Genomic DNA, 288,358 nt, shown 5'->3' on the forward strand with positions numbered 1-288,358 from the left:
GGGCGCATGGCCTAATACAGACTCTAAGTCCCGTGTCTGGTGGAAATACAGGTAAGGGGGTAACGGCAAAGACCCAAATTAAATCAGCCGCTCCTTCGGGGGTGAGCGCTACACTTATGAGAGAGCTATGGAACATACTGCCACCCGAGAATTGAGACATGAGAAGAATTTTGACCTTAAGGTGAAGGTGCAAGATTTACAGCCAGGGGATCAAGTGCTGCTAAAGAACTTAGGTGTGCCAGGAAAATATAAATTGGTTGACCGCTGGAGGCCTCAACCATATGTTATCTGTAAGCAGCTTCCAGGGTTACCAGTTTACCAAATCAACCCTGAAGTGAAGCTAGGGCCTCTCAAAATGTGGCATCGTAATCATCTGCTTCCTTTATCAGATGCTGCTCGAGTGCCTCCTGTTTCTCCTCCACCTCCCTTGGAACTCGTTCTCATCGAAGACTTATGCCCCGTACACACGGTCGGATTTTTCAACGGAAAATGTGTGATAGGACCTTGTCGGAAATTCCGACCGTGTGTAGGCTCCATCACACATTTTCCATTGGATTTTCCGACACACAAAGTGTGAGAGCAGGCTATAAAATTTTCCGACAACAAAATCCGTTGTCGGAATTTCCGATCGTGTGTACAGAAAATCCGACGCACAAAGTGCCACGCATGCTCAGAATAAATGAAGAGATGAAAGCTATTGGTTACTGCCCCGTTTATAGTCCCGACGTACGTGTTTTACGTCATCGCGTTCAGAATGATCGGATTTTCCGACAACTTTGTGTGACCGTGTGTATGCAAGACAAGTTTGAGCCAACATCCATCGGAAAAAATCCTAGGATTTTGTTGTCGGAATGTCTGATCAATGTCCGACCGTGTGTACGGGGCATTACTATTCGCCCTGTGGTGCCAGAACAAGATGGGAGTGAGGATGAGGAGATAGTGCCTTGCTAGTTGTTGCCCCCGGCTGCTGATGCTAAAGCAGGAATCAGTAATTGGACTAGAGAAAGAGGGGATTAACCAAAGGGGTGGAAAAATAAGCTCATCGGGGAGTGAATACTTTATCACCGCCTAGTAGAATAGTTGCTCTTGAAACTGGAAGTACGGGACCAATTCTGAATTCAGCTGAAGGAGATTTGATTAGCTCCTCTGATGGAGATTTACCTGTAATGGAGTCAAGAAGTCACACGGAGAAGGAAACAACATTGTTAGAGGAGGAAGAAGGTGGAAGCAATGTCCTAAATTTAAATGCTGTTGATGAGGCTGGTCTTACCATTCTTGAATTGGGTCCCTCTAACCCATGCCCAGATTTATTGTCGGTGACTCGTGACCTTACTCCTATGAAAAGCCCTGAGAGGAATTCTACTCCTATGAAAAGTCCTGAGGGGAACGCTCAATACTCTCATGGAAAGTATTGAGAAGGACTCTACTCCTATAAAAAGTCTTAAAAGAATTCTCATACCAAAGTCAGAACCTCATTCTACTGTCAGACTGAGGAGAAATATACACCTTCCTAGAAGAACTTACCTATGATATGCTGGGAGAGAACTCTGCTACCATTAATTGAGTAGAAGGTGGCCTTGCTGTGACCTCTGACACCATTCGGTGGGACACAGCTATTGCCCTGGCCTGTCAGAAAACTGATTATGAGTTAACTGAAAATTTGTACAAGTGGTGTCAGCAGAATGCAGACGTATGTCAATATTTGTTGAATTTGAAAAATGGTTAGAGTTGACTAACACGTTTTCTCTTTTGTTCATTGATGGACACAGCTCCATGAATCTTGACCATAGGTTAAGAAGAGGACTAGGCAGAACATGTATTACATGTGAAAAACAGAACTGTACAGCTCTGCCCAGGGGGTGGTCCTTCTTGCAATAACCACTCGTCCTGCTTCCTGCAGCTCAGTTTTTTTTCTGCCTAGTGAAGGAGAAGGACCTAGGCTCCCTGTCGGCCTTTTGCGCAAGATTTTAAGATCCTGTGATCTTCTATCAACAGCCGGCTGGGTGACAGGCTGGATAATATAGATCCTTGTAGTCTCCCTAGCCTGCCCATCGAGCGTGTGCAGACCCTAGCTACGCGCTGGGTCTGCCACAACATGCCCTTCAGGCTCCAGGGGTGGCCGGGGAGCGCAATGCTTCAGGGCACACATATGACCGGACTACGAATGTCTTTGTCACAGTGTGTCGTGGCCTGCAGCCACCCCAAACTGCTTGGGTGTGGGTCTGTGATGGGATGCCTCCAGCTCGTCCGGATGGTAAGTACAACTCTTTCTGTCTCGGCAGGACAAAGCAGCTGGGCATTCCCTAGAAGGTTGATTAGGGGGTCCCTCTTCTCCCTTTCTTCTCTCCCTGTTCCTGCTTTCCCTCCCCCCCTCCTGTGGGGGATGCTGCATGACTGGGCTGTAGTGCGGTGTGTGTACCTGAGCCAGGGGTTCTGCAGGGGGCTCTGATCCTTGATTGGGGGCTGCGCTGGCTGTCTGTGTCCCTGTGCAGTCATCTGTCTCTTTGGATGTCTGTGGGCTCTGCATGTGCTGCCGCCATAGCGCTGACCGCTGCCATTATCTGTGCATTTTCTGTGTACAGCAGTGATCGTCGGCCATTTTCTGTTAGCCTCTGTGAGAAGCATGGTCGGCGGCCATTTTCCCTGTTTTTTTTCTGTAAAGGGCGCCCGGCGGCCGTTTTTTTGTAGCCTCAGTGCGTTTTTTCCCCACATCGCTGGTTCCTGTGCCTCAGAACAGCACGTTTTTTGTTCCTGGACACTTGTGAGCTGACACAGGATACAGCCATCAGCACGGCGCATCACTCAGTCAGGGTGGTGAGTCCTGCGGTAGGGGTCCCTCAGTCTGTAGCAGCTAGGAGGGTGGGATTGAGCACCTTTTCCTAAGTCCCCAAGGGTGGCAGACAGGGTGGGTCAGCATGACGTCAGAAGCGGACGTTTCTTCCCCAGACCTCCCTGCAATTGTAACCGGATCGCCTGCAAGTAGTGCAGTGCCTTTGGACGCTTTGTCGGCGGTCCTTGAAATGTTCATTGCCAGGGTGGAGTTGGCGTTCGAGCGCAAGGGGGGGTAAGAGACGGCCCCTGCCCCCTCGTCCTCCAGGAAGAGCTCTGATTCAGACTCTGGCCCCGCAGTGACTGGCGGCCCTTGTTCTGATGTGTCAGAGGATGCTGACCAGGACCGATCAGACAGTGAGGATGATTCCATGTCCGGGTCCGTGCAGGAAAAAGCGCTAGTTGGAGCACTGATCACCGCTGTGTGTGATACCCTGAAAATACAGGATGCGGCAGGATCCTCTGCCAAGGTGGCGGTCCCTTTTAGTTCCCGTAAGCCAGCCCGTACACCTAAGGTGTTTCCGTATCTGACTTACTTTGATAAGTTCATATCCAAGGAATGGGGAAGCCGTAGAAGGGTCTCCTGCATTTAAGGACCCTACCGACAGAAGGGCTGAGGCAGTGTTGCCTCGTCCATCTTTATGGTAGCGGGGTCAGTGCTATGACCGGTACTGGCCAGGACATTAGTGTCGCAGACCCTTACTGAATGGGCAAAACTTTTGCACCGTGAATTGGAGAAGCAGCAGTCTCCTCCAGTCTGCGTGAAACTAGCAGACCAGTTGGTGCACGGCCTTAAGTATGTCTGTGATGCGGCCCTGGATACACTTCCCTTGCTCTCCAAAGCATCAGTATCAGCAGTGGTGCTGCGGCGCCTGATCTGGCTGAAATGCTGGTCTGCGGACCAAGCATCTAAAAAAGCCCTGTTGGGTTTGCCCTTTCTTGGTGAGCGGCTATTTGGAGCCTCGCTGGATGACATTATTAAGAATGTAACAGGTGGGAAGAGAATGTTGCTCCCACAGTTCAGGAAGGGTAAGGAGCCACGCCGCAGGCAAGGGCCCTCCTTTTCCACTCAAAAGAGGTTCTCTCGTCCGCCCGGGACCTCAGGTAAACGCTCCCAGTCAGACAGGGAAACTACTGAGGGACAGAAGCGTCCCTGGCCTCGCAAGCCCAGCAAGCCTGTGAGCAAGAATGCTACCGCATGAAGGTTGGCCCCCACCCAACACATGGGTGGGGGGTCGCCTTCGGGAGCTTGCAGTTCGGTGGGCCTCTCAGCTGTGTGACCGATGGGTCTGCGAACTGATTTCATCGGGCTACAAGATAGAGTTCCTCTCTTGGCCACCAAACAGATTTTTTTCCCTCCAGCATACCCTTACTCCTGTCTCGCCGGGAGGCCCTGTTTGGTGCAGTAAGAGACCAGCTCAGCCGCAGGGTGATAGTGCCTGTTCCAGAAACGGAAAGGTTTTAGGGGTTCTATCCCAATCTGTTTGTAGTCCCGAAAAAAGAAGGGGTACGTCCAATCCTGGACCTGAAAGCCCTCAATTGCTTTGTGAAAGTACAGCAGTTCAGAATGGAATCAGTTCGCTCTGTAGTCGCTGCACTCCATCAGGGGGACTCCCTGGCGTCTCTGGATATCCAGGACGCGTACCTGCACATACCCATATGCCTCAGGCATCAGAGGTTTCTGTGATTTGCAGTTGGGGAAGACCACTACCAGTTTGTGGCTCTCCCCTTTGGCTTCAGCACCCCGAGTCTTTACCAAGGTATTGGCTCCAATTTTGGCATTGTTGCAACAACGTGGGATCGCAATCGTGGGTTACCTAAACGATATCCTTCTGAGAACAACTTCCACCTCAGAACTAAGGGAGGATGTGGCGATCACCATGCATATTCTACAAGAGTTTGGGTGGGTGTTGAACCTCAAGTCGGTACTAGTGCCGACTCAATGTCTGGAGTACCTAGGCTTATTGCTGGACTCCGTAGAAGCGAGAGTGTTCTCCCTTAGGACAAACTGCAGACTCTCAGGACTGCGGTGAAGCTGTTGAGGAACCGCAGGTGGTCGACGCTGTGTTTCTGCATGCGAGTTCTGGGCCTTATGGTTGCCTCCTTCGAGGCGGTTCCGTACGCCCAATTTCACACCAGAGTCTTGCAGAAGGAGATATTGTTCCAATGGGACAAATTTCCATTATCCCTGGATCGGCAGATTCGGGTGAGCCAGTTAGTCAGGGACTCTCTTCTCTGGTGGCTGAGATCTCCAGCTCTTTGGTCCGGGAAATCGATCCTACCTCTTCATTGAACGGTTATCACAACGGACGCCAGCCTGACCGGATGGGTGGAGTATTGGGAGTACAATCGACCCAGGGCCTCTGGTCGAGGGAGGAATCCCAGTTACCAATCAATGTGCTTGAGCTTTGAGTGAACAGGCTATGCCTCTCCACATGGTCGATGAGACTACAAGGATGTCTGATCAGAATTCAGTCAGACGATGCCACGGCGGTGGCATATGTCAACCATCAAGGAACAAGAAGCTCGGCTGCAGCACGGGAGTTCGCTCACATCCTTCGGTGGGCAGAGCGAAACGTACCGGCCCTCTCGGCCATATACATCCCAGAAAACTGGCAGGTGGACTATCTAAGTCGTCAGATGCTGGACCCAGGAGAATGGGCTCTGCATCTGGAGGTGTTCAGGCTTCTTTGCCTGCAGTGGGGCACATCAGATGTGGGCCTTCTGGCCTCTCGGCTCAATCGAAAGGTGCGGTGGTTCGTGTAAAGGACAAGAGATCCTTGGGCGGTTGCATCAGGCGCGTTGGTGGCTCCATGGGAGCAGTACCGGCTGATTTACGCCTCCCCCCGCTCAAACTGTTACCCCATCTGCTCCGCAGAGTGGAGGCCAAGGGAATTCCAGTAATACTGATCGCCCCAGATTGGCCTCGGCGTCCTTGGTATGCCGACCTGGTACCCTGGTGGCGGATGCTCCTTGGCGGTTGCCGATGCGGGAGGACCTCCTATCGCAAGGTCCGATAATCCATCCTGCTTTACCGTCGCTGGTTTTAACGGCATGGCTGTTGAAAGCCAGGTGCTAAGGAACCGAGGTCTGTCAGACTCGGTAATTTCCACTATGCTGAGGGCATGAAAATCTTCTTCCCGGAAGATATACCATCGTACGTGGAAGGCTTATATCTCCATGTGTGAGGCGATGGGGTGGCGCCCACGCACCTATTCCGTGGCCAGGATCCTGCTGTTCTTACAGCGAGGAGTGGACCAAAAGTTAGCCTTGAGCACCGTCAAGGGACAGATATCAGCCTTGGCTGTTTTTACCAACAACCCTTGGTGTCTCACTCATTGGTGAGCACTTATGTGCAAGGGGTTCGGCATGTAGTCCCTCCGATATGTCCACCCCTACCTCCATGGGATCTGAACCTGGTGCTGTCGGCGCTTCAGAAACCGCTGTTTGAAAACATCAGGGAAATTCCTTTGTTGACTCTTTCTCAGAAAGTGGTCTTTTTAGTGGCTATTACATCTGCCAGGAGGGTATCTGAGCTGGCGGCCTTGTCTTGCAAGTCGCCCTATCTGGTTAGCCACAGGGATAAGGTGGTGTTGCGTCCGCAACCTTCCTTTCTGCCGAAGGTGGTTTCGGCCTTCCACCTCAATGAAGACATTGTGTTACCATCTCTGTGTCCTAAGCCGACACATCCTAAGGAGGTGGCCCTTCATTCCCTGGACGTGGTCCGGGCTCTAAGGGTAAATCTGTCTGCCACGGCTCCCTTCCGGAAGTCAGATTCTCTGTTCGTTTCGGTGGCTGGTCCGAAAAAAGGGCTGGCGGTCTCGTCGACCACCATTTCCAGGTGGATCAGACAGATCGTGGTCCAGGCTTACACCTTGAAGGGGCAGGTGCCCCCCTTTGATGTCACGGCCCATTCCACCAGGGCAATTGGGACCTCTTGGGCTTTCTGACATCAAGCGTCAGTCTCCCAGGTGTGTAAGGCGGCGACTTGGTCGTCCGTTCACACTTTTACAAAGTTCTACAAAGTTTATGTAAACGCATCTTCGGATGCCTGCTTTGGCCGCAAAGTTTTGCAGACGGCCATGTAATCGTTGCAATTTACACCTTTTCCTTTTATTATTAGAGAAAGTTACATTTTGAATGTCAATGCATTCTGATGCATATGTTGACCGCAAGTTCTGCTGAGGTTGGTTCAGGTGGTGACTCCTCCGTTGGAGAGGACCTTTGGTTGTGGGTGAAGTTATGTTTGCTGTCCCCACCCCTCGTTATGACACTGCTTGGGGACGTCCCTACGGTCAAGATTAATGGAGCTGTGTCCGTCAATGAACGAAAGAGAAAATAGGATTTTTGTACTCGCCGTAAAATCCCTTTCTCTGAAGCTCATTGACGGACACAGCACCCACCCCTCCTATTAGTTTACGTTATACTGCTTGTTGACGTACTGAGCTGCAGGAAGCAGGCTGAGGGGTTATTGCCAGAGGGACCACTGTTTCCCCCTAGTGTTGAGTGTGACGCTGACCTGTTATCTTCTTAATCAGAGACAGGACAGAACAAAGCATCTTGCCACATGTAGTCCATACGGAATGGATTCACCCTCTGGTTGAATGATATGGAACTACAACTACCAGCTGGCTGATGGGGAAGGGGAGACCACTGGGAGAGACTATAAGAGGGAGGGATTGAGGCCTAGCGCACTCTTTTGGGACCGGCGTGGATCTGTATGCAGGGAATCTGTAAGAGGGTGAGCTGCAGTTGAGTTGCGGCCTGCTCTGCAGATTTATCCAGTGGATATCTGGAGGGACACCTGTGGACAGCTCCCTTTAGTTGAAAAAATAAAGTGTGGCGCTAAAGATGGTGTTGTTAAAAAAATAACAGTGTTAACTACACGGTAGAGGTACACAATCCTGAAGTGTGCACCAAATAAATTAGTGATAATCTTATAGAGTGTATAAAGAGATAATAACATCCCTTCACAGAACACCATCAGAACAAAATCAACGAAAATAGAAATCAAAAAATTAGATAGACAAATGTGTAAATATATACAAATAGTGAGAAAATGTGTCTGTATCCAGTACGTCAGTATTGGATGGAATAGCTCATCCAAAAATAGCTGAAAGTTCAACTACAAAGTGTAAATACAGGAAGGTAAAAACACAGTGATGTGAATTGATTTAAGATAAAAATAACCTATTTCCCAAAACTAGACCAAAATATGGAACCATGAGTCCATTAGGGTAGTAAATATATGCAAATATTTATAGTCCATCACTATGCAATGGGGTGATCTTAAATAACTCCATAACAGCCTAGATGTAAGCAGTCCTTAAATATGGTAAGTGAAAGCTGTTGGACGTATCCTTGCACATAAATGGATTCTTCCCTTGGTATGGTGATATTGGCCCAGAAAAATAAACGTAGAGTGCCCTTACCAGACAAGGTGGACTCGCAGGCCCTTGGAGGTGAGTCAAACGAGCTTGTACCGTCAAGCGGTGTAGTACGGTAAACCGTATGGTGGTCCTGGATAAGGTCTCAACAGATGTCACCGAATGGCGTGTCCCTGGCACGGCTCGACTGGGATCAGGTATCATCAATATTCAGCCTCGGTCATCAGATGGAGAGATAGCTTCCTCAGCGACCATTACCATATGGATAGGCAAAAAGAAAAAAACTTCCACATAGTGTAAATCCTTTTCAAACGTAACAACGTTTATTGGTATAAAAAGGGATAATTTCCCAAAAAATACAAAAATGGGCAGTAAAAACTCGGCTCAAACAACATGAAAGATATAAAATTTTTGCGCAGTAGGTGATGGGGGTAAAAACACAAGAACCCGACGCGTTTCGTCCTCAAAGACTTCTGCTGGGGTATGAATTTGCCCCCCATCCACTGCGCTATATATAGTACAAATAACAATCGAATACAATAGCTAATTAGCAGTAATACTAGGCGTGACTTCCGGGTATGACAGCGTCACAGGTGACCAGCGGTCATGTGATGTTCCAAAGGCCAATCCTTTCCCCCCTAGCTGGTCAAGAGCCAAGCCTCACTTCTGTCCTCCAATCAACAGTGGTGCGTCCTTCCTCCTATCGCAATGGTCACGCAGCGATCACGTGATCTATTCAATGTGGAATGACGCCAGGCCGCTCAGAGCCTGCGTATCACAGGAGGTAGGAAGTAAGGGCTCGCCAGTCCGAGACCTGGAACGCAAACATTGCGGCGGTCGGGGATGGGAGAATTATTTTAGCTCGAAATCAGTGTGTCCCAGTCAGAAATAGCGGAAGTCAAATCGCCAAGTAATTGCATACTAATTAAAAGAGCATATGACAAGAGACGATCCAATATTAATATACCCATAAGAATGGTAAACAAAGATGGATATTTCATATGACAGTCGTATACAGCATCACAAAAATAGTGAAAAAACAGATGAGATGATAATAAACTTAAAAGGTCAAGAGTTTGTGAATCTAACCATACCTGACAGCATAGGTAGAATCGTACTCATTGGGCATATATGAAATAAAAAGCCATTCATGGACAAGAGATATAAATAGAGAAGAAGTGCTAAATAGAACCCTAACGATAAGGGGACAGACACGGAATATGTATGTGTCTGTATCTCAGCCAGAGTCAACCACTCCAACAAAAATAAAATAAAAAATAAAAATATTATTATTAAAAAAGAAAAGGAAAAAGAAAGAAGGACTAGGTACAGTGGTCGTAAAAACCACAAGTATCACTAGATAATGGATGGTGATCTCAGTGACTAATTATATGTCTATAGATTACAAATTATTATTCCAGAGGGGTGATTTTCTCCCTGCTAGTTTAACTTAAAAATTAATTAATCTAATGACAGAGGCTTGGCTCTTGACCAGCTAGGGGGGAAAGGATTGGCCCTTGGAACATCACATGACCGCTGGTCACCTGTGACGCTGTCATACCCGGAAGTCACGCCTAGTATTACCGCTATTTAGCTATTGTATTCGATTGTTATTTGTACTATATATAGCGCAGTGGATGGGGGGCAAATTCATACCCCAGCAGAAGTCTTTGAGGACGAAACGCGTCGGGTTCTTGTGTTTTTACCCCCACCATCACCTACTGTGCAAAAATGTTATATCTTTCACGTTGTTTGAGCCGAGTTTTTACTGCCCATTTTTGTATTTTTTTGGAAATTATCCCTTTTGATACCAATAAACGTTGTTACGTTTGAAAAGGATTTACACTATGTGGAAGTTTTTTCTTTTTGCCTATCCATATGGTAATGGTCGCTGAGGAAGCTATCTCTCCATCTGATGACTGAGGATGAATATTGATGATACCTGATCCCAGTCGAGCCGTGCCAGGGACACGCCATTCGGTGACATCTGTTGAGACCTTATCCAGGACCACCATACGGTTTACCGTACTACACCGCTTGACGGTACAAGCTCGTTTGACTCACTGCCAAGGGCCTGTGAGTCCACCTTGTCTGGTAAGGGCACTACGTTTATTTTTCTGGGCCAATATCACCATACCAAGGGAAGAATCCATTTATGTGCAAGGATACCTCCAACAGCTTTCACTTACCATATTTAAGGACTGCTTACATCTAGGCTGTTATGGAGTTATTTAAGATCACCCCATTGCATAGTGATGGACTATAAATATTTGCATATATTTACTACCCTAATGGACTCATGGTTCCATATTTTGGTCTAATTTTGGGAAATAGGTTATTTTTATCTTAAATCAATTCACATCACTGTGTTTTTACCTTCCTGTATTTACACTTTGTAGTTGAACTTTCAGCTATTTTTGGATGAGCTATTCCATCCAATACTGACGTACTGGATACAGACACATTTTCTCACTATTTGTATATATTTACACATTTGTCTATCTAATTTTTTGATTTCTATTTTCGTTGATTTTGTTCTGATGGTGTTCTGTGAAGGGATGTTATTATCTCTTTATACACTCTATAAGATTATCATTAATTTATTTGGTGCACACTTCAGGATTGTGTACCTCTACCGTGTAGTTAACACCGTTATTTCTTTAACAACACCATCTTTAGCACCACACTTTATTTTTTCATATATTCACACTGGTCAGGTTGTTGTGTTGGCTGCTTCATCATATGCTTTTGTAGGAGTTGGCGCAATTTTTTATATATAATTTCATAAGCTCCCTTTAGTTGCCCGGCGTCAGCTTGGAGGCCACTCCTATCCCATCTATCCTGCAGTGGTTTCAGATTCGGGTGAGCCGTGGTGCAGTGTGGCGGAAGCCGGATGTCATCCCTTGAGCCACATTCCTGAGAGACCATCATAACCATCATCGTCATCACCATCATCCTCACCATCTCCTGTTCCAGAGTGGTGAGCGGGCAATAGACCAGTGTTATGGACACTATCTATATAGACACCATTGTCTCCTGCACCCTTAATATTTATCTGCATAAACCATGAGCTTTATAAGCTTATTGTCAAGAACAGTATATAGGACCAGGAGAGGAAGCCATTAGGACACTTCACAGCACTTAAGGAGACCCTTGGCATGGTCACATGGTATGGGAAGGAAAGCGTTAACAAGTGCACACATGAGGTCCACACGAAGTGCACAATGAGACCCCATTCTGTTACTGGGAATGAGGTAACAGATGTATGGTGGACTGGTGGAGTGGGCTTAGTGGCATCCCTAGTAAATGCAAGATACATCAGGCAGCAGTGTGTAGTGACAGAATAGAAGTGTCTACAGAAAAAAGTGTTTTACAACTGACAATTATGATGATGATACAGAGTCAGTGTCGTTGACAAGGTGATGCGTACAATGCCCAGGGCAAAGGTGTCACACTGCAACCCGTACACGTACAGCCTACCTTATAGGGCCCCCCAACAGCTTGTTTGCCCCTTTGTACACATAAAGCCCCCAATCCATACCTACCTAGCCTCCCCCCACCTGTACACAATGCCCCCTCCCCCACCTAACTTGACTAACACCTAACTCCTGGAGGACAGATACCAGGAAGTCAGGAAGTTTTCTATAGAAGAAAGTGGAGGCTGAGATAAGACAGAATCCTTCTGGAACCTGGCCCAGTCCCTGTGTGCGCTCTCAATTTGTTGGTTCCTTTGAATGAACCTTGTCTCCCTTATCAGGGACAGTGATGATAGTGACATCTTCCAGATGATTCTGGTGCAGCAGCGCAGTTTGTGGACACCGGAGGGGTGGTGCTTTTCCCTCAGCTGTCACATATTGCGCTCTGAGTAATCAATGGAGGATGTGACATGCTTTTTTATCTCGCCTCTCTGCCGAGTGTCCAGGTCACCTGTAGGTGGTGTATAGCCATACACAGGAAGATTTGCTCCTGATCACCTTTGGTGGTAGGGATATCACTTAGGAAGAATTGGGCACTCTTCATAAACTTTGTGATCACAATATTATATCACAGACTTTTCCATCACTATAACGTTTGGATTTGTTTTGCATTTATTGAGCACTTACATAGATTTCACTTTGCTGAGATATGTTGTTATATGTTGGTCACTTAGGATTTCATGTTACTCATGATTTTGATAGGCATCACAAATATTGTGTTATTGTCTATTAAAGGATCTGAATAATAATCATGTTTTGCTTGGCATGCCTACTTACGATCCTTAGTGCTGACTTTAATCTCTGGATTTCTTCCCCTACCTGTACACATAACCCCCACCCCCCACCTATTAACACAACCCCCACCCCCCACCTGTACACACAGCCTTCTCCCCCACCCCCCTCCTATACACACAAACCTCTCCACCTGTACACACAGCCTTCTCCCAACCCCCGATCTGCACACACAGCCTCCTCTCCCCCACCCTATACACACAGCCCCCCACATATACACACATCCCACCTCCCCCACCTGTACACATAGCCTCCTCTCCCCCCCACGTATACACACAGCTTCCTCCCCCACCCCCGACCTGTACACACAACCCCCCCCCACCTGTACACACAGCCCCCCACCTATACACACAACCCCTCCCTCCACCTGTACACACAGCCTCCTCCTCCACATACAGTGCCTTTAAAAAGTATTCATACCCCTAGAAATTGTCCACATTTTGTCATGTCACAACCAAAAACATAAATGTATTTAACTGGTATTTTATGTTATAAACCAACACAAAGTTGCACACAATTGTTAAATGGAAGGAAAATGATAAATGGTTTTCCAAATTTTTTATAAATTATCTGAAAAGTGTGGTGTGCATTGCCTTCAGAAGTCCCCTACCTAGTAAATAGAGTCCACCTGTGTGTAATTTAATCTCAGTAAAAATACAGCTGTTCTGTGAAGCCCTCAGAGGTTTGTTAGAGAACCTTAGAGAACAAACAGCGTCATAAAGGCCAAGGAACACACCAGACAGGTCAGGGATAAAGTTGTGAAGTTTAAAGCAGGGATAGGCTATATAAAATATCCCAACCTTTCGACATCACACGGAGCACTGTTCAATCTATCATCCGAAAATAGAGTATGACACAACAGCTGTCACAAATGGCTGTCCACCTAAACTGACAGGCCAGGCAAGGAGAGCATTCATCAGAGAAGCGGCCAAGAGGCCCATGGTAACACTGGAGGAGCTGCATAGATCCACAGCTCAGGTGGGAGAATCTGTCCACAGGACAACTATAATGCCCCGTACACACGGTCGGACATTGATCTGACATTCCGACAACAAAATCCTAGGATTTTTTCTGATGGATGTTGGTTCAAACTTGTCTCGCATACACACGGTCACACAAAGTTGTCGGAAAATCCGATCATTCTGAACGCGGTGACGTAAAACACGTACGTCGGGACTATAAACGGGGCAGTAGCCAATAGCTTTCATCTCTTTATTTATTCTGAGCATGCGTGGCACTTTGTGCGTCGGATTTGTGTACACACGATCGGAAATTCCGACAACGGATTTTGTTGTCGGAAAATTTTATAGCCTGCTCTCAAACTTTGTGTGTCGGAAAATCCAATGGAAAATGTGTGATGGAGCCTACACACGGTCGGAATTTCCGACAACAAGGTCCTATCACACATTTTCCGTTGGAAAATCCGACCGTGTGTACGGGGCATTAGTCTTGTACTCCACAAATCTGACCTTTTATGGAAGATTGGCAAGAAGAAAGCCATTGTTGAAAGAAAGCCATAAGAAGTCCAGTTTGCAGTTTGCGAGAAGCCATGTGGGGGACACAGCAAACATGTGGAAGAAGGTGATCTGTTTAGATGTTGGGCGGAAAACTAACACTGCACATCACCCTGAACACCCCATCCCCACCATGAAACATGGGGGTGGAAGCATCATGTTGTGGGGATTAGGGATGGTGCCGATGTTCGAGTTCGATATATGTCCATCTTGAACATCGGGTGTTCGTTTTGTTTGCGGCAAATTTGAGCGCAGTGGAGCATCCAATAATGCACTGCGAGATCGCAGTGCATTGACGACTGCTGATTGGCCAAAGCATGCACCTGACCTGCATGTTTTAGCCAATCACAGCGCGCTCTGCTGTGACAGCCATAATTGGCTCAGGGGGCCAAGTCCACGCCCCAAACTAAAGGCTGCTTACCAATCAGTGCCCATCTGTGCCGCCTCAGTGCACATCTGTGCAATCAGTGCACATCTGTGCCACCTCATCAGTGCCCATTTGTGCCGCCTCAACAGTGCCCATCTGTGTCACCTCAACAGTGCACATCTGTACCAATCAGTGCCCATCTGTGCCGCCTCATCAGTGCCCATCTGTGCCGCCTCATCAGTGCCCATCTGTGCCGCCTCATCAGTGCCCATCTGTGCCGCCTCAACAGTGCCTATTTGTGCTGCCTCAACAGTGCCCATTTGTGCTGCCTCAACAGTGCCCATCTGTGCCGCCTCATCAGTGCCCATCTGTGCCGCCTCATCAGTGCACATCTGTGCCGCCTCATCAGTGCACATCTGTGCCGCCTCATCAGTGCACATCTGTGCCGCCTCATCAGTGCACATCTGTGCCGCCTCATCAGTGCACATCTGTGCCGCCTCATCAGTGCCCATCTGTGCTGCTTCCTCAGTGCACATCTCTGCTGCTTCCACAGTGCCCATCTGTGCTGCCTCAGTGCCCATCTGTGCCACCTCACCAGTACCACATCAGTACATATCTGTGCCCACCTGTGCCGCCTCATTAGTGCACATCTGTGCTTCCTCAGTGCCCATCTGTGCTGCCTCAGTGCCCACCTATGCCACCTCATCAGTGCCCACCTGTGCCGCCTCATCAGTGCCCACCTGTGCCGCCTCATCAGTGCCCACCTGTGCCGCCTCATCAGTGCCCACCTGTGCCGCCTCATCAGTGCACATCTGTGCCATCAATCAGTGCACATCAGTGCACATCTGTGCTCATTAGTGCCACCTCATCAGTGCAGGCTTAGCACACACCTGTGCAATCTCATAACCACCAGCAGCCATGTCCAAAAAAAGCTTTTCCGCCGAGGAGGCATACCAAATTCTTTCCACGGTCGACGAGAGCAACGGGAAGCTCTCTTTTTCGGATTCCCTTTCCAATTCGGATTCTGAGTCTGACGTAAATTACGAGCCACTCCTCAGTAGTGGAACACTAACAGACTCAGAGGAGGAAGAAACTTGGCCCGCCAAACGAAGGCATTCTGGTGAGGAGGCAGTGACATCCACCAGCACCGCAGTGGCATCCACCAGCACCGCAGTGCCATCCACCAGCACTGCAGTACCTCGGCAGGAAAGGCCAAGTACCAGTGGGGTGTCACCCCCAAAGGGTTAGGTCCCATGCCAGCCTCCCCTATGCCCTTCAGAACCCCTTGTGGCTTCCTCCTAATTCAGGAGAAGCTAGCGTTCCCCCTTTCACTGCCCAGCTAGGAGTCCAGGTGGACACAGAGAATTTTACCCCAATAAATTTTTTAATTTAATTTTTACGGAGGACATGTTGTCAATTGTGGCCCAGTGCAACCTGTATACACAGTAATTTATTTTGCAAAATCCCACATCATATAATGCCCGTCCTTATGAGTGGAGAAACCTGACAGTGGAGGAGTTCAAGGTTTTTTTGGGCCTCACATTTAATATGGGACGCACCAAAAAAAATGAATTCCCTTCCTATTGGTCAACCCATCCCATCCACCACATGCCACTCTTCTCTGCAGTAATGCCCAGAACCAGGTATCTGATGATAATGAGGTTCCTACATTTCAGTGACAATACCCAGTGCCCTCCCCGAAATGATCCAAATTATGACAGGCTTTACAAAATTCGGTCAATATTAAATTATTTTTCTGAAGTATTCCCCCAGCTGTTCACCCCGGACCAACACATATGTGTGGATGAGTCCCTTGTTAAATTTAGCAGCAGGCTTAAAATTAAGCAATTTATCCTCAGCAAAAGGGCCCGCTATGGGGTGAAGGTGTACAAATTATGTGACCGAGCCACAGGGTTCACATATTCCTTTATAGTGTACGAAGGGAAGGACACCCAGCTGCAGCCCCCTAATTGCCTGGACTACTTGGGATCCAGCGGGAAAGTTGTTTGGGACCTCATATACCCCCTACTGGAGAAAGGCTACCACCTGTATGTAGACAACTTCTACACATCTCTGCCCCTGTTCCACAACCTTCACCGGAAGAAGACGCCAGCATGTGGAACCGTAAAAAAGAATCGGAAGGGCTTTCCTCAAAGTCTTGTTAATAAGTTGAGAAAAGGAGAAACGGCAAGTGGAGGGACAAGGGATGTGTACATGTTGTCTTCCATCCACAATAACACCTATGTGGAAATCCCCAGAAGGAATGGCCCCATCCAAAAACCAACATGCATCCATGAATACAATTTGTTTATGGGGGAAGTCGACTTCAACGATCAAATGTTGGAACAATACCTTGCCACAAGATGGACATACCATTGGTACAAAAAAGTAGCAATTTATTTTTTTCAATTGGCCATATTCAATTCCTATATCATTTACCGCAACTCCACCCAAAACCCCAACCCTTCTTTGGCTACCAGGAGGAAATTTACACTGCCCTTATATTCCCGAACGGCCCACCAGAAAACATCCGATCAGATGTTGTTAGTCCACTCTCCGAACGCTACTTTCCAGATAAACTCTCTCCCAAACCAACAGCCCAAAGACGTCAAAAAAGATGTAAGGTGTGTACCAGAGCAGGAGTCAGAAGATACACATCTTATTATTGTGCACAATGTCCTTCCCAACCAGGCCTCTGCATTGGTTTATGTTTCCGCCGTTACCATACTTCACTAAATTATTAGTGAAGTATGGTAAACGTAATCCTCAGTTCCTGCCTTCACACCCCTTATGCCACTGCCTGCTCTGTAACTGACCCTGGCTTGTTGTTTGACCACGCTTCTGCCTGCCGATTTTGCACATACCGCTGCCTGATCTGGAACTGACCCTGGACTGTTATTCGACCATGCTTCTGCCTAACGATTCTGTACATACCTCTGCCTGATCTGGAACTGACCTTGGACTGTTATTCGACCATGCTTCTGCCTAACGATTCTGTACATACCTCTGCCTGATCTGGAACTAACCTTGGACTGTTTGACCATGCCTCTTGGACTGATCTTGTACCCTGCAACTGGACTAGTGGATTCAACACATGGGTCTCACATATGTGAGGGGCTCCAGAATAGTTTTTCTGGATGAAGAAAACAATTTTCTTTGTTTTCTCATTCCTAGATTAGGGTCTGGAGACTCGGAGGCTTCAAAGAGATTTGGGTGGGAGAAGCCTCTACCCCTGTCCCCATTCTGTCCCGAACAAGGCCCTACTTCTGCCTGCTGCCTGTAGGACTTACTGTCGTCATGCCTCTGTTTGTCGCACTGACCACAGCACATGGACAATGTTCCTGCCTACTACCAAGACCAATATTTTGGCACTGCTGACAATCTCTGCCTGCACTGACCCTGGACTGTATATGGACAGTATTCCTGCCTGCTGCCTGAAAAATTGTGTTCGCTTTTGCTGACCAAGTCCCTGCCTGCTGCCTGGACCAGTGCTATCCTCCTGTGGACAACTGTACTACTAAAACCACAGGTAATCTTTTGTTTACCCTTTGCTCAGCATAATGTATTTTGGGGTGTAATTCTTGGTATGTGCATGCTATGTGTCCCTGGAACACCTGACGGTGTTCCTTGCATGTTGGATCTCTGTATGTGGCCAGGCTGTGTAAAGGTCTCACACATGTGGTATTGCCATACTCGGAAGGAGTGGCAGAATGTATTTTGGGGTGTCATTTTTGCTACGTAAATGCTATGTGTCGGAAATATCTTATAAATGGACAACTTTGTGTAAAAAAAAAAAATGCGTTTTCATTTTTTTCCACATCTTCCAAAAACTTCTGGAAAAAAATGAACCGTTCAAAAGACTCATTATGCCTCATAGATTATACGTTGGGGTGTTAGCTTTCCAAAATGGGGTCATTTTGTGGGCATTTCCATTGTCCTGGTGCTCCAGGGCCTTCAAAAGTGTAATAGGTGGGTGAGAAATGAGATGTGTAATTTATGCTCCTAGAATGCCTGAAGGTGCTACTTCAATGTTAGGCCTCTGTATGTGGTCAGGCTGTGTAAAAGTCTCACACATGTGGTATCGTTTTACTCAGGAGGAGTAGCAGAATGTATTTTAGGGTGTTATTTTTGCTATGCAAATGCTATGTGTTGGAAATATCTTATAAACGGACTACTTTGTGTAAAAAAAAATGTGTTTTCATTTTTTTCCACATTTTCCAAAAACTTCTGGAAAAAAATGAACCGTTCAAAAGACTCATTATGCCTCATAGATTATACAATGGGGTGTTAGCTTTCCAAAATGGGTCATTTTGTGGGCGTTTCCATTGTCCTGGTGCTCTAGGGCCAAAAGTGTAATAGGTAGTCAACAATTTAGATGGTAATTTATGCTCCTTGAACACCTGATGATGCTCCCTGCATGTTGGGCCTCTGTATGTGGCCAGTTAGTGAAAAAGTCCCACACATGTGGTATTGTAATACTCAGGAGGAGTAGCCGAATGTATTTTGGGGTGTCATTTGTGGTATGCACATTCCATGTGAGAGAAATAAGCTATTACAATGACAATTTTCTGAAAAAAATATAAAAAATAAAATCTTAATTTGCAAAGAATTGTGGGAAAAAATGACAACTTCAAGTAACTCACCATGCCTCTTACACCCTGGAATGTCTACTTTCCAAAAAGGGTTCATTTGGGGGGCATTTGTACTTTCCTGGCTTGTTAGGGTCTCAAGAAATGAGATGGGCCTCAGTACATCAGATGTGATAATTTTTTTATGATTTGCACCATAGCTTGTAGACTCTATAAATTTCACACAGACCACATAATATCCACTAATTTGGGTTATTTTTACCAAAGATATGTAGCAGTATAAATTGTGGCCAACATTTATGAAGAAAAATTGCTAATTTGCAAAATTTTATCACAAACGAAGAAAAAAGCATTTTTTTTTCAAAATTTCCGGTCTTTTTTCATTTATAGCGCAAAAAATAAAAAACCCAGAGGTGATCAAATACCACCAAATGAAAGCTCTATTTGTATGAAAAAAAAGGACAAAAAAATCATTTGGGTACAGTGTTGCATGACTGAGTAATTGTCATTCAAAAGGGGAGAGCACTGAAAGCTGAAAATTGGTCTGGGCAGGAGGGGGGTTTAAGTGCCCAGTAAGCAAGTGGTTAATGGCGTGCAGGCAGTTTAGTGTGTGTGTGTATGTGTACACACACACACATATATATATATATATATATATATATATATATATATATATATATATATATATATATATATATATATATATATATATATATATATATATATATATATAATTTAGTGTGTGTGTAATTACAAAGTGTACAATATATATACAGTGTAGTGTGTGTGTGTGTGTGTGTGTATATATATATATATATATATATATATACACACACACACACACACACACACACACACACACACACACACACACACACACTGCAGCCAGTGGGAACACCCTATGACAGAATTAAGAAAAAAACAGCATTGGGTCCCCCCCAAAATCCATGCCAGGCCCTTAGGGTCTGGCATAGATTTTAAGAGGAACTCCAAGCCAATTTTTTAAAAAAAAATTGGCGTTGGGTCCCCCCCAAAATCCATACCAGATCCTTATCCGAGTATGCAGCCTGGCAGGCCAGGAAAGGGGGGGGGGGACGAGTGTGCGCCCCCCTTCCTGAACCATACCAGGCCGCTTGGCCTCAACATGGGGAGGGTGCTTTGGGGTCTGCCCCAAAGCACCTTGTCCCCATGTTGATGAGGACAAGGGCCTCGTTCCGACAACCCTGGCCATTGGTTGTTGGGGTCTGCGGGTGGGGGGGCTTATCGGAATCAGATCCCGCCCCCCCATGTGAATGGGTATCAGGTACAATGTTCCCCTACCCATTCACCAAAAAAAGTGTCAAAAAGTAAAAACCACAAAAGACAGTTTTTGACAATTCCTTTATAAAAAAAAGCGTCCGTCCATCCAACTTCAATCACGCCACCTGATGGACCTGAAAAATAGAAGAAAAAAAGTTCCGCCTCGATGGGAGGTCTCCCGCTGACTGCTGTCTCTTGGCTGTGACAGCTGTTATATAGGCAAGGACGGGCCACCTGGTCACGTAACTGATTGACCCCCGCCCCCTAATGACCTCATGTGACAGAGGGGGCAGGGTCATCCGGTTACGTCAGTGGGTGGCCTGCCATTGCCTATATAACAGCTGTCACAGCGAAAAGACAGCAGTCGCCCCATGGAGGCGGAGTTTGTTCTTTTTTTTTTTTTTCTATTTTTCAGGTCCGTCGGGTGGCATGATTAACAACTGAAATACATCACGGGACACTTTTTTAAAATTTTTTATTAAAGGAATTGTCAAACTGTCTTTTGTGGTTTTTACTATTTGAAACTTTTTTTTGGTGAATGGGTAGGGGTATAATGTACCCCGATACCCATTCACATAGGGGGGGACAGGATCTGGGGGCCCCCTTGTTAAAGGGGGGATTCCAGATTCTGATAAGACCCCCGCCCGCAGACACCGACAACCAATGGCTAGGGTTGTCAAGATGAGGCCCTTGTGCCCATCAACATGGGGACACGGTGCTTTGGGGGGGACCCATGTTGAGGTTTGTTTTTTTTTTTAATTTTGCGGTGGAGTTACCATTAAAATCCATACCAGACCCAAAGGGCCTGGTATGGACTGGGGGGGAAATTATACGTAATGTGAAAAACTAGTTGCGCTGACCCCAAAAATATACAAATGTGAACAAGTGAAAAATAGCAGCTAGCACACAAACAAACCAAGTTCCATAAATATAAAAAGCATAAGTGCAGCGCTAAAAAATGGGTGAATCTTAACATACAGTCAGGTGACTAAAACCCAATATGAAGTGGGATAAAACTAAATGTTGATAAACACTGGTGAGGTGCATGTAAACGTCCAAACAAAAAGGAGAAAAATATAAAAAAGTGTCCAATAACAATATGTTGTGCTCCAAGGACTGCAGTCAAAGGCTGAAGTCAGTGCATACAGAAAGTCTTCTCAAGTCCCTTCTGTTAATACGAGGCTTGGAATGCAAGCCGACCTGACATTTGATTTTTTTAGCATTTTCATTAAAGTTTACACTCGGTTTTCACCTTGAAAGTGTTATATATTCATAACCTAATATATGGTGTCCGCCTACATGGGACTGTTAACACACCAACAGTACTAGGAGTTAATTCATGATGTTGTACTATTCAATCTTGCACTTCCGGTTCTACCATGATGGGGGCGGATCCAACAAATTTACAATGGTGTTTACAGTCTATATATATATATATGGGCAGTGTGGAGAGGCTGCTTCATGTCCCAGTTGAAGGCTTTTTAGTCGAAACGCGTAGGGCGTTCAGCTTTCCACATTGCCAACCATTTTTTATCTTGTGATCACTTTTAATCTGTAAGGTTTTTTATTCAATAAATCCCTTTATTTTTGACCTGCGCCATGTGGAGCCCCCTTTTTCCTTTTTCTCCTTCATGCTTTTATCCTTGATTGGTCCCTTTGAACCTACCTGGAACCTGAGAACGTGTGAGAGGACGGTCCACCCCCACCGTTGACTGTATTGGCTACCAGTGACCGCGAATCTATGAACAACCTGGTCGATCGGAGATTGTGATTGAAGGGAGAACTCTTGGAGAAGACTATATGGGAGGCTACCTCCACAAGCCCTGATAGACGTACAGCTATACGGCTGACACGTCCTACTCGCTCTGGTAAGAGTATTCTAGATGTTTTGTTGTGCTGTCCATGATTGATGTACTTTCCAGTCTCTAGTCTACACCATGGGTCCAAGCACTTCAGCTGTTTGAGAAGACTTTCTGTATGCACCGACTTCAGCCTTTGACTGCAGTCCGTGGAGCACAACATATTGTTATTGGACACTTTTTTTATATTTTTTTTGTTTGGACATTTACATGCACCTCACCAGTGTTTATCAATATTTAGTTTTATCCCACTTCATATTGGGTTTTAGTCACCTGACTGTATGTTAAGATTCACCCACTTTTTAGCGCTGCACTTGTTTTTTTCCTTGATTTTTAGCTATATTGCCTGCCGGGAGTCGGCAATACAATACGGCTGCGAGCAATTTCAAATTAAATTTTTTCCTTTAGAAATGTCATTTTGCTGCGACACTGTTCTACCCATCACACAGATGTGCCCCTTTATAGGCAGACTAAGGGGACTCCCCCAGGCACGATATTTAAAGGAATATTTCATTTTTAATGTTTCACTTTAAGCATTATTAAAATCACTGCTCCAGAAAAAACAGCTGTTTTAAAAACTTTTTTTTGCATTGATGTCCCCTGGGGCAGTACCCGGGTCCCCCAAACACTTTTTAGAGCAAAAACTTGCATATAAGCCTTTAAAATTTGCACTTTTGATTTTTCATGTTCATGTTCCATAGACTTTAATAGGGTTTGCATGTTCGCACCAATTTTCTGCCTGTTCACATGTTCTGGTGCAAACCAAACCGGGGGGGTGTTCGGCTCATCCCTAGTCAGGATGCTCTTCTTCAGCAGGGACAGGGAGGCTGGCACACACAGTTCCCCTTCACCCCCTGTACATGCAGCTTCCCTCTACCCCCCTGTACACGCAGCTCCCCTCCACTCCCCTGTACACGTAGCTCCCCTCCACCCACCTGTACATGCAGCTCCCCTCCCCCGCCAGTACACGCAGCTCCCTCCCCCTACCTGTACACACAACCCCCTACCTGTACACACAACCCCCTCCCCCTACCTGTACACACAGCCCCCTATTCTCCCACTTGTTCACACAGCTGTACACACAACCCCCCCACCTATACACGCAGCTCCCCTCCACCCACCTGTACACGCAGCTCTCCTTCCCCACCTGTACACACAACCCCTCCCCCCACCTGTACACACAGCTCCCTATTCTCCCATCTGTTCACACAGCCCCCCATCTGTAAACCCAGGTCCCCCCCCACCTGTACACACGGCTCCCCTCCCCCTCCTGTACACACGGCTCCCCTCCCCCTCCTGTACACACGGCTCCCCTCCCCCACCTGTACACACGGCTCCCCTCCCCCACCTGTACACACAGCCCCCTCCCCCACCTGTACACACAGCCCACTCCCCCATCTGTACACACAGCTCCCCTCCCCCACATGTACATACACAGCTCCCAAAATGGAGCTGACAATGCAGGAATTTTGATCCAGTTGTGGTGCTATTACTGGAATTTTTACATCTTCAGAAATCCTGTTCCAGAGATGTGAAATGAAAACAAAGTGCTTAGTGAGCCACGCATGCGGAGCAGTGAGATAACGCTGGCACAGAGCACAAAGGAGGAAGAGGGGCCCACATTTATGTGCACACACCATGTCATATCTTTGTGTATGGTGTGCTGGAGGAGGGCAGGTGCTGTGTGGGAGCAGAAAAGTTTGGCAGAGGATGAGGAAGCTGTAGCCCATTGAGGGGGGGGGGGGGGAGAATTTCACATAGTATACGTACCTACCTTTTGGAATTTACAAATGCAGCAATTTAGAAATCAGACGAAAGGTTTAGAGCAGGAAAACACTTTTTGATAGATAAATAGTGCATTTTATATACATCTATATAGATCAGACCAAAATGAGGGACAAATGAGGAGGAATGAGGGACAGAGAGACATTGCTCCAAATCGGGGACAGTCCCTCCAAATCAGGGACAGTTGGGAGCTATGCATAGTGGGCAAGTGAAAGGTTGGGGCTGCCTAGTATGGGAGCCAAGGAAATGGGTCACTTACCTGGTGGCAACCAGATACACCAGAAGTTTCAGTAATATGGTGAGGAGTGGGTAGGTGTCAATCAAGATGCACTGTCAGTGTGACTGAAATGGTGTACACACAGTGCACGTGACTTCTGTCTACTCACCATTCCAGTGACATTGATATTGAACCTGGCTGCAACCTACAGGTAACATGGTTGGTGTCACTGGAATGATGGGATCCAGGTGCGCTGTCAGTGTCACTGAAATGATCTGTAGACCCAGCCTATAAGCCCCTCACACTCTTAGCACAATTATGGCATACCATAGCTCCCAAACTGTCCCTGATTTCGAGGGACTGTCCCTGATTTGAAACAATGTCCCTCTGTCCCTCATTCCTCCTCATTTGTTCCTCATTTTGGTCTGATCTATATAGATGTATATAAAATGCACTTTTTATCTTTTAAAAAGTGTTTTTCAGCGCTAAACCTTTCATCTGATTCCTAAATTGCTGCATTTATAAATTCCAAAAGCCAATATAAAGGAATAGTAGTGGTAAAGGCATTTGTGGGTTTAACCAATCTTGTTTTTTTGTACAATTCTCCTTTAAGGGGGGCGTAGCAAGGGGTGTGTCCTATGCCTACATACTTTTGCTGTTGGTGTCCCTCATTCCAATCTCAAAAAATTGGGAGACTTGGGCATGCAATGGGGTGGATTTACTAAAGGCAAAAAGACTGAGCACTTTGTAAGTTCAGTTGCTCCAGAGCTTAGTAAATGAGAGAAGCTCTGCTGACTTCCATCATCCAATCATGTGCAAGTACATTTTTTTTTCATTATTATTTTTCTTGCACGTGATTGGGTATTCTTTGCAAAGTGAGTCCGTGCCTCATTTACTAAACTCTGGAGCAACTGCACTTGGTGGGCTAACACGAGAACCTGTCCCTTTACCATAAATGGTTGAAATTACAAATTCTCTTTGGTAAGTGGGATAAATACATAAAAACTCTGACTGCTCCAGGTATGAAAAAGACTCTTCAAAGTTATTTGTCTTTGTAGTAGACATCAGGACACAACCCTACTGATGACAGTGGTAGTGATGTACGGTAGACAACATTTGTAAGGTGGACCCTTACCAGAAAAATGACACGTTTGCTTATAAATTGATTATATCTTCTAAATAGACCCAAGAGCTGACCATTGTTTAAATCTGGTAATTTATACTTTTCGTCTGTTTCGTAGCACTCTTCAAGTTTAGAGGAGATCCCCTTTGAGATATATAAATCCATGTGCTGACGGGCTGTTTTCTCTTCTTCTCGGTGACCCAGCTATGTAACTATTTTGCTTTCCTGAGTCACTTCAATGTGGGATTTATAATGTCAGATCTTCATGATAAACAAACTGGTTGGAATGAAATGAGGGTTTGTTGGAAAATCATTCAAATCGTTGTACTCCTACAAGTGAAAAAACTGTACAATCACCATAAGCTATATAAAGGAAACAGTCTTTTTTCTTTCTTTTTCAATCATAGGAGAGATTTTACTTCTCTTGTGACATTTCAAAACATTAAAGGTGCAGTCCAAGTAAAGAGGAATTCCTGGTGTGTGTGTGTGTATGTATATGTATGTATATATATATATATATGTGTGTGTATATATATATATATATATATATATATATATATATATATATATATATATATATATATATATATAATCTGACAAAAGTGAGTACATCCCTCACATTTTTGTAAATATTTTCTTCTATCTTTTCATGTGACAACATTGAAGAAATGACACTTTGCTACAATGTAAAGTAGTGAGTGTACAGCTTGTATAACAGTGTAAATTTGCTGTCCCCTCCAAAATAATTCAAAACACAGCCATTAATGTCTAAACCGCTGGCAACAAAAGTGAAGTACACTCCTAAGTGAAAATGTCCAAATTGGGCCCAAAGTGTCAATATTTTGTGTGGCCACCATTATTTCCCAGCACTGCCTTAACTCTCTTAGGCATGGAGTTCACCAGAGCTTCTGTCAGGGCTGGGATCAGCCCTTCCTTCTCAGAGCAGGCCACTCAGCTGTCAGTTAATTACCAGCTCTAATCTTTCCACAGTGACTCACCTGGTGATGATATCCAGCTCCTCAGTCCTGCTGGCTACTCATTTCAGATCCTCTCTGCCTTCGCCTGGTCAACATATCAAAAGACACTCTTCTGTGTTCCTGTTTAGACTTTCTTGGCTGACATCCCTTTTGGTTCCTGATCCTCCTTGCTGTTCCACTACGCTGATTCTCAGTTTTCCTGATTTCCTGGCGTGTTCTGAAGTACGCTGATCTCTGGCTCCCTGACGTCCTGGCTTGTCTGACTATGCATTCCGGTTACCGAACTCTGGCTATGTTTTGACCACGTTTGCTCTGTTTCTCTTTTACCATTATTATTATTAAACAGTGTGATTTTTTACTGCACTTCTGTCTGTCTGATTAATTGTTCCTGACAGTAGGCGAAGGCCATGAATTTAGAAGATGCAGTCAATCCAGTTGTTGGTAATATTTTTTTTTATTTTTCCAGATTGGATGAGCAGGATCACCACATAGATCAGTTTGCCATAGCGTTACAAACGCTCCTGAGTCACACAGCTCACCTGGAATTTCCCACTGTGGCTGCTTTGGTACAACCTGTGTTGCAGGCTGTCCCTGCTGCTGCTCCAGTCTCTGTGCAGGCACCTGCCTCGAGTATTCCCTCTTTAGGAGGTATGTCTGATTCCACTCCACCTCCCCAACGATTTGGGGGTGATCCAGTTCAATGCAAATGCGTTTCCCATGGACAGAAGCAAAGTAGGTTTTGTGATATCTTTGCTTTCTGGGAGAGCCTTGGCCTGGGCAAACCCTCTATGGGAGATGCAAAAACCTGTTTTCCTGAGTTACCCAGAATTTGTGGCTTCCTTCAAAAGGGTATTTGGATGTTCCTGCACGCTCTGCTGCCAAGAGCCTCATGTCCATCAGAGTACGAGAACTGTTGCCGATTACGCCATTGAATTCCGTACTCTGGTGGCAGAGGTTGCTTGGAGCAATGAGGCCCTCGTGGCTGCCTTTTCTCATAGTCTCTCAGATACCATCAAAGATGAGATAGCAGCCTAAGATATACCCACTGAGCTGGAGAAGTTGATCATGTTTGCCATCTTCATTGACTCCAGACTCAGAGAGAGACTCTCTTTTAAGGAGCGCTTGTGGAAGCCTCCTGTACATTTGTCTCGGAGCTTTGCAGTCCCATCCTTGCCTCCATCACCTACCATGCCTCCTGGTACTGAGTCAGTCAGTGAAGTGGAACCCATGCAATTGGGCTTCACACGTGTCTTTGCGGATGAGAGAACCCTTAGGAGGAGGGAGAGATTGTGCCTTTATTGTGGATAGGCAGGTCACTTTTTAAAGTCTTGTCCTATCTGTCCAGGGAACGCCTGAACCTTGAGGCCTTGTAGGGGACAGACCTTAGGTGGCGTTGTTTCATCCCCAGCTATCCAGATGGATAAGCCCCTGGTTCCGGTTACCCTTTCTTGGTCTGAGTTGTCCGTCGAGATACAGGCTCTAATCAACTTTGGGGCTGCAGGCCTGTTCATTTATGCTGCCTTTGTATCTAAGCACTCGATTTTGCTGCAGCTTCGTGCCACTCCACTTGCCATTGAGGCTTTTGACGGGAGACCTCTACAGCCTGCCCATGTGACTCATGAGACTGCTCCGTTGTCCATGGCCGTTCACCATGAGATAATCCAATTCCAAGTCATTTCCTCACCTAAGTTTCCAGTGGTTATTGGTTATCCCTGGTTACAGAGACACAAGCCCTCTTTTGATTGGCTTCATGCTGAGGTTCTTTGCTGGTCGCCACTATGCAGCAAGACATGTTTTCAGAATGTGGCTAAGGTCCTGTGCACCTCTTCACTTTCCTCCCTGCCAGAGGAGTACCGCGAGTTTAGCAATGTCTTTGAACAAGGTCCAGCGGTAGTTTGCCTCCACACCAGTCATATGATTGCGCAATTGACCTTCAACCTGGTGCCATACCCCCCCATGGCTGGGGTTATCCTTTGTCTCAGAGGACAAGGCCATGGAGGAGTATGCTGCAGATGCACTTTCTCGAGGATTCATCAACAAATCCTCCTCTCCTGCTGGTGCTGGTTTCTTCTTTGTGAAGAAGAGTGGTGAACTGAGGCCTTGTATTGATTATAGGGGTCTCAATCGTTTCACGATCAAGACTGCTTATCCAATTCCGTTGATTACGGAGTTATTTGACCGCCTCAAGGGAGCAGCAGTTTTCACAAAGCTTGATTTAAGAGGGGCATACAATCTCGCGAGGATCAAGGAGGGCGATGAATGGAAACTGTGTTTAATACCAGAACAGGCCATTATGAGAACCATTGGCCTTTGCAATGCTCTGGCAGTTTTCCAGGAACTTATCAACGATGTCCTTTGAGATTTGTTGCAGCTACTGTATGTGTGGTGGTTTATCTCGACGATATCCTTATATTTTCCAAGTCCCTAGAGAGCCACCACACAGATGTCTGTTGTGTGCTTCAGAGGCTGAGAGAAAACAATATGTATTGTAAATTGGAAAAGTGCGAGTTCCATCGTGAACAGGTTAAATTCCTTTTATGTCATTTCCACTGCTGGCTTTTCAATGGACCCAGATAAACTTTCTGCAGTCCTATAGTGGCCCCGACCCATGGGTTTACGCCCTCTGCAACGTTTTTATGGCTTTGCCAATTATTATCGGAAGTTTATTTGTAAATTCTTGTCTCTGGTCAAGCCCCTGACTGATATGACCAGAAAGGATAGTAACCCACAGAGTTGGTGTCTGGAATCCATTAAGGCCTTTGAGAGTCTCAAGGCTGCCTTTGTTTTGGCTCCTAATCCTATGTTACACTTTATCCTTGAGGTTGATGCTTCTGAGACTGGAGATGGCACCCTTCTGTCTCAACGTTCTACCTCTGAGAGCGCTATGCATCCTTGTGGCTACTTTTCCAAGAAATTGTCACCTGCGGAATGCAATTACGAGATTGGGGACAGAGTTGTTGGCGATCATTTTAGCCCTTAAAGAATGGAGGCATCTCCTTAAAGGTACCACTGTGCCGGTTTTCATTCTGACTGACCATAAGAATCTCACATTCTTGTCTGAGGCTAAACGCCTCTCTCCCAGCAGGGCACGATGGGCTCTTTTCTTTTCAAGTTTCAATTACATAGTCTCATTCTTACCCGGTACTAAGAATGTAAGGGCTGATGCTTTGTTGCGACAGTTTTCCTCCACTTCCAAGATGGATTCGGTTCCTGTTTCTGTGATTCCTCCTGATCGCATTCTAGCTGCGGTTCGCACCCGTCTCACTTCTTCTTTGGGTGACAAAATTCTTGCCGCTCAGATCCATGCTCTTCCTAAGAAACCTTGTGACTGCTGCTTTGTCCGAGAGTCTCCATACTGCTGTGCTCCAGACATGCCATTCTCCAAAGTCTGCTGGCCACCCAGGGAAGATTCAGCTCTTTTGTCTGATGTTGATGTAGTCGCCTTCGTAGCTGCTTGTTCTATGTGTGCTTAGAATAAGACACAACGACACCTTCCATTGGGCCTCCTACAACCCATACCCAATGGAGAGAGGCCTTGGACCCACCTGTCTATGGATTTCATTGTGGAGTTGCCTAACTCTCAGGAAAACAGTTATCCTTATGGTGGTTGACCGGTTCTCGAAAATGTCTTATTGTACTTAAGAAGTTGCTCACATCTAAGGAACCTTCTTCTATTTTTGTTCTCGAGATCTTTCGCTTACATGTGCTACCCAAGGTGATTGTCTCGGACAGGGCTAGTCAGTTTGTGTGCCGGTTCTGGCGAGCCTTTTGTGCACAGTTGGGAATTCAGCTTTCTTTCTCCTCTGCGTATCACCCGCAGTCTAATGGGGCCGCAGAACGAGCCAACCACTCCTTGGAGCAGTTTCTACGTTGCTATATTTCTGACCATAACAACTGGTCAGACCTCTTACCTTGGGTGGAGTTTGCTCACAAGAGTGCCATGAATTCTGCTTCCCAATTGTCCCCATATATGGCAAACTATGGTTTCCAACCGTCCATGTTGCCTGACTCATTTCCTCCTCAGAGCATTCCTTGGGTATAAGTCCAGGAGTCCTTGTGACATGCCAATGATGGGTTCAGACTCCATGCTGACCGCAGCCTTCCTACCAGGTTGGGGACAGGGTCTGGTTGCTATCCTGCAACCTCTGACTCCGTGTTCCCTCACTGAAGTTTGCACTTCGGTTTATTGGGCTTTTCTGTATTCTCCGCAGGATTAACCCAGTGGCTTAAGCTTTAGACCTTCCTGCGAATATGCGTATCTCAAATGTTGTCAGGAACTTGGATGGAGGCCGAGATGCTGGGAGGGCTCCCCTTGTGGCCTAGTGCAGCACAACCCTGAAGATGACACAGGGGATGTGGTGCCCACAGAAGCACGGGTTGCCTGGTTGGACAGTCCGAGATCAAAGAGCAGCTGAGTCCTTAGCACAGGAGACAGGAAAAGCGGAGTCCGTTAGCCAGGCCGGGGTTAAATGCAGGAAGCAGGCAGGAGGAAGTCAGATACAAGCCGGGGGGTCAAGCCAAGGAATCAGAAGGAGGAGGTCAGACAAGCCGGTTTGGTACACAGGAGATCAGATAAGCAGGAGATACAAGGCACAGGAACACTGGGGAAGCTGATGATAAACCAGCGATGCGCTATTGTCAGCAGCAGGTTTAAATAGGCAGTGGCACCCCTATCACGTCGTGTGTGTGCCGTTGCACATGTGCGTTTGCCTGATTGTGGTGCTGCGCGTTCGTCTGGTTGTGATGCTGCGCATCCTTTTGCGCTGATCTGCGTTAGCGTGATCTTGCCTATGCCAGTTCACCATCCTTGTAGTATTGCGCATAGGGATGTGCCTATTTCCCTGACAGTGCCCCCTCCCAAAGGGCAGCCTCTGGATGCCCGGACGTGCCCATTTTTCGAGGTGACTGTTGCGGAACCTCTGCATAAGCCTAGGAGCGTGCACATAGCTCACAGGATCCCAAGAGTTTTCTTCTGCAGAATACCCCTTCCACTTAATTAAGAACTGAATTGTCTTACCTCTCCGACGACAGTCAAGAATGGACTCCACTTCAAATTCAGTTTCATCTCCAACCAGGACCGGAGGTGGGGGTAATTCTTCTCTCCCTGGAAAAGGACTAGAAATAACATGTTTAAGTAGTGAAACATGAAATACCGGATGGATTTTATAAGATTCTGGCAAGGCAAGTTCAAAAGCTACAGGATTAATTTCACGTTTGATTTCAAAAGGACACAGGAACTTGGGTTCCAATTTCTGGGGCATGGCAGTTTGAGATTTGCTGATGAAAGCCACACTTTTTCCCCTATTTTAAAGGTAGGGTTTCCTTTTTTCTTCTTATCCTATTGTTTCTTGTACCCAGCTTGAGCCTTCTTCATTGTGTCCTGGAGTATTTGGTAGTTTGCTTGGATGAAATTTACTCTGTCCTGAACTGCCGGAACGGAGGACTCAGGAATCATATTAGGTAAAAATGAAGGAAGAAAGCTGTAATTTGCCCAGAAGGGTGACTGGTTGGTAGCAGCGTGCACAGAGTTATTATATGCAAATTCCGCACAAGGCAATAATGAAATCCAGTCATCTTGTTAAAAAGAACAAAAACATTGTAGATATTGCTCTAAAGTTTGGTCCTTTCAGTTTGACCGTTACTCTGTGGATAATAGGCTGTGGACAAGCATATCTCGATTGACAGTAATTTGCAGAGATTTCTCCAGAACCTAGAGGTGAATTGCACACCTCTACCTGACACAATGTTGTCTGGTATGCCATGCAATCTGACTATTTCTTTTATAAAGATTTTTGCTGTGTCCATGGCGGAAGGTGTTCCCATGATTTGCAAGAAGTGCGCCATTTTGGACAGCCGGTCCACCACTACCAGGATGGTTGTAAATTCCTCTGAGGTGGGCAAATCCACTATAAAGTCCATGGAAATCTTTCTTCAAGGTTGTTCTGGGACTGGCAATGGTGTTAACAGGCCCCAAGATCTGGCGTTGAACCCCTTATTACGCTGGCAGGTTGTAGAGTTGACATATTCCTTACAGTCAGATCTCAGAGTGGGCCACCATAAGAACCACTGGACAAGTTTGGTCGTCTTTCAGACCCCAAAGTAGCCAGCTGGTGGTCATGAAAAGTTTTCAACACTTGTAGCCTGGCTTGCTGTGGGACAAAATCCTGTCTTGGTGCCATAGGAGTCTCTCCTGACTTCTTAGGGAAGAGACTTCTGCTTCTGTGCACTGAGTGGAGGCCTGCTCAATTGAAGTCCCTTTCGAAATCGCATTTTTCGGCCTTAACATATAACCCGTGTGTTCTATGGATGCACAGCACTTTCTTAACATGTGTTCTGTGAAGTTCCAGAGTGGTTAAAAATATGAGACTGTCGTCGAGATAGATGACAACGAAGTGATCTAAGTACTCCCAAAAAATGTCATTTATAAAGTGCTGAAATGTAGTTGGGACGTTGCACGATCCAAACGGCATTACTAAATATTTGAAATATCAGTTTTTTGGCTGTTTTCCACTCATCCCCCTCCCGGATGCGGACAAGGTTGTAGGCTCCACGTAGGTCTAGTTTGGTAAAGACGTGAGCTGTACGGAACCTCTGGAAGAGTTCAGGGATGAGGGGAAGCGGATGGAGTTTTTTAAGGGTAATTTTATTTAGTTCCCGATAAACTACACATGGTCTCAAAGTCTTATCCTTCTTCTCAATGAAGAAAATGCCGGCACCGGCAGGAAAGGAGGAAGGGCGGATAAATCCCTTCTCAAGGTTTTCATCAATCTATTGCCTCAAGGTCTCAAGTTCAGTTTCGGAAAGAGGAAATATACGACCAAAAGGCATTTCAGCTCCTGGTAGTAACTCGATGGGCCAATCGTAAGGATGATGTGGAGGTAGGGTATCTGCCGTCTTTTTGTTAAAAATAACGAGAAATTCCTGGTAGGCTGCTGGTATATTGGGGTCTACACTGTGTGTAGGTAGTACAGTCAGACAACTGGAAAGGTCCTTGGAATCGGGAGCAAGACAATGTTGCCGGCAGTAGGAGGATATAAAAATTACTTCTTTCTTGGACCAATCCATCTGAAGATTGTGCGCCTGTAGCCATGGTATTCCCAAGATGATGGGAGAGCTTCTAAAAAGTCCAATAATAATCCATCAGGGAAATAAGGAGGACTAGAGGTCCCAGCAAGCACCAAGAAGATTCCACATGACAGAACACAAATGGTGATAGACCCTCCAACTCAAGAGCACTGGCTTCGCTCACCTTAAAATGTAGACCACTGAACAAACATATGCACATGTCCCATAAGAGTAAATCATCCAGGCAGGACCAGGAACTCAAGTCGATATCCCCAAAGGTATATATATGGTGAGACAAAACAAATCTAAGTGCTCACTTTGTGAGAGATAGTCATGTAGTCTGTTATAATCTTTCTTCAAAGTCTGGAGTCACTTTCGTGTTATGTTCGCCTGTATGAAATTGCAGCTTCTCTGACTGCCTGCAGACTGTTGATGGATTTGGTCCTCTAAGTCACATGGCCTGGTCATAGACTTTGTCTATGTTCTTAAACTATAACACGCTGCCAGTGTGTTTTTTATAAAACCTTTTGGACTTACTATGAGAGGCCTTTTCTTTACCTATACGAGCACCCAGGAATTTAGGAGCAACGCAGCGATACCTGCCCCGAGTGGTTTTTCTCTTCAAAGGATACATCCACACATGCTGTATTTGACTACCTGTAATGGGGGTCAACACGCTCTGGTGAGTAGGATGCACATATGAATGTCGGTGAAAAGAAGATACATTGAGTCACGGGTGTTTCTGATCACAGAAGTGTTTTTGGATAAAAGTGTTTGTGGGACTTCTAGTGAGATTTTTTTGAACTTTATAGCACTTTATTCACCTATCACGATATTTATGTTATATGGATGCACATTCACTTTATTTGAGCTTGGTTAATTAACTTTTTCAGTTTTATTAATATTGAGCTATTTTTGCTTTATAACATGCAGCTCTCATTAATAGATATTGTTTGTTATTTTGCACATTGCCTTTGCGCAGGTGTCGGGTGAATTTACTCATATACATCTCTTATTTATATCCAATAGTGGATAATATCACCTGCAGCAATGGATATATTTGATATTGTGAACAGTAGGAATATGGATTTGAATAAAATCTTTTCGTCTGCACAAAGCACGGCACTTAAAGATATAGATCACAATTTTAAAGTATTGAAAAATACACTCACTAAGAAAACACGTATATGGTGGGATATAGTCACTTTAGAACAGTATGTAAAAAATAAAATGACCCCCAGATGACTGCGTTTGGATTTGAGTCCTAATGACGGTTTGTCTGAAAAAGAATTGTATTCAGAGTGGTACCATTTTTTTCAATCTGAGTGAGCATAAATTGTTGAATCTGAATATTTCAAGGAGAAAGAAGAAATTACAAATATTAGAAAACAAAATGATCAAATTAAAAGTTAAGTTCATTTCAGGACTCCCCTGAATATTATTATTATTATATTATGATTATTCAGGATTTATATAGCGCCAACAGTTTACGCAGCTCTTAACAAAATGAAGGCAGACATTTAGTACAAGAGGAATCAGAGAGTCCTGCTCATTAGAGCTTACAATCTAAAGGGGAGGGTCAATTGATACAAAAGGTAATAGCTGTGGGGGATGAGCTGATGCAAAAAGTAAAACAGTGTATTAGTTAGAAGCAGGATAGGCTTCTTTAAAGAGAAGGCTTTTCAGGGATCGTCTAAAGATGGATAGATTAGGGGACAGTCTGACAGATTGGGGTAGGGAGTTCCAAAGGATGAGAGAAGCTCTGAAGAAATCCTGGAGGCGAGCATGGGAGGATTTTAAGGAGAATATAAGGAGAAATCCACTCAGATTAAAAAATTCTTAGAGAAACTAGATAAGAATACTAAGCATAAAAGTATAAAAAAGTACCAAAGAGATTTAAAGGATTATAGTGAATGTACAGTCTATAGATGGCAAGAGGAACAGAGAAATGTGCTAGTAGAGTCCACACAATCATCACCAGTTCAAGACCAGGTAGGTATGGTGAGAGTCAACAGCCACTCCCAATAGGAATAATGTGGACAACACTCCAGTTCAGGCTATGAACGGAAGGAGGGGTAACCCAAATCTAGCTGGAAGAGGGGAATGGGTCCTAGGGCCCCAGAATATAGACCCCCGGAAACATATAGGAGCCAATCCAATCAGTCCAATCCATAATATGAAACGGAGGATAGGTCCTATTATAGGGTCACCACATAAAATAGATTTCAACCCTTGGCCATTGTAATGAACCACCGAGGGATGGTCAGCAGTATGGGGGTTTGGAGAGGACGGGGTTACTCACCGGGCCCCAGAGGGAGGGGTGCATGACACCAGAATCAGGGCCAGAGAGGTTTTTGGGGTGGAAGAGGAGGTCAACATTGGAACCCAGGTTGGGCCCACAGGGACAGGGGAGACCCCCTCCCCCGCCACAGTGGCAACAGGAGGATGGTCCCCAGTGGCAACATTGGGGTACACCCCAATGGCAATAAGACGATCTACCAAGAGACTCACCAGAGGTTGTAGAGGGGGAGAAAGAACAAAAAGGAAAAGAGACCAATAGGACAGGGCATTTTCAATCTAAGTGACACCATATTTACGGATAAATTACAAATTTTGGAATTGGGTTTAAAATTTGCCCCAGATAAGGGTTTCAACAAATTTGATGCCTTTATAGACATAGAGAAATTTATTTCTCTATTTTTCAGACTCGGTGTTTAAAATCATTTTTTTTTTTTTTGCTAGAAAATCACTTAGAACCCCCAAACATTATATACCGGTATATTTTTTCAGACACCCTAGAGAATAAAATAGCGGTCGTTTTTTTGGGGAAAGAATACACTTTTTTGGATTAAAAGATTAGGCAATAAAGTTAGCCCAATTTTTTTTATATTGTGAAAGATAATGTTATGCCAAGTAAATTGATACCCAACATGTCATGCTTCAAAATTGCGCCCGCTCGCGCAATGGCGACAAACTTTTACCCTTAAAAATCTCCATAGGCGACGTTTAAAAATTTCTACAGGTTACCAGTTTTGAGTTAGAGGAGGTCTCATGCTAGAATTATTGCTCTCACTCTAATGATCGCGACGATACCTCACATGTGTGGTTTGAACACCGTTTTCATATGCGGGCACGACTTACGTGTGTGTTCGCTTCAGCGTGCAAGCTCAGTGGAACGGGGCTCTTTAACCACTTGCCGACCGCCTCACGCCGATGTATGTCGGCAGAATGGCACGGGCAGGCAGAATCACGTACGTGTACGTGATCTGCCTCCCGCGGGCGGGGGGTCCGATAGGACCCCCCGGTACCCGAGGCGGTCGGCTTCTGTCTAGGAGCGATGAGAGGCGAGGGGGAGGCCATCCATTTGTGGCCCCCCCGCGATCGCTCCAAGCCAGTCACGTTCTTCCTCTGCTGCTGTATGCTAAACAGCAGCAAAGGAAATGATGTCATCTCCCCTCGGCTCGGTATTATGTCATCTCCCCTCAGCTGCGTTCCACACTCTCCTACTTCCGCGTGTGACGTCAGTGCGTAGCTCCGCCTTACGCGTTTCGTCATCGACGCTATACTAGCGTCCCCAGCCGTTTAGGGTTCCCAAAAATACAGTGTTAGTGGGATCAGCCCAGATACCGGCTATCACCTGCATTTTACCCCTCCGCACAGCCCAGCCCATCCCACCCAAGTGCAGTATCAATCGATCACTGTCACTTACAAAACACTAAACGCATAACTGCAGCGTTCGTAGAGTCAGGCCTGATCCCTGCGATCGCTAACAGTTTTTTGGTAGCGTTTTGGTGAACTGGCAAGCACCAGCGGCCTAGTACACCCCGGTCGTAGTCAAACCAGCACTGCAGTAACACTTGGTGACGTGGCGAGTCCCATAAATGCAGTTCAAGCTGGTGAGGTGGCAAGCACAAGTAGTGTCCCGCTGCCACCAAGAAGAAGACAAACACAGGCCCGTTGTGCCCATAATGCCCTTCCTGCTGCATTCGCCAATCCTAATTGGGAACCCACCACTTCTGCAGCACCCGTACTTCCCCCATTCACATCCCCAACCAAATGCAGTCGGCTGCATGAGAGGCATTTTTATGTCCTCCCGAGTACCCCTACCCAACGAACCCCCCAAAAAAGATGTCGTGTCTGCAGCAATCGCGGATATAGGCGTGACACCCGCTATTATTGTCCCTCCTGTCCTGACAATCCTGGTCTTTGCATTGGTGAATGTTTTGAACGCTACCATACAATAGTTGAGTATTAGCGTAGGGTACAGCATTGCACAGACTAGACACACTTTCACAGGTTCTCCCAAGATGCCATCGCATTTTGAGACACCCGAACCTGGAACCGGTTACAGTTATAAAAGTTACAGTTACAAAAAATGTGTAAAAAAAAAAAAAAAAAAAAACACAAATATATAAAATAAAAAAAATAGTTGTCGTTTCATTGTTCTCTCTCTCTCTATTCTCTCTCTATTGTTCTGCTCTTTTTTACTGTATTCTATTCTGCAATGTTTTATTGTTATGTTTTATCATGTTTGCTTTTCAGGTATGCAATTTTTTATACTTTACCGTTTACTGTGTTTTATTGTTAACCATTTTTTTGTCTTCAGGTACGCAATTCACGACTTTGAGTGGTTATACCAGAATGATGCCTGCAGGTTTAGGTATCATCTTGGTATCATTCTTTTCAGCCAGCGGTCGGCTTTCATGTAAAAGCAATCCTAGTGGCTAATTAGCCTCTAGACTGCTTTTACAAGCAGTGGGAGGGAATGACCCCCCCCACCGTCTTCCGTGTTTTTCTCTGGCTCTCCTGTCTCAACAGGGAACCTGAGAATGCATCCGGTGATTCAGCCAGCTGACCATAGAGCTGATCAGAGACCAGAGTGGCTCCAAACATCTCTATGAAACCGGAAGCTACGAGCATTTTATGACTTAGATTTTGGCCAATGTAAACAGCGCCATTGGGAAATTGGGAAAGCATTTTATCACACCGATCTTAGTGTGGTCAGATGCTTTGAGGGCAGAGGAGAGATCTAGGGTCTAATAGACGCCGATTCTTTCAAAAAAGAGTACCTGTCACTACCTATTGCTATCATAGGGGATATTTACATTCCCTGAGATAATAAAAATGATTAAAAAAAAAAATAAAAAGGAACAGTTTAAAAACAAGATAAAAAAGCAAAAAAAAATTATAAAAGAAAAAAAAAAAAGCACCCCTGTCCCCCACTGCTCTCCGCGTTAAGGCGAACGCAAGCGTCGGTCTGGCGTCAAATGTAAACAGCAATTGCACCATGCATGTGAGGTATCACCGCAAAGGTCAGATCGAGGGCAATAATTTTAGCAGTAGACCTCCTCTGTAAATCTAAAGTGGTAACCTGTAAAGGCTTTTAAAGGCTTTTAAAAATGTATTTATTTTGTTGCCACTGCACGTTTGTGCGCAATTTTAAAGCATGTCATGTTTGGTATCCATGTACGCGGCCTAAGATCATCTTTTTTATTTCCTCAAACATTTGGGCAATATAGTGTGTTTTAGTGCATTAAAATTTAAAAAAAGTGTGTTTTTTCCCCAAAAAATGCGTTTGAAAAATCGCTGCGCAAATACTGTGTGCAAGAAAAAATGAAACACCCACCATTTTAATCTGTAGGGCATTTACTTTAATAAATATATAATGTTTGGGGGTTCAAAGTAATTTTCTTGCAAAAAAAAATAATTTTTTCATGTAAACAAAAAGTGTCAGAGAGGGCTTTGTCTTCAAGTGGTTAGAAGAGTGGGTGGTGTGTGACATAAGCTTCTAAATGTTGTGCATAAAATGCCAGGACAGTTCAAAACCCCCCCAAATTACCCTATTTTGGAAAGTAGACACCCCAAGCTATTTGCTGAGAGGCATGTCGAGTCCATATTTTTTCCATATTTTATGTTGTGACACAAGTTGCGGGAAAAGACAAATTTTTTTTTTTTTTTTGCACAAAGTTGTCACTAAATGATATATTGCTCAAACATGCCATGTGAATATGTTACACCCCAAAATACATTCTGTTGCTTCTCCTGAGTACGGGGATACCACATGTGTGAGACTTTTTGGGAGCCTAGCCGCGTACAGGACCCTGAAAACCAAGCACCGCCTTCAGGCTTTCTAAGGGCGTAAATTTTTTATTTCACTCTTCACTGCCTATCACAGTTTCGGAGGCCATGGAATACCCAGGTGGCACAAACCCCCCCCAAATGACCCTATTTTGGAAAGTAGACACCCCAAGCTATTTGCTGAGAGGTATAGTGAGTATTTTGCAGACCTCACTTTTTGTCACAAAGTTTTGAAAATTGAAAAAAGAAAAAAAAAATGTTTTTTCTTGTCTTTCTTCATTTTCAAAAACAAATGAGAGCTGCAAAATACTCACCATGCCTCTCAGCAAATAGCTTGGGGTGTCTACTTTCCAAAATGGGGTCATTTGGGGGGGTTTGTGCCACCTGGGCATTCCATGGCCTCCGAAATTGTGATAGGCAGTGAAGAGTGAAATCAAAAATTTACACCCTTAGAAATCCTGAAGGCGGTGATTGGTTTTCAGGGCCCCGTACGCGGTTAGGCTCCCAAAAAGTCCCACACATGTGGTATCCCCATACTCAGGAGAAGCAGCTAAATGTATTTTGGGGTGCAATTCCACATATGCCCATGGCCTGTGTGAGCAATATATCATTTAGTGACATCTTTGTGCAAAAAAAAAGTGTCACTTTCCCGCAACTTGTGTCAAAATATAAAATATTCCATGGACTCAACATGCCTCTCAGCAAATAGCTTGGGGTGTCTACTTTCCGAAATGGGGTCATTGGGGGGGGGGGGGTTGTGCCATCTGGGCATTTTATGTCCTTCAAAACTGTGATAGGTAGTGAGGAGTGAAATCAAAAATTTACGCCCTTAGAAATCCTGAAGGCTGTGATTGGTTTTCGGGGCCCCGTACGCGGCTAGGCTCCCAAAAAGTCCCACACATGTGGTATCCCCGTACTCAGAAGAAGCAGCTGAATGTATTTTGGGGTGCAATTCCACATATGCCCATGGCCTGTGTGAGCAATATATCATTTAGTGACAACTTTTTGTAATTTTTTTTTTTGTCATTATTCAATCACTTGAGACAAAAAAAATTAATATTCAATGGGCTCAACATGCCTCTTAGCAATTTCCTTGGGGTGTCTACTTTCCAAAATGGGGTCATTTGGGAGGGGTTTGTACTGCCCTGCCATTTTAGCACCTCAAGAAATGACATAGGCAGTCATAAACTAAAAGCTGTGTAAATTCCAGAAAATGTACCCTAGTTTGTAGACGCTATAACTTTGGTGCAAACCAATAAATATACGCTTATTGACTTTTTTTTACCAAAGACATGTGACCGAATACATTTTGGCCTAAATGTATGACTAAAATTGAGTTTATTGGATTATTTTATAACAAAAAGTAGAAAATGTCTTTTTTTTTTTTCAAAATTTTCGGTCTTTTTCCGTTTATAGCACAAAAAATAAAAACCGCAGAGGTGATCAAATAACATCAAAAGAAAGCTCTATTTGTGGGAAGAAAAGGACGCAAATTTCATTTGGGTACAGCATTGCATGACCGCGCAATTAGCAGTTAAAGCGACGCAGTGCCAAATTGTAAAAAGTGCTCTGGTCAGGAAGGGGGTAAATCCTTCCGGGGCTGAAGTGGTTAAAAAAAAGTTTTCTTATTTATTTTACTTTTTTATTTTTACACTGTCTTAAGAAAAACATTTTTGGGTCACTTTTATTCCTATTACAAGGAATGTAAACATTCCTTATAATAAATTATAAATAAATTATAAAATAATTATAAAAAAGCATTTTTTTTTTTTTTTTTTTTTACAAAAAAAAAATTCCCCTTCCACCATCCAATGGTGTGGAGCTGAGCAGGGCCATCCTTTCCCTCACTCGGCATCCAGCCTGTGAGGGCAGAGGACCCGATAATCTTCGCCGCTACCGACGGCTGTGGAGACGACAGGAGAGTGGCGGAGGGGCCATCTCCCGCCACCGATAAATGTGATCTTGCAGCAAATCCGCCGCTGAGACCACTTTTTTTCTGAAAGCGGATGGCCCGCTCTTGAAGAGGATACCGGGGTTATGGCCGCTATCTGCTGCCATAACAACGGTATTCCTCTTCAAACAGCCGATGTACAACTGCGGCAGGCGGTCCTTAAGTAGTTAAACACTTGGAGGAGTGACCTATTTTGGGGGACACATCCACTAGGGAGTATAGGATAATGGCCTGAGAAATAAATCAATCCACATTTAACCCCAAAAAAAGTCAAATCAATATTTAGAAGTTTTTAAATCCATGGTAGAACAGGACATTAGAATGATTACGAACAAGAGAGTTAATAAGAAAGGTAATAATAATAAAGGTATATAAGCATTGGAAAAAAGGAAAGATATAGTGATTAGGATGGCCGACAAATGGGGGGGATTGTGGTCCTCAACAAGGCTGATTATGTTAGGAACTAGACAGGATTGGTTAGCGACTCCAACACTTATAAGAAGTTAAAAAGCGACATTGTGGTGGACAGATCGGACACTTTTGACACTTTTTTGGGACCATTGACATTTATACAGAGATCAGAGCTAAAAATAGCCACTGATTACTGTGTAAGCGTCACTGGCAGGGAAGGGGTTAACACTAGGGGGCGATCAAGGGGTTAAATGTGTGTCCTAGGGAGTGTTTCCACTGTATGGAGATGTGACTCACTGGGGGAGAAGACAGCTTACTGTTCCCACCTTAGTAGGAACATACGATCTATTTCTCCTCTCCTGTCAGAACGGGGATGTGTGTGTTTTCATGCACATCGGGTTCCTCGCTGTGTAGCGTGCACCCCCGCTATCGCCTTTAAAGGTGTGGACGTACACCTGCGGCGATTTGCAGGATTGTGCTGACTTGCTGCAGTATAATGACAGTGGCTGGTTGGCAAGTGGTTAATATCCTGTCCATGTGGATTGCAATATATTGGCCGCACCACGAGGAAGTTAATCATTAGGAATAATGAACATGTGATTACCCACTTGAGGTCCAGGCCATAGCCGAATGACGGCTACAGCGCGGACCTCAATCTCTGGGAGGACGTCATATGACGTCCTCCCCTATGCACGCGCACCGCGCGCACCCTGCAGGGCGCGCGGTGTGCGCGCTGTGATCACCGAGTCACGGAGACCAGGTCCCGGCCCCTTACCATGTGATCAGCTGTCAGCCAATGACAGCTGGTCACATGATGTAAACAAAATCTCGGTGATCGGTTTCGTTTTCTCCTCACGCTGACAGCGTGAGGAGGAAAAAAAAGCCGATCACCGGCTTATGTCAAAGGGACATCGGTCCCGAAGAGGAAGGAGGCACAGATGCCTCATCTGTGCCTCCAAGTGCCATCTGCCAATGCCCACAAGTGCCACCTATCAATGCCCACAAGTGCCACCTAGCAGTGCTGCCACCCATCAGTGCCCATAACCGCCACCCATCAGTGCCCATAACCGCCACCCATCAGTGCCCATAACCGCCACCTATCGGTGCCCATCAGTGCCGCCTCATCAGCGTACATCAACGAAGGAGAGAAATTAACTGTTTGCAAAAATTGATAACAAAATATAAAAAAAATATAATTTTTTAAAAAAAATTCTGTCTTTTTCAATTTTTTTAACAAAAAATAAAAACCGTAGAGGTGATCAAATACCATCAAAAGAAAGCTCTATTTGTGGGAAAAAAATGATAAAAATTTCATTTGGGTACCGTTTTGTATGACCGCGCAATTGTCATTCAAAGTGCGACAGCACTGAAAGCTGAAAATTGGTCTGGACAGGAGGGGGGTTTAAGTGCCCAGTAAGCAAGTGGTTAATATTAAAAAAAAAGGTTTCCCCAAGCACAGTTTGTCTAATCACTTCAGGATCCATCATAACAGGGATCCCAATTTGATGTCTTTTCATGGCATTGATAGGATGCAACTCCATTGGAGGGAAATATCTCCCAAAATGAAACAGAATGGATTTTTTAGATGAATACATTACATCCCATGGGTATGAATATTGACATTGATTTAAATAGTTTTATTTCTAATTAATTGCATTTTGTGAAAGGTGTTCCAGTGGAACTCAATCCTGTTACATATAGTCAAGACTATTAGGTATATAGGACTAAGTCTGCAATTAGGGATTTAATAATAACTAGAAAAGCTACAATTTCTGGGGAAATTGTGAAAGTGTTCTTGCCTCTACAACTGGAGTGGGCGGAGTAACTGGGTGGGGTGGAGTGGCTTGAGTAACTGTGAAAAGTGTTAAAAAGCTTAATATTTTAAAAAGTATAAATAGTAGTAAAAAAGTTCCATCATTAGCTGAAAGAGCTGAACATTTTTTTCAAAAGTAATTTTTTTTTTTTCAAAAATGAATTTTTTTTATTCAAAAATGATTTTTTTTATTCAAAAATGATTTTTTTTATTCAAAAATGATTTTTTTTCTTCAAAAATGATTTTTTTTCTTCAAAAATGATTTTTTTTCTTCAAAAATGATTTCTTTTTAAAAGTAATTTTTTTTCTCAAAAATAATTTTTTTTCGAAATTATTTTTTTTTTTAAGTAATTTTTTTTTCAAAAATATATATATATTTTTTCAAAAATTTTTTTTTTTTTTTCATGGGGCGGTCATAATGTTTCAGCTGATCATGGGGTTGTCAGCTTTTGTCACCTCCCACTCTAGTTTTGAACATTTCACCATTCATTCCTATGGGACCAATTTCACCGCAAAAATGACAATATTTCGTGAACCATTCGGCGAAACGTTCCACAAAGTAATAGCACACCAAATAAATGACATTGAGGCCGGATTCACACTGGTATTTTTCAGCTTTTCACAAAGTTCCACAAGGTAATAGGACACCAATTAAGTGACATTGAACATTTCGCAATTCATTCCTATGGGACCAATATTGCCGCAAAAAACTACGATATTTCGTGGACCATTCGGCGAAATATTCCACAAAGTAATAACACACCAATCGGGAACAATCCGCTCGTTTCGGTATATTACTTGTCTCTGTAGTGTAAAAACTGTGGGAGGAGTCTACAAGCATTATCAAGTCTAGCAGATGAAGTCACATGCATTTGGGGTGTCTCAGCATCTTGTGTTTACAACCACTGTTTCCTAGCAACGCTCATGCCCTGTTTATGCTTCCCAAATACTACTTCATCAAAACTGCCCCATCAGAATTACCCCATCAAAACTGCCCCATCATATTCCTCTATTATAAATCAGTACATGGTGTGTCTGTCCCCTCCCCCGGGCTCTGTAATCAGAGCTGAGATGCTCCAGCCACCTCCCCCCTGTGTATAACAGAAGCTTTGGTAACCATGGCAACAAAACAAACACCGTACACTCTGATTAATGGCTAAAATTTCCTGAAATGACCTCTAAACAAATGGCCGTATTTTAAAAACTATACATCCTACAGCGAAGATCTTTATATTGTGAGAATCACAATACCCAGACCTAGATTTTGATGTATAGTATGTCTCTGAAATATTAAAAATGAAGGCACAGTCGCAGTTTAGAAATTGCCCTTCAAATTTGGAGGGGGCTAGAGTGTAGTTTCAATGAATGTCAATGGACGGCGTGAGTTGCAAACAAATGGTCATATTGTGAAAACTATCAGGACTATGGCTTAGCCGTGGACATGTTTAGTGGCAGCAGGGATAGCTGAACGTTTTGATATAAGATTTGTGTAGGTGGGCTTGAAAATGAGGGAGTGGCGGCAGTTTAGAAATCATGTTCTGATTTTCCAGCTTTTGTCATCTCCCACTCTAGTTTCCCCATTCATTCCTATGGGACCAATTTCGCCGCAAAAACGACGATATTTCGTGAACCATTCGGCGAAACGTTCCACAAAGTAATAGCACACCATTCGGGAACAATCCGCACGTTTCGGTATATTACTTGTCTATGTAGTGTAAAAACTGTGGGAGGAGTTAGGGTGGTAAATTTGGCTATAATAATAAGAATAATATATATGTGAGATAACAGTAAGTGGTCTTGCTATGCAAGAACACTTAATAATATATATGTGAGATAACAATAAGTGGTCTTGCTATGCAAGAACACTTAACTAGAAAAGGTACAATTTCTGGGGAAATTGTGAAAGTGTTCTTGCCTCTACAACTGGAGTGGGCGGAGTAACTGGGTGGGGTGGAGTGGCTTGAGTAACTGTGAAAAGTGTTAAAAAGCTTAATATTTTAAAAAGTATAAATAGTAGTAAAAAAGTTCCATCATTCGCTGAAAGAGCTGAACATTTTTTTCAAAAGTAATTTTTTTTTTCAAAAATGAATTTTTTTTTAATCAAAAATGATTTTTTTTTCTTCAAAAATGATTTTTTTTTTCAAAAGTAATTTTTTTTTTTCAAAGGTAATTTTTTTTTTCAAAAATGAATTTTTTTATTTCAAAAATAATTTTTTTTTCGAAATTATTATTTTTTTTAAGTAATTTTTTTTTCAAAAATTTTTTTTTTTCAAAAATATTTTTTTTTTCAAAAATGATTTTTTTTTTTTCAAAAATTATTTTTTTACTTTTTTCAAAAATATTTTTTTTTTTTCAAAAATATTTTTTTTTTTACATGGGGCGGTCATAATGTTTTGGCTGATCATGGGGTGGTCATAATGTTTTGGCTGATCATGGGGTTGTCAGCTTTTGACACTTCCCACTCCTATGGGACCAATTTCGCCGCAAAAACGTCATTTCGTGGACCATTCGGCAAAACATTCCACAAAGTAATAACACACCAATCGGGAACAATCCGCTCGTTTCGGTATATTATTTGTCTCTGTAGTGTGAAAACTGTGGGAGGAGTCTACAAGCATTATCAAGTCTAGCAGATGAAGTCACATGCATTTGGGGTGTCTCAGCATCTTGTGTTTACAACCACTGTTTCCTAGCAACGCTCATGCCCTGTTTATGCTTCCCAAATACTGCTTCATCAAAACTGCCCCATCAGAATTACCCCATCAAAACTGCCCCATCATATTCCTCTATTATAAATCAGTACATGGTGTGTCTGTCCCCTCCCCCGGGCTCTGTAATCAGCTGAGATGCTCCAGCCACCTTCCCCCCTGTGTATAACAGAAGCTTTGGTAACCATGGCAACAAAACAAACACTAATGCCGCGTACACACGGTTGGACTTTTCGTCTACAAAAGTCCAACGGACGCTGACGGACTAAAGCTGGCTGGTAATCCGATCGTGTGTGGGCTTCTCCGGACTTTCAACGGACTTTTTTAGCCTCAAATCCGACGGACTTTAGATTTGAAGCATGCTTCAAATCTTTACGTCGTAACTACGACGGACCCCGAAGTCCGCTCGTCTGTATGCTAGTCCGACGGACAAAAAAACGACGCATGCTCATAAGCAAAAACTAAACGGAAGCACTCGGTCTAGTAAAACTAGTGTTCGTATTGTAGGTAGCACATTCATCACGCTGCAAAATCTGTGATCGTTGAATGCAGCGCATTTTATTTCTTCTTTACGAAGGCTCTAAAGAACGAAGGTGTTTTGCTGTTCATAATCAGAGTTCTCCCAAACTGATTTCTGGATTCTTTTTCTCTTTGATCTCATGAATGATATAGTATGCATTTTAAAAACAATGTTTCCATACTAATAATACTTTTTCCCCTTTTTTTTTTTTTTTTTTTTTTTTTTTTAGGTTTGTAAAGTTACCACAAAGAACCCATTATTCTGATTTTTTTTTTTTAGTGTTTTTGTTTATGTTAATTTTTTATTTTCAAGACTTACCACTTGAACATTATTTAACATTAGTAATGTATTTTTGGTGTGTTTTTTCCAAACTCAATGAGATTGTTGTCCCTTGTTAATTTAACATTGTCTGTAAAATCAATGATTTAAAAGAAAACACATATAGTCTTTTGATAAACTCAAAAAAGATCCATTTATTCATGGTCAAAATAAAATAAAGAGGAAGTCAACGCTGGAAAAAGTAGGTGTACCAGAAAATTGGGATCTTGCGGAGTCCATATAAGAGGGAGCACAATCTGGTCCAAGAATCCCAGAGATCAACAGCACCAGCAGATGATCTAGATGTCCCCAGACTGTGGTCCTACAACAGCCTGCGTCTTCTGTCAGACCAGACTGAACCCAGGTCATCACTTTCTTCTCTTCCCTGCAGCCTTTCCTCCACGCTGCCCTGCAGCCTTCCCTGTAGCCTTCTTTTGAGGCTGTGGCTCTGGTGTTTCAGTTGTGGCAGGAGGAGGAGGAGGAGGGGGGGCTGCCTCATGTAGTTGGGTGTTTTGTGTTAGCGTGCCCTGCAGCCCCTTATGGATTGTTTCCCCAAATAGGCGCTCACAAATGAGGCGCTGCTCCCAATCCATCTGAAGAAGCCTGCTGGCTAAGTAGCAGCCATAGGATTCTTCCGCTTCGGGGGGGCTCCTTAAAAAACGGGTGGCCTCTTGCATGAGGCGCAGGGATGCGTCCTGTGTGACCATCCCCTTCCTGGCCCTTTTTTTGGGAAGGTGGAGGGGAGGCACTTGGGATTCGGTCAGGCTCCTACTGGGCCCAGCCACCTCACTTGGCCCAGCCACCTCACTGGGAGCAGCCACCTCACTGGGAGCAGCCACCTCACTGGGAGCAGCCACCTCCTGCCTGACACTGGGCCCAGCCTCCTCCAGGATGATGGTGAATCCGGCCTCCTCCAGGCTGTCCATGGGCCCGGTCTCCTCCTGCCTGCCACTTTCCCCACATTCCTCCTGGATGGACTCATCCTGTGTATAAAAAAAGGACAATAGTTTGAGTATATTTTTTTTGGTTCATCAATGACACACAGTTTGCTTCTCATGACTAGCAAATTCAATGTGAATACATCTCTTTAATAAAAGAGTCTAATCAGACACCCTAATTATTTCAAGCAGGTGCCAAACATATTTAGCCACTACTGTCAATTGATATGTATACACAATTTTGAGTGCCAAATTATTTTAGACAATTATAACATCCAGTTAACAACATTAATATTAGTACAGTAATATTTGTTTAAATAATTTACCTGACTCCAGATGGTCATATCTGGTTCATCCAGGATGGAAGACCCAGCTTGCTCCTCATCAGCCTCTGCTGGGGTGGAGGGAAGGGTGGAGGGAAGGGTTGAAAGTGATGGCCTGGCTTCATTCTGGTCATCCAGAAAACGGAGTTGATTGTAGTACCACAGCCTGGGTACATAAACATCATCTGCTGGTGCTCCTGATCTCCTTGATTCCTGGATCTTCTTATGCTCCCTCTTATACATGTTCCTCAAGACCCCAATTTTCTTGAGCAATGTCTCCATTGTTGCTTCTGGGATGGTCGCCTGGACAAAGGACAGAAGTCTCTCCAGCGTTGACTTCCTCACATGCTTTGCATAATACTGAGGGTGTTTCACCTCCCACAAATTCCTCATCTCTCGATATTTAGAAATAAAAGCTGTAAGGAACTCTGGATCCTTAAATAGGGGATTCATTATATCTGGAAAAGATGAAGTCACAAGACAAAAAACACTTTTATTATAGGTTTCTGCTAACCCCTCATCATCTTCTCCCTATGTAGGCCTCATCAATCTATCAAGCCATATAGGCCGCTTGCTACAAAGTCATGACCATAAAACCCCAAAAAATATATATCTAAAATTACCTTCGTTTTGTAACGTCCTGGTCCACTATCACCTACCACAGAACGTACGTACGACACGTGCGCAAGGGCCCTCTTTATACACTACGCATGTGTGAAACTCCGCCTGCGTCGCCCGCCCCTGACGTTCGAAATTAACTCATGTTCTCCGCCCCCTAATTCGACGCACAGAACGTACGTACGACACGTGCGCAAGGGCCCTCTTTATACACTACGCATGTGTGAAACTCCGCCTGCGTCGCCCGCCCCTGACGTTCGAAATTAACTCATGTTCTCCGCCCCCTAATTCGACGCACAGAACGTACGTACGACACGTGCGCAAGGGCCCTCTTTATACACTACGCATGTGTGAAACTCCGCCTGCGTCGCCCGCCCCTGACGTTCGAAATTAACTCATGTTCTCCGCCCCCTAATTCGACGCACAGAACGTACGTACGACACGTGCGCAAGGCCCCTCTTTATACACTACGCATGTGTGAAACTCCGCCTGCGTCGCCCGCCCCTGACGTTCGATTTTAACTCATGTTCTCCGCCCATTTTTTGTTTCGGCGCGTAGTGGAGTTAAAGAATGGCGGAGACACCTGAAATGTTGACGACCTCAGGTAGTGGAGACAGCCCGGAGGCTGGATCGTCAACGAAATCTATGAGGCTTAGATTTAAGGCCTCTAATATGAGTTTTAAAGAGATGGTGGAGATGGTGGCCATTCTTCACAAAGACGACTATGATGGCAATTATGGGCCGTACGCACGGCCAAATTTGCGCAAGGCCAAAATAATGGGGAAGGTCGTGGAGACTTTGAAGGCATCTTTTGGGGTCCAGCGCTCCAAAGATCAATTGAGAAAAAGATGGTCTGACCTGAAACTCAGGGAGCCGGATCAATACCGACGTATCCGGAAAGTTCTTAAAAAAAGTAAGTACTTGTCGTGTTTTTCTCTTGTGTTTATTACCTTGTATACTGCTCCATGTGCTTTTCCTTCCTATACGATTTTTTGTTCATCGTTTTAAACGATGTTTTAATAAACCTCGTTACATATCTATATCTATCTATATATATATATATATATATATATATATATATATATATATATATATATATATATATATATATATATATATATATATATATATATATATATATATAGAGAGATATATAGAGATATATAGAGATATATAGAGATATATAGAGATATATAGAGATATATAGAGATATATATATATATATATATAGAGATATATAGAGATATATAGAGATATATAGAGATATATAGATATAGAGAGAGAGAGAGAGAAATATATAGAGAGAGAGAAATATAGAGATAGGTAGATAGATAGATATAGAAATGTAAAACATTCTTTTTGAATATTTTAAGTTATCTTAATTTTTTTTAGTTACATTTAGTTAGATATTTAGAGATTTTGTTCCAGATATAGAGAGAGAGAGATCAAAAGATTATTAACTATATTTTGAGATATTGATATCTATCTATCCGATATGTCTTTATAATTTTAAATATTGAGGTAAAATAGGAACTCTACACAAACCACTTCACTACAAATGTTGGAAAATTACTATGTACTAAAATATCTGTGTGCTAATTAGATTAATAATTTTTTGTTTCACATAGGGGAAAAATCACTCAGCCAACAACAAGAAGACAGTCCACCCCAAGCAAAACATGATTGGGAAATCAGCCCAAGTCCCATTGAGGATGTGGAGGAAGGAGAGGTGGGCGACATGGGCACCCCACCAGGTGAGTGTCTGACACACCAGCTTACGTTAATCTATGCATGGCTGCCTTTTGTTTAATGTAATTTGTCTACTCTATTTTAGGGGATCTGGTTGTGCTTCATTCAAGCAACAGTGCCACCCCCGAGGATGTGGAGGAATTAGGCTACATGGGCACCCCACCAGGTCAGTGTCTGAGACAACAGCTTTATTTATGGTAAGGTAAAAACTATGTATGTGTGCATATTTCTAAAGACATTTTTTGGTTTCATTCCACTTTAGGTACAACAACAAGAAGTGACTATTTCACCTCTGAAAGTGCCCAACGGCTAATTGGTCAAATAATGGCTTGGAATAAAGACATTGATGAAATGCGGAATCGGCTGGATCGTATGCAGCAGGAAATGAAGGACATGATTGATGTTTTGGGTCGAATCTAAATGCCCTTTTTTAAACCCCAAAACATCAATCATGTCCTTCATTTCCTGTTTTGCTGACCCCATTCTGGGCCTTCTCTTTTTTTTTTTTGGCAGAACATAAATGGCTGTTTAACCTAATGTAAAAAAGGAGGGCTGTTTCTCGTAAATCCTTCAAAAATCCACAAAAAAATACAAAACTTGATTTTAAAAAACCAAAAAAAAAAAAAACTTGATTTTCAAAAACAAAAAAAAAATAAAAAACTTGATTTTAAAAAACCAAAAAAATAAAAAACTTGATTTTCAAAAACAAAAAAAAAATACAAAACTTGATTTTAAAAAACCAAAAAAATAAAAAACTTGATTTTCAAAAACAAAAAAAAAATACAAAACTTTATTTTAAAAAACCAAAAAAAACTAAAAAACTTGATTTTAAAAAACCAAAAAAAAAAAAAAAAAAAACTTGATTAAAAAAAATAAAAAAATAAAAAAAAATTGCTTTAAAAAAAAAAAAAAAAAAAAAATTGATTTGCCAAAAAAAAAAAATAAAAGCCTGTTTGCGAAAATCAAAAAGCCAAAATTATTTTTTGTGGATTAGGTAGAAATATTTTAATATAATTATATTTTGCTACATTATTAAGATATCATTATATTTTTGTTTATGAACATTTTATACTAAATGCAGAACTGAATGCATAACAACCATTAATAAAAACATCTCCTTATAGGAATTAAATAAATGTGTGGTTTGTTATTTCAAGGCTCAGTATCAGTTTGGTTATAATTGTAAAAAAGTTGTTTACAGTGGCAATGGAGCTTATGTAGACATTTAAAATGAAAATACAGTTGGCACTACAACTGCTCGACCATAACCTAGGAGACAGCCCAAAAGAAAGGCAAGCAATAAATATAATGCAAGATTTCCTCAATATTTTTTTTATTGTCAAAAATTATATATCCTGGCCCATTGCAATGGCCCCCCTACCCATAAAATAATTAACATATTGCTGTCTAACTTGACGGGCACTTTGGGGGGCCAAGCCAGTACGGACAGTATCCAGGCCTGTAAGGTTGGCTTCTATTTGTCCGGCCTCAGGCCCAACTGTGCCTATATAATTGGGAGAATGCTTGTTTAAAAAGTTGTGCAGAATGCAGCACGATAAAATTATAAAATTAAGTTTGTATTCCGCCAAATTAATGGCTGTTTGAAACAGGCGGAACCGGCTGGCCAGAATTCCAAACGCATTCTCAACCACTCTTCTAGCTCTGGCCAGCCGGTAATTAAAAACCCTCCTCTCCGGGGTGAGGGTTCTTTGGGGGAATGGCCTCATGAGGTGCTTGCTGAGAGCGAAGGCTTCATCGGCAATGAAGACAAAGGGGAGTCCTTCCACGTTATCCTCATCAGGTGGCAATCCCAGGCCACCACTCTGGAGACGCTGGCAGAACTCCGTCTGGGCAAATACTCCTCCATCCGACATCCGGCCATTCTTCCCCACGTCCACATATAAAAAATCATAGTGTGCCGACACCACCGCCATTAAAACAATACTGTGGAACCCCTTATAATTAAAATAATATGACCCCGAATGGGGTGGTGGCACAATGTGGACATGTTTCCCATCTATAGCCCCTCCACAATTGGGAAAGTCCCAACGGCTGGCAAAATGGGATGCCATAGTCTGCCATTCCTGTGGCGTTGAAGGAAACTGGGGAATCAAACAAGAAAACCAAAATCAATTAATTTGGAAGCTAACATTGCAAGAAAATTAGACAATTAAAAACATTATTCCCCAGCATCAGTATAACATTCAATAATTTAATTCTTCTGGAATAACTAATATGGAAAGGCACACTTATCAGATTGCTCACCCCCTCTGATGGAACATTGATTACATTTTAGGGGGTTGTGAAATCCCTAAAAAAAATTACTTTTAGGACACGCAGGAATTTAGGGACTAAAAAGGCTACAAGACTGCAGTTGTCGCACTCTGCAGGTGCAGTTGCTAACCAGCTTACAGTAAATGAGGTAATGTAAAAAGGCATTCATGTTGCAAGGAGTACACAATCACATGCAAGGGCAATTAATGAAAACACTTTGAGGCTTGCATATGATTTGATGATGGAAATCAGCAGAGCTTCTGCTCATTTACTAAAGCACTGGAACAAATGCACTTGTAGAGTGGGGAATTTCTGGGGAAATTGTGAAAGTGTTCTTGCCTCTACAACTGGAGTGGGCGGAGTAACTGGGTGGGGTGGAGTGGCTTGAGTAACTGTGAAAAGTGTTAAAAAGCTTAATATTTTAAAAAGTATAAATAGTAGTAAAAAAGTTCCATCATTCGCTGAAAGAGCTGAACATTTTTTTCAAAAATGATTTTTTTTTTCAAAAGTAATTTTTTTTTTCAAAGGTAATTTTTTTTTTTCAAAAATGAATTTTTTTTTTTCGAAATTATTATTTTTTTTAAAGTAATTTTTTTTTCAAAAAATTTTTTTTTTCAAAAATATTTTTTTTTTTTTCAAAAATTTTTTTTTTTACATGGGGTGGTCATAATGTTTTGGCTGATCATGGGGTGGTCATAATGTTTTGGCTGATCATGGGGTTGTCAGCTTTTGTCACTTCCCACTCTAGTTTTGAACATTTCGCCATTCATTCCTATGGGACCAATTTCGCCGCAAAAACGTCATTTCGTGGACCATTCGGCAAAACATTCCACAAAGTAATAACACACCAATCGGGAACAATCCGCTCGTTTCGGTATATTATTTGTCTCTGTAGTGTGAAAACTGTGGGAGGAGTCTACAAGCATTATCAAGTCTAGCAGATGAAGTCACATGCATTTGGGGTGTCTCAGCATCTTGTGTTTACAACCACTGTTTCCTAGCAACGCTCATGCCCTGTTTATGCTTCCCAAATACTGCTTCATCAAAACTGCCCCATCAGAATTACCCCATCAAAACTGCCCCATCATATTCCTCTATTATAAATCAGTACATGGTGTGTCTGTCCCCTCCCCCGGGCTCTGTAATCAGCTGAGATGCTCCAGCCACCTCCCCCCCGTGTATAACAGAAGCTTTGGTAACCATGGCAACAAAACAAACACTAACAGTACACTCTGATTAATGGCTAAAATTTCCTGAAATGACCTCTAAACAAATGGCCGTATTTTAAAAACTATACATCCTACAGCGAAGATCTTTATATTGTGAGAATCACAAGACCCAGACCTAGATTTTGATGTATAGTATGTCTCTGAAATATTAAAAATGAAGGCACAGTCGCAGTTTAGAAATTGCCCTTCAAATTTGGAGGGGGCTAGAGTGTAGTTTCAATGAATGTCAATGGACGGCGTGAGTTGCAAACAAATGGTCATATTGTGAAAACTATCAGGACTATGGCTTAGCCGTGGACATGTTTAGTGGCAGCAGGGATAGCTGAACGTTTTGATATAAGATTTGTGTAGGTGGGCTTGAAAATGAGGGAGTGGCGGCAGTTTAGAAATCATGTTCTGATTTTCCAGCTTTTGTCATCTCCCACTCTAGTTTCCCCATTCATTCCTATGGGACCAATTTCGCCGCAAAAACTACGATATTTCGTGAACCATTTGGCGAAACGTTCCACAAAGTAATAGCACACCATTCGGGAACAATCCGCACGTTTCGGTATATTACTTGTCTATGTAGTGTAAAAACTGTGGGAGGAGTTAGGGTGGTAAATTTGGCTATAATAATAACTAGAAAAGGTACAATTTCTGGGGAAATTGTGAAAAGTGTTCTTGCCTCTACATCTGGAGTGGGCGAAGTAACTGGGGGGAGTGGCTGGAGTAACTGTTGTGTGGTTGGAGTAACTGTGGAAAGGTTGAACTGGGCAGATGGGCAGAGTAACTGTGTGGAGTGTTTGTAGTGAGTAAAGATAGTAAACATTACACTAACCAATTGATTGATCAAATTTAAAAAGTGCACAAGTGCTAATGATGTAGAAGGTAGAAATATCGGTAAATTACTTTGTCGGACACAGACTTAAGGGTTACCAGGATTTATTCCGCCCCAGCCAAAGCATAGCACCTGACGGACTTGCGTCCCAAAATCAAGTGTGTCAAAAACAGTTTACACAGTGTACATATAATTTCAATATATTGCATCACAAGCGAACTGGCGGTATATTTCCGTTATACATTGTATTAACATTTTGAACAGTCAACTTTTTGAACTTTTTGGATACAAGGCAATTCATTAAAGCATATACTATAAACCCTTAGAAATTTTCAGTTTCTCTGCAGTTTTGCTCCTTGCTGTTTCTTTATCTGTCTTACTAATCAGCAAGCAGGCTATAGCACAGGAAGGAGAGGGTAAGTGTGATGAGGACAGATGTCTGTGATGGATGGGGTGGAGTAAGTGAGTTCAGTGTCTAACAAGTACACCGAACATGAAATATAGAGAATGATTTTTAGCTAATTGTAAATGGTCCCACATAACTAAAACTGACATAAAACTCACATAACATAAACTGACCCTCATTGCCACTGCATTATCTGTTTGATGACCACTGTCTCACAACCACTGTTTCCTGGCATCACTCATGCCCTGTTTATGCAGGCTCTAAGCGTGTTCACAACCACTGTTCAAAACACAATACACAGGATCATGATAGCTGTAATAACTGTGCAGTACTCCTGACTGGAGACAGTGCTGCACCCTGGAGATGTAAATGTGATCCAACAGTGTGTTTTTTTCTGTGGTGGCTGCCCAGACCAGTTGGGTATATCCTCTTGAGTGAAGAAGGTCAGATATTGGCTTCTTTTCTCTGCACAGAAAATCTTCATTGAAATCTCCACAGAGTATTATAGGTTGGCAATCCATTATTTCCAAAGATTCCAAGAGGCCCAGCAGGTTAGTAAGGAATTGGCCAATACTGTAATCCGGTGGCCTGTAAACAACAGCGATCAAAGCTTGTACAGGGGACTCCAGTTTGACAACCAAGAACTCCAAGTCAGTCACATTGTGATGATACTGCTTTTCATAGGCCTTGAAATGGTTTCTGACATACAAGGCGACACCTCCGCCACTTTTACTTGCAATGTCAGGAAGGTTCGTGTACGAGAGGTGTCTGTTGCCTTTGAACAGGTTGTAGCCCTCCAGCTGGAGACTTTCAGCAACAGATGAGCCTGAGAGATGAGTTTCAGTGAAACATAAAACATCTCCAAGTGTCAACTCATGGTGAGATTTGATATCTTCAATGTGAGCTGGTAATCCTTCCGTGTTGTGATGGATAATTGTTAATGTTTGCTGTTTGTCTGTTGTCTGTAGAAACTTTAAGAGGGGCATAACACTTTCCAGTGATGCATTCTTTATTGAATCCAGGGAGGCTGTGATTTCAGGATCAGCAAAGATCTTCTTCTCATCAAAGTCGGTTATGTACAGTCCTTGCAGTGTAGTCGTTCTACTCAGAGCAACATAGGCCATTCCCGGTTGGAAGACCCGTTTCAATGAGACCACTGCCGACTGTATCGACATCCCGACACTTATGAATTGTACATCCAAAAGCCAACTTCAGGGGGAACTGCCTGCGAACAACTCCTTTCTGTCTCAGGTTTTCCTCTACCCTTTCTATGTACACCAAGTTGTCAGCATCACAAGACGACTTGTTACGGTATCTCTGTCCTGCATTTGGATTGTCCAGCACAAGCCCAAGCTTGTTTACCGTAGTAGCACCATTCTCAGTCTGGATGATTATTCTTGCAATCTTGCCAAATGTCCCGTTAACAAGCCCGTCTTCTACATCAATGTTTCTTGTGATCATGATACGGCACCTTCAGCTGCTTGCAGTGTGTCAATCAGATTGTCTTTGTGTCCTTTGAAAGGTTGGTGTTGCCTCAGCATCACTCCTGTCTTAGGGTCTTTTCTGTAATCGTCGGCATCTATGTTGGTGACGTTTGAATGGAGAACAGACACAGTTGCAGCATTATGTTTGTGAACCTCTTTGTTGGTGGCAAAGATGTGCAGCACGTCATTAGGGCAGTGGGTGGGATCTGTCAAAGCCTGAGCAAGCAGAGCTTTGTCATCATTGCTTAAGGTGACAGTCTTCTGCTTGACTCTGATTCTATTCAAAAGCTCAGCAAATGAAATGTCATCCTTCTGTCGCATGATCTCTGTCAGCGTGATCATCTGAAAGTTGTCTTTCCAGAGGTCATTGGTATTTTCCTCAAACACGCAGAGTGGCTTACTTTTTCCCAGCGGGGGGACCTGGTAAAAGTCTCCTACTGCTAGTACTGACATACCACCAAAAGGTTTCTTACTGCCTTTGATTTGCTGTAATCTCCAGTTGATGTAGGCAAACAGGGGCTTTGAAATCATTGACACCTCGTCAATAACAATGATCTCCGCATTTGACAGCTGTGCCCTCACTTCATCTATTAGATTTCCAAGTCCTTGGTAGGGTGGCTTCAAGCTTCTTGGCAACTTCAGCAGAGAATGCAAAGTGTTGCCTGAAATGTTGAAAGCTGCTGTTCCTGTAAATGCAGTTAGTAAAACGCTGGGTATGGATAGGTCTGCTTCCTCATGTAGTCTGGTAAGTTTACAGGAGTATCTTTGTTGCCTCAGCATAGATGCACTTTATCAGGTGTGATTTGCCTGTCCCTGCACCACCAGTGACAAAGTAATAGAATGGGTCAGGATTTAGGCCACGCACACGGTTAGTGCACCAGTCACAAACTGAGTAGAATGTCTGAGCTTGTGTCCGGTTAAGGTTTCTGTACATTTTCCGAAGGAAATCAGGGCACATTTGTGGGGCCTTTACAGTAAGCGCAATTCCACCTGTTTGTTTGTGACGTGTATACTCCAGAACATCATCTTGTTCATTCTCATGAAGTGGCTCCCCTTCTTTGCGTTCCTCTATACATTCCAACCTATCCAACTCAGCTTCTGGGGCAAAGGTGTTCCAAGCATCTTCAACAGGGCCGTTTTTTACAAAGTCATCCAAGACTTGTTCCACAATTTTGTTGTGTTGTTCGAACTTCTTTTGGTTGCTGGTAACAATTGCAGACACTGCTCGGATTGCTTCTTCTCCTGGTAAGCTCACACAGGCGCCTTTGTAAAAATCCTGGTGTGTTGGGAACCTTACAGTTTTCAGTGATGACTCTGAACGGTGGGGGAGGTAGCGTTTAAGCAGTCTGCCGTAGTAGTTCTCGGGGTCCTTCTTCTCTGAGAAGCGTGCGTACCTGATGATTGCAGGCTTCCCTCTCGTGCGTTTTTGAATCATTCCCATTTCATTCAATAGGCTGACACGCTTGCTGTCTTCCTTTTGCTTGCCATCTTCCTTCTGCTTGCCATAGACAACCCTGTAATGGGATGCAAAGTCTGCCAGACACATGGACTCAAACTCTGGTGTTTCGGGTCTGGCTCTGTATTTGTCGACAAAACTCGTCATCCACACATTAAGAGAATCGGCTGGTTTGTTCTGCAATGCACTGAGCGGGAGACTCATTTTCAGTGCGTTGTCATCAGTTGGCAGAAAAACAACCTCACGTGAGCAAGACTTCATTTTCAGGCTGCACGTACGGGCCACAGACTCCTGGGCGCTGACCTCTCTGTGTTTTGAATAAGCCTGAAGAACCTCTTTCATTTCTTCTCGTTCTGTCGCTGTTTCTGGGCTCATTTCTTTGACTATTGCTTTGAGATAGTCACTCAGCTCCCGTTCTGGCTTGGATATGTAGGACAACATGTACATGATGCAACCATACTCATCAAGAATGTACTGGATGTCCATGTTGGCGTTCCAGGCCGTCAGCAAATGTGGATTGTAGTTGTTCACCCAGCAGTCCTTGACATCACGCTTCATTAGAATCACGCTTGAGGAGGTCAATGCCTGAATGTACGAGTTGTACTGATTCAAAGTCATATCACACTGTGCCAGTAGCTGTGACATGTCGTCAAACTGCACTTTTGGGTTATTAAGCAAATCCCAGACTGGTTTCAGTTTGTTTTTGGCTGCTTGTGGTTTCATTGCACAATCTCCTTGTTCTTCTGGCATCGGGTAAGTTATCCTCGTTTTTCTAATAGGTGGCTTTGGAAATCCAAATCTGCATACTCTGTTCCATTTCCTGCATGATTTTGAATGAGACCTGCTGTGCATTTGAAGTTCTGTTACAAATCTATGAAGTAAGGCCTGTTTGACTTCATCAGGCAGCTGGCATGAGATGTTATGATCTATAAAGGCACACACCTTGTCATCACTGTCTTGTCCAAATATAGGAGCTCTTGCTACCCAACAGAGACAATGTATATGAGGGCTCCCTCTCGCCTGAAATTCAACCCAGTAAAAGTAATCGATAACTTCACCGATTGGCTGTGCAGGACCCAACAGCAGCTCTCGCATCAGAGCATCAACCCGTTTGTCAAACATGCGCATGGTGGTCACTGGGTTGCCTCGAAGAATGTCACACTTTTCAGCCCAGTCTAGCCCTGCAAAATCCACCTTTTGACCTTGTTGTGCCTTTATTGCCGTTATTACCTCTGGCCATCTGAATTCTGCAGCAGAGAAGGTAAGAAAAAATGTTGGCTTACCCAATTGTCTGACCATGGCTAGCAAATTCTTCATATTTTTATCCCAGTAAGCTGGACTCCCTCTCAGTGGTTGCATGAACCTTGTGGCATCTCGGTTTCGCACCAACCTCTCAACCTCACGCTTGTCCTGTAGCAGCTTGTTGGATATTTTCCGTCCATCCCTGGTATTGGGTTTTCCTTTCCTTAACTGGATGGACATGCTGCTTTTGGCCATGTGTGTTTCTGTGACAAACTGCGCAAAGAGGTAGCTTGTGTCTCTTGCAAAACGAGTATCAACACAAAAAAGCCTTGCATTGAAATACATGCTCGGGGACAGTTTGACTTGTCTTGCCTGGTCCAATGTATTCTGTCCAGTAGGGAACTGAACAGGGAAAGCCATTGCCTCAAGCCTAGGAACTTTAAAGAAGCTGACAGGTGTGTTTCCTTGTGCAGGTGCAATGCTGAATATTCCATCACCGTGTGTCAGTGCTTCCTCTCCAAGGTCAGATGGCTGCAAACAACTGTCTAGGCCAATTCCAGGTCTTAGTGCATCCTTCTCATCCTCTGCATTGGGAGGTTGTTGGTCATGGCCTTCCTGTTGCTCAGAAGCAGCCGGTAAACATGCAGACTGTACCTCTGATGGATCACAATTTTCGATGCGTTCAAGTATCTCCATCATTTCAGTTTCGTCACAACTGTCAAGTTCCATCCCATCATCATTATCATCATCATCATCATCAGCGATTGTCTCATCCACTCTAATTGAAATGTCACTGTAGTCGGGGTGTGTGTCAATGAGTTTTGACAGACCTGCTACTACATTTCCCATGTTGACATAATGAAACAGCTGGTGGCCTTTGTAAGTCAGACGTCTTTTCAGCTTCACTCTGTGTAACTGGGATGTGCTGTGAGATCTTGGTAGAGTATTGACCGTGGTTTCCACCTCGGATGGCACACACACTACAGCGCCATGTATAGCTGCCTGTCGACCTTTGGGAAGTGTGATGATCTTGGCAAATGGTAGTATTTTGGCCAAAAGTTGTCTTTCCAGCACATTCAAATTGCAGAGCTCTGAGGGAATGGGCGCCAGCTCCATGTTGTTAGCTACAGCGATGGAAGATTTGTGTCCTGCTTTTAAATGTGAATCACAGTTGTGACAAATCCATTCTTTGGTCCTTTCATCTGGTACGGTGCATTGTTCAGGTGCTTGACAGTGATTGTTGCACACATGGACATATTTCCCTGTCAAACGGGCAGCAACAATGTGTAGATTCTTCTTGTAATTGCTGTGAATGCAATGTTTCACTTGGTTAGGGAAAAGGGTGCGATGACACATCGTGCACACAAATGTTGGCCCAGCTTTAATGCATTCATGGAAAGTGGATATAGCTGTCTGCATTAGGCTGTTGTCCACTGGTTGACTGCATTCCCGCATGACACGAGTCCATCGTCTGTATTTCATTCTTATTTTGAAGGCACATTGCATCTTATGGGTTATGCGAAAATCTGCTTGAGTTTGATGCTTCATTTTCATGTAACTCATGCAATGTTGCAAGTGACGTTTTCTGAAAGCAGGATCATTATGATATTTTCTGGTGATGTATTGCTTCTTCTTCAAATTGTAATCTGCATTTGTCGCATATTTTCTGGTGGTGTACTGCTTCTGCTTCAAGTTGAAATCTGAATTTGTCGCATATTTTCTGGTGATGTACTGCTTCTGCTTCAAGTTGAAATCTGCATTTGTCGCATATTTTCTGGTGATGTACTGCTTCTGCTTCAAGTTGGAATCTGCATTTGTCGCATATTTTCTGGTGATGTATTGCTTCTGCTTCAAGTTGAAATCAGCATTTGTCGCATATTTTCTGGTGATGTACTGCTTCTGCTTCAAGTTGAAATCTGCATTTGTCGTATATTTTCTGGTGATGTATTGCTTCTTCTTCAAGTTGTAATCTGCATTTGTCGCATATTTTCTGGTGATGTACTGCTTCTGATTCAAGTTGAAATCTGCATTTGTCGCATATTTTCTGGTGATGTATTGCTTCTGCTTCAAGTTGAAATCTACATTTGTCACATATTTTCTGGTGATGTATTGCTTCTGCTTCAAGTTGAAATTGGCATCTGTTGCATATTTGCGAATGATATATTGCTTCTGCTTCAACTTAAAATCAGCATCTGCTCTGTATTGGCTGGTGATGTATGTCCTTTTCTTATTGGTGACAGACATCTTTGTAGCCTTGGAATCACGCCTTCTTTCATTTCTGTGTCTTGTCTTCAGTTTTTGTTGTCTCTGTGCATTTAATTTGGAAAATGCCTTACTGTCCTTCCATATGCCCTGTGAGGATTTTGCATCAAGTGACCGTGGAGAATGCTTGCTGGCTGGGAATCCAGTGTGTGTTGCATCTTTGGTCATCTGTGTCACTTTGTTCTCCACATGCTTTGCATTATGTGGTTTGTCAGATTGCACCGGTGGGGACAGCAAACCATCTGACAGATGTCTTGCACGATGAAATGAGACTGGCATGAAGTCATACTGCAGTCCATCAATAGGGCCTCTGGTGTCTGTAAGGAGCAATTCATACAACTTATAAATCCTTGCCCCCATATCACTCAAATGTGTAAAAGTGATCATAACAGCTTTTCCTTTTCCAGTGGCAGGAAGTCCATCCTTATTTCGACTGAGAATCAAACAGTCCATATCTCCCAGACTTGTCTCTGAACAATGCAATGCAATATGGCACTACTATAAAAAGTGCATGTGTAACATCTGCATTGAGGCACTGAAGTCTTGCGGAGAGGTCAACAAACCAACCTTGGTTGTCACCGTCTACCGTGGCTCTCATACATCCCGATAACACTGGAGATTTAACAACATTATACTCATATTTGTCAGTGTTGAGTCTGAGGGGCACTTCTTCCATTGTCAAGTGCTGATGCTGATAGACATTTCTTTGTTTTAGCTGCTTTATTGTTGAGCCATACAAGCTGTTGCCCTTCTTCAGTATTTGATCAAGATCACCCTTTCTCACATCATCAAGCTCACTGTGGTATGCCAAAAATGTCAGAGCCATGCATGTACACTGTTTGTTCCTTAACCTTCCATAGCCATGATGACCCTGATGAAATGATGCCTGCACAGAAATCTCACTTGGTACACATGGTTCTTGCATGCCATGGTTTTCAGAAGTGCCCATCACACTGTCACTGTGCTCTTGAACTTGACACTGAGTTGAACATGAAAATGACACCACAGGTTCACTATGTACCTCCTGGGCACATTCACTGTCACAAACCTCCATATCCACTATGCTGCTGTGGGGCTCCGGATCCAGTTTAGTCCAGCGTATCTTTGCAGCTTTAGATCTCTTTCCTTTAGATGGCATGATGATATTTGTGGAAGGAGCTATAATTCCCCTCAGAGCTTTGTTCGAAGAGCTATAATTTTCCTCAGAGTTGTGTGGGAGGAGCTATAATTCACCTCACAGCGGTGTGGGAGAAAATATAATTCCCCTCAGAGTTGTGTGGGAGGAGCTATAACTTCCTTCCAAGCTGTGTGGGAGGAGCTATAATGCTATAATTGTCCTTAGAGCTGTGTGAGAGAAGCTATAATTCCCCTCAGAGCTGTGTGGGAGGAGCTATAATTCCCCTCACAGCGGTGTGGGAGAAACTATAATTCCCCTCAGAGTTGTGTGGGAGGAGCTATAATTCTCCTCAGAGTTGTGTGGGAGGAGCTATAATGCTAAGCTATAATGCTATAATTCCCCTCTGAGCTGTGAGCTCTGAGCTATAATTCCCCTCAAAGCTGTATTGGAGGAGCTATAACTTCCCTCCAAGCTGTGTGGGAGGAGCTATAATGCTATAATTGTCCTTAGAGCTGTGTGAGAGGAGCTATAATTCCCCTCAGAGCTTTGTGATTTTTTTTTTTTCAAAAATGTTTTATTTTTTCAAAAATGTTTTTTTTTTTTAAAATGATTTAGTTTTTTTGTTTTTTCAAAAATGATTTTTTTTTTAATGATTTTTTTTTCAAATTTTTTTTTTTTTTGATGGGGTGGTCATGTTTTGGCCGATCATGGGGGGGGGTCATAATGTCAGCTTTTGTCACCTCCCACTCTAGTTTTGAACATTTCACCATTCATTCCTATGGGACCAATTTCGCCGCAAAAACGATATTTTGTGAACCATTCGGTGAAACGTTCCACAAAATATTTTTTTTTTCATGGGGCGGTCATAATGTTTTGGCTGATCATGGGGTGGTCATAATGTTTTGGCTGATCATGGGGTTGTCAGCTTTTGTCACCTCCCACTCTAGTTTTGAACATTTCGCCATTCATTCCTATGGGACCAATTTCATCGCAAAAACGACGATATTTCCTGAACCATTCGGCGAAACGTTCCACAAAGTAATAGCACACCAATTAAATGACATTGAGGCCGGATTCACACTGGTATTTTTCAGCTTTTCACAAAGTTCCACAAGGTAATAGCACACCAATTAAATGACATTGAACATTTCGCATTCATTCCTATGGGACCAATTTCGCCGCAAAAAGGACGATATTTCGTGGACCATTCGGCGAAACGTTCCACAAAGTAATAGCACACCAATCGGGAACAATCCGCACGTTTCGGTATATTACTTGTCTCTAGTGTAAAAACTGTGGGAGGAGTCTACAAGCATTATCAAGTCTAGCAGATGAAGTCACATGCATTTGGGGTGTCTCAGCATCTTGTGTTTACAACCACTGTTTCCTAGCAACGCTCATGCCCTGTTTATGCTTCACAAATACTGCTCAATACACAATAGACAGGATAATGATAGATTTAACAACTATGCAGTAATTCAAATGTCCGTATTTTAAAAACTATACATCCTACAGCGAAGATCTTTATATTGTGAGAATCACAAGACCCAGACCTAGATTTTGATACATAGTATGTCTCTGAAATATTAAAAATGAAGGCACGGTCGCAGTTTAGAAATTGCCCTTCAAATTTGAAGGGGCTAGAGTGTAGTTTCAATGAATGTCAATGGACGGCGTGAGTTGCAAACAAATGGTCATATTGTGAAAACTATCAGGACTATGGCTTAGCCGTGGACATGATTAGTGGCAGCAGGGATAGCTGAACGTTTTGATATAAGATTTGTGTAGGTGGGCTTGAAAATGAGAGAGTGGCGGCAGTTTAGAAATCATGTTCTGATTTTCCAGCTTTTGCCATCTCCCACTCTAGTTTCCCCATTCATTCCTATGGGACCAATTTCGCCGCAAAAACTACGATATTTTGTGAACCATTCGGCGAAACGTTCCACAAAGTAATAGCACACCATTCGGGAACAATCCGCACGTTTTGGTATATTACTTGTCTATGTAGTGTAAAAACTGTGGGAGGAGTTAGGGTGGTAAATTTGGCTATAATAATAATAAGAACTAGAAAAGGTACAATTTCTGGGGAAATTGTGAAAGTGTTCTTGCCTCTACAACTGGAGTAGGCGGAGTAACTGGGTGGGGTGGAGTGGCTTGAGTAACTGTGAAAAGTGTTAAAAAGCTTAATATTTTAAAAAGTATAAATAGTAGTAAAAAAGTTCCATCATTCGCTGAAAGAGCTGAACATTTTTTTCAAAAGTAATTTTTTTTTTCAAAAATGAATTTTTTTTAATCAAAAATGATTTTTTTTTCTTCAAAAATGATTTTTTTTTTCAAAGGTAATTTTTTTTTTCAAAAATGAATTTTTTTATTTCAAAAATAATTTTTTTTTCGAAATTATTATTTTTTTAAAGTAATTTTTTTTTCAAAAATAATTTTTTTTTCAAAAATATTTTTTTTTTTCAAATATATTTTTTTTTCAAAAATAATTTTTTTTTTAAAAGAAATTTTTTTTTCAAAAATATTTTTTTTTTCAAAAATCATTTTTTTTTTTCAAAAATATTTTTTTTTCAAAAATATTTTTTTTTTTTTCAAAAATGATTTTTTTTTTTTCAAAAATTATTTTTTTACTTTTTTCAAAATTTTTTTTTTTTTTTCAAAAATATTTTTTTTTTTTACATGGGGCGGTCATAATGTTTTGGCTGATCATGGGGTGGTCATAATGTTTTGGCTGATCATGGGGTTGTCAGCTTTTGTCACTTCCCACTCTAGTTTTGAACATTTCGCCATTCATTCCTATGGGACCAATTTCGCCGCAAAAACGTCATTTCGTGGACCATTCGGCAAAACATTCCACAAAGTAATAACACACCAATCGGGAACAATCCGCTCGTTTCGGTATATTATTTGTCTCTGTAGTGTAAAAACTGTGGGAGGAGTCTACAAGCATTATCAAGTCTAGCAGATGAAGTCACATGCATTTGGAGTGTCTCAGCATCTTGTGTTTACAACCACTGTTTCCTAGCAACGCTCATGCCCTGTTTATGCTTCCCAAATACTGCTTCATCAAAACTGCCCCATCAGAATTACCCCATCAAAACTGCCCCATCATATTCCTCTATTATAAATCAGTACATGGTGTGTCTGTTCCCTCCCCCGGGCTCTGTAATCAGCTGAGATGCTCCAGCCACCTTCCCCCCCTGTGTATAACAGAAGCTTTGGTAACCATGGCAACAAAACAAACACTAACAGTACACTCTGATTAATGGCTAAAATTTCCTGAAATGACCTCTAAACAAATGGCCGTATTTTAAAAACTGTACATCCTACAGCGAAGATCTTTATATTGTGAGAATCACAAGACCCAGACCTAGATTTTGATGTATAGTATGTCTCTGAAATATTAAAAATGAAGGCACAGTCGCAGTTTAGAAATTGCCCTTCAAATTTGGAGGGGGCTAGAGTGTAGTTTCAATGAATGTCAATGGACGGCGTGAGTTGCAAACAAATGGTCATATTGTGAAAACTATCAGGACTATGGCTTAGCCGTGGACATGTTTAGTGGCAGCAGGGATAGCTGAACGTTTTGATATACGATTTGTGTAGGTGGGCTTGAAAATGAGGGAGTGGCGGCAGTTTAGAAATCATGTTCTGATTTTCCAGCTTTTGTCATCTCCCACTCTAGTTTCCCCATTCATTCCTATGGGACCAATTTCGCAGCAAAAACGACGATATTTCGTGAACCATTCGGCGAAACGTTCCACAAAGTAATAGCACACCATTCGGGAACAATCCGCACGTTTCGGTATATTACTTGTCTATGTAGTGTAAAAACTGTGGGAGGAGTTAGGGTGGTAAATTTGGCTATAATAATAAGAATAATATATATGTGAGATAACAGTAAGTGGTCTTGCTATGCAAGAACACTTAATAACTAGAAAAGGTACAATTTCTGGGGAAATTGTGAAAGTGTTCTTGCCTCTACAACTGGAGTGGGCGGAGTAACTGGGTGGGGTGGAGTGGCTTGAGTAACTGTGAAAAGTGTTAAAAAGCTTAATATTTTAAAAAGTATAAATAGTAGTAAAAAAGTTCCATCATTCGCTGAAAGAGCTGAACATTTTTTTCAAAAGTATTTTTTTTTTCAAAAATGAATTTTTTTTAATCAAAAGATTTTTTTTTCTTCAAAAATGATTTTTTTTTTCAAAAGTAATTTTTTTTTCAAAGGTAATTTTTTTTTTCAAAAATGAATTTTTTTATTTCAAAAATGAATTTTTTTATTTCAAAAATAATTTTTTTTTCGAAATTATTATTTTTTTTAAAGTAATTTTTTTTTCAAAAAATTTTTTTTTTCAAAAATATTTTTTTTTTCAAATATATTTTTTTTTCAAAAATATTTTTTTTTTTCAAAAATATTTTTTTTTTTCAAATATATTTTTTTTTCAAAAATAATTTTTTTTTTCAAAATTTTTTTTTTCAAAAATATTTTTTTTTTTTCAAAAATATTTTTTTTTTTTCAAAAATTATTTTTTTACTTTTTTCAAAAATTTTTTTTTTTTTCAAAAATATTTTTTTTTTTTACATGGGGCGGTCATAATGTTTTGGCTGATCATGGGGTGGTCATAATGTTTTGGCTGATCATGGGGTTGTCAGCTTTTGTCACTTCCCACTCTAGTTTTGAACATTTCGCCATTCATTCCTATGGGACCAATTTCGCCGCAAAAACGTCATTTCGTGGACCATTCGGCAAAACATTCCACAAAGTAATAACACACCAATCGGGAACAATCCGCTCGTTTCGGTATATTATTTGTCTCTGTAGTGTGAAAACTGTGGGAGGAGTCTACAAGCATTATCAAGTCTAGCAGATGAAGTCACATGCATTTGGAGTGTCTCAGCATCTTGTGTTTACAACCACTGTTTCCTAGCAACGCTCATGCCCTGTTTATGCTTCCCAAATACTGCTTCATCAAAACTGCCCCATCAGAATTACCCCATCAAAACTGCCCCATCATATTCCTCTATTATAAATCAGTACATGGTGTGTCTGTCCCCTCCCCCGGGCTCTGTAATCAGCTGAGATGCTCCAGCCACCTTCCCCCCCTGTGTATAACAGAAGCTTTGGTAACCATGGCAACAAAACAAACACTAACAGTACACTCTGATTAATGGCTAAAATTTCCTGAAATGACCTCTAAACAAATGGCCGTATTTTAAAAACTATACATCCTACAGCGAAGATCTTTATATTGTGAGAATCACAAGACCCAGACCTAGATTTTGATGTATAGTATGTCTCCGAAATATTAAAAATGAAGGCACAGTCGCAGTTTAGAAATTGCCCTTCAAATTTGGAGGGGGCTAGAGTGTAGTTTCAATGAATGTCAATGGACGGCGTGAGTTGCAAACAAATGGTCATATTGTGAAAACTATTAGGACTATGGCTTAGCCGTGGACATGTTTAGTGGCAGCAGGGATAGCTGAACATTTTGATATAAGATTTGTGTAGGTGGGCTTGAAAATGAGGGAGTGACGGCAGTTTAGAAATCATGTTCTGATTTTCCAGCTTTTGTCATCTCCCACTCTAGTTTCCCCATTCATTCCTATGGGACCAATTTCGCCGCAAAAACGACGATATTTCGTGAACCATTCGGCGAAACGTTCCACAAAGTAATAGCACACCATTCGGGAACAATCCGCACGTTTCGGTATATTACTTGTCTATGTAGTGTAAAAACTGTGGGAGGAGTTAGGGTGGTAAATTTGGCTATAATAATAAGAATAATATATATGTGAGATAACAGTAAGTGGTCTTGCTATGCAAGAACACTTAATAATATATATGTGAGATAACAGTAAGTGGTCTTGCTATGCAAGAACACTTAATAATATATATGTGAGATAACAGTAAGTGGTCTTGCTATGCAAGAACACTTAACTAGAAAAGGTACAATTTCTGGGGAAATTGTGAAAAGTGTTCTTGCCTCTACAACTGGAGTGGGCGGAGTAACTGGGTGGAGTGGCTTGAGTAACTGTGAAAAGTGTTAAAAAGCTTAATATTTGAAAAAGTATAAATAGTAGTAAAAAAGTTGAAGTCCCATCATTAGCTGAAAGAGCTGAACATTTTTTTTCAAAAGTTTTTTTTTTCAAAAATGATTTTTTTTTCAAAAACTGCCATCAAAACTGCCCCATCAGAATTGTCCCATCAAAACCGCCCCATCATATTGCCACCATCAAAACTGCCCCATCAGAATTGCCCCATCAAAACTGCCCCATCATATTGCCACCATCAAAACTGCCCCATCATATTGCCACCATCAAAACTGCCCCATCATATTGCCACCATCAAAACTGCCCCATCAGAATTGCCCTATCAAAACAGCCCCATCATATTGCCACCATCAAAACTGCCCCATCATATTGCCACCATCAAAACTGCCCCATCAGAATTGCCCCATCATATTGCCACCATCAAAACTGCCCCATCATAATTGCCCCACCAAAACTGCCCCATCATATTGCCACCATCAAAACTGCCCAATCATAATTGCCCCATTAAACCTGCCCCATCAGAATTGCCCTATCAAAACTGCCCCATCATATTCCTCTATTATAAATCAGTACATGGTGTGTCTGTCCCCTCCCCCGGGCTCTGTAATCAGAGCTGAGATGCTCCAGCCACCTCCCCCCCCGTGTATAACAGAAGCTTTGGTAACCATGGCAACAAAACAAACACAGTACACTCTGATTAATGGCTAAAATTTCCTGAAATGACCTCTAAACAAAAAGCTTTTTCTCAAAAACTATAAATCCTACAGCGAAGATCTTTATATTGTGAGAATCACAAGACCCAGACCTAGATTTTGATGTATAGTATGTCTCTGAAATATTAAAAATGAAGGCACAGTCGCAGTTTAGAAATTGCCCTTCAAATTTGGAGGGGGCTAGAGTGTAGTTTCAATGAATGTCAATGGACGGCGTGAGTTGCAAACAAATGGTCATATTGTGAAAACTATCAGGACTATGGCTTATCCGTGGACATGTTTAGTGGCAGCAGGGATAGCTGAACGTTTTGATATAAGATTTGTGTAGGTGGGCTTGAAAATGAGGGAGTGGCGGCAGTTTAGAAATCATGTTCTGATTTTTCAGTTTTTGTCACCTCCCACTCGAGTTTCCCCATTCATTCCTATGGGACCAATTTCGCCGCAAAAACGACGATATTTCGTGAACCATTCGGCGAAACGTTCCACAAAGTAATAGCACACCATTCGGGAACAATCCGCACGTTTCGGTATATTACTTGTCTATGTAGTGTAAAAATTGTGGGAGGAGTTAGGGTGGTAAATTTGGCTATAATAATAAGAACTAGAAAAGGTACAATTTCTGGGGAAATTGTGAAAGTGTTCTTGCCTCTACAACTGGAGTGGGCGGAGTAACTGGGTGGGGTGGAGTGGCTTGAGTAACTGTGAAAAGTGTTAAAAAGCTTAATATTTTAAAAAGTATAAATAGTAGTAAAAAAGTTCCATCATTCGCTGAAAGAGCTGAACATTTTTTTCAAAAGTAATTTTTTTTTTCAAAAATGAATTTTTTTTAATCAAAAATGATTTTTTTTTTTTTCAAAAATGATTTTTTTTTTCAAAAATTATTTTTTTACTTTTTTCAAAAATTACTTTTTTTTTTCAAAAATATTTTTTTTTTTACATGGGGCGGTCATAATGTTTTGGCTGATCATGGGGTGGTCATAATGTTTTGGCTGATCATGGGGTGGTCATAATGTTTTGGCTGATCATGGGGTTGTCAGCTTTTGTCACTTCCCACTCTAGTTTTGAACATTTCGCCATTCATTCCTATGGGACCAATTTCGCCGCAAAAACGTCATTTCGTGGACCATTCGGCAAAACATTCCACAAAGTAATAACACACCAATCGGGAACAATCCGCTCGTTTCGGTATATTATTTGTCTCTGTAGTGTGAAAACTGTGGGAGGAGTCTACAAGCATTATCAAGTCTAGCAGATGAAGTCACATGCATTTGGAGTGTCTCAGCATCTTGTGTTTACAACCACTGTTTCCTAGCAACGCTCATGCCCTGTTTATGCTTCCCAAATACTACTTCATCAAAACTGCCCCATCAGAATTACCCCATCAAAACTGCCCCATCATATTCCTCTATTATAAATCAGTACATGGTGTGTCTGTCCCCTCCCCCGGGCTCTGTAATCAGAGCTGAGATGCTCCAGCCACCTCCCCCCTGTGTATAACAGAAGCTTTGGTAACCATGGCAACAAAACAAACACAGTACACGCTGATTAATGGCTAAAATTTCCTGAAATGACCTCTAAACAAATGGCCGTATTTTAAAAACTTTTCCCCACATTGGGGTTTTTAGGCAGCGCAATAATGGATATAGACTCAGTTGTATGAAAAAAGTATCACAATTTTTATTAAGTAATAATAGACCATCAAAGTTAAAAAACAGTGAGCTTCAGTGGGAATTATTTAAAAAAAATGAGCTGAACATACACAAGCAGACATTTGTTCATAATCATAACTTTGAAACATGAACATTAAACCTGACGCGTTTCAACCCCTACAATTGGGGTCTTCTTCAGAGGATCAGTCTGCTGGGGAGAACATGAGAATGAAGTTGATATACATATACATGTTCCATTAATATAAATATAGTATGAACTACATTGACTATACGATATTTTAGTGCAGCATAGTTACCAAATATAGGTATGTTCAACAAAGAACACAGATTCCCACATGAAGATCCCTTTAAAAAGTAAGTTGCTTTGTCCTCTTCTCCAGTGGGGGGCTCCAACCACCCCTATCACCGCTGCGGCCCAGACCAGGATTGTGAGGTATAGCGTGGCTTACGAGAGATCACACTTTTAAGACGCCGCCCGTCAAAAAGGATGACCGGCCAGAAAACACCAGAACACCTGTGATGAAGGTTTGCAGGGAATAATCAGTAAGGACCCATATGGGAATAGTCACAGTTGATCAGTGGGCTGAAAGAGCCACTATAAGATCAGAGGTATTGTGAATATGATATATAAGGCCCAAAATCAAAAAATGTTCTGAGCCGTAGCCCTCTGGTGCATGTTCGAATTGAAGAAGAGACGAACATGCACGAGGCAAGACTGCAGGGGATTAAGAAATATTGTGCAAGTGCTGGAAAAAAGATGGTAATGCCAAGGTGAAAAGGAGTGATAGAAAAAGGAGGTGAGAAGAGACATAGAGTCTGTGAGTGATGAAATGAACAACAAAAACAATAAGTGCAAATGAAAGGGAGAGAGGGGGAGGGGGGGAGGAAAGGAAGGAGGGGGGGAGGAAGGGGGAAAAAGGGGTGGAGGGGAAAGGGGGAAAAGAGACAAAGAAGGGAAGAAAAAAAGGAGGAAGGAGAGAGAGAGGGAAAGGAAATAAAGGAAGGAACCGTTAGGGGATGAAGGTGTAATTATTACCTCAAGGGGTGCTATATAGCTCATGTGGATGCATCGGATTGTCCCATGTGTCTAGACTGTTGTTTTATTGGCCAACCCGGGATTGGTCATAAACTGTGTGAGACTCAGGTAATGGCAACCAAGTCTGAGTCAACCAGTCTAAGAATAAACAAAATATATAATTATAAATATAAAGTATATGACCACATGTGTTGTCAGTGGTCAAAAAATATTTAGCAAGCCTAGTAATCAGTAAATCCCAACTATTTTGGGGTAACGCGATGCTATAACAACACATGGCTTGGAGGGTGTACTTACTGTGTGGTAGCTGAGTGTAGCAGCAATTGTGATAGCAAGCAGCAGAATGTGTTTGCAGTTAGCCAGATGGAGGAGGATTGAGGGAAAATATATCAGGTGTACCTTTATATACCAATAGTTGGGGGATGTATCCGCCCTGTATCCCTCCCCACAGGTGTATGTAATCCGCCGATAAACCAACGACGGGCGGTAAGGCGGCCAAACGTGGCAGCCCAGTGTGATCTCCCCGGCGTTCCGGAAGAGCGGAGCTCCGAAATCTCGTCACCCTCGCCGAAATCTCGCGATGTCTGTGACGTCACGTCGCTCGCGCGGGGCCCCGCGCATGCGCAGTGACGAAAGGCATCCGAGGATGTTCCGGAATGCCGCCGGCAAGGAAGGAAAGTCCCCAATGTGGCGCTCGGTGGCCAACCGAGCGCCCAAGGGGAAACATGGGGGGGGAGGGACCGCCAAAATGAAGGCAGGCCTGTCCCCTCCCCCTTACCTTGCCGGGAAGGCACGTCATAGGTCACTCCCGCCTCCGGGATAACAGCAGAGAGGGTGCCAGAGCTCCCCCAGTGGAGGGAGAAAGCAAATCTACAGAAAGGGGAAAAAAAAGGGAAGAAATTGAATAAATGTGAACCATGAGCATGTCAGTTCCCCATGGCTCAAAACTATCATTATTAATACATCTCTTAGAATTATTTACCCACGTGGAGAGCCTCAATAAAAAATGGGAGAAGATCAGTCATATGCATAGATATCTTCACACCATCAATTTAATAATGAAAAAGAACAGCAATATCAAAAATGATAACATATTGTAAAATAAAATAAAAGATACAAATGAATCAGCACAGGGGAAACGGGGAGAGGGTGACATGGAGGAGGGGGGGGGGAGGGGGGGGAGAAGGGGAGGGAGGGGGAAAGAGAAGGAGGGGGGAGGGGAAGGAAAACCGGGACATAGTCAATAATATCAGTTATTTTAATTCTTTTGGACTATATTGAATTATACTATAGCCCATCGGAGGAGGGGACAGGACTATTGTGTTTTGCCAGAAACAAAGCCTTTTAGAAATGGGGCAAACGAGATGGCCTCGTTCAATCCTGGGAACGAAGTGGAATTTAATTTAAATATCCACCTCTGCTCGTGCTGCAATAGAATTTTATTCCAGTCGCCGCCTCGCACTGGTATATGAATTCGGTCGAGTGCGACGAAGGATATTTTAGGCATTCTATAGTTGTGAGTTTCCATCACATGTTGCCCAAGTGGCACATATGGGTTGCCAATTTGCATGTGGTAGATGTGTTTAGATATGCGCTGATGGAACTCTTGTTTGGTCTTTCCGACGTAGTGTGCTCCACATTCGCAGGACATGAGGTACACTATGCCACGTGTTTGGCAGTTGGTGAAGTGTGATGGTTTAAATGTTATCCCATTTGGGAGGGTAAAGAGCTTTTCGCGTCTTATGTAAGGGCAGCAGGAGCAGTGTCCACAAGGGAAAGTTCCCAGGATAGAGCAGTGCCCTCGTCGTTTTTGTGCAGTTTTGAACTCACTTTGAACCAATTTATCCTTTAGTGAGGTTGCTCGTCTAAAGGTAATTGAGGGAGTATCTGCAATGAACCTACTAACTTTTGGATCATCTCGGAGTATGGGCCAATGCTTACGAATAATGTTTCTAATCTCGTTATGTTGTCTAGAGAAACGCAGGATCACTCTAGTGGAATCCATATCAGTGTTGCCCTTAGTTCTTTCCCCAAACAACAAGGTATGTCTGGATTGTGCCACTGCACGATTGTACGCTTTACGTAGAGTTGAGCGACTATAACCCCGTGCTAGTAATCTGGTTTGCAGTTTATATGCTTCCTGTTTGAAGAGAAACTCATCTGAGCAGTTCCTGCGTAAACGCAGGTACTGTCCGTATGGGATAGATCTCTTCAAAAATGTAGGATGAAAGCTATCCGCATGGAGGATGGTATTTCCTGCGGTGCTTTTACGAAATAAAGTGCTAGAGATGAAATTCTCAGGGGTGCGTCTCAACTGTACGTCTAGGAAGTTTATTTGATCACGGTCATATGTCATAGTGAACTTCAGATTGCGTTCGTTCTGATTGATATGATCAAAGAACTTCAGTAGTGATTCTTCAGTTCCCTCCCAAACCAGGAGGATATCGTCGATGTAACGTCGCCACATACGTATACTACTTACGTATGTGGCTAAATCCTCATCTTCCCCGAGCGCCCTTTCCCACTCCCCCAGGCACAGGTTGGCGTAGGCCGGGGCACAACAAGTGCCCATGGCCACGCCCTGTACCTGTTTTTTAACTTTGATGGTCTATTATTACTTAATAAAAATTGTGATACTTTTTTCATACAACTGAGTCTATATCCATTATTGCGCTGCCTAAAAACCCCAATGTGGGGAAACCTTCCTTCTTCTGTTCCAGTCTTTAAGGGGTGAGCAGCAACTTTCTTCTCCCTAGTGTCCCCTCCATTCTTTTGTATTTTAAAAACTATACATCCTACAGCGAAGATCTTTATATTGTGAGAATCACAAGACCCAGACCTAGATTTTGATACATAGTATGTCTCTGAAATATTAAAAATGAAGGCACGGTCGCAGTTTAGAAATTGCCCTTCAAATTTGAAGGGGCTAGAGTGTAGTTTCAATGAATGTCAATGGACGGCGTGAGTTGCAAACAAATGGTCATATTGTGAAAACTATCAGGACTATGGCTTAGCCGTGGACATGTTTAGTGGCAGCAGGGATAGCTGAACGTTTTGATATAAGATTTGTGTAGGTGGGCTTGAAAATGAGGGAGTGGCGGCAGTTTAGAAATCATGTTCTGATTTTCCAGCTTTTGCCATCTCCCACTCTAGTTTCCCCATTCATTCCTATGGGACCAATTTCGCCGCAAAAACTACGATATTTCATGAACCATTTGGCGAAACGTTCCACAAAGTAATAGCACACCATTCGGGAACAATCCGCACGTTTCGGTATATTACTTGTCTATGTAGTGTAAAAACTGTGGGAGGAGTTAGGGTGGTAAATTTGGCTATAATAATAAGAATAATATATATGTGAGATAACAGTAAGTGGTCTTGCTATGCAAGAACACTTAATAATATATATGTGAGATAACAATAAGTGGTCTTGCTATGCAAGAACACTTAATAACTAGAAAAGCTACAATTTCTGGGGAAATTGTGAAAAGTGTTCTTGCCTCTACAACTGGAGTGGGCGGAGTAACTGGGGGGAGTGGCTGGAGTAACTTTTGTGTGGTTGGAGTAACTGTGGAAAGATTGAACTGGACAGATGGGGAGAGTAACTGTGTGGAGTGTTTGTAGTGAGTAAAGATAGTAAACATTACGCTAACCAATTGATCAAATTTAAAAAGTGCACAAGTGCTAATGATGTAGAAGGTAGAAATATCGGTAAATGACTTTGTCGGACACAGACTTAAGGGTTACCAGGATTTATTCCGCCCCAGCCAAAGCATAGCACCTGACGGACTCGCGTCCCAAAATCAAGTGTGTCAAAAACAGTTTACACAGTGTACATATAATTTCAATATATTGCATCACAAGCGAACTGGCAGTATATTTCCGTTATACATTGTATTAACATTTTGAACAGTCAACTTTTTGAACTTTTTGGATACAAGGCAATTCATTAAAGCATATACTTTAAACCCTTACAAATTTTCAGTTTCTCTGCAGTTTTGCTCCTTGCTGTTTCTTTATCTGTCTTACTAATCAGCAAGCAGGCTATAGCACAGGAAGGAGAGGGTGAGTGTGATGAGGACAGATGTCTGTGATGGATGGGGGGGAGTAAGTGAGTTCAGTGTCTAACAAGTACACCGAACATGAAATATAGAGAATGATTTTTAGCTAATTGTAAATGGTCCCACATAACTAAAACTGACATAAAACTCACATAACATAAACTGACCCTCATTGCCACTTTATTATCTGTTTGATGACCACTGTCTCACAACCACTGTTTCCTGGCATCACTCATGCCCTGTTTATGCAGGCTCTAAGCGTGTTCACAACCACTGTTCAAAACACAATACACAGGATCATGATAGCTGTAATAACTGTGCAGTACTCCTGACTGGAGACAGTGCTGCACCCTGGAGATGTAAATGTGATCCAACAGTGTGTTTTTTTTCTGTGGTGGCTGCCCAGACCAGTTGGGTATATCCTCTTGAATGAAGAAGGTCAGATATTGGCTTCTTTTCTCTGCACAGAAAATCTTCATTGAAATCTCCACAGACTATTATAGGTTGGCAATCCATTATTTCCAAAGATTCCAAGAGGCCCAGCAGGTTAGTAAGGAATTGGCCAATACTGTAATCCGGTGGCCTGTAAACAACAGCGATCAAAGCTTGTACAGGGGACTCCAGTTTGACAACCAAGAACTCCAAGTCAGTCACATTGTGATGATACTGCTTTTCAAAGGCCTTGAAATGGTTTCTGACATACAAGGCGACACCTCCACCACTTTTACTTGCAATGTCAGGAAGGTTCGTGTACGAGAGGTGTCTGTTGCGTTTGAACAGGTTGTAGCCCTCCAGCTGGAGACTTTCAGCAACAGAAGAGCCTGAGAGATGAGTTTCAGTGAAACATAAAACATCTCCAAGTGTCAACTCATGGTGAGATTTGATATCTTCAATGTGAGCTGGTAATCCTTCCGTGTTGTGATGGATAATTGTTAATGTTTGCTGTTTGTCTGTTGTCTGTAGAAACTTTAAGAGGGGCATAACACTTTCCAGTGATGCATTCTTCATTGAATCCAGGGAGGCTGTGATTTCAGGATCAGCAAAGATCTTCTTCTCATCAAAGTCGGTTATGTACAGTCCTTGCAGTGTAGTTGTTCTACTCAGAGCAACATAGGCCATTCCCGGTTGGAAGACCCGTTTCAATGAGACCACTGCTGACTGTATCGACATCCCCTGACACTTATGAATCGTACATGCAAAAGCCAACTTCAGGGGGAACTGCCTGCGAACAACTCCTTTCTGTCTCAGGTTTTCCTCTACCCTTTCTATGTACACCAAGTTGTCAGCATCACAAGACGACTTGTTACGGTATCTCTGTCCTGCATTTGGATTGTCCAGCATAAGCCCAAGCTTGTTTACCGTAGTAGTACCATTCTCAGTCTGGATGATTATTCTTGCAATCTTGCCAAATGTCCCGTTAACAAGCCCGTCTTCTACATCAATGTTTCTTGTGATCATGATACGGGCACCTTCAGCTGCTTGCAGTGTGTCAATCAGATTGTCTTTGTGTCCTTTGAAAGGTTGGTGTTGCCTCAGCATCACTCCTGTCTTAGGGTCTTTTCTGTAATCGTCGGCATCTATGTTGGTGACGTTTGAATGGAGAACAGACACAGTTGCAGCATTATGTTTGTGAACCTCTTTGTTGGTGGCAAATATGTGTAGCACGTCATTAGGGCAGTGGGTGGGATCTGTAAAAGCCTGAGCAAGCAGAGCTTTGTCATCATTGCTTAAGGTGACAGTCTTCTGCTTGACTCTGATTCTATTCAAAAGCTCAGCAAATGAAATGTCATCCTTCTGTCGCATGATCTCTGTCAGCGTGATCATCTGAAAGTTGTCTTTCCAGAGGTCATTGGTATTTTCCTCAAACACGCAGAGTGGCTTACTTTTTCCCAGCGGGGGGACCTGGTAAAAGTCTCCTACTGCTAGTACTGACATACCACCAAAAGGTTTCTTACTGCCTTTGATTTGCTGTAATCTCCAGTTGATGTAGGCAAACAGGGGCTTTGAAATCATTGACACCTCGTCAATAACAATGATCTCCGCATTTGACAGCTGTGCCCTCACTTCATCTATTAGATTTCCAAGTCCTTGGTAGGGTGGCTTCAAGCTTCTTGGCAACTTCAAAGTGTTGCCTGAAATGTTGAAAGCTGCTGTTCCTGTAAATGCAGTTAGTAAAACGCTGGGCATGGATAGGTCTGCTTCCTCATGTAGTCTGGTAAGTTTACAGGAGTATCTTTGTTGCCTCAGCATAGATGCACTTTATCAGGTGTGATTTGCCTGTCCCTGCACCACCAGTGACAAAGTAATAGAATGGGTCAGGATTTAGGCCACGCACACGGTTAGTGCACCAGTCACAAACTGAGTAGAATGTCTGAGCTTGTGTCCGGTTAAGGTTTCTGTACATTTTCCGAAGGAAATCAGGGCACATTTGTGGGGCCTTTACAGTAAGCGCAATTCCACCTGTTTGTTTGTGACGTGTATACTCCAGAACATCATCTTGTTCATTCTCATGAAGTGGCTCCCCTTCTTTGCGTTCCTCTATACATTCCAACCTATCCAACTCAGCTTCTGGGGCAAAGGTGTTCCAAGCATCTTCAACAGGGCCGTTTTTTACAAAGTCATCCAAGACTTGTTCCACAATTTTGTTGTGTTGTTCGAACTTCTTTTGGTTGCTGGTAACAATTGCAGACACTGCTCGGATTGCTTCTTCTCCTGGTAAGCTCACACAGGCGCCTTTGTAAAAATCCTGGTGTGTTGGGAACCTTACAGTTTTCAGTGATGACTCTGAACGGTGGGGGAGGTAGCGTTTAAGCAGTCTGCCGTAGTAGTTCTCGGGGTCCTTCTTCTCTGAGAAGCGTGCGTACCTGATGATTGCAGGCTTCCCTCTCGTGCGTTTTTGAATCATTCCCATTTCATTCAATAGGCTGACACGCTTGCTGTCTTCCTTCTGCTTGCCATAGACAACCCTGTAATGGGATGCAAAGTCTGCCAGACACATGGACTCAAACTCTGGTGTTTCGGGTCTGGCTCTGTATTTGTCGACAAAACTCGTCATCCACACATTAAGAGAATCGGCTGGTTTGTTCTGCAATGCACTGAGCGGGAGACTCATTTTCAGTGCGTTGTCACCAGTTGGCAGAAAAACAACCTCACGTGAGCAAGACTTCATTTTCAGGCTGCACGTACGGGCCACAGACTCCTGGGCGCTGACCTCTCTGTGTTTTGAATAAGCCTGAAGAACCTCTTTCATTTCTTCTCGTTCTGTCGCTGTTTCTGGGCTCATTTCTTTGACTATTGTTTTGAGATAGTCACTCAGCTCCCGTTCTGGCTTGGATATGTAGGACAACATGTACATGATGCAACCATACTCATCAAGAATGTACTGGATGTCCATGTTGGCGTTCCAGGCCGTCAGCAAATGTGGATTGTAGTTGTTCACCCAGCAGTCCTTGACATCACGCTTCATTAGAATCACGCTTGAGGAGGTCAATGCCTGAATGTACGAGTTGTACTGATTCAAAGTCATATCACACTGTGCCAGTAGCTGTGACATGTCTTCAAGCTGCACTTTTGGGTTATTAAGCAAATCCCAGACTGGTTTCAGTTTGTTTTTGGCTGCTTGTGGTTTCATTGCACAATCTCCTTGTTCTTCTGGCATCGGGTAAGTTATCCTCGTTTTTCTAATAGGTGGCTTTGGAAATCCAAATCTGCATACTCTGTTACCTTTCTTGCATGATTTTGAATGAGATCTGCTGTGCATTTGAAGTTCTGTTACAAATCTGTGAAGTAAGGCCTGTTTGGCTTCATCAGGCAGCTGGCATGAGATGTTATGATCTATAAAGGCACACACCTTGTCATCACTGTCTTGTCCAAATATAGGAGCTCCTGCTACCCAACAGAGACAATGTATATGAGGGCTCCCTCTCGCCTGAAATTCAACCTGGTAAAAGTAATCAATAACTTCACCAATTGGCTGTGCAGGACCCAACAGCAGCTCTCGCATCAGAGCATCAACCCGTTTGTCAAACATGCGCATGGTGGTCACTGGGTTGCCTCGAAGAATGTCACACTTTTCAGCCCAGTCTAGCCCCGCAAAATCCACCTTTTGACCTTGTTGTGCCTTTATTGCCGTTATTACCTCTGGCCATCTGAATTCTGCAGCAGAGAAGGTAAGAAAAAATGTTGGCTTACCCAATTGTCTGACCATGGCTAGCAAATTCTTCAGATTTTTATCCCAGTAAGCTGGACTCCCTCTCAGTGGTTGCATGAACCTTGTGGCATCTCGGTTTCGCACCAACCTCTCAACCTCACACTTGTCCTGTAGCAGCTTGTTGGATATTTTCCGTCCATCCCTGGTATTGGGTTTTCCTTTCCTTAACTGGATGGACATGCTGCTTTTGGCCATGTGTGTTTCTGTGACAAACTGCGCAAAGAAGAGGTAGCTTGTGTCTCTTGCAAAACGAGTATCAACACAAAAAAGCCTTGCATTGAAATACATGCTCGGGACAGTTTGACTTGTCTTGCCTGGTCCAATGTTTTCCGTCCAGTAGGGAACTGAACAGGGAAAGCCATTGCCTCAAGCCTAGGAACTTTAAAGAAGCTGACAGGTGTGTTTCCTTGTGCAGGTGCAATGCTGAATATTCCATCACCGTGTGTCAGTGCTTCCTCTCCAAGGTCAGATGGCTGCAAACAACTGTCTAGGCCAATTCCAGGTCTTAGTGTATCCTTCTCATCCTCTGCATTAGGAGGTTGTTGGTCATGGCCTTCCTGTTGCTCAGAAGCAGCCGGTAAACATGCAGACTGTACCTCTGATGGATCACAATTTTCGATGCGTTCAAGTATCTCCATCATTTCAGTTTCATCACAACTGTCGAGTTCCATCCCATCATCATCATCATTATCATCATCATCAGCGATTGTCTCATCCACTCTAATTGAAATGTCACTGTAGTCGGGGTGTGTGTCAATGAGTTTTGACAGACCTGCTACTACATTTCCCATGTTGACATAATGAAACAGCTGGTGGCCTTTGTAAGTCAGACGTCTTTTCAGCTTCACTCTGTGTAACTGGGATGTGCTGTGCGATCTTGGTAGAGTATTGACCGTGGTTTCCACCTCGGATGGCACACACACTACAGCGCCATGTATAGCTGCCTGTCGACCTTTGGGAAGTGTGATGATCTTGGCAAATGGCAGTATTTTGGCCAAAAGTTGTCTTTCCAGCACATTCAAATCGCAGAGCTCTGGGGGAGTGGGCGCCAGCTCCATGTTGTTAGCCACAGCGATGGATGATTTGTGTCCTGCTTTTAAATGTGAATCACAGTTGTGACAAATCCATTCTTTGGTCCTTTCATCTGGTACGGTGCATTGTTCAGGTCCTTGACAGTGATTGTTGCACACATGGACATATTTCCCTGTCAAACAGGCAGCAACAATGTGTAGATTCTTCTTGTAGTTGCTGTGAATGCAATGTTTCACTTGGTTAGGGAAAAGGGTGCGATGACACATCGTGCACACAAATGTTGGCCCAGCTTTAATGCATTCATGGAAAGTGGATATAGCTGTCTGCATTAGGCTGTTGTCCACTGGTTGACTGCATTCCCGCATGACACGAGTCCATCGTCTGTATTTCATTCTTATTTTGAAGGCACATTGCATCTTATGGGTTATGCGAAAATCTGCTTGAGTGTGACGCTTCATTTTCATGTAACTCATGCAATGTTGCAAGTGACGTTTTCTGAAAGCAGGATCATTATGATATTTTCTGGTGATGTATTGCTTCTGCTTCAAGTTGAAATCGGCATTTGTCGCATATTTTCTGGTGATGTATTGCTTCTTCTTCAAGTTGTAATCTGCATTTGTCGCATATTTTCTGGTCATGTATTGCTTCTGCTTCAACTTGAAATCTGCATTTGTCACATATTTTCTGGTGATGTATTGCTTCTGCTTCAAGTTTAAATCGGCATTTGTCGCATATTTTCTGGTGATGTATTGCTTCTGCTTCACGTTGAAATTGGCATCTGTTGCATATTTGCGAATGATATATTGCTTCTGCTTCAACTTAAAATCAGCATCTGCTCTGTATCGGCTGGTGATGTATGTCCTCTTCTTATTGGTGACAGACATCTTTGTAGCCTTGAAATCACGCCTTCTTTCATTTCTGTGTCTTGTCTTCAGTTTTTGTCGTCTCTGTGCATTTAATTTGGACAATGCCTTACTGTCCTTCCATATGCCCTGTGAGGATTTTGCATCAAGTGACCGTGGAGAATGCTTGCTGGCTGGGAATCCAGTGTGTGTTGCATCTTTGGTCATCTGTGTCACTTTGTTCTCCACATGCTTTGCATTATGTGGTTTGTCAGATTGCACCAGTGGGGACAGCAAACCATCTGACAGACGTCTTGCACGATGAAATGAGACTGGCATGAAGTCATACTGCAGTCCATCAATAGGGCCTCTGGTGTCTGTAAGGAGCAATTCATACAACTTGTAAATCCTTGCCCCCATATCACTCAAATGTGTAAAAGTGATCATAACAGCTTTTCCTTTTCCAGTGGCAGGAAGTCCATCCTTATTTCGACTATGAGAATCAAACAGTCCATATCTCCCAGACTTGTCTCTGAACAATGCAATGCAATATGGCACTACTATAAAAAGTGCATGTGTAACATCTGCATTGAGGCACTGAAGTCTTGTGGAGAGGTCAACAAACCAACCCTGGTTGTCACCGTCTACCGTGTCTCTCATACATCCCGATAACACTGGAGATTTAACAACGTTATACTCATATTTGTCAGTGTTGACTCTGAGGGGCACTTCTTCCATTGTCAAGTGCTGATGCTGATAGACATCTCACTGTGGTATGCCAAAAATGTCAGAGCCATGCATGTACACTGTTTGTTCCTTAACCTTCCATAGCCATGATGACCCTGATGAAATGATGCCTGCACAGAAATCTCACTTGGTACACGTGGTTCTTGCATGCCATGGTTTTCAGAAGTGCCCATCACACTGTCACTGTGCTCTTGAACTTGACACTGAGTTGAACATGAAAATGACACCACAGGTTCACTATGTACCTCCTGGGCACATTCACTGTCACAAACCTCCATATCCACTATGCTGCTGTGGGGCTCCGGATCCAGTTTAGTCCAGCGTATCTTTGCAGCTTTAGATCTTTCCTTTAGATGGCATGATGATATTTGTGGAAGGAGCTATAATTCCCCTCAGAGCTTTGTTCGAAGAGCTATAATTCCCCTCAGAGTTGTGTTGGAGGAGGAGCTATAATTCGCCTCAGAGCTGTGTGGGAGGAGCTATAACTCCCCTCTGAGCTGTGTGGGAGGAGCAATAATGCTATAATTCCCCTCAGAGCTGTGTGGGAGGAGATACAATTCCCCTTAGTGTTGTGTGGGAGGAGCTATAATTCCCCTTAGAGCTGTGTGGGAGAAGCTATAATTCCCCTCAGAGCTGTGTGGGAGAAGCTACATTTCCCATCAGAGTTGTGTGGGAGAAGCTATAATTCCCCTCAGAGCTGTTTAAAAGGAGCTATAATTCCCCTCACAGCGGTGTGGGAGAAACTATAATTCCTCTCAGAGTTGTGTGGGAGGAGCTCTAATTCTCCTCAGAGCTGTGTGGGAGGAGCTATAATGCTAAGCTGTAATTCCCCTCAGAGTTGTGTGGGAGGAGCTATCATTCTCCTCAGAGCTGTGTGGGAGGAGCTATAATGCTAAGCTATAATGCTATAATTCCCCTTTGAGCTGTGTGGGAGGAGCTATAATTCCCCTCAAAGCTGTATTGGAGGAGCTATAACTTCCCTCCAAGCTGTGTGAGAGGAGCTATAATGCTATAATTGTCCTTAGAGCTGTGTGAGAGGAGCTATAATTCCCCTCAGAGCTTTGATTTTTTTTTTTTTTTCAAAAATGATTTTGTTTTTTTGTTTTTTCAAAAATGATTTTTTTTAAAAATTTTTTTCAAAAATGAATTTAGTTTTTTTCAAAAATGATTTTTTTTTTTAATTTTTTTTTTCAAAAGTAATTTTTTTTTTCAAAAATATTTTTTTTTTCAAAAATTAATTTTTATTTTTTTCAAAATGATTTTTTTTTTTTTTTAAATAATTTTTTTTTTTACATGGGGCGGTCATAATGTTTTGGCTGATCATGGGGTGGTCATAATGTTTTGGCTGATCATGGGGTTGTCAGCTTTCGTCACCTCCCACTCTAGTTTTGAACATTTCGCCATTCATTCCTATGGGACCAATTGCGCCGCAAAAACGACGATATTTCGTGGACCATTCAGGGAAACGTTCCACAAAGTAATAGCACACCAATCGGGAACAATCCGCACGTTTCGGTATATTACTTGTCTCTGTAGTGTAAAAACTGTGGGAGGAGTCTACAAGCATTATCAAGTCTAGCAGATGAAGTCACATGCATTTGGGGTGTCTCAGCATCTTGTGTTTACAACCACTGTTTCCTAGCAACGCTCATGCCCTGTTTATGCTTCCCAAATACTACTTCATCAAAACTGCCCCATCAGAATTACCCCATCAAAACTGCCCCATCATATTCCTCTATTATAAATCAGTACATGGTGTGTCTGTCCCCTCCCCCGGGCTCTGTAATCAGAGCTGAGATGCTCCAGCCACCTCCCCCCTGTGTATAACAGAAGCTTTGGTAACCATGGCAACAAAACAAACACTAACAGTACACTCTGATTAATGGCTAAAATTTCCTGAAATGACCTCTAAACAAATGGCCGTATTTTAAAAACTATACATCCTACAGCGAAGATCTTTATATTGTGAGAATCACAAGACCCAGACCTAGATTTTGATACATAGTATGTCTCTGAAATATTAAAATTGAAGGCACGGTCGCAGTTTAGAAATTGCCCTTCAAATTTGAAGGGGCTAGAGTGTAGTTTCATTGAATGTCAATGGACGGCGTGAGTTGCAAACAAATGGTCATATTGTGAAAACTATCAGGACTATGGCTTAGCCGTGGACATGTTTAGTGGCAGCAGGGATAGCTGAACGTTTTGATATAAGATTTGTGTAGGTGGGCTTGAAAATGAGGGAGTGGAGGCAGTTTAGAAATCATGTTCTGATTTTTCAGCTTTTGTCACCTCCCACTCTAGCTTCCCCATTCATTCCTATGGGACCAATTTCGCCGCAAAAACAACGATATTTTGTGAACCATTTGGCGAAACGTTCCACAAAATAATAGCACACCATTCGGGAACAATCCGCAGGTTTCGGTATATTATTTGTCTATGTAGTGTAAAAATTGTGGGAGGAGTTAGGGTGGTAAATTTGGCTATAATAAGAATAATAACTAGAAAAGGTACAATTTCTGGGGAAATTGTGAAAAGTGTTCTTGCCTCTACAACTGGAGTGGGCGGAGTAACTGGGTGGAGTGGCTTGAGTAACTGTGAAAAGTGTTAAAAAGCTTAATATTTGAAAAAGTATAAATAGTAGTAAAAAAGTTGAAGTCCCATCATTAGCTGAAAGAGCTGAACATTTTTTTCAAAAGTTTTTTTTTTTTTCAAAAATGATTTTTTTCTTTCAAAAATGATTTTTTTTTTTTTAAACGAAATTTTTTTTTTCAAAAATAATTTTTTTTCAAAAACTGCCATCAAAACTGCCCCATCAGAATTGTCCCATCAAAACTGCCCCATCATATTGCCACCATCAAAACTGCCCCATCAGAATTGCCCCATCAAAACTGCCCCATCATATTGCCACCATCAAAACTGCCCCATCATATTGCCACCATCAAAACTGCCCCATCATATTGCCACCATCATATTGCCACCATCAAAACTGCCCCATCAAAATTGCCCTATCAAAACAGCCCCATCATATTGCCACCATCAGAATTGCCCCATCAGAATTGCCCCATCAGAATTGCCCCATCAGAATTGCCCCACCAAAACTGCCCCATCATATTGCCACCATCAAAATTGCCCTATCAAAACTGCCCCATCATATTCCTCTATTATAAATCAGTACATGGTGTGTCTGTCCCCTCCCCCGGGCTCTGTAATTAGAGCTGAGATGCTACAGCCACCTCCCCCCCTGTGTATAACAGAAGCTTTGGTAACCATGGCAACAAAACAAACACAGTACACTCTAATTAATGGCTAAAATTTCCTGAAATTACCTCTAAACAAAAAGCTTTTTCTCAAAAACTATAAATCCTACAGCGAAGATCTTTATATTGTGAGAATCACAAGACCCAGACCTAGATTTTGATGTATAGTATGTCTCTGAAATATTAAAAATGAAGGCACAGTCGCAGTTTAGAAATTGCCCTTCAAATTTGGAGGGGGCTAGAGTGTAGTTTCAATGAATGTCAATGGACGGCGTGAGTTGCAAACAAATGGTCATATTGTGAAAACTATCAGGACTATGGCTTAGCCGTGGACATGTTTAGTGGCAGCAGGGATAGCTGAACGTTTTGATATAAGATTTGTGTAGGTGGGCTTGAAAATGAGGGAGTGGTGATAGTTTAGAAATCATGTTCTGATTTTTCAGTTTTTGTCACCTCCCACTCTAGTTTCCCCATTCATTCCTATGGGACCAATTTCGCCACAAAAACGACAATATTTCGTGAACCATTCGGCGAAACGTTCCACAAAATAATAGCACACCATTCGGGAACAATCCACACGTTTCGGTATATTACTTGTCTATGTAGTGTAAAAACTGTGGGAGGAGTTAGGGTGGTAAATTTGGCTATAATAATAATAAGAATAATATATATGTGAGATAACAGTAAGTGGTCTTGCTATGCAAGAACACTTAATAAGAAGAAGAAGAAGAAGAATATATGTGAGATAACAGTAAGTGGTCTTGCTATGCAAGAACACTTAATTAAATATAATAAGGCAAGTTTAATAATAATGTAGTTTAAATTATGTATAAATTATATGTGTGTGTGTGTGTGTGTGTGTGTGTGTATACACACACACACACACACACACCCCTACACCTACACCTCGGATTACGAGCATAATCCGTTCCCGAAGTATGCTCGTAATCCAATGTACCGGTGCTTGCATATCAAAGCAAGAAGCAAGTTTTCCCATTGAAGTCAATGGAAATGAAAATAATTCGTTCTGCATTGACTTCAATGGGATGCGATACCGCATGAAGCCAGAGACGGGGGGCGCCGGAGAGCCTCGGAAACGGCCGAAAAGGCCCGAGGGACACTTCGGCAAACCTCGGAAAGACTTCATTCACGAGCCTTTCCGAGGTTTGCCGAGGTCAGCCGAACTGTCCTCGGGCCTTTCCGTGCATTTCCGAACGGCGCCGATCAGCGACTTAAAGCTCTGCTCGGCACCGACGCCCCCCACCTCAGGCCAAAAGTGGTGCTGCACACCACTTTTGGTCTGAATCCTGCTTGTTTTGCAAGACAACACTCGCAAACCGAGTTAGGAAATTTAGAAATACAGTGCTTGTAGTAACACTTGTTAACCGTGTTACTCACAAACCGAGGTTCCATTGTGTATGTGTATAATATATACATACACCCCTCACATTTTTGTAAATATTTTATTATAATGGCTGCGTTTTCTCCCTGCAACTCTCTTAGTAAAAGGCACACACATTATACATTGTTAGGCACACAGTTAACCTCTTGATTGCCCCTAATGATAAAAACTTCCCAGCCAGTGTCATTAGTACAGTTAATAGTATTATCACATATCACTGTATTAGTGTCACTGGTGATGTCAGTGTGAGTTACTGGTTCCCACCCAGTGTCAGATTTCCCACTGCACTATCACAGTCCCAATATGTATAACAAACATATTCCAGTATACAGTATCTCACAAAAGTGAGTACACTGCTCACATTTTTGTAAATATTTTATTATATCTTTTCATGTGACAACACTAAAGAAATGACACTTTGCTACAATGTAAAGTAGTGAGTGTACAGCTTGTATAACAGTGTAAATTTGCTGTCTCCTCAAAATAACACAGCCATTAATGTCTAAACCGCTGGCAACAAAAGTGAGTACAAAGGAAGGATGATGGAAAAAGAAGCGGGGAAAGTAGAAGACATTAATAAAGGAATTGTCAAAAACTGTCTCTTGTCTTTTTTAACATTTTTGACACTTTTTTTGTGAAATGGTAGGGGTACATTTGTACCCCATTACCTATTCACACGGGGGGGATCCCCTTGTTAAAGGGGCTTTCAGATTCCGATAAGCCCCCCGCCCGCAGAACCCCACAACCACAGGGCAAGGGTTGTGGGGATGGGGCCCTTCTCCCCATCAACATGTGGACAAGGTGCTTTGGGGGCTAGCCCAAAGCACCCTCCCAATGTTGAGGGCATGTGGCCTGGTACGGTTCAGGAGGGGGGGACGCTCTCTCGTCCCCCCTCTTTTCCTGCGGCCTGCCAGGTTGTGTGCTCGGATAGGGGTCTGGTATGGATTTTAAGGGGGACCCCATGCCATTTTTTTTAATTTTGGCACAGGGTTCCCCTTAATATCCATACCAGACCTGAAGGGCCTGGTATGGAATTTGGGGGGACCCCTACGCATTTTTTTTTTTTTTAAATTTCGGTGCGGGGTTCCCCTGTGGGGGAATCCCATGCCGTTTTTTTCAATGATTTTTATGTGTATTGCAGGGACCGACAATTCATTATAGCCGCGAATAGTTTTAAATTACTTTTTTCCTTTAGAAATGTCATTTTGCTCTCAGACTATTCTAACTGTTCTAAACACGGGAAACATGCGCCACTTTACAGGCATACTATAGACACCCCCCAGGTACAAAATTTAAAGGAATATTACACTTTTATTACACGAAAAAAAAGGGCGTTTTTAAAACTTTTTTTATGTTTCTACAACACCTTTAATTTTAGTTGGATAGCCCATCTTGTACTTACAGTGGAGTTCCACCCACTTTTACAACTCTTCAGCACCCCTCACTAAACTGTGCACTGTAAATGAATTGGATATTTAATTTATTTTTTCTTAGCACCTACTGTGTATCTGCTGTGTTCATTTTTCACTTCCTCCTCCCTGGCCGCGGCCCATCGCATCATTTCCATGCCCACACTTATGATGGCCACGGCCTGCTGTAAGTTTATAAAATAACAAACTACTGCTATAAACTAACAAAACAGACCTTAGTTTACAGACTAACTTTACTAGAATACATTAAGCTTGTGTATTATAGGGGTATTTTTATTGAAAAAGTATAATTTCAGCCGGAACACCACTTTAAAGTGGATCTTCATAAAATACATTTAATTAAAATGTGTGAGAGAACTCTGTTTCTATCACATTAAACCTAATTGAATTTGTACTGTTTTAAGTATATTCTTGTTTTGAAATGACATTTATTCTTTCTTAAAAATGGGGGGGCAGTTTGCTATCTTCACCCTGGGCACCAAACACAGCATGGTGCATGGACTTATAATTGATTTAGGGCTCATTCAGACTGGCACTGACACCTATCTTGTGTGCTGGGATGCTGTTTCTGCCCCTACAAGTGAAACCACAGACAATAAATGGTGGAGTGCTACTCCCCTGACTGAAATGACAACTACACTACACGCTGTTACCTCCGCGTATGTACATAGCGACAGTACTGTGAATAAATCAGGTGTTACCATAGATACAGGTACACTGAAAATCATGTGAAATAAATACAATAATTGCCAAAATTCCAAAATATGATAAAGGTGCACTGAAATAAAGTTCAATCAATCACGTACGCAGTCTGTAAAACTGACACTTTATGACAAACTTAAACGCATGTCCAGGTGCATACAGACAATTCTTGAACCAAACCAGTTCAGTCATGTTTTTTTCAAAGAAAAAACTGATGAAATTTACATCAGTTTTTCACAGTTTTTCATCTGTTTTTACATCAGTTTTTTACATCCTCCAGCTAGAGTCCCAGAGCCATTTTTTAATGCAAAAACAGGCGGTTTGTCCATTTTACATCCGTTTTTAGTCCAATCACTTTTTTCACTGAAGAAAAATAGGGCTTTGATCCGTTACAAAAACTGATATTGACTGAGGCGGATGTAAATGGATGCTCATCCATGGTGGATGAAAAATGGACAAACAGTTCTCATGTGTGAAAGGGGGCCTAAGGGTGTAAGGCTCGGTTCACATATGAGACGCATGTGGCTCACAGCAGGGGTCCGGTGTGTGCTGGTTCACCGTTTCGGGTTTGAATTTTGGGCTGAATGCATACCTGAAATGTACCAAAAGACGCACAGCATTTTTCTGCAAAACGCACCGGACCTGCTGCGGAGATATGTGAACCGCCTCCACAGAGAGCCTGTCAAAAACTCCTGCTCCTACTTATGTGCACTGATGAGACTGCACTGATGGGCACTAGCTTCTGGGTCTTGTGCTGAGCAGCTGATCTGCTGCATTGTGAACACAGGTTATTGGTTGCAAGGCATTCTCTGAATGGTCGTCTTTGCCAAGCAGCCATCCTCCTGTCTTTACATTGCAGCAGGATCTGGAAGCTAGTGATCACTGTAGTAGTGGTGTCTACTTCAGTAATTTCCAGCTTCCAGGGGCATCTGCCAGGTATGGTACATACATAATTACATTGGTCCAAGCTGGATCACTGTAACTACAGCCGTGGCCAAAAGTTTTGAGAATGACACAAATATTAATTTTCACAAAGTCTGCTGCCTCAGTTTTTAGGATGGCAATTTGCATATACTCCAGTTATGAAGAGTGATCAGATGAATTGCAACTAATTGAAAATGAACTTAATCACATAAAAACATTTCCACTGCATTTGTAGAGGCGGCTTCAGGGCGCCCAAGAAAGTTCCGAAAGTGCCAGGACCGTCTCCTACAGTTGATTCAGCTGCGGGATCGGGGCACCACCAGTGCAGAGCTTGCTCAGGAAAGGCAGCAGGCAGGTGTGAGTACATCTGCACACACAGTGAGGAGAAGACTTTTGGAGAACGACCTGGTAAGAAGGACAGCAAAGAAGACCCTTCTCTCCAGGAAAAACACCAGGGACCGACTGATATTCTGCAAAAGGTATAGGGATTGGACTACTGAGGACTGGGGTAAAGTAATTTTCTCGGATGAATTCCCTTTCCGATTGTTTGGGGCATCCAGAAAAAAACCCTGTCCAGAGAATAATAGGTGAGCACTACCATCAGTCCTGTGTAATGCCAACAGTAAAGCATCCTGAGACCGTTCATGTGTGGGGTTGCTTCTCAGCCAAGGGAGCAGGCTCACTCACAATTTTGCCTAAGAACACAGCCATGAATAAAGAATGGTACAAAAACATCCTCTGAGAGCAACTTCTCCCAACCATCCAAAAAATGTTTGGTGATGAACAATGCCTTTTCCAGCATGATGGAGCACCTTGTCATAAGGTAAAAGTGATAACTAAGTGGTTTGGGGAACAAAACATCGAAATTTTGGGTCCATGGCCAGGAAACTCCCCAGACCTTGATCCCATTAAGAACTTGTGGTCAATCCTCAAGAGGCGGGTGAACAAACAAAACCCCACAAACTCTAACTCCAAACATTAATTATGCAAGAATGGGCTGCCATCAATCAGGATATGGCTCAAAAATTGATTTACAGCATGCCAGGGCGAATTGAAGAGGTCTTGAAAAAGAAGGGTCAACACTGCAAATATTGACTCCATGTCAATGACTTCATGTTATTGTCAATAAAAGCCTTTGGCACTTATGAAATGCTTGTAATTATACTTCAGTATATCATAATATCGTGACATCTGACAAAAGACCTAAAAACACTGAAACAGCAGACTTCATGAAAATTTATATTTGTGTCACTCTCAAAACTTTTGTCCAACGGCTGTAGGTATAAAATATTTATATACCTGGAATTTTTCTTTAATTATTTACCCTTCTATAGCTGTTTTTCCACAGGAGACCAATTTTAGGTATTCTGGTCAGGTCTCCTTTAAATATAGTTCCCACAAAAGAATTAGAGTGGTAGAAAACTCTTCTAATTATGACTGTAATACTAGGCTAAGTAAGGATTTGGAAAAGGGCCACTGCTGGCCAGAAACTCTGGATTAAATGTAATGTAGTATTCATTTCAACACTATTGTTGCTAGATTCCATTGTGGTTTTAGGAAATTTCCAAAGCCTTTGTTGGCCTCCTGTGTCTGAGCATCTTTAATGACCTCAGGAGAATCTATCGCCAATGAATGATATAGGTGTTGTATAAAGAGCTGCTGTGCAGGAAATGATTCCCCAGGAGATCCACATGTCCTGTTCACCTAGGCTTGATCTGAGGGGGTGTGGAATGTAATCTGGCCCTAGCTTCCGAATGAAGAACTCGCCTGTGGCTTTAATATCAGTTTGCAACAAGATGATTTCCTTCCCTGGAGTACCGCTTACGTCTTGTAGGTTTGAATTATATCCCAATCAGCCTACCATGGTTAAGTTTCATATTTTGCTTTCGGTCACAAAATAAACAAAAAGTTTAATTACAACATATTATATTTTTTATTAATCTATGGGGAAAGAACAAAGTGACATCTTAGATTATTTTTTAGTACTGAAAAATGAATTGCCTTTTTCATTTCCTGAAGCACAAAAACAATGGGCTATAGCTTCTGTAGGACAGACAAAACTTAGAATAACTTTAAAAATATTGAATTACATACAGAACTTGCAGTGATCTGAATAAAGAACCAATAATCATGTACCAAATTGTGTGTATAGGTGAATTTATGGGCAGGCGATAGTACTTACAGAGTAGCTGTGCAACCCAAGTCACTAAGGTCACGGACATAGTGGTGGTAAAAGCAAGTGGTTAATCTGTGGTTTTACTACCTGCCAACTGACCTCCAGGGCATAGATAAAGGGGGGTTAGGGGGGTCCAAATCTCTAGTGTCCCTGCTACCTGGATCTGTTCAGTGACGCAATATTTCTGGTGCATGGCACCTGCAGTCCCACCCATCATACTCTACCTTTTCACCACACAGTGCCTTCTCTGCAGTGGTAGGAACCTGGCCTGCCTGGAGACTGGAGGACATCATGTCAGCCTGCAGCACTGCAACCTGCTGCTGACACACAAACAAACCAAGTCCAATCAGAAATTGCAAAAAATAAGTAAATAAGTGTAGCGTTAAATAGTGGCTAAGTGAATAAATAAAAAGTATGCATCCAGAACACCTGAATCACAAAGGTGAAATGGATACAAAAAACTGTGAACAAAAAAATATATGGAAGCAACATATAAAATGTCCAGCGCTCAGGCTATTGTTGGAAAACAAAATACAACAAGTATAAAAGGTATAAAAGTTTATGGTTTTTAATGAGCCAGTGGTTAGCAATAGTCCAAAGTAACAATATTTACTGCAAAAGAACCAGGTTCAGAGGCTCTGTTTAAAAACAAAAAAGCACACGATAAAAACTATTCAAAAATTACAGACTCTTGGTGATGTTGTAAGTGATCAAATAGACATCAAAAAGGTGACAGAGGCATCAAACAGCAGGAGGTTACCACCGGAGATCCATCTAATGAAAGTATACGGAGACTGCTGTGTAAAGTGTGAAAGCAAACATATGGGCTCAAAGCAGGTGAATGGAGGCAAGGTGGTGGAGATATGTCAAAGTACTCACAGGCAGGTAAGAGGGCTCAGAGCTGCCTCATATGGTGAAGACCTTGGCGCCATGAGGAATAACCGGGCTGAAATAGAAGTGAAGTGGCCGCCGTGTGGAGATGTGTAGCTCCGCCGTGCGGAGAACAGCCTGGCCGGAGCTGTGTGTCGATGGAGGATGACGTCGGCACAGGGGAGCCGCTGTAGCGTCTGAGAAGTAAAACGGAACCGCTGCTAGGCTGGGACGTGTCTCCACAGAGGTGAAGTCTCATCAGTGAGACCTGGTGACATCAAAATGAACCCCAAAGTGCTGTGGAGTAATAGCAATGAACAAAATAATAAAAAGACCGAATGTCCACATGTAAAGTGTCCAATAGTTGGAGAACTTTCTCTTCTATCTTCAACCGAAGCAGAAAATGCACCAAGAAACATGAAAAGACATTCAGATAGAAGGGTGGGTACTCTTACCAGATCAGGTGAACGCACATACCGTACGGCAGTGCGTCTAAAAAAAAAAGATCGGCAGCCGAACCAATCCAAGAATGGTGATGGTCCAAAGATGGTCAAGAATGCCGTTTTGCTGGAAGCTGATTGGTTTCTGTGCAGAGCTGCACCAGATTTTGCACTCTCAAGTTTTAGTAAATCAACCCCCCATTGTGTCTACAGGTGAAATGCCTGGGAACAGACTGTATTATTTCCAAGCAAAACGGCATTGTTGACCATCTTTGGACCATCACCATTCTTGGATTAGTTTGGCTGCCGATCACTTTGGAACCTTCGATTGGAACCATCTCCCAACCTCGAGTGGATTGGAGTCTGCGGCCTGCAGGATACCATCCAGTTTGGCATCATCTCACCATTGGGGATCCAGTAACCTAAAGCCTTTTAGACGCACTGTCGTACGGTATGTACGTCCACCCGATCTGGTAAGAGTACCCACCCTTCTATCTGAATGTCTTTTCATGTTTCTTGGTGCACTTTCTGCTTCGGTTGAAGATAGAAGAGAAAGTTCTCCAACTATTGGACACTTTACATGTGGACATTCAGTCTTTTTATTATTTTGTTCATTGCTATTACTCCACAGCACTTTGAGGTTCATTTTGATGTCATACATTATATATTTTTTTGTTCACAGTTTTTTGTATCCATTTCACCTTTGTGATTCAGGTGTTCTAGATGCATACTTTTTATTTATTCACTTATTCACTATTTAGCGCTACACTTATTTTTTGTAATTCATAAAACCAGTGTACTATCCACCACATTATGGTGCCCTTTGCAATGCTCAGGTTGCACAGTAAGTTTGGCTACTATTGAGTCTAAGGCCCCATTCACACCTGAGCGTTTTGTAGCTTGAAGCCTCAAGCTACAAAACGCTGTAGGGGAAAAAATCTACTATTCTCTGTGGAGATAGTTCACATCTCCACTCCAAAATGTCTGAAGCCAGAAGCTCCAAAATGCCTGAAGCTCAAACAAGTTCTGGAACTTTTTTTCGGCAGATTTGGGCGTTTTTCTGCTTTTTACATTGGTGACCTTTTGGAATATCAAACTAACCTCCGCGCTTAGGATAAGGATGAGGTATGCAGCCTCCCCTAATAAGCCCCCTAGAGGGTTAATTTAGATAATACAAAAGGTGGGGTAAGTGGTGCACTCTCATACGGGAGGTTAATTTAGATAATACAAAAGGTGGGGTAAGTTTTCACTTCAGAGGATATCCACATGTTGTCCATAGATGAAACGCTTGTAGGAAAAGATATGAAATAGCCCCATAGTGTAGTATTTTTTATAAAAGGCTCTATTAAAAAACTTTAAAAGCAAAAGCACACTACAGTATGGTAGTAAAGAAAAAGCAAAGCAGGAAGATCTGTCTCGCAGCGTGCAATCCAGCTGCGTTCCAGACCTCCTGTTTGCGTACCGGAATGACGTAGGTGCGTGCGTAGCCCTGGCTTAGGCGTTTCGTCATCGACGTTATCAAAGGCAGCCCTTTCTGGTATTCTTTGTGTAGGGTGCCTTAACTTTACATTACCCCCCCGTATGAGGTAGCGCCACTTACCCCACCTTTTGTATTATTGGTGACCTTTTGACCTATACAAAATTGTGGTAAAATCGCGCTCCTTTCTGCCTGAAAACACTACGCTCAGGTGTGAATGGGGCCTAGCTACAAGAATCTATGGATGCAGCTGTGATTGACAGTCGTGTGTTAATAGCTGCAGCCACCAAATATGTATAATGCAATTGCAAGCTGAGATAAGCCATAACTTTTTCTGACTATTCGCACAGCCAGTGATACAGCCATGGGCACCTTTTACACAGGATTTCTTCTAAGGTCTGCCTGTCAATTTTTCAGGTGTACTTGTGGGACTGGGGAGCTATTCTAGGCACCTAAAACAGGGTCACTTGCCTAGCACGGGGGTTCCTTTGGGAGATGGATCACTGCAGAAGGAGTGCTGACAACATCTTCCTTTCTGCAAGAGGCTATCTCATCTGTCATATGTACATGATTATGACAGTCTGCTTGCCAAACCTCCGTTACCTTTGGTAACTATTGTATTTACACACTATATACACCCCATACACACATCTGTCTGTCCCCCATCACTGCCAACACCAAATAAACACTGATTTGGGTTATTTTTACCAAAGAAATGTAACAGCATCATTTTTGGTCAAAATTTATCAAAAGAAAATACTTATTTGCAACATTTTATAACAGAAACTAAGAAAAATTTTTTTTTTTTTTTTTTTAATTTTCAGTCTTTTTTTATTTGTAGCGTAAAAAAATAAAAATAAAAATCCCAGCGGTGATTAAATACCACCAAAGAAAAGCTCTATTTGTATGAAAAAAAATGATAAAAATGTAATTTGAGTGCCCATCAAAGCAGCTTTGTCAGTGCCTATCAATGCAGCCTCATCAGTGCCCATCAAAGCAGCCTCATCAATGCCCATCAAAGCAGCCTCGTCAGTTCCCATCAAAGCAGCCTCGTCGGTGCCCATCAAAGCAGCCTCGTCGGTGCCCATCAATGCAGCCTCGTCGGTGCCCATCAATGCAGCCTCGTCGGTGCCCATCAAAGCAGCCTCATCAGTGCCCATCAATGCAGCTTCGTCAGTGCCCATCAATGCAGCCTCATCAGTGCCCATCAATGCAGCCTCATCAGTGCCCATCAAAGCAGCCTCGTCGGTGCCCATCAAAGCAGCCTCGTCGGTGCCCATCAAAGCAGCCTCGTCAGTGCCCATCAAAGCAGCCTCATCGGTGCTCATCAAAGCACCCTCGTCAGTGCCCATCAATGCAGCTTGGTCAGTGCCCATCAATGCAGCCTCGTCAGTGCCCATCAATGCAGCCTCGTCAGTGCCCATCAATGCAGCCTCATCAGTGCCCATCAATGCAGCCTCATCAGTGCCCAGCAAAGCAGCCTCATCAGTGCCCATCAAAGCTGCCTCATCAGTGCCCATCAAAGCAGCCTCATCAGTGCCCATCAAAGCTGCCTCATCAGTGCCCATCAAAGTAGCCTCATCAGTGCCCATCAAAGCTGCCTCATCAGTGCCCATCAAAGCCAGTGTGAACTGAGCCTAAGCCTAGGTTCACATTGGAGCAATTTGTCATGCGATTTGAGGGATCAAATTGCAGAAAAAGTCGCAGGCTATTGGAGGCAATGGCACTGTTCCAATCGGTACGACACCGATTTTGCAGCGTCGCACCGATTTGCAAAAGTAGTTTCTGTACTACTTTTGCTGATTTCAGGTGCGACTTCAATAGACCTCGGTGAATGAAGCCACATAGATCTGTATCACGTAGCACCTGAAATCGCTCTGACCTTGCTACTTTGAAATCGTGCTACTTCAAGTGAAGTAGCGTGATTTCAAAGTAGCATCAATGTGAACCAGGGCTTAGAGATGCAAGTAGCTTTCAAAGGTTAACCACATATACAAGCAGACACTACGGTGTTAAATTCCATTGCTTCCAGAAGCACCAGCCTGCAGATATTGAGCTGTAAAGAGTTAATCATATATGTAAGCAGCAGTTTACATGTGTCCATTGAAACAGAGTAGTAAAGCACAGCAAGGACACAGAGGGTTAATTATCAGAGAGTCATATTTCAGATAACAGGGAGATGATAGGAGAAACTAAGTCAGAGCACAGATAAGCCCTGTGTGAGGTTTAAGGAGAGACAGTGAAGAGGATCAGTATTTTATTCTCACCCTCCAGGATATGCAGACTGTAGCTGGGTCTGTCCACTGAAGACACAATCAGAGCGACCCTGGAATCACAAAACCGGAGAAGATGCTGACAAGTTCTCTCTCTCTCTCCTGTTTGTGCAGAGGGGAGGGGGAGGGGGGAACTGTGAGCACACGCTGTGTGTGCTGGACGCTCGGCCAGCAATTTCCTGCAGTGAATGGACTGACTTGGGAGGCAGAGGGAGGGGGGGTTTCGTGCGGGGGGGGGGGGGGGCGTTCACCGCCCCTCCCCCCACAAAGTGCCTTGTTGGCCTAGGCCAAAATACAGCACTGGACCTGGGACACCTTTGGGCACTCCAAAGAGAATAGTAATGCGATGCACATAGTGCCCCCTTACCCTTCTGTCAAGCCCTGTTCCAAGCCATATTCCTGTCTGAACAATGTGTCCGGTTTCAGGTGGACTGAAACCCAGACACATGATTCAAAACCCGAACTGTCCGGGTGAATCCCGGACAGGTGGCAACATTACTGGTAGCAGCTGTATGTTTAGTAATCACAGGGGGTCAAACACATGGTTTTACTGACCCCCCCAGAAACGTGTAACAAGGCTCATTGTAACGGAAAGGTGCAATTTTACTAATGCATTATCATAGTTGATCTTTATTGCGAGAAGTTCCAAAGATGGAGCTTTGTGAACTTGGCTTCATCATCAGTAAAGAGGATTGCATTTTGGGAGTTGTGGTCCCAGCCAGAAAGATCTCCATGACTAAATGGACACAAAGACTTCAAATCCCAGCATTCTGGTGTAGAGGAGGAGTTATATTAATAAGAGAACCCTGGAAGCCAGAGAGGAGTCTGGGAAAGTGACTGGTGTGTGACAGTGGTGGCTGGTGCTCAAAATTTTTTGGGGGGCGCAAACAAACTGAAAAATTCTGAAAAAAAAACCCTCAATTGCAGCCTCACTGTGCCATCAAATGCAGCCACTGTGCCCATCAATTGCTGCCACTGTACCCATCAAATGCTGCCACTGTGCCCATCGAATGCTGCCACTGTGCCCATCGAATTCTGCCACTGTGCCATCAAATGCTGCCACTGTGCCCATCTAATGCTGCCACTGTGCCATCAAATGCTGCCACTGTGCCCCCCACCCACTCACCATCTGCCCAACACTTACCCTGTCTTGGTGGGGCAGCAGGTGACGGCGGCAAGCGGTGTCCTCCATGCTCCTCCAGGTCCTCGATGTCCTCTGCCATCCTTTCCTCCTGTCCTCTCCTATGATTGGATGCCTGATAGGCGTCCAATCACAGCGCCTGTCATTTCAGCCAATCAGGTGACTGGTAACAGACCCGAGCTCCTGATTGGCAGAGAGGCTTTTCAGTGTTAGGAAAGCGAATATTCATTTGCTTTTCTAACACACCTGGGTGAACTTGCAGGTCACCTTTTTTGATGCCTATTAGAGCCTATGGCTCTAATCAGGTGCTTCAAAAACTACCCCGCCGCTGTAATTCAGGCGCCCGGCACCCGAAAAGGGGCATTCTTGAAATTTTATATGCGAAAAGGTGTACTGCATTGTGATTACCTGTTATTTTTGACTACCCATATTCTTAATATAGCTTAATATAACTTGTTATCATAATTGTTACCATACTTTAACCGATTCTCAAGGAAAGGATGCTGGGGTTGAGGTGATTCCAGAAATAATCTCGACCAAGACTCTGAATCAAAGTCGTGGGAAGATGCCTAACAGTGTGAGGAACATCACTGAATCTCCAATCAGACATACCCCGGATGCTACTCGGGCAGATGAATGCAGCAACCCCGGAGGGAGCAGTAGGTATAGTGGGGGGAGACTCAAGAGGAGTGGATGAAGATTAATTTTTTCCTCATGAGTCCCGCTGTCTACAGAATGGAAGGAGAGGGTTAAGGAGAGACTTTCGCAATGGAAGGAGCTGTTTTCAAAGAGTGACTATGATGTTGGCTCAGCTAAGAGCACTCAACGAATTAGACTCAGCGAAGATAAACCCTTCAGGGAGAGAGCTCGAAGAATTCCTTTGAGCGACTTGGAGGATCTTCGAGAACAACTGGCTGAGCTGAAGTAAACAGGTGTTATTAGAGATTCTCAACGTCCGTATGCTTCAACGTCCATATGCCTCCCCTATAGTTGTAGTGAGGAAGGAAAATGGAACCCTCCGCATGTGTATCGACTATCATACCCTAAATTGAAAAATGATCCAAGACTAATACACCACTCCATGAATTGAAGACCCCCTTCAAAGTTTGTCAGGAGCTAAATGGTTCAGTGTGCTAGACCTGAAGATTAGGTATTACCAAATACCCATGCACCCTGAATATCGGGGAAATACCGCCTTCATTTGCCCTCTGAGGTTTTTCGAATTCAATAGGATGCCACAGGGTCTGTCAGGAGCTCCAGCCACCTTCCAGCATTTCATGGAGTGTACAGTGGGAGACATGAACTTGATCGAGATATTGAAAAAATGGAGACCTGTCCCCAACAGGTCGCCACAGAGGGGAGAGGGAATGGACTATCTCAGTACCGGTTTGGTAAGGATACACATGATTTTTTATAAAAGTATATAATATTTTATGGCCAGAATCAAACACCACCAGAATTTCGCCTACAACAGATGTGGGGGACACATTGCAAATGGACGAGGAATAAAGCTGTAGTACAACATATATATGTAAACGATGCTGTGTATGTATAAATTCATATACAAGAGGAAGGAAAAAAAAATTTGGGGAAGGGGAAGAGGAAAGAAAGGAAAAAAGCGGGGGAGGGAGGAGGAAAAAGGGAAAAGAGAAAAGGACGGGAAAGGGGGGGGAGAAAAGGATGGGGATAAGGAGGGGGAACGGAAGGGCAAAAAGGGGGGTGCAGGGAAATGGGGGGTGGGAACAAAAAGGGTGAAAGGAAAAGGGTGGGGGGGATATAGAGGGGGGGAGAGAGAGAAAGAAGGAAAGAGGAGGGGGAAAGGGGAAACAAGGGGGGTTGGGATATGGGGTAGTGTTATCAGTTTATCAGTACCTAGATAAATAACTTGGGGTAACCAATAGTACTTTAATGAGTCCAGAGTGAACAGGACAGGTGAAGAAAACCAGGTTTAAGACGTGCATGTAAACCCCTGTGATTTACACAGACAGCCAGTACAGCTGTGGACTTCAATTAGGAGCCACGAACTAGAGCAAACAGTCTCAAAATTACAAGGGGAGATCATAATGAGTAAAGCAGAAGTTGCCTAACTCCGAGCCCATAAGAGGGGGGAGGGGGGGAGGGGGGGAGGGGAGGAGGCAATGAATCAATAGATTCATATTCACATTAAACAGCGGTATACAAATAGCAGCTAATCTTACCTGACTCTCCCCTGAAAAGATGTGTTCCCTCCTGGAGCTGGCATCCATTGCAGTAAACCAGGCAAAAGCCTGCTTATGTAGTCCTCAACCCATCCATCGGCTGCGTGTGACATCACCGGTTCTGACATTCCCATAGTGCGCAAGCGTGCAAAATCACGCATGCGCATAAGAGATAGAGCCAAGGGGCGATTCTAGCTCGAGCTGAAGCTTATGCGAGTGGGGGGGGTGGGCCTGGGCCCAGAGGACCACGGGCGTCGCTCCCACACCAGGGAGACCAAACATCCACCAGGAAGCAGAAAGGGGGTGCACAATTGACGCATGGCCAGTGGATGGTCCAATTTAAAGCGCCGGTACCCTCATAATAAACACAATGTATTACAAAACTGGGTAAACAGATAACATAAGAAAAAAAAACACAAGAAACTACTAAAGAGTTTTAACATAATTGGAACTTATCAAACAGCAATATATAATACCACTGCAATAGCATGGACACTGGTTCTGTAACAAACCCAGAGAGATGTAGAGTAGGCACAGGCCTGGAGAGAGGCCCATGTCAAATTTTTTCATAAAGTTGAAGCATTTAGGGAAAGGGGAGGGGGAAAGGGGCAAGGGGAGTGGGGGGTAGGCGAATAGAACCACAACCTAACAGTAACAACTTAATTTGTTTTAAATATCATATAAGAAAGGGCTTATATGATATTATTTCATTGAGACCCGGTGGAATAGTGGCATTAAGCCTCTCTATCCACAGGGTCTCACATTGCAATATGGCCCTATTCCAATCACCTCCCCTCGGGTCCTGAGGGATTACATCCAAGACCATAAATTTGACTACTTGAGAGTCAAATCTGTGGCACAATCCGATTTGCCCACAGTGGTAAGTTTACCATTGATAGAGTAGTACACGTGGTCCCTGAAACATTGACAGAGCTCATAAATTTTTTCCCACATAGAAAGCCTTACATGCACACATCGCCACTCCATTGGTGCAACAATTGGCAGAGGTCCAAGGAAAAAAAGTTCACCATTAGTTAATTTAAAAGTGGTACCCTCAAATATTCAAGGACACTGTGGGCATTGGCCACATCAGAAAGTGCCACGGGGGCCAGATGAAAAGTCTGTGGTGGTATTATAATGACTACTAATTAGTCAGTGAGGTGGCCCATCGAAAAACCAACTCCGGAGAAGTCCTAACATATTTATTAAGAATATGATGATCAGATAGGAGGTGCCAGTGATTCGATAAAATGGTTTGGAGTTGGTGATAGTGGGCAGAGAATATTGTGATAAATTTAAGAGTCTGGTTGTTTTGGTTTCGGGGGGGGGGGGCATAGAGCAGAGAGGTTCTAGTATGGGCTAATGCTCGTTTAAAGGCCTTCCTCAGGTTGGTACGTGAGTATCCCCTGAGGATGAGGCATTCATGCAATAGGTCAGCCTGTATGCGGAAGTCCTCCTCTATGGTACAGTTCCTGCATAAACGCAGGTACTGTGCATAGGGGATGCTGCGGACAAGAGATTTAGAGTGTGCACTAGAAGCGTGCAAAAGTGTGTTGCCAGCTGTGGGCTTGTGATACAAATTGGTACCTACCTTCCCATTCGGGTATTTGATGATCATAAGATCCAAAAATGAGATCTGAGTGTCATCAAAATAAAATGTAAGATGTAGGTTCATACTGTTGGTATTCAACTGTTGAATGAATTCTCTTAGTAGTTTTAGTGGACCTGCCCATACAAGGAACAGGTCATCAATGAACCTGTACCAAAATAGGACATGGTTGAGATAGATGGTTAATCTATCATCAGAGAACACCTGTCTCTCCCAACCCCTAAGGTAAAGATTCACGTAGGATGGCGCACATGAAGTTCTCATCGCTATGCCTTGGCTTTGTAAAAAATATTGTTCATTGAATACAAAATAATTTCTAGTCAAAATAAAATACAACAATCTAAAGCCCCCATACACACTATCAGATTTTCTGCTGATTTTTGTATTCAGATTTACCAAAACCATGTAGTGCAAGGGCCTGCCTGATTGCATATAAAACGGAAAATTGTATACTCACCTTTCCGTAATTTTCCTTTCCTGTCGTATCTTCATGGCAGCATACACTTTGGGTTGTGAATCCGCCCCTCACAACCTGATAGGACCACATAGCTATAAATTGTAAAGATGGCCCCCGCCCCAGTATTCTCCGTATATATCACCTTAGAATAGTGGGAGATTGTATGCTGCCATGAAGATACGACAGGAAAGGAAAATTACGGAAAGGTGAGTATACAATTTTCCGTTTTCCTGTCGCATCATGGCAGCATACACTTTGGGGAGTAACTCGCAAAGACTGGGTGGGAATTCAAACTAAGTTTATTAACAAAGAATAGAAGAATTGGCCTGGATAACGGATCTTCCAAAATCCACTGTGGATAAGCAGGCGGAATCCACCTTGTAATGGGACATAAAGGTGTTCCTGGAAGACCAGGTGGCCGCTCTGCAAATTGTCTCCGCTGAGACTCTACAATATGCCGCCCAGGAGGTTGCCACTGCCCTGGTGGAGTGTGCCCTTAAGCCCTCAGGTACCTAATGACTATTCAATGAATAGGCCTTTCTGATGGTCTTCACCAGCCATGACGCAATGGTGCGTGAGGATGCCGCTTGACCTCTCCTAAATCCATGCGGAATGATTAGGAGACTTTCCGTTTTCCTGACGGATCTAGTAGCTGAAAGATATTCCAGGACATTACCCTCGACATCCAGTGGGTGAGGATCGCCCTGTTCCGTACTGCTGGAAGTTTAATCTCCTGGTTGAAGTGAAAGGATGAGGATACCTTGGGGATGAACCAGTCCGAAGGTCTTAAGACTAATCTGTCTGGCAAGACAACCAGATATGGATCACTGACCATTAGGGCTTGCATCTCTGACACCCTCTTAGCCGATGTTATGGCTATCAGAAATGAGACTTTCAGCGTCAGATCCCATAAGGATATGTTCTCATTAGGAAAGAAGGGCTCCTTAGATAGGGCTTCCAGTAGGACTGAGAGGTCCCAGACTGGGAAGGAAGGTTTCCTAGGAGGCCTCAGCTTTAGACAGGCCCGCTGGAACTGAACCACAAGGGGATCTTGTGCCCATCTGACTCCTGTCAAGGCGGACAGGGCAGAGACTTGAACCTTTAGGGTACTTGATCTAAGGCCTTTCTCTAGGCCTAGTTGAAGGAACTCCAGGACCTGTGACACCGATGGTGAGGATGAGTCCCAACCTTGCTGTTGAGCGAAGGCGATAAACTTCTCCCAGACTCGCCTGTACGTATTATTCGTGGTAGGCCTCCTGGCCTGGAGTAGGGTATCCACCACCCTCTGGGAACAGCCTTGCTCTAGGTACCTAGCCCTTTCAGTCTCCAAGCCATCAAATGTAGCTTCTCCGGGTTCGGGTGAAGAAGATGACCCTGAGAGAGTAGGTCTGGTGACAACGGAAGAGGCAGCGGATCTGCCGTATTCAGCTGCATCAGGGTGGTAAACCATGGCCTCCTCGGCCAGAAGGGAATCACTGCCACCACCAGTGCCGATGACTCCTTGAGTCTCAGGAGAAACCTCGCTATGAGTGGAGTTGGAGGGAAGATGTATCCTAGATGGAAATTCCAGGGGTGCAGGAGACAATCCGTCCCCTCCGCCGAAGGGAATGGTATTCTTGATAGGAATCTCCGGCATTTTGCATTCTCTGGGGTTGCCGCCAGGTCTATCTCTGGTGAACCCCAAGTCCGGGATATGAGGGCGTAGGCCTGTGGGTTCAAAGACCACTCGTGGTTGGAGGTGAAATTCCTGCTCAGCGAGTCGGCCAACACATTCTGGACTCCCGAAACATAAACTGCCCTTAAACTTGACAGGTTCAGTTGTGCCCACTCTAGAACAGGACGGACCTCCTGCATCATGGACCTGCTTCTGGTGCCCCCCTGCCTGTTGATATAGGCAACCGCAACTTTGTTGTCCATCCTCAGAAAAACATGCTTCTCGCTCAGGAGGGTGCTGAAGGACAGGAGCGCCTGAAATGCTGTTCTCATTTCTAACACATTTGACACTGCGTCCTGTGTCCTGAATGGCCAGCGGCCTTGAGCCGCGAAGTCCTGATAGTGGGCTCCCCACCCCTGCAGAATGGCATCTGAGGTCACCGTCTCCTGTGAGGGGTGATTATGTGTTTGCACCTTCTCAAGTTGCGAGGCCGTGTCCACCACAGCAATGATTGCTTCACCTCCTGAGGGATGTAAATCGACTGGGACATTGAGATACCGTTCCACTGGCGCAGAAAGGAAATTTGGAAAGGCCTCGAGTTCCATTGTGCCCACTGGACCATCGGAATGGTGGATGCTAAGGAGCCTAGGATACTGAGGCATGTTCTGGCTGATAGCCTCTTGGCCGAGATAGCCTTCTTCACCTTCTGAATTAGGGGAGGAATCTTCTCCCTTGGAAGCTCTACGTGTTCTCTCTCGTGTCTAGCTCGGCCCCCAAAAAGACCATTCTCTGAGTGGGGTGAATACTGCTTTTCTTCCAGTTTATCAGCCACCCTAGGGACTGTAAAGTGGAGACCAGGATTTCCCGATGCTGGATGAGAGACTCCTTGTTGTCCGAGAGAAGCAGGATGTTGTCCAGGTAATGGTGGACTCTCAATCCTCTCTCTCTCAAGTGGGCTATCACGGGCAATAGGACCTTCGTGAATGTCCTGGGTGCGGTGGAGATTCCGAACGGAAGACTTCGAAATTGGAAGTGCCAGCTGTTTATAGTGAAACGAAGGAATCTCTGGAACTCTGCGTGGATCGGGATATGCAGGTATGCGTCTTGAAGATCGATCGAGAGCATCCAATCTCCCCGATTTATCGCTTGGAGGATTGATTGAAGGCTTTCCATCCTGAACCTTTCTACCCGAATTGACCGGTTGAGGTTCTTTAGGTCCAGGACAGGACGAAAGTCCCCTGACTTGTTTCTTACTAGGAAGAGCGGGGAATAGAAACCTTGACCTCTTTGGGATGGTGAGACCTCCACTATTGCTTGCTTCCTTAACAGATCCTGGATATACTGGACCAAGGACAGCCTTTTCTCTCTGGAAGGAGGAAGCTTGGTTGCGCAGAAGTGACCCTTTGGGGGGGCGGTTTTTGAACGACCACCTGTGCCCGACCCGGATGGTGGATACTGTCCATGGGTCTTTTATCAATTCACTACCGCTGGTTGGGCGGGCGTACCTTCAAAAAGGTTTCTGTTCATTGGAGGCAGGAGTTTTGGTTTTTTGGAATTTGAGGAAGGACATCTGAGGGTTCTTCCAAGTTCTCCTGTACTCCTTCCCAGGCCTATAGGATTTTGCATCCCTGTATCTCTCCGGGAGATTGCGCTTGAAGGGAGGCGCTCTTTGTTGTTTTGGTCTTCTGTCTGAAGGGATAAGACCTGACTTCCCGCCTGTCACTTTGGATATTGCTGTATCCAGCTTTACACCAAAGAGGTTAACTCCATCATATGGAATCCGGCACCAGTTGGACTTTGAGGCCGGTCGGCCGACCAGGGTTTAAGCCATAACGCCCTCCTGGCCATTACAGTAGCTAACATGGATCTTGAAGCGGACCTAATGGTATCCACAGAGGCTTCCTCCACAAAGTCCCCTGCGAGACTGAGTTCCTGTAGGGCTTTAATGATCTGGTCTTGATCTGCACCTTCGGCAACGAGTTTTTGCGGTATTTGATGACCAACCGGAAATAGCAGCCAGTGCCACCTGCTGGTCTGCAGGCACCCCCTGCAAAAACGTAAGCCCTCTTAAGGTCCGTATCCACCTTTCTGTCCAGAACATCCCTGAACGTCACTGCGTCCTCAATGGGGAGTGTCACGTGCCTGGCTAGGCGCATCAAAGAGGCGTCCACCACTGGAGGGGAGACCAAGGGAGATACCTTGGGCTCTTTTAGAGGATACAATTTAGTAAGTCTGTTGGAAAGACTAATTTTCTTCTCCGGATTCTGCCATTCTTCTTTAATAAGCTCATCCAGTTCTTCTATAAATGGAAAGGCTTCAGGCACCTTCTTGAGATTTGGGAAATACTTCCTCTGCTTCTGCTGTACCTCCTCAGGTTCCTCCCAGTTTATCGCTTCCTTGACCGATTACGCAAAGGGTCCTATGAGCAAAAAATCAAACCCCGCTGACGCCTCCAGTTCTTCCTCGTCTGACAGGAATTCTTGTTCCCTTGACGTGCTGGGATGAGATGGTGAGGCGCTCAGGGCTGTAGCCTCCACATCTGGAGTTGAGACATGCAGCGCAGGGACTCCGGTAGGTTTTATAGTGACCAGCTCTTTCTCCCTGGTAGCTTCATCCATACATCTGCGGCAGGCCAATCTGTCTGGTAGGGCTATGGCCCCGCATACCCAGCAAGCATTCCCCGCTGGAGGGGAAAGAAGTGCAGGAGACTGACGTCTACGTGCAGGGGATCTTCTGTAATGGGAACGTCTATGCCTAGAGTAGGAACGGCTCCTCCTACGGCTTCCCCTGTGGGCTGAGCAACTTCTGCCGCGTGAGCGGCTTCGCCTATGACTGGAGCCGCTTCTCCTGCTTGAGGTCTCTCTTCGCCTTGATTTTGACCACCTTGATGACCTGGTAGGGCTGACCAATTAGGCAGCATTAGTACGATCCTGCTCTCTTTTTCAATCTTCACTACTTACCATGGACACCCCCCCTCTTACCTATTGGGCTGATGGTGATCTGCTGGGGCAGCGGCCTCCATGGAAAGGAAACTGGGATACACCTGGGAGGGATACAGGTAGGTATAAACATGCAAGCAGACAATCAGGGGTACCAGGAGAAAATAGAAAACACTTACCCCAGGGGGGAACACCAGAGGCGAAGCAGAGCTGATAATACCGTCAAATATCCTCAGGAAACTGGAGGCATCAGAAAATCACAATCTGAGCCTTTTTAAAAGAACCGCCATGGCCGCCGGGGTCACGGCCCGCCCGCGCATGCGCTGTAGTGCCGAGCCACGCTCGGCGCCATCTTGGTACCTGGCAAACATGCCAGGATGCCCTGAGAGCGCGCACTGCGCACGCGCGGAAGCCCCGAGACACCCGTCCGCACAGGGGAGAAACAGAGAGGAACCACAATGCCCAGAAAGCCACACCACGGGATGAAAAAGGCAAATGGAGACCGCTGCACACAACTAAGCCTATTTAAGGCTTATACTGGAGCCGCACATACCCCTGAGAACACCATCGTGGGGTTCCTTCCATCTAGCTCGTTTAGAGGCTGCACAGGCAAGGACTTCCACCCAGGAAAGGCTAGAACCTGGCTGGGGCGAATTCGGTAAGGGGGTGCTTCTGACATCTTCGGTCCTTCAGGTGAGGAAAAATAAGAGAATACTGGGGCGGGGGCCATCTTTACAATTTATAGCTATGTGGTCCTATCAGGTTGTGAGGGGCGGAGTCACAACCCAAAGTGTATGCTGCCATGATGCGACAGGAAATTGAAACTCCTAAGGTTTGACCTCATATTATATGGTTTTGGTAAATCTGAATGAAAAAATCAGCAGAAAATCTGATAGTGTGTATGGGGCTTAAAAATGAAATTGTTCAATGGTCAAGTTATATAGTCTTGTCCATCAGAAAGGATATCATCATCCTGACCCCCTGGTCGTGGGGGATGCTCGAGCAGAGAGCCTCAACATCAATAGCCACGAGCAGGGAGTCCAGAGGGATCTGAATCCCCTTGATGTGTTTCAGGAGATCTGTGGTGTCTCAAATATAGGAAGGCAAGCCCACAACGTGAGGCAGAAGGAAGCTATCCACAAAATTACTGGCGTTATCAGTCAGGAATCCAGTCCCAGAGACGATAGGTCTCCCGGGAGGTCGATCAAGATTTTTGTGAGTTTTAGATGTGGTATAAAAAGTCAAGAGTACGTAGAAATTTGATGATCAGATAGTTTAGGATATTTCTGTCAATTAAACCCTCCCAAAAGGCACCTGTACAAAGTTCTCAGAATTTAATGATAAAATCATCTGTCACGGTCCAGGAGATCGGTTTATACCACATTCATTTTTGAGTACATTAAAGCACATTGATTGATATTGGACATGGGACATAAGAATGATGTTACCTCCTTGTCGGACGGTGTGATAATCAGGTCTGTTTGTTTTTGTAACTGCCTAAGTGCTTGTATTTGATTAGTGGTAAGATTGGAAGGAACATCCTGCCACTGCTGGCGTTTAAGGTCCCTGATGTCATCAGGTCTGGAAAGTTACGTGATTTTGGTTTAAATTTCTTGGAGATCATTGGTTGTGACTGAGGTTGGCTATCAGGAACAGATTCCGAAGGTTCTGTATCCCGAGAGTCAACCAAGGCGGGACCTGAGTCATTCTCAACGGCTCCCTCCTCATAAAGCAGCATCAACTCTCGAAGAGTGCGATACTCTTCCATTGTAAAATGTTTGGTGCGTTCAGTTAATTCTCGCTCTAGATGGATCTTTTGTCGATCTTTATCGAAAATAAATTTGAATGTTAGGTTCCGTGTAAATAAAGATCTTTAATGGTCTGTCACCTGTAGTGACTCTAAGGGGCAGAATTCAAGGCCCAGCTGTAACACAGATATTTCATCTGGGGAGAGTTCAGTGGATGTGAGATTGATAATGTTTAGGTGTTTGGGGTTGTTGGGGTGCTCTGGGAAGGGAGGTATTTTTTCCACAAAGGTGTCTAGATTGGTCTGTTGTTTTTTGAGATATAGTGTTGCAAGGTCTAAAAAATCTGTGTCAACCTGTTGTGTTTTAGAAGTAAAGAGGGAGGATCCCAAAATTTTGGGAATAGCATTGTGTAGTTTAGAAGAAGATAAAGAGGTACCGCCTCCTAAGGCCTGATTGCCAATGGGTTGATGCTCCCCCTGTGCACGTGTCGACTTATTTGTTTTAGTGGGTGCTTTTGTATCCTTTTTAGATTCCGCCGGTGGAGTGCCACCACCAAACCATGATCTCTTATGTGAAGAATTAAATACTGGTGCATTAGTGAGTCGTGAACCCATCTGTTGAGAGAGAGGGGAAGAAAGTGATGAATCAGATTCAGTATAGTCTGTAGTGGGGCCCTGGGTAGGGGTCTCTCGTGGGGGTCCACTTCTACCCAGGTTCCTTCCTAAACCATTTATATGCATAGCCCTTAGAGAATGCTAGTTTATCCTTTACAAATTTAGTCTGTTTTTTTAGCAGTAATATCTCTGTTTAGCACTTCTAGATGCTCCTTCAATTCCTTCCACTTGGTGGGGAAGGTTTGAGCGTCCAAGAGGTGCTTATACTGTAAATTTAAACGATCGATTTCACCATCTAAAGCTGTCATATCAATGGTGTATTGAGTAACAAGTGATTTCATTAACTCAACACTACATTGAGTAAGAATCTTCTCCCAGGATATTTAAAAAGCTGGGAGTGGATCCTTAATGGTGGGGAAAACCTGAACCCTTAGACCTAGGGGCAAGTTTCCTCCTGAACGTATTGCTTAAAATACTCAATGTGCCAATGTAAACGTTATTTACATTTAAGTAACTTAAACCTGTTATTTAAGTAAGTCAAACCTGTCAAGTCATCACTTTTTTTGCCTCATATTTGGTGTAATTATGTAGGGGTATTCAAAGGTACTATCATCCAGGTATTGTTGAAGCTATTGAAAACATGGAGAGCTGTCCCCAACAGGTCGCCACAGGGGGGAGAGGAAATGGACTATCTTGGTACTGGTTTGGACAGAATACACAGATTTTTTTTATAAAAGTATATAATATTTTATTTATACAACAATTAAATATAAAATGGATATCCCCAAATATATCATAGACGTTTATACAAATGCATGCCAAAATACCATTTGGAAATACATCCTAACAATACATGTGTGTCACTATTACTTGATGTGCTCCATAGAGGAGAAAAGAGGTATAGTGGATCCTCACAAATCATGTATTCCTCAACATGTTTTGCTGAGCTTTACTGCTTCATCAGGAGAATTTTTTATAAAAGTATAAATGAAATATTTAAGACAACACTTAAAATATAAAATGGGTATCCCAAATATATCATAGAAGATTTATGCAAGTGCATGCCAAAATACCATTTGGAAATACATCCTAACAATACATGTGTGTCACTATTACTTGATGTGCTCTATAGAGGAGAACAGAGGTATAGTGGATCCTCACAAAGCATGTATTCCTCAACATGTTTTGCAGAGCTTTACCACTTCATCAGGAAAATGATGTCTGTAATGGGTTGACAAGATGCACATAATAATCAACATTAACAGTTCCATAAGAGTGTAAAAAAACATTTGATTTTTACAACGGGGACACGAGGGGAAAAAAAAAAAAGAAAATACCGCTTACCGATGGATCCACATGTGGCCAGAATCAAAACACCACAGAAATTTCCCCTACGACGAATATGGGGGACACATTGCAAATGGACGAGGAATAAAGCTGTAGTACAAATATATATGAAAACAATGTTGTGTGTGTATACTGTATATGCATATACAAGAGGAAGGGAAAAAAAGGTTGTTAGGATGTATTCCCAAATGGTAATTTGGCATGCGCTTGTATAATCTTCTATGATATATTTGGGATACCCATTTTTTTTTGCAATGTGTCCCCCACATCCGCCGTAGGGGAAATTTTCGGTGGTGTTTTGATTCTGGCCATATGCGATCCGTTGGTAAGCGGCATTGTCTTTTTTTTTTTTTCCACGTGTCCCCGTTGTAAAAATTGATTTTTCTTTTTACACTCTTATGTGACTGTTAATGTTGATTATTATGTGTATCTACCGTGGCGAGAAAGTCCTGGTCGAAAAGTTTTTTGTGCACTCTGGCCTACCACAGCGAATACACTTAGTTCAGGGCAGAAACTTTGAGAGCAAGCTCATCAAAGAGTTACTAAAGCTGTTAGGGATACAAAAGTCAAGAACTACGCCTTACCACCCCCAAGGTGATCCCCAACCCAAACAATTTAATCGGACCCTCCTGAACATGCTTGGCACCCTCTCAAGTGAGAAGAAGCAACAGTGGAGTCGACACATTGCTGCAATAGTGCATGCATACAACAGCACTGAAAATGACGCTACCGGTTATTCACCATACCTACCAATGTTTGGCAGGGAAGCCCGACTACCAGTTGATTTGGCTTTTGGCACTTCGATTGATCATTCAACTACAGCCACTCACTGAGGATATGTAGAATGTTTAAAGAAAAACCTAGAAGCTGCTTATGGGAAAGCTTTAGAATCATAAGATGTATTGAGAAAGAGAAACAAGAGAAACTTAGACCACAAAGTAAGTGTAAGACCTGCAGCCAGGAGACCAAGTGTTATTGAGGAATTTAGGAGTCCAAGGAAAACACAAGCTAGCTGAAAATGCGACACCAAAATCACTTGCTACCGATCACAGATCCAAATTGGGCCCAATTAGCCATTTTCCCTCCCCGATGTCATGTGACTCGTTAGTGTTACAAGGTCTCAGGTGTGAATGGGGAGCAGGTGTTTTTAATTTGGTGTTATTGCTCTCACTCTCTCATACTGGTCACTGGAAGTTCAACATGGCACCTTATGGCAAAGAACTCTCCGAGGATCTGAAAAAAAGAATTGTTGCTCTACATAAAGATGGCCTAGGCTATAAGAAGATTGCCAAGACCCTGAAACTGAGCTGCAGCATGGTGGCCAAGACCATACAGCGGTTTAATAGGACAGGTTCCACTCAGAACAGGCCTCGCCATAGGTGACCAAAGAAGATGAGTGCACCTGCTAGACATGTGTACTGACAAAAAATTCATTCGTTTCATTCTTTTTTTGCTTTTTTCGGAAATTCGAAAATTCTGAATTTCGAATTTTTGAAATTTAGAAAATATGAAAAAAATTGGTAAAATTTGGAAAAACAACTAACTAATAATAACTAACTATTAAATTATATGTATTGGAATTTCCTTTCAAATTTGGCTGTTTGTGAACTTAACGAATACAAATTTATCTGAAGTTACGCATTATCCGAAATAACGAATGCCGCATCTAAACAAATGGAATGGCACAAATGAATAATTAATAATAATAAAAAGGTTTTATTATTATTATTATTATTTATTATTATTAGATCGTTACGTTCCATTAGTTAGATACGGCATTCGCTATTTCAGATAATTCGTAACTTCGGATAAATTCGTACTCGTTACATTCACTAACTAGCCAAATTTGAAAGGAAATTCCAATACCTATAATTTAATATTTATTATTAGTTATTATTTCAGATTTTCGGTTTTCGCATTTTCAGATTTTCATTCTTTTGAATTTTCAAATTTATTAAATTTCGAATTTCCTAATTTCGAATTTCTGGAACATTTTGAAAATTTTAATTCAATTTCCGAAATTTCGGATTTTTGAAAAATTCTAAATTTCGGAAATTCAAAAATTTCGTAATTAACGAATTTGTTATAAAATTCGTTAAAAAATGAACCCGGAACTAAACGAATTGCACATGTCTGGCACGTGCCCAGTGTCATATCCAGAGGTTGTCTTTGGGAAATAGATGTATGAGTGCTGCCAGCATTGCTGCAGAGGTTGAAGGGATGGGGGGGTCAGCCTGTCAGTGCTCAGACCATACACCGCACACTGCATCAAATTGGTATGCATGGCTGTCCTGCCGAATATCGAACTATGTGGGGCGTTCGCGGAAAATTTGAGTGCCCACGGAAAGCCCCATAATGCATTACGAGACCACAGTGCATTGCTGTATGATGATTGGCCAAAGCATGCACCTGACCTGCATGCTTTGCCCAATCCCAGCGCACTCTGTTAAGAGAGCCATAATTGGCCAAAGGCAGGATGCCTTTGGCCAATCATGGCTCAGGGGGACCACGCCCCACACTATATAAGGCTGATATATATATATAGCTTGATTTAGATTGAGCAGGCAGGTTATTCAGTTAGTGGCAGTGTATTTAATATATATATACTGTATTTATTGGCGTATAACACTCACTTTTTCACCATGAAAATCGGCTGCAAATAGCGTGTGCGTGTTATACGCCAATACTTCAATTTTAGCTGCCTCGGAGGGGACAGGGAGGGGGGTGGGATGAGCGCCGTCAGATTACATACAGTGAGAATCTCCTGTTTACTTGGCGGCCTCTTTAACAGGAATTCCCGTCTCCTGGGCCGCCATTGGACCACTGTTCTGTCTATCATAGGAAATTCTCACTGTATGTAATCTGTCGGCGCTCATCCTGCCCCCCTCCCTGTCCCCTCTAGGCTGCAGATGGGCATCGATCAGACTGCACTGATGGCAATGGTAAAGGCTGCTGCATTGATGGCAATGGTGAGGCTGCTGCATTGATGGCAACAGTGAGGATGCATTGATGTGGACTGATGAGGCTGCATTGATGGCACTTGTGAGGTCACAGATGGGCACTGATCAGGCAGCATTGATGGCAATGGTGAAGCTGCAGATGGGCACTGACCCTTATTTTGCTTCAAAGTTTCTTATTTATAATTTATGTTTTTTTCCTGAAACTTCCCTCTTAAAATGAATGTGCGTGTTATACGCCGATAAATACGGTATATATATATATATATATATATATATATATATATATATATATATATATATACAGTCAGTCTAGTATATATACTCTGCAGCATCCAGTCAGTGTAGCCTAGAGATCTACATTCTAAAGTGCATTCCGTGGTGTGCTATTTCTAATCTATTTGAGGCGGTGTATATATATATCTATATATATATATATATAGATATATATATCTATATATATATATCTATATATATATATAGATATATATATCTATATATATATATAGATATATATATCTATATATATATAGATATATATATATAGATATATACACACACTCTGCAGCATCCCGTGTAGCGTATATCTACAGTGCATTCCGTGGTGTACTGTTTCTACTACTTTTCTGGTGGTGTAGTGGTGTACACATCACACAATAAAGTGCAGTTGTAGTGCAGTTGCTCCTACTTTTCTGGTAGTGTACACAGCACACAAAACAGTGCCACCGTAGTGCAGTTGCTACTACTTTTACTGGTGGTGTACACAGCACACAAAACAGTGCAACTGTAATGCAGTTGATCCTATTTTTCTGGTGGTGTACACAGCACACAAAACAATGCAACCGTAGTGCAGTTGCTACTACTTTTCTGGTGGTGTACACAGCACACAATACAGTGCAGCCGTAGTGCAGTTGCTACTACTTTTCTGGTGGTGTACACAGCACACAATACAGTGCAGTGTGGTGTTGCCAAACAAAATATACATCTTGTCCAGAAGGCCACCAAGGAGAGGCAGATGCTCACAGGCCACTAAAAGAGGGCAAGCAGGCTCTGTGTCTCCAGTCAACAGTGCTGGTCTCGGACATAGTGCATCCTCTGCAGGTGGCCGTGGGCCACGCTTGTCTTATTTTTCCTGCTGCTGGCCGTGCTATTGAGCCAGAACATGCAGAAGAGTTGGTGGAGTGGATAACAAAGCCGTGATCATCCTCCTCATCCTCTGTCACCCAGGCTCAGAGTAGTTTGCCTTCCAATGCAGCTGCCAAAGTGGCCTATTCCACCGGCTCTTTGTCCACAGCCACTTCTTCCGTAGCCCCACCATCATGCACGGAGGAGTCCCCCGAACTATTTGACCACAGTGTCGGGTACATGACGGAGGATGCGCAGCGATTAGAAGGCTCTGATGTTGGTTCCCAGCTTAAGGAAGGAAGTAACGTGAACCTAGAGAGAGGGGGTGCCCAAGAAGGACTAGAAACTGGCAGTCATGTTCCCCCAGCCGCAGCATACTGCCAAGTTTGCTCCAGTGACGAGGAGGGAGGGGATGATGAGGTCACTGACTCTACTTGGGTGCCTGATAGAAGAGAGGAGAAGGAGGAGGCACAACTCCAACGAGGCAGGATGTCCTCTAGGGGGCAGCCACCCTACTGCATAACACCACAGAGCTCTGCAGGTGCAGGGCGCTGCTGACTCCCCGCTGATTTTGAAAAGTTCCTTGGTGTGGGCCTTTTTTGACACGTGTGCAGCAGATCGCACCGTTGCTGTTTGCAACCTATGCCTGAAGCGGCTAAAGCGTGGCCAGAACAGCAGCCGCTTGGGAACCACATGCTTGACCAGACATATGACGACCTCCCATGCAGTCTGTTGGCAACAGCACTTGAAAGACCCACATCAAAGAAAAAGGCGCTCTTCTCCTTGCTCCTCATCTGGGATCTCCAACCCCACTATACCTCCAGTCCTCTCAAAAACCTGCACTGAGAGGGATGAAGGTATAGCAATAGGTGTCCCAAGTACTTGCGGCCAATCTGCTAGCACTACACCTCCATCTGATTTTAGCAGGAGAATTCCCTACCCCAGTTGCTAAACTGGAAAAAGAAATTCGGTCCCAACCATTCACATGCTCAGCATCTGAATGCCAGCTTGGCCAATTTGCTAGCACTGCAACTGCTGCCTTTTTAGATGGTAGACTCTGCCCCCTCCATGAATTTGTGGAATGTGCTGTACTTCTGTAGCAGGTTCCAAAATGCCATTTCTTTTCATGGAAGGCCATTCCGGCTCTCTACCGGCATGTGGAAGACAATTTTTTGGCCTCATTGGACAGGGCGACCAGAAGTAAGGTGCATATTACCGCTGACTCATGGTCCAGCAGGCATGGGCAGGGATGTTACCTTTCCTTCACGGCGCACTGGTTAACTCTGCTGGCAGCTGGGAAGGATGCAGGACAGGGTTCAGTGTGGTTGGAGCTTGTTCCGCCACCATGCTTCCAAAATGCTAGTGGTCATTCTGCCACAGCTCTCTCTGCCACTCCCTCCTCTTCTTCTTCCTCTATGGCCTCTTCTTCTGATTTCTCCTCTGAACCATCGGTGCTCCGTAAGCAATCAAGGGCCTACGCAAGCACTCAGGCAAAAAAGATGCCATGCGGTGCTTGAGTTGGTCTGCTTAGGGGACAGGAGCCACACTGGGGCAGAGATTCTGTCAGCTCTGCAGGGGCCGGCTCAGAGGTGGTTGACGCCATGGCAGCTTCAGCCAGGAATGGTTGTATGCGAGAATGGCACCAACCTTCTCTCCGCCCTCCGACAGAGACACTTGACCCATGTCCCATGTTTGTTACACGTCCTGAATTTGGTGGTGCAGTGGTTCTTGAGCAGGTACCCAGGCTTACAGGATCTCCTGAGGCAGGCCAGAAAAGTCTGTGGTAATTTCCGCTGGTCATACAATGCCAGTGCTCGGCTGGCTTACATTCAAAGGGAATGCAACCTGCCCACCAACGGCCTCATTTGTGACATGCCCACCAGGTGGAACTCAACGTTGGCAATGCTGCAGCAGCTGCACTCGCAGCAGAGGGCCATCAATGAGTACCTGAACAGGGTCAGGGGAGCTTGGCTTTTTTTGCCACGCCAGTGGCTACTGATCAAGGATACATGCACTGTCCTGTCACCATTTAAGGAGGCCACAAGGATGGTGAGCAGCGACAATGCATGCATCAGTGATACTGTCTCTCCTGTCTTCCTGTTGGAGCACATGCTTCGTGGAATAATGGACAGGGCACTTAAGGCAGAACAGGAGGAGGAGGATTGTGTCAGCATGGATGTAGAGGATAACACTAAGCAGCAGTCTTCAAGGGATGGTTTTCAGTCCCCAGAACCCAAGGAGTTGTACGTGGTTGGGAGGAGGTAGTTTCTGACAACATCATCCACAGTGACCCAGAGGACTCACAATCGAATGTGTCTGCAAACTTACGCTGCATGGCATCCCTGATTCTGCAAAGCCTGCGAAAGGACCCTAGAATTTGTGGTATCAAGGGGAGGGATCATTACTGGCTGGCAACCCTTCTTGATCCACGTTAAAAGGTTAAGGTTGCAGAATTTATCCTGCCTTCGCAGAGGGAGCAGAGGATGAAACATCTTCAGGAGGCCATGAAGAAAGGTTTGTGCAATGCGTTTCCAGACCCTGGGAGGTTACAATTTCCTGGTGCTGAACAACGTGTTGCTGAGGCTTCGGTCAGTCAGAGGAAGAGCGGTGGAGAAGGCTGACCGATGCCTTTAGAAAAGTTTAGTCCTCAGCGCCAAGGTCTGATCGGTTCAAGCAACCATCGCCAACGTCTGCATTACATGTTGCAGGAAGTGCAGAAATATCTTGGGGCAAGAGTAGACTTGGAGACCTTTCCAACAGACCATCCACTGGGTTACTGGGTCTTGAGGATGGACCACTGGCCAGAACTTGCTCAATATGCAATTGAGCTACTGGCCTGTCCTGCATCCAGCATTCTTTCTGAACGCACATTCAGTGCTTCTGGAGGGTTTGTAACGGATCATAGAGTGCGCCTGTCCACAGACTATGTTGATAGGCTCACATTCATAAAAATGAATCAGTCTTGGATCAGCAGCAGCTATCAAGCACCTGATGCTGATATAACTGATTGATTTTTCTATGGATGTGGGATCCCTTGAAGACTGCCTGTGCTGAGTGACTATCCTATTCCTCCTCAATCTTGATGATGCTAGCTGACCAACAATATTTTTGGTTTAGGGCACCACCACCACTGACTAAGGCCCAATTTTTCTGCCCCTGTTTAACAGGGGCATGTAATTACAATTCTTGATATAATATTTCACAGCAGGGCTCGTTCCTGCACCCACCAAGAGTAACTGTGAGGGCTTACAGTGTTGTGGCACCACCACCACCACCCAAGGCCCAATTTAGCTGCCCCTGTTTAACAGGGGCATGTAATTAAAACCACCACCACCACTGGCTAAGGCCCAATTTTTCTGCCCCTGTTTAACAGGAGCATGTAATTACAATTTTTGATCAAATATTTCATAGCGCCCAACAAGTTCCTGCGCCCAACAAGCATGTGACAGGAGGGCCTGTGGAACCCAGAATCCCTTGGAAAGGTTGGGAAACCCCTATTTCAGCTCCCCATGCACCTCTTATGTCTAAGTCACCCTGTGCCATCCTGGCACAGGGTGACTGAGAAAATATATCTTGAATTACTTTAAATGGAACAGTAATATTTATCCACAATATCTCCCAGGATATATGTAAAGACTGTTCTTGGTTTGCTTGATTCTGAACTCAACATGTTAGTTGAGAGAGCTGATCACATTGGCCTCTGTACAGTGTAGGAGACAGGCTGACTCCTGGTGGAGCTCCTGCTATTGTGTGAAGGTGTCCTGTGTTTATACTTATGATAATGTATAATCTACTGTGTGAAGCTCGGTGACAAGTCTGATCTGTAGTGAAATCCTGATTAATCATAACAATGCCCAGGAGGGCACGGAGTCACATCTGCTGCTTTAAGGGATTAATTAATTAGCTCATGTTAATTAGGTTTCTGGTTACAGTTGTATTGTTAGAGTAATATGAGCAGGAGGTAGGAACCTCCTCTTTAACTGTATATAAGACTTGTATTTTGGTTCTAATAAAGAGTCCATGTTCCGCAACTAAACAAGTATCGTCTTGTTTTGTGCTTGTGAACGGTTGGAATATCTAATACTGTATCTTCAGACTGGGAGGAAGTGGTATATGACAAAACAACTCAAGCGGAGTGTGGGACATTTCGTTACAAAGCATAACTGCCAGGGGTTACAGTGTTGTGGCACCACCACTGCCTAAGCCCCAATTTTTCTGCCCCTGTTTAACAGGGGCATGTAATTACAATTTTTTGATCAAATATTTCACAGCAGGGCCCATTCCTGCGCCCACCAAGAGTAACTGTGAGGACTTACTCTTTTGTAGCACCACTACCACCACCCAAGGCCCAATTTAGCTGCCCCTGTTTAACAGGGGCATGTAATTACAATTTTTGACATAATATTTCATAGCAGGGCCCGTTTCTGCGCCCAACAAGCGTAACTGTGAGGAGTTACAGTGTTGTGGCACCACCACTGCCTAAGGCCCGATTTTTCTGCCCCTGTTTAACAGGGGCATGTAATTACAATTTTTGATCAAATATTTAATAGCAGGGCCCGTTCCTGCGCCCAACAAGTGTAACTGTGAGGGGTTACAGTGTTCTGGCACCACTAACATCTAAGGCCCAATTTTCTGCAGAGTATTTAGGGCAGGCCATATAGTATATATACTTCTGTTCAGAATATATAGTGCCTGGGGGGCCCCCCCACGCCTTTTTTTTTTTTTTGGGTGCGGAGTTCCCCTTAATATCCATACCAGACCCAAAGATCCTTGTAACGGGCTAGGGGGACCCATGTCATTTTTCTCAATGATTATCATGTATATTGCCAGGACCCGACAATTCATAACAGCCGTTTTAAATTACTTTTTTTCCTTTAGAAATGTCACTTTACAGGCATACTATATATTTAAAGGAATATTACACTTTTATTGTTTCACTTTAAGTATTCTTAAAATCACTGCTCCCAAAAAAAACGTCTGTTTTTAAAACTTTTTTTTGCATTGATACATGTATCCTGGGGCAGGACCCGGGTCCCCAAAAACTTTTTAGGGCAAAAACTTGCATATAAGCCTTTAAAATTAGCACTTTTGATTTTTCATGTTCGTGTCCTATAGACTTTAACGGTATTCGCATATTCGAACAAACTTTTTGGCATGTTCGGATGTTCTGGTGCAAACCGAACCGTGGGGTGATCGGCTCATTACTAATGATAACAAAAAAACTTTTCTTTCACTCATGGTTAGTGTTTGGCTGAAGTAGGGTTGCCACCTTTTCCTCAAGCCAAACCCGAACACTTTAGCGGCGCACGACAATTTTTTTGTAGTACACGCTATAGGATTGTAAAATACATTGGGTTACCCAAAGAGAGTACTAATGAGGTGTGCTACGGTGAACAGTGGATGGTGTCAGTAGGGCAGAGGATTGTGTCAGTAGGGCAGTGGACGGTGTCAGTAGAGCAGTGGATGGTGTCAGTAGAACAGTGGACGGTGTCAGTAGGGCAGTGGACGGTGTCAGTAGGGCAGTGGATGGTGTCAGTAGAACAGTGGACGGTGTCAGTAGGGCAGAGGACGGTGTCAGTAGGGCAGTGGACGGTGTCAGTAGGGCAGTGGACGGTGTCAGTAGAACAGTGGACGGTGTCAGTAGGGCAGTGGACGGTGTCAGTAGAACAGTGGACGGTGTCAGTAGAGCAGTGGACGGTGTCAGTAGGGCAGTGGACGGTGTCAGTAGAACAGTGGACGGTGTCAGTAGGGCAGTGGACGGTGTCAGTAGAACAGTGGACGGTGTCAGTAGAGCAGTGGACGGTGTCAGTAGGGCAGAGGACGGTGTCAGTAGGGCAGTGGATTGTGTCAGTAGAACAGTGGACGGTGTCAGTAGAGCAGTGGACGGTGTCAGTAGGGCAGAGGATAGTGTCAGTAGGGCAGTGGATTGTGTCAGTAGAACAGTGGACGGTGTCAGTAGAGCAGTGGACGGTGTCAGTAGGGCAGAGGACGGTGTCAGTAGGGCAGTGGACGGTGTTAGCAGAGCAGTGGACGTGTCAGTAGGGCAGAGGACGGTGTCAGTAGGGCAGTGGATTTTGTCAGTAGAACAGTGGACGGTGTCAGTAGAGCAGTGGACGGTGTCAGTAGAGCAGTGGACGGTGTCAGTAGAGCAGATGACAGTGTCAGTAGGGCAGTGGACGGTGTCAGTAGGGCAGAGGATGGTGTCAGTACGGCAGTGGACGGTGTCAGTAGGGCAGTGGATTGTGTCAGTAGAGCAGTGGATGGTGTCAGTAGAGCAGTGGACGGTGTCAGTAGGGCAGAGGATGGTGTCAGTAGGGCAGTGGACGGTGTCAGTAGGGCAGAGGATGGTGTCAGTAGGGCAGTGGACGTTGTCAGTAGGGCAGAGGACGGTGTCAGTAGGGCAAAGGACGGTGTCAGTAGGGCAGAGGACGGTGTCAGTAGGGAAGAGGACGGTGTCAGTAGGGCAGAGGACGGTGTCAGTAGAGCAGTGGATTGTGTCAGTAGAACAGTGGACGGTATCAGTAGAGCAGTGGACGGTGTCAGTAGAGCAGTGGACGGTGTCAGTAGGGCAGTGGACGGTGTCAGTAGGGCAGAGGACGGTGTCAGTAGAGCAGTGGATTGTGTCAGTAGAGCAGTGGACGGTGTCAGTAGAGCAGTGGACGGTGTCAGTAGAGCAGTGGACGGTGTCAGTAGGGCAGTGGACGGTGTCAGTAGGGCAGTGGACGGTGTCAGTAGAGCAGTGGACGGTGTCAGTAGAGCAGTGGACGGTGTCAGTAGAGCAGTGGACGGTGTCAGTAGGGCAGTGGACGGTGTCAGTAGGGCAGTGGATGGTGTCAGTAGAACAGTGGACGGTGTCAGTAGAGCAGTGGACGGTGTCAGTAGAGCAGTGGACGGTGTCAGTAGGGCAGTGGACGGTGTCAGTAGAACAGTGGACGGTGTCAGTAGAACAGTGGACGGTGTCAGTAGGGCAGTGGACGGTGTCAGTAGAGCAGAGGACGGTGTCAGTAGAGCAGTGGATGGTGTCAGCAGAGCAGTGGATGGTGTCAGCAGAGCAGTGGATGGTGTCAGTAGGGCAGTGGACGGTGTCAGTAGAACAGTGGACGGTGTCAGTAGGGCAGTGGACGGTGTCAGTAGGGCAGAGGACGGTGTCAGTAGGGCAGAGGACGGTGTCAGTAGGGCAGTGGACGGTGTCAGTAGAGCAGTGGACGGTGTCAGTAGGGCAGTGGATGGTGTCAGTAGGGCAGAGGACGGTGTCAGTAGGGCAGTGGACGGTGTCAGTAGGGCAGAGGACGGTGTCAGTAGGGCAGTGGACGGTGTCAGTAGGGCAGAGGACGGTGTCAGTAGGGCAGAGGATGGTGTCAGTAGGGCAGTGGATGGTGTCAGTAGGGCAGAGGACGGTGTCAGTAGAGCAGTGGATTGTGTCAGTAGAACAGTGGACGGTATCAGTAGAGCAGTGGACGGTATCAGTAGAGCAGTGGATGGTGTCAGTAGGGCAGAGGATGGTGTCAGTAGGGCAGTGGACGGTGTCAGTAGGGCAGAGGATGGTGTCAGTAGGGCAGTGAACGTTGTCAGTAGGGCAGAGGACGGTGTCAGTAGGGCAAAAGACGGTGTCAGTAGGGCAGAGGATGGTGTCAGTAGGGCAGAGGACGGTGTCAGTAGAGCAGTGGATTGTGTCAGTAGAACAGTGGACGGTATCAGTAGAGCAGTGGACGGTGTCAGTAGAGCAGTGGACGGTGTCAGTAGGGCAGTGGACGGTGTCAGTAGGGCAGAGGACGGTGTCAGTAGAGCAGTGGATTGTGTCAGTAGAGCAGTGGACGGTGTCAGTAGAGCAGTGGACGGTGTCAGTAGAGCAGTGGACGGTGTCAGTAGGGCAGTGGACGGTGTCAGTAGGGCAGTGGACGGTGTCAGTAGGGCAGAGGACGGTGTCAGTAGAGTAGTGGACGGTGTCAGTAGAGCAGTGGACGGTGTCAGTAGGGCAGTGGACGGTGTCAGTAGAGCAGTGGACGGTGTCAGTAGAGCAGTGGACGGTGTCAGTAGAGCAGTGGACGGTGTCAGTAGGGCAGTGGACGGTGTCAGTAGGGCAGAGGACGGTGTCAGTAGGGCAGTGGATGGTGTCAGTAGAACAGTGGACGGTGTCAGTAGAGCAGTGGACGGTGTCAGTAGGGCAGTGGACGGTGTCAGTAGGGCAGAGGACGGTGTCAGTAGGGCAGAGGACGGTGTCAGTAGGGCAGAAGACGGTGTCACCCGGTGAGAACCGGAGGGTGGATGGAGGGTGTATGGAGGGTGTATGGGGGGGGGACTGTATATATGGATGGTGAATGGGGGGGAGGACTGTATATATGGATGGTGAATGGGGGGGAGGACTGTATATATGGATGGTGAATGGGGGGGGGGGGGACTGTATATATGGACGGTGTATGGGGGGTATGTATGTTTGTATAGTGTATGTATGGTGGGGGGAGGTGTGTGTGTATGTATGTATAGTGTATGGTGGGGGAGGAGAGGTGAGAGTGCTTTGAAATCCTGACATGGCACAAACTTACCTTAGAAGCTTGGCTGCAGTCCCAGTGTGATCTCTGCACACATTCCAGAGCAGCAGGGACTGGGGAAGCTCCGCCCACTTCGTTGTCACTTCTGCAGCCAGCCAGAGGATTCAAGGAGAGCACCCGGCCAGCATCACGGAGACTCCGCCTCTGCCTCTGTGTCCCGACTCCCGTCCCAAGTCTGACAGCTGTGCAGGAGCAGAAATCCAGCAGCGCTGCGGACCCGAAATCGAGGAGACACGGCCGCACCGATGGCACAGGGAGCCACTGGCGGTTCTGAAATGAATAATGTGCCCGGGTCTCAGGTGGTCAGAGACCCGGGCACATGTTTCAAAACCCGTACTGTCCGGGTGAATCCCGGACAGGTGGCAACCCTAGGCTGAAGCCATGTATTATCAATCAACTGTGTTTACTCTTTTTAAATCATAATCACAACAGAAACTACCCAAATGACCCTGATCAAAAGTTTACATTCCCCAGTTCTTACTACCATGTATTGCCTCATTTAACTTTAATGACAGCTTGAAGTCTTTTGTGGTATTGAGGCTCTTTATCTTCTCAGATGGTAAAGGTGCCCCTTTCTCTTAGCAAAAATCCTCCTGTTCCTGTAAATTATTAGGCTGTCTTTCATGAGCTGCACATTTGAGATCTCCTCAGAGTGGCTCAATGATATTGAGGCCAGGAGACTGAGATGGCTACTCCAGAACCTTCACTTTATTCTGCTGTAGCCAATGACAGGTCGACTTGGCCTTGTGTTTTGGATCATTGTCATGTTGGAATGTCCAAGTACGTCCCATGCGCAGCTTCCTGGTTGATGAATGCAAATGTTCCTCCAGTATTTTTTGATAACATACTGCATTCATCTTGCCAACAATTTTGACCAAATTTCCTGTGCCTTTGTAGCTCACACATCCCCAATACATCAGCGATCCACCTCCGTATCTTTCATCATAGGCCTTGTTGACTCCTCTACAAATGTAGCGTTTATGGTTGTGGCCAAAAGCTCAATTTTGGTCTCATCACTCCAAATGACTTTGTGCCAGAAGGTTTGAGGCTTGTCTCTGTGCTGTTTAGCGTATTGTAAGTGGGATACTTTGTGGCATTTGTGTAGTAATGGCTTTCTTCTGACGACTCGACCATGCAGCCCATCTTTCTTCAAGTGCCTCCTTATTGTGCATCTTGAAACAGCCACACAGCATATTTTCAGAGAGTCCTTTACTTCACCTGAAGTTATTTGTGGGGTTTTCTTTGCATCCCAAATAATTTTCCTGGCAGTTGTGGCTGAAATTTTAGTTGGTCTACCTGACCGTGGTTTGGTTTCAACAGAATCCCTCATTTTCCACTTCTTGATTAAAGTTTGAACACTGCTGATTGGCATTCTCAATTCCTTGGATATCTTTTTATATCCCTTTCCTGTTTTACACAGTTCAACTACCTTTTCCCACAGATCCTTTGACAATTATTTTGCTTTCTCCATGACTCAGAATCCAGAAATGTCAGTGCAGCACTGGATGAAAGATGCAAGGGTCTGTCAGAAGTCCAGAAACTCATTGACCTTTTATACACACACAAATTACAAGCAAACCGATCACAGGTGAGGATGGTTACCTTTTAATAGCCATTCAAACCCCTTTGTGTCAACTTGTGTGCATGTTATCAGGCCAAAATCACAAGGGTATGTAAACTTTTGATCAGGATCATTTGGGTAGTTTCTGTTGTGGTTATGATTTAAAAAGAGTAAACACAGTTGATTGATAATAAATGGCTTTCCGCCAAACACTAACCATGAGTGAATGTAAAGAGTTTGTGTTATCATTCATATTCTCTGAAAAAAACACCCCTCTCTAAAATCCACTTACAAGATCATTAAAACAATAGCACTTTGAAACAATCTCCCCAATGGGCTCACCACCAAGTGCGACGTGGTCCCAACATGACATCACAAACTCGCTTATCCATGTCTTTATGGACCTTGCTTTGTGCACTGGTTCAAATCATTTGGTGGAGGAGGGATTATGGTGTGGGGTTTTTTATTCAGGGATTGGGCCTGGCCCCTTAGTTCCAGTGAAGGAAACTCTGAAGGAGTCAGCATACCAAGACATTTTCGACAATTTCATACTCCCAACTTTGTGGGAACATTTTGGGGATGGCCCCTTCATGTTCCAACATGACTGCTCACCAGTGCACAAAGCAGGGTACATAAATGGACATGGATGAGCAAATAGAACACCTTTGGGATGAATTAGAGTGGAGACTGCAAACCAGGCTTTCTCGTCCAACATCAGTGCATGACCTCACAAATGCGCTTCTGGAAGATTGGTCAAACATTCCCATAGACACACTCCTAAACCTTGTGGAAAGGCTTCCCAGAAGCATGGAAGCTGTTATAGCTGCAAAGGGTGGGCCAACTCAATATTGAACCGTACGGACTAATGCCCCGTACACACGGTCGGACTTTGTTCGGACATTCCGACAACAAAATCCTAGGATTTTTTCCGACGGATGTTGGCTCAAACTTGTCTTGCATACACACGGTCACACAAAGTTGTCGGAAAATCCAATCGTTCTAAACGCGGTGATGTAAAACACGTACGTCGGGACTATAAATGGGGCAGTGGCCAATAGCTTTCATCTCTTTATTTATTCTGAGCATGCGTGGCACTTCGTCCGTCGGATTTGTGTACACACGATCGGAATTTCCGACAACGGATTTTGTTGTCGGAAAATTTTATCTCCTGCTCTCCAACTTTGTGTGTCGGAAAATCCGATGGAAAATGTCCGATGGAGCCCACACACGGTGGGAATTTCCGACAACACGCTCTGATCGGACATTTTCCATCGGAAAATCCGACCGTGTGTACGGGGCATAAGACTGAGATGCCAGTTAAAGTTCATGTGCGTGTAAAGGCAGGTGTCCCAATACTTTTGACAAAATAGTGTATGGAGTTGAATCCATCTATGTTACCTCTGCTGTCTAGCAGTAAAACTGTTTCTTGGGTCAGGGATGATAGGCAGGCAGTTAATGTCACTACAAACACTACACCTACAGTATGTAACAGCAAAAAAAAAAAAAAGATGTGAATTGTAGTGGGGTGGATCATCTGCCCCATGTGGGTATACCTGATACTTGCTACAGCCATATCTTATTAGTATTTCCAGTGTAGGCAATCATCAGGTCTTCTCTGTACAGTATTTTAGATTGCACAATGGAATAGTCTGAGGCCCCTTTTCTCTGAAAATAATACAATGTGCTGCCAGATCTGGTTTGTACATTAGTGGGTCCCCAGAGAAGTGGGTTCTGCACCAGTTGCGGCTTTAGTCAGCACTGCACAGTATCAGGAGGAGCCACCTGTCATCAACTCATACAAACACATCTCACACTTTGTTGTGTCCTAATCTTCCCTTTCACACTGCACTGGCACAAGACTCACATCAATAAAGATAACATTCTAGCATTTCAACAGATCTTCACTTAAACTGCTATAAAGTATGAAAGACCTATACATAGAGATTTATTTAGAAGGTTTCTGCTGAGATCAGGCACATAATTAGTGTAAACCAGGCCTCCTTGCATTTGGCAAAGTTTTTCAGACTATTTCTGACCCTTTACCCGAAATCCTGAGCTGACTACTAACTTACACATGCAAACATCCAAATAGATTAACCATTTCTAGAGAATCCTTTTCTGCTCTGTAAACTCAATGTTACAGAGGAACTTCACTCTTCTTAAGGCTCCATTCACACCTATGCTATTTTGGACATCAAAGTCGCAGCCCATTCTTTTCAATGGCACTCATTCAAAAGTTAGAGTCGCAGCAACTTTGAAAACTACTTTGGTGTGACTTTGGTCCAACTAATGAAACAGCGAATCAAAGTCGCATCCAAATTGCGCTCCAAAGTCACACCATAAATCATGCGACTTTGGAGACGTGCTAATGTGAAGGGAGCCTAAGCCCCCAAAATAAAAACTTCTAGGACTTGTCTCAAAATAAAAAAACACAAGTGTTGTCCTGGTTGAAGCATAGGTTCTCCCTTCGCCTCTCTTCTCCAGTGCCACCATCTTTACTCTATATCCAATGCTCATGCAGATACGCCATGAGTCTCTGCCAGGTCTACTGGCCCTGGAAGTGACTGAACTGCACATCCGCAACATCTCTCAAATGGAATGCTTAATACTGAACACTGCACTACAACTGTGCAATCTGCACCTCAGCCCTAACCATCCTCTTATATGTGTTGCCATTGCTTTTTTTATTGACTTTATGTGCCATAATATGTAGACAGATTTTTAGGCTATGTGTTACAAGCTAAGGCTCTCTCCATTGATATGTGACAGTTGGATTGGGAGAGAGGAAGTGTGCAGCAGGAAGTTGGGGGGGAGGAGATTGGGTTTTGAAACTAGCATGTGGAGAGACAAAGGGAGTTGTGTTTGGAAGGATGAAGAGGCAAGACGTGTGTTGGAAGCATTGGAACTTTGAAGATGTTTTAAATTGGACACTGGGAAAGGAATGATGAAGGACATTCCATTTGACCCCTAAGTTGAGTACTGTATTTATCGGCGTATAACACGCGCCGGCGTATAACACGCACCCCAAGTTTAGGAGGGAATTATAAGGAAAAAAATGTTTTAAGGAAAAAAACTTACATTTAAATGCCCATCAATGCAGCCTTGCACAGCGTCCATCTGCATGCTTGTCCAGTGTCATTTGCAGCCTTGCAGTCATTTGCAGCCTTGCAGTCAGCCGATCTGCAGCTTTGTCTGTGTCCTTTTGCAACTTTGCCCAGGCTGCAGTTAAACTGCAGTGACATGTCAGTGTCACTGCAGTTTGAAAATGGCGCCGCCGGCGCCGAAATACACAGAGCCGGTCCTCGGCTCTTCTCGGCGGCTCTTGTTCATTTTCGGCCAAGTGCGTGTTATAGGCCGATAAATACGGTAACTTGTTTAGTTTACTTATTATATATATTGTACATACTTATATTTTTCTAGGAAGAATAATTGGCTTGTGCACGTTGAAGGCATATTTTGTAAGCTATGAATTGTGTTGTATTGTGTATCCTACAGTTGTATGTGCAGCTTTCCTGTTTAGTAAAGCATTGATACACTACAGAAGTCTAAGCTTCCTTGGTTTTACCGCAAGAACCTTTTATTAGAAACAAAGCAAAACATTTGAGGGCTCGTCCGGGATTTGCACTAAAATCTCAGCTGAAGCAGACCTGTTTTCTGTGGTATGCTTTGTAGCTTGTGCTGAAGAAAAATGCTGCGTACACTGTTTAGGAAGAGTTATGCCCCGTACACACGGTCGGACTTTGTTCGGACATTCTGACAACAAAATCCTAGGATTTTTTCCGACGGATGTTGGCTCAAACTTGTCTTGCATACACACGGTCACACAAAGTTGTTGGAAAATCCGATCATTCTGAACGTGGTGACGTAAAACACGTACGTCGGGACTATAAACGGGGCAGTGGCCAATAGCTTTCATCTCTTTATTTATTCTGAGCATGCGTGGCACTTTGTCCGTCGGATTTGTGTACACACGATCAGAATTTCCGACAACGGATTTTGTTGTCGGAAAATTTTATATCCTGCTCTCAAACTTTGTGTGTCAGAAAATCCGATGGAAAATGTGTGATGGAGCCTACACACGGTCGGAATTTCCGACAACAAGGTCCTATCACACATTTTCCGTCGGAAAATCCGACCGTGTGTACGGGGCATAAGGCTGCAAAGGTTTCTGGTGTCCAGGATGACTTGAAGACGTGCACTTCCAACCTTGGCCAGAGATAGTTAGTGGACGTCTGTTGCAAAGGAGTTGGCTAGATATGCTTCTCCCTTGAACAGAGCTTGGGGGGGATGGTGTCTCTGATCTTTCCTCAGATTTTAATCTCAAAAGTTTTGGGTTCAGTAAGGGAGAGATGCAGGCAGTTGCTGTGATTGGTTTACACTTCCTGCATGCTCTACATATTGAATCTGAAAATAGGAAAAAGGCAGAATTAGAAAGATTTACCGAAGGAGCAGCTTGCAGTGGTATCCAAGTGTTTGGAAGAAACTGCAAGCAAGGCATAAGATTTAGAAAGTAGGGTAATCAAAGTTAAACCTGCAGTGGCTTTGAAGTGTGTTCAAACCCCTGTAGGCAGAGCTGAAGATTTGAATGAGTTGTGTGCAGCCCTCAAACAAGTCTAATGATGCCCTAACAAAAGACAAAGGCCTTAAGGCTGCAAGAAAGACGTGTGCCACTGTTACTTCCCATAAGCGGGAAGCTAAGGATTTGATCAGCTCAAATGGCCGCGTTGAGTCAGATACAAGGAAGGTAGGGCTACGATCACCAGGAGACACCTGTGGATTGAATTACTTAAGCTGGGGGGTCCCTAGAGAGGAAATATATGGGATTCCTACACCAGTATTGCTTAAGAATAGGGATGAGCTTCGTGTTCGAGTCGAACCCATGTTCGACTCGAACATCGGCTGTTCGATCGTTCGCCGAATTGCGAATGATATGGGTCGTTCGCGCCAAATTCGTGTGGCGCGTCACGGCCCATAATTCACTGCGGCATCGCAGTGCATTGCTTGCTGATGATTGGCCAAGCATGCACTATGACCCGCATGCTTGGCCAATCACAGCGCCGCCTTAACAGAGAGCCATAATTGGCCAAAGCCAAGGAGGCTTTGGCCAATTATGGCTCTGGGGATTTAGTACACGCCCCACACTATATAAGGCCGCCTGCACGGCGGCCCTGTGCAGTGTGTTCCGGTGTGCTTAGAGAGAGAGAGAGACAGTGTCATTTCATTTGAGTTAGCTAGATTAGGCAGGACAGTCAGTCAGTTAGCTGCACTTAAAGTGTATTGTGTATATATATGCATCCCAGGTGTTGCATATATATATATATATATATACACTGTATTCAGTTTAGCTAGATCCGTTCCTGTTATCTTCTAGACTATTTACATTTAGTGCAGTGCGTCCTGCTCACAGTGTTCAGCTAGATCCGTTCCTGTTATATTCCTACTGACAGGCAGGCTTGTCTTGTTACAGTATTTTGAAGAAAATTACTGGTGTTCTTTTGATCCTATTAGTACCACAGTCAGGCAGCTAGACTATTTACATTTAGTGCAGTGCATCCTGCTCACAGTGTTCAGCTAGATCCGTTCCTGTTATCTTCTTACTGACAGGCAGGCTTGTCTTGTTACAGTATTTTAAAGAAAATTACTGGTGTTCTTTTGATCCTATTAGTACCACAGTCAGGCAGCTAGACTATTTACAGTTAGTGCAGTGCGTCCTGCCCACAGTGTTCTGCTAAACCTACAAGTAAGTGGGGTGCGTCCTGCTCACAGTGTTCAGCTAAACCTACAAGTTAGTGGGGTGCGTCCACCTCACAGTGTTCAGCTAAACCTACAAGCTAGTGGGGTGCGTCCTGCTCACAGTGTTCAGCTAGATCCATTTCTGTTATCTTCTTACTGACAGGCAGGCTTGTCTTGTTACAGTAAATACAGCTACCTGAAGAAAATAGCTGGTGTTCTTTTGATCCTATTAGTACCACAGTCAGGCAGCTAGACTATTTACAGTTAGTGCAGTGCGTCCTGCTCACAGTGTTCTGCTAAACCTACAAGTTAGTGGGGTGCGTCCTGCTCACAGTGTTCAGCTAAACCTACAAGTTAGTGGGGTGCGTCCACCTCACAGTGTTCAGCTAAACCTACAAGCTAGTGGGGTGCGTCCTGCTCACAGTGTTCAGCTAGATCCGTTTCTGTTATCTTCTTACTGACAGGCAGGCTTGTCTTGTTACAGTAAATACAGCTACCTGAAGAAAATTGCTGGTGTTCTTTTGATCCTATTAGTACCACAGTCAGGCAGCTAGACTATTTACAGTTAGTGCAGTGCGTCCTGCTCACAGTGTTCTGCTAAACCTACAAGTTAGTGGGGTGCGTCCTGCTCACAGTGTTCAGCTAAACCTACAAGTTAGTGGGGTGCGTCCACCTCACAGTGTTCAGCTAAACCTACAAGCTAGTGGGGTGCGTCCTGCTCACAGTGTTCAGCTAGATCCGTTCCTGTTATCTTCTTACTGACAGGCAGGCTTGTCTTGTTACAGTAAATACAGCTACCTGAAGAAAATTGCTGGTGTTCTTTTGATCCTATTAGTACCACAGTCAGGCAGCTAGACTATTTACAGTTAGTGCAGTGCGTCCTGCTCACAGTGTTCTGCTAAACCTACAAGTTAGTGGGGTGCGTCCTGCTCACAGTGTTCAGCTAAACCTACAAGTTAGTGGGGTGCGTCCACCTCACAGTGTTCAGCTAAACCTACAAGCTAGTGGGGTGCGTCCTGCTCACAGTGTTCAGCTAGATCCGTTCCTGTTATCTTCTTACTGACAGGCAGGCTTGTCTTGTTACAGTATTTTAAAGAAAATTGCTGGTGTTCTTTTGATCCTATTAGTACCACAGTCAGGCAGCTAGACTATTTACAGTTAGTGCAGTGCGTCCTGCTCACAGTGTTCTGCTAAACCTACAAGTTAGTGGGGTGCGTCCTGCTCACAGTGTTCAGCTAAACCTACAAGTTAGTGGGGTGCGTCCACCTCACAGTGTTCAGCTAAACCTACAAGCTAGTGGGGTGCGTCCTGCTCACAGTGTTCAGCTAGATCCGTTTCTGTTATCTTCTTACTGACAGGCAGGCTTGTCTTGTTACAGTAAATACAGCTACCTGAAGAAAATTGCTGGTGTTCTTTTGATCCTATTAGTACCACAGTCAGGCAGCTAGACTATTTACAGTTAGTGCAGTGCGTCCTGCTCACAGTGTTCTGCTAAACCTACAAGTTAGTGGGGTGCGTCCTGCTCACAGTGTTCAGCTAAACCTACAAGTTAGTGGGGTGCGTCCACCTCACAGTGTTCAGCTAAACCTACAAGCTAGTGGGGTGCGTCCTGCTCACAGTGTTCAGCTAGATCCGTTCCTGTTATCTTCTTACTGACAGGCAGGCTTGTCTTGTTACAGTATTTTAAAGAAAATTGCTGGTGTTCTTTTGATCCTATTAGTACCACAGTCAGGCAGCTAGACTATTTACAGTTAGTGCAGTGCGTCCTGCTCACAGTGTTCTGCTAAACCTACAAGTTAGTGGGGTGCGTCCTGCTCACAGTGTTCAGCTAAACCTACAAGTTAGTGGGGTGCGTCCACCTCACAGTGTTCAGCTAAACCTACAAGCTAGTGGGGTGCGTCCTGCTCACAGTGTTCAGCTAGATCCGTTCCTGTTATCTTCTTACTGACAGGCAGGCTTGTCTTGTTACAGTAAATACAGCTACCTGAAGAAAATTGCTGGTGTTCTTTTGATCCTATTAGTACCACAGTCAGGCAGCTAGACTATTTACAGTTAGTGCAGTGCGTCCTGCTCACAGTGTTCTGCTAAACCTACAAGTTAGTGGGGTGCGTCCTGCTCACAGTGTTCAGCTAAACCTACAAGTTAGTGGGGTGCGTCCACCTCACAGTGTTCAGCTAAACCTACAAGCTAGTGGGGTGCGTCCTGCTCACAGTGTTCAGCTAGATCCGTTCCTGTTATCTTCTTACTGACAGGCAGGCTTGTCTTGTTACAGTATTTTAAAGAAAATTGCTGGTGTTCTTTTGATCCTATTAGTACCACAGTCAGGCAGCTAGACTATTTACAGTTAGTGCAGTGCGTCCTGCTCACAGTGTTCTGCTAAACCTACAAGTTAGTGGGGTGCGTCCTGCTCACAGTGTTCAGCTAAACCTACAAGTTAGTGGGGTGCGTCCACCTCACAGTGTTCAGCTAAACCTACAAGCTAGTGGGGTGCGTCCTGCTCACAGTGTTCAGCTAGATCCGTTTCTGTTATCTTCTTACTGACAGGCAGGCTTGTCTTGTTACAGTAAATACAGCTACCTGAAGAAAATTGCTGGTGTTCTTTTGATCCTATTAGTACCACAGTCAGGCAGCTAGACTATTTACAGTTAGTGCAGTGCGTCCTGCTCACAGTGTTCTGCTAAACCTACAAGTTAGTGGGGTGCGTCCTGCTCACAGTGTTCAGCTAAACCTACAAGTTAGTGGGGTGCGTCCACCTCACAGTGTTCAGCTAAACCTACAAGCTAGTGGGGTGCGTCCTGCTCACAGTGTTCAGCTAGATACGTTCCTGTTATCTTCTTACTGACAGGCAGGCTTGTCTTGTTACAGTAAATACAGCTACCTGAAGAAAATTGCTGGTGTTCTTTTGATCCTATTAGTACCACAGTCAGGCAGCTAGACTATTTACAGTTAGTGCAGTGCGTCCTGCTCACAGTGTTCTGCTAAACCTACAAGTTAGTGGGGTGCGTCCTGCTCACAGTGTTCAGCTAAACCTACAAGTTAGTGGGGTGCGTCCACCCCACAGTGTTCAGCTAAACCTACAAGCTAGTGGGGTGCGTCCTGCTCACAGTGTTCAGCTAGATCCGTTCCTGTTATCTTCTTACTGACAGGCAGGCTTGTCTTGTTACAGTATTTTAAAGAAAATTGCTGGTGTTCTTTTGATCCTATTAGTACCACAGTCAGGCAGCTAGACTATTTACAGTTAGTGCAGTGCGTCCTGCTCACAGTGTTCTGCTAAACCTACAAGTTAGTGGGGTGCGTCCTGCTCACAGTGTTCAGCTAAACCTACAAGTTAGTGGGGTGCGTCCACCTCACAGTGTTCAGCTAAACCTACAAGCTAGTGGGGTGCGTCCTGCTCACAGTGTTCAGCTAGATCCGTTTCTGTTATCTTCTTACTGACAGGCAGGCTTGTCTTGTTACAGTAAATACAGCTACCTGAAGAAAATTGCTGGTGTTCTTTTGATCCTATTAGTACCACAGTCAGGCAGCTAGACTATTTACAGTTAGTGCAGTGCGTCCTGCTCACAGTGTTCTGCTAAACCTACAAGTTAGTGGGGTGCGTCCACCTCACAGTGTTCAGCTAAAGCTACCTGTAGAAGGTTGGTGGTGTTCTCATACTACAGGCAGGCAGTTGATTTTGCTAGCTGCAGTATCAGTACATATATATATATATATATATATATATATATATATATATATATATATATATCCCAGCTTAGTGCAGCTACAGGCCATTAGTATGTCTGGAAGGCCAAGAAGGAGAGGCAGACAGTCACAAGCCAATAAGAGAGGGCAAGCAGGCTCTGTGTCTAGTGCTGGTCGTGGAGACGGTGCATCCTCATCAGCACGTGGCCATAGGACACGCTTGGCCTTTTTTTCGGCAGCTGGCCATGTTGAGCCGCAACATGCGGAAGACTTGGTCGAGTGGATGACCAAGCCGTCCTCATCCTCCTCATCCTCTCTCACCCATGCCCAGGGTACTCTGTCTGGCAAAGCAGCGGCCTCTTCCCTCGGCTCAATGTCATCAGTGACTCCTTCCCTAGCCCCACCATGTCCTCCTGAGGAGTCCCTCGAACTGTTTGACCACAGTGTTGGGTACATGCTCCAGGAGGATGCCCAGCGTTTGGAAGGCTCTGATGATGATACTGAGCTCGATGAAGGCAGTAACACGAGCACGGACAGAGGGGGTGCCCAAGAAGGACAGCAATCTGGCAGTCATGCTCCCCCTGCTGCAGCATACTGCCAGGTTTGCTCCAGTGATGAGGAGGGAGGGGATGATGAGGTCACTGACTCAACGTGGGTGCCTGATAGGAGAGAGGAGGAGGAGGAGGAGGAGGAGGCGGCACATCACCAACGAGGCAAGATGCCCTCCAGGGGCCAGCCTAAGGGCAGCACATTGACTGCATCACACCCCAAAGCTCCACATGTGCAGGACGCTGCAGTCTCTGCGCGTTATTCAAAAAGTTCTTTGGTGTGGGCCTTTTTTGAGACGAGTGCATCAGATCGCACCGCTGCTATTTGCAACATATGTCTCAAGCGTATCTCGCGTGGCCAAAACATCTCCCGCTTGGGTACCACATGCTTGACCAGACATATGTTGACCTGCCATGCAGTTCGTTGGCAAGCGTATCTAAAAGACCCACACCAAAGAACAAAGAGGACCTCTGCTTGCTCCTCATCAGCTGAGATTTCCAACCCCACTAGACCTTCAGTCCTCTCTGAGACCTGCACTGAGAGGAATGAAGGTGTAGAATTAGGTGTGTCACAGCCACGTACTTGTGGGCAATCTGATTTTGGTACACCGACGTCAGATTGTACCAGGCAAATTTCCCTGCCCCAGCTGCTGCACCGCTGAAAGAAGTTTGCTCCCAGCCATCCACATGCCCAACGGTTGAATGCTAGCTTGGCAAAATTGCTAGCACTTCAACTGCTGCCTTTTCAGTTGGTAGACTCTGCCCCCTTCCGTGAGTTTGTGGAATGTGCGGTTCCTCAGTGGCAGGTACCCAAACGCCACTTTTTCTCACGGAAGGCGATTCCGGCTCTCTACCAGCATGTGGAAGGCAATGTCCATGCCTCGCTGGACAGGGCGGTCAGCGGTAAGGTGCATATTACCGCTGACTCATGGTCCAGCAGGCATGGACAGGGACGTTACCTAAGTTTCACGGTGCATTGGGTGACTCTGCTGGCAGCTAGGAAGGATGCAGGACAAGGTGCAGTAGTGTTGGAGGTTGTTCCGCCACCACGCCTCCAAAATGCTAATGATTGTGACACACCTCTCTCCTCCACCCCCTCCTCTTCTTCTTCCTCCATGGCCTCTTCCTCGGAACCAGCGGTGCTCCGTAGTCGTTCAAGGGGTTACGCAAGTACGCAGGCCAAAAGATGCCATGCGGTGCTTGAGCTGGTGTGCTTGGGGGACAGGAGCCACACTGGGGCAGAGGTTCTGTCAGCTCTGCAGGGGCAGGTTCAGAGGTAGTTGACGCCACGCCAACTTAAGGCAGGAATGGTGGTTTGCGACAATGGCACCAACCTCCTCTCTGCCCTCCGACAGGGACAAATGACCCATGTGCCCTGTTTGGCTCACGTCCTTAACTTGGTGGTGCAGCGGTTCTTGGGCAGGTACCCGGGCTTACAGGATGTCCTGAGGCAGGCCAGGAAAGTCTGTGTGCATTTCCGCCGGTCATATAATGCCAGTGCTCGGCTGACGGACCTCCAAAAGGAGTTTAACCTGCCCAAGAACCGCCTAATCTGTGACATGCCCACCAGGTGGAACTCAACGTTGGCCATGCTGCAGCGGCTGCACACGCAGCAGAGGGCCATCAATGAGTACCTGTGCGACTATGGCACCAGGACAGGGTCAGGGGAGCTTGGTTTTTTTTCCCCACGCCAGTGGGCCATGATCAGGGATGCATGCACTGTCCTGTCACCATTTGAGGAGGCCACGAGGATGGTGAGCAGTGACAGTGCATGCATCAGTGACACTGTCCCCCTTGTCCACCTGTTGGAGCACACGCTGTGTGGAATAATGGACAGGGCACTTGAGGCAGAACAGAGGCAGGAAGAGGAGGACTTCCTTAGCTCTCAAAGCCCCCTTTATCCAGACAGTGTTCCTGCGTGCCCGCTGATCACACAGGAAGAGGAAGAGGAGGAGGAGGAGGAGGAAGATTGTGTCAGTATGGAGGTGGAGCCTGGCACTCAACATCAGCAGCAGTCTTTAAGGGATCAGTCCCAAGAAACACATGGACTTGTACGTGGCTGGGAGGAGGTGGCTGCGGACCATGTCGTCCTTAGTGACCCAGAGGACTCCGGACCGAATGCCTCAGCAAACCTACGCTGCATGGCCTCCCTGATCCTGCAAAGCCTGCGTAAGGATCCTCGTATTCGTGTTATCAAGGAGAAGGACCAATACTGGCTGGCAACCCTCCTTGATCCACGTTACAAGGGTAAGGTTGCGGACCTTATCTTGCCATCGCAGAGGGAGCAGAGGATGAAACATCTTCGGGAGGCCTTGCAGAAAGGTCTGTGCAACGCATTCCCAGAGACTGGGAGGTTACAAACTCCTGTTTCTGGACAACGTGTTGCTGAGGCTTCGGTCAGTCAAAGAAGGAGCGGTGGAGAAGGTGGCCGTCTGACCGATGCGTTCAGACAATTTTTTGGTCCGCAGCCCCAAGGTATGATCGGTTCCAGCAACCATCGCCAGCGTCTGTTTTACATGGTGCAGGAATACCTAGGGGCAAGATCAGACTTGGACACCTTTCCCACCGAAAATCCTCTGGGTTACTGGGTCTTGAGGATGGATCACTGGCCAGAGCTTGCACAGTATGCAATTGAGCTACTGGCCTGTCCTGCATCCAGCGTTCTTTCGGAACGCACATTCAGTGCTGCTGGAGGCGTGGTAACCGATCACAGGGTGCGTCTGTCCACTGACTCGGTCGATCGACTGACCTTCATAAAAATGAATGAGTCTTGGATCACCACCAGCTACCAAGCACCTGATGCTGATGTAACCGAATAATTTTTTTTGAAATCTCAGATCCCTTCAAAGACTGCCTATGCTGATGCTGAGTGACTATCCCTGAGTAATTATCCTCTTCCTCCTCAATCATCACGCTGATAGCTTTTAAGAACATTTTTGGTTCTGGGTGCCACCACCAGTGCCTAAGGCACAATTTTTCAGCCCCTGTTTAACAGGGGTGTGTAATTACGATTTTTGATGTAATACTTTGCAGCAGGGCTCGTTCCTGCATTCCAACTAGAGTGTCTGTGAGGGGTTGCAGTGTTGTGGCACCAGCACCAGTGCCTAAGGCCCAATTTTTCAGCCCTTGTTTAACAGGGGCGTGTAATTACAATTTTTGATGCAATACTTTGCAGCAGGGCTCGTTCCTGCATTCCAACTAGAGTGTCTGTGAGGGGTTGCAGTGTTGTGGCACCAGCACCAGTGCCTAAGGCCTAATTTTTCAGCTCCTGTTCAACAGGGGCATGTAATTACAATTCGTGATCTAATATTTCACAGCAGAGCCCTGTGAGGGCTTACAGTGTTGTGGCCACAGCAACACCTAAGGCCCAAATTTCTGCTGAGTATATAGGGCAGGACCCTACTTTCAAACAACTAACTTACAAACGACTCCTACTTGCAAACGGAAGGAGATAACAGGAAGTGAGAATAAATCTACCCCTAGGAAGGGAAATTCTCTCCTGTAAGAGTTAATATGGGAAAAACATTTCTCCTTTCCACTGATGCTTTCCAATCCATTGGGACAAAAAGTGAGGTGAAATCTTCTGAAGAGGAGGAAAGACAGCAAAACAAATGTCACAGGGGTGATAACCCTTCCCTATGTTTTCCAAAAAGCTTAAAAAAGATTTTTTGGCTGGAGCTAAACACGTTAAAAATGTACCCGTTCAAAATTACAAAGAGATTCTACTTAACAACAAACCTACAGCCTGTATACTGCTGTTCAGAGTATATAGGGCCTGGTGGCCCCACACCTTTCCTTATTTTAATTTGGGTGCGGGGTTCCCCTTAATATCCATACAAGACCCTAAGGGCCTGGTAATGGACTTTGGGGTGCCCATGCCGTTTGTCTCACTGATTTTCATCCATATTGCCAGGACCCGACATTACATTAAACCCGCAAGCAGTTTTAAATGAGATTTTTTCCTTTAAAAATGACATTTGGTGCAGGGACTGTTCTAAACACGGGAAACACGCGTCACTTTACAGGCATACTATAGACACCCCTCAGGTACGATATTTAAAGGAATATTTCACTTTTTTTTTTTTTACTTTAAGCATCATTAAAATCACTGCTCCCGAAAAAACGGCCGTTTTTAAAAGGTTTTTTTGCATTGATACATGTCCCCTGGGGTAGGACCCGGGTCCCCAAACCCTTTTTAGGACAATACCATGCAAATTAGCCTTTAAAATGAGCACTTTTGATTTCGAACGTTCGAGTCCCATAGACGTCAATGGGGTTCTAACGTTCGTGCGAACTTTCGGTCCGTTCGCAGGTTCTGGTGCGAACCGAACCGGGGGGTGTTCGGCTCATCCCTACTTAAGAAGTAGAAGTGGTTGGGAATGGTAGATTCAGTCACATTAAGCATTTATGTTGCCATAAAATGGGGCATGTTGCTAGAATGTGCCATGCTGTAAAGACTGGACAACAGCAGGCATGTTTCCAGGACGGCACGGAGAGACATGCAATTTTATTAGTTCCATTGGAATTCAATGCCTTTCCGTGAAAGTGTTTCAAGGCAACAGTGGGCACCCTACAATAGTTTTGTAGTTAAAACTGGGGAGATTGAGAAATGTGAGCAGTGAGCTATATTTTTGGCACAGTTGGAAGGAACAAATAATCTGCTTTGTCTCTTATGCCCTGTACACACGATCAGACTTTCCGACAACAAAACCGTGGAATTTTGTTCGACGGTTGTTGGCTCCAACTTGTCTTGCATACACACGATCACACAAATGTTGGCCAACAATTACAAACGTAGTGACGTACTAGATGTACTACATGTTTTTTCAGCTCTTTGGCGCCACCCTTTGGGCTCCTTCTGCTAATTTCATGTTAGTAGAAGTTTGGTGAGTGTTGATTCGCGTTTTTCATTTAGCGCTATTATTATTATTCTTGATTTCAATAAAACCTTTGAAAATTACTTTGCAATAACTCCATCAGTATCACCAGCAAAGCAGCTTCATTATTATCCCATTAAAGAAGAGAATTATGCGCTGCATTTGGAGATTTCATATTTTGTCACGTCACGAATGTTAATTCTCCATTACAAACGCTAGTTTACAAGACCGGCCGCTTCTGCTTCTGAGCATGAGTGGACTTTTGTTCGATGGACTTGTGTACACACGATCAGAAAGTCAGACAACAAAAATTTGTTGGCAGAAAATTTGAGAACCTGCTAGCCAACATTTGTTGGCAGAAAGTCAGACAACAAATGTTCGATGGAGCATACACATGGTTGGACTTTCCGCCAACAAGCTCACATCCAACATTTGAAAAAATATATAAATGCAGCGCTAAGTGACATTTAACATGCGTTCAGTGAATACAAAGATATATCACCTTTCATAAGTAATATGTGTACTCATCACTAAGAGTGTAGTGATAATTCAAAAAACATGGTAAAACTAAACAACAGAATAGAATCTATGACAAGAACCCTATGTTACAAAGGAAAAAACTAACATGTGTTCAGTGCATACAGAGATATGTCACCTTTCATAAGTGATATGTGTTGCCTTTCAAAAATAATATGTATGTTTATCAAACACATGTGTGGTGATATATAAAATCAAAATAAATTCATAAATCCAAAATATAGTCCATAAGTAAAAAAATCTGTAACAACAACACTATGTAGTATATGGCAAAGAGGAGATCCAGTATATGTTGCTACATCTGGTGAATAATCCTCATGCATTCAGATTTCATATAGGAGTGGTGGGGTAAATGCGCTTACCAGAAGGGATGGACACTCTCACCGTACGGCGGGGTGTCATATGAGCTTACGGATCCAAGTGATCCTAAGGGTGTTCACTGGAGACTCACTGGGACGTGCCAATGGAAGATACCGGAAAGTGCATCCAAAACGACTTCAGGAGCAAGATGGACTGTGAGTCATCAGGTGGATGGATGAATGGATTCACCTCTCCCAGTACACTGGTGGCCAAAGAGATGTAGTTCTCACCACGTCATATAGCATCCACATAAGGAAAAAAAAAGGGAATCTCCACATGGTGCATGAACCAATAAAAGCAGGTTTATTTGAAACCATCAACAATAAAGCAGACGTTTCACAGGCATCGGGTAAAAAAGTTGAACAAGTGATCACAAGTCAGATAAAAAAGTGGTTAGCGTGGTAACAGGGTAACAACAATCAGCAACCCGACATGTTTCGGACAAATGTCCATCTACAGGGGCATATAGCTAGATACCCGAGACCACTCTGTACATATAGCAATAATAATACAACCAAATAGCAATCAGCTGTGTGACTCCCGTCCCTTGGACGCTAACTGGCCAATCAGAGACGAGCGGCGGTATCTGTCATAACAAAGGCCAGCTGTGTGTATCCCTCCCCAGGCCTCCAACCGGCCAATCCGAGACAGGCACCAAGCATCTGTCATCCAGCCGCGGGACATGTGACAGCTCCGGCCAATCCCGGCTTCCAGGGCCGGGTCATATGACCTTCTCAATGGGGATTCTGGTTAATGAAGGCCACAAGAGCTAGGTCACATGATGCACTCGATAGAGATGTCGTCATCGCGCGGCCACGGCTGCGCTCCAAACCTCTCTCTCAGTTAACCAAACCGAGGGCGAGGACATAAGACAGGAGGAGGGCTGATTCCACCTTGCTGTCTGCAATCAATGTCATTGCACAACCCGGTCGGACGCTCCTCTCCTGGTTACTTCCTGTGTCACTGGAAGTACCAATAAAGTGCTAATAGGCAGAGGGGACACTAATTAAATTTAAAAAATTATTTAAAAAATGTATTAAAACATAGAGCTGAACACACAGGGCATTTAATTAGCCCTATTTTACAGGAAAATGGATACTCTAATTCTGTAATAGTGTGTCCCATCTTCACAATACGCTAATGTATTAGCGTTGTGTTTACAGACCCCATCTTAGCATAAAAACAATAAACTCACTGTGGACATCATATAAACAATGCTTCTTAAACAAGGATATCCATAATTTATAGAAAAAAGAAAAAAAGTGTAGCGCTGTGATGTGCCAATCAGTAACCATATAACATAAATCATTTAACACACCTTTATGTATTTCAAATGTTAGGTCCTGTTAGACCTCACAAGACAAAAAGCAATAGACTAATTAAAAAATCAAATGTTTTAAAAAAGACATTGTTAGCAATAAATCATGTGTAATAAACAATATGTAATAAAACAATGTGATTTATGTGTATATCATAAAATAATAATAATCCAAAACCCTCAATCCAAATACAAACATGTATAACGTGAAATGGGGTAGGGATAAATGGCAAGTCCCTGGGGGGTTAAACAGTTCATTAAATCAGGTAGAGAGATCAAGGAACATAGATGTGAGTCTCAAAATAACATCTATTCCTATCTCCAATGGATTCTTCCAATGCTCGACCAGGCAGAAAGATAATATAAAATGCCCTTACCGGACGTGGTGGACTCACAGGCCGTTGGCGGTGAGTCATACGGGCTTGCACCGTTAGGTACGGCAAGGTTACAGCTGCTCTTGGTCCACGACAAACGAGTCCTGGAAGGGTCTCCAATCCTGAACAGTCCCCAGGAATCGTCCTCCAGCGATCACTTGAATCTCATATAATTGAGATGCAGGAAACAGGAGAAAAAAGGCTCCACATGGCATAAATTCCGGATTACCAAAGAATTTTATTGTGTAAAAGTTCCAATAAAAATTCAAGTAAAAACAAAATTCATATAATCGAAAAAGGATAAAATTTAGCGCAGTAGACAGATGGTTAGGGTAGCGTCATACACATACATGGGTGTATGACGCTACCCTAACCATCTGTCTACTGCGCTAAATTTTATCCTTTTTCGATTATATGAATTTTGTTTTTACTTGAATTTTTATTGGAACTTTTACACAATAAAATTCTTTGGTAATCCGGAATTTATGCCATGTGGAGCCTTTTTTCTCCTGTTTCCTGCATCTCAATTATATGAGATTCAAGTGATCGCTGGAGGACGATTCCGGGGGACTGTTCAGGATTGGAGACCCTTCCAGGACTCGTTTGTCGTGGACCAAGAGCAGCTGTAACCAGGGCTGGACTGGGACAAAAATTTGGCCCTGGACTTCACCCAGACTGGCCCACTTTGACAGGTCTCTCCCATGCCGGCTTGCCACCCAAGCCCCCCCCCCCCCCCCCACTAGCTATTAGCCGTTTTACATTATTTCTCTTATAGGCAGTATCAGTGGGGAAGCTAGACATTATTTCACCTGGGGCAAAGAATCAGTTTAGCGCCCCCCCCCCCCAATGGAACAAGATTAGGCAGGAAAGTGAGGCCGCCCTCCTTCCAGATCGTATGATGAGCTTCTAAGTGTTGACTCCTGAGCATCATGTCTGTATTCAGGCGTGCTGCATAACTAGCCAGGGAGAGGAGGTGAGCACTGCGGGGGGGGGGGGACAGAGGACTGGAGGGAGGCAGCGGTCCACTGTCACTGAAATCGGCCCACTGAGCCATCGGCCCACCGGGAAACTCCCTGTAGTCCCAATGGCCAGTACATGCCTGGCTGTAACCTTGCCGTACCTAACGGTGCAAGCCCGTATGACTCACCGCCAACGGCCTGTGAGTCCACCACGTCCGGTAAGGGCATTTTATATTATCTTTCTGCCTGGTCGAGCATTGGAAGAATCCATTGGAGATAGGAATAGATGTTATTTTGAGACTCACATCTATGTTCCTTGATCTCTCTACCTGATTTAATGAACTGTTTAACCCCCCAGGGACTTGCCATTTATCCCTACCCCATTTCACGTTATACATGTTTGTATTTGGATTGAGGGTTTTGGATTATTATTATTTTATGATATACACATAAATCACATTGTTTTATTACATATTGTTTATTACACATGATTTATTGCTAACAATGTCTTTTTTAAAACATTTGATTTTTTAATTAGTCTATTGCTTTTTGTCTTGTGAGGTCTAACAGGACCTAACATTTGAAATACATAAAGGTGTGTTAAATGGTTTATGTTATATGGTTACTGATTGGCACATCACAGCGCTACACTTTTTTTCTTTTTTCTATTGATTTTCACAATTGGTCTAATTGGTGGTGTTGGCTGCTTGTTGTTTATTTGGTTGGCGCAGCAGATCCTTTTTAATTTTTGTTATCCATAATTTATAATTATTAAAATGAGGAAGAGAAGGAAAAAGGAAAAGCAAAAAACCTCCATACTAGATCGTATAACCTAACCCACAGACTTTCATATCAATATGTACCTGTGGGGGACTTGTCAAACGACTCCGGGGGTAAAAATACAACCCGGGGTCGTGCGAACAAGAGCCACACATATCACTAGAGACACCAATGGGATCCCGAAGTTAAGATTTATTGATAAATGCATTCACATCCCATTCAACATTTAACCCATAAGGGGAATAGCTCTTTAACTGGAAGATCCAGAAAGTTTCCAGCTTAGACACTCCCCTCATGCGTGGGCCACCTCTCCAGTGTGGAACAGTGTGGAACAAACCTATCTATAATCTGAAACTTGGTGCCTCTCGGGTCCCTATCATGGAACTGGAGAAAGTGGCGAGGTACACTGTGGTTAGTACGTCCCAGTTTAATGGCTGTGATGTGTTCGTTAACCCTAGTACTAAATGTTCTGATAGTCCGTCCTACATATTGTTTATTACATTACGTCCCAAGAGATTGTGCACGCATACGTTGCACCTTTTGCAGGGATGGTAACCCTTGGTTTCAGGAAAGAATGAAGGTTTTACGGGGGCCTCAATAACATTATGTGCATTATTGGCCGGAGCTGTCACGTGTCCCGCGGCTGGATGACAGACGCTTGGTGCTTGTCTCGGATTGGCCGGTTGGAGGCCTGGGGAGGGATACACACAGCTGGCCTTTGTTATGACAGATACCGCCGCTCATCTCTGATTGGCCGGTTAGCGTCCAAGGGACGGGAGTCACACAGCTGATTGCTATTTGGTTGTATTATTATTGCTATATGTACAGAGTGGTCTCGGGTATCTAGCTATATGCCCCTGTAGATAGACATTTGTCCGAAACATGTCAGGTTGCTGATTGCTGTTACCCTGTTACCACTTTTTTATCTGACTTGTGATCACTTGTTCAACTTTTTTACCCGATGCCTGTGAAACGTCTGCTTTATTGTTGATGGTTTCAAATAAACCTGCTTTTATTGGTTCATGCACCATGTGGAGATTCCCTTTTTTTTTCCTTATGTGGATGCTATATGACGTGGTGAGAACTACATCTCTTTGGCCACCAGTGTACTGGGAGAGGTGAATCCATTCATCCATCCACCTGATGACTCACGGTCCATCTTACTCCTGAAGTCGTTTTGGATGCACTTTCCGGTATCTTCCATTGGCATGTCCCAGCGAGTCTCCAGTGAACACCCTTAGGATCACTTGGATCCGTAAGCTCGTATGACACCCCGCCGTACGGTGAGAGTGTCCATCCCTTCTGGTAAGCGCATTTACCCCACCACTCCTATATGAAATCTGAATGCATGAGGATTATTCACCAGATGTAGCAACATATACTGGATTTCCTCTTTGCCATATACTACATAGTGTTGCTGTTACAGATTTTTTTACTTATGGACTATATGTTGGATTTATGAATTTATTTTGATTTTATATATCACCACACATGTGTTTGATGAACATACATATTATTTTTGAAAGGCGACACATATCACTTATGAAAGGTGACATATCTCTGTATGCACTGAACACATGTTAGTTTTTTCCTTTGTAACATAGGGTTCTTGTCATAGATTCTATTCTGTTGTTTAGTTTTACCATGTTTTTTGAATTATCACTACACTCTTAGTGATGAGTACACATATTACTTATGAAAGGCGATATATCTTTGTATTCACTGAATGCATGTTAAATGTCACTTAGCCCTGCATTTATATATTTTTTCACATTTACTATACGGTTATCATACTGGTGATGCTGCCTGCTGATTTATCCTAATAATAGAAATTTTTCTTAGTAGCGCAACAATACCTCTCTTTTTTTAGTTTTGTCCACATCCAACATTTGTTGTCGGAAAATCCGATCGTGTGTACGGGGCATTACTTTTTTCAGGTACTAAGCATCGAGAGGCGGAGCAACAGAGCAGATGACCAGGTTAGATGGGAGGAGGCAGACCAGAAGAGAGCATGAGGAAGATGCAAATGATTTCCTGATGGTGGCTGAATTGGAGTGGACTTTCATCTGAGCATTTCCGTATGATTAGAAGGACAAGGGAGGAGGACAAGGGACTTACCTCATCTGGAACTTTCTTTCAACAGACTGCCAAGAACATTTTTAACCCTGCGCAAAAGTCATGTTGCTGCCTTCTAGCGACTTCTGCCTCTCACTGCCCAGAAAATACGGGGGTTGAAAGGAAATTTACATTTACAATACAGGGGGTTTATTTTGCCCTTTCCTGTACAAAAGGCTTTAAGAGATGTTGGAAGCTTCCTATATTATGCTATAAAGTCAAGAGGTGGTATGTGTTGCCATGGCTAGTTGTAGTGACTTTATGTGCCATAATATGGAGTTAGATTTTTAGTCCATATGTTGTTACAAGCTAAGGCTCCCTCCATTGATATGTAAATGTACCAGTTGGACTGCTAGAGAGGAAGTTCTCTGTAGGATGTGATGTAAGCAGAAGTTGGGGGAGGGGTTTAGGTTTTGAAACAAGCATGTGGAAAAACAAAGAGAGATGTGTTTGGAAAGACATGGCTGCCAGAGCAAGTTTGGACTTTGACCAAGGAACCATGAAGTGTTTAGTTTACTTATTGCATACATTTTGTACATGCTTATTTTGCTAGAAATGATAATTGGCTTGTGCATGTTGCAGACATCTCAAGTCTCCCGGAAGGTGCGGGAGTCTCCCGCATTTCTGCAGCGGCTCCCGCACACCCGCAAGCACCTCCTGATCTCCCGGGAATGATCGGTGCGGTGGGGATCCGCTGTGATCACCGTTCTCCTTTTGTATAGATTTTTAGCTGACTGCTGCTTCTCCTTCTCTCCCTCTTGCGGCTGACGACTAAAAAGCTATACAGGGAGATCGGTGATCACAGCTGTCCCTCCAGCCGCACCGATCATCCCCAGCTGCTCTGTGTACTCCCCCCCCCCGACCCCCTCCGTGTCCTTCTCCGCCCCCCCGTTCTCTTCAAAAAACTGACACCACTCTCCCCTGCCCTACCAACACTGTCCACTGCCCCAGCCCCCTCGCTCCAAAAAAGCATTGTGAAAAAAAAATTAAAAACAAATTAAAATTGTAAAAAAATCAATTATTAAAAATAATAAAACCGACAGACACCGTCCTTCGGATTAATTCGTACTCATTACGTTCACTAACAGCCAAATTTGAAAGGAAATTCCAGTACCTATAATTTAATAGTTATTATTAGTTATTTCAGATTTTTGGGTTTTCAAATTTTCGGATTTTCATTCTTTTGAATTTTCAGATTTTCATTCTTATTTTCGGATTTTCACATTCCAAATTTCCTCATTCAGAATTTCTGAAATTTTCCAATTTCCGAAATTTTCCAATTTCTGATATATCCAATTTCCAAAATTCGAATTTTCGGAAATTTGAAATTCCGAAATTTAGTGAATTGGAAAATTCAGAAATTTCTGAATTTTTCAAAATTCGGTAAAAAAACGAATTCGGAACTAAACGAATTGCACAAGTCTAAAAATCCCCCCCAGCTCCACTTATACTTACCTGAGCCTGATCCGATCCAGCGATGTGCATGAGAGCAGCGGTTCTTGTCACTGTCTCCCTCCTCCCTGGGCAGATTGATTGCAGTGGGAGCCATTGTCTCCCACTGCTGTTAAACAAATGCTGTGCCAAGAGAGCAGGAGGTTGGGGCTGAGCTGTCTGGCCTATATAAATAGACGCAGCCACCTTGTCTACGTCTATTGACAGAGAGTTGGCAGCTCGGCTGCACTCCTTGCTTGAGAGTGAGCACACACGGGTGCCCCTATGGAAAGCACTTGTCAAAGACGAAGAACCTGAAGCTTTAACTGGTTCCGGACCAGCTCACGCAGATATACTGCGGCAGAATGGCTCCCCTGGGCGAAATCCTGTACGGGTACGTCCTTCCCTTTTTCGGACACCAGAGGGCGCGTGCCATACATGATCGCATGCACGAGCCCCAGCACGGGGATTTGTGTGTGTAAACACACAAATCCCTGTGCTGTCAGGGAAAAGGAGCCATATCGTTTGTTCCTACTAAGTAGGAAAAAAATGATTTGTCTCCTCTCCTAGTCAATCCTATCCCCATAGAGTTAGAACACACTGAGGGAACACACATTTAACCCCTTGATCACCCCCTAGTGTTAACCCCTTCCCTGCCAGTGATATTTACACAGTAATCAGTGCATTTTTATAGCACTGATCGCTGTGTAAATGCCAACGGTCCCAAAAATGTGTCAAAAGTCTCTGATCTGTCTGTTGCAATGTCGCAGTATCGCTAAAAATTGCAGATCACCACCATTACTAGTAAAAAAAATAAAAAAATTAAAATGCCATAAATCTTTCCCTTAGTTTGTAGACGCTATAACTTTTGCACAAACCAATCAATATACGCTTATTGTGATTGTTTTACCAAAAATATGTAGAAGAATATATATTGGCCTAAACTGATGAAGAAATTTGTTTTTTAAATACATTTTTGGGGATATTTATTATAGCAAAAAGTAAAAAATAAGGTTTGTTTTTTTTTTTCAAAATTGTTGCTCTTTTTTTGTTTATAGCACAAAAAATAAAAAACGCAGAGGTGATCAAATACTACCAAAAGAAAGCTCTATTTGTGAGGAAAAAAGGATGCAAATTCAGTTTGGGTACAGCGTCGATCGACAGCGTAATTGTCAGTTAAAGCGACAAAGTGACCAATTGTAAAAAGTGCTCTGGTCAGGAAGGGGGAAAATCTTCTGGGGCTGAAGTGGTTAATGTCACGTTAATGCAGCATTTTATACTCGTCTGAATGAGCCCTAAACTATTAGAAACTGACTAAACATAGAAACAGACGAAATATAGTGACTTTGTTGTGCTCTTTATAGATCTTAAAGAATGAAATACTTTACATTAGACACAGCTAGAGAGGTCAGGGATGACTTATGTTTTACTGCTTGCTAAGGATATGTAAAATGGTTTAATGTCCAGAGTCTGGGCAAAGGAGTCATTTAACTGCTTGCCGACCAGTGTACAACGATATATGTTGGCACAATGGCACAGCTGCGCAAATGGGCAGACAGGTACGTCCCCTTTAAGCAGCGGCATTGTGGGCACGCGTGCTCCGTGACCATGCCCGCGGGACCCACAGACTCGATGACCGCCGGTGTCCCGCGATCGTGTCACAGAGCAGCAGAACGTGAAGATGCCTATGTAAACGAGGCATTTCCCCGTTCTGCCTAGTGACATGACGGAGACCTACTGCTCCCCGTCATCGGGAGCAGTGATCGCTGTCATGTCAGTGGTAGTCCATCCCCCCACAGTTAGAATCACTCCCTAGGACAACCTTAACCCCTTGATCGCCCCCTAGTGTTTAACCCCTTCCCTGCCAGTCACATTTACACAGTAATCAGTGCATTTTTATAGCACTGATCGCTGTATAAAGGACAATGGTCCCAAAATATTGTCAAGTGTCCGATGTGCCCGCCATAATGTCACAGTCACGATAAAAAAATGCAGATCGCCGCCATTACTAATAAAAAAAAATAATAATAAAAATGCCATAAATCTATCCCCTACACTATAACTTTTGCGCAAACCAATCAATATACGCTTATTAATTTTTTTTTTTTTACCAAAAATATGTAGACGAATACATATCGGCCTAAACTGAGAAAGAAATTTGTCTTTTTATATATTTTTTGGGGATATTTATTATAGCAAAAAGTAAAAAATGTTGCTTTTTTTTTCAAAATTGTCGCTCTTTTTTGTTTATAGCGCAAAAAATAAAAACCACAGAGGTGATCAAATACCACCAAAAGAAAGCTCTATTTGTGGGAAAAAAGGACGCCGATTTTGTTTAGGTGCAACGTCGCACGACCGCACAATTGTCAGTTAAAGCGATGCAGTGCCGAATCGCAAAAAGTGCTCTGGTCAGGAAGGGGGTAAAATCTTCCGAGGCTGAACAACCTATTCCATTTGTATCAAATCAGGCAGGCCCTTGCACCACATAGTTGGTAGATCCTAAAGAAAATTGTACAATGTGGTGCAAGGGCCTGCTTGATTTGATACGTATGGAATAGGTTGTTCAGGTTTGTCCTCATATTGCCTAGTTTTGGAAAGGAAATTGTACAATCAGGTTGTATGGTGTATGGCCAGCTTTAGATAGTTATCACAGGAACAAGCATCCCCACTGAAAGGTTGCCCACTTCATCCTGTTCAGGTGGAATATTTTGGATTTATTCTCAAGTTTATTGCCAGTGAAATTTTTGCTCTGGAAAGAAAGAGGAAATAACCCTAACAGGGGTGCAGACATCAGTAAACACCCGGCATAAGTTCTAACCCCTCTCCACTCCAAAACTTGAAAAAAAAAAAAATTGTCTTTAGTTACTTTATGTTGGATAATGTCTGAGTGTACATAGGGCTGATGGTGTTAGCCTCTTCCTCATGTGACATGGTCTGGGCCCAGGGATTGGCTTTGAGGCCTGCCTGAGCACTACTCCCAAGGGAGGAAGACATAAGCTCCCCTATAATCAGCAGAACCTGATATTTTACAGCAATAGAGGAGAATGTAGCTGTGGGTGAGCCATATGAAGGTTGGTATAGTGGAGTTGGGGGGGTAGCTTTAAAGAAACACTCACTTTGCTCATTCAGGTCTGTAAACTGCAACCTGCTCATTCTTCATTGAAAGTCCCGATTTAGAAGTCTAATTTATTAACAAGTATGCCATCTTATATTGCCATTTTTTCAATAAAATATATCAAAGCAAATAATTGAAATACTTCCCCCTTCATATTGCATACATTTACCATTTGCGGACCACCCACCGCAGGGCGGCCCTGCTGCGCTGGGTCATATACAGCTACATGATCTAGCACTTCCAGGTAGGGGGCGTGCGCGCCCGCCGTCTTGTCTGTGCTGTCATTTGCTACAGCACATGTTGGCTAGCCGATTGGCTTATCGATTCACAGCACAGAGCCCTGTGCTTACTAACCAAACAGGGCGCTATACACGGAGCAGTGATGTGGCTGCGTTTTCTCCCTGCAACTCTATTAGTAAAAGGCACACACATTATACATTGTTAGGCACAGAGTTAACCCCTTGATTGCCCCTAATGATAAAAACTTCCCAGCCAGTGTCATTAGTTCAGTTAATAGTATTATCACATATCACTGTATTAGTGTCACTGGTGATGTCAGTGTGAGTTACTGGTTCCCACCCAGTGTCAGATTTCCCACTGCACTATCACAGTCCCAATATGTATAACAAACATATTCCAGTATACAGTATCTCACAAAAGTGAGTACACTACTCACATTTTTGTAAATATTTTATTATATCTTTTCATGTGACAACACTGAAGAAATGACACTTTGCTACAATGTAAAGTAGTGAGTGTACAGCTCGTATAACAGTGTACATTTGCTGTCCCCTCAAAATAACTAAACACACAGCCATTAATGTCTAAACCACTGGCAACAAAAGTGAGTACACCCAGTGAAAATGTCCAAATTGGGCCCAATTAGCCATTTTCCCTCCCCAATGTCATGTGACTCATTAGTGTTACAAGGTCTCAGGTGTGAATGGGGAGCAGGTGTGTTAAATTTGGTGTTATCGCTCTCACTCTCTCATACTGGTCACTGGAAGTTCAACATGGCACCTCATGACAAAGAACTCTCTGAGTATCTGAAAAAAAGAACTGTTGCTCTACATAAAGATGGCCTAGGCTATAAGAAGATTGCCAAGACCCTGGAACTGAGCTGCAGCATGGTGGCCTAGACCATACAGCTGTTTAACAGGACAGGTTCCACTCAGAACAGGCCTCGCCATGGTCGACCAAAGAAGTTGAGTGCACGTGCTCAGCGTCATATCCAGAGGTTTTCTTTGGGAAATAGATGTATGAGTGCTGCCAGCATTGTTGCAGAGGTTGAAGGGGTGGGGGGGTCTGCCTGTCAGTGCTCAGACCATACGCCACACACTGCATCACATTGGTGTGCATGACTGTCGTCCCAGAAGGAAGCCTTTTCTAAAGATGATGCAGAAGAGAGCCCGCAAATAGTTTTCTGAAGACAAGCAGACTAAGGACATGGATTACTGGAACCATGTCCTGTGGTCTGATGAGACCAAGATAAACGTATTTGGTTCAGATGCTGTTAAGCCTGTGTGGCGGCAACCAGGTGAGGAGTACAAAGACAAGTGTGTCTTGCCTACAGTCAAGCATGGTGGTGGGAGTGTCATGGTCTGGGGCTACATGAGTGCTGCCGACACTGGGGAGCTACAGTTCATTGAGGGAACCATGAATGCCAACATGTACTGTGACATACTGAAGCAGAGCATGACCCCTCCCTTTGGAGACTGGGCCGCAGGGCAGTATTCCAACATGATAATGACCCCAAACATACCTCCAAGACTACCACTGCCTTGCTAAAGAAGCTGAGAGTAAAGGTGATGGACTGGCCAAGCATGTCTCCAGATCTAAACCCTATTGAGCATCTGTGGGGCATCCTCAAACGGAAGGTGGAGGAGCGCAAGGTCCCTATCATTCACCAGCTCAGTGATGTCATCATGGAGGAGTGGAAGAGAACTCCAGTGGCAACCTATGAAGCTCTGGTGGACTCCATGCTGGAAAATAATGGTGGCCACACAAAATATTAACACTTTGGGCCCAATTTGGACATTTTCATTTAGGAATGTACTCACTTTTGTTGCCAGCGGTTTAGACATTAATGGTTGTGTGAGTTATTTTGAGGGGACAGCAAATTTACACTGCTATACAAGCTGTACATTCACTACTTTACATTGTAGCAAAGTGTCATTTCTTCAGTGTTGTCACATGAAAAGATAGAAGAAAATATTTACAAAAATGTGAGGGGTGTACTCACTTTTGTGAGATACTGTATATATACACTGTATATATACACACACCATAGTTTGTAGAAACTATAACTTTCACACAAACCAATCAATATACACATTTTTTTTTACCAAAGACATTTTGGTCTAAATTGATGAAGAAATTTGCTTTTATTTTATTGGATGTTTTAAAGCACAAATTATTGCTTTTTCTTAAATTCAGTCTTTTTTCATTTATAAAATAAAAACCCAGTGGTGGACAAATACCACCATTTGGGCAAAAAAAGAATTATATAAATTTACACTGAGCAAAATTATAAAAAACGCAACACTTTTGTGTTTGCCCCTATTTATCATGAGCTGAACCTAAAGATCTACGACTTTTTCTATGTACACAAACGCCCTATTTCTATCAAATATTGTTCAAAAATCTGTCTAAATCTGCGTTAGTGAGAACTTCTTTGCTGAGATAATCCATTCACCTCACAGGTGTGGCATAATAAGATGCTGATTAAACAGCATGATTATTGCACAGGTGTGCCTTAGGCTGGCCACAATAAAAGGCCACTCTAAAATGTGCAGTTTTATAACACAGCACAATGCCATAGATGTCTCAAGTTTTGAGGGAGCATGCAATTGGCATGCTGACTGCAGGAATGTCCACCAGAGCTGTTGCCCTTGAATTGAATGTTCATTTCTCTACCATAAGCCCTCTCCAAAAGGCGTTTCAGAGAATTTGGCAGTACATCCAACCGGCATCACAACCGAAGTCCACGTGTAACCACACCAGCCCAGGACTTCCACATCCAGTGTCTTCACCTCCAAAATCGTCTGAGACCAGCCACCCGGACAGCTGCTGCAACAATCGGTTTGCATAACTGAAGAATTTCTGCACAAACTGTCAGAAACTGTCTCAGGGAAGCTCATCTGCATGCTCCTCGTCCTCGGCAAATGCTCACATTCGATGGCGTCTGGCACTTTGGAAAGGTATTCTCTGGATCGGCGTATACGACAGCGTGTGCCAGTTCCTGACAATATCCAGCAACTTCACACAGTCATTGAAGAGGAATGGACCAACATTCCACAGGCCACAATCAACAACCTGATCAACTTTGCGAAGGAGATGTGCTGCACTGTGTGAGGCAAATGGTGGTCACACCAGATACTGACTGGTTTTCAAACCTCCCCCCCCCCAAATACAGTAAAATTGCACATTTTAGAGTGTCCTTTTATTGTGGCCAGCCCAAGGCACACCTGTGCAATAATCATGCTACCTAATCAGTATCTTGATATGCCACACCTGTGAGGTGGATGGATTATCTCAACAAAGGAGAAGTGCTCACTAACACAGATTTAGACAGATTTGTGAACAATATTTGAGACAAATAGGCCTTTTGTGTACATAGAAAAAGTCATAGATCTTTGAGTTCAGCTCATAACAAATAGGGGCAAACACAAAAGTGTTGCGCTTATAATTTTTTTAGAGTTGCATGACCACCCAAACTGCCAGTAGCACAGTGCAGAATATCAAAAAATGCCCTTGTCATGGAGGGGGTAAGACCTTCTGGAGCTTAAGTGGTTAATGTGCAGTATTTCAAGTATCAAGGCATAGGTATATTTTGGATGGGCTGCCTATGCATCACAAGCTAAACAAACCCAGCCCCTCTTCCCCAATACACTATGTAGCACTACCCCCGTAGGAGATGCAAATGTCAGGGTTCCCCACTGCTGTGCAACCATTCACAGAGCATTTCCAACTTGCATTCAGACATAGAAAAACAGTCCTTGAGCTTTGTTTTATTAGGGGATAATAACTATGGGATGCCCAACTTGAAAGCAGCAAAAAGAACCAGGGACAACTTCCTCCAGATCCCCCTGCACAGCTTGACTTAATCCTCTGTACAGCTCCACAGATTTACTTCCTTTTTTTTTTTTTTTTAGAAACTCAGGAAAGTAGCACACATGTTTGTGAACTGCATCCTGGTGCACCTCCACTCCCCTGTAGACACTGGTCCCAGCCCGACTTCTGCAGGAAATGCTAGCCTATCTGGCTGCTTCTTCCCAGTCTACCTGAGGCATGTGGCAGTCTCTCCCTGCACAGTGCTGATGTACTCACACTGTCTTTCCTTGCTCCTGCTGCCCCTCAGGAAAGCCCCCTCCAACTTCTGTGATAGGATCCTTCTAGGCCAGCCACCTCAGCCCCAGCCTAAGGTAGAGCCCTTCCCCAGCAGGGGTCCCAAGGGCCACCGACAGTCTCCCTCTGCACTGCTTCTCCATCTTGCATCCGACTGCCTCCCAGCATGACCCATCTCTATTTAAGGGCTCACTTAGTCACTTAGTCCCCTGCCAGGCCCAACTCCTGGGGATTGGCTAAGGGCCCCAAAATATGTAGAACAGTCCCTTCCAAATCTCTGTCTACTAGTTCCAGAATGTTCTACAACTTTCCAAAACCAGGGGAGGCACCAAAGAGCTGTCTGTATGAGTCATGCTGGCCTAAACGCTAATAACCCTGACCCAATTACTGACTCACAGGCTAAGCATGAGTCAGTATAGTTTGCCTACCCTCACTCTAGTAGCACACAATTAGAGGGTGCTATACACCACATCTCACAGCTGCTTCGTATCTGTCTGTTGTAGCTTTCCCCAGCTTCACCACATTGCTGCCTTGGCAGCCCATGCAAGCAACAAACATTATACTACAGAATAGCACGTATGGGAATTTCCTGCAACATGGGGGGTGGCCTGGAGCTGCATAAGGTAGAATGTGTTTGAGCTGAGCTCTGCCGGAGGTATACTTTTTTGATCCTGTTCCTAGATTCTTCAAGCTGCCTGGCCGGATTTGTGCCTGAAGTGTCCCGGTGCACCGTAGAGACATGTTACCTCCCCGCAGAACGACCGATATGGCCACAAAATTGAATAGATTCTGCCATCAGGACAAGGACCCGCAAGCCCAAGATGGCGGATCTCCATCCTCCTCTCCAGGCCCGCAGGCTGCTGACAAGAGCAAGATTCTGGAGGCGGTCTCTGCCAGCCAAACCTCTCTTACTACTAAGATAGAGGAGGTAAAGGTGGACATCTCCCTGCTTCGTCAAGATCTGCAGAATCTGAGGGATAGAGTTGGGGAATCTGAGCACTGCTTGAGCCACGTAGGAGGGTGCTCTTCCCAGTGATGGGAGTAAGTCACACATGTGCAAGTCACAAGCAAGTCTCAAGTCTTAACCTTCAAGTCACAAGCAAGTCCCAAGTTACTGTGAGGAAAAGCAAGCAAGTCAAGTCGGGTCCCTGCTAGAAGTCAAGCATTTATTTTGGTCAAGTCACAAATTAAGTCAAAATACTGATCTACCCCGAAGTCGGGACTTGGGGGGAGCTTTCTTTTGTGGGGGGGGGGGGGCGGCTTTTGCCTAGGCCAAGACACAGCACTGGTGGTGCCAAGTCATTGCAAGTCAACTAGCCCAAGTCAAAGTCAAGTCGCAAGTCATTAGTGACAAGTCAAAGTCAAGTCGAGTCATTTATTTAATTTTGTCAAGCAAGTCACAAGTCCTCAAACAGGTGACTCGAGTCTGACTCGAGTCAAGTCATGTGACTCGAGTCCCCCACCTCTGGCTCTTCCTCCCCTGCAGGATTCAGCAGACCAGGCAAGCCGCCATATTGCTCAACTTCATCAGAAGAAGGATGATCTTGTAAATCGTTTGAGGTGAAACAAACTATGCTTCATAGGCCTTCCGGAAGGTTCAGAGGGCGATAACCCTGCTACATTTCTCGAAGAGCTACTCCCTGGTACTTATGGGTGGGAGGCCTTCACCCAATCTTTTGTTGTGGAGCACGCACACCAAATGCCTGTTAAAAAACACCTCAGGGAGCACCTCCTTGTGTCTTCATAGCAAAACTACAAAGATCATGATGCTATCCTCCACCCTAGCTAGAGAGAAGGATGATTTACCTCTACACAATCATCAGATCCTGGCATTTCCAGATTTTTCCGAGGAGGTCCAGAGGCAACGCAGTCGAAAACAGAAATGAAGTGGCGTCCAGCATTTAAAATATGCAATGCTGTTTCCTGCTCGCCCCTGTGTAGTTGGAGAGGATCGTGTTAATTTTTTTGAGGAATCGAGGGCGGCAACTGCCCGGTTGTATCAGCTAAACCCCACTTGAGCCAGGAGTACTTTGTGGAGACTTGCCCTGCATTTCCTTTCCCCCTGCTTAGGGGATGCTGCACATGATGCCAAGCTGTTTTAAATATGTTTTATGTTTAACGGAGGGCCCTGAACTCATGCTGTGAAAAATAACTTTAGCACAAACTTCCCCTTTCTTTCAGTGCACCCCCTTTTCATTGACGTTTGAAGGTTTTATGTTGGGATATTCTATCATCATGAATGGTCCTACATCGTGCTTTATTGTCGCCAATGGGATTGGAGTTGTGGTCGGATCTCTCATCGACTACGTGCGATATACAGTCCGAGTCCTACTGCATGCATTGTTTTTCAGAGGATTTTCGTACCCCCAAGGAATGGTAAGGGGATTACTTCTTTTTTCAAGTATACTACCCCAGATGGTGTACCTCCCAATTTGCTTCATGCTGGCGTTTATTACAGGTTCTAATATTTGTTGTTTTTCTTTATGGGACTTATGCTTGTACAAGTTGGGGTATGTGTAGGGCTGGGTGGGTTAGTGTGGTATTTTTACTGGTGACTGCTAACAAGCTTTTCTCTTGTTGATACCTGGAGACATTTATATCCCAGCTAATGGGCCTACTCCTATTTTTCTAGCTCCCACACTACCATGTCTCAGATTGATTTTATCTGGCTTTCTTGTACCTTACTCCCAAGGCTGCAGGCTGCGGGGTTTAGCCCTTGTCTGCTGTCAGATCACTCTCCCTATTGGGTCACACCGACACATTTTAATAAGCCCCCCGACACTGAATTGGAGACTAATCCCCTTTTGGTTGACTGTTCTCCCTCACACTGAACGATTAGCTAAGGAATGGTCGGTCTTTTTTGTAGCTAACTCAGATACGACTTCGCCATTAATGGTCTGGGAAGCGTTTAAAAACATGTCCGATTGTTGCTCACCAAATATATTTCTAGATTTAAGAGAAATTCTAAATCTGCTTATGTTCAAGCTACTGCTCAACTGACTGATTTGGAGGAACAATATGTGTCATCACCCTCACCTGCTTCACTGGCGCAATTGAAACGTCAAACCAGGGTGGTTGACCAGATGTGCCACGAATGAGCTAGCATAAGCTATTCTTTAGTAAACAAAAGATCTTTGAGCAGGGATAGCACCCTTGTAAATTGCTGGCCTATCTAGCACACTTGGTTATTGCCTTACACTCTGCCATGGAAGGCATCCATACAGAACCTGCTGTAATTACCAGAGAGTTTGCAAATTTCTTCAAGGAGGTCTACACATCCAAGGTCAATTTTCCCCCACAGGCTCCATTAGATCTTTTCGGTGCTATTGCTCTCCCCAAATTGACTGATAAGCAGGTGGATATGCTAGAGGCTCCCATTTCAGCGGATTATATAAACCTTGCTCTGACTCACTTTGCTAAAAGTAAAGCCCCTGGCTCTGATGACTTGCCTATCAAGTTCTATATCCAATTATCTGACACGTTAGTGTCCAGGCTACTTGCTCTTTACCAAGCCATATTCGATACTTCAACCCTCCCTGAATCCACGCGTGAAGCTTTAATAGTCCTTATCCCCAAACCCGGAAAAAACCCTCACCAACCTGAGTCCTATAGGCCCATCTCATTATTGCACACTGACATCAAAATATTAGCCAAAATTCTAGCTCTATGTCTTAAAGTTATTCTGACCCTTATACATCCGGACCAAATGGAATTTTATTTGTTAGGCATTTAATACTAGGCGTCTCTTTATGAATATCCAGACCTCCCATAACTAAACAAGCTCTAGAGTGATTGTTTTACTTGCTGCAGCTAAGGCCCTTGACTCAGTGAGTGGCAATATCTACGGCAGTGTCTTTGATGCTTTGGATTTGGCCCCAACTTTATCAAATGGCTCACCATCCTTTATAATTCACAGCAGGCAAGAGTGGTTGCCAATAGTTGGACCTCTGATGCTTTTCCACTCTCAAGGGGAACATGGCAGGGATGCCCGATTTCACTCCTTTTATACGCATTGGCAGTGGAACCCCTGGTGACAGCGCTTAGGGAGCATCCTGAGATTCAGGGGCTGTGCTCTGGATCTGTGGTGGAGAAGGTGGGGCTATATACCAACAATATGATACTATACTTAGCTGACTCTAGCCCCTCTCTACTGACAGCACTCCAGATTATTGAGAAAGTTGGCAGGTTCTCGGGCCTTAAAATAAATTGGGACAAGTCTTCCTATAGATGTGTTCCCTCTGCCGAGAGACCAGGCCACCCTGCCCTTAGTCAGGGTTAGCATTTTTAAGCATTTAGGAATCCAGGTTTCTAGATCCACAGCTGACTATTCTTGCTGAATGTGGAGCCTCTCTTTCCTCTGATTCAAGAAAAAACACAGACATGGGTGGAATTGCCAATGGCAGTGATGGGCCGATTGGGTCTTGTTAAAATGATATTATTGCCTAAAATTCTATATGTGCTTTGGCATTCCCCAGTCTATATTCTACTTAAGATATTTCAAAATTATGGACACTCTGCTACAATGCTTTATTTGGGGGGCCAGTAGACACAAACTGTCCTGGAGGCCTTGCGGTTCCGGATTTTTGGATCCTATTACTTGGCGGCACAGCTCTCCCATTTTTATCTCATTGATAAATCTGATAAGCTATGATATCTCTCCCTGGTCTGTGGTCCTGTGGACCTGTGGACTCACGATCCCCACATCCATTTTGCGATGTGCTGTGGGGTTGGAACGGTTCTCTGGTGTTCCCGAGTGGATCTGGCCTCTTGTGCTAACATAAAAGAATCTGGGACCTGGCGACGTCAAAAATGAATTGTCTTGAGTCTCGTAGTGACACCCCATCGTGGTACAATAATTGTCTCCCGGAACTCCTCCAGATCCCTCATCCTACAATTTGGATATCTAGAGATCTAGAGGAGTGTCTACTATCCCATGTTCTTCATAATGGTACGATCAAAATATTCGATCAATTAGAAATTTTGATTCACACTCCCAAACCATATGCTTTTTCACTTTTTCCAGGTGAGACATGCATTACATACTCAGTTTGCACGTACTTGCCCTATCCTGGTGTTGCCTAGTTTCTGTGCTTATGTGCATACACCTCAATCATTGTAGTAGTATGGACATATACATATCTAGATCTGAGAGATCTTACACAAAAGAGGTAGTTCCATCCGCAATACACATTTATTGGTAGGGTTACATAATATATACAAATTACACACCAGACTGTATTTACAACACAATGTACAGTGTAGGTCCCCTGGCTTACACAATATTTACAAATTACCCACAACAACCATATTTACAATACAATATAAGATGCAAGTATAGCGTTAGATTACCTTTTAACTCCAGGTCGGCCCATGGTGACTGCTCTCTGTCCCCACAACACAGAGGGATTTAGCTTGGTCACAAAGCATTATATCCCCCCCTTTCTGTACTGTGGCTAATATAATTCTCCCTAATTGGTCACTGTACATAGTAAATGTATATTGGGCATAGCCTGATTGGATGAGACAAAGAAGGCTGTTTACTACCCAGGTGAGAGGTGATCAGGGAAAACAAAAGGCCAACCTTTGAAGTTGAACTAATTACCGTAACACCAACACAAAACTCAATACTTTAAATATATTTCCTTCTAACTGAAATATATTTCTAATTGCAATATTATTTACAGCTGAGCTGGTGCCAAGGAAATATTAAAAATATGTAAAAAATTACACATAAAGTGCATAACAAATGCATAACATTTGTTATGCACTTTATGTGTAATTCATTACATATTTTTAATATCTCCTTGGCACCTTCTATGCGTCCTTATGCATAATATTTTGTACTATGTATTTACCCATTGAGGTATGGGAGAATGCATGAAGATGTGTTGTGTTGCTGTGAAAATATTTTTCTTCCTCCGCTGTCATTGTGGGTGGTTTTTAATCCCTAACGGTGAGAATGCCAGGGAGGATAGAAAAGAATGGAGAAAAGAGAAATCAGTAATTATCAATAGTATTTTGATGGTTCGATTATCATTTTTCATTTTATTTTATTTTGAATTGCCTATGTTTTAAAACATGTTTCAGTAATTCGAGATATATGTTTTTATGTCATTTTTTTGTATGAATAATTATGCATTTAATATGTTACAAAAATTAATTTTTTGTTTTTAAATATGAATTGCTGATTGTTAGACTTAATATTTGTGTCTTTTAATATTGTACCTATATAGTTTTTTCATTGGTACCAGGTTTTTAGAACATTTAGCGCATATATTTTTGGTTTTCAGCGGTGACACCAATGTCTTTAAGTATATATCGGTGTTTCCGGTGTGTTACGCCCAGACAGCCTCCATTTCCAGTTGATGCCTTCTACGGGGAAACGCGTCAAATGGAGCTTTAGATCGTGAAGTCATCACGCATCAGCTGGCTGGCTTGAGCCACGGCTGTGTTTGAATTGTTTTCATGCCACTCATGTTGGATGTCAGTGCTGATGAAAAACCTTTTTGAATAAAGCCTTTTAAAAGTACTGCACCATGAAGCCTCTCTCTTCTATTTTATGAAATACACCCTTGCTTGGAGTACTTTACCCTTGGAGGATCTAGGAAATCAATTCTGCAACAGGGTGGAGCAGGAGCAGGAGGAAGATTCCGGCCAGCACTGATCGATTTCATCTGCTGGCTCCCCTGTGTATGCCCGTATGATCTCTATAATTTTAGATCCACCTGATTTGGTAAGCAGCGCTGTTTGCTTTGAGTATTTGAGGAACAGAACATAATCGTTTTGATCGTTTAATATTTTCCTGATGCCCCATGAAGCTCTGGATATAACATTTACAGTAGCTTGTGGACTATATTATATAGGAAACGATATATTCACTAAATGTTTTTAAAACACAGCTATGTTGTTATATTGTTACATTGCTACATTGTTGGTAACATTTGTTCATCCTTTTGGACACTATCATTTCAGCAGTCTTTGGACTATAAAATATAAGAGGTTTTTTTTGCCCTTTTTCACCAAGTGTTTCATCACAGTCACACTGTTGATAGTATATTGTCAAATTTTCACTCATATATTTTGGTTGTGCATTTTTCTTTTCCCTGAGAATGTATGTCAGCCCTCCCTACCCCCAGTAGTCACCATTACACTCTTGGAAAATTGGGGTAAGCGCTACATATACTAGGAGTGGGTGGAGCCTAATGGAGAACTGAGAGACTAGTCCCCCTTCATGTCCAATCCAGTTGATTGGCAGCGCATGTAAGTGGGAGGATCCATAGCTGTTAACCAATCCAGTAGGACCTTTCATCTCCCCTGTCACTGCTGTGCACTGTTAAAAGTGAAGTGAACTTGATGGGGAACTAGTCAGTGCAGGCTCCATCCACCCAGTGACAAGTCATTTCCCAACATTTCGCTTTTAGTCAAGGAATCTCCTGGTGGATAGCCGAATGAGGCCAGGGATACAGCACTGTGGGGGAAGTTGTCATACATAATAGCTTCCCAGCACAGGCACAGTCTGCTCTGAGTACTGGGGTATCTATGTACACCAAAATCAGAGTTTGTCCTAATTACTGCCAATTTTCTAAACAGCTAACTGGCAGTAATTTAAGAATTTGTCGCTGCGACATCTTCCAAAATTGGTGGTAATAAGAGCTACCTGAGTTGTAATGTTACTGACACTGGAGTAAAATGCATACTTGAATTAGGCACAGGTAGTTCTAAGGGAATTACCATGAGAAAAGTGCCCATTAGGGCCATTTTGAATTTGATGGTGTGAGTGTGTGTCTCACAAATAGGACCTATGCATTGAAAATGGCAGAAATTCAAGACATACATAATGTGAAAGGCAAAATAATAAAATAAAGGCATTAGATCTGAGATAAAGCAACTTTATTATGCTTAAAAAAAAAAAACATCATGCTTAGGCAGAGAAAAGGACTATTTGGCAAGTAATGGTGTACATAATACTTCCAACAAGGCCAGACCAGCACATTTACATTACAGGATAATATTTACATTTTCATACACTTTGTGGACCGGAGACCTTAATAGGCAAGGTTCTAATTTCATCCCAAGACAACATCTAGAATCATGCATCTTCCAATTTTTTTTCTTAAAAATGTGTTGGCATGTTACCATGTTGGTAGTAAAATTAAAGTAACTCCACTCTATGGTTCAGACGCAAGAATACAAAAGGATGGATTGCATCAACCTCTGGGGTATTTGTCAGGGAAAGTTGTATATAATACTCATTATTAGGATAACACAGAAAACTGACATTATGGGATACTATTCATATACAATACTTGCCTATATACACTTTGTCTGAGGACCATAGACTTTGAAGAGCAGGTTCTACATTTCTGCCCACAACATCAAGAACCATGCATCTACCAATTTCTACCTCAATTACCCTCTTACATGTTACCATGTTGGTGTTAAGTACAGAGGATCTACTATGCGGTTCAGCAGCAAGAAACCAAGGAGGATTGCATTTCCACTCTTTTATCTGGTCTCTTGCTAAAATAAAATTTCAACATCATAACCACAAGCAAAAGACCATAAAACTGGTGTCCTGAAAGATCCATTAAAATCTACTACTAGGGCTCAGCCACAAGAAACCAATAGGATGGATTGCATCTCCACACCTGGACTACGACTTGGAAAGGTATACACAAATACTCATAACTAGGTCAAAAGCAGAAAATTTCATTACAGGATACCATTTGTATATACACAAACCCCATCTGTGGAAAGTTTGGAAATAGTTTGACAGTTTTCCTTTTGCTGCAGTGCAACGTAGGACGTGCGGAGCTGGTATCACGCGCACCTCACCTTTCAGCGCAAGGTATTTTGTTGGTACCATGAGGTCCACAGTACTATAGGGTATTGCGGCATCATGCATGACATGATGATTCAGAAAACCTTGCTCCGCACACCTTGGGGGTTATTTACGAAAGGCAAATCCACTTTGCACTACAAGTGCAAATTACAAGTGGAAAGTGCACTTGGAAGGGCAGTCACTGTAAATCTGAGGGGTAGATCTGAAACAAGGGGAAGCTCTGCTGATTTTATTATCCAATCATGTACAAGCTAAAATGCTGTTTTTTATTTTCCTTGCCTGTCCCCCCTCAGATCTACAGCGACTGCACTTCCAAGTGCACTTTCAGTGCAATTTCAAGTGCACTTTGCACTTGTAATTTGCACTTGTACTGCAAAGTGTATTTGCCTTTTGTAAATAACCCCATTTGTCTTCCTGTTGAGACTTTCTCTGATTAAGGACTGATGATGGTTGGCTTAAGCAGGGGTCAAAGGAGGAAGGGAGCACAGTGAACTTGATTTATGCTGGCCATTAGGGATGGGCTTTATGTTCGGGTCGAACATGAGTTCGACTCGAACATTGGCTGTTTGCCGAACAGCTAACAATTTGGGGTGTTCGCGGCAAATTCGAATGCTGCAGAACACCCTTTAAAAGTCTATGTGAGAAATAAAAAGTGCTAATTTTAAAGGCTTATATGCATGGTATTGTCATAAAAAGTGTTTGGGGACCTGGGTCCTGCCCCAGGGGACATGTATCAATGCAAAAAAAAGTTTTAAAAACGGACGTTTTTTCGGGAGCAGTGATTTTAATAATGCTTAAAGTGAAACAATAAAAGTGCAATATTCCTTTAAATTTCGTACCTGAGGGTGTCTATAGTATGCCTGTAAAGGGGCGCATGTTTTCTGTGTTTAGAACAGTCTGACAGCAAAATTACATTTCTAAAGGAAAAAAAGTCATGTAAAACCACTATCGCTAGCGCCGGCTATAATGAATTGTCGGTCCGGCAATAGACATAAAAGTTCATTGATAAAAACAGCATGAAGTTCCCCCACAGGGGAAACCCAAACCAAAATTTAAAAAAAAAAAGTGTGGGGGTCCCCCTAAATTCCATACCAGGCCTTTCAGGTTTGGTATGGATATTAAGGGGAACCACACGCAATTTAAAAAAAAAAAAAATGGCGTGGGGTCCCCCCAAAAAACCATACCAGACCCCTATCCAAGCACACAACCTGGCAGGCTGCAGGAAAAGAGGGGAGGACGAGAGAGCGCCCCCCCCTCCTGAACCGTACCAAGCCACATGCCCTCAACATTGGGAGGGTGCTTTGGGGTAGTGTTGATGGGGAGAAGGGCCTCATTCCCACAACCCTTGCCCGGTGGTTGTGGGGGTCTGTGGGTGGGGGCTTATCGGAATCTGGAAGCCCCTTTAACAAGGGGACCCCCAGATCCCGCCCCCCCTGTGTGAATTGGTAATGGTACCATTTCACAAAAAAAGTGTCAAAAAGGTTAAAAAACACAAGAGACGGGGGGCAGGAGGCGGAGCCTAGCAGAGCAGACATGCATTGTTAGAGCTCCACACCGCTGAGGAGAGAAGAGAAGGACAAAGCGGAGCCTGCAGGCTCAAAAGGTATCCATTTGAACCTTTTTGCCCCAGGGAACAAACTGTGAAAGTTTGGGCAGGAAATATGGTACTGGGAGGAAACCGTGGCAGAAATAAAAATCACCTCACAAAGAGCTCACAGGCACTCACTGCAGCTGAAGCAGCTCCAGTCACCTCACAAGATACAGCATCAGGGCGCTCTAACAGACAGAAAATGTCACAGCAAGACTCTCCATTTGAGTCAGATACAGAACAAATCCTCTCACAAACTTCTCCACAAGCCTCCTCAGTATCCCCAGTAATATTATTACAATTTGAAAAGATGCTTCATAAGGCTTTAAAACAAACCTCAGACCAAATAACAAAAAGCCTAACGAAAGAAATAAGAGAGCTGGGAAACCGCACCGCAGCCTTAGAAATAAAAATGGATGAAATTGAAATTACAACCCAAGAAAATATAACAGAATTGGAACACTTAAAAAAAGAGAATTTAATACTTCAAACTAAGCTTGAAGATTACGAAAATAGAGCCAGACGTTCAAACTTGCGCATAAGGGGAATACCTGAAACTGTGACAGACCTGCAATCTACTATTACTGCTCTATTACAAGAACTAAAGCCAGATATCCCTATTGAACGTTTAGAACTGGACAGAGTACACAGAGCCCTCACAGCCAAAAAGAAAGATGGACCCCCACGTGATATAATCACAAAATTTCATTATTACAGAACGAAAGAACAAATACTAATTGCTGCAAGAGAAAAAAAGGAACTTAATTTTCAAGGACACAATTATCAAATTTTTGCTGACCTATCCCAACTTACTATTACTAAAAGACGATCCATGAAACCCCAACTAATGGAACTGCAACGCCACAACATTATGTATCAATGGGGCTTCCCCTTTTCAGTCAGATTTAACTACCAAGGTACAATTTACAGAAGCAGATCAGCAGATGAACTACAACAAACCCTTTTAAAATTAAATCTGACAGAACCCACAAGCAGCAACACTCCCACACGCAGAAGAATGGCGTCATCTTCACCTTCAGGCAGCACCCAGAAAATTTCAGAACAAAATGGGAATCATCATTCTCACAAAAGAGGTCGTTATGCCACATCATCCATGGACCAAGAAGATTCAACGGACTGACATCCTAATTCCTGATATCTCTTCATTTATTATACTAAGAGATGGTTCTCTATAAAAAACCTATATTTATAACTGAATGTAACTGCATTCTGATAGTCACACACTGTGTGGGATCATGTTACATTCCAGTTATATTTCTTATTACTTCTGATTCATATAGCCTTAGAATATATAAGTGAAATAAGGAAATTCTTGTTCAGTTATATATTATCAGGTAATAACAATAGATTTATTACTTTTTAGGACAAATATGTTCAATAATCCAGAAGTAATGGAAGCTTTTTCTTTCTTTTCTTAAAACAAATATATTATTACCTAACTAGTTCCTAGAATTATGTTTTTGTTTATTCTAATCTGAAGCAATACAACCTCAATTTTATGAGTTAACATATCTAAACAGTTACATATGAATAAAATATGTAATTGTTTACTCTAAAAGGGTTAAAATCCCAAAATAATTCAAACTATCTTCATCAATACCAAAGTTATTAACAGTACCTTTCTAACTGAATTATTTAGCCTAGGGCAAGACTAACCATATACAACCACCCTGGAATAAATAATTTCAACAAAAACTATATTCTGCACTCCAATTAATGAATCATCATTTTGATGTCTTTTGACATAGCACTTCTCTCCTGTAAGCGGAAGATCCGTGTACCCCCATTAGCCCTCCTCATTCTCCCAACCATATTATGTGGGAGTGTGACGAAGGCACTTATTCCCCTGAGAGAGATATTTATTCTCTTTCACGGGTAAATTGTGATTACTTGCAAAAAATAATTTATACAATGTATCATCTAATCTCATATGTTTTTTGTTTACTCTTTACTCCAGAATTCACTGGTTTCTTTTCTATCTATTCATCTCTTCAGTCCACACAGGTTGATCTGCGCAGTCAGCTCTGCATAACAAAAAGTAAGTCAAAACTATTTGATCTATTGCCATGGCACCACTGAATATACTTTCCCTGAATGTTCAGGGAATAAATGTCCCTCAAAAAAGGACCAAAGCCTTCCGTACTTTCCATAACAAGAAGGCTCACATAGTATGCCTCCAAGAAACACACTTCACCAAAGATTCTACTCCAAAATATATTTCTCCTTTTTATCAACAAATTTACACGGCTTCTGCCTGTACCAAGCAAAGGGGAACTCTAATTGCATTTCACCGATCCACACCATTCACCTTATCATCAGAAATTAAAGACCCAGAAGGTAGATACCTGATACTCATGGGTTATATAATGGATACAGCAATCACAGTGATTTCCTACTACGCTCCTAACAAACAACCTACACCATTCCTCTCACATATATTACAAGTGATTAATACACACAAAATAGGAACAGTGATAATGTGTGGGGATTCGAACCAGGTCCTCCTCCCATTTCTAGATAAATCACCTTTTACACCATCCAAAATAACCTCTAGATTACCTTTTTCTCAACTTCTTTCCAAATACAATCTGGTAGATTCATGGAGAGAAAGTAACCCAATGAAAAAGAAATTCACTTATTTCTCGCACCCTCATCAAACCTTCACCAGAATAGATCATATTTTTCTAACAATAGGAATGATACCAGAAATTATTGCATCAGATATAATTCCGATTCCGTGGTCTGACCATAATGCAGTATACACTACTATAGCCTCAGCCATACCAAAAAGCGCATGACCCAACGTGGTACTTACCGGACATAATGCTCAAACACCCACTACATCAGATGGCCATTGAACAAGCTTTAAAGGAATACATATCAATTAATAATACAACAGACATCTCCCCAATAACACTGTGGGAAGCTCATAAGCCTGTCTTGCGTGGTACAATACAAAGACAAATGGCACTATTTAAACGGGAACGCAAAAATCTAGCAAAAAAACTAGAACTCAATTTTAATGCAGCCTACATATCATTTCAAGATAATCCATCTCAGAGTACAAAATCTCATCTGGAAAAATCTAGATTGGAATACGATCTATTTCTCACTGAATCAGTTGATAAATCCCTCAAACGCTCCAAACACAATTTCTACATGAATACAAACAAACCAGGTACATATTTGGCTCGGGCATTAAATTCAACTAACAAATCTTTCAAACCAATACGTTTGAAATTATCAAAAAATGTTTACACTTGTAATCCAGTTAAAATAGTCCATAAATTTCACTCACATCTCGCAACTTTATACAAGACAAACAATGAATTTAATCCTACAGAAGCTGAATCCTTCTTCTCAAAAATAACCTTACCTGAGTTATCTCAGAATCAAAAAAGCAGTTTGGATGAGCCTATAACTATAGATGAAGTTGCTAACGCCATAAAAGACCTAAAACTTAACAAAAGACCAGGCCCAGACGGCTACTCGGCTTTATACTATAAAACATTCTCAGAAATACTCTCTCCCATTCTCACTGAAACTTTTAACAAACTTCTAGATGGACATTCTTTTCGGCAAGAAACACTAATGGCAATTGTTTGTATGATCCCAAAACCCCTTTCTGATGATACTTCCTGTGTGAATTATCGGCCTATCTCTCTGTTAAACCTCGATATTAAGTTATTAGCAAAAATAATAGCAAAACGCCTCAATAGCATTATAGGAAAATTAATACATAGAGATCAAGTAGGCTTCATGCCAAATAGACAGGCAGGCGATAATATACGCAGGGCAGTGTTATTGGCACATATTGCTAAAAAACGGAAAATCCCTTTATGTTTTCTATCTCTCGATATTAGGAGGGCATTTGACACAGTATCCTGGCAATATATGCAATATTCATTACAAAAATGGGGTTTTGGACCCCACTTTTTAACATGGATCAAAGCATTATATAATAAACCCAAAGCCTATATAAAATATGCTGGATACAAATCTGAAGCCTTTAATATCGAAAGAGGTACCCGACAGGGTTGCCCATTATCTCCCTTATTATTTGCCCTTATACTCGAACCCATGGCCCAATACATCAGAACAAACCAAACTATAACTGGCATTGAAGTAGGAGGTATTACACACAAATTATGTATATTTGCAGACGATATATTACTTTTTCTATCATCACCACAGGTCTCTGGTCCTAACTTAATACCAGCTCTTGATGGATTTGCAGCCCTATCCGGCCTTATGATTAATCCTAAGAAATGCCTAGTGCTTAATATTTCACTCACAAACATGGAATTGATCCCGGCTAGGGCTGCACTCCCATTCACATGGGCAGAAAAATCAATCCCATATCTTGGAATTCATTTAACAGCATCTCATTCTGACTTATTCTCAACCAATTATCCTCCTGTATTAAGACAGATCACAAATCTAATAAAACAATGGTCGCAACTTCCTTTATCCTGGATAGGGAAGATCAATGCAATCAAAATGACTATTCTACCCAAATTGCTTTATCTATTCAGAGTCCTCCCTATTCCAATTCCTTCCTATTTTTTGAGAATAGTACAAAAAAGAGCAACTTCGTTTATATGGGGCTCTTCTAAACCACGTATACCTATACACACACTACATCTTCCCAAAAATAAAGGAGGCCTGGGACACCCTAATTTTACTAACTACTACAGAGCAGCACATTTGGCCAATCTGTCCAAATACCATGCAAAACAGGAAATCCCATTATGGGTATTTATAGAGGCTTCAGAAAACGACCCTCTATTAATATCAAATTTATTATGGCTTGATCCTAAAGACCGCTTTAAAATTCATAATCCCATAACTAAACACTTCTTATCTCTCTGGGATAAACTAAAAACCAAATATCAGTTACAATCTCCACACAATCCTCTCCTTTCTTTTATCAGAAATCCGGCCTTTTATCTGGCATGGATCTACCCAAATTCTTTTAAAGCTTGGACAACATCAGGCATTCAGACACTAAATGACTTCATAGCATCTAAATCATTCCTTTCATTCCCATCGCTTAGAGAAAAATATGATCTACCAAACTCTGAGATATTTAGATATCTCCAAATCAAAAATTTCTATACACCATTCCTAAAGGGGGATACACCATTATCCCAATTATCCATTTTTGAATCAATCTGTACAAAAGATCCATTTGCTAAAGGTACAATTTCATCACTTTATAATCAATTATATGGAGTAGCAAATCTTAATAGACCCTCTTACGTTCAGAGGTGGGAGGAGGACCTGGGACGAACTTTAGAAGACACGGACTGGTCTAATATATGGCTCACATCTAAGTCATCTTCACCCAACATCTTGGCACTGGAGACAAATTATAAAGTCCTAACTCGCTGGTACCTTGTACCCGCTAGAGTGGCAAAATATTCACCTAATACCTCAACTCTTTGTTTTCGAGGATGCCCAGAAATAGGCACATATTTACACATATGGTGGACGTGCCCAGTAATCCAAACCTTCTGGAAGGAAGTCTTTGTGATTGCATCTAAAATATTTAAAAAAATAATACAACCAGATCCATATTTAACTTTACTTAATCTAAAACCGGAATGGTTAACACTCTCTCAATTCAAACTTATGATCCAACTAATAACGGCTGCAAAACAAACAGTGGCCAAGGCATGGAAATCTCCTACATTGGTACTAGCAGAAACAATTCACAGAATGAATAATACAATGTCCCATGCTAAGATGGTAGCCATCAATCAAAATCAAATTCCACAATTTGAAAAACTTTGGCATCCTTGGATAAAACAACAGTTCCTGTCAAATTTCAATGACTCTGTCCTGTTGCCATGGTAACAGATTAAATGACTTACAGAGACACCCATTCTAAGGCTTCAAAGAGAACTAAAAAGAATAATAAACTGACGAACGGGACAACCTTGTGGACCATACCTCTACCTTTCAACCCTTTTTCTTCTTTCTCTTTCCTTTTCTCCACCTTACGATTAAAGCTCATTATCAGAATTTATTTGACCTATATACACTCTACTTGTAAACAATATGTATAGTAGGTATAAATCATTTAAATACCTACAAAAGTAACTAAGGAAATTACGACTAGTGAAGTGGCCTCTATGATGGGTAATTAAGGTAACAAAAATTGTATAAATGTACCATCATCCAGAAATGAATAATCAGAAGGATTGGAAGCCAGATCCCCAGTCAGGCGACCAAAAGTGGGGGCATGTTGGACTATTCCGGTATGATAAACAGAGATAGTAATATGAAGTATATACAGGCAGTAATAAAAATTAGAATTGTTTTTATTGATGCAAAAGACACAGCAATGGTAATAAAATAAAACATAATAAAAGTACAAGTATATCACCAGTAGGATCATTGGTATACAGTACAACACAAAATCTCAGATATCATATCCTCGACTAGTTTCACGGACATAAACCGCTTCGTCAGGAGGGAATCTGAAGATGATTTTGGACTAAACAGTCTCAACCTAACAAATAGAAGATATACAATGAAATTACCAAAATACGTAATCAATATAATTATAATCTAGCATCAATATTCACAGAAGGGTAATGTAAAGTTCTAGGGGGAAGGGGAGCGAGTCTGCTTACCCAGGTCCCAACAGGTCCCAGGCGCGCGGCCCCACCGCCCAAAGATGATCTCCCACGGCGACCTGGGGGAGCTAACGAAATGACGGGGGTAATAAGCATAAAATAAATATTATCAGGTGGTGAGGTAACCTAAATTACCACGCACAGGGGTGAAAACAAAAATAATGGGGGTGATGCTGAAGGGTAGTGATGAGGGGAGTGGCTCGTGGGGGATAATGCAATTGACATGAAGTAAACCTTGGGTGTACAAGAGTAGAAGGATTGGGGGAGGGGGAGGGGGGGAAGGAGTGCACGGGACACACGGAAGGAAGGATGGAGGGGGGGAAAAGACTTCATGTCAATTGCATTATCCCCCACGAGCCACTCCCCTCATCACTACCCTTCAGCATCACCCCCATTATTTTTGTTTTCACCCCTGTGCGTGGTAATTTAGGTTACCTCACCACCTGATAATATTTATTTTATGCTTATTACCCCCGTCATTTCGTTAGCTCCCCCAGGTCGCCGTGGGAGATCATCTTTGGGCGATGGGGCCGCGCGCCTGGGACCTGTTGGGACCTGGGTAAGCAGACTCGCTCCCCTTCCCCCTAGAACTTTACATTACCCTTCTGTGAATATTGATGCTAGATTATAATTATATTGATTACGTATTTTGGTAATTTCATTGTATATCTTCTATTTGTTAGGTTGAGACTGTTTAGTCCAAAATCATCTTCAGATTCCCTCCTGACGAAGCGGTTTATGTCCGTGAAACTAGTCGAGGATATGATATCTGAGATTTTGTGTTGTACTGTATACCAATGATCCTACTGGTGATATACTTGTACTTTTATTATGTTTTATTTTATTACCATTGCTGTGTCTTTTGCATCAATAAAAACAATTCTAATTTTTATTACTGCCTGTATATACTTCATATTACTATCTCTGTTTATCGTACCGGAATAGTCCAACATGCCCCCACTTTTGGTCGCCTGACTGGGGATCTGGCTTCCAATCCTTCTAACTAAGGAAATTATATATATCTTTAATTTAGGTTTACGTGAACTCAATGTTTAATATTTGAAATTTCATGATATTTACCTATATAAACCCTACTGTAAAACAATGAGCTTACTTTATAGATCCTTGTAAACTTACTTTATGTATCTTTATAACATTGTATACTCAATAAACTTCTTTTGACAAGGAAAAAACACAAGAGACAGTTTTTGACAAGTCCTTTATTAATTTCTTCTTCTTTCCGCTTCTTCTTCCATCTTCTTTCTTCTGGTCTTCCTTCGGTGTTGTTCTTCTTCTCCACCTTCTTCTTCTCCATCTTCTTCTTCCTCCGCTCTTCTCGTCCCGCATCTTCTTTCAGCTTCTTCTCTGCTCCATCTGCACGATCCGCCTTAGTAAGAGTCTTCCGCCGTGTGACGCTTCAGTTCTTCTGACACTTCTTATATAACGGAGGGCGGGGCCACCCTCCTACTGAGGCGGATCATGCGGACGGAGCGGAGAAGAAGCCGGAGGAAGATGCGGAGGAAGAAGAAGAAGGAGAAGAAGAAGATGGAGAAGAAGATGGAGAAGAAGAAGATGGAGAAGAAGAAGAACACCGAAGGAAGACCAGAAGAAACAAGATGGAAGAAGCGCAAAGAAGAAGAGCTTAATAAAGGATTTGTCAAAAACCGTCTCTTGTGTTTTTTAACCTTTTTGACACTTTTTTTGTGAAATGGTAGGGGTACATATGTACCCCATTACCAATTCACACGGGGGGAGCTGGGATCTGGGGGTCCCCTTGTTAAAGGGGGCTTCCAGATTCCGATAAGCCCCCGCCCGCAGACCCCCACAACCACCGGGCAAGGGTTGTGGGGATGAGGCCCTTCTCCCCATCAACATGGGGACAAGGTGCTTTGGGGGGGTACCCACACCATTTGTCTCACTGATTTTCATCCATATTGCCAGGACCCGACATTACATTAAAGCCGCAAGCAGTTTTAAATGACTTTTATTCCTTTAAAAATGTAATTTTGTGCAGGGACTGTTCTAAGCAAGGGAAACACGTGCCACTTTACAGGCATACTATAGACACCCCCCCCCCCCGGTACGGAATTTAAAGGAATATTACACTTTTTTGTTTCACTTTAAGCATTATTAAAATCACTGCTCCCAAAAAAAGTCTGTTTTTAAAACTTCTTTTTGCATTGATCCATGTCCCCTGGGGCATGACCCAGGTCACCAAACACTTTTTAGGACAATAACTTGCGTATAAGCCTTTAAAATGAGCACTTTTGATTATTCATGTTCGTGTCCCATAGACTTTAACGGTGTTCGCGTGTTCGAACAAATTTTTTGCCTGTTCGCATGTTCTGGATGCGAACTGAACCGGGGGGTGTTCGGCTCATCCCTACTGGCCATACACGGTTAGAAATTCGTTCGAAAAAGCTTTCAATATGCTCGTTCGTTCGACTTTTGAAATGTTAGTGGGCAAATTTCAATTCTCAATAATGCAAATTTTATGCCAAAAAAAAAAAAAAACCATGGTGGATTTTTTGCACCAAAACGAACGATTTTCGAAACATTAATAGTGGAATCGATTGAAAACAGTTCAAACAAATCTACAGCGCATGTGCGTGTTAAAATTGAACCCCAGATCATGTAATTGATTGATGAAAAATCTAGTGTTTGTTATCGTTTGATAATATGCTGATAATTGGGCGACTTCTCTGGATACAAAGATGGCGTTATTGCATGCACGTTCGACAGATTTTCTAAAATTTTTTGACGAATGATTTTCTATCCATGTATGGCCACCATAACTGATAGCAAATAGGCCGGAGCTTAGTAAGTGAGGTTAAGCACTGCTGACTTCCATCATCCAATCATGTGCAAGTTAATTTGCTGTTATTTTTTCTTTTGCACATGATTGTTTATTCTTTGCAAAGTGAAATTTTACCACATTCGCTAAGCTCTGGTTATAATTCTCTTGCAAAGTGGACAGTCCGTTTGCTTTCAGTGTGTAACCCCTATCACTATTGGAGAATATGCTGGTCAATTCAAGTGAACACATGAGTTGTTGGAAGGTGAGGAGTAGGGGTCTTGTCACATGGAAAGGTGATATGTGTTGCATATCCTAGATCAGTGTTTCTCAACATTTTTTCAGTCAAGGCACCCTTTAAAAATATGGACAATCTCGAGGTACCCTTTAGAAACTATGTACAATCTAGAGCAGTGGTGGCTAGTGGGACGGTTGGTCGTGCTTCCCCTGCGTCTCCTCCTCACATCACGCTGGCTGTGTGTCTCCTCCCTCCCCCTCCTAGGCCAATAGGATCGCTTCTCCTTTCTGCCAATCGGGAAACTGGTCTCAGGCCAGGAGGAGAATCGGTGTGACAATAGCAAATATTCATTCGCTATTGTCACACAACCAGGCCTGTGCTGGCCATCGGGACTACCGGGAGTTTCCCGGTGGGCAGATTGGCAGCGGGCCACTACACCAATGACTCTGACTGTCAGTGTCACTGTCTCTCTCCGTCTGAGCGTCGCCAGGCGCCGGGCGGCTCCGCTCCTGCACTCGGCGGGTGGCACCGGCCGCGTCACACAAACACAGTGACAGGCATTATCACTCCCCCAGGCACTCCCCCTAACAATATAGCCATTTGGGCGGCCTCTTTGTCCCGGCACCGTGACGTCACTCACGGACGGAGGGCGGAGGCGGCCCGGGGACATAGGAGGAGGCGGAGCCAGGGCGTAGCAAAGTAAGCCTGCTGCCTGCAAGACTGCAACCTAGAGGAGCCGAGGCCGAGAAGGAGGATTCGGAATTTCGGAATCGGATCGGAACCATAATACCAGACCAAGTTGCAGGCAGCCACCAGCAAGTACAGTGACAGAGACCAAGTCTATAGTGTCATCATTCAAGTAAGCAGCACTATAGTAATAACTTTACTACTAATAATAGTAATTAGTAATAGTAAGTAACTGAATATGCAGCATGGAGGGGGGGAGGGGTAAATCTGTACTGTATAAATGTACTGCCACTGGTCATGGTTAAATTATTTATCAGTTACCATGGCCAGTGGCACTAAATTAATAATTGACCAGTGGCATTAAATTAATATTAATGCCACTGTGGCATTAATATTAATTTAATGCCACTGGTCAATTATTAATTTAATGCCACTGGCCATGGTAACTGATGAATAATTTAACCATGACCAGTGGCAGTACATTTACAGTACAGAAATGTACTGCCACTGGTCATGGTTAAATTATCAGTTACCATGGCCAGTGGCATTCAATTAATAATTGACCTGTGGCATTAAATTAATAATTGACCAGTGGCATTAAATTAATATTAATGCTACAGTGGCATTAATATTAATTTAATGCCACTGGTCAATTATTAATTTAATGCCGCTGACCACGGTAACTGATGAATAATTTAATGCCATTGGTCAATTATTAATTTAATGCCACTGGTCAATTATTAATTTAATGTCACTGGTCATGGTAATTGATGAATAATTTAATGTCACTGGTCACGGTAATTGATGAATAATTTAATGCCACTGGTCACGATAACTGATTAGTAATTTAATGCCACTGGTCATGGTAATTGATGGATAATTTAATGTCACTGGTCACGATAACTGATTAGTATTTTAATGTCACTAGTCATGGTAATTGATGAATAATTTAATGTCACTGGTCACGGTAATTGATGAATAATTTAATGCCACTGGTCACGATAACTGATTAGTACGTTTTTTGCGCAATTGCGTATAGTTTATATACTGTTTTTGTGTGTGTTTGCAAAATTAAAGTGGGCCGGTCTGGATGAAGTCCAGGGCCAAATTTTTGTCCCAGTCCAGCCCTGCACACAACTGGGTGGGCTTGGGGCGCAGTGCTCTGCACCCTAAGCCTACCCTTTTTTGAAGCCTATTAGAGGCTCAGGCTCTAATCACGTGCTTAATAAAAAAAGATTGAAATCAATTGAGCCCGGTTTGCTCTCCTTCCCTCTCTCAGAAACCATACTGCGTACTGTATAATGTTTTCCTATCTGGTCTCCCTAAACATGGCCGCCGTGGGTGTGTTTAGCCATGTACATCTAAGCCTTGATGTAAACATCTGGTTTGGGCGTGGTTCTGCTTCCGGCGGATGGGAGAGAGGCTTGGAGTGCAGGGGGAATGGGCGTTTCTATTCCATCCTCCCTCCTATATAAAGAAGATACGACAAGCTCTGACCACGCCCCTGACTACGTTCTATTGGACGAAATGCCACGTAGGGTGGAGCTCTGACATCACGACGCTGTAACGCGTCGACAGCGGCCATCTTTGTGGTTGGAAACGAGTGCTATCCATCACAGACTGCTGCTTCTGACATGCCTGGTTTTATTTGCTAAAATGTGAGTACCCTGGCTGTTTTTAAATAAATGTGATTCTGGTTTTAAAATACTTCACCATGAGGAGTTGCTTTCTTGTATTCTATGCATGCACCTTTGAATTTTCATTGGGTGAGACTACAAGACCCAGCCATCTATGATCCAAGTGAAGTTGTTTTGTGGTGCTGTGGATATATAATGCTTGTTTGGTCACCTGTAATTTAGTGGTCCATTTTCTTTGGTAAGAGACGTGGTGTGTTGATGTTCGGTGGAGGATAAATTTGTGCTCATCTAATTGTGTCTCTGTTTACACCGTGGGTGGTTCCAGTTTTTTCACTGATCAAGGAATTTATTCTAAACTCTATGGACTTTTACTTTTAATGTTATGGTACTAGCTCTGCATACATTTATCTGTTATGCTTTTTATTGTCACCATACAATTTATGTCAGCTGCTTTATTAGTACTAGTGCAATGATTAATTTTGAATACACTGATCTGTCTGTTTTTTTCGTTCAACCTAGCGGGCTGAATGAAAAAACCTTAGTGTGTACCAGACGTTACAGTTCTCCATGCTAGAAAGGAAGATGTCCTGAGAACCTGCAGACAAGCCTCTCCCTGTTTCTTCTTCAGTCATTCTGTGGATCTGGCCAATGATGTCACCTCGGATCCTCAGGCTGTGTGTTTACAAATAGAAGCTGGTGTAATCTAGTGGTGGTAGCGCTACTGATGTTAAATGACAGATTTCTTGGTTTGTCCGGGCAGATGAGGATGCTGCATGTGCTGTACAAGTCTAGCAGGGGCAGAGTTTCTGGCTGTTGGTGCGGGGGGAGATCTACTGGAGGAGAGGAAGATGCTGAGAGCAGTGGTCGGGTGAGGCTGACAAGACTGCACAGAGGTGACAGGCAGAGACAGTTTGCTCTGTATCCTGTTACATGCAGGCTACCATTGCTTGATAATGAATAGATGTCTCTGGGTCTAACAGGTGAGATACTTGTGTTCAGGTGTTGCTGGCAGCATTTTAATGGCCAGGTACTGCTGGCGACGTGGTGGTGCCCAGATGTTGCTGGCGATGTGGCAGTGCCGGGTGTTGCTGGCGACGTGGCGGTGCCTGGGTGTTGCTGGCGACGTGGCGGTGCCTGGGTGTTGCTGGCAACGTGGCGGTGCCTGGGTGTTGCTGGCGACGTGGCGGTGCCTGGGTGTTGCTGGCGACGTGGCGGTGCCTGGGTGTTGCTGGTGACATGACAGTGCCCAGGTTTGCATGACAGTGGTGAAATTCGCAGAGAAGCTTTGTGTTTGCCTCCTGACAAGGACAGACTTGTACTTTTGCTGTACAACTGTCTTGTGTCACTTTTCTAATTCCCCCTCAGCAATATATGTATGTGTGTGTATATGTATGTTTTATAGACGTGTGTGTGTATGTATGTACGCTACTCTTGCGCCCTAATCCTGTACAATCACATCTGCTTTTTTTTATGCTTATTGTCGGCAAGGACTGACGATCCTCTGAAAAGCAATCCATGCTCGGATCTCTTTTCAGAGGAATTTGACATGCAGTGAAGAGGCAATATGTTGCCTCCTCAATGCCTGTTTTAACCCCTTAAATGCAGTTCCACTGTGCTGCAACTACGTGCAATGCGCATGGTTGCAGGTTGGTTGGCCCCATTCACCTGGCGGTACACTTAATGCCATGCCATATATGCAGTCTCTGACTTTCCCTTGTGCCATGCCCCCAGTCTTTGACCGTCGCTTGTGTCATGCCCCCAGTCTTTAACCGTCCCTTGTAGCATGCCTGCAGTCTCTGACCATCCCTTGTGCCATGCCCGCAATCTCTGACCGTCCCTTGTGCCATGCCCGCAGTCTTTGACCGTTGTTTGTCATGCCCGCAGTCTTTGACCGTCCCTTGTGCCATGCCCCCAGTCTCTGACCGTCCCTTGTGCCATGCCCGCAGTCTCTGACCGTCCCTTGTGCCATGCCCGCAGTCTCTGACTATCCCTTGTGCCATGCCCGCAGTCTTTGGCCGTCGCTTGTGTCATGCCTGCAGTCTTCGACCGTCCCTTGTGCCATGCCCGCAGTCTCTGTGGACTGTGATGTAAGGGGGAGCTCTGTGGACTCTTGTGTAAAAAAAAAAAAAAAAAAAAAGGGCTATGTTTATCAGAGACCCCTTTACATTAGAATTTCCCATTACACCAGAGTCTGCAGCAGTCCCTCCCCACTCTTCTGCACGTTGATAGGGCTAGGTGATTCTGCAGGGGGTCTAGTCCAGGAGAAGTTTGTTCTGGAGGAGCCGGATACTGTTTGCTGCGTGCAAAGTGGAGCCCAAAAAGGAAGGGGTTTGGTTTACAGATGAGAGGGCGAGTCTTAAACAGGAAAGGGGTGTGGCCTTGACAGGAAGGGGTGGGTCATATTTAAATTAGGGGGTGCATGACTTTAGTCAGTCCTAGGGCAGCACAAAGCCTAAACATAGCACTGAGTGCCACCGCTACTTAGCCTTGTTCACACCAGTGTGGCTTTGAAATTGCTCTATTTTAGCACTATTTCATAGCTGCAGATCAGTGCGATTTGCAACTCCGATTTCATTGCAGCTTGGGACTTCGTTTAACAGAAGTCTATGCAAGTTGCAATGAAATCTGAAAAAAAAGTAGTGCAGGAAACTTTTTCAAAGTCGCTGCGACATTAGTAATGACAATTTGAATGGTTGCATTAACGGCAATGGGGTGCAGTTTAGAACTGTCAAATTGCATGACAAATCGCACCGTGTGAATGAGAGTTGACAGATCTCTGTCTGTTGTTTGTAAACAATGTCACTTTTAAAGGTCTATAATGTAATATTTTGCAACTTCACATGCAGATACAAGCATCCCCAAAGCATTTTATTTAAATTATTTGTGTAATTTTCATTTTGCCCTTTAACATGCGTAAAAAAGACCCTCCACTTACTGAACTGATACGTGTCCCTAAAAGCTGGTTCACACCACAAAAAACACACTCCAGATCTGTTCTGCATGCACATTTTAACGTGCTATTGGTACATTTTTGATGCGTTCCAGTGCATTCCGGTGCATTTTTGATGCGTTTTTAGCACGTTCCAGTTCAGGAAAAATGCAGCATGTTCTCCTCATTTTCTGGAACTGGAAAGCTCTGGAACTGACTCCATCGATTTGAACTATGCCATTGGAAACCATATAACCTACTTTCCATGCATTTTTGATGCAGAAATAAAACTTACTGGACTGCATGTGGTGTGAACTGGCCCTAAAGGCATACCTTCCAACTTTTTGAGATGGGAACAAGGGACACCTGTTAGCAAAAGTGTGTAGGGATAGGACACACCCTGCCACACCCCCTTAACCACTTCAATACTGAACACTTTCACCCACTTCCTGCCCAGGCCATTTTCAGCTTTCAGCGCTGTCGCATTTGGAATTACAATTGTGCGGTCATACAACACTGTACCCAAACAAAATTTTTATCATTTTTCCCCCCACAAATAGAGCTTTTGGTGGTATTTGATCACTCCTGGGTTATTTCTTTTTTTACTAAACAAATAAAAAAGACCAAAAAAAAAAAGTTTTTCTTTGTTTCTGTTATAAAATAGTACGTTTTCTCCTTCACTGACAAGCACTAATGAGGCTGCACTGATGGGCACTGATGAGGCGGCACTGATGGTGAGGCACTGATATGCAGCACTGATAGGTGGCACTGATGGGCACTCATAAGCGGCACTGATGGGAACTGATGGGCGTCACTGATAGATGGCACTGATAGGCAGCACTGATGAGGAGGCACTGACAGGCATTACTGATGGGCGCTGATTGGCATCCTTAATGGGCACTGGTTGGCATCCCTAATGGGCACTGATTGATATCCCTTGTGGACACAGGTTGGCATCCCTGGTGGGCATCCTTGATGGGTCTGCACTGATAATCAATGCACTGATTATTAGCGCAGACCCCCCCCCCTGTCAGGAGAGCCGCTGATTGGGTACAGCTTGTCTTTCAGGTGGTGCGTGTACAATGTGGCTCCCTCTCTGGCTTCCCCCAGCACAGTACTCTCTTTTTCTCCTCTAACACCCCCCTCAGTAGAGTGCATGCATGCTGGGGGCTGTAGCATGATGTCTGGACACACTGGTGCCGTCACTCTTCAGGGACTACTTTTCCCATGATGCCCCCATGAGTCTTCTGATTGGCCCTCTGCTGTGGCCAATTTAGGGGGTGTGAAACAGCTGTCAGGAAGCTGGGTGGCGGCGCGGTGAAACCAATTAGAGCCGCGCTCTCTCTCTTCTCCCTTCAGCTGACAGAAAGGGGAGGGGGGGGCGAACGGGGGAGATACACAGACAACCCGCATCTCTCCTCTCCCTTTCACAGCGCTGCTGCTCCATTTACCAGAGAACTCAGCAGCAGCAGAGAACTCCCCGCTCGCCCCCCCCCTTTTCTGTCAGCCGAAGGGAGAAGAGAGAGAGCTGCTCTAATTGGTTTTGCCGTGCCGCCGCCCAGCTTCCTGCCCACTGTTTTCCTCCCCACGAATGGCCACAGCAGAGGGCCATTCAGAGAGAGAATCACGGCTCTACAAGGGGCGGCTTGACGGCTCTTACTTAAACTGCTTTCTGGCCCCCTCCGCACCCGCGACGCCACTGCACTCCTAAGCTGTACTCCCCTGATGGTTACCCTGCTGTGCGGGAGTCGGGAAGAGGGCGCCGTTGCCTATTTCGGGGGGGGGGGTGGCTTTTTGCCGCCCCCCCGCAAAGTGCCGCCCTAGGCCTGGGCCTTGTTGGCCTAGGCCAAAACACAGCACTGACTATACTGTAGATACTGGGTTTGCAGTCCCCAATTATCATCATGCTGTGCTCCTCAAAGGTAAATAAATACATTTTTGCTTTCATGATATTTCATTATACTAGATAGTAGACTCTGGTAAAATATGGTCATATGCCTCTCTATACTGTCTACTTTATTCACTCTCCTGCTTTCCACAGATGTCTTCCTGCATTCTCAGGTGGTCATTATAAGGCATATGGAGTTTTTCTGTGTGCGTTTCCTAAAGATCCACAAAAAAATAAGACTTTGGATCAGTGCTACATGCCAGGATTTAGATAATATTAGTATTTTTTATGCAGAAAATTGTGAATGGTAAAACATTCAATATTATATGTTTTATAAGAGACTGCATTCTGCATTTCAGGCCCAATGTACTATATATGGCTGTAGGAGCCACCAATGTAAATGTTAGGAGCCTTTTCTTGCAGAAAATGTAAAATTGAATCTGACAAATACTATATAAGAGTCAGAGGGCTCCAAAAGATGTTGTACTATACACTGTCACCTGTGCATTACCATGACAATGTTACGCAACATACCACTGGCTTGATGCCCATCACAAAAAAAGCCTTCAGAATGCAGATGTTACCCTGATGAGTGATCTTTTTTTGTAAGTGGAAAACCAGACTAATGGTAAATACTTTAAACGCTGCAAATTCTACTAAACTTTAAAGGTATCATAAAATGCAATGTTGACTACAGAAATCACCACAATAAAAAGATCTGAAGATTACCGAGAGCAACTGAACAGGCATGTAGGCCAAAGTTTACAGAATCCTCCCTTCAAAGTAATCCGAAAGCAGGAGATGTTGCAAATGGACTGAATATTTCACCAGTCCTAAAATATTGTTGTGTGCTACAAATCAAACATTAGCATTGCCGGAGGACCAGCTAGGAAATCTTAACTCCACTCCCCTTAACATATGGAAGATTCCACATTCATACCATTTAATAAGAATATTTATTTATTACAATTATTTATATAGCACCAAACATTTACATATCTCTATCCCACATGCATACCTACTAAGGTCAATTTAGACAAGAGACAATTGACCTACCAGCATTTTTTTGGAGTGTGGCAGGAAACCCATGCAAACACAGAGAACATGCAAACTCCATGAATATAGTGTCCTGGCTGGAATCTAAATCAAGAACCCCAGGCAAGAAAGAAGTGCTATCCACTACGCCACTATGCTGCCTAGTTGAAAAAAAGATAGTTAGTAGGAATGTATGGATAATGAGGCAGTTGATAACAATTAACCACTTAAGGAATGAGCCTCTTTTTGAGATGTGTTGTTTACAAGTTAAAAGCAGTTTTTTTTTTTTTTGCTAGAAAATTACGTAGAACCCCCAAATATTATACATTTTTTTCTAACACCCTAGAGAATAAAATGGCGATTGTTGCAATACTTTCTGTCACATCGTATTTGCGCAGCAGTCTTATAAACGCACTTTTTTTGGTAAAAATACACTTTTTTGAATTAAAAAATAAGATAACAGTAAAGTAGCCCAATTTTTTTTATTTTTTTTTTCCATGAAAGTTTTTATTGTGAACAAAAGATGTTACACAGTTTTTACAATCAATAGGTTGGTAGACAACATGTATCTTATTAACATGACATATGTTACTACAATATTGTGAGTCATTTATATATTCAACTTTAAGTCGTACAGACGTATAACAAAATAAGAAGGCCTCGAACTCGAGGTTTGCCATATCATCTGAGATCAGGAACCATTTTAGGTAGGAGTATCACCTTGATTAAGGTTTCAGAGGTATGGGGTTAATTGGGGGAGTGTATGGGTGTAGTCACCTAAGGGTCCGTAGGTTTGTCCCTGAGAATGTATCGGGTTTGTTACGTAGGGTCCGTCTGTGAGGTAGGTTAATCTCGTCGGTTCTTGAAATGTGAAGAGTAGATGGGGAATTAAACATCAAAGTTAGGGTAGTCATGGGAGTAGGTTTTTGGTTGTCTTTGTCAGTTCAGTTGGGGTGGGGATAAAAAGAGGGAGAAGGGCATAGAGATGAGGGGGAAAGGGGGGATGAGGTAAGAGATAGAGATAGATGGGGAAGGTAGGGGACTGGGGTACCTCCTCCCCGGTCTCCATCGGGTCTCAAGGGTAAAGATGTTTTTGTGTGCGGATCCCTGTCTGAAGGGGGGATCCCCCCGGGATCCGCAATGAAGCAGGAGTGAGCGAAACAGCGAGTTTTGGTGGGTAAGTGTATGTCTCACTAGGGTTTTTCGGCTTCTTCGATCAGTCACTGTGGGAGGATTGGGGACAGTTTGGCTTCATAATGGAGGAATATCTCTCTGTGGTGCAGAAGTGGGTCCAGCAGGCCCATGTTCGGGAGTATTTTGACGGCTTATCTTTTGCAATGTGGATTAATTCCTCCATTTCAGCAATTTTGTTTACACGGGAAAACCATTCAGATAGGGTTGGGCTACAGGGGGATTTCCATTTGGCTGAGATACATAATTTGGCTGCGTTGATCATGTGTATTCCCAGAGACTTTCTGTACATGTGGGTTGAAGTGGAAGAGTGGTGGAGAATGAGTCTGGTAGGAGTAAAGTCCATGGGGTATGTGGTTACCTGGGAGGTGATGTCATGAACCTGTTTCCAGAAAGTCTGGAGAAAAGGGCAGGACCACCAGATGTGTAAAAATGTGCCTATATCATTGGAGCACCTCCAACATTTGTTTGACGTATCCGGATTAAATTTGTTTAGCAATTCAGGAGTACGGTACCATCGGGATAGGGTTTTGTAATTGTTTTCTTGTAACGTGACATTGAGGGAGCCCTTGTGTGCTATTGTGTAAATTCGTTCCCAGTTCTCTTCCGTTAGGTCTATTTGAAGTTCCCTTTCCCAGGCCTGGCAAGCTTTAGTATCTTTGGGGGAGATCAGGGCAAAGAGCATGGAGTGGGTATTTGCAATCAAGTGCTGTTGCGGTGTAGTTTGGGTGCATAGGTTTTCAAATGGGGTTAAGTTTCTAGAGACAGACGCGTGTCGGTGTGATGTTACCACAAAATGGCGAATCTGGAGGTAAGTCCATAGCGGAAATGGTTCACCCCCTGTGTTTGTGGGGAGCGTATCGCGGTTTGTGAAATTACCATCTCTAAAGAAGTGTTGGGCTAGTATGTCTGAGTGTGGCCAGGTATCTTTAAGGAAGTTAGCGGACATTCCCGGGATAAAGGCTGGGTTAAGGCGGATCGGCGTAAGGGGTCCTGGATTAGAGGAGATTTGAAATTTTTTAGACACTTCCCTAAAGCTCCTGAGGGTAGCCTCTATAAGGGGGTGTTCTTTTAGGGTTTTGGGAATGTGACATTGGAGAATCCATGGGGTGCTTTTAATGGGCATGTGGGAGAATGAGCCTTCTAGTCTCACCCAGTCTTTAACTCTTTCGTGTACTGCCCAGTCTACAATTCTTACCAGGTGGCAAGCTCTGTAATAATTCTGCAAATCTGGTAGCCCAATACCCCCTTTGCTTTTGGGTTTCGAGAGTTGGAAGTAGCTTATCCTAGGGCGTTTGTGTTTCCAAAGAAATTTTAGAAATTGTTGTTTGATCGTGTGAAAGAAGGCTACAGGGAGTTTGATGGGCATTGTTTGTAGCAGATAGAGGATACGCGGGAGCACATTCATCTTTAGGATGGCCGCGCGGCCGAACCAAGAAAAATGGGGTTTGTCCCATCTACGTAGGTCCTCGGAGATAGTGCGGATCAGCGGGATGAAATTTTTAGTGTATAAGTCCGACAGATGTGTGGTCAATTGGATTCCCAGGTAGGTAATGGCGTTTTGTTTCCAGACAAAGGGAAAGTTATCTTGGCATTGGGAGACTAGGTCTTTCGGGAGGGAAATGTTGAGGGCATGGGATTTTGAGAAGTTGATCTTAAGGTTGGATATTTGCTGAAATAGGTCAAAATCTCTGAGGAGGTTTGGGATTGAGGTAAGTGGGTCACTTAGAAACAGCAGAATGTCATCGGCAAAAGCCGCTATTTTATACGTACGTCCTGCAATGGGGATACCCTTGATATTTTCGTTTGATCGTAGGCAGTGTAGAAGGGGTTCGAGAGTTAAAATAAAAAGGATAGGGGACAGTGGGCATCCTTGTCTCGTTCCATTCCGGATAGAGAAGGCGTCTGACAGGTGGCCGTTGACTTTGACTTTTGCTGTTGGTGTAGTGTATAGGGACATAATTAGGTTGAACATTCGGTTGTGTAGACCTAGGTGGCGTAAAACCGCCCCCAGGTAGTCCCAGGCCAGCCTGTCAAACGCCTTCTCAGCATCCAGGGATAGAAAGAAGCCTCTTTGTTTTTGGGAAGTTAGCCAATGGTTTATGTTAATAGCCTTGATGGTGTTGTCCCTGGCCTCTCTGCCAGGAACAAATCCAACCTGGTCTTTCCCTATTATTGCAGGAAGGAGGGGAAGGAGTCTGTTTGCTAGGATTTTTGCGAATAATTTAATGTCTACGTTGAGTAGGGATATTGGTCTGTAACTAGTGACTGAAGTGGCGTCCTTCCCCTCCTTCGGGATGACCGTGATATGCGCTTCAAGCAGTCTGTGAAAAGGTAGCTTTGAGGAGGATAAGGAGTTGAAAGTCTTTAGGAACGGGGTCGAAAGAATGTCTATAAAGGTCTTATATTATGGTGCTGAAAAACCGTCGGGGCCTGGGCTTTTGCCCGTTTTTAGTTGTTTAGTCGCTCTCTTAAGTTCCTCTTCGGATACGGGGTTGTCTAAATCGCGAGCCTCTTCTCGGGGTATGGGTTTGGGGCTGAATTTTTTGAGGAAGTTTGTGATAATGGCTTTTCTGGAAGTTTGGCCTGCAGTCATTTCGGGTTGCTGTGGTATGTTATAAAGTTCTGTGTAGTAGCGTTCGAAGTGAGATGCTATGTCTGCGGAGTTTGAGCTTAAGTTACCTAGCGGGTCCTTAATAGTGTGGATGTTGGTGCTAGCTTTCTTGGATTGTATCGCTCTGGCTAGAAGCTTCCCACACTTGTTCCCCTGTTCATAAAAGAGCTTTTGGTTTAATATAAATTTGCGTCTGGTTTTACGGTTAAGAACTTCCAACAGAAGTTTCCTGGTTTGAGTGAGTTCTAGGTATGTGTCTTGTGATTGGGACTGCTTGTGGAGTATTTCTAGTCTTTTTATTTTGTTAGTGAGTTCCTGAAGGGTTATCTGTTGTGTTTTTTTCCGGTTGGCCTGGAGTGTAAGAAATTCCCCTCGGATGACGCATTTATGTGCCTCCCAGAGGGATAGGGGCGTTGTGTCCGAGTTATCGTTTTCCCTGAAGTAGTTGTTTAAGCTGGTGCGGATGTGGTTGGTGTCAATTTCTGAAGTGAGGAGAGAAGGATCAAGACGCCATATCTTTGTGACCAAGTTTCTTTCCGGGAAGGAAAGGGAGAGGGTGATCGGGTGGTGGTCTGAAATGAGTAGGGGTTCAATGGTGGCAGATTTCAGGAAGGGGAGGTCTTTTTGGGAAAGGAAGAGGTAATCCAGCCTAGAGTATCTACTGTGGGGTGCGGAGAAAAAGGAGTAATCTTTCCCATTCGGGTGCAAGGTGCGCCATGTATCGTGCAAAAGGAGTTCCTGTAATTGCATCTTAACTTGTCTCAGTGCTCTATAGGGAAGGGTGGAAGACCCCGAAGAGGAGTCTAGGATGGGCTGAAGTGTCACATTGAAATCGCCTCCAAGAATTGTAGTCCCCGCTTGAAAACCTGCGAGGATGGCAGCGATAGAACGGAAGAAGCAGACCTGGGCGGTGTTGGGGCTGTATATGTTTGCCAAGGTAACCATCCGGTTATGGATGGTTCCCTTCAAGAACACATAGCGGCCCTCTGGGTCTATTAGGGAATCTATCAATTGCCATGGAAGATTTTTAGAGAGCAAGATTGAAACTCCTTTTGTTTTGGCTAGAGGGTTTGTGGCATGGAAGGAAATGGGGTACTTGTGACTTGCTAGTTTAGGGGTATTGTCCGTTCGAAAGTGGGTTTCTTGCAAAAATATCACATCTGCTTTTAATTTGCTCATCATGTTGAGGATTTGACTACGCTTCTCTGGGATATTTAGTCCTTTGACATTTTGAGAGACTACTTTGAGCGTGTTGTGTTGCACAGTGGACTGTAGGGGGTCCATGATCGTTGGGTATAGTCTAGTTGGTGTGGTGGATATGGGGAGGGGGTGCAGTTTGCAAATGTGGCCGATGTGGGTGGGTGTAGTCTGTGGAGAGTCGGAGGCTCTTCACAGGTATTTGAGCGATATAGAGGGAGATGCGACGGTGGAGACCAGGGAGGGGGGGAAGCCCAGATATATAAAGGGGAGGGGGGGAGGGAGAGAAAGAGGACGTATAGAAGGGGGGAGAGATAGAGGGGAGGAGGGGGGGGGGAGTCAGGTGGGAAGTAGTATCGGGAAATAAGGTGTACTTACCGGAGGTAAATGTAGTCCAGCTACCTTACCCTGTTATGGGTTGAAACGTCCGGTGTGGGTCAACTAGGATAGTCACTGTCCTGTTGTGTGGAGGAGTGGAAGGAGCTCGAGGAGAGGTTCGAGAAACGTTCCGTCCGTGGGAGGTCAACTTGGGTCTATTCGACTTGTATGGAGGGAGCCTGCTTACGTAACAAGGGGAGAATATGTGGTTAAAGATCTCAGATTGATGATGTGAAGGCAGAAACAATCAATGACAAAGATAATTGGAACATTGAACATTAACCTGTGGTTCTAGAAATAAACTAGCCACGATAAGGAACATGTGGAGGTCGTCACCTAGAAAGCAGATATCGAGGCCCAGGAAAAGTGGCGTTATTAAACCAACTATACATATAACTTAGAGATAATACTGATACAGGTAGCAGCAATCATCATAAGGCTAGAATGGGTTCAGTGCTAATTATGAGCTTGTTGTATGTATTGAGGCTATGCAAGGGCGTAGGGTAGCGTAGCCTCTAAGAGGTAAGCCCGTGATAATTTGGGGGGGAGTGTGACTATGGGGGAGAGATCAGTAAGGATCCATCGATGCTTACGTGTGCGGGTTAGTCTGGGTGTGGTCTAGACATCGGGTTAGGATAGAGCTGTACTTCCTGTAATTGTTCAATCCCAGAGCTGTCTATGGTAGATTTTAGCAAAGTTTAGCATTAAATTAGGTAGGAAGTGGTCTTTAGTGGGTATCTGACTAACTGTGCATTACTCGGCCGCTGTGGCCCTAGAATGGTTGGTTTAATACACCCTGCCCATCATTAGGGAGCTCATCCCCCATGGACGCTCCTGGCATATGTAAAGTGAATAGGAGTGTGCCAGGGAGGGAAGAGCCCTTATCTATGCGGGGTGAGCCCCCCCTTTTCTCTATAAGCAAGTCAAGACAATCAGGATAAGCATGTTCAAAAGCAGTCAAGAAAAGAAAAAGAAAAGAAAAGAAAAGAAAACAAGACAACAAAAAAAAAGGGGGGGGGGGGGGGAATGAGCTCTGAGTGTATCTCGGAGCACGGTGGAATACCGAATGTTCAGTATCAAACTTATTTTGGTTTCTCAGGTTCAGTTTCTTTCTTCGTTGCGTCGTCTTCAGTCTAGAAGAGGTACCTGAAAGGAAGAGGGGGGGGGGGGTTGGGATGGGTAGGGGAGAGGGGGGGGAGGGGGAGTGGGGGGATGGCGGGGGGGTACCCCATTGCCATTTTGAGCTGTGTTGGATGACACCATCTCGAAGGGTAGGGGTCCATCTCGGGCCATCATTCATGAGTTCAGTGGAGGCTAGCAGTTGAGTGAAGATGTTGGCAGCTTGTGTGGTGTTCTGTTGCTCAACCAAGCAGAGATCCACTGGTGATATGTGCGGCTTAAGTTTAGTTACTTAGTGGAGTGGATTGAGTTCCGTTGGAATCTGTGGATGACTGGTGTTTTCCCTGAGAGAATATTCTGTGGGTGAGTTGATGTGGAGGCGTGTAGCGTGGGGTCCTCATGGGTTTCTCAGCTTGTGGGAGTGTATTGTTGTCTGACTGTATCTGGTGGATCCAGTATAGGCCAGGTTTGAGGTAGGCCTCTGTCAAGCGAATTGTAGGCGTCGAATGGATTGCTGTTCCGTCGTGGTTCTATGGTCCTGGGATTTAGGATGGGGTGGCGACCTAGGGGTAACTGCAACTCTGAACATGAGTTGTAATGAGTTCAGGAGGTTGGACATGGTTAATCAAGACTGATCTGGCCGGGCCCGCCTGTGTGCTGGGGACGCTGTTGGGCTTTGTCGGTCTCTATCCAGCTGATCCCTCTGAGGAAGTGGCCTTGGAGAGGATGATCTGCGTCTTCTGATGTGGAATTCATCTCTTACCGGGATGGCCTCCATGGAGTTGGTTCTTTGGAGCTGAGTGGAGCGAAAGTCTCTATACCAGTCCGGGAGTTCGATGAACGGTAACTGCAGAGTATTGCAGAATCCCCTGAGGTCTTCTGGGACTTTCAGATTGGCGGTGCGTCCAGCTTTTGTTGCAGACAGGCAGAAGGGAAATTTCCAACGATATTGGATTTCTTTTTGGCGCATTAGGTCGAGCAGCAGGCGTAGATCTCTTCTGTGTTGTAGGGTTATAGGGGACAGATCTTGAAAAATCTTGATCTCTGCCCCTTGATACGTTAGGCTGCGGCGCTCTCTGGCTCTTCTTAATATGTCTTCCTTCAGTCTGAAATTCACCAGGCAGCATATCACGTCTCTGGGAGGGTCTGAGTCTCTGCCTCTGGGTTTGAGAGCTCTGTGTAGACGCTTATAGTCAATGGGGGTCTCGGGGGGTCTCCCTAGTAAGTCATTGAAAATCTGGATTGTGGCCTGTATTATGTGGTTCTGTTCGACGGACTCAGGTATGCCTCTTACCCTCACATTGTGGCGGCGTCCGCGATTGTCCAGATCTTCCATATGCCTGTGTAGGTCTCTAAGCTGGCTGTTGTAACTCTGGGATGAGCGTTGTAGCTGTTGTAGGGTGGCATCATGGCGGACCGTGGTTGTTTCTATGTCATCGATCCTCATGTGCATCGATTGAATCTCCCTCCTGAGATCTGTGAAAGCGGCAGCAAATGAGTCTTTGATATCTGTGGCCACCGACCTGAGATCATCCATATTAAGTGGTCGGGCGGTAGATGGGCTCTCTGCTCGCAGTGAGTGTCTCCTGGCAGGGCTGAGGCTGGAGGCGCGCGTTCCGGAGTAGGCCGGAGATGAAGCCGGGGCCTCGCGTGATCGCGGCCGGAAGATTTCCGGGATGTTGTGTCCGGAGGGCGGATCCATGCCCCTGGGGGATCGGGACCGGGACTGGGATGATTTATCCTTCGGTTTCCCCATGTTGTCGGCAGGTAAGGGCTCCGTTAGGCTGTTAGCAGGACCTCCGTGGGACAGAGCTAAGAGATCAGGCAGCCATTCTCGTTCGGCTCCAAGCCACGCCCTCCCCAATTTTTTTTTTTATATTGTGAAAGATAATGTTATGCGAGTAAATTGATACCCAACATGTCGCGCTTCAAAATTGCGACCACTCGTGGAATGGTGACAAACTTTTACCCTTAAAAATTTCCATAGGCGACGTTTAAAAAATTCTACAGGTTGCATGTTTTGATTTACAGAGGAGGTCTAGGGCTAGAATTATTGCTCTCGTGGCAATACTTCACATGTGTGGTTTGAACAATTCTTTCATATGCGAGCGCTACTCACGTATGCGTTCGCTTTTGTACACGAGCTCGGCGGGACGGGGTGCGTTCTTATTTATTTTACCTTTTATTTTTTATTTTTACACTTTTTTTTTTTAAATTGTGTCACTTTTATCCCTATTAAAAGGAATATAAACATCCCTTGTAATGGAAAAAAAGCATGACAGGACCTCTTAAATATGAGATCTGGGGTCAAAGAGACCTCAGATCTCATATTTACACTAAAATGCGGAAAAAAAAAAATTGTCATTTAAAAAATGTCCCTTTAAGAGCTATGGGCAGAAGTGACGTTTTGACATCTCATCCACCCTGCAATGTCATGGAGACGGGTGGGGGCCATCTTCCCTCACTCGTCTCCATGCCCAGCCACAGAGAGGACTGGATCGCCTCTGCCGACGGCTCTGGTAAGGAGGGCACCGGAGCACGGCGGGGGGGGCCTCTCCCCTCGCTGATAAAAGTGATCTCGTGGCGAATCTGCCGCATGTACCACTTTTATCTTGTAGCGGTCTGCCAGCTGAACACAAGGATACCAGGGTTATGGCAGCTAGCTGCTGCCATAACAACTATATCCGTCCTCAAAGTAAGGATGTATATTGGCGTTCGGCGGTCCGGAAGTGGTTAATATACTGAAACCATACTATCACATGTGAATAGGAAGGCTTCTGGGTAGGGATGAGCCCAACACCCCCCTGTTCAGTTCGCACCAGAACATGCGAACAGGAAAAAAGTTCATGCGAACACCGTTAAAGTTTATGGGACACGAACATGAATAATCAAAAGTGCTAATTTTAAAGGCTTATATGCAAGTTATTGTCATAAAAAGTGTTTGGGGACCTGGGTCCTGCCCCAGGGGACATGGATCAATGCAAAAAAAAGTTTTAAAAACGGCTGTTTTTTCAGGAGCAGTGATTTTAATAATGCTTAAAGTCAAACAATAAAAGTGTAATATCCCTTTAAATTTCGTAGCTGGGGGGTGTCTATAGTACGCCTGTAAAGGGGCGCATGTTTCCCGTGTTTAGAACAGTCTGACAGCAAAATGAAATTTCAAAGGAAAAAAGTCATTTAAAACTACTCGCGGCTATTGCATTGCCGGTCCGACATTACACATAAAAGTTCTTTGATAAAAACGGCATGGGAATTCCCCACAGGGGAACCCTGAACCAAAATTTAAAAAAAAATGACGTGGGGGTCCCCCTAAATTCCATACCAGGCCCTTCAGGTCTGTTATGGATACTATGGGGAACCCCGGCCAAAATGTAAAAAAAAAATGACGTGGGGGCCCCCCTAAATTCCATACCAGACCCTTCAGGTCTGGTATGGATTTTAAGGGGAACCCCGCGCAACAATTAAAAAAACAAAAAAAAGGCGTGGGGTCCCCCCAAAAATCCATACCAGACCCTTATCCGAGCACGCAACCTGGCAGGCTGCAGGAAAAGAGGGGGGGACGAGAGAGCGCCCCCCCTCCTCCTGAACCGTACCAGGCCACATGCCCTCAACATTGGGAGGGTGCTTTGGGGTAGCCCCCCAAAACACCTTGTCCCCATGTTGATGAGGACAAGGGCCTCATCCCCACAATCCTGGCCGGTGGTTGTGGGGGTCTGTGGGCGGGGGGCTTATCGAGATCTGGAAGCCCCCTTTAACAAGGGGACCCCCAGATCCCACCCCCCCCTGTGTGAAATGGTAAGGGGGTACTTACCCCTACCATTTCACTAAAAAACTGTCAAAAATGTTAAAAATGACAAGAGACAGTTTTTGACAATTCCTTTATTTAAATGCTTCTTCTTTCTTCTATCTTCCTTCATCTTCTTCTTCTTCTGGTTCTTCTGGCTCTTCTGGTTCTTCCTCCGGCGTTCTCGTCCAGCATCTCCTCCGCGGCGTCTTCTATCTTCTTCTCCTCGGGCCGCTCCGCACCCATGGCATGGGGGGAGGCTCCCGCTCTTCTCTTCATCTTCTTCTTCATCCTCTTCTCTTCTTCCTTCTTCTCTTCATTTTCTTCTCTGGGCCGCCCCGCACCCATGCTGGCATGGAGGGAGGCTCCCGCTGTGTGACGGCGTCTCCTCGTCTGACGGTTCTTAAATAACGGGGGCCGGGTTACCGGGTGGCCCCGCCCCCCGTTATTTAAGAACCGTCAGACGAGGAGACGCCGTCACAGAGCGGGAGCCTCCCTCCATGCCAGCATGGGTGCGGAGCGGCCCGGAGAAGAAAATGAAGAAGGAAGAAGAGAAGAGGATGAAGAAGAAGATGAAGAGAAGAGCGGGAGCCTCCCCCCATGCCATGGGTGCGGAGCGGCCCGAGGAGAAGAAGATAGAAGACGCCGCGGAGGAGATGCTGGACGAGAACGCCGGAGGAAGAACCAGAAGAGCCAGAAGAACCAGAAGAAGAAGAAGATGAAGGAAGATAGAAGAAAGAAGAAGCATTTAAAGGAATTGTCAAAAACTGTCCCTTGTCATTTTTGACAGTTTTTTAGTGAAATGGTAGGGGTAAGTACCCCCTTACCATTACACACAGGGGAGGGGCGGGATCTGGGGGTCCCCTTGTTAAAGGGGGCTTCCAGATTCCGATAAGCCCCCCGCCCGCAGACCCCCACAACCACCGGCCAGGGTTGTGGGGATGAGGTCCTTGTCCTCATCAACATGGGGACAAGGTGTTTTGGGGGGCTACCCCAAAGCACCCTCCCAATGTTGAGGGCATGTGGCCTGGTACGGTTCAGGAGGGGGGGGCCGCACTCTCCTCCCCCCTCTTTTCCTGCGGCCTGCCAGGTTGCGTGCTCGGATAAGGGTCTGGTATGGATTTTTGGGGGGACCCCACGCCTTTTTTTTTTTTTTTTTTGTTTTTGGCGCGGGGTTCCCCTTAAAATCCATACCAGACCTGAAGGGTTCCCCCGTCATTTTTTTTTTTTGGCCGGGGTTCCCCTTAATATCCATACCAGACCTGAAGGGCCTGGTATAGAATTTAGGGGGACTCCCACGTCATTTTTTTTTTTAAATTTTGGTCGGGGTTTCCCTGTGGGGAATTCCCATGCCGTTTTTATCAATGAACTTCTATGTGTATTGTCGGCAATGCAATAGCCACGGGTAGTTTTATATGGGTTTTTTCCTTCCAAATGTCATTTTGCTGTCAGACTGTTCTAAACACGGGAAACATGCACCCCTTTACAGGCATACTATAGACACCCCCCAGGTACGAAATTTAAAGGGATATTACACTTTTATTGTTTGACTTTAAGCATTATTAAAATCACTGCTCCTGAAAAAACGGACGTTTTTAAAACTTTTTTTTGCATTGATCCATGTCCCCTGGGGCAGGACCCGGGTCCCCAAACACTTTTTATGACAATAACTTGCATATAAGCCTTTAAAATTAGCACTTTTGATTATTCGTGTTCGTGTCCCATAGACTTTAACGGTGTTCGTGTGTTCGAGCGAACTTTTTTCCTGTTCGCATGTTCTGGTGCGAACCGAACAGGGGGGTGTTCAGCTCATCCCTATTTAAGAACCGTCAGAAGAGGAGACGCGTCACACAGCGGGAGCCTCCCTCCATGCCAGCATGGATGCGGAGCGGCCCGGAGAAGAAGATGAAGAAGAGAAGAAGAGAAGAGGATGAAGAAGATGAAGAGAAGAGCGGGAGCCTCCCCACATGCCATGGGTGCGGAGCGGCCCGAGGAGAAGATAGAAGACGCCGCGGAGGAGATGCTGGACGAGAACACCGGAGAAAGAACCAGAAGAGCCAGAAGAACCAGAAGAAGATGAAGGAAGATAGAAGAAAGAAGAAGCATTTAAATAAAGGAATTGTCAAAAACTGTCTCTTGTCATTTTTAACATTTTTGACAGTTTTTTAGTGAAATGGTAGGGGTACTTTTGTAACCCCTTACCATTTCACACGGGGGGGTTCCGGGATCTTGGGGTCCCCTTGTTAAAGGGGGCTTCCGGATTCCAATAAGCCCCCCGCCCACAGACCCCCGCAACCACCGGCCAGGGTTGTGGGGATGAGGCCCTTGTCCTCATCAACATGGGGACAAGGTGTTTTGGGGGGCTACCCCAAAGCACCCTCCCAATGTTGAGGGCATGTGGCCTGGTATGGTTCAGGAGGGGGGAGGCGCTCTCTCATCCCCCCTCTTTTCCTGTGGCCTGCCAGGTTGCGTGCTTGGATAAGGGTCTGGTATGGATTTTTGGGGGGACCCCACGCCATTTTTTTTTTATTTTGGCGTGGGGTTCCCCTTAAAATCCATAACAGACCTGAAGGGTCTGGTATGAAATTTAGGGGGATCCCCACGTCATTTTTTTTTTTTTTGGTTCGGGGTTCTCCTGTGGGGAATTCCCATGCCGTTTTTATCAATGAACTTCTATGTGTATTGTCGGACCGGCAATGCAATAGCCGCATGTAGTTTTAAATGACTTTTTTCCTTTGAAATGTCATTTTGCTGTCAGACTGTTCTAAACACAGGAAACATGCGCCCCTTTACAGGCATACTATAGACACCCCCCAGCTACGAAATTTAAAGGGATATTACACTTTTATTGTTTGACTTTAAGCATTATTAAAATCACTGCTCCTGAAAAAACGGTAGTTTTTAAAACTTTTTTTGCATTGATCCATGTCCCCTGGGGCGGGACCCAGGTCCCCAAAGACTTTTTATGACAATAACTTGCATATAAGCCTTTAAATTAGCACTTTTGATTTCTCCCATAGACTTTTAAAGGGTGTTCCGCGGCATTCGAATTTGCCGCGAACACCCCAAATTGTTCGCTGTTCGGCGAACTTGCGAACAGCCAATGTTCGAGTCGAACATGAGTTGGACTCGAACTCGAAGCTCATCCCTACTTCTGGGTTTACCAACTTAAAATACAAAATAAGGGGAGATAGGGACTCAGTTGCCATCTCTACTTTTTTGGATTTACAGGTACCACATCCTCCTATATCCAATATACAATAAGGAAGTCACTAAGAGAAAAATCAACATTTAATCAACATTTAATCAACATTTTTATTCAATGATAGAAAACTTAAAATTCCTTTGCTTGCACAAATCATTAGTAAGACCTCATCTGGAATATACAGTTCAGTTTTGGGCACCAGTTTTCAAAAAGGATATCGGGAAACTGGAGAAAGTGCAGAGAAGGGAAAACAAACTGATAAGAGGCATGGAGGAGATCAGCTATATGGAAAGTTTAGAGGAACTGAATTTACTCTCTCTTGAGAAGAGGAGATTAAGGGGGATATGATCAACGTGTATGTAAGGGGTTCATATACTGCAGTGAACTTGGTGTTGAGTTATTCACTTTATGGTCATCACAGAGGACAAGGGGGCAATCTTTACATCTAGAGGAAAAGAGATTTAATCTCCAAATACGGAAAGACTTCTTCACAGTGAGAGCTGTGAAAATGTGGAATAGACTCCCTCCAGAGGTGGTTCTGGCCAGCTCTGTATATTGCTTTAAGAAAGGCCTGGATACTTTCCTAAATGTACATAATATGACTGGGTACTAACATTTATAGGTAAAGTTGATCCAGGGAAAATCCGATTGCCTCTCAGGGGATCAGGAAGGAATTTTTTCCACTGATGGAAATTAGAGAATGCTTTGCAGTTTTTTTTTGCCTTCCTCTGGATCAACTGTGGGAAAATGATTCTGTATATGCGATTGTATGTTTTTTTTTTTTTCTTCACCTTTTTATTGGTTAAACTAGATGGACCTGTGTCTTTTTTCAACCAGACTAACTATGTAACTATATGTAACATATTTGTTTCAACATCATAAAAACACAGATAACGGAAAATTGTTATCTGATATTTACCGTAATTTACCTTTCCTGGCCTATCCTCATGTCAGCACACAATGGGTTAACACCTCTGGAGCCCAAAGGACCACCTCTTCCTAGCTAAATAAAAGACAGCCCCTCCCCCAACTGAAGTGTTTGACAACCTAGCCAGCGACAGGCCCCTAGGGAGGGAGTCTTGTGCTAACGTGAGGATAGGCCAGGAAAGGAAATATTACAGTAGGTATCTGATAATGTCAGCACACAATGGGATATACCATGGGCGGGAGAGAACAAATGAAAAGACACTGCCAATCAAAGAAAGGCTGCTAAAGAGAAAAAATATTGTTCTCTTTTATTCCAAACATGCTGACCACACATCTAGTTTATAAGGTGGAAAGAAGGCCGCACAAGAACTTCAAGCAAGCCATCTTACATATATCTTCTAAGCAATCCTGGCATAACTGCCCCAAAGGCTGCCCCCTCTAGTCAAATAGGCTTGCAACTATTTCAGAGCAGAAAGGTCTACTTTCTACTGGCCAATCTAATCACGTGGTAATTCAGGGTGGATGACTCTTGACTGAAAAAGAACACTTGAGTTGGGGGAGGGGCTGTTTTTTATTTAGCTAGGAAGAGGTGGTCCTGTGGGCTCCATAGGAGGTGTTAACCCTTTGTGTTGCCATGAGGTGGGCAAGGGAAAGCTATTATGCACAATATATAACCTCAATCTCTGATACATATAAAGTCACATAACCCCTAAATAAGTTGTTCATATGGGCTTAACTTGTAAATTTGAAGCGTTTAACAGGTCAAAGGCTGCTTCTTCAGGAAAACCAGCACTAAATATCTGTAAATACAGTATCTCACAAAAGTGAGTACACCCCTCACATTTTTGTAAATATTTTATTATATCTTTTCATGTGACAACACTGAAGAAATGCCACTTTGCTACAATGCAAAGTAGTGAGTGTACAGCTTGTATAACAGTGTAAATTTGCCGTCCCCACAAAATAACTCAACACACAGCTATTAATGTCTAAACCACTGGCAACAAAAGTGAGTACACCCCTAAGTGAAAATGTCCAAATTAGGCCCAATTAGCCATTTTCCCTCCCCGGTGTCATGTGACTCGTTAGTGTTACAAGGTCTCAGGTATGAATGGGGAGCAGGTGTGTTAAATTTGGTGTTATCGTTCTCACTCTCTCATACTGGTTATTGGAAGTTCAACATGGCACCTCATGGCAAAGAACTCTCTGAGGATCTGAAAAAAAGAATTGCTTCTCTACATAAAGATGGCCTAGGCTATAAGAAGATTGCCAAGACCCTGAAACTGAGCTGCAGCACGGTGGCCAAGACCATACATCAGTTTACCAGGACAGGTTCCACTCAGAACAGGCCTCACCATGGTCGACCAAAGGAGTTGAGTTTACGTGCTCTGCGTCATATCCAGAGGTTGTCTTTGGGAAATAGAGGTATGAGTGCTGCCAGCATTGTTGCAGAGGTTGAAGGGGTAGGGGGGTCAGCCTGTCAGTGCTCAGACCATACGCTGCAAACTGCATAAAATTGGTCTGCATGGCTGTCATCCCAGAACAAAGCCTCTTCTAAAGATGATGTACAAGAAAGCCCGCAAACAGTTTGCTGAAGACAAGCAGACTAAGGACATTGATTACTGGAACCATGTCATGTGGTCTGATGAGGCCAAGTTAAACTTATTTGGTTCAGATGGTGTCAAGCATGTGTGGTGGCAACCAGTTGAGGAGTACAAAGACAGGTGTGTCTTGCCTACAGTCAAGCATGGTGGTGAGAGTGTCATGGTCTGGGGCTGCATGAGTGCTGCCGGCACTGGGGAGCTACAGTTCATTGAGGGAACCATGAATGCCAACATGTACTATGACATACTGAAACAGAGCATGATCCCCTCCTTTCAGAGACTGGGCAGCAGGGCAGTATTCCAACATAACGACCCCAAACACACCTCCAAGAGGACCACTGCCTAAAGAAGCTGAGGGTAAAGGTGATGGACTGGCCAAACATGTCTTCAGACCTAAACCCTGTTGAGTATCTGTGGGGCATCCTCAAATGGAAGGTGGAGGAGAGCAAGGTCTCTAACATCCACCAGCTCCATGATGTCATCATGGAGGAGTGGAAAAGGACTCCAGTGACAACCTGTAAAGCTCTGGTGCACTCCATGCCCAAGAGGGTTAAGGCAGTGCTTGAAAATAATGGTGGCCACACAAAATATTGACACTTTGTGCCTAATTTGGACATTTTCACTTAGAGGTGTACTCACTTTTGTTGCCAGCGGTTTAGACATTAATGGCTGTGACATTGTACCAAAGTGTCATTTCTTCAGTGTTGTCACATGAAAAGATATAATAAAATATTTATGTAGCACCCTGGAGTTTAGTCAGGGAGCTCCTCACAAATTTACTTGCCTAGAGTAGTTATCTTGGTCGATTGATAGAGATCTATTGATTTCCCCCTAAGTTTGGTCTTGTTGCACTTTCCTCTTCTACCGCTAGGTGGCCGGGTACTCGGTGGTGCTAGATATGAGAAGGGCAACCCAAGGTCAGGTTATGGGTATATGGGGTATATCGGCCAATGGGCAGGGGTTTTCTTGAATCCCTTGGCCTGCTGGGAGAATCTATATATTTGGGTGAGGTCAGGTGATCTATGTTCTGTGCCAACTACACAGCTATCTGGGTGGAAGTGTGTCATACTCCCCGGGCTGCTAGGCTGGAAATTGGGCCTATACCGGGGGGCATCTGGCTGCCAGGCTGTGTGAGGGCCTATCCAGAAGTAAGAGGGCAGCACAGGGTTGCAGTCCAACCAAAAGTGGCGGTTCTGTCGGCCGGAGAACCTGTCAGTGGTCAGAGGTAAAAGGGAAGCTGTCCCCACAAAGGTACGGACCACCTTTACCAGGGACCACAGTGAGTAACTGAAGCACCGGAACCACATTCTCACTGAACAGGTACGGTAGAGAATCGGGAAACTTCAGGCAGTGATCAAGTCAGGGACCCAACCCACGAAGGAGACACTTGCAGAGCAGCCTAATGAGTCAAGCCAGGGACCTCGCCGGTTAGCAGGGGTGAAGATTGAGAAGTATCTGGAGTGCCAAGCTAGGGACCCAGCAAGGAAGCGTGGGCAACACTTGAGGGGATACCACCGCCAACCTTGGAGGAGCTCAAGGGATTCAGAGTCAGTGAATCAGTGGGTCTAGTGAGAGACTGGGAACTCAGTCTTGAAGACCTACAAGAGGCAGTTGTAGTGGAACTGAATGGACTGTCATGTTTGAGTTAGGAACCGTTAAAAACTGTTACCATAGGAGGAGACAGCATTCCTGCATGTGCAGAGGTGGCGCCTTGCTGAGGCCTTTCCCTGCACGGCTGTCCTCCTATTAAAGTCTCTGAGTCTGCCAATTGAGTCTATAACTACTTAAGGGTGTCCTGGCCCTAACCCTCTTTCCCCCAAGAATACAAAAAGGACTGTCAAAAGAAATAAAACCTCTTTTACATCCAAGAAGTATCTGGCGCCCAATGATTTTCAAAAGAGAAAAACTCTCTCCTGCGCTCAAGTGTCTGGATACTCAGTGTGTGATAAGGCCAGTAAGCTTCAGTGGTATCTGCCGTCTTGCAGCCCTCTTCAGAATGTTAGGCATTCAAAAACTACAAAAAGAAACAAAAAGAAGAGAGGGCGCACCGACCTAGCGCATTACCACTGATAGCGTTTATGAAAAGGTAAAATAGCAAGTATATACTCACAAACGAGCATGAAATACAGGCATGGACATAAACTACAGGTATGCAGTAACAGACATCAGGATGAAAACGGGACCGGACATCAGGTGGATACGGCAATGGCTAAAGCGTTTCGGGGGCGAGCCCCTTTCCTCAGAGCCTAAGCGGGTGGTAACTGCTCACAAGTAGGAGTTTCTCTATATATGTGTGTATGCATATGACCAAGCCTCCCAGTAATCACCAGCACTAGCCCACCATGGCCACTCCCCCTTATACTGAAAGCACAACCCTCCCAGCTGAAAGGACCCTCTCTGATGTCACCGTATCCTCATAGTAACACCATGGTTATAGTAATCTCACGTCCATGAAAGGAAAGTGCATATTAGTCAATCATTATTATTGATGCAATAAATGTACCCAATCATAGTGCACAAGAAAGGACCTCACCTGCGGGCTATTAGAGACTATCAAGGGCTATGATCCGGCTACACCACAAGTATAGATGTAAGTGGAGATGTAAGCAGGCGGAGGTAACAGTACCATCTGTACCACCTCTGCAATCACAGCATATTAGGAGATGTAATGTGGACAGTACGTACCAGAGGAAGCTTCAGGGAAGCCCAATGATTTTCACCATCTTTGCACCCACTATGCCTCAAAACCCACTACATATTGAAGGATGTCAGCTATCTCTGGCCTTGGAGGTTCTCATTAGACTGGACAAGGCCGGAGACCTTACTACATTTACAAAAATGTGAGGGGTGTACTCACTTTTGTGAGATACTGTATAAATAGGATCAATTAATACTGATCGATAAACAGAATAACATTTTCACTCTTTACAGTTTGCTGCTGGTACGATATACTATCTGCTGTAGTGGTTGGACAACATGTGCAACCCTTAAAAACAAACATCACACGGAAAGATCAGCTTCATGAGTAAAAGGACCCAGAAACCATTGCCATGAAAGAAAAATAGGAATAAAGTTCCCTCAGTAGTGTACACTGTGCCTATCACATATGCCCAACCTTACTTATTACAGCGGGAGCAAGCCGCCAGTGGCGCACATGTGTGCCCCCTCCCCAGGAGTGTTGAATCATGTGTAGATATATATATATATGGCTGGAACTTAACCACGGGCCCCACAAAACCCCTCCCCCGACACACACCCTCCAAATTACATCAAATAGTGGGTGTGTTCAGTCAAAATTCATGAAAACAGTAGGAGCGTCTTAAAGGGGCATTAAATACCAGGATTGCATTACATACAGAGTGCAGAGCTGTCACTTGTAAACACAGAAACCAGACTTCTGTGTTTACAAGTGATTGTGGTGAGCAGGCACCAAAGGGTCTGAGCCAGAGGTGGTGGAACTGAGTTCCACCAAGTTCCCCCTGAAAAAAAGCTATATATATATATATATATATATATATATATATATATATACACAAATATACATATATATATATATATAGCAGTAAAAATGCTATAGGGCAGACCTTAAGTGGTTAATAGATTGATTTTAAAAAAATGGGTCCACCCGGGAATGTTGATTAGCTCGATGGTGGGCGGAATTCCCTCTCATTCTGGGACTACGTCTTATGACGGCACGCCGGAACCGCCGCTCTTGCACGCCTCCCGGGGCACGCATCGATCAGGGTCGCGCCATGTTCCTAGGACACAGCACAACCCTCATCTCAGTAAAGATACGATGACGCGGCTCTTTACCCATGTGATTGGCTGTGTGCAATCACAGCTGGTCACATGTAAATGAGGAAGTGCCATTTATCGGCTCTCCTCGGCTCACACTGACAAAGTGTATGGCGAGGAGAGCCGATCAGCAGCATCTCCTCACAGGAAAGATCTGTACAGGTAATCAGTGCCCTAATTACAGTACAGCCCCAGCAGTGCCCATTAGTGACACCAATCAGTGCCCATCAGTGACACCAATCACTACACTACAGTCCATTTAACATTTTCCTATGGTACACATTCACATCTATGCGTTTTGCCACCGGTGCATTTTGGAAAGGGTCATGGACTTTTTTACGTGTTTTGCGTGTAATAGACTTCAATGGAATTGCACCAGAAAAATAATTGATGCTATTTTTGATGTGTTAATAGCTTATTAAAGGGGGCTCACGGATTCCGATAAGCCCCCCCGCCCGCAGACCCTGACAACCAACGGCCAGGATTGTCTGGAAGAGGCCCTTGTCCTCATGAACATGGGGGCAAGCTGCTTTGGGGGGGCACAGTGCGCCCCCCTGCCCCAAAGCACCCACCTCCCATGTTAAGAGCATGCGGCTTAATACGGTTCGGGGGGGGGCTCTCGCTCGTCTCCCCTCTTTTCCTGACCGGCCGGGCTGCGTGCTCGGATAAGGGTCTGGTATAGATTTTGGGTGGACCCCCACGCTGTTTTTTTGGTGTAGGGGGTTCCCCTTAAAATCCATACCAGACCAAAGGACCCAGTATGCTCTTGGAGGGGGAACCATTTTTTTATTTAAAATTTGGCATGGAGTTCCCACTCAAGATTCATACCAAACACAGTATTGGCGGGGAACCAAGTCGGATCCCCGTTCATTGAAATCTGATGTGTCTCTGACTTCAAGTCGCAGGGCAAAGTCGGATCCAAAGTAGGACGAGTGTCGTGTCGCACCAGTGTAAACCCGGCCTTGTGGGTTTTCTAAGGCTGGGTTCACACTAGTACTACATATGCTTCGACTTGACTCCAGCCTCTTCTCCGTGCTCTCCGATTCTTCTCATGCTGTCCGGTATCTTCTGCTGGGCCCCTCCGCTACCGCCCGCTCTTTTGCTAGTGGTGGCCCGGTCTTCTCCGCCGTCGTCTTCCGAGCATGGAGAAGAAGGAAGAGACCGCGGAGAAGAAGGAAGAGACCCCCGAAGTCGGAAGAAGACCCCCGGAGCTGCCTAATAAATTACTTTAAAAACCTGTCTAGTGTGTTTTTTTTTTATTGACGCTTTTTTTCCCCAGGTGAATGGGTAGGGGTACAATGTACCCCATACTCATTCATATAGGGTGGGGGGCCCGGATCTGGGGGCCCCCTGCCCGCAGACCCCGACAACCAACGGCCAGGGTTGTCGGGAAGAGGCCCTTGTCCTCATCAACATGGGGACAAGGTGCTTTGGGGTGGGGGGGCCGCAGGGCGCCCCCCTGCCCCAAAGCACCCACCCCCCTTAAAATCCATACCAGACCCAAGGGCCTTGTATGCTCTTGGAGGGAAGACCATGCCAGTCTTTTATTTAAAATTTGGTGCGGAGTTCCCCCTCAAGATCATCTGAGCACAAGTCGCATGCCAAAGTCGGATCATGGAAGACGGCGATCCGACTTTGATCCAACTTCAATGATAGTTCCCCCAAAATCCATACCAGACCCTTATCCAAGCACGCAGCCCGGCCGGTCAGGAAAGGGGGTGGGGACGAGCGAGCGCCCCCCCCTCCTGAACCGTACCAGGCCGCATGCCCTCAACATGGGGGGTGGGTGCTTTGGGGCAGGGGGGCCCCACCCCAAAGCACCTTGTCCCCCATGTTGATGAGGACAAGGGCCTCTTCCAGTCAACCCTGGCCATTGGTTGTCGGGGCCTGCGGGCGGGGGGCTTATCAGAATCCATGAGCCCCCTTTAATAAGGGGGCCCCCAGATCCTGGCCCCCCGCCCTGTGTGAATGAGTATGGGGTACATCGTACCCCTACCCATTCACCTGGGGGAAAAAAGTGTCAATAAACAAAACAGTAGACCGGTTTTTAAAGTAATTTATTAGGCAGCTCCAGGGGTCTCTTCCGACTTCTCCGCTGTCTCCGACGTCTTCTCTGCGCTTTCCAGCCTCTTCTCCCGGTCTCCGGTTCTTCTCCCGCTCTCCGGTGTCTTCTGCCAGGCTCCTCCGCTATCTTCTGCTCTTTTGCCCGCTCTTTTTGCCAGTGTTGGCCCGGTCTTCACTGTTGTCTTGTTCCCTCCGGTCCTCTTCCGATGTTGACACAACGCTCTCTCCCGCTGTAATGACGTGTGAGCAACAACTTATATAAGCATGGGGCGTGGTCACCGGGTGATGTCCGGGCCAATGCTAGCAAAAGAACGGGCAAAAGAGCAGAAGATAGCGGAAGAGCCCAGCAGAAGACACCGGAGAAAGGGAGAAGAACCGGAGACCGGGAGAAGAGGCCGCAGAGTGCGGAGAAGAGGCCGGAGAGAGTGCGGAGCGGTTGGAAGAGACCCCCCAAGTCGGAAGAGACCCCCGGAGCTGCCTAATAAATTACTTTAAAAACCGGTCTAGTGTGTTTTTTTATTGACACTTTTTCCCCCCAGGTGAATGGGTAGGGGTACGATGTATCCCATACTTAATCACATAGGACGGGGGGCCGGGATCTAGGGGCCCCCTTATTAAAGGAGGCTCCCGGATTCTGACAAGCCCCCCCGCCCGCAGACACCGAAAACCAACGACCAGGGTTGTCGGGAAGAGGCCCTCGTCCTCATCAACATGGGGACAAGGTGCTTTGGGGTGGGGGGGCCGCAGTGCACCCCCCTGCCCCAAAGCACCCTCCCCCCATGTTGAGGGCATGTGGCCTGGTACAGTTCAGGGGGGGGGCCTCGCTCGTCCCCACCCCCTTTTGTGACCGGCCGAGCTGCGTGCTCGGACGAGGGTCTGGTATGGATTCTGGGGGGACCCCTACACCGCTTAAAATCCATACCAGACCGAAGGGCCTGGCTTTTGGAGGGGGAACCCATGCTGGTTTTTTATTTAAAATTTGGCGTGGAGTTCTCCCTCAAGATTCATACCAAACACAGTGCCTGGTATTGGCGGGGATCCAAGTTGGATCCCTGCTCATTGAAAATCAGATGTATGTCAGCTTCAAGTCGCAGGGCAAAGTCGGATCCAAAGTAGGACGAGTGTCGTGTCGCACCAGTGTAAACCCGGCCTTAAGCAGCAGTAAAAGGAATTTATGTCACACTGGGATTGTTTTGATTGCTCAAAGGACAAGTCAGACTATCACAAAGTTGGTTCATTCAAGTCGGATGTATGTAGGACCAATGTATGACTGATGTCGCAGAGCAAAGTAGGATGACAGTCGTATGACTGTCGTGTAGTATCAATGTGAACCCAGCCTTATTCAAGGGAACTCCACACCAAATTTAAAAAAAAAAACGGCATGGGTTCCCCCTCCAAGAGCATACCAGGCCCTTCGGTCTGGTATGGATTTTAAGGGGAACCCCCACGCCAAAAAAAACGCATGGGGGTCACCCCAAAATCCATACTAGACCCTTATCCGAGCACACAGCACGGCAGGTCATGAAAGGGGGTGGGGGCGAGCGACCCTCCCCTCCTGAACCGTACAAGGACGCATGTCCTCAACATGGGGGGTGGGTGTTTTGGGGCAGGGGGGGCCCTGCGCTCCCCACCCCAAAGCACCTTGTCCCCATGTTGATGAGGACAAGGGCCTCTTCCCGACAACCCTGGCCATTGGTTGTCGGGGTCTGTGGGCGGGAGGCTTATCGCAATCTGGAAGCCCCCTTTAACAAGGTGCCCCCCAGATCCCAGCCCCCCACCCTATGTGAATGAGTATGTGGTACATTGCACCCCTACCCATTCATCTAAAAAAAAAGTGTCTAAAATAAAACGCAGTACACAGGTTTTTAAAAGTAATTTATTAGGCAGCTCCGGCGACTCTTCCGACTTCTCCCATCTCTTCTGTCTCCTCCGCTGGTGTCTTCTGCCTCTGCCAGTCTCCCTCTGTCCACTGTCTTCTGCCTCTGCCAGGTCTTGTCCGCTGTCTTCGCGCTCTTTTGCTGGGTCTTCTCTGTTGTCTTCTCCCTCTGTTCTTCTTCTGATGTTGACTCAACGCTCTAATACTGGGTGTGCGGTGTGCCACTACTTATATTGGGATGGGGCAGGGTCACCGGAGGCCCGCTCTTTATAACGTCACCGCCCATCATGCCTCCGGATGATGTCACACGGTGACCCCCGCCCATGCCAATATAAGTAGTGGCACACCGCGCACCCCGCATTAGAGTAGGAGAGAGCGTTAAGTCAACATTGGAAGAAGAATAGAGGGAGAAGACAGCGAAGACCCAGCAAAAGAGCGAGAAGACAGCTGAGAAGACCCAGCAAAAGAGCGTGAAGACAGCGGACAAGACCTGGTAGAGGCAGAAGACAGCAGACAGAGGGAGAAGAACCGGAGAGGGCTAGAAGACATCAGCGGAGAACGGAGAAGACCCAGAGAGGGAAGAGGAACCAGCAGAGGCAGAAGACATCAGCGGAGGAGGCGGAAGAGCCAGAGAGGGGAGAAGAAATCAGAAGAGACGCCGGATCTGACTTAATAAATTATTTTAAAAACCTGTGTACTGCGTTTTATTTTTGACACTTTTTTTTTTTGGTGAATGGGTAGGGGTACAAATCCATGTCGCTCGCTCGTCCCCACCCCCTTTCCTGACCATGCAGTTTTTTTTATTTTATTTGTCGTGGAGTTCCCCCTAAAGATTCATACCAGACACAGTGCCTGGTATTGTCTGGGATCAAAGTCGGATCCCTGTTCACTGAAGTCAGATAGATGTAGGACCAATGTATGACTGATGTAGGACTGATGTCGCAGAGCAAAGTAGGATGATAGTGGGATTACTGTCGTGTCGTACCAGTGTGAACCCAGCCTCAGAATGACCAAATCAAAGTTCTGACTACAATCCCAATGAAATGCTGTGCACTGATCTTAAAAAAGCCATTTAAGCCAAATATTCTAAAATACAATAACTGATAACCTTTAGTAAACAGGAATGGGAACACCGACTAACAGCTGCTCAGGTATGAGTATCAGCTACAGAAAGCATTTGGTTGAGGTTACTGCTGCTAATTGTCTTACTAGTAACTAAATACATTGCATTCAGTGTTCACGTGCCTTTTCCCTGTTAGTGCCATAAAAACAAGTTATGTGTATTAATAAGCACATTTATCATTGTGATGTAGAGGAAGATCAGATCTCACTTTAGTACCCTCTTTTCCTTCTCAGAAAATGCCTAAGGGTTCACAAACTATTTCTCACAACTGTATTACATTGTTTTGTCACACTTTGGTAAAATGAAAAGTATGTTGCATACACAATGGGCTTTTAGTTGGTTACAGATTAAAAACTCAGCTTGAAGAAAGCATTGCAATCTGTCACACCGAGAAAACATTAGGTCTGTAAGCTGTATGGTAATTATAAAGTAAGTGCTCCATTAAAGCGACCAGAATCCCTATGTTGAAGACATGATCTTTTTATTATACGGGGTCACCAGTAATCGTATGAATGACTGTTGCTGAAATGCTCTGGATTATAGGATTTCCCTCTGTGACAAAGCCGTCATTTATAACGGTGCAGAATTTTTCGCACATGTTAAGGTGTGAGATACAGCTGTATGAATAGAAGCTTCTATACTTGTCATTCCCTTTACCTATGTCTCTTTCTGATCTGTTCCACAGCATAATGAGACTATGTATAAAGACTGTGTGACAAAGGAATCCACGTGTGGAAAACAATGGTGATAGCTTAGAACCTTCATTTCACGATACAAAGCCATTCTTTGTCCAATAACAGCTTCACAACTTACTTTTTTCCATTTTTTCCACTTTTCGGGAATATTTCTCAGGTGTATTTTCCTTGTCAAAAGAAGTTTATTGAGTATACAATGTTATAAAGATACATAAAGTAAGTTTACAAGGATCTATAAAGTAAGCTCATTGTTTTACAGTAGGGTTTATATAGGTAAATATCATGAAATTTCAAATATTAAACATTGGGTTTACGTAAACCTAAATTAAAGATGTATATCATTTCCTTAGTTACTTTTGTAGGTATTTAAATGATTTATACCTACTATACATATTGTTTACAAGTAGAGTGTATATAGGTCAAATAAATTCTGATAATGAGCTTTAATCGTAAGGTGGAGAAAAGGAAAGAGAAAGAAGAAAAAGGGTTGAAAGGTAGAGGTATGGTCCACAAGGTTGTCCCGCTCATCAGTTTATTATTCTTTTTAGTTCTCTTTGAAGCCTTAGAATGGGTGTCTCTGTAAGTCATTTAATCTGTTACCATGGCAACAGGACAGAGTCATTGAAGTTTGACAGGAACTGTTGTTTTATCCAAGGATGCCAAAGTTTTTCAAATTTTGGAATTTGATTTTGATCGATGGCTACCATCTTAGCATGGGACATTGTATTATTCATTCTGTGAATTGTTTCTGCTAGTACCAATGTAGGAGATTTCCATGCCTTGGCCACTGTTTGTTTTGCAGCCGTTATTAGTTGGATCATAAGTTTGAATTGAGAGAGTGTTAACCATTTCGGTTTTAGATTAAGCAAAGTTAAATATGGATCTGGTTGTATTATTTTTTTAAATATTTTAGATGCAATCACGAAGACTTCCTTCCAGAAGGTTTGGATTACTGGGCACGTCCACCATATGTGTAAATATGTGCCTATTTCTGGGCATCCTCGAAAACAAAGAGTTGAGGTATTAGGTGAATATTTTGCCACTCTAGCGGGTGCAAGGTACCAGCGAGTTAGGACTTTATAATTTGTCTCCAGTGCTAAGATGTTGGGTGAAGATGACTTAGATGTGAGCCATATGTTAGACCAGTCCGTGTCTTCTAAAGTTCGTCCCAGGTCCTCCTCCCACCTCTGAACGTAAGAGGGTCTATTAAGATTTGCTACTCCATATAATTGATTATAAAGTGATGAAATTGTACCTTTAGCAAATGGATCTTTTGTACAGATTGATTCAAAAATGGATAATTGGGATAATGGTGTATCCCCCTTTAGGAATGGTGTATAGAAATTTTTGATTTGGAGATATCTAAATATCTCAGAGTTTGGTAGATCATATTTTTCTCTAAGCGATGGGAATGAAAGGAATGATTTAGATGCTATGAAGTCATTTAGTGTCTGAATGCCTGATGTTGTCCAAGCTTTAAAAGAATTTGGGTAGATCCATGCCGGATAAAAGGCCGGATTTCTGATAAAAGAAAGGAGAGGATTGTGTGGAGATTGTAACTGATATTTGGTTTTTAGTTTATCCCAGAGAGATAAGAAGTGTTTAGTTATGGGATTATGAATTTTAAAGCGGTCTTTAGGATCAAGCCATAATAAATTTGATATTAATAGAGGGTCATTTTCTGAAGCCTCTATAAATACCCATAATGGGATTTCCTGTTTTGCATGGTATTTGGACAGACTGGCCAAATGTGCTGCTCTGTAGTAGTTAGTAAAATTAGGGTATCCCAGGCCTCCTTTATTTTTGGGAAGATGTAGTGTGTGTATAGGTATACGTGGTTTAGAAGAGCCCCATATAAACGAAGTTGCTCTTTTTTGTACTATTCTCAAAAAATAGGAAGGTATTGGAATAGGGAGGACTCTGAATAGATAAAGCAATTTGGGTAGAATAGTCATTTTGATTGCATTAATCTTCCCTATCCAGGATAAAGGAAGTTGCGACCATTGTTTTATTAGATTTGTGATCTGTCTTAATACAGGAGGATAATTGGTTGAGAATAAGTCAGAATGAGATGCTGTTAAATGAATTCCAAGATATGGGATTGATTTTTCTGCCCATGTGAATGGGAGTGCAGCCCTAGCCGGGATCAATTCCATGTTTGTGAGTGAAATATTAAGCATTAGGCATTTCTTAGGATTAATCATAAGGCCGGATAGGGCTGCAAATCCATCAAGAGCTGGTATTAAGTTAGGACCAGAGACCTGTGGTGATGATAGAAAAAGTAATATATCATCTGCAAATATACATAATTTGTGTGTAATACCTCCTACTTCAATGCCAGTTATAGTTTGGTTTGTTCTGATGTATTGGGCCATGGGTTCGAGTATAAGGGCAAATAATAAGGGAGATAATGGGCAACCCTGTCGGGTACCTCTTTCGATATTAAAGGCTTCAGATTTGTATCCAGCATATTTTATATAGGCTTTGGGTTTATTATATAATGCTTTGATCCATGTTAAAAAGTGGGGTCCAAAACCCCATTTTTGTAATGAATATTGCATATATTGCCAGGATACTGTGTCAAATGCCCTCCTAATATCGAGAGATAGAAAACATAAAGGGATTTTCCGTTTTTTAGCAATATGTGCCAATAACACTGCCCTGCGTATATTATCGCCTGCCTGTCTATTTGGCATGAAGCCTACTTGATCTCTATGTATTAATTTTCCTATAATGCTATTGAGGCGTTTTGCTATTATTTTTGCTAATAATTTAATATCGAGGTTTAACAGTGAGATAGGCCTATAATTCACACAGGAAGTATCATCAGAAAGGGGTTTTGGGATCATACAAACAATTGCCATTAGTGTTTCTTGCCGAAAAGAATGTCCATCTAGAAGTTTGTTAAAGGTTTCAGTGAGAATGGGAGAGAGTATTTCTGAGAATGTTTTATAGTATAAAGCCGAGTAGCCGTCTGGGCCTGGTCTTTTGTTAAGTTTTAGGTCTTTTATGGCGTTAGCAACTTCATCTATAGTTATAGGCTCATCCAAACTGCTTTTTTGATTCTGAGATAACTCAGGTAAGGTTATTTTTGAGAAGAAGGATTCAGCTTCTGTAGGATTAAATTCATTGTTTGTCTTGTATAAAGTTGCGAGATGTGAGTGAAATTTATGGACTATTTTAACTGGATTACAAGTGTAAACATTTTTTGATAATTTCAAACGTATTGGTTTGAAAGATTTGTTAGTTGAATTTAATGCCCGAGCCAAATATGTACCTGGTTTGTTTTTATTCATGTAGAAATTGTGTTTGGAGCGTTTGAGGGATTTATCAACTGATTCAGTGAGAAATAGATCGTATTCCAATCTAGATTTTTCCAGATGAGATTTTGAACTCTGAGATGGATTATCTTGAAATGATATGTAGGCTGCATTAAAATTGAGTTCTAGTTTTTTTGCTAGATTTTTGCGTTCCCGTTTAAATAGTGCCATTTGTCTTTGTATTGTACCACGCAAGACAGGCTTATGAGCTTCCCACAGTGTTATTGGGGAGATGTCTGTTGTATTATTAATTGATATGTATTCCTTTAAAGCTTGTTCAATGGCCATCTGATGTAGTGGGTGTTTGAGCATTATGTCCGGTAAGTACCACGTTGGGTCATGCGCTTTTGGTATGGCTGAGGCTATAGTAGTGTATACTGCATTATGGTCAGACCACGGAATCGGAATTATATCTGATGCAATAATTTCTGGTATCATTCCTATTGTTAGAAAAATATGATCTATTCTGGTGAAGGTTTGATGAGGGTGTGAGAAATAAGTGAATTTCTTTTTCATTGGGTTACTTTCTCTCCATGAATCTACCAGATTGTATTTGGAAAGAAGTTGAGAAAAAGGTAATCTAGAGGTTATTTTGGATGGTGTAAAAGGTGATTTATCTAGAAATGGGAGGAGGACCTGGTTCGAATCCCCACACATTATCACTGTTCCTATTTTGTGTGTATTAATCACTTGTAATATATGTGAGAGGAATGGTGTAGGTTGTTTGTTAGGAGCGTAGTAGGAAATCACCGTGATTGCTGTATCCATTATATAACCCATGAGTATCAGGTATCTACCTTCTGGGTCTTTAATTTCTGATGATAAGGTGAATGGTGTGGATCGGTGAAATGCAATTAGAGTTCCCCTTTGCTTGGTACAGGCAGAAGCCGTGTAAATTTGTTGATAAAAAGGAGAAATATATTTTGGAGTAGAATCTTTGGTGAAGTGTGTTTCTTGGAGGCATACTATGTGAGCCTTCTTGTTATGGAAAGTACGGAAGGCTTTGGTCCTTTTTTGAGGGACATTTATTCCCTGAACATTCAGGGAAAGTATATTCAGTGGTGCCATGGCAATAGATCAAATAGTTTTGACTTACTTTTTGTTATGCAGAGCTGACTGCGCAGATCAACCTGTGTGGACTGAAGAGATGAATAGATAGAAAAGAAACCAGTGAATTCTGGAGTAAAGAGTAAACAAAAAACATATGAGATTAGATGATACATTGTATAAATTATTTTTTGCAAGTAATCACAATTTACCCGTGAAAGAGAATAAATATCTCTCTCAGGGGAATAAGTGCCTTCGTCACACTCCCACATAATATGGTTGGGAGAATGAGGAAGGCTAATGGGGGTACACGGATCTTCCGCTTACAGGAGAGAAGTGCTATGTCAAAAGACATCAAAATGATGTTTCATTAATTGGAGTGCAGAATATAGTTTTTGTTGAAATTATTTATTCCAGGGTGGTTGTATATGGTTAGTCTTGCCCTAGGCTAAATAATTCAGTTAGAAAGGTACTGTTAATAACTTTGGTATTGATGAAGATAGTTTGAATTATTTTGGGATTTTAACCCTTTTAGAGTAAACAATTACATATTTTATTCATATGTAACTGTTTAGATATGTTAACTCGTAAAATTGAGGTTGTATTGCTTCAGATTAGAATAAACAAAAACATAATTCTACAAACTAGTTAGGTAATAATATATTTGTTTTAAGAAAAGAAAGAAAAAGCTTCCATTACTTCTGGATTATTGAACATATTTGTCCTAAAAAGTAATAAATCTATTGTTATTACCTGATAATATATAACTGAACAAGAATTTCCTTATTTCACTTATATATTCTAAGGCTATATGAATCAGAAGTAATAAGAAATATAACTGGAATGTAACATGATCCCACACAGTGTGTGACTATCAGAATGCAGTTACATTCAGTTATAAGTATAGGTTTTTTATAGAGAACCATCTCTTGGTATAATAAATGAAGAGATATCAGGAATTAGGATGTCAGTCCATTGAATCTTCTTGGTCCATGGATGATGTGGCATAACGGCCTCTTTTGTGAGAATGATGATTCCCATTTTGTTCTGAAATTTTCTGGGTGCTGCCTGAAGGTGAAGATGACGCCATTCTTCTGCGTGCGAGAGTGTTGCTGCTTGTGGGTTCTGTCAGATTTAATTTTAAAAGGGTTTGTTGTAGTTCATCTGCTGATCTGCTTCTGTAAATTGTACCTTGGTAGTTAAATCTGACTGAAAAGGGGAAGCCCCATTGATACATAATGTTGTGGCGTTGCAGTTCCATTAGTTGGGGTTTCATGGATCGTCTTTTAGTAATAGTAAGTTGGGATAGGTCAGCAAAAATTTGATAATTGTGTCCTTGAAAATTAAGTTCCTTTTTTTCTCTTGCAGCAATTAGTATTTGTTCTTTCGTTCTGTAATAATGAAATTTTGTGATTATATCACGTGGGGGTCCATCTTTCTTTTTGGCTGTGAGGGCTCCGTGTACTCTGTCCAGTTCTAAACGTTCAATAGGGATATCTGGCTTTAGTTCTTGTAATAGAGCAGTAATAGTAGATTGCAGGTCTGTCACAGTTTCAGGTATTCCCCTTATGCGCAAGTTTGAACGTCTGGCTCTATTTTCGTAATCTTCGAGCTTAGTTTGAAGTATTAAATCCTCTTTTTTTAATTGTTCCAATTCTGTTATATTTTCTTGGGTTGTAATTTCAATTTCATCCATTTTTATTTCTAAGGCTGCGGTGCGGTTTCCCAGCTCTCTTATTTCTTTGGTTAGGCTTTTTGTTATTTGGTCTGAGGTTTGTTTTAAAGCCTTATGAAGCATCTTTTCAAATTGTAATAATATTACTGGGGATACTGAGGAGGCTTGTGGAGAAGTTTGTGAGAGGATTTGTTCTGTATCTGACTCAAATGGAGAGTCTTGCTGTGACATTTTCTGTCTGTGAGAGCGCCCTGATGCTGTATCTTGTGAGGTGACTGGAGCTGCTTCAGCTGCAGTGAGTGCCTGTGAGCTTTTTGTGAGGTGATTTTTATTTCTGCCACGGTTTCCTCCCAGTACCATATTTCCTGCCCAAACTTTCACAGTTTGTTCCCTGGGGCAAAAAGGTTCAAATGGATACCTTTTGAGCCTGCAGGCTCCGCTTTGTCCTTCTCTTCTCTCCTCAGCGGTGTGGAGCTCTAACAATGCATGTCTGCTCTGCTAGGCTCCGCCTCCTGCCCCCCTCTCAGGTGTATTTTCAACTGTAAAGCACTGATAATGAAAAGGAGATAAACACACTGTATAGTATGTATATACTGTATATGTGTGTGTGTGTGTGTGTATATACAGTATCTCACAAAAGTGAGTACACTCCTCACATTTTTGTAAATATTTTATTATATCTTTTCATGTGACAACACTGAAGAAATGACACTTTGCTACAATGTAAAGTAGTGAGTGTACAGCTTGTATAAGGCCCCTGTCACACGTGCGGACCGTTCAGATCCGCCTGTCAGTTTTTTCAGGCGGATCTGAACGGGCGCTCCATGCACCTCTATGGAGCGTCGGGTGTCAGCGGTGACATGTCCGCTGACATCTGATCCGCCCCGTTCTGATCCGCTCCGCAAAATCCAGACGGATGCAAACCCTAATTTCCATCCGTCTGGCAGATCAAATCGGATGAAAATGGACAGGCGGTCCATAATCATCTGATCCACCCATAGAGGAGGCGGACTTGCGATCCCCGCTGAGCAAGCGGAGGAGTAAAAACGGACCCGCACGTGTGAAAGGGGCCTAACAGTGTAAATTTGCTGTCCCCTCAAACTAACACACAGCCATTAATGTCTAAATCTTCAGCCCCCGCACCAGCACCAGCAGCACCCACACCCCGCAGCTGAATCCGCTCTCCAGAGTCCCGCCAGTGCCGGCACCCCCGCCAACACCAGCAGCCCCCCCCCGAATCCGTTCTCTCCGCTCTCCAGAGTCCCGCCGCCCCACTCCGCTCCTGTTGCTGAGTGCACGCACTCTCCCATCGTGTTAGCAACACTTTCAAGTTCCCCCGCTCCCCTGGCTTCAGTGGTGGTGAGCAGCCCCCGTCCCCCCCACCTCAATGTGCTGATCGGCAACTGCATCAGCAACTGATTGCACTCTCTCCCACCAGCAGCATGCTCCCCCCCTTCCGCCGCACCAGCAGGGCTAATGGTTTTTGGTGATGGTGACAGTGGCAATTTACAGTTCAGTCCCGTTCTGGTCCCCCTTTCCCCTGGGCCCTGTCCATGCAGCACTAGGCGAATGAAGCCCGGATGCTGCTCACACTGCACTCCAGGAAGGTAAGGGTTTTTTTCCTTCACTATTGGAGGTCTCCATTGGCGGGGGGGGGGGGTCAGTCCTGATACATATAAGGACTCACTCAGAGCTAATGGGGTCTCTAAGGGGGGGGGGGGTGCTGCTGATATTAAGGGACTCCTCACTCCAATCCGATGGGGGCATCACTTTGTGAGAAGGGTTGTTCATCAGTGGCATTGCTACAGGAGGGGCTCATTCACACCATAGTTGCCACTGGTACTGCTATAAGGTGACTCTGAACTTATGGGGGATGCTGACTGCTGATTTTACCATTATATCAGAGTCACCTTATATCAGCACCCCATCTCTGTCCACTGCCAGCATTCTCCCAAACAACGCTGCTGTGATCACTGATTCACTGGAGGAAGCCGTGGGAAACTCCAGTGAACTGTCAGATGGGCTGTCAGCCTGTGACGCTGTGACCAATCAAGGCATTTCGGAGGCTTACCCACGCCTCCAGGAGTACCCCACAGCTCTCTCTATACTTGTAACGGCTTCCTCCTGCGATTCAGTGATCAGAGCAGCGTGGATCAGGAGAATGCTGACAGCGGACTTCACAGAGACTGTAATCTATTCCTACTGCTCTGTCACATGTGTGAGTGCAATACAGATTGGTTCAAACATTTAATTTAAGAAAACCTACTGCACCAGCGGCTACCTGGCGCCTCTCTCTCCCTTTTTCTCCTCTCTAATTGTCTGCTGTCCTGCCGCACCGATCCCCCTGCTGTCCGGGTCCCCCTGTGTGCTGGGGGGCCCCCTACAGGAGGCCCAGTGGTACCACCTGTCAGCAACCCCCAGCACTGACACTCATTCCACCCCCTGCAGCACTGACCCACCTCGCACACGTGAAAACTGGTCCAGTTCAGCCAGTCAGCGGCAGTATAGAGGAGATTTAGCAGTGGGGCTGGTCCCCGCCCACCTCTCTTCCCGCCAGCATCAGTGAGCACGTTCTATTGCTTCCAACTGTACTGCGCTGCTCATGGTGGTAATTATGCACTTTTTTTCCCCCTCTGGTCCAGTCTCCTAATCAACAGGCTTATGGCTGGGCTTTTCCATGTGTGCACCTGCTGTCTCTGAACCCTGCTCTGCTTAAAGTGTAAGTTCACCTTTACAGAAAATTTGTAAGGTGAACTTACACAGGTCCCCCTCCTCGACCCCTCCCCCCCGTCCCGCAATCTCCGGTTCTAAGCCCCAGTATATTCGCGTCAGGAGCCCAGGGCTTAGAAAGCCTCTGAGTTGAATGTCCCTTATCAGGGGGATGTTTTGGCATTCTAATTGGTCAGCACACGTCACAATCAGCAGCTGCATAGCCCGTCCTCTCAGCTATGCAGAAGATGCGAGGACGGAGAGAGGATTTCTAAGCCCCGGACACCTGATGCGGATATACCGGGGCTTAGAACCGGAGATTGTAGCAGTCCAGGTCAGTGGGACTGAGGGGTGGGTCGAGGAGGGGGACCAGTGTAAGTTCACCTTACAGAGTTTTCTGTAAAGGTGAACTTACACTTTAAGTAGCCATGCAACAGACTCCATCAGAAGGGGAGACCAATGAGAGATTTATTCAGCCCTTTTTCTTACCTTTTTTTTGACACATGCAATACACCCATGTACTATTGTGTGTGTATGTATATTCATACAAATACACATATCTATACAGATATATATCTATATATATCTATATAGATATATATAGATATATATATAATGATTTTTTTTTTTTTTCAAACACTTTTCACATTTTGGTGTCCGTTTATGAAGCAGTGAAATCTATTCACTGCTTCGTTCTCCGGCATTCACAGTGAAGATTTTTCTCCTCTGTGTGCCAGTTTATGAAGCTTTGTAGATCGCTTCACCTTTGGAGGAGTGAAGAGATCTACAAATGCTTCAAACAGTGGAGAACGGCCCCTGATACTGGAATCTCGTGAGACTTTACGAGATTACAGCACCAGAAATACAGAGATGTCAGTTTATTAAGCGGTGATAAATTATCACCGCTCAATACACGGACGATTAATGTTAATAAAATAATGAGTCCCCCTACATTATATACATATGTATACACACACACACATTATATATACATGTATATACACACACATTATATATATATACATATACACATTATATGTATATATGTATACACATAAATATGACAGGGGGACATGCTTACAGTGTTGGGGGGTCTGAACGAGGCATAAGGAAGTTAAAAATCTTCCTCCTTCCCCCTCAGATCCCCCCAGATTTCCTCTTCACTCCCCGATTCACCACCTCTGAGCTGGTGAACCTGGGAGTGTGAATTCTGACTCAGATCGCCAGTGAAGGGGTGAGATCACCGCTTCATAAACTGGCCCTTACTGTGTCATTCATGAGAATTCTCCGTGTGTAGAGATAATCGGCGGGAGAACAAGTTCAAACATGTTCTCCCCCGATTATCACTGTTTCATAAACTGTTTATGGACTGTGATCAGCGGTGATCCTCGGGATCACCGCTGATCACTGCTTCATAAACGGACACCTTATTCACCTTTTTACCCTTTTTTCACACATGGTCTTTCACATCTTTTTATATATTTTTTCTAGAACACCATGCTTGCAATCCTCCCCACACATGTGGAATGTGCTGTGGCAGTCGGGTATGCCATGTGGGTGTTTTCCTGGCTGGGGTGTGGTCCCGTGCCTCAGCTCAGCTAATAGGAAATACCTTGTATTATACTGTATTAGAAGAGGGATGTGCAAGGAAGTGCCCTAAAAAGGGGAATGAGTGAGAGGGTATCGTGCACCTGAAATGACAAGGGATATAGGTGAGTGCAGGGCCGTCTTTAAGGCAGGGCAAAAGGGGCAGCTGCCCTGGGCCCTGTCATTGGTGTGGGTCCCAAAGCAGCTGCCTCATACTTATCAAATATCCTGGTTCAAATTCCCTTGTCCCTTGATGTTTTAGTCCTGTGCTGTGTCCCAATATCTCAGTGTGAAGTGCTGTGACTAATGCTGCCCAGCTCTGCCCTACTGTTGTGTACTGGTTACTCACCTGCAGACCCTGTGTTTACATGTAAATAACCGGCATTCATATGTAAATTGCGGCAGCATTCATATATAAATTGTGACGGCCAGTGGTATTGATATGCAAATAAAGGCGACATTCATATGTATATCATGCCCCACTGGAGTCATATCCACCATCACCTATACTGAATGCTGCCCACTGAGGAGGTAAAGATTGAAAGTCCTGCTCACCTCCTCAGTCCATGGTGTGCAAGCAGTGAGGAAATTTGCTGTAACCCCCGCAACCAATCAGTGAGCATTATTACTGTACAGTAATCTCTAGCCAATCTCTAACCAATCAACAAGCAGAAACCATGTGCCCTAACCTCTAGCAACTAGTCAGGAAGAGGTAATGATATGCTGTAACCTCTGGCACCCAATTGCAATTGCTGCCTGATCTGATACAGTAAACTGATTTTGAGTCTAGCTGCTATTTATTGTATGTCTCAGAGAAAGTCGAGAGCGAAATTGCATGGAAGAGGGGGCCCAAGAAATTTTTTGCCCACGGTCCAATCAATATTAAAGACTAGTAATGGCAGTGATCAGCAATTTTTAGCAAGACTGCGACATTGCGGCAGACAGATCAGACACTTTTGGCACTTTTTTAGGAACAGTGACATTATTACAGTGATCAGAGCAAAAAATAGCCACTGATTTCTGTATAAATGACACTGGCGGGGAAGGGGTTAACACTAGGGGGCGATCAAGGGGATAAGTGTTTCCTAGGGAGGGGTTTCTAACTGTGGGGGGAGTCGGCTGTCTGGGAGTACAGAGAGATCGCTGTTCCTGATCACTAGGAACAGACAATCTCTCTCTACTCCTCTGTCAGAACGGGGATCTGCTTTGTGTACACGGGCAGATCCCCGTTCTGGCTTTCTGTGGAGCGATTACAGGTGGCGGGCAGACATCGCAGCTGCCGGCCATGCGCATTGGTTCCGGCGCACCTGCTATAGCTATTGAACGAAGCGCTGTATAGGTATGGCGATTCATACAATAGCGCTGCTCTTCCGCAGTTTTTCTGCGACGGCAGGTCAGCACCCCCTGTGCACCTCCCATAAATTCAGACCACTATACTGGCCCTCTTATTTATGGTTGAAGTCCTTCAACTGAGATAGACATGTAACCACATAAAGATGCCACAAGACTCACAACATACCACAGACCTGATGTGTGCTCTGGTCAGCTGGTCGGTATGCCAAAAAAGGGGGCAAAAATACCAGGACAGGGAGATAATGTTTTATTGGACATGTGATATCTATCAAGGAAGCTTGGTGAAGGCTTGCAAGTTGCGGCATTGACCTGAGGGCTCGGAATGTTCCACCTGCCCAACCTCCTGGTGACATGGTCTGTTACCTCATGCCTGACGCTGCTCCGATACGAAAGGAGTGCCCAGAAAACCAGCTGGGGTTGAAGCCTAGGTTAACTAGAAGGATACAAACATGTCTGATGAACTGGCTAGCACTCAGGGGGCTAGTAGGTAAAGGCAGTAACGGGCTGGAGACAGACTGACTAGACAGGTGTGACAACAGCTGGTCGAGGACCGCTACTGGGCACCAAGCGTTATGGGTCTGGAAGAACTTGATGTCAACCCGGTTGCTGGACTGTTGGGTCTTGGACACTGCTAGGTGCAGTACGAAATGGTCTTGGAGGTGGGCCAGATGGTGCCTGCGTAGCACCTGGCAACTGGGGCCACTGCAGGTAAACTTGCCTGGCCGCAGGAACCCACAGAAGGCCAGGTAGATGGCCACTTGGATGACCAGGCTGGGCAGTAGGGTTGGTTGGTGTTCTTATTTTTTAAGTTCAAGATTCATAGATTATTCTTTTGAACCTTTTAAATGGCAAGCTTTTTAAATTAGAATAAATGCTGTTTGATGAGTATAGCTTCGTAATTTGCAAAGGAATAGGAGAGTCTTGTGATGGGAGAAGGAAAGAGATGCTGAATACTGTGGAGGATACATGAGATTGGAGAGCTTTTGTTTTATATACCCAGGTGTTTCTGATCGGGGCCATACCCATTCATATATGGAGGAGAGAGACAGATGGTGAATCTGATGTTGATGGAGATTGACCTATGAATAGAGCGGAGTGGCATTTCTAATATCCATGCTTATTGGTTACTTGCCGGCCGGGTAAATCTGATGAGCGCATTCAATATTCGGGCGGAGCACTGTTGGTTTAAAGCATTGGAGCCCTTATGATTCAGGATCACGGTATTGGAGAATTAATTGAAGAGGGATTTAACACAGAAATGTATGAACTTTTATGATCTTTTATTATATATTTGAAATGTGCACATTTTAATTGTATGTAATTGACCACATAACCATTTGTTTAATTTATTTTTGATTCATTAAGTCATGTAATTCATTCATTATTATTTATTTATCCACTTAATTATTTTAGGTCTACTATTTCACTATCAAGTTAGCGCCCTTTCACACATATTTTTCATTATTTATTAGTACACACTAATTTAGGAGCAGCACTGGCATATTGAATTGTATTAGTTGGCACCGTATCCCCTATTTTATTTATACAGGTTCATATATTTACCCTTCAGATTTGTGTATAAAGTACAATGATTAAAACAACACACAAGTAGTATAGTAATAAAAGAGATTTACTTAGCTTCGGTTAACCACTTCAGCCCCGGAAGATTTTACGCCCTTTCTGACCAGAGCATTTTTTGCAATTCGGCACTGTGTCGCTTTAGCTGACAATTGCGTGGTCGTGCGACGTTGTACCCAAACAAAATTGATGTCCTTTTTTCCCACAAATAGAGCTTTCTTTTGGTGGTATTTTATCACCTCTGTGGTTTTTATTTTTTGCGCTGTAAACAAAAAAAGAGCGACAATTTTGAAAAAAAAAGCAATATTTTTTACTTTTTGCTATAATAAATATCCCCCACAAAATATGGAAAAACACATTTCTTTCTCAGTTTAGGCCGATATGTATTATATTTATGGCATTTTTATTATTAATTTTTTTTTATTAGTAATGTCGGCGATCTGCGGTTTTTATCGTGACTGCGTAATTATGGCAGACACATCGGACACTTTTGACACTATTTTGGGACCATTGTCATTTATACAGCGATCAGTGCTATAAAAATGCACTGATTACTGTGTAAATGGCAATGGCAGGGAAGGGGTTAAACACTAGGGGGCGATCAAGGGGTTAAGTGTGTCCTAGGGAGGTGTGCTAACTGTAGGGGGGATGGGCTACCACTGACATGACAGCGATCACTGCTCCCGATGACTGGGAGCAGTGATCTTTGTCATGTAACAAGGCAGAACAGGGAAATGCCTTGTTTACAACGGCATCTCCTCATTCTGCCTCTACTCACCGCAATCGCGGGCCGCCGGCAAACATCGCATTCCCAGGACCCACAGGCACACTCCCGCGGCGGGCATGCGCCTGATAGGTGGCAAATTCAAAGGGAGGTACAGGTATGCCCATTTGCCTGCCTGTGCCATTCTGCCGACGTACATCTGTGTGCGGCGGTCGGCAAGCGGTTAAAGATGTATTACAGATGGTACATCAGGATAGATTCAGCTTCACATCGATTTCAGCTTCACATCGATTTCAGTAGAGTCCCACGATTTCTGATAACATCAGAAATTCCTGAAAACCGACAATCTTACAAAGACTGGGCACATTCACCAATCTGTCCCAGTAGAAACTCCACTGAACTTCTCTATTGTCTAACCTTTTATATGTTTGAAATAAGGCACGAAAAAGCTGTTTTTTTCCAGTGTTAACAAAAGAATGGCCATAATGGTCCTGAGACAATGTTACCATCGGTGGGCTAATATGCATACAAATAGGTAATCACCTTAAAAATATCATAGTTAATAGGGATGAGCCGAACACCCACCCCCCCCCCACCACCCCCGTTCGGTTTGCACCAGAACCTGCCAACGGATCGAAAATTTGTGCGAACTTTAGAACGCCATTGAAGTCTATGGGACTCGAACGTTCGAAATCAAAAGTGCTAATTTTAAAGGCTAATTTGCATGGTATTGTCCTAAAAAGGGTTTGGAGACCCGGGTCCTGCCCCAGGGGACATGTATCAATGCAAAAAAAACATTTAAAAACGGCTGTTTTTTCGGGAGCAGTGATTTTAATGATGCTTAACCAGTTGCCGACCGCCGCACGACTATATACGTCGACAGAGCGGCACGGGCAGGCAAAAGGACGTACAGGTACGTCCTTGCCTGCCCGCGGGTGGGGGGTCCGATCGGACCCCCCCCCGGTGCCAGCGGCGGTCGGATCGAGGTCAGGGTCGATCAAAGGTGAGGGGGAGGCCACTCATTCGTGGCCCCCCCCTCGCGATCGCTCCTGGCCAATGACAAGCTTCCTCGGCTTCTGTGAATGTAAACAGAAGCAGAGGAAGTGATGTAATCTCTCCTCGAGTCGGTCTTTTCGTCCGGCGCCGAGGAGAGAAGACATCCAAGTAAGTGCACCAACACTACACATACAGTAGAACACGCAGGCACACTTGTCACCCCCCTGTCACCCCCCGATCACCCCCTGATCACCCCCCTGTACCCCCTGTCACTCTGACACCAATAGCAGGTTTTTTTTTTTTCTGATTTATTGCATTGGTGTCAGTTTGTGTCAGTTACAAGTGTTAGGGCAGTTAGGTTAGCCCCCTTTAGGTCTAGGGTACCCCCCTTTAGGTCCAGGGTACCCCCCTAACCCCCCTAATAAAGTTTTAACCCCGTGATCACCCCCCGTCGCCAGTGTCACTAAGCGATCGTTTTTCTGATCGCTGTATTAGTGACACAGGTGACGCTAGTTAGGGAGGTAAGTATATAGGTTCGCTGTCAGTGTTTTATAGCGACAGGGACCCCCATATACTACCTTCTAAAGGTTTTAACCCCTTGATTGCCCCCTAGTTAACCCTTTCACCAGCGATCACCATATAATTGTTACAGGTGACGCTGGTTAGTTGGTTTGTTTTTTGTAGTTTATTGTAGTTTATTACAGTTTTAGGGCACCCGCCGTTTATTACCCTATAAAGGTTTAACCCCCTAATTGCCCGGCGGTGATAGAAGTTAAGTTTTTAGGGTCAGATAAGGTCTGCGTCGCCCCAGGCAGCGTCAGGTTAGCGCCAGCACCGCTAAAACCCACGCACGCAGCATACACCTCCCTTAGTGCTATAGTATCTGAACGGATCGATATCTGATCCGATCAGATCTATACTCCCCAGCAGTTTAGGGTCCCCCAAAAAAACGCAGTGTTAGCGGGATCAGCCCAGATACCTGCTAGCACCTGCGTTTTGCTCCTCGGCCCAGCCCAGCCCAGCCCACCCAAGTGCAGTATCGATCGATAACTGTCACAAAACACTAAGCACACATAACTGTAGCGTTCGCAGAGTCAGGCCTGATCCCTGCGATCGCTAACAGTTTTTTGGTAGCGGTTTGAATCAGTCGCTGACAGTCAGGAGCTTTTTTGCCTGTGAGTCTCACTAGTGTACCCCTAAATTTAGAGGCCAAAATGGCAAATCGAAGGTACACTAGTGAAGAGGCCTACACGTTTCTGAGTATGACAGATAGTGAAGAGGAAGTCACTCATCTGTCAAGTTCAGGCTCAGAATACGAACCTGTAGAGGACAGCGGCTCCATGACAGATAGCTCTGACGACGGAGTTGTGGTCCCTGCTAGGGTCAGGCGTACCAGACCCCGATCTTCTTCTTCTGTCCTTGAAGTGCAAGAACCGCAGGGCTCTCGTAGGGAGCAGAGAGGTACTAGTGCCGCTACTCCTTCTGGTGAACTGGCAAGCACCAGCGGCCTAGTACACCCTGGTCGTACATCCAGCACTGCAGTATCACGTGGTGACGTGGCGAGTCCCATAAGTGCAGTTCAAGCTGGCGAGGTGGCAAGCACAACTAGTGTCCCGCTGCCACCAATAAGACAAAGACAGGCCCGTCGTGCCCATAGTGCCCTTCCTGCTGCATTCGCCAATCCGAATTGGGTACCCACCACTTCTGCAGCACCCGTACTTCCCCCTTTCACTGGCCAACCCGGAATTCAGGTGGAAACAGTTGACTTTATGCCACTGGATTTTTATTCACTGTTTTTCACCGAAGATCTCTATAGATCTATTGTGGACCAAAGCAATTTGTACGGTGGTCAACACATCGCCGCTAATCCCCAGTCCTCCCTTGCCAGAGATTGGAGACCAATTACGGTCTCCGAATTTAAGATCTTTCTGGGCCTTTCCCTCAACATGGGCATAACCAAAAAGAGTGAGTTGCGGTCATATTGGTCCACTGACCCAATTCACCATATGCCCGTGTTCTCTGCCTCCATGACCAGGGCACGATACGAGCAGATTTTGCGGTTCATGCACTTCAACGACAATGAACTCTGTCGTCCTCGTGGAGACCCTGCATACGATCGGCTCTACAAAATTCAGCCCCTCGTAAACCACTTCAACCAACGTTTTGCAGACTTGTTTACCCCCCATCAAGTTGTCTGCGTTGATGAGTCCCTGATTAAGTTTTCTGGCCGCTTGTCCTTCAAACAGTACCTTCCCAGCAAGCGTGCCAGATACGGGGTCAAGATGTATAAGCTCTGTGACAGGGCCACAGGCTATACATGTAGATTTATGGTTTACGAGGGCAAAGATAGTCACGTAGAGCCGATCAACTGCCCTGACTACATAGGAAGCGCTGGCAAGATAGTGTGGGACTTGGTGTCACCCTTATTCGGAAAGGGGTACCACTTGTACGTGGACAATTATTATACGAGCGTGCCACTTTTTAGTCACTTGTTTGATCAGCAGATTGGAGCATGTGGCACCGTGCGACCTAATCGCCGGGGCTTTCCCCAGCGGCTTGTAGAGTCCCGTCTTAGGCTGGGGGAGAGAGCCTGCTTGAAGTATAATAATTTGCTCGCTATGAAGTGGAGGGATAAGAAGAATGTTTTCGTTCTCACCTCCCTTCATGCAGACACGACGACCCAAATTACTACGGCGACTGGTGTTGTGGAGAAACCCCTCTGTGTCCACGAATACAACCTTAATATGGGAGGGGTGGACCTCAACGACCAGTTGTTGGCGCCGTACCTAATTGCCCGTAAGGCCAGACGCTGGTACAAAAAAGTGTCTGTTTATTTATTTCAATTGGCTTTGCTGAACGCTCATGTGCTATACAGAGCTTCAGGACAGACTGGATCCTTCCTTAAATTCCAGGAAGAGATCGTCAGAGCCCTTCTGTTTCCAGACGGTGCTCCACCTCACCTTCCCAATCCAAATGCAGTAGGCCGGCTGCATGAGAGGCATTTTCCTTATGTCCTCGAGAGTACCCCTACCCAACGAGCCCCCCAAAGAAAATGTCGTGTCTGCAGAAAGCGCGGATTTAGGCGTGACACCCGGTATTATTGTCCCTCCTGTCCTGGCAATCCTGGTCTTTGCATTGGTGAATGTTTTGAACGCTACCATACACTAGTTGAGTATTAGCGTAGGGTACAGCACTGCACAGACTAGGACACACTTCCACAGGGTCTCCCAAGATGCCATCGCATTTTGAGAGACCCAAACCTGGAACCGTTACAGTTTTAAAAGTTACAGTTATAAAAAAAAAAAAAGTAAAAAAAAAAAAAAAAGTAAAAAAAAAAAAAATACACAAAAAAATATAAAATAAAAAAACCAAAAATAGTTGTCGTTTTATTGTTCTCTCTCTCTCTATTTTCTCTCTATTGTTCTGCTCTTTTTTACTGTATTCTATTCTGCATTGTTTTATTGTTATGTTTTATCATGTTTGCTTTTCAGGTATGTAATTTTTTTATACTTTGTTTTTTTTATTGTTAACCACCTTTGTGTTTTCAGGTACGCCATTCAGCTGCAGCGCGGATTTATTTATCTTGACAGCAACAGCGTTTGCTCCCACGATACATAAAGCCGTGACTCCAGCGCTGTCGGAGGTGATTTCACCACCACAGTTACATACTTCAGCATATATGCCGAAGCGTGGGGGCAGAAGTGGGTGGAGGAGCGATTTGCTCCTGCCTTTTGCGGGAGGATGCCCTCATGCTTCGGCATATATATATTTTAGGTAGGCACAGGTTGCGTTAAATGTTTTATTTTTTACTATGGTTTTTTTTTGTATTTGCTTTGCAGGTATGGTAAGTATTACTGTTATACTCTAATGTTACTTTGTTTTTTGTTAACCATCATTTGCTTAGCAGGTACGCCATTCAGTTGCAGCGCGGATTTATTTATCTTGACAGCAACAGCGTTTGCTCCCACGATACATAAAGCCGTGACTCCAGCGCTGTCGGAGGTGATTTCACCACCACAGTTACATACTTCAGCATATATGCCGAAGCGTGGGGGCAGAAGTGGGTGGAGGAGCGATTTGCTCCTGCCTTTTGCGGGAGGATGCCCCCATGCTTCGGCATATATATATTTTAGGTAGGCACAGGTTGCGTTAAATGTTTTATTTTTTACTATGGTTTTTTTTTTGTATTTGCTTTGCAGGTATGGTAAGTATTACTGTTATACTGTAATGTTACTTTGTTTTTTGTTAACCATCATTTGCTTAGCAGGTACGCCATTCAGTTGCAGCGCGGATTTATTTATCTTGACAGCAACAGCGTTTGCTCCCACGATACATAAAGCCGTGACTCCAGCGCTGTCGGAGGTGATTTCACCACCACAGTTACATACTTCAGCATATATGCCGAAGCGTGGGGGCAGTGGGTGGAGGAGCAATTTGCTCCTGCCTTTTGCGGGAGGATGCCCTCATGCTTCGGCATATATAAATGGTGCATGTATGCCCATCATTAGAAGTGGGTGGATGAAGGGAGGTATTCTAATGGTGGGCATACCCACCGATCAATATCTTTTTTTCGTTCAGCCCACAGGCTGCATGAAAAAAAAGTTTACAATATATGCCCAACAAGGACCAGCAACGTACTGGTATGTTGCTGGACTTTGAGTGGTTATACCAGAATGATGCCTGCAGGTTTAGGTATCATCTTGGTATCATTCTTTTCAGCCAGTGGTCGGCTTTCATGTAAAAGCAATCCTAGCGGCTAATTAGCCTCTAGACTGCTTTTACAAGCAGTGGGAGGAAATGCCCCCCCCCCCCACCGTCTTCCATGTTTTTCTCTGGCTCTCCTGTCCCAACAGGGAACCTGAGAATGCAGCCAGTGATTCGGCCAGCTGACCATAGAGCTGATCAGAGACCAGAATGGCTCCAAACATCTCTATGGCCTAAGAATCCGGAAGCTACGAGCATTTCATGACTTAGATTTCGCCAGATGTAAACAGCGCCATTGGGAAATTGGGAAAGCATTTTATCACACCGATCTTGGTGTGGTCAGATGCTTTGAGGGCAGAGGAGAGATCTAGGGTCTAATAGACCCCAATTTTTTCAAAAAAGAGTACCTGTCACTACCTATTGCTATCATAGGGGATATTTACATTCCCTGAGATAACAATAAAAATGATTTAAAAAAAATAAAAATGAAAGGAACAGTTTAAAAATAAGATAAAAAATCAAAAAATTAATTAAAAAAAAAAAAAAAAAAAAAAAAGCACCCCTGTCCCCCCCTGCTCTCGCGCAAAGGCGAACGCAAGCGTTGGTCTGGCGTCAAATGTAAACAGCAATTGCACCATGCATGTGAGGTATCACCGCGAAGGTCAGATCGAGGGCAGTAATTTTAGCAGTAGACCTCCTCTGTAAATCTAAAGTGGTAACCTGTAAAGGCTTTTAAAGGCTTTTAAAAATGTATTTAGTTTGTCGCCACTGCACGTTTGTGCGCAATTTTAAAACATGTCATGTTTGGTATCCATGTACTCGGCCTAAGATCATCTTTTTTATTTCATCAAACATTTGGGCAATATAGTGTGTTTTAGTGCATTAAAATTTAAAAAAGTGTGTTTTTTCCCCAAAAAATGCGTTTGAAAAATCGCTGCGGAAATATTGTGTGAAAAAAAAAAATGAAACACCCACCATTTTAATCTGTAGGGCATTTGCTTTAAAAAAATATATAATGTTTGGGGGTTCAAAGTAATTTTCTTGCAAAAAAAAATAATTTTTTCATGTAAACAAAAAGTGTCAGAAAGGGCTTTGTCTTCCAGTGGTTAGAAGAGTGGGTGATGTGTGACATAAGCTTCTAAATGTTCTGCATAAAATGCCAGGACAGTTCAAAACCCCCCCAAATGACCCCATTTTGGAAAGTAGACACCCCAAGCTATTTGCTGAGAGGCATGTCGAGTCCATGGAATATTTTATATTGTGACACAAGTTGCGGGAAAAAGACAAATTATTATTTTTTTTTTTTTTTTTTGCACAAAGTTGTCACTAAATGATATATTGCTCAAACATGCCATGGGAATATGTGAAATTACACCCCAAAATACATTCTGTTGCCTCTCCTGAGTACGGGGATACCACATGTGTGAGACTTTTTGGGAGCCTATCCGCATAGGGGACCCCGAAAACCAAGCACCGCCTTCAGGCTTTCTAAGGGCGTAAATTTTTGATTTCACTCTTCACTGCCTATCACAGTTTCGGAGGCCATGTAATGCCCAGATGGCACAACCCCCCCCCAAATGACCCCATTTTGGAAAATAGACACCCAAAGCTATTTGCTGAGAGGTATAGTGAGTATTTTGCAGACCTCACTTTTTGTCACAAACTTTTGAAAATTGAAAAAAGAAAAAAAAAAATACGTTTTTCTTGTCTTTCTTCATTTTCAAAAACAAATGAGAGCTGCAAAATACTCACCATGCCTCTCAGCAAATAGCTTGGGGTGTCTACTTTCCAAAATGGGGTCATTTTGGGGCGGTTTTGTGCTATCTTGGCATTTTATGGCCTTCAAAACTGTGATGGGTAGTAAGGAGTGAAATCAAAAATTAACGCTCTTAGAAATCCTGAAGGCGGTGATTGGATTTCGGGGCCCCGTATGAAGCTAGGCTCCCAAAAAGTGCCACTCATGTGGTATCCCCGTACTCAGGAGAAGCAGCAGAATGTATTTTGGGGTGTAATTCCACATATGCCCATGGCATGTTTGAGCAATATATCATTTAGTGACAACTTTGTGCAAAAAAAAAAAAAAAAAAAAAAAAAATTGTCACTTTCCCGCAACTTGTGTCAAAATATAAAATATTCCATGTACTCATCATGCCTCTCAGCAAATAGCTTGGGGTGTCTTCTTTCCAAAATGGGGTCATTTGGGGGGGTTTTGTGCCATCTGGGCATTTTATGGCCTTCAAAAATGTGATAGGTAGTGAGGAGTGAAATCACAACTTTACGCCCTTAGAAATCCTGAAGGCGGTGCTGGGTTTTCGGGGCCCCGTACGCGGCTAGGCTCCCAAAAAGTCCCACACATGTGGTATCCCCATACTCAGGAGAATCAGCAGAATGTATTTTGGGGTGCAATTCCACATAAGCCCATAGCCTGTGTGAGCAATATATCATTTAGTGACAACTTTGTGCAAAAAAAAAAAAAAATTGTCACTTTTCCGCAACTTGTGTCAAAAATTAAATATTCCATGGACTCAACATGCCTCTCAGCAAATAGCTTGGGGTGTCTACTTTCCAAAATGGGGTCATTTGGGGGGGGTTTGTGCCATCTTGGCATTTTATGGCCTTCAAAACTGTGATAGGTAGTGAGGAGTAAAATCAAAAATTTATGCCCTTAGAAATCCTGAAGGCGGTGCTTGGTTTTTGGGGCCCCGTACGCGGCTAGGCTCCCAAAAAGTCCCACACATGTGGTATCCCCGTACTCAGGAGAAGCAGCAGAATGTATTTTGGGGTGTAATTCCACATATGCCCATGGCATGTTTGAGCAGTATATCATTTAGTGACAACTTTGTGCAAAAAAAAAAAAAAAAAAAAATTGTCACTTTCCTGCAACTTGTGTCCAAATATAAAATATTCCATGGACTCAACATGCCTCTCAGCAAATAGCTTGGGGTGTCTACTTTCCAAAATGGGGTCATTTGGGGGGGGTTTGTGCCATCTTGGCATTTTATGGCCTTCAAAACTGTGATAGGTAGTGGGGAGTAAAATCAAAAATGTATGCCCTTTGAAATCCTGAAGGCGGTGCTTGGTTTTCGGGGCCCCGTACGCGGCTAGGCTCCCAAAAAGTCCCACACATGTGATATCCCCGTACTCAGGAGAAGCAGCAGAATGTATTTTGGGGTGTAATTCCACATATGCCCATGGCATGTTTGAGCAATATATCATTTAGTGACAACTTTGTGAAAAAAAAAAAAAAATTGTCACTTTCCCGCAACTTGTGTCCAAATATAAAATATTCCATGGACTTAACATGCCTCTCAGCAAATAGCTTGGGGTGTCTACTTTCCAAAATGGGGTCATTTGGGGGGGGGTTTGTGCCATCCTGGCATTTTATGGCCTTCAAAACTGTGATAGGTAGTGAGGAGTAAAATCAAAAATGTATGCCCTTTGAAATCCTGAAGGCGGTGCTTGGTTTCGGGGCCCCGTACGCGGCTGGGCTCCCAAAAAGTCCCACACATTTGGTATCCCCGTACTCAGGAGAAGCAGCTGAATGTATTTTGGGGTGCAATTCCACATATGCCCATGGCCTGTGTGAGCAATATATCATTTAGTGACAACTTTTTGTAATTTTTTTCTTTTTTTTTTTTTTTTGTCATTATTCAATCACTTGGGACAAAAAAAAAAAATATTCAATGGGTTCAACATGCCTCTCAGCAATTTCCTTGGGGTGTCTACTTTCCAAAATGGGGTCATTTGGGGGGGTTTTGTACTGCCCTGCCATTTTAGCACCTCATGAAATGACATAGACAGTCATAAACTAAAAGCTGTGTAAATTCCAGAAAATGTACCCTAGTTTGTAGGCGCTATAACTTTTGCGCAAACCAATAAATATACGCTTATTGACATTTTTTTTACCAAAGACATGTGGCCGAATACATTTTGGCCTAAATGTATGACTAAAATTGATTTTAATGGATTTTTTTTATAACAAAAAGTAGAAAATATCATTTTTTTCAAAATTTTCGGTCTTTTTCCGTTTATAGCGCAAAAAATAAAAGCGGCAGAGGTGATCAAATACCATCAAAATAAAGCTCTATTTGTGGGAAGAAAAGGACGCAAATTTCGTTTGGGTACAGCATTGCATGACCGCGCAATTAGCAGTTAAAGCGACGCAGTGCCAAATTGTAAAAAGTGCTCTGGTCAGGAAGGGGGTAAATCCTTCCGGGGCTGAAGTGGTTAAAGTAAAAAAAAAAAAAAAAAAAATGAAATATTCCTTTAAATATCGTACCTGGGGGGTGTCTATAGTATGCCTGTAAAGTGGCACGTGTTTCCCGTGCTTAGAACAATCCCTGCACAAAATGAAATTTTTAAAGGAATAAAAGTAATTTAAAACTGCTTGCGGCTTTAATGTAATGTTGGGTCCCGGCAATATGGATGAAAATCAGTAAGACAAACGGCATGGGTACCCCCCCAGTTCATTACCAGGTCCTTTAGGGTTTTGTTTGGATATTAAGGGGAACCCCGCACCCAAATTAAAAAAAGGAAAGGCGTGGGGCCCCCAGGCCCTATAAACTCTGAACAGCAGTATACAGGAAACAAGACAGGGACTGTAGGTTTGTTGTTAAGTAGAATCTGTTTGTAATTTTGAACTGGTACATTTTTAAAGTGTAGCTCCAGCCAAAAAATCTATTTTAAGCTTTTTGGATAACATAGTTTTGCTGTCTGTGCACCTCTTCAGAAGATTTCATCTCACTTTCTGTCCCAATGACAAATGTTTTTTGACAATTTGGGGTTTTTAGTGAAACAAGGATTGTTGATAAAGCATCAGTGGAGAGGAGACAAATTTTTCCCTTATTAACTCTTACAGGAGATAATTTCCCTTCCTAGGGGTAGATTTCATCTAACTTCCTGTTGTCTCCTTCTGGTTGCAAGTATGAGTCGTTTGTAAGTTGGATGTTTGAAAGTAGGGGCCTGCCCTATATACTTTGCAGAAATTGGGGCCTTAGGTGTTGGTGTTGCCACAACACTGTAAGCCCTCACAGTTACTCTTGGTGGGCGCAGGACCGGGCCCTGCTGTGAAATATTAGATCAAGAATTGTAACTACATGCCCCTGTTGAACAGGGTCAGAAAAATTGGGCCTTTAGTGGTGGTGGTGGTGCTGGTGCCACAACACTGTAAGTCCTCACAGTTACTCTTGGTGGGCGCAGAAACGGGCCCTGCTGTGAAATATTAGATCAAGAATTGTAATTACATGTCCCTGTTGAACAGGGGCAGAAAAATTGGGCACTGGTGTCACAACATTGCAACCCCTCACCGATACTCTAGTTGAGCGCAGCAACGAACCCTCCTTGCAAAATATTGCATCAAAAATTGTAATTACACTCCCCTGTTAAACAGGGGCTGAAAAATTGGGCCTTAGCCACTGGTGGCGGCGCCCAGAACCAAAAATATTCTTACAAGCTATCAGCTTGATCATTAAGGAGGAAGAGGATAGTCATTCAGCATAACAGGATAGTCACTCAGCATCAGCATAAGCAGTCTTGAAGGGATCTGACATTTCAAAAAAAATTATACGGTTACATCAGCATCAGGTGCTTGGTAGCTGGCGGTGATCCAAGACTGATTCATTTTTATGAAGGTCAGTCGATCGACTGAGTCGGTGGACAGGCGCACCCTGTGATCGGTTACAAAGCCTCCAGCAGCACTGAATGTGCGTTCCGAAAGAACGATGGATGCAGGACAGGCCAGTAGCTCAATTGCATAATGTGCAAGCTCTGGGCAGTGATCCATCCTCAAGACCCAGTAACCTAGAAGATTTTCGGTGGGAAAGGTGTCCAAGTCAGATCTTGCCCCTAGGTATTCCTGCACCATGTAAAACAGACGCTGGCGATGGTTGCTGGAACCGATCATACCTTGGGGTTTCGGACTAAAAAATTGTCTGAACGCATCGGTCAGACGGCCACCTTCTCCACCACTCCTTCTTTGACTGACCGAAGCCTCAGCAACACGTTGTCCAGGAACAGGAGTTTGTAACCTCCCAGTCTCTGGGAACGCGTTGCACAAACCTTTCTGCAAGGCCTCCCGAAGATGTTTCATCCTCTGCTCCCTCTGCGACGGCAAGATAAGGTCTGCAACTTTACCCTTGTAACGTGGATCAAGGAGGGTTGCCAGCCAGTATTGATCCCTCTCCTTGATACCATGATTACGAGGATCCTTCTGCAGGCTTTGCAGGATCAGGGAGGCCATGCAGCGTAGGTTTGCTGAGGCATTCGGTCTGGAGTCCTCTGGGTCACTAAGGACGACATGATCCGCAGCCACCTCCTCCCACCCGTGTACAAGTCTATGGGTTTCTTGGGACTGTAAATGATCCCTTAAAGACTGATGCTGAGTGCCAGGCTCCACCTCCATGCTGACACAATTCTCCTCCTCCACCTCGCCCTCTTCCTGTGTGATCGGTGGGCACGCAGGAACACTGTCTGGATAAAGGGGGCCTTGAGAGCTAAGGAAGTCCTCCTTTTCCTGCCTCTGTTCTGCCTCAAGTGCCCTGTCCATTATTCCACGCAGCGTGTGCTCCAACAGGTGGACAAGGGGGACACTGATGCATGCACTGTCACTGCTCACCATCCTTGTGGCCTCCTCAAATGGTGACAACAGTGCATGCATCCCTGATCATGGCTCACTGGCGTGGGGAAAAAAAACAAGCTCCCCTGACCCTGTCCTGGTGCCATAGTCACACAGGTACTCATTGATGGCCCTCTGATGCGTGTGCAGCCGCTGCAGCATGGCCAAGGTTGAGTTCCACCTGGTGGGCATGTCACAGATTAGGCGGTTCTTGGGCAGGTTAAATTCCTTTTGGAGGTTTGCCAGCCAAGCACTGGCATTATATGACTGGCGGAAATGCACACAGACTTTCCTGGCCTGCCTCAGGACATCCTGTAAGCCCGATTACCTGCCCATGAACCGCTGCACCAAGTTAAGGACGTGAGCTAAACAGGGCACATGGGTCAGTTGTCCCTGTCGGAGAGCGGAGAGGAGGTTGGTGCCATTATGGCAAACCACCATTCCTGCCTTAAGCTGGCGTGGCGTCAACCACCTCTGAGCCTGCACCTGCAGAGCTGACAGAATCTCTGCCCCGGTGTGGTTCCTGTCCCCCAAGCACACCAGCTCAAGCACCGCATGGCATCTTTTGGCCTGCGTACTTGTGTAGCCCCTTGAACGCCTACGGAGCACCGCTAGTTCCGAAGAAAAAGCACAGGAAGAGGCCATGGAGGAAGAAGAAGAGGAGGGGGTGGAGGAGAGAGGTGTGTCAGAATCACCAGTAGTAGCATTTTGGAGGCATGGTGGCGGAACAACCTCCAACACTACTGCACCTTGTCCTGCATCCTTCTCAGCTGCCAGCAGAGTCACCCAATGTGCCGTGAAAGATAGGTAACGTCCCTGTCTATGCCTGCTGGACCATGAGTCAGCGGTAATATGCACCTTACCGCTGACCGCCCTGTCCAGCGAGGCCAAGACATTGCCTTCCACATGCCGGTAGAGAGCCGGAATCGCCTTCCATGAGAAAAAGTGGCGTTTGGGAACCTGAGGAACCGCACATTCCACAAACTCACTGAAGGGGGCAGAGTCTACCAAATGAAAAGGCAGCAGTTGAAGTGCTAGCAATTTAGCCAACCGCTGGGCATGTGGATGGCTGGGAGCGAACTTCTTTCAGTGGTGCAGCATCTGGGGCAGGGAAATTTGCCTGGTACAATCTGACGTCTGAAAAAGATGGTGAACCCACGCAGTGGAGATGGTGGAGATGTGATTACAAACTATTTGGAACTGCTGCCCCCCAACATGCAGTCACCATAAATGGGGACAGCTAGATTGGTTGGTTTGGTAGAAGGGTATGGCGCTGTTCCTCTAAAAAACTTTATGATATATATAATTTGTGGAAAAATACAAAATGAAAAAATGAGAATATCAAAGACCATACATGGTGCTGCTGTTTATATCATATGTGTCACGTAGCACCTTATGTATGGATGTGCGTGCCAGTGTGGAAAAAATGATGGAAGGGAGGGTGGGGAGGGAGGGGGGGAGAAGGGTGGGGGGGGGAGGGGAAGTGGGGTGGTTGGAAGACAAAGGTAAATGGGAATAATCCACTGTGTATACAAAATCAACCTAATAAAGTGCACATGTGCAACCAGATATATGTAAAAGTCCTTATTTCCACAATAAATTGGTACATGTGATGTTCGTGCTTATGGTTCTTCTGGTAATAAAATCCCGTGCTCTAAATGTGCAGCCACTCACCAGCTCACTTCACCCCTGCTGGGGTATCAGGCAATCACAGTCTAAGCCACTGTGCGGCAATCTCTGGCAGTCTCAGGATCACAGTGTGTCATATAAAAAGAGAAGGGGTGCCCATAGTGTAAGATCGTTTAAAAAAGTTTATTTAAAACAAGCAGAGAGGTACTCACAATTTAAAAGCATGTAGCAGGCGAAAAAAAGCAAAATTCTCGGTTAACCATCAGCTGTTCATGTATGGCCTTTGATATTCTCATTTTTTCATTTTGTATTTTTCCACGAATTATATATATCATAAAGTTTTTTAGAGGAACAGCGCCATACCCTTCTACCAAACCAAACAATCTGACGTCTGTGTACCGATAGCAGATTTCCCGCAAGTACTTGCTGTGACACACCTGTCCTACACCTTCATTCCTCTCAGTGCAGGTCTCAGAGAGGACTGAAGGTATAGTGGGGTTGGAGATCCCAGCTGATGAGGAGCAAGGAGAGGTCCTCTTTGTTCTTTAGTGTGGATCTTTTAGGTACGCTTGCCAACGAACTGCATGCCAGGTCAACATATGTCTGGTCAAGTATGTGGTGCCCAAGCGGGTGATGTTTTGGCCACGCGAGATACGCTTGAGACATATGTTGCAAATAGCAGCGGTGGGATCTGATGCACTCGTCTCAAAAAAGGCCCACACCAAAGAACTTTTGGAACAACGCGCACAGACAGCACCGCCCTCCACATGCAGAGCTCTGCGGTGTGATGCAGTCGGTGTGCTGCCCTTAAGCTGGCCCCTGGAGGGCATCCTGCCTCGTTGGTGATGTGCCTCCTCCTCCTCCTCTCTCCTATCAGGCACCCACGTGGAGTCAGTAACCTCATCATTCCCTCCCTCCTCATCACTGGAGCAAAACCTGGCAGTATGCTGCAGCTGGAGGAACATGACAGCCAGATTGCTGTCCTTCTTGGGCACCCCCTCTGTCTGAGCTCATGTACCTAGTCTGGGCTCACGTAGCTGAGTACCATCATCGGAGCCTTCAAAACGCTGGGCATCCTCCTGGAGCATGTACCCAACACTGTGGTCAAACAGTTCGGGGGACTCTTCAGGAGGACATGGTGGGGCTAGGGAAGGAGTGACTGATGCCATTGAGTCGAGGGAAGAGGCCGCGTTGGCAGCTGCTTTGCCAGGCAAAGTACCCTGAGCCTGGGTGAGAGAGGATGAGGAGGATGAGGATGGCTTGGTCATCCACTATACCAAGTTTTCCGTATTTAGCGGTTCAACGCGTTCATCTGCCGAAAAAAAGGACAAGCGTGTCCCACGACCACGTGCTGATGGGGATGCACCGTGTCCACGACCAGCACTGTTGCCTCTAGACACAGAGCCTGCTTGCCCTCTTTTATTGGCTTGTGACTGTATGCCTCTCCTTGTTGGCCTTCCAGACATACTAATGGCCTGCAGTGAGATGTAGCTGAACAAAACTGTGATGTGATGTGTGTATATATATATATATATATATATATATATATATATATATATATATATATACACTGATTATACTGCAGCTAGCAGAATGACTGCCTGTGGTATTAATAGGATCAGAAGAAGCACACCAGCACTTGTCTTCAGGTAGCTATAGGTGCAACTGTGCAGGGTACACAGTACACTAACTGTAAATACTTCAAGCTGCCTGCCTGTGATATTAATAGGATCAGAAAAAGAACAACAGTACTTGTCTTCAGGTAGCTATAGGTGCAACTGAGCAGGGGTACAAAGTACACTAACTGTAAATACTTCAAGCTGCCTGCCTGTGGTATTACTAGGATCAGAAGAAGAACACCATCACTTGCCTTCAGGTAGCTATAGGTGCAACTGTGCAGGGTACACAGTACACTAACTGTAAATACTGTAAAAACACCTGCCTGCCTGTCAGTATATTAGAAAGAGAATAACAGGAATGGATCTAGCTAAACTGAATAATATATATATATATATATATATATATATATATATATATATATATATATATATACACACACATACAACACCTGGGATGCATATATATACACAATACACTGTAAGTGCAACTAACTGACTTGCCTGCCTACTCTATCTAACTTAAATCTGTCTAATTCTTTCCACTGCCGCAACACAGTACACAAGGCCGCCTCGCAGGCGGCCTTCTATAGTGTGGGGTGTGTACTAAACCCCCTGAGCCATAATTGGCCAAAGCCACCCTGGCTTTGGCCAATTACGCTCTCTGTGCAGACGGCTCTGATTGGCCAAGCATGCAGGTCATAGTGCATGCTTGGCCAATCATCAGCCAACAATGCACTACGATGCCGCAGTGAATTATGGGCCGTGACGCGCCATTCGAATTTGGCGCAAACGGCCCATAACATTCGCAATTCAGCGAACGGTTGAACACACGATGTTCGAGTCGAACATGGGTTAGACTCGAACTTGAAGCTCATCCCTAATAGTTAATAACAATTAATACCAAGTTCTTTGTAAGTCAATTATGAATATAGACCCATACTATATGTCAGTATTACATTGTATATATGTTGCGGTCGTTCAGGTGCTTTTCTAATAGTTTCTTGAAACTATCGATGGCCCCCACTGAGACCACTGCCTGTGAAAGGGAATACCACATCCTTGCCGCTCTTACAGTAAATAACCCTCTACATAGTTTAAGGTTAAACCACTGCTTAGGGGACAGGAGCCACACTGGGGCAGACATTCTGTCAGCTCTGCAGGGGCAGGCTCAGAGGTGGTTCACGCCATGCCAGCTTAAGCCAGGTATAGTGGTTTGCGACAATGGCACCAACCTCCTCTCCGCCCTCCGACAGGGACAACTGACCCATGTGCCCTGTTTGGCTCACGTCCTTAACTTGGTGGTGCAGTGGTTCTTGGGCAGGTACCCAGGCTTACAGGATATCCTGAGGCAGGCCAGGAAAGTCTGTGTGCATTTCCGCAGGTCATATAATGCCAGTGCTCGGCTGGCTGACCTCCAAAAGGAATTTAACCTGCCCAAGAACCGCCTAATCATGGCATGACATGACATCAGGTGGAACTCAACGTTGGTCATGCTGCAGCCACACTGGGGCAGAGATTCTATCAGCTCAGCAGGGGCAGGCTCAGAGGTGGTTGACGCCACGCCAGCTTCAGCCAGGTATGGTTGTATGCGACAATGGCACCAACCTTCGATCCGCCCTCCGACAGGGACACTTGACCCATGTTCCATGTTTGGCACACATCCTGAATTTGGTGGTGCAGCGGTTCTTGAGCACGTACCCAGGCTTACAAGATCTCCTGAGGCAGGCCAGAAAAGTCTGTGGTCATTTCCAACGCTCATACAATGCCAGTGCTCGGCTAGCTGATATTTAAAGGGAATGCAACCTGCCCACCAACCGCCTCATATGTAACACGGCAATGCTGCAGTGACTGTACACGCAGCAGAGGGCCATCAGTGAGTACCTGTGTGAGTATGGCACCAGGACAGGGCCAATATGTATCCCAAGTACTTGCAGCCAATCTGCTATCAGTACTAGGGATGAGCTTCGAGTTCGAGTCGAACCCATGTTCGACCATTTGTCGAATTTCGAACGTTATGAGCCAAATTCGAGTGGCGCGTCACAGCCCATAATTCACTGCGGCATCGCAGTGCATTGCTGGCTGATGATTGGCCAAGCATGCGCTATGACCCGCATGCTTGGCCAATCACAGCGCCGTCTGTACAGAGAGACGTAATTGGCCAAAGCCAGGGTGGCTTTGGCCAGTTATGGCTCAGGGGGTTTAGCACATAGACAGAGAGATAGTGTCATTTGATTTAAGTTAGATAGAGTAGGCAGGCGAGTCAGTTAGCTGCACTTACAGTGTATTGTGTATGTATATATATATATATATATATATATATATATATATATATATATATATATATGCATCCTAGTTGTTGTATATATATATATATATATATATATACACACACACTGTATTAATTTTGGCTAGATCCGTTCCTGTTATTCTCTTCCTACTGACAGGCAGGCAGGCATTTTTACAGTATTTACAGCTACCTGAAGAAAATTACTGGTGTTCTTCTGATCCTATTAGTCCTATTAGCTACAGTATTTACAGTTAGTGTAGTGCGTCCTCTCCACAGTGTTCACCTAAAGCTACCTGAAGAAAATTGGTGGTGTTCTGATCCTATTAATACCACAGGCAGGCAGCTGCAGTATTTACAGTTAATGTAGTGCGTCCTCTGCACAGTGTGCACCTAAAGCTACCTGAAGAAAAATGGTGGTGTTCTTCTGATCCTATTAGTACCACAGGTAGGCAGCTGCAGTATTTACAGTTAGTGTACTGCGTCCTCTGCACAGTGTGCACCTAAAGCTACCTGAACATAATTGCTGTTGTTCTGATCCTATTAATACCACAGGCAGGCAGCTGCAGTATTTACAGTTAGGGTACTGTGTACTCTGCACAGTGTGCACCTAAAACTACCTGAAGACAATTGCTGGTGTTCTCATACTAATAATACTACATGTAGGCAGTTGATTCTGCTAGCTGCAGTATCAATATATATATATATATATATATATATATATATATATATATACATCCCAGCTTTGTGCAGCTACATCTCACTGCAGGCCATTAGTATGTCTGGAAGGCCAACAAGGAGAGGCAGACAGTCACAAGCCAATAAAAGAGGGCAAGCAGGCTCTGTGTCTAGAGGCAACAGTGCTGGTCGTGGAGACGGTGCATTCTCATCAGCACATGGCCGTGGGATACGCTTGTCCTTTTTTTTGGCAGCTGGCCATGTTGAGCCGCAACATGCGGAAGACTTGGTAGAGTGGATGACCAAGTCGTCCTCATCCTCTCTTACCCAGGCTCAGGATACTTTGTCTGGCAAAGCAGCTACCAACGCGGCCTCTTCCCTCGGCTCAATGGCATCAGTCACTCCTTCCCTAGCCCCACCATGTCTTTCTGAGAAGTCCCCCGAACTGTTTGACCACAGTGTTGGGTACATGCTCCAGGAGGATGCCCAGCATTTTGAAGGCTCCAATGATGGAACCCAGCTACAGGAAGGCAGTAACATGAGCCCAGAGAGAGGGGGTGCCCAAGAAGGACAGCAATCTGGCAGTCATGTTCCTCCAGCTGCAGCATACTGCCAGCTTTTCTCCAGTGATGAGGAAGGAGGGGATGATGAGGTCACTGACTCCACGTGGGTGCCTGATAGGAGAGAGGAGGAGGAGGAGGCGGCACATCTCCAATGAGGCAGAATGTCCTCCAGGGGCCAGGTTAAGGGCAGCACACCAACTGCATCACACTGCAAAGCTCCGCATGTGCAGGGCGTTGCTGTCTCTGCGCGTTATTCCAAAAGTTCTTTGGTGTGGGCCTTTTTTGAGACGAGTGCATCAGATCCCACCACTGCGATTTGCAACATATGTCTCAAGCGTTTCTCACGTGGCCAAAACATCACCCGCTTGGGCACCACATGCATGACCAGACATATGTCGACCTGCCATGCAGTTCGTTGGCAAGCGTACCTAAAAGACCCACACCAAAGAACAAAGCGGACCTCTCCTTGCTCCTCATCAGCTGGGATCTCCAACCCCACTATACCTTCAGTCCTCTCTGAAACCTGCACTGAGAGGAATGAAGGTGTAGAATTAGGTGTGTCACAGCCAAGTACTTGCGGGCAATCTGCTATCGGTCCACCGACGTCAGATTGTACCAGGCAAATTTCCCTGCCCCAGCTGCTGCACCACCGAAAGAAGTTCGCTCCCAGCCATCCACATGTTCAGTGGTTGAATGCTAGCTTGGCTAAATTGCTAGCACTTCAACTGCTGCCTTTTCAGTTGGTAGACTCTGCCCCCTTCCATGAGTTTGTGGAATGTGCGGTTCCTCAGTGGCAGGTTCCCAAACTTTCTCATGGAAGGCGATTCCGGCTCTCTACCGGCATGTGGAAGGCAATGTCTTGGCCTCGCTGGACAGAGTGGTCAGCGGTAAGGTGCATATTACCGCTGACTCATGGTCCAGCAGGCATGGAGAGGGACGTTACCTATCTTTCATGGCGCATTGGGTGACTCTGCTGGCAGCTGGGAAGGATGCAGGACAAGGTGCAGTAGTGTTGGAGGTTGTTCCGCCACCATGCCTCCAAAATGCTACTACTGGTGATTCTGCCACACCTCTCTCCTCCACCCCCTCCTCTTCCTCTTCTTCTTCCTCCATGGCCTCTTCTTGTGCTGATTTGTCCTCGGAACCAGTGGTGCTCCGTAGGCATTCAAGGGGCTACACAAGCACGCAGGCAAAAAGATGAGCTGGTGTGCTTGGGGGACAGGAGCCACACTGGGGCAGAGATTCTGTCAGCTCTGCAGGGGCAGGTTCAGAGGTGGTTCACGCCATGCCAGCTTAAGCCGGGTATGGTGGTTTGTGACAATGGGACCAACCTCCTCTCCACCCTCCGACAGGGACAACTGACCCATGTGCCCTGTTTGGCTCACATCCTTAACTTGGTGGTGCAGCGGTTCTTGGGCAGGTACCCAGGCTAACAGGATGTCCTGAGGCAGGCCAGGAAAGTCTGTGTGCATTTCCACAGGTCATATAATGCCAGTGCTCAGCTGGCTGACCTCCAAAAGGAATTTAACCTGCCCAAGAACCGCCTAATCATGGCATGGGTCAGGGGAGCTTGTTTTTTTTCCCCACGCCAGTGGGCTATTATCAGGGTGTCACCATTTGAGGAGGCCATGAGGATGGTGAGCAGTGACAGTGCACGCATCAGTGACACTGTCCCTCTTGTCCACCTGTTGGAGCACACACTGCGTGGAATAATGGACAGGGCACTTGAGGCAGAACAGAGGGAGGAAGAGGAGTACTTCCTTACCTCTCAAGGCCCCCTTTATCCAGACAGTGTTCCTGCATGCCCGCCGATCACACAGGAAGAGGATGAGGAGGAGGATTGTGTCAGCATGGAGGTGGAGCCTGGCACTCAGCATCAGCAGCAGTCTTCAAGGGATCATTTACAGTCCGAAGAAACCCATGGACTTGTACGTGGCTGGGAGGAGGTGGTTGCGGATAATGTCATCCTTAGTGACCCAGAGGACTCTGGACCGAATGCCTCAGCAAACCTACGCTGCATGGCCTCCCTGATCCTGCAAAGCCTGCGGAAGGATCCTTATATTCGGGGTATCAAGGGGAGTGATGATTACTGGCTGGCAACCCTCCTTGATCCACGTTACAAGGGTAAGGTTTGCGGACCTTATCTTGCCGTCGCAGAGGGAGCAGAGGATGAAACATCTTCGGGAGGCCTTGCAGAAAGGTTTGTGCAACGTGATTCCAGAGCCTGGGAGATTACAATTTCCTGGTCCTCCTGGACAATGTGTTGTTGAGGCTTCGGTCAGTCACAGAAGGAGCGGTGGAGAAGGTGGCTGTCTGACCGATGCGTTCAGACAATTTTTTAGTCCGCAGCCCTAAGGTCTGATCGGTTCCAGCAACCAGCGTCTGATTTACATGGTGCAGGATTACCTAGGGGCAAGATCAGACTTGGACACCTTTCCCACCGAAAATCCTCTGGGTTACTGGGTCTTGAGGATGGATCACTGGCCAGAGCTTGCACAGTATGCAATTGAGCTACTGGCTTGTCCTGCATCCAGCGTTCTTTCTGAATGCACATTCAGTGCTGCTGGATGGTTTGTAACCGATCACAGGGTGCGCCTGTCCACCGAATCGGTCGATCAGCTGACCTTCATAAAAATGAATCAGTCTTGAATCACCAGCTACCAAGCACCTGATGCTGATGTAAACGATTGATTTTTTTTTTTAATGTGAGATCCCTTCAAGACTGCCTATGCTGATGCTGAGTGACTATCCTGTTATGCTGAGTCACAATCCTCTTCCTCCTCAATTTTCATGCTGATAGCTTGTAAGAACATTTTTGGTTCTGGGCACCGCCACCAGTGGCCAAGGCCCAATTTTTCTGCCCCTGTTTAACAGGGGTGTGTAATTACAATTTTTGATGAAATACTTTGCAGCAGGGCTTATTCCTGCGCTCCAACTAGAGTATCTGTGAGGGGTTGCAGTGTTGTGGCTATTTTTCTGCCTCTGTTTAACAGGGGCGTGTAATTAGAATTTTTGATGCAATACTTTGCAGCAGGGCTCATTCCTGCGCTCCAACTAGAGTATCTGTGAGGGGTTGCAATGTTGTGGCACCAGCACCAGTGCCCAAGGCCCAATTTTTCTGCCCCTATTCAACAGGGACATTTAATTACAATTCTTGATATAATATTTCACAGCAGGGCCCGTTCCAGCGCCCACCAAGAGTAACTGTGAGGACTTACAGTGTTGTGGCAATACCACCACCACCACCAAAGGCCCAATTTTTTCTACCACTGTTCAACAATGGCATGAACTACAATTCTTGATCTAATATTTCACAGCAATACCCGTTCCTGCGCCCACCAAGAGTAACTGAGAGGGCTTACAGTGTTGTGGAAACACCAACACCTAAGGCCCCAATTTCTGCAGAGTATATAGGGCAGGCCCCTACTTTCAAACATCCAACTTACAAATGACTCCTACTTGCAAACGGAAGGAGACAACAGGAAGTGAGATAAAATCTACCCCTAGGAAGGGAAATTCTCTCCTGTAAGAGTTAATAAGGGAAAAATGTGTCTCCTCTTCACTGATGCTTAATCACCAATCCTTGTTTCACTAAAAAACCCAAATTTTCAAAAAACATTTGTCATTGGGACAGAAAGTTAGGTGAAATCTTCTGAAGAGGTGCACAGACAGCAAAACAAATGTTACAGGGGTGATAACCCTTCCCTAGGTTTTCCAAAAAGCTTAGAAATATATTTTTTTGGCTGGAGCTACACTTTAAAAATGTACCAGTTCAAAATTACAAACAGATTCTACTTAACAAACCTGCAGCCCCTTTCTTGTTTGCACCGCCTGTATACTGCTGTTCAGAGTATATAGGGCCTGGGGGCCCCACGCCCTTCCTTTTTTTAATTTGGGTGCGGGGTTCCCCTTAATAGCCATACAAGACCCAAATGGCCTGGTAATGGACTGGGGGGTGGGGGGTACCCATGCCGTTTGTCTCACTGATTTTCTTCCATATTGCTGGGACCCGACATTACATTAAAGCCGCAAGAAGTTTTAAATGACCTTTATTCCTTTACAAATATAATTTTGTGCAGGGACTGTTCTAAGCAAGGGAAACACGCGCCACTTTACAGGCATACTATAGACACCCCCCAGTTACGATATTTAAAGGAATATTTCACTTTTTTTTTTTTCACTTTAAGCATCATTAAAATCACTGTCCCCCAAAAAAACGGCTGTTTTTAAAACTTTCTTTTGCATTGCTACATGTCCCCCGGGGCAGGACCCAGGTCCCCAAACCCTTTTTAGGACAATAACTTGCATATTAGCCTTTAAAATTAGCACTTTTGATTTCAAACGTTCGAATCCCATAGACTTTAATGGGGTTCTAAAGTTCGTGCAAACTTTCGGTCCGTTCGCGGGTTCTGGTGCGAACCGAACCAGGGGTGTTCGGCTCATCTTTAATCAGTACACCTCCATCTAATTTAAGCAGGCAAATTTCCCTACCCCAGTTGCTAAACCGTAAAAAGAAATTCGGTCCCAGCCATCCACATGCTCAGCATCTGAATGCTATCTGGCCAAATTGCTAGCACTGCAACTGCTGCCTTTTCAGCTGGTAGACTCTGCCCCCTTTCGTGAATTTGTGGAATGTGCTGTACCTCAGTGGCAGGTTCCAGAACGCCATTTTTTTTCACAGAAGGCCATTCTGGCCCTCTACCCGCATGTGGAAGGCAATGTTTTGGCCTCGTTGGACAGGGCGGTCAGCAGTAAGGTGCATATTGCTGCTGACTCATAGTCTAGCAGGCATGGGCAGGGACGTTACCTTTCCTTCAAGGTGCACTGGGTAACTATGCTGGCAGCTGGGAAGGATGCAGGACAGGGTTCAGTTTTGTTGGAGCTTGTTCCAACACCACGCCTCCAAAATGCTAGTGGTCATTCTGCCACACTCTCTCCTCCACCCCATCCTGTTCTTCTTCCTCTATGGCCTCTTCTTCAGATTTCTCCTCTGAACCAGCGGTGCTCCGTAAGCGGTCTAGGGCCTACGCAAGCACTCAGGCAAAAAGATGCCATGTGGTGCTTGAGTGGGGACAGGAGCCACACTGGGGCAGAGATTCTGTCAGCTCTGCAGGGGCAGGCTCAGAGGTTGTTGACGCCACACCAGCTTCAGCTAGGAATGGTTGTATGCGACAATGGCACCAACCTTCTCTCCACCCTCCGACAGGGACACTTGACCCATGTCCCATGTTTGGCACACGTCCTGAATTTGGTGGTGCAGCAGTTCTTAAGCCGGTACCCAGGCTTACAGAATCTCCTGAGGCAGGCCAGAAAAGTCTGTGGTCATACAATGCCAGCGCTCGGTTGGCTGACATTCAAAGGGAATGCAACCTGCCCACCAACCGCCTCATTTGTGACATGCCCACCAGGTTGAACTCAATGTTGGCAATGCTGCAGTGGCTGCACTGACAGCAGAGGGCCATCAATGAGTACCCGTGTGAGTATGGCACCAGGACAGGGTAAGGGGAGCTTGGCTTCTTTTCGCCATGCCAGTGGCTACTGATCAAGGATGCATGCACTGTCCTGTCACATATATATATAGACGAGACTATCTGTATATACTGTATTTATTGACGTATAACACTCACTTTTTCACCATGAAAATTGGGTGCAAATAGCGTGTGCGTGTTATACGCCAATACTTCAATTTTAGCTGCCTCGGAGGGGACAGGGAGGGGGGCGGGACAAACGCCGTCAGATTACATACAGTGAGAATCTCCTGTTTACTTGCCGGCCTCTGTAATAGGAAGTCCCGTCTCCTGGGCCGCCATTGGACCACTGTTCTGTCTATCATAGGAGATTCTCACTGTATGTAATCTGTTGGTGCTTGTCCCGCCCCCCTCCCTGTCCCCTCTAGGCTGCAGATGGGCATCAATCAGGCTGCATCGATGGCAATGATGAGACTGCTGCATTGATGGCAATGGCGAGGCTGCTGCATTGATGGCAATGGCGAGGCTGCTGCATTGATGTGGACTGATGAGGCTGCATTGATGGCACTTGTGAGGCTGCAGATGGGCATTGATCAGGCTGCATTGATGGCAATGGTGAGGCTGCAGATGGGCACTGACCCTTATTTTGCTTCAAAGTTCCTTATTTAAAATGTAAGTTTTTTTCCTGAAACTTCCCTCTTAAAATGAATGTGCGTGTTATACGCCTGTGCGTGTTATACGCCGATAAATACGGTATATATATTAAATACACTGCAGCTAACTGAATCATCTGGATCATCTGCCTGCCTGAAGTATACTAGAAAGAGTACACCAGGAACTGCCTGCAGTGAGATATAGCTAAACTGTATGCAGTGTGTGTGTATATATATATATATATATATATATATATATATATATATATTAAATACACTGCAGCTAACTGAATCACCTGCCTGAAGTATATTAGAAACAGGAATGGACTGCAGTCAGATCTAGCTAAACTGGATACAGTGGATATACCGTATTTATTGGCGTATAACACGCGCCGGCGTATAACACGCACCCCAAGTTTAGGAGGGAATTTTAAGGAAAAAAACTTTTAGGAGGGAAGTTTAAGGAAAAAAAACTTACATTTGAATGCGCATCAATGCAGCCTCATCAGTGTTCATCTGCAGCCTTGTCAGTGCAGCCTTGCCCCAGTGTCCAGTGCAGCCTTGTCAGTGCAGCTTTGCCCCAGTGCAGCCTTGTCAGTGCAGCTTTGCCCCAGTGCAGAATTGTCAGTGCAGCTTTGCCCCAGTGCAGCCTTGTCAGTGCAGCTTTGCCCCAGTGCAGCCTTGTCCCCAGTGGTCAGTGTAGCCTTGTCCCCAGTGGTCAGTGCAGCCTTGTCCCCAGTGGTCAGTGCAGCCTTGTCCCCAGTGCAGCCTTGTCCCCAGTGGTCAGTGCAGCCTTGTCCCCAGTGGTCAGTGCAGCCTTGTCCCCAGTGGTCAGTGCAGCCTTGTCCCCAGTGCAGCCTTGTCCCCAGTGCAGCCTTGTCCCCAGTGGTCAGTGCAGCCTTGTCCCCAGTGCAGCCTTGTCCCCAGTGGTCAGTGCAACCTTGTCCCCAGTGCCGCCGACATACACAAGTTTAGTGTGTATTTTTAAATATGGCGCCGCGGAGTTCGGAGGGACTCGGCGGCGCTCGTTCAGCTGAACGAGCGCCGCCGAGAACACAGTGACAGGGCGGAGCCGAGATACACATAGCCGAGGGTTCTCGGCTCTTCTCGGCGCCGTTCACAGTCACGCCCAGTCCCTATGATGGAAATAACAGAGGTCCAATGGCGGGACTGGGCGGGACTGTGAACGGCGCCGAGAAGAGCCGAGAACCCTCGGCTATGTGTATCTCGGCTCCGCCCAGTCACTGTGTTCTCGGCGTCAGCTGAACGAGCACCGCCGAGTCCCTCCGAACTCTGCCATATTTAAAAATACACACTATGTGAATGTCGGCGGCGATCGCTCCGATAGATCACAAAATAGCGGGGATCGGCGTATAACACGCACCCACGATTTTCCCCTGATTTTAAGGGGAAAAAAGTGCGTGTTATACGCCGATAAATACGGTATATATATATATATATATATATATATATATATATATATAATGAGACTGTGATATATATATATATATATATATATATATATATATATATATATATATATATATATATATTATATTTTAAATACACTGCAGCTAACCAGCTAACTGAATCACCTGCCTGCCAGAAGTATACTAGAAAGAGTACACCAGGAACGGCCTGCAGTGGGATATAGCTAAACTGTATGCAGTGTGTATATATATATATATATATATATATATATATATATATATATATATATATATATATATATATATATATATATATGAATGAGACTATCTGTAGATATATAGATATATATATATACACACTGCAGCTAACTGAATCACCTGTCTGCCTGAATTATATTAGAAACAGGAACTGACTGCAGTCAGATCTAGCTAAACTGGATACATATATATATATATATATCTATATATATATATATATATATATATATCTCGATATCGAGATATATATATATATATAGATCTATATATATATATATTAAATACACTGCAACTAACTGAATCACCTGCCTGCCAGAAGTATACTAGAAAGAGTACACCAGGAACGGCCTGCAGTGAGATATAGCTAAACTGTATGCAGTAGATGTATATATATATATATATATATATATATATATATATATATATATATATATATATATACACACAAGACTGTCTGTATATATATTATATTAGAAACAGTACACCAGGAACAGACTGCCAGTCAGGTCTAGATAAACTGGATACAGTGGATATATATATATATATATATATATATATATATATATATATATATATACACAAAACTGTCTATATATATATATATATATAATACACTGCAGTAACTAACTGATTAATCTGCCTGCCTGCCTGCCTACTCAATCTAAATGACACTCTCTCTCCACCAACGACACACTACACAAGGCCGACGTGCAGGCGGCCTTATATAGTGTGGGGCATGGACTTAGTCCCCCTGAGCCATGATTGGCGAAAGGCACCCTGCCTTTGGCCAATGATGGCTCTCTTAGCTGAGGGCGCTGTGATTGGCCAAAGCATGCAGGTCACGGTGCATGCTCTGGCCAATCTGCATTATGGGCCACACGAATGCCCCATAATGTTCGGTTTTCAACGAACGGGCGAACAGCCAATGTTCGAGTCAAACTTATGTTCAGCCCGAACAGAAAGCTCATCCCTATTAAGCACTAACTGGTATTCACTAGAGCTCCTGATGGTGGAGATGGGTTTTGCTGCATATTAGTACCAGGTTCTGGCCTTCGGGATTGCCCCACCAGGACGTGAGCAAGCAGGGTGTACAGCAGGAGATATAGCTGGTAGGGATCAAGCAGAAGCATAGTCAGCAAACAATCCAAATGTCAGTAATGAGTGGTAGTGAAGATACAGACAGCAGCAGGAATGACCAGAGCAAGATATTGTCTGAAGAGAGCAGAAAGATCTGGCAAACAGGAAGTGCAGAGACATGGCTTAAATCAGGAAGTTCATGGAAGGAACAAAGAGTTTAAAGTTCATTAGAAACAAGAGACCACACAAGATTATCCTAAGAGATCACACAGGGAGCTGTCCAGCATCTCAGGGGACACACCGAGAAGAGCCACAGCCAGACACCACAGAGGTTGCAGGTTCAGATCCAGACCCTGTCGCTTGACTTCCTCAGTCCTATGTGCAAGGAACCTCTCCAATATTGGGTGCAGTCTCTCGTCTCCTGGCAAGAAAACATCCCTCCTGACTGAAGCACATAACTCTCTCCTGATGGGGCCCTGAGCTATGGCCAACTCCTGCCTTATAACAAATATGCACACCTGTCTACTCACACACCCTGCACATCTACAGGAAGACCCAGATACAGGATTGAAGGCTTTGTCCCACCCAAGACACTCTGAAGCCTTCAAATTCCATATATATCTATATATATATATATATATATATATATATATATATATATATATAGTGATAGTGTGGTACTCCACCAGTGTATGGATGCAGGATTCTCAACCAGGCAGGTTGAGGGGCTCCAGTGTATTTGCTTGTTTGGGAGGAAACTGGCTTTCCAGTTTCCTCACTATTTAGTAAAGTCCACTTTGAAATCCCCAGTCCTGGGTCTGGGTTTTGTGACTCACCGGCACACTGATTGTTCATGTGTGTGTGGGCCTGATAATAGAGTCAGGACCAGGGTTCTGGGCACCACCCTCCCGAGGAATCTAGGCTTGCAAGGGAGAAGCCAGAGAGTGCAGGCTGCACTGTGAAAGCCAGAGACCCTAGCCTGAGGTCACTGACAGGAGTCAGGAGGGCTCAGTGTGGGAGCCTGAGCAGTGGTGCTGCTGCTGAAGAGAGCCAGGCGGCTCTGTATTTTTGTTTGAAAGGCTGCATGTGAGAGCCAGGAGGCTGAACATACTGTCATTTAATGCTGATGCTGATGGTGATAACCCCCTGTGAGGGAAACCCTGTTTTTTCGTTTGATCTTCTTTAATAAAAGTGGGCCAACAAGCCCTGAAAAAGAAACATTTGTGTGGACTGTTTTCGCTAGCGGGTGCTACACTTGGGCTAAACAACCAAAATAACTCCACACACAGCCATTAATGTCTAAACCGCTGGCAACAAAAGTGAGTACACCCCTAAGTGAAAATGTCCAAATTGGGCCCAATTAGCCATTTTCCCTCCCTGGTGTCATGTGACTCATTAGTGTTACAAGGTCTCAGTTGTGAATGGGGAGCAGGTGTGTTAAATTTGGTGTTATCGCTCTCACTCTCTCATACTGGTCACTAGAAGTTCAGCATGGCAGCTCATGGCAACGAACTCCTCTGAGGATCTGAAAAAAAGAATTGTTACTCTACATAAAGATGGCCTAGGCTATAAGAAGATAGCCAAGATCCTGAAACTGAGCTGCAGCACGGTGGCCAAGACCATACAGCAGTTTAACAGGACAGGTCCCACTCAGAACAGGCCTCGCCATGGTCGACCAAAGAAGTTGAGTGCACATGCTCAGCGTCATCTCCAGAGGTTTTTTGGTTCAGATGGTGTCAGATGGTGTCAAGCGTGTGTGGCAGCAATCAGGTGAAGAGTACAAAGACAAATGTGTTTTGCCTACAGTCAAGCATGGTGGTGGGAGTGTCATGGTCTGGGGCTGCATGAGTGTTTCTGGTACTGGGGAGCTACAGTTCATTGAGGGAACCATGAATGCCAACATGTACTGTGACATACTGAAGCAGAGCATTATCCCCTCCCTTCAGAGACTGGGCCACAGGACAGTATTCCAACATGATAACGACCCCAAACACACCTCCAAGATGACCACTGCTTTGCTAAAGAGGCTGAGGGTAAAAGTGATGGACTGGCCAAGCATGTCTCCAGACCTAAACCCTATTGAGCATCTGTGGGGCATCCTCAAACAGAAGGAGGAGGAGCGCAAGGTCTCTAACATCCACTAGCTCCGTGATGTCTTCATGGAGGAGTGGAAGAGGACTCCAGTGGCAACCTGTGAAGCTCTGGTGAACTCCATGCCAAAGAGGGTTAAGGCAGTGCTGGTAAATAATGGTGGCCACGCAAAATATTGACACTTTGGGCCCAATTTGGACATTTTCACTTAGGGGTGTACTCATTTTTGTTGCCAGCGGTTTAGACATTAATGGCTGTGTGTTGAGTTATTTTGAGGGGACAGCACATTTACATTGTTATAAAAGCTATACACTCACTACTTACATTGTAGCAAAGTGTCATTTCTTCATTGTTGTCACATGAAAAGATATAAAAAATATTTACAAAAATGTGAGGGGTGTACCCTGTATATATGTGTGTGTGTGTGTGTGTGTGTATATATATATATATATATATATATATATATAAGGTATAATCCTATACCCTGGCGATCAACCCTAATGACAGTCTCAACCCCCCTGGCACACCTATGTGATAATATTAGTGTGAGACCCAGTGGTAAAGAGACACACAATGATGGTACATTACATAGTATATTTACCGAAACCTTGGAACCAGTCACTTCGCCGGTTGTAGTAATGAATGGAGTCTCACACAAGTTGTCAATTAACCACTTAGGAAATTTACTAAGAAGATGCTTAGCATGATAAACACTGTGGTAACGCAAACATAAAGAATGACAACAGAAAACAGTCAATGTGTACATGAAACAAGAATTCAATGATTGTCATGGAAGGTATATGCAGACAGGTGCGCAGTGAGACAAATACTCAATATCATAAGACACTTATATTAAGCATTTTCCCACTACAGCCTCAATGCACACAACAGACCCAAATACACTACATTCACATAAACAGGATAATGCAGTATAATATTAAAAACCTATACTTTAGGGCTCCCCCTAGACTGCAATTTAATGTTCACAAAGTATAGTGACACCCTGATGTTTTGTGGAGGGTGGCAAGAGTTCTTTATCTTCACTTATTCTTCAGCTATCCCTTTGATTTGAACTGCAGTTATTTGTAATCCACAGGAGAAAAACATAAAGAACAGACTTTAGAATGATGAGTGTATTGGGAACTATTCCTTTGGTGGTGATGAACAAACAACACTCCTGTAACTTTTCCTTGTGAACTGTGCGGGTAATGCAGTACCACCTCCATAGCATGGGTTGTGATAAACCCCAAAGTTCCGCTGTGCACAGCCTATGAATAAGCAGAACCACCTCCGTGGAACTACAAGTCTCACCAGCATACAGCATCTATTGGTCTGGGCAAGTGCCCGCTCACCACAACAGGCCCAGGTGCTGTAGGATTCCTTCTGAACTCCTTTCCTTGTGATCTCCGTCTGATCCAAAGCTGGTGTCGTCACACCGCACCGCTCCTTCAGGTGGCTGATGGCTGAAACACAGGAAAACTTCCAGCAATCTTGGATCTTCAGGTCCTTCCACACGCTGGTCCAGCTGGCTGTGCTCAGGAACTCTTCAGAGGCCGATCGATTCAGCTCCACGCCTTACAGGCTGTAGTCTTCCCGGACACACACACAGACCTCACTGTAGGCAGGTATTGAATGGCGTCCCCAGAGGCCGAAAAATGGCCGCGCTGTCCTTTTTATTCCTGCTCCCAGCATACAGTGCAGTAACCTTTGCCTTGTGGGTCTGCGGCTTGGCATTGTGGGTTTAGTAGTTCCCAGACTGAGTTAAGCACATGAGTCACTTCCACATTAAACTACATCTCCCACAATGCTTTGTGACATGGCTTTTTAGAAACCAAGTAAAAGTCTTAATAGCATAAAATAGAAAGGACACTAGAGGGAGCCAAAATCTTATTTAAGTACAACTTATCATTAACAGCTTAGGTAGTAAAACCCCTGCCCTACATACTCCCCCCACTTTAAGTCTTTGGTCCCCAAAGATAGTCAAAATTTGTGACCTATTATATGCTGTTACAGTCAATTGATGACAAAGGGCTGACAGAGGAGCCTCCCACCAATTATCACATGAAGAGAGACTGTTCTGTACACCTGCTATTGACACCTTGGTGTCCTGTATAGATGTACCAGGGAGTGAGGTGGGGTTGTCCTCCACTAAATCAGCAGTGGAAGGACCAGGCATTTCAGAAGTTCTTTTTGAAGCAGGACAAATCTCCTCGCAGCATATACCTAGAACGTCATATGTCAGTCTCTTGGGTGGTTGATTAACAATCCTCTTTGTTCTTTGCTCTTTGGGTTTTGATGCTGCATGCACACTGACACTGTCCTTCTCCACTTCAGCCTCCGGTACTTCAGTATCTTGTATCTCGGCTTCAATATGGGATAAAGAACTTTCAGAGTTCATTCCCTGCAAGGAGTGTGAAGGGTCTTCAGGATCCTCATTAGATCTATCTTGCGGCACAAATTCAGGGGCCTCTGGTCAAAGAGTTCCACTATTTGTCACCGTGGGATGAGGAAGAGGGGTGAATTGTGACAATCTCTGATGTCTGAGACAACCACAACCAGTCCATTCCCATCTCTTCTTCTTTACTTCCCTCATCATCTGTAGCAAGAGACCTAGACTGAGATCTAGTCACTGGTCGAGGTCTCTGAGAAGTGGTGGATGTGGATGATGAATCTTGCTGGGAAGTTACACGAATGCCTTCTGATAAAGGCAAAAGATGATTACGATGCCAAGTCTTTGATGGCCCTGTACATCCTTCTGGCTGAATCTGGTATACCGGCAGCCCTGGGAGTCTTTTGCATATAACATAGGGCTGTGACTTCCAACAATCAGCCAATTTGTGTTTTCCAGGTACTTGTATACCTAAATTCCTCAACAACATTCTGTCTCCTGGTTGTAAGTCTTGTACTTGCACCCTGAGGTCAAAATTTCTTTTGTTCCTCTGTCCTCTGGCGTCTGAAACAGCTTGGGCCTTATCATAGGCAGTCTTCAGGCTCTTCTGCAGTCGGTCCACATACCCTCTGTGGGAAGTTGCTGAGGTATGGTCCGAGGATCCGAGGATACACCGAAGGCCAGGTCTACAGGTAGCCGAGCCTCTCACCCAAACATCAGGCGATATGGAGAGTATCCTGTGGCATCGCTTGTAGTACTGTTGTATGCGTGCACTATGGCCGCTATGTGTTTGCAACAAAAAGAAGAGAGGGTGCACCGACCTAGCGCATTACCACTGATAGCGTTTAATAAATCCTTAATCCTTTAATTATCCTGATGTTTGTTACTGCATACCTGCAGTCTATGTCCATGCCTATATTTCAAGCTCGTTTGTGAGTATATCACTTGTTATTTTATTTTTTAATAAACGCTATCAGTGGTAATGCGCTAGGTCGGTGTGCCCTCTCTTCTTTTTGTTTCTTTTTGTAGTTTTTGAATGCCCAACATTCAGAAGAGGGCTGCAAGATGCCAGATACCACTGAAGCCTATTGGCCTTATCACACACTGAGAATCTAGTCACTTGAGCGCAGGAGAGAGGTTTTCTCTTTTGGCACTATGTGTTTGCTCCAGTGTTGCTTTTGCTTGAAGGTTAAAGTTCCCAGCATGTTCAAAAGTGTTCGATTGAATCTCTCTGGTTGAGGATCTCCTTGAGGATGGTAGGGAGTAGTTCTAGATTTCTTGATGCCTAACAAATCTAGGAGTCTCTTAATGAGGCTGCTCTCAAAGTCTCTCCCTTGGTCTGAGTGGATGCGCTGGGGCAGGCCATAGTGGACAAAGAATTTTTCTACTAAAATCTTGGCTACTGTGGATGCCTGTTGGTTTCTTGTGGGAAATGCCTGGGCATAACGGGTGAAATGGTCTGTTACCACCAGGATATTCCCCTGACCACTCAGGTCAGACTCCAAGCATAGAAAATCAATGCATACAAGATCAAATGGTCCTTGACTCTCTAGGTGACCCATTGGGGTTGCTCGTTGAGGTAAAGTCTTTCTTTGAATACATCTGAGGCAAGCATGGCAGTAACCCTCCACTTCAACCCGCATGCAGGGCCAGTAGAATCTGTCTCTCACTAGTTGGAAAGTCCTCTCGGCCCCTAGGTGGCCATTATGATCATGTAAAGCCATTAACACTTTCTCCCTATGTTTCTCTGGTAAGAACAACTGCCATTTCTCTTCAGGATCTTCAGAGGGGCCCCTTCGGTAGACCACCCCTTGTTGCAACTGCAACCGATCCCACTCTCGGTGTAGTAAACGGCCTTCTTTTAATGAGTCCGTAAGAAGTACGTCGGGACGTTGGCTCTCCAGTGCCTTCAATGCCAAACTGCAAAGGGGGTCTTCCAACTGATCCTTACACAGGTGTTTTCTTGAAAGCTTTGGCAGACCTTCATCCCCGACTTGAGTGATGTTGCAATAGCTCCTGGCACCCCAGCAGCTGACACTCCAATCTCCTTAGCTCTGGCCCCACCCTTTACTTGCTGTTCTGCCCCTTCACAAAGGGCTCTCACTGCTTCAGGGGTTAGCTGGGTCCATTCTTCTGGGGAGTCCCGGGAACAGTGGGGTCTTCTTGACAAAGCATCTGCATCCTTGTTCCGTACTCCCGGCCAGTACTTTAGACTGCAGGTAAAGCCTGATAGAGCAGCCAACTATCTATGGCCGTGGCATCCAGCTTTGCAGTAGTGAGTAGGTATGTGAGATGGTTGTTGTCTGTCTTAATTATGAATTCTGCACCATATAGATAGTCCCTCAGTTTGTCCACTATTGCCCACTTCAAGGCCAGGAATTCGAGCTTGTGGGTGGGGTAGTTTCTCTCAGCAGGTGCCAAACTCCGACTCACGTAGGCAACAGGCCTCAAATGCCCATCATGTTCCTGGTACAGCACTCCGCCCAACCCATCTCGGCTTGCATCTACATGCAGTTCAGAAATGACCTAAGTTCAGTCACATTAGTGGGTCTTGGCCAAGAGGTGACAGCTTACAGCTTCTGGGGGTCTGTAGCCACTCCTTCGGCAGACATGATATGGCCCAGGTAATTGACCGAAGGTTGGTAGAATTGTCACTTTTCCATGGAGAGCTTCAGGCCTTCATCATGGAGCCTCTTCAGGACCTTCTCCAGGTGCTCTTCATGCTCCTCCAAAGTCTTGCCAAACACGATGATGTCGTCTAAGTATACCAATACTTCAATCAGGTTCATGTCACCCACAGTCTTCTCCATCAACCTCTGGAAGGTGGCTGGGGCGACAGACAGGCCTTGAGCCATGCGGTCGAATTCAAAAAATCCTACTGGGGTGATGAAAGCGGTCTTCTCCCTATTTTCGGGGTGCATGGGGATTTGATAGTATCCACTCTTCAGATTCAACACGCTGAACCACTTCGCCCCTGACAGGCTCTGTAAGGCATCCTCTATCCTGGGTGTGGTATATTGATCAGGAATGGTCCTTCTGTTTAGTGTCCTGTAATCAATACACAGCCACAACGACCCGTTCTTCTTCCTCACCACAACTATTGGGCAAGCGTATGGACTCCGAGACTCTCGGATAACTCCTGCTCTCTTCAACTCAGATGCAAACAAAGCCTGGGGAATGCCCAGGAAAAAAACAAAGCCTACTTACCACCAGCTCGCAGACAACCAAATTGACCTGTCTAACAGTATGCGTTTAAAAACAGGGGTTTAGTCCGCACGCATTTGCAAATGCATGCGTAAGCCACAGAGCCTCGTCACGGCACCCTGATATCTGTGGTCCTAACACTAAAATATGAGTGTCCCCACAGTGGAGGCACATGCATTCTAATGAATAAATGCTGGCAGGTGGACTGAAGGGCAGCCCATCCCTTCTTAAAGGTACAGAAGCACACCAAACACCCAGCAGATAGCACTATGCCTGCAAAGGTGCTGGTGCATTTCTGGACCAATAAACACACCAAGGTGATCTCAAAAAACTTGCCACCGCCTTCCTTTATAGCTGGCTACCTCAGTAAGCGGCTTAGGAGGGCTACAAACAGATGCAAACAAAGCCTGGGGAATGCCCAGGAAAAAACCAAAGCCTACTTATCACCAGCTCGCAGACAACCAAATTGATCTGTCTAACAGTATGCGTTTAAAAACAGGAGTTTAGTCCGCACGCATTTGCAAATGCATGCATAAGCCACAGAGCCTCGTCACGGCCCCCTGATATCTGTGGTCTCTTAAACTCAGCCAGCTGTTCTCGCAGGTCTTCCAAGTCTCCTAAAGGAATCCGTCTGACTCGGCCCTTTCCATCCAGGCAATTGTGAGAGGAGTGTTCTTTGGATAAAACTCTTCCGCAGGGATTTCATCTTTCCCCCCTCCACTCAAATCACACGGTGAGACTGAGGTGGCTGTGTTCACTTTCCCCAGCAACATCCTAGCTGGGATCTTCAATGAAACATCCTAGCTGGGATCAATAAAAAGGCCTGGCTGTTTCCAATTCAGCTTGACGGATGCTCTCAAGCAAACTACCTCACCGGGCTATAACACCTTCTCACTCTTGTCCAACTGCCAGACTTTTCCCACTCCTTCAGTTGGGGCCTTCTCTTCCTGCACCAAGCGCTGATAGACTTGCCTCAACATAGGGTGCACACTTGGTGTTGAAGCGCCCTGCTCTTGGATAAGAGGTACTAGCTGCCTTCTCATAAGATCAGTATTAGTCACTATGATGAGAGAACTTTTTCCCGCTCCTGGGGGACGAGGACAGCCCACCGCCAACGTATCAAAGGTCTCTGTCTTTCCAGCTACGGAGGGGTCAAAGGCCAACTTGACTGGTAGATAGCCATCATAAGGGAAGTTCTGAGTCCCGAGGACCCATATCTCCAGCTCTTCTAACTTCTCTAGTGGCAAATGTTTGAGGTGCTTGTCGTAGAAGTCCCTGTAAAAAAAGAGTCACTTGGGCTCCAGTATCCAAGAGGGCCTTTGTATGGTTGGTGGAGCTTTCTGATGTAATAGGGCGTTCAGCTGACTCCTTCACTGGGGCCTTCAGGAGTTTCCCGCTGGCCTTTGGCGCGGTGCTTCAGACTTCACTGGGCTTGGGCACACTTTGCGATAATGTCCAACTCCTCCACAGTTGAAACCGATCCCTTGGTTTGCTGGCTTTTACGCCCAAGCAACTGTAGGGCTTGACTGCCTCTTGGGTGCCAAAACTTCGTCACCACGTGGGACAGTTAGTCTTGTGGTCACCAGGGCCATCATCTCTAACATCTCTCTCTGCATCTAAAGCACCAGTTTTTCCAACTCAGAATCACTCCTTGAAGAATGCTGGGTACGTGGGGACCAAACTATTGGGTCAGTGGTCATCATCAGGACACTGGGTTCTTGAAGACACTGGAAGACATTGGGCTGACCTTCATCCCCTTACAACGAGTTGTTGGGCTGAACTCTCTTTCACTTCCTTTCCCTTTCCATCTCCATGTTGGCTTCCTCATTAACTGCCTCTATGAGCACTTCATCTTAACTGCCTTAATTGGAACTTGATGCGATCACTTCTCAGTTCTGTAGCCACTGACCTTAAGAATTTCTTTTGCATCAGCTCAGTCCCAAAGTGTTCATCTAAGTCTTCTCCTTGTAAGAAAAATAACGAGCAGTCCCTCAGTTCAATAGCTCTGAACAGGAAATTCTGGGGAGTCTCTTAATGCCCTGTACACACGGTCGGACTTTCCGACGGAATATGTGCGATCGGAGCTTGTTGTCGGAAATTCTGACCGTGTGTGGGCTCCATCGGACTTTTTCCATCGGAATTTCCGACACACAAAGAGCAGGCTATAAAATTTTCCGACAACAAAATCCGTTTGCGTAAATTCTGACCATGTGTGGACAATTCCGACGCACAAAGTGCCACGCATGCTCAGAATAAATTAACCACTTAAGGACTAGCCTTGTTTTGGATTTTAGGTGTTTACATGTTTAAAACAGTTTTCTTTTGCTATAAAATTACTTAGAACCCCTAAATATTATATATATATTTTTTTATAACACCCTAGAGAATAAAATGGCTGTCATTGAAATACATTTTTTTGCACCGTATTTGCGCAGCGGTCTTATAAGCGCACTTTTTTTGGAAAAAATTCACTTTTTTGAATAAAAAAATAAGACAACAGTAAAGTTAGCCCAATTTTTTTTATATTGTGAAATATAATGTTACACCAAGTTAATTCATACCCAACATGTCACGCTTCAAAATTGCGCCCGCTCGTGGAATGGCGTCAAACTTTTACCCTTAAAAATCTCCATAGGCGATGTTTAAAAAATTCTACAGGTTGCATGTTTTGCGCTACAGAGGAGGTCTAGGGCTAGAATTATCGCTCTCGCTCTACTGATCGCAGTGATACCTCACATGTGTGGTTTGACCACCGTTTTCATATGCTACTCACGTATGCGTTCGCTTCTGCGCGCGAGCTCATCGGGACAGGGCGCTTTAAAAAATTTTTTTTTTATTTTCTTATTAATTTTACTTTATTATATGTATTTTTGCACTGTTTTAAAAAAAAAAATTGAATCACTTTTACTCCTATTACAAGGAATGTAAACATCCCTTGTAATAGAAAAAAGCATGACAGGTCCTCTTAGCCTCACTCGTCTCCTTACCTCAGCAGTGACAGGTCCCGATCTCCTCCACTGCTACCGACGGCTCCGGTAAGAGGCGGAAGGCACGGGAGAGAGGCGGGAGGGGGGGTGGCACCTCTCCGCCACCGATAACGATGATCTCGCAGCGAACCCGCAGCAGAGACCACCATTATCGTACACAGAACCGGCTCCTGTAAAGATGGATACCTCAGTTGTGGCAGCAGCTGCTGCCGTTACCGAGATATCCATCTTCAAAGTGCCGATGTATATGTACAGGAGCCGGTCGGTAAGAGACAAAAGCTATTGGCTACTGCCCTGTTTATAGTCCCGACATACGTGTTTTATGTCACCGTGTTCAGAACGATTGGATTTTCCGACAACTTTGTAAACACCCATCCTGCAAATCCTCTGCAGCAGCTGGGGTGAGAGGAGGGGAGCCAGCAGCATTGCAGGGTGTAAGGGGGGGGCAACACGGGGGGTGGGGAAAGCCTTGACAGTAGGGGGAATCGGCACTGCACATAGTGATTAGAGAAGGCACACCCCTTGTGAACGCCTATGAATGTCTGCATTGATCCAGCTTTTTCATCTTCTCTTTTTGAAAGAGTTGTGACTTTCTTTCCTTTGACCCCAAGGATCCCTCCGGCCCCAGCCACACAAGGCAGATCAAATCCTAAAAATCTCTTCTCTGATTTTGAGCTTTTGAGAAGAAAAAAAAAACTACTGGAACACTTTTACATCTTTAACTTGATTAGGTGTTTTGGTGTCTGAGAGCCTATTCTTACATCAATATCTTTTTTTTTTTTTTTTTTCTTTTACAAAGGTTTTTATTAACAGATTGAAAGACATACAGAGCAGGGGCATTGCTAGATCTATAAAAGATCTGGGGCTAGAGCCCATAGCAGCGAAGTAAAGAAAGTCATACGCTTGGGCGGGGTAGAGGCTGGGTATACAGAGAGGGGAGAGGCTGGGTATACAGAGAGGGGAGAGGCTGGGTATACAGAGAGGGGAGAGGCTGGGTATATACAGAGAGAAGAGAGGCTGGGTATATACAGAGAGAAGAGAGGCTGGGTATACAGAGAGGGGAGAGGCTGGGTATACAAAGAGGGGAGATGTTTGGTATACAGAAAGGGGAGATGCTGGGTATACGGAGAGGGGAGAGGCTGGGTATACGGAGAGGGGAGAGGCTGGGTATATGGAGAGGGGAGAGGCTGGGTATACGGAGAGGGGAGAGGCTGGGTATACAGAGAGGTTAGAGGCTGGGGTATACAGAGAGGTTAGAGGCTGGGGTATACAGAGAGGAGAGAGGCTGGGGTATAAAGAGAGGGGAGAGGCTGGGGTATACAGAGAGGGGAGAGGCTGGGGTATACAGAGAGGGGAGAGGTTGGGGTATACAGAGAGGGGAGAGGCTGGGTATACAGAGAGGGGAGAGGCTGGGTATACGGAGAGGAGAGAGGCTGGGGTATACAGAGAGGGGAGAGGCTGGGGTATACAGAGAGGGGAGAGGCTGGGGTATACAGAGAGGGGAGAGGCTGGGGTATACAGAGAGGGGAGAGGCTGGGTATACAGAGAGGGGAGAGGCTGGGTATACAGAGAGGGGAGAGGCTGGGTATACAGAGAGGGGAGAGGCTGGTTATACAGAGTCCCCCCCCCGGTCTGCACTCACCTGCTCAGGAGCTCTGAGTGAGAAAGTTCCTCCCGAATCTATGATATTGGTGGAACAAGGGAGGACACTCATTCTCACACTGATCTCCCTTCTCTGGCTGTCAGTGAACCACCAAGTGCAAAGTACTCAGTGAGAGTGCAGCGACTGTGTGGTAAGCTCTGTGTCAGACAGCCCAGGACACTCACACTGTAGGGCCGGCCCTGGACTCGGGGCTATGGGCCCCAGATTCAGGGCTCCGGCCTCAATAGCCACCCCTTAACGACGCCACTGATACAGAGCCAAATGACTGAGACGGTCTATATCCTTTCAGTTACTAAAACCAATAACCTTCTTAAATCCTTTTTTTCTTGAAAGTGATGAGCTAACCAAGCAAAATTGTGTTTGCTGAACCCTTGAAAAAAAAATCTGTAAACCAGATATTGGCATGAGGTCCTTTTATGACTACAGCAAGTGTTTGTGCGGTTACCTTTTGCTCGGAGCATGCTCATTAATACCCAGGACCAGGCGGAGACTGCTGTCATGTGAAAAGTTAAACATTAAAGTGGATGTAAACGATCACATATACCCAGTGAAGTGAATAGCCTCAGATGATGCATAGAGATGAAACAAATCCTCCTACATAAGTTTTACTTGTCTATCTGCTGCCTTTTCCCTTTCTGTTTAGAAAGTGCAGATCGTGTTAGAAATATTTTAGCAGTGGGTGGGGAGTCTGGGCTTACACCGAGTGTGAGCTGATTAGAGGAAAGGGACACCCCCCTCCACATAGGCAGAGGAATGAAGGAACATGCAGAGCTGCCGTCTGAATAGACTGGAGAAGCTTTCTGCTTGTCTATCTCTAAGCTCCCTCCCTGACACAAATTTTCAGCTGCTGTTATCTCGTGTCTGAGAACTTGTCAGAAGTAACTCATGCTGATAACAGAGGAACGAAGCATCAGAGAGAAACGCCACTTAGAGCTTTGGAAAGACATAAGTGAACACTGCAGATATACATTATATTACTAAAGTATTGGGACTCCTGCCTTTACACACACATGAACTTTAAGGGCATCCCAGTCTTAGTCCGTAGGGTTCAATATTGAGTTGGCCCACCCTTTGCAGCTATAACAGCTTCAACTCCTCTGGAAAGGCTGTCCACAAGGTTTAGGAGTGTGTCTATGGGAATGTTTGACCATTCTTCCAGAAGCGCATTTATGAGATCAGGCACTGATGTTGGACCAAAAGGCCTGGCTCACAGTCTCCACTCTACTTCATCCCAAAGGTGTTCTATCAGCTTGAGATCAATCAAGTTCCTCCACCCCAAACTCGCTCATCCATGTCGTTACGGACCCTGCTTTGTGCACTGATGCACAGTCATGTTGGAACAGGGAGGGGCCATCCCCAAACTGTTCCCACAAATTTGGGACATGAAATTGTCCAAAGTGTCTTGGTATGCTGACGCTTTAAGAGTTCCCTTCACTGGAACTAAGGGGCCAAGCCCAACCCCTCAAAAACATCCCCACACCATAATCCCCCCTTCACCAAATGATTTGGAACAGTGCACAAAGCAAGGTCCATAAAGACATGGATGAGCAAGTTTGGGGTAGAGGAACTTGACTGGTTTGCACAGAGTCCTGACCTCAACCCAATAAAACACCTTCAGGATGATTCAGAGCGGAGACTGCGAGCCAGGCCTTTTCGTCAAACATCAGTGCCTAACCTCACAAATGTGCTTCCTGAAGAATGATCAAACATTCCATAGACACACTAAACCTTGTGGACAGCCTTCCTAGAAGAGTTGAAGCTGTTCTAGCTGCAAGAGTGGGCCAACTCAATACTGAACCCTATGGACTAAGACTGGGATGCTATTAAAGTTCATGTGCATGTAGAGGCATGTGTCCCAATACTTTTGGTAATATAGTGTATATGCCTAGGTCAAATTTCATGAATGGGGGTCATTAATACCCGGGACCAGGTGGAGACTGCTGTCATGTGAAAAGTCAAACATTAAAGTGGATGTAAACCCTCATATATATATACCCAGTGAAGTGAACAGCCTTAGATGATACACAGAGATGAAACAAATCCTCCTACATATATATTACTTGTTTATCTGCAACCCTCTCTTCCCTACACCCCTTCAAAAGGGCAGAATCATGTTAAAATCCTTCTGCATCTGTAAGTATCATAGGGGAGGGGGCGCTTCTCTTGTTGTCTTGTCAAGTTAACCCTTTTGTTGCAGTGTTACTTCATACCCCACATGTGCTTCACAGACCCAGTATCTTTGGAATATGCCAGAACCAGCATGTATAACTTTGGACCAGAATCATACAGTTAATATGGCTTTACTGTACAAATGCAGCATGATAGTACAAAACGAACATGCCCTTTCCCTAATCCTAACTAAGATAGCATAGTGGCCCAGGCATATCTACATGAGGTGAGAGTCCATAATAGTATTGTCCATGGCTGGGTTGCTGTTCGTGATCTCCGGTTCCTTCAGCGCCACTCTTGTGCCTGAAGGTGAGTCCGCAATACACCTGTGCCCAAGTTCCTGTTTATTGGAGCCCCAAGCCTGGGAAATGGGTTTAAAAAGTTTAACCCTTTCCCCAGCCTGGGCCAGCTGCTGAGTAATTTTCAACTTGCCCACGCACAGCCATAGTTCCAGAACCCTATCGATGTCTATGAGAGCCAAATCATTATATCACATCTTTTTAAGGCTAATTTGCAGGCTTTTGTTTAAAAAAAAAAAAAAACACGCATGGTTAGCTGGGCACAAGCCATGTACCAAAACAAAAAAGAAAATGTTTTACATTTTGTTTAGCAGGCTACTTGCCCACAATTCACCAAAGATGGATCATCCACTAATGATGTCTCCAGGATCTCAACCAGCTTGCCTACAAACAGAAGCCACCAGGAGCGCTACTACTCCTAAGTAATGATGGGCTCGGGCATGTTCGGATCGAACCCACCAGGAAGTTGTCACTGCACACCACCAATCATAGGCAGTGAAGCATTTCCTGACCGGCAGCTGAACATACACACGCTGCCTATGATTGGCGGTGTGCAGTGCCGGCTTCCTGGTGGATTCAATCCGAACACAGCCGAGCCCATTCTAACTCCTAAGGCTCAATGCACCCCAGCATTTGTTTAAGCTCCTAGAAGCTATTATTAGCTTTTTTCTGCTCCGAGAATCTAAATAGTGTTATCCTATGTGTCCATGCACACTATTAGCACAGGCTATTAGCATTTCTGAGCTTTAGCATATAGGAACAGAAAAAATTATGTTTTTGTAGTTTTTTAGTGTTTTTCCAGCAGAAAAAATGCTGAATGCTCCTAAACGCTTTTAAAAGTTTCTAAACACGACTAAAACGATCCTAACAGCTTTTTTTTAGTTTTTTTTTCATGAACTGTAAAAACTCTAATTAAATGCTAATGCTCCTAAAAGTTCTTTAACCACTTGCCGACTAACCGCCGTCATTATACTGCGGCTGGTCAGCACGATCCCATGAACTGTACATCGCCCCCTTTAAGTGGGATAGCAGGCGCACTCCTGCTGTACTGCGGGGGTGCCGATGCACGGGGCCGATGGTTGCGATGACCTCCGGCCACGAGCGATAGAGGCACGAGAGCCAGAACAGGGACGTGTGTGTGTAAACACACAAATCCCTGTTCTGTGAGGAGAGGAGAGACAGATCGTGAGTTCCTACTATCTAGGAACATCGATCTGTCATTTCATCCAGTCACTCCCATCCCCCTACAGTTAGAACACACACTAGGGAACACAGTTAACCCCTTGATCGCCCCTAGTGTTAACCCCTTCCCTACCAGTGACATTTACACAGTAATCAGTGCATTTTTATAGCACTGATCGCTATATAATTGTCAATGGTCCCAAAAATGTGTCAAAAGTGTCCGATGTGTCCTCCATAATATCAACGTCCCGATAAAAATTGCTGATCACTAGTAAAAAAAAATAATAATAATAAAAATGCCATAAATCTACCCCCTATTTTGTAGGCGCTATAACTTTTGCGCAAACCAATCAATATACGCCTTTTGCAATTTTTATTACCAATAATATGTGGAAGAATACATATTGGCCTAAACTGAGGAAAAAAATAGCTTTTTTTTAAAAAAAAATTGGGGATATTTATTATAGCAAAAAGTACAAAATATTGTGTTTTGGGTGTTTTCAAAATTGTCGCTCTTTTTTTGTTTATAGCTCAAAAAAACAAACAAAAACCACTGAGATGTTCAAATACCACCAAAAGAAAGCTCTATTTGTGGGAAAAAAGGACATCAATTTTGTTTGGGTACAGCATCGCACGACCGCGCAATTGTCAGTTAAAGCGATGCAGTGCCATATCGCAAAAAATGGCCTGATTATTGAGCAGCCAAATCTTCCAGGGCTGAAGTGGCTAAATGCTACTACAAACTGGCACAAAAACACTATTATCAGAATTTTTCATTCAGTGTTTTTTTCTAGTGTTTTTTGAGCTTATAAAAAACACTACTGTGCATGGAGCCTAAATGACAGATTTTGTTTACAAACACCAACCGGGGGGTTTAGGCGGCTAACCTGGCTGAATATAGCCACTTTCCTGATGTCAACATAATAGCATACATATGATATGGCTAGGGTTTCTCACCTCATCCCTTTAAAACCGAACACCTATTAATTACACAGGTTCTGTGGCTGATTACGGTGGTAATTAAACTCACTTGGTGCCTTATCTGCATTAAATTAGCCTTAGAACCTGTGTAATTCACATGTGTTTGGGTTTAAAGGGATTAGGTGACAACCCTAGATAAAACTCTGCCCCTATATCCACCCACAGGACCTGTCCAAATCTATAAAAGTCTGACTGAGAACAACCTTCCCCATTCTCCTGTTTGTACCCAAGATATATACCGGAAGACCATGATGTTGCGATAAGACCCTACCTGCCGGGTCTGTCGGTGTCCATCTTAGTTCAGCCTCTCTTAGGCTCAGTCCCACATCTTGGGTTGCTAAATGCACCAACAAGGTGGGGAGCCCCTTCTGGTGGTCTTTTTGGGGCTGAGGAGTTCTCTAACTAGAGATATCAGAACCTCATGTGGTGAACCTGAATTGGTGTTTGGTTGCTAGAGTTCAAGATGCATGTGTTTTTCTGCACACCTGTGCTGAATCCTGGTGCTGGTGTCAGTGCTGCATTTCGTTTTCTCCTACAGGTATGGGCTATTCCTTTTTGTTTTCCTCCCTTGCCTCTAACTTCATTAGGCTTACAATGTGATTGCAGATCTCCTTCTGCTTGTTGTTCTGTGCTGCGAAAACACTACAAGATTAGTTCTGTCCTTGTCAGTTTGCCACTGAAATTCAACCAATGACCCCATACACTATTATTGGTGAAATGTGTTTTATGATCACAAAACAAAGACACAAGTTCACTGCTGAGATTTAGTTCACAATTCTCAACTCATACTGCACATATTCCATTAGATGGGGTCAGAATTTCCTTTCACATCTGATTGAAAAGATCTCACCACACACTGTACAATTTTTGTATATAAAAAAATGACTGCGCTATGGAGTGTAGAATGTAGAAAGCTGCAACTAAAAGTGTTATACGACACTAAACAGAAATAAAAAGCAAAAAGTTGCGCTAAATAGTAAGAATAGTGAAACAAATTGATATATGCTCACAATAATGGATGCAATAAAGGACCACACTGAGTACGCATAAACTGAACGGACCCAAAAAAAAAAGTGCAAAAAATAAATGCATCCAACTACATGATAAACAAACTAAATAGTGTATTAAACAAGTGAATGTAGATACATGTGTCGCAAAGATAAAATATGAAAAAGTGATTGGGAATGGTCCAGTGACAGGATAAAAATAAATATAACAAAAATCAATCCATATTGAAGAAGTAAGTGGAAAAAAAAAATAAACCATAAAAATGAGTCCAAAAAATATGGTGATAATCCAAAAGTGATGTGCCGTGAACTTCCACACTAAAGTGACAAGTGAAAAATTTCCTCCACCATAGAAAGGGCTGCCACTTACCAGAAATCGGTGGTCCCTTATTACAGGGGACCATACTGGGCGAGTGGCTGTAACCCCAGCCCGGGATCTCTCTGGCATGTACTGGACTCCTCAGCGTCAGTGGGAATGGTCAGCAGATGGATCGGTAAAGTGGGCAGTATGTTCACCATAAAAACAAAAAGCCTTACATAGCGTAAATCCTTTACATTTATTAAGACTTTAGAAAGACAAATGAACTCTTACAAATCGATGGGCAAAGATAAGCAAGATAAGCATAAAATGATGAGCCGGCCGGCTTCCAAACAGCCCGTAACTTCCTGGACTGGAGGTACAGCGGTGACGTCAGAACGTAGCTCTTCCTCCCTACATTGTTTCGTCACTTGCGGACGTGGTCACGGGATACGGGCGGCGTCCTGAAGCACCGCTTAAATAGCAAACCACTAACCAAGCCTCGGTCTATATCCCGAGGGGAGAATCACAGAGCGCCATCCCATTCAAGGGAAGAGACTGAGGGCAAAAACATCTAGAAGCCAATTTAATGTAAACACAAATGGAAGCCATAAGAAATGCTAATTAGTTAACAAGCTTCAACACACAAAGATGGTCATAGATTACTGATAAACACATAAGGGTATAAAACAATAGTGACAGTAATCCAAAAAATATTCATTTTAAAACATGCCACATGTAAATGACTGAAAAATTACAAATGACACAGTAATGCACAGCAATTCTGTACTTCAAAGTCACTTAAGCAGGCTATCTAACCTTGAATAAAAACAGCCCTTGTGTCAAAAAATGTGAGCCATAAACAAAAGCTCAAACATAAACCTGAAAATAACAAAATAAACAGGCAGGGATAAAGGGCATACAGAAATAATTTAACCTAAATACAGTAATAGTTAAATGAACTAAAAAAGGGGATAAATTAGCATCCCCCTTAATAGAAAGGCACCCCGCAGCTCTCCATAGTCCAACCCAAAAAAATACCATAGAGGGCAATAAAGGAAAGCAGATTTGCACCGGGAGTGCCTAATACAGAATAACGTATAGCAAATGAATAAAATTGGCAGCAAATGACTATAACTGTCATCTTAAATAAAATGAGTGAACACCATATAGAATAAAAATATTCCACTATGCTCCTATAATAAATAACCAGACACAGATGGGGCATACACACAAAAAATTAGTACAATAAACATAATAAATAAAAAATAGAAAAATAAATACATAAATAAATAAAATAAAAAATAAAAATATGGAATAAAGTTACATGAGGTCACTTAGGAGTTGTCAATAAAAGAATTAACATCGACATCGATGTTAAGGCCAAAAGGGGTATAACTTTTAATCTTATGGACCCAAGACATCTCTAGCCTTGAGATGCTTCTAACTAAACAACTACCCCTCCAGTGGGGTTTGAATTTATCAATACCCAGAAAAATGGTATTAGATGGATCTCTTTTGTGAGTAGTAAGATAATGCTTAGATACAGAGTGTCTAGTGAAGCCTCTGCGTATGTTATTAATGTGTTCGTTTAACCACAAGGTCGCTTGGTCCGGCCCACATACTGCAGGCCACAAGGACACTGCAGCATGTAAACGACCCCAGATGTAGAGCAAGCAATGAAAGGCTCTATGACAAAAGATTTCGAAGTACAGGTGGAGATAAAACTGACAGTCCTTCTGGTCCTACAAGCGTTAAGTGAACAGACCTGACACCTCCTGCACTGATAGTATCCTGTTAATTTGGAGAAAAAGCCAGATCTAGGAATGGGAGGATTCAGAATATTAGGTGCCAATTTGTCTTTTAAGGGACAGTGCACCCCTAAAGACCACCTGCGGTTTATCTGGTAAAATAGATGTCAACACTCTGTCGTTCTTAAGGATGTGCCAATGCTTATTGATTATATGTTTAACCCTGGAATGTTGGCAGGAAAAATTGGTGATAAAAGGACAGCGATAAGGAACATCAGCTGGACCCTAAGCCCTGGCAACCAGTAGATCTTTCCGATCCACGTTCTAAACCTGATCCAAAGTGTTAGCCAGAAAATCAGGACCATATCCCTTAGCTACAAACCTCTGGGTCAAGATGTGTGCCTGAGCTTGGAAAGCACTAGCATCAGTGCAATTCCATTTTAATCTAAGAAACTGACTTTTAGGCATAGACCTGAGCCACGAGGAGTGATGGCAGCTATCTTTGGGAATGAACAAATTTTTGTCTGTTGGTTTGAAATATGTAGAAGTGACAAAACTATTATTACATATAGAGATCGTAAGGTCCAGAAAATGGATCTGTTCCAAGCTGGCCTCATAATTAAGATGAATGCCTCTGTCATTGCTGTTAAGGGAACACATAAATTCAGATAGATCAGAATCACTACTGTCCCAAAGGAGGAGGATGTTGTCTATGTAACGGACCCATAAGGTCACCTGGGGCCTTGACTGAGCATAAACGACATCCTCCTCCCACTTGGCCATAAACAGATTTGCCAAACTAGGGGCATACTTAGCCCCCATGGCAACCCCTTTGTCTTGGTGATAATAGTGCCCATCAAACCAAAATAAATTATGAGTGGCTGCGTACTCTAACAAAATCATAATCAATTCAATTTGTTCCTGGGGGAGATTGGAAGGCTGATTGAGATACAGGAAGATAGCATCCAAACCCAACTGGTGAGGGATTACCGTATAGATGGAGGTAACATCTACCGTTATGAGTCTAGTCCCGACACGTGGCTTTAGATTGGAAAGATTAATGACATCCCGAGTGTCCTTTATATAGGAGCGCATTGACCGCACCAAAGGCTGTAAAAAGAAGTCTATATACTTGCCCACCCGGGAAGTGATGGAATCAATCCCACTAACTATGGGACGTCCTGGGGGGCAAGTAAGACTCTTATGTATCTTTGGCAGATAATAAATTATCGGGATCCTAAGCACTTTGGGCACCAAAAATGCCCTTTCTTTTTTATTTAGGATGTTTAAATCGAAACCCCTAGTGACTATAACCTCAAATTCATTTTTATATTTAACATTAGGGTTGGAAGGTAGTCGGGTATAGGTGGCACTATCCCCCAAAATGTGGTACATTTCTTGTATATAGTCATCTTTATTTAAGATGACTATACCACCCCCTTTATCCTCGGGGGCGGATAACCAAGTTTTTATTGGCACATAAGGACTCTATTCCCAAATCAATATCTTTTTTACTTTTAACGAATTTAATCTGGATGTCATCCAAATCCTTCAAGGCCAAATCCCTAAAAACTTTCAATGAAAGGGGTAAGTGGCCAGGAGGGTTAAACAGGAACGCATTCGACAAGCCTGAATGTGAGAAACCAAAAGTAGATGTCCTCGAAGGGTTAGAGGGATTTGAAGCCATATATCTCTGGATATTAAGCTTACAGACATATTTATGAATGTCCATATAGGTCTGGAACTTACTGATGTTACGGGGTGGCGCAAATTTTAACCCCTTTTCAAGGACTCTAATCTCGGATTCAGTCAATGTCTGAGAGCTAAGGTTCAAAATGCCCGTACCATCTACGTCCTTGGTCTTTTTGGACTTAGTGCGCCTCCCCCCTCTAGTTCGACCACCCTTTTTGTTCCTTGACTGGGTCTGGGAAAACCCAAATTCTGCTGCACATAATCGTCAGCATTGCCAGTCTCGCTGTAGTCAGCATGGTTGAGCCCATAATGACCCCCAGAGGCACCACCAGTATCCCCCATTCTGGGGGCTGGCTCATAGGCACTCTCTTCAGGACCTTGCATATCCCTAAGAGGTAGGAAACTATTCTGAATGGGGACATTATAAGCAGTACCATAGTCACCCTCATAGTGTACCACACATTGTTCACTATATGTATTAGGGTGGGCATACCCTGAACCACGAGGGTAAGGTGGAACAGGAATGCAGTTATCAGGATAACCGTAACTAGAGTTGGATGTGAAGCCCCGCCCATGAAGGGGGGGTGGGCCATGCATCCAAGCCCTTCCACGACCACGTGGAGGACCCTGATGACATAGATTTGTTGGCCATGTCCATAAGTCTGTGGAGGTTGTAACTTTATTCCATATTTTTATTTTTTATTTTATTTTTTTTATGTATTTTAAAAAAAAATTCTATTTTTATTTTTTATGTTTATTGTAACATTTTTTTGTGTGTATGCCCCATCTGTGTCTGGTTATTTATTATAGGAGCACAGTGGAATATTTTTATTCTATATGGTGTTCTCTTGTTTTATTCAAGATGACAGTTATAGTCATTTGCTGCCAGTTTTATTCATTTGCTATACATTATTCTGTATTAGGCACTCCTGGTGCAAATCTGCTTTCCTTTATTGCCCTCTGTGGTATTTTTTTTGGTTGGACTATGGAGAGCTGCGGGGTGCCTTTCTATTAAGGGGGGATGCTAATTTATCCCCTTTTTTAGTTAATTTAACTAGTACTGTATTTAGGTTAAATTATTACTGTATGCCCTTTATCCCTGCCTGTTTATTTTGTTATTTTCAGGTTTATGTTTGAGCTTTTGTTTATGGCTCATGGGGTCCCCCCAAAGTCCATACCAGGCCCTTTGGGTCTGGCATAGATTTTATAAAGAACTCCATGCCCAAATTGTTTAAAAAAATGGCATGGGGCCCCCCAAAATCCATACCAGACCCTTATCTGAGCATGTAGCCTGGCAGGTCATGATAGGAGGGGACGAGCTTCCCCCTCCTGAACCGTATCAGGCCACATGCCCTCAACATGGGGGGTGGGTGGTTTTGGGCAGGGAGGCTCTGACATTTTTCCCTTTAGAAATAACATTATTGCTGCGACATGTTCTATATAAATTATACAGATGCGCCACTTTACAGGCAGGCTAAGGGGACCCGACACGATTATTAACCACTTGCCGACCGCTGCACGCCGATATACGTCGCCACAAAGGCAGAGGTGGGCAAATGGGCGTACCTGTACATCCCCTTTAAGAGGCGGGGATAGCAGGCACGCGTGCCCGCCTCATACAGTGTGACTGTGCCTGCCGGTCTCCCGGCGATCATGTCACGGAGCCGCAGAACGGGGAAGTGCCTATGTAAACAAGGAATTTCCCTGTTCTGCCTTGTGTCATGACAGAGATCACTGCTCCCTGTTAGGGATGAGTCCGAAGTTCGACTTGAACATCGGGTGTTTGCCTGTTCGCCGAACAGCGAACAATTTGGGGTGTTCGCGGCAAATTCGAAAGCCACGGAACACCCTTTGAAAGTCTATGGGAGAAATCAAAAGTGCTAATTTTAAAGACTTAAATGCTTGGTATTGTCATAAAGTTTGGGGACCTGGGTCCTGCCCCAGGGGACATGTATCAATGCAAAAAAAGTTTTAAAAATGGCCGTTTTTTCGGGAGCAGTGATTTTAATAATGCTTAAAGTGAAACAATAAAAGTGAAATATTCCTTTAAATTTCGTACCTGGGGGGTGTCTATAGTATGCCTGTAAAGTGGCGCCTTTTTCCCATGTTTAGAACAGTCCCTGCGCAAAATGACATTTCTAAAGGAAAAAAGTAATTTTAAACTACTCGTGGCTATAATGAATTGTCTATGGGAGAAATCAAAAGTGCTAATTTTAAAGGCTTATATGCAAGTTATTTTCATAAAAAGTGTTTGGGGGCCTGGGTCCTGCCCCAGGGGACATGTATCAATACAAAAAAAAGTTTTAAAAACTGACATTTTTTCAAGAGCAGTGATTTTAATAATGCTTAAAGTGAAACAATAAAAGTGAAATATTCCTTTAAATTTCCTACCTGGGGGTGTCTATAGTATGCCTGTAAAGTGGCGCATTTTTCCCGTGTTTAGAACAGTCCCTGCACAAAATGACTTTTCTAAAGGAAAAAAGTAATTTAAAAGTACTCGCGGCTGTAATGAATTGTCGGGTCCGGCAATACAGATAAAAGTCATTAGAAAAAAACGGCATGGGATCCCCCCAGTCCATTATCAGGCACTTTGGGTCTGGTATGAATATTAAGGGGAACCCTGCATCAAATTTTTTTTAAAAAATGGCGTAGTGGTCCCCCTCAAAATCCATACCAGACATGGATTTTAAGGGGAACTCTGCACCAAAATTTTTTAAATATGGCGTGGGGTCCCCTCAAAAATCCATACCAGACCCTTGTCCAAGCACGCAACCTGGCAGGCCACAGGAAAAGAGGGGGGACGAGAGAGCACCCCCCTTCTGAACCATACCAGGCCACATGCCCTCAACATGGGGAGGGTGCTTTGGGGTAGCCCCCCAAAGCACCTTGTCCCCATGTTGATGGGGACAAGGGCCTCATCCCCACAACCCTGGCCCAGGGACCAGGGTTGTGGGGACCCCCAGATCCCTGCCCCCCCCGTTTGAAATGGTAACGGGTACATTGTACCCCTACCATTTCACAAAATAATGTCAAAATGTTAAAAACCCACAAGACACATTTTGGGACAAGTACTTTATTACAAAATAAAAAAATAAAAATGTCCCACGAAATCCATTCATCTTCTTCTATCGCTCTGCCGACGGACCAAAAAAAAAATTTAAAAGATCCGCCTCCGTGGGAGGCACTCACCTTATGACGCTTCAGCGTGATGACAGTTCTTTTATAACTGAGGGCAGGGCCACATGGTGACGTACCCGGGTGACCCTGCCCCCCTCTGATGCACGGGCACTTCTCAATGGCTTCCCCATGGCGTCAGAGGGGGGCGGGGCCACCCGTTTACATGCCCGGGAAGCCAAAGCACCCTCCCCATGTTGAGGGCATGTGGCCTGGTACAGTTCGGGGGGGGGGGGCTCTCTCGTCCCCCCCCCTCTTTTCCTGCGGCCTGCCAGGTTGCGTGCTCGGATAAGGGTCTGGTATGGATTTTTGGGGGGACCCCACGCCCTTTTTTTCATTTTGGCACGGGGTTCCCCATAAAATCCATACCAGACCCGAAGGATTTTGAGGGGGAGCCCTACGCCATTAAAAAAAAAAAATTGGCACAGGGTTCCCCTTAATATCCATACCAAACCTGAAGGGCCTGGTATGGAATTTGGGGGGACCCCACACAATTTTTTTTTTAAATTTTGGTTCGGGGTTCCCCTACTCCCTGTCATCGGAAGCAGTAATCGCTGTCATGTGACTGGAAGCCCATCCCCCCAGTTAGAGTCACTCCCTAGGACACACTTACCCCTTCATCGACCCCTAATGGTTAACCCCTTCACTGTCAGTGTCATTTACACAGTAATCAGTGCATTTTTATAGCATTGATCGCTGGATAAATGACAAAATAGTATCAAAGTGTCCCATGTGTCCGCCATAATGTCAGTCCTGATAAAAATCACAGATTGCCGCCATTACTAATAAAAAAATAATAATAATAAAAATACCATAAAACTATCCCCTATTTTGAGACGCTATAACTTTTGCGCAAACCAATCAATATACGCTTATTGTGATTTTTTTTTCACCAAAAATATGTAGAAGAATACATATTGGCCTAAACTGAGGAAAAAAGTTGTTTTTTATATATTTTTGGGGGATATTTATTATAGCAAAAAGTAAAAAATTTTGCTTTTTTTTTCAAACTTGTTGCTTTTTTTTTTTGTTTATAGTGCAAAAAATAAGAACCGCATAGGTGATCAAATAGGTAAAAAAAAAAGGACGTCAATTTTGTTTGAGTGCAACGTCGCACGACCGCGCAATTGTCAGTTAAAGCGACACAGTGCATCTTCGCTAGAAAAATCCATAAAAACTATCGCTTCCCTTTAAATATAGAAGGATTTCCAGACATACCCCAAGCTATTTTATACAGTAATTAAAACAGAGCTTTTAAGCAAACTGCAAAACAGACATAAACACTGCCACTCAAACAGTAATAACACCTCTTGTTGGCCAATGGCTACATCCTTGAACGAGGCAATATACAGGGGAAATAAGAAGGGGATTACAATGCAGATAAACATTATTCATGATTAGAGCACGATGTAATATATTGGCACTGGTTCCATGGGTTATTGCCAGTGATTTTATTAAACCGTCTTGCCAGTACAATCTATAACTGTAAAGTCTCCATTCTATGTTCTGTAACTACTTAGCCGCACAAGACATGAATCCAACAGCGGATTGCATTAGGCAACCAATTAAACTTCTAGTAACAGAATCCGTCTCAAGAAGGCATCGGATTCAAGGTTAATTTGGAAAAAATATGAAGTGTTATCAAGTTATTTGTGAGACAAAGCCAACACCCACAGAATACGCTTATCCTCATAGCAGAGGTCAGATTTCCTCCACACCAGACGTTGTCTAATTATTACAGAAGAGAAGGAACAGAGGCAAAGTGTCCTAGACATAGTCATAGCAGAGGGTCAGACAATGATCACATCATCTCCCAATACAAGATTTTCTTATGTGTGTGAAGGGCTCTTCCTATCATACACAAAGCTGAGACTTTAGCTGGCCATACACTAATGCCGCGTACACACGGTCGGACTTTTCGTCTACAAAAGTCCAACGGACGCTGACGGACTAAAGCTGGCCGGTAATCCGATCGTGTGTGGGCTTCTCCGGACTTTCAACGGACTTTTTTAGCCTCAAATCCGACGGACTTTAGATTTGAAGCATGCTTCAAATCTTTACGTCGTAAGTACGACGGACCCCGAAGTCCGCTCGTCTGTATGCTAGTCCGACGGACAAAAAACCGACGCATGCTCATAAGCAAAAACTAAACGGAAGCACTCGGTCTAGTAAAACTAGTGTTCGTATTGTAGGTAGCACATTCATCACGCTGCAAAATCTGTGATCGTTGAATGCAGCGCATTTTATTTCTTCTTTACGAAGGCTCTATAAAGAACGAAGGTGTTTTGCTGTTCATAATCAGAGTTCTCCCAAACTGATTTCTGGATTCTTTTTCTCTTTGATCTCATGAATGATATAGTATGCATTTTAAAAACAATGTTTCCATACTAATAATACTTTTTCCCCTTTTTTTTTTTTAGGTTTGTAAAGTTACCACAAAGAACCCATTATTCTGTTTTTTTTTTTTATAGTGATTATTTTTTAGTTTTTAGATAAAGTTAACCCAAAGCACCGTTTTTGGTTACGTAAATTTTTGGATTTTCAAGACTTACCACTTGAACATTATTAACATTAGTAATGTATTTTTGGTGTGTTTTTTTTCTAACTCAATGAGATTGTTGTCCCTTGTTAATTTAACATTGTGTGTAAAATCAATGATTTCAAAGAAAAAACATAAAAAGTCTTTTGCTAAACTCAAAAAATGATCCATTTATTCATGGTCAAAATAAAATAAAGAGGAAGTCAACGCTGGAAAAAGTCGGTGTACCAGAAAATTGGGATCTTGCGGAGTCCATATAAGAGGGAGCACAATCTGGTCCAAGAATCCCAGAGATCAACAGCACCAGCAGATGATCTAGATGTCCCCAGACTGTGGTCCTACAACAGCCTGCGTCTTCTGTCAGACCAGACTGAACCCAGGTCATCATTTTCTTCTCTTCCCTGCAGCCTTTCCTCCACGCTGCCCTGCAGCCTTCCCTGTAGCCTTCTTTTGAGGCTGTGGCTCTGGTGTTTCAGTTGTGGCAGGAGGAGGAGGAGGAGGAGGAGGAGGAGGAGGAGGAGGGGGGGCTGCCTCATGTAGTTGGGTGTTTTGTGTTAGCGTGCCCTGCAGCCCCTTATGGATTGTTTCCCCAAATAGGCGCTCACAAATGAGGCGCTGCTCCCTATTCATCTGAAGAAGCCTGCTGGCTAAGTAGCAGCCATAGGATTCTTCCGCTTCGGGGGGGCTCCTTAAAAAACGGGTGGCCTCTTGCATGAGGCGCAGGGATGCGTCCTGTGTGACCATCCCCTTCCTGGCCCTTTTTTTGGGAAGGTGGAGGGGAGGCACTTGGGATTCGGTCAGGCTCCTACTGGGCCCAGCCACCTCACTTGGCCCAGCCACCTCACTTGGCCCAGCCACCTCACTTGGCCCAGCCACCTCACTGGGAGCAGCCACCTCACTGGGAGCAGCCACCTCCTGCCTGACACTGGGCCCAGCCTCCTCCAGGATGATGGTGAATCCGGCCTCCTCCAGGCTGTCCATGGGCCTGGTCTCCTCCTGCCTGCCACTTTCCCCACATTCCTCCTGGATGGACTCATCCTGTGTATAAAAAAAGGACAATAGTTTGAGTATATTTTTTTGGGTTCATCAATGACACACAGTTTGCTTCTCATGAATAGCAAATTCAATGTGAATACTTCTCTTTAATAAAAGAGTCTAATCAGACACCCTAATTATTTCAAGCAGGTGCCAAACATATTTAGCCACTACTGTCAATTGATATGTATACACAATTTTGAGTGCCAAATTATTTTAGACAATTATAACATCCAGTTAACATCATTAATATTAGTACAGTAAATATTTGGTCAAATAATTTACCTGACTCCAGATGGTCATATCTGGTTCATCCAGGATGGAAGACCCAGCTTGCTCCTCATCAGCCTCTGCTGGGGTGGAGGGAAGGGTGGAGGGAAGGGTTGAAAGTGATGGCCTGGCTTCATTCTGGTCATCCAGAAAACGGAGTTGATTATAGTACCACAGCCTGGGTACATAAACATCATCTGCTGATGCTCCTGATCTCCTTGATTCCTGGATCTTCTTATGCTCCCTCTTATACATGTTCCTCAAGACCCCAATTTTCTTGAGCAATGTCTCCATTGTTGCTTCCGGGATGGTCGCCTGGACAAAGGCCAGAAGTCTCTCCAGCGTTGACTTCCTCACATGCTTAGCATAATACTGAGGGTGTTTCACCTCCCACAAATTCCTCATCTCTCGATATTTGGAAATAAAAGATGTAGGGAACTCTGGATCCTTAAATAGGGGATTCATTATATCTGGAAAAGATGAAGTCACAAGACAAAAAACACTTTTATTATAGGTTTCGGCTAACCCCTCATCATCTTCTCCCTATGTAGGCCTCATCAATCTATCAAGCCATATAGGCCGCTTGCTACAAAGTCATGACCATAAAACCCATAAAAAATATATTTAAAATTACCTTCGTTTTGTAACGTCCTGGTCCACTATCACCTACGCACAGAACGTACGTACGACACGTGCGCACGGCCCCTCTTTATACACTACGCATGTGTGAAACTCCGCCTGCGTCGCCCGCCCCTGACGTTCGAAATTAACTCATGTTCTCCGCCCCCTAATTCGACGCACAGAACGTACGTACGACACGTGCGCAAGGCCCCTCTTTATACACTACGCATGTGTGAAACTCCGCCTGCGTCGCCCGCCCCTGACGTTCGAAATTAACTCATGTTCTCCGCCCCCTAATTCGACGCACAGAACGTACGTACGACACGTGCGCAAGGCCCCTCTTTATACACTACGCATGTGTGAAACTCCGCCTGCGTCGCCCGCCCCTGACGTTCGATTTTAACTCATGTTCTCCGCCCATTTTTTGTTACGGCGCGTAGTGGAGTTAAAGAATGGCGGAGACACCTGAAATGTTGACGACCTCAGGTAGTGGAGACAGCCCGGAGGCTGGAACGTCAGCGAAATCTATGAGGCCTAGATTTAAGGCCTCTAATATGAGTTTTAAAGAGATGGTGGAGATGGTGGCCATTCTTCACAAAGACGACTATGATGGCAAATATGGGCCGTACGCACGGCCAAATTTGCGCAAGGCCAAAATAATGGCGAAGGTCGTGGAGACTTTGCAGGCATCTTTTGGGGTCCAGCGCTCCAAAGATCAACTGCGAAAAAGATGGTCTGACCTGAAACTCAGGGAGCCGGATCAATACCGACGTATCCGGAAAGTTCTTAAAAAAAGTAAGTACTTGTCGTGTTTTTCTCTTGTGTTTATTACCTTGTATACTGCTCCATGTGCTTTTCCTTCCTATCCGATTTTTTGTTCATCGTTTTAAACGATCTTTTAAGAAACCTCGTTACATATCTATAGATATATATCTATATATACATATATACATATATATATACATATACATATATATATATACATATATATATACATATACATATATATACATATATATATATATACACACATATATACACATATATATATATATATACACATATATATATATACACATATATACACATATATACATATATATACACATATATATATATATCTAGTTATATATATATATCTAGTTATATATATATCTAGTTATATATATATATAGTTATATATATATGTATATATATATATATAACTAGATATATATATATAACTAGAGAGAGATATATATATATATATATATATATATATATATATATATATATATATGTTGAGAGATAGATATAGAGATATAGAGAGAGAGAGAGAGAGAGAGAGAGAAATATATAGAGAGAGAGAGAAATATAGAGATAGGTAGATAGATAGATATAGAAATGTAAAACATTCTTTTTGAAGATTTGAAGTTATCTTAATTTTTTGGCTTTACATTTAGTTAGATATTTAGAGATTTTGTTCCAGATATAGAGAGAGATCAAAAGATTATTAACTATATTTTGAGATATTGATATCTATCTATCCGATATGTCTTTCTAATTTTAAATATTGAGGTAAAATAGGAACTCTACACAAACCACTTCATTACAAATGTTGGAAAATTACTATGTACTAAAATATCTGTGTGCTAATTAGATTATTAATTTTTTGTTTCACATAGGGGAAAAATCACTCAGCCAACAACCAGAAGACAGTCCACCCCAAGCAAAACATGATTGGGAAATAAGCCCAAGTCCCATTGAGGATGTGGAGGAAGGAGAGGTGGGCGACATGGGCACCCCACCAGGTGAGTGTCTGACACACCAGCTTACGGTAATCTATGCATGGCTGCCTTTTATTTTATGTAATTTTTCTACTCTATTTTAGGTGATCTGGTTGTGCTTGAGTCAAGCAACAGCGCCACCCCCAAGGATGTTCATGAAGTATGCGACATGGGCACCCCACCAGGTCAGTGTTTGAGACACCAGCTTTATGGTAAGGTAAACTTATGTGTGCATATTTCTAAACATATTTTTTTTTTCATTCCACTTTAGGTCCAAGTGACTATTTCACCACAGACAGTGCCCAACGGCTAATTGCTCAAATCATGGCCTGGAATGGGGAGATCGATCAAATGCGGAATCGGCTGGATCGTATGCAGCAGGAAATGAAGGACATGATTGATGTTTTGGGTCGAATCTAAATGCCCTTTTTTAAACCCCAAAACATCAATCATGTCCTTCATTTCCTGTTTTGCTGACCCCATTCTGGGCCTTCTCTTTTTTTTTTTTGGCAGAACATAAATGGCTGTTTAACCTAATGTAAAAAAGGAGGGCTGTTTCTCGTAAATACCTCAAAAATCCACAAAAAAATAATTGATTTTCAAAAAAACACAAAACAAAAAAAATAAAAAACTTGATTTTAAAAAACCAAAAAAAATAAAAAACTTGATTTTAAAAAAACAAAAAAAATAAAAAACTTGATTTTAAAAAAACAAAAAAAATAAAAAACTTGATTTTAAAAAAACAAAAAAAATAAAAAACTTGATTTTAAAAAAACAAAAAAATAAAAAACTTGATTTTAAAAAAACAAAAAAATAAAAAACTTGATTTTAAAAAAACAAAAAAAATAAAAAACTTGATTTTAAAAAACCAAAAAAAATTAATATACAAACTTTATTAAAAAAAAATAATAAAAACAAAAATAACTTGATAAAAAAAAAAAACATAAACCAAAAAATTGCTTTAAAAAAAAAAAAAAAAAAAAAACAAAACTTGATTTTCCCAAAACAAAAAAAAAAGCCTGTTTGTGAAAATCAAAAAGCCAAAAATATTTTTTTGTGGATTAGGTATAAATATTTAGATATAATTATATTTTGCTACATTATTAAGATATCATTCTATTTTTGTCTATGAACATTTTATACTAAATGCAGAACGGAATGCATAACAACCATTAATAAAAACATCTCCTTATAGGAATTAAATAAATGTGTGGTTTGTTATTTCAAGGCTCAGTATCATTTTAGTTATAATTGTAAAAAAGTTGTTTACAGTGGCAATGGAGCTTATTTAGACATTTAAAATTACAATACAGTTGGCACTACAACTGCTCGACCATAACCTAGGAGACAGCCCAAAAGAAAGGCAAGCAATAAATATAATGCAAGATTTCATCAATAATTTTTTTATTGTCAAAAATTATATATCCTGGCCCATTGCAATGGCCCCCCTACCCATAAAATAATTAACATATTGCTGTCTAACTTGACGGGCACTTTGGGGGGCCAAGCCAGTACGGACAGTATCCAGGCCTGTAAGGTTGGCTTCTATTTGTCCGGCCTCAGGCCCAACTGTGCCTATATAATTTGGCGAATGCTTATTTAAAAAGTTGTGCAGAATGCAGCACGATAAAACGATAAAATTAAGTTTGTATTCCGCCAAATTAATGGCTGTTTGAAACAGGCGGAACCGGCTGGCCAGAATTCCAAACGCATTCTCAACCACTCTTCTAGCTCTGGCCAGCCGGTAATTAAAAACCCTCCTCTCCGGGGTGAGGGTTCTTTGGGGGAATGGCCTCATGAGGTGCTTGCTGAGAGCGAAGGCTTCATCGGCAATGAAGACAAAGGGGAGTCCTTCCACGTTATCCTCATCAGGTGGCAATCCCAGGCCACCACTCTGGAGACGCTGGCAGAACTCCGTCTGGGCAAATACTCCTCCATCCGACATCCGGCCATTCTTCCCCACGTCCACATATAAAAAATCATAGTGTGCCGACACCACCGCCATTAAAACAATACTGTGGAACCCCTTATAATTAAAATAATATGACCCCGAATGGGGTGGTGGCACAATGTGGACATGTTTCCCATCTATAGCCCCTCCACAATTGGGAAAGTCCCAACGGCTGGCAAAATGGGATGCCACAGTCTGCCATTCCTGTGGCGTTGAAGGAAACTGGGAAATCAAACAAGAAAACCAAAATCAATTAATTTGGAAGCTAACATTGCAAGAAAATTAAACAATTAAAAACATTATTCCCCAGCATCAGTATAACATTCAATAATTTAATTGTTCTGGAATAACTAATATGGAAAGGCACACTTATCAGATTGGTCACCCCCTCTGATGGAACATTGATTACATTTTAGGGGGTTGTGAAATCCCTAAAAAAAATTACTTTTAGGACACGCAGGAATTTAGGGACTAAAAAGGCTACAAGACTGCAGTTGTCGCACTCTGCAGGTGCAGTTGCTAACCAGCTTACAGTAAATGAGGTAATGTAAAAAGGCATTCATGTTGCAAGGAGTACACAATCACATGCAAGGGCAATTAATGAAAACACTTTGAGGCTTGCATATGATTTGATGATGGAAATCAGCAGAGCTTCTGCTCATTTACTAAAGCACTGGAACAAATGCACTTGTAGAGTGCACATGCATTTTGCAAAGTGCAACATATATTTGCTTTAGACAAATCAACACCACAGAACATTCCAGCAAATTTTAACGAGGGTGGGGGTGGGGGGGTTGTGAAATCTAGATAATTGCTCATTAGCAGCACACTATTTGGAGTGAGTTTAGGTGGGGGGGGGGGTTGTGAAATCTAGATAATTGCTCATTAGCAGCACACTATTTGGAGTGAGTTTAGGTGGGGGGGGGTTGTGAAATCTAGATAATTGCTCATTAGCAGCACACTATTTGGAGTGAGTTTAGGTGGGGGGGGGGGGTTGTGAAATCTAGATAATTGCTCATTAGCAGCACACTATTTGGAGTGAGTTTAGGTGGGGGGGGGGGTGGGGGGGTTGTGAAATCTAGATAATTGCTCATTAGCAGCACACTATTTGGAGTGAGTTTAGGTGGGGGGGGGGGGTTGTGAAATCTAGATAATTGCTCATTAGCAGCACACTATTTGGAGTGAGTTTAGGTGGGGGGGGGGTTGTGAAATCTAGATAATTGCTCATTAGCAGCACACTATTTGGAGTGAGTTTAGGTGGGGGGGGTGGGGGGGTTGTGAAATCTAGATAATTGCTCATTAGCAGCACACTATTTGGAGTGAGTTTAGGTGGGGGGGGGGGTTGTGAAATCTAGATAATTGCTCATTAGCAGCACACTATTTGGAGTGAGTTTAGGTGGGGGGGGGGGGGTTGTGAAATCTAGATAATTGCTCATTAGCAGCACACTATTTGGAGTGAGTTTAGGTGGGGGGGGGGGTGGGGGGGTTGTGAAATCTAGATATTAGCTCATTAGCAGCACACTAAATACACTCAAACAAAATACATTCCAAATGAGTAGACTAGGTGGATATGTTCCCATCACTTCATGCTGGGAAGGTTATAGAAGGAAAATATACATGCATGACAAAAAATAACAGTAAAAAATTCCAGCATGTGTGAGGATAAAAAGGGGACATTCACACTATATTGCAATGATGGTAAGTAGTGTTTGAAGCAAGAAATACATCACATTATCAAAGATTACATAAAAGAACATGTGATACTAATAAAAGAAAAATATCTTACCTTAATATAGTCCTTCTGCAGGACCTGTATGATGGCAGAACAGGTCTCTGGGATAATGATCCCCAGAGCCTGGGGGGAGATGCCTGTCGAGAACTTAAGGTCCTGCAGGCTTCTCCCTGTGGCCAAATACCGCAAGGTAGCGACCAGCCTCTGCTCCGGAGTGATGGCTTGCCTCATGCAGGTATCCTGCCTGCTGATATAGGGGGTCAGCAAAGCCAACAAACGGTCAAAAATGGGGTCCGTCATCCGGAGAAAGTTCCTGAAATCCTCAGGATTATTCTCACGGATCTCACGGAGCAAAGGCATGTGACAGAACTGGTCACGCTGAAGCAACCAATTCTTGGTCCATGAACTCCTCCTCGCCCTGTTCATGGACTGGTCTTGGGCTGAAGAATAAACTACAGCACCAAGCACATACAATGCACGAGCTCTACGACGAGTACGTACAGGTAACATGGCTTCAAAACGGTCGGCTGGTCAGAACGCACTAAACAGAACGCACTGAAGAACAGCAAGGCCTGTGAAGAACGACCTGAAAATCAGGAACGAGCGGCCAATAAAACAAAGATTTCTCAATGCCAACTGACCAAACGCACTGAAAAGCAGATACAAACCTCACAAGCACAGACTGAACAACAGTTAAAACGAACTGAAAAATACGAGTCTCACAAGCGCGAATCGTCTCTCACCAAACTTCTACTAACACGAGATAAACACGAGATTAGCAGAAGGAGCCCAAAGGGTGTCGTACGGGCTATTGAACTTCCGTTTTATAGTCTCGTCGGACTTGGTGTACGTCACCGCGTACTAGGCTGTCGTACTTTTGTGTGGTCGTGTGTGTGCAAGTCCGTTCGTAAGAAAGTCTGCCGCAAGTCCGCCGAAGGTACGTCGGAAGTCTGTCGGACAGGCTGTCGGACTTTTGTAGACGAAAAGTCCGACCGTGTGTACGCGGCATAATAGTTTTTTGAAAGAACATTCTTACAAATGAAAATTAGTACAAAAATTCTCAATGCATTTGACAACTCGACGAATGTCGCTGGAAAGTACTTCAAACTTCAGTTTGATAGTTACCTTTTGTTTTGGAACAAATGGACTTGACGAACAAAACCCACATTCACTGTTAGAAAATATACTATGTTGTCAAAAGTATTGTGACGCCTGTCTTTACACACACACATGAACTTTAATGGCATCCCAGTCTTATGCCCCGTACACACGGTCGGATTTTCCGATGGGAAATGTCCGATCGGAGCACGTTGTCGGAAATTCCGACCGTGTGTGGG

Source organism: Aquarana catesbeiana, linkage group LG12 (assembly GCF_042186555.1).
Source record: "Aquarana catesbeiana isolate 2022-GZ linkage group LG12, ASM4218655v1, whole genome shotgun sequence".
NCBI lineage: Eukaryota > Metazoa > Chordata > Amphibia > Anura > Ranidae > Aquarana > Aquarana catesbeiana.